This window comes from Halichoerus grypus, chromosome 1, assembly GCF_964656455.1.
Source record: "Halichoerus grypus chromosome 1, mHalGry1.hap1.1, whole genome shotgun sequence".
Taxonomy (NCBI): Eukaryota; Metazoa; Chordata; class Mammalia; order Carnivora; family Phocidae; genus Halichoerus; species Halichoerus grypus.
In genome coordinates this window covers 101808010-102096367 of record NC_135712.1, presented here as the reverse complement: position 1 = coordinate 102096367, position 288358 = coordinate 101808010, and the positions used below count along the sequence as shown (strand labels likewise).

General features: G+C 38.8%; 4 protein-coding genes, 1 long non-coding RNA gene, 1 other non-coding gene and 1 pseudogene across 14 annotated transcripts in view; 2 read left to right on the top strand and 5 right to left on the bottom strand.

Annotated features, from left to right (window-relative positions):
- The first annotated feature begins 74863 nt into the window (after positions 1–74863).
- Positions 74864–153162, top strand: C1H3orf80 (chromosome 1 C3orf80 homolog). 4 transcript variants are annotated; one of them, XM_078069944.1, is made up of 3 exons: positions 74864–76132; positions 76262–76355; positions 127530–127593. In XM_078069944.1, exon 1 carries the CDS (start codon positions 75062–75064, stop codon positions 75809–75811), a length of 750 nt encoding a protein of 249 aa, XP_077926070.1. In that variant the 5' UTR covers positions 74864–75061; the 3' UTR covers positions 75812–76132; positions 76262–76355; positions 127530–127593. The 4 variants fall into 4 exon arrangements, with proteins under 4 accessions (XP_077926070.1, XP_035973132.1, XP_077926068.1 ...); XM_036117239.2 differs by lacking the exon at positions 127530–127593 and adding an exon at positions 76698–78311; XM_078069942.1 differs by lacking the exon at positions 127530–127593 and adding an exon at positions 153033–153162 and having other exon boundaries at positions 74864–76355.
- On the bottom strand, positions 97464–217728 carry IFT80 (intraflagellar transport 80). Of its 3 annotated transcripts, XM_078069937.1 has the most exons (21): positions 217604–217728; positions 204822–204879; positions 203427–203507; positions 200756–200979; positions 191645–191755; positions 190079–190147; positions 182714–182823; positions 176985–177074; positions 175887–176024; positions 150306–150485; positions 135228–135346; positions 131023–131097; positions 127443–127606; positions 117710–117774; positions 115201–115336; positions 114638–114785; positions 113370–113541; positions 112166–112255; positions 111893–112065; positions 107199–107322; positions 97464–99031 (listed from the first exon to the last, which is right to left on the bottom strand). In XM_078069937.1, the coding sequence occupies exons 3-21, from the start codon at positions 203459–203461 to the stop codon at positions 98921–98923; spliced, it is 2334 nt and encodes a 777-aa protein (XP_077926063.1). In that variant the 5' UTR covers positions 203462–203507; positions 204822–204879; positions 217604–217728; the 3' UTR covers positions 97464–98920. The 3 variants fall into 3 exon arrangements, with proteins under 3 accessions (XP_077926063.1, XP_077926064.1, XP_077926065.1); XM_078069938.1 differs by lacking the exon at positions 204822–204879 and having other exon boundaries at positions 217604–217722; XM_078069939.1 differs by lacking the exons at positions 200756–200979; positions 203427–203507; positions 204822–204879 and having other exon boundaries at positions 217604–217721.
- LOC144379914 (alpha-ketoglutarate dehydrogenase component 4-like) lies at positions 137156–137736 on the bottom strand (annotated as a pseudogene).
- On the bottom strand, positions 140911–141020 carry LOC118551469 (small nucleolar RNA SNORD22). Its single transcript, XR_004925070.1, has one exon. It is a non-coding gene; the product is annotated as a small nucleolar RNA SNORD22 (small nucleolar RNA).
- A 315-nt stretch (positions 217729–218043) lies between the features above and the next one.
- On the top strand, positions 218044–257377 carry SMC4 (structural maintenance of chromosomes 4). The gene is made up of 24 exons (XM_036117227.2): positions 218044–218188; positions 219342–219485; positions 220381–220559; positions 221022–221213; positions 222808–222984; positions 229941–230105; positions 230354–230481; positions 233702–233842; positions 234597–234747; positions 235978–236142; positions 238126–238359; positions 240374–240559; positions 241800–241961; positions 244371–244596; positions 244675–244751; positions 245598–245750; positions 246949–247075; positions 251855–252044; positions 253081–253225; positions 253532–253705; positions 254171–254353; positions 254502–254734; positions 255459–255642; positions 256093–257377. Exons 2-24 carry the CDS (start codon positions 219347–219349, stop codon positions 256243–256245), a joined length of 3864 nt encoding a protein of 1287 aa, XP_035973120.2. The 5' UTR covers positions 218044–218188; positions 219342–219346; the 3' UTR covers positions 256246–257377.
- Positions 257378–257621: 244 nt separating this feature from the next.
- Positions 257622–270445, bottom strand: TRIM59 (tripartite motif containing 59). 4 transcript variants are annotated; one of them, XM_036117230.2, is made up of 3 exons: positions 270315–270445; positions 269271–269344; positions 257622–260733 (listed from the first exon to the last, which is right to left on the bottom strand). In XM_036117230.2, the coding sequence occupies exon 3, from the start codon at positions 260728–260730 to the stop codon at positions 259519–259521; it is 1212 nt and encodes a 403-aa protein (XP_035973123.2). In that variant the 5' UTR covers positions 260731–260733; positions 269271–269344; positions 270315–270445; the 3' UTR covers positions 257622–259518. The 4 variants fall into 4 exon arrangements, with proteins under 4 accessions (XP_035973123.2, XP_035973121.2, XP_035973122.2 ...); XM_036117228.2 differs by having other exon boundaries at positions 257623–260733; positions 269267–269344; XM_036117229.2 differs by having other exon boundaries at positions 257623–260733; positions 269267–269344; positions 270230–270441.
- Positions 270446–272067: 1622 nt separating this feature from the next.
- LOC118551466 (uncharacterized) overlaps positions 272068–288358 on the bottom strand; it is an 18870-nt gene continuing 2579 nt past the window's right edge. Inside the window, exons 1-2 of the long non-coding RNA XR_004925069.2 lie at positions 288354–288358; positions 272068–272649 (exon numbers count right to left, since the gene is read on the bottom strand). The exon at positions 288354–288358 is cut by the window's right edge and continues 2579 nt beyond it. This is a non-coding gene — a long non-coding RNA (uncharacterized LOC118551466). The remainder of the gene's footprint in view (positions 272650–288353) is intronic.

Below are 288358 nucleotides of genomic sequence, written 5' to 3'. Positions count from 1 at the left end.
GTCTTCTTGCACCCATCGCTCCCTTTTGCCGTGTCTACCTGCTCTTAGGTCTTGGGTGCAGTATGCCCTTAAACTCCCCGAGGACACAAATTAGAGATGCTTTAAGGTTCCCTACTCCTGGGCTTGACATAATACTTTCGGAAGGGAACATTTTTGCTTTGATTTCTCAGGTTGGACCTCTTGTCATAAAAAAAAATTAAAAAAAAGCTTTGAATATGTCTGGTGGTTTTTCTCCATAGAGAGGGGCTGTCTCTTTGTGTCCAGTATTGGGAGAGGAGATAGATTCTAGCAGCAACCATGTGGGTCCCTTGTGAAAATCCCACAGACCGAGTAAGGAAACCAATGCGGTAGTTCTGCTTTTTCAGATTAGAGGTCTGCTTGCAAGTGGGAAGTAGGTGGGGCCTGACCGCCGCGGCCAGATTTGCAGCAACGCTGCCCTGGTGAGCGCAGAAGTTCCTTCTCTGGGTTTGCTGTGCGGTCAAAGGTTCCTGGGGGGCATCTCGCCCTTCCTCAGCCCCCACCGCCTTCAGCAGGACCCGCTTCATATTTGGAGACACCATCTGCTCCCGAGCTAGGCGTGAGGGTCAGGGACAGCCTCTCGCTGGTGCAGGGCTCTGGCCCTGGTGGGGTTGAGATTTCACTCTTTACCCAGGTCCCCTTGTCCCGCCTCCGACTTCCTCATGGATGGGGCATCCCCCCAGCTCCTCCTCTTCCACGAGAAGGGCTTTTAGGGGGGACCTGCTCCGGCTTCCTCTCCACTCCCTGTGGCAGATAGGACATCGCTAGTTTCCTGCCCAGTGTCTGTCCCCCTGGCCCTTTGCCTACAGAGCCCTGATTTCGTTCACCCAGACATTGTGTCCAACCCAATGTGGGCCACGAGTGATTCACCTGAGCCAGTAGTTCTCCAGGAAGGTGGTTAACCACACCAGAGGGTGCTTTGGAAATGTGGGACTGGGGGGGAAGGGTGGAAGGGGCTGTAAATGTCAGTGATTGAGGGGCACCAGACAGTGGGGACAGGGGTGCTGAAGGAGGCCCTGCAACACGTGGCAGAGGTGTGTGGCGTGAAGACTGGCCCTGCACATCCTTCTCATGCCCCCTGGAAATTCGGGTAGGTGAGAAAACTATCGTTTGCGTCTCCTGATCGAACTCCATTTTACAAGGAAACACAAATACATGTTTCATAGCTTTAACCAATGCTGAAATTTTCCAGAAGTACAGCGATTGCATAAATCGAAGAAAGATTGTGCTAGGCTGTGTTATGTTCGTGCTGTTTTGAAATTTACCAGGAGCTATTCCCTATTACAGACAATGACATCACCGCTGGGCCTCACTGCTTGTGTGGGAGTTGACAGGGCCACACCCCAACGTTGTAGCTGTCACATGGCCTTATGTGTGAGGGGGTTTGAGTCCCTGCTAACAGAATCGAATATGATTAAATAAGGGGAGGTGCACGAAACACAGAAATCCGAGTTAAATGCATTCTTACAAGTTTTCAAAATAATTTCATGTTTGTCATCCCATATTACAATTTTTTTTTTTTGGTTTAGCATAATGATAAGAAATCTATGGTGTGAGAATAATAACATTTATTCATTTGGGGGTTGCCTATTGTTTTTCAGCTTTATTTTGATCTTCTTGCGAGAAGAGTACCAAAAACCTTCTCCAGAGCCTCCTTGATTATGATTTTTTTTCTAGAACATCTTCTGTTTTTCTATTTTTTTTTTTTAAAGATTTTATTTATTTATTTGAGAGAGAGAATGAGAGACAGAGAGCATGAGAGGGAGGAGGGTCAGAGGGAGAAGCAGACTCCCTGCCGAGCAGGGAGCCCGATGCGGGACTCGATCCCGGGACTCCAGGATCATGACCTGAGCCGAAGGCAGTCGCTTAACCAACTGAGCCACCCAGGCGCCCACATCTTCTGTTTTTCTAGAACATCTGGTTTGTTTTGGTTTGTTTTGTGTTGTTTTTAGGTCCTCAAGGCTAAGTGTTTATTGTGACATGCATTAAGTCTTCAAGACAGGAGATGGGTTTCCTGTGGTCTTTCCCCAGTTCCCTGTCCCATGTCATAACAATTATTTTTGACACTGCACTTAGCCATAAGGCTCAGCTCACTTGAGAGTATATCATAGTCTTCATTGTCTCCATTTCCACAGCCTGTAATTTGCCTGGACAATTAAGGGTTTTTTTCTTCTTACTTTTATCCTATGCAAACAAGTCTGGTTTGTTCCTACTTATACTTACATTGGTTTTTATTCTAGCGCACATTTGAACCTCTGCTCTTTCATCTTCCTGTACTTCTTGTATGGAATATCTTCTGATCTTTTTTCTTTTTTCTTCTCAACTATTCCTTAAAAAATAGGGGCAAACGTCTGACTGTGACATTATGTCTTCTAATGGAGTCCTACAGAGGGAATTATACACTGAAATGCATACATTTTCTTATAAATTACTTTCCTCTTATTTCTTATTTTTATGTCACATTTAGGGCATTTTTCTAAAATTATGGATCTAGACCGGTTATGTGATCTATTCATTGCCTCTCTGGAAAAAGGAGTATTACAAAATATTTGTGTACTAAAAGGAGGGAGTAAAAGGGGAAATTTTTTTCTGATAGGGTTGAGTTTAGGGCAAGTGCAAAAGTCCTCTTCCCCACTGTCGCAGCCTCCCTGGAGCCAGGGCGGGGGCTCATGTGACCCAGTTCCAGTCAATGAGATCCAAGCAGATGTCTGCTGCGTGGCCCGGTTGGAAAAGCCTTGTGTTCTCTTGACAAAGGGAGACATAGTGGCTTGCCTGCCTCCTCTCCCTTTTTTGTTACGTGGAATACTGATGTGTGTGGCCACGGAATGACTAGTCCGAGGAGAAAGCCAGCCTACTCAGGATGGCAGACTGGAAAGAGAAAGCATCCGAGTGCCCACATGCCATCTTTGACCCACTGAACACTCTGCTTCTGGAGATTTAGTTATGTGGGGGAAACTTTTGTTTAAGCCGTTATAAATTAGGTTTCCTGTGACCTGTTTCACTAATAACTGACTGTTTCTTTGCCTGCCCTGAACCCTAAGCTTGCTGCTCTCACATGTAGCTGCCACCCCAATGACTCCGCAGCATCCTAAATCCGTAGTGACTTGGGAATCACTATTTAGAAAATTCTGTGAATGACTGTTCCAGTGGGCACCACTATGTTTAGGGAAACTGCCCGTATTCTCTCCAGGATGCTCCTCCATTTTGATTATTCAATCTTTTGAACAAACCATAGGGGAAAACTTGATCCAGTGATGACGGCTCTTTGATGCCTTTTTAGGGAGGTAGCTGGGCGGTACTAGCATGGCCTGGAACTCTAGATTGCTGCAGCCGAATGTTCTGTGGAACAGCATGTTGCCGGAGTTCTGTTGTTAGCTAATGCCAGTGGCATCGATGAAATAAAAGTAAATCTGTTAACTCTGCTACTGTAACCACTTCAGGCTAATTACTTAAGTGAAGTGGTTTTGCCTTAATATGGAACATTAGTCAATTAAATTACATTTGACTACCCATAACTTTTGTTCAAGGAGCACTTCATATACAGACACCTCTAATCAGAGCACAAAGCACTTAAATACTTAATCTGGTTAAATGGAAGTGAAAACCGTAATGCATGACATTCTCCCTACTAAGGGAAATCTTCAGCCATTATGTCTGTGCAAGACCAGGCTTTAGAAACAATGAGAAAACTACCAGCAATCACTTAGAGTATTTTGAGGAGTATAGGAAAGGCACCCAAACTGTATTTATTCTCCAAAAAAAAAAAAAAGTCCTTGAAATTATTCCTGTACCAAAATATAAAATGTTGGGGACGTTGGCTTGGGTCGTGATCCCAGGGTCCTGGGATCGAGTCCTGCATCGGGCTCCTTGCTGAGCGGGAGCCTGCTTCTCCCTCTGCCTGCTTCGCCCCCGCTTGTGCGCTCGCTCTCTCTCTTTCTCTCAGAAATAAATAAATAAAATCTTAAAAAAAAAAAGAAAAAAATATAAAATGTTGGAAATTATAGTACACTTGATTTATTCTCTAACCAACCAGCAGACAATACAACAGGGACTTTAAGAGACCATTTGCCAGAGGACGTGGAAGATATTTTGTCCAGAAAATAGGTCACTTGCCATAATTTTATGGAAAAGTTTTAGTTGGCGCTCATCAACTGCTCTTGCATTCTGTGCCTAGTTTGTACCAGGCCATGTGCTGGGCATCAGCCAACATCGATAGCAGGAGAGACACTGTCCCAGAATTGGTGATCCAGAGGCTGGGGCAGGTGAGCAAAAGAGAAGATGCAAAGGTTGACCAGGTCAAGATGAGCCTTGGGAACAGACATGTCAGGAGTTTGGACTTTGTTCCAAAAGCATAGAGAAATCAGTGGATGTTTTGCACTGCATTCACTGCATCACTTTTGCATTGTAAAACCATCTCTCTGGCTGCAGAGTAGAGACCAGATGGAGCAAGCAAGACTGGAAGCCAGGAATCCAGTTGACATGTGCACAGGTGGGGCAGCAAGAGGAAACAATGAGATGGCCCAGGGAGATATTTAAGAAGCGGATTTGAAAGGACTTGGTGAATTACTAGACACTGGGTTGGGATGATTATGATTCAGTGGGTCTGAGTTGGTGCCCAGGAAACTAAATATCTTTAAGAAACACAAGCCAAGAGTTTTAGAAGAATATAGCATTTCCCTGAAGAACTGGAGACCTAAAAGCTAGTGAATGATGGTGCCTAGGTCACTCAGCCTGGCTTCTCTCTTGGCTAGCTGGCACTTCATACCAGTTTCTACATGAGTGTTCTGTCTTTCTTTCCCCTCCAGCAAACCTCTGGGCAAAGCAGAGGTGACAGATCCATCACACAGGGCACAAGATTGAGCAGTCTTCAAAGGAAACTTTCCACGGCCCCTGTGCTAGTAGAAGAGGTTAACCACATTTGTTGAAGGTCTGCCCTCATCTCTGACTCTGGTTAGATGCTCCATTTTATCTCATTTAATACAATAGTATTATTATCCCCATCCTGATGAGAAAAAAGCTGAGATTCAGAGAGGGTGAGTGTGCTGTCTAAAGTCACGTGATTAGGAGTTGATGGGGTCTCAGTCCAGGTCCGGCTGGGTCCACAGGACGTGTCTGGCTCATGCCATCGCCTCGTGCTTCTGCTGGGCAACAGTCATGGTGGAGTGTGAATAATGGGGCTACTCCCATTTTTACCACCCTAAAACTACAAGGTGGCATCTGGCTGAGCCCAGTTCAACCAAAGTCCCATCATAAGCCTACGACTTATTCCCTGTTGATGGGCCCATCAATTAACACATCTCCTGAAATTTAATACTTCAATCAATCCTTGGCTAGCATTGTAGACCTGACCTTCCACCCACTTAAAGAAAGTGTGGAGATCTTTTCCACTGTCAGATACAGATGAGATCCAGCTGCCTGTGACTTCAACCCCAGGCCAGATGTTTTAAATGTTAAGTTCCCTGCCCAATGTATCTTTTCATTAACCAAAAATTTTTTAACTGCAGGCTGCAACCCGTTAGTGATCCTGAAATCAGTTTAGTGGATCACAACAGCCTTTTAAAATATTGGAACAGAGTAGACTAGAATAGAACAGAACAGAAAATATCAGAATGTACCCCACAGAGTAGAGGGTGTTATCTTGTGAAACTTACATGTCAGTTGTGTTTGTATGTGATGATAAAAAGTGTATTTCTTACTCTGAGTTGTGGTTGAAAAAAAAAAAATGAAAAACCGCTGCTTTGGAGGGCTCTGTCATCCTTTCTTTACAGTTCTTGAAAGAGCAGCTCTCTCTGCCCATGGGAGAAAGTTAACTCACAAACAAAGGAATGGGAAGGAAAAGACAAGCGGAAGGCAGAGTCTTACTGAAGGCAGGAAAATAACAGCTCGCAATAAATGGACATGTTCTTGTCAACAAGTCATCCGAGGCCAGTGTCCTCAGAGAGACTTGACAGTAAATTATTTTGTTGTACCAACTGCACTGTTTTCCCACGTCTCAGGATCGCTTTGGGATACTGCTTTGTGGATACTCAACAGTTTGGCTTTCTGGATGCTGCAGCACGAAACCAAGAAGTATGTGTGCTTCCTTTTCTTAACTTTTCATTAATGGAAACATTTTAAAGATTTACAGAGGTAGCCAGGATGGTTTAATGAAACCTCACATACCATCCCCCAGCTTCAATAATGATCAGGTTCTGGCCAATCTGGTTTCATCTATACCTTACCCACTTTCCAGATGTGCTATCATTTTATCCACAAATATTTCAGTGTGTATTCCAAGAGGTGATTTGTGAACACTGGGTCTACTAGGGTCCTCACACACTGCAATTGAAGAGGACTGCATTCTTTGAGACATGAGGCTTTGGCGAAAACACAAGAACAGGCAGTCAGGTCCCATAAAAAGTAGGTCAGATGGCTTATGTTCCCTCTGACCAAAGACCCCAGAAAGGAAAACTGCTCACATATCCCAAGAAAATCTCCAAGAAACAAAGGAGGGGTGGGGGACAGAATGGCTTTATGAAAAGTAGGATATAAATTAAGAGATCATGGTCACCACAGATGACTACCAGAGACTGGTCCAACTTTGTCATTTTGCAGATGAAATAACTGAGGCCAGAGAAAGTGACTTGGACCTAAGGGCCAGAGGACAGTCCTCTTGATCTTCAGTCCACAGAATCGACACAGTACGTGAATACGGTTCTCATTCAAAGTTAGAGACGGAAAGTTATTATAGGGCCTGCTAGTCAAGAAGGTGGACCAACTGCAACATGGGATATCTACTAAATTGACATTCTAGATCTTCGTCTTTCTTGAGTCAAATTCCTGGACCATTAACTGCCTGAGACCAATTCCATCTTTAAAAAAACTCAACATTCCAAAACCTTCCTCCAATGACCTGCTTCTTCAAACAACTGATTCCTTCCTTTTCCATGGCTCTGCCCTGCCTCAAGGTCTAGTCCAAACTCCTCAGCCAGGCCTTTCATGGCCTCCTGTCCCATAACCTCCACCCCATTCATCTCCACAGAGCCTCGTTGTTTCCCCTGTGACCCCTGAATGCCCCAGGCTGGTTCCCCTTTCAAGCCCTGCAAATGTGTTCTCTCTTGTGTAGAACTTTCCTTGCTCCTCTTGCTCCACAATTTATCCATCCTTCTTGGCCTCCTTCAACTCTCTAAGCTTTGGGAAGCCTGGTATTCCCAGACATGCATGCCTCTATCTCTCCCTTTGTCCGAATGCCTGCAGTATTTCAAATCTGTTTCATTCACAGGGGTGCTTTTTAATACTGCCTTTTAATTATCTTACCTTGGTTCACCTAGTGATCTCATCTAGTCTCTACTCCTTGAGGTTAATAACCGAGTGTTCTGGGGCCCCTGGGTAGCTCAGTCAGTTAAGCATCTGCCTTCCCCTCAGGTCATGATCCCAGGGTTATGGATTCAAGCCCCGCATCGCATTGGGCTCCCTGCTCAGCAGGGTGTCTGCTTCTCCTTCTCCCTCTGCCCCTCCCCCTGCTTGTGCTCTCTAACTCTCTAAAAAATGAAAAATAAAATAAAAAAATAACCGAGTATTCTCCTTTTATGGACTATCTCCCGTAGTAAATTAAATAGGGGCAACTTGGGGCACCTGGGTGGGTTAGTCAGTTAGGAGGCTGACTCTTGATTTTGGCTCAGGTCATTATGATCTCAGGGTCCTGGGATCCAGCCCTACATGGGGCTCTGCACTCAGTGGGGAGTTGGCTTGGGGTTTTTCTCTCTCCCTCTGCCCCTCCCCCAGGTCATGCTTTCCCTCTCTCTCTCTCAAGTAATCTTTTCAAAAATGCTTAACTATTAAACAATATATAAAAATAAATAAATAGGGGCAACTTGTCAGTCAGGGCAGCAGGGCACTGTGGAATGAGCTTTGGAATCAGAATTCCCTGGGTTAGAACCCCAGTCCCGCCGCTCGGTAGCCATGTGACCATGGCCCAGTTCACTGACTGTCCTGAATCTCATTCTTTTCTTGTAACATTCTCCTCTTTGTAGCATATACAGAAGATACGAAATTGACTACCTACTTACCCAGATGGTATTTAGAATTTCCAGGCCTGTGTTAACTAGAAGCTACTGAGTAGTTTTGTGCCACATCACTGAGGGGACAGAAGCAAGGTTTAATCCTATCATTACTTTCTCAAAAGCAACTCCAGGATAAAACTGTGCCATAAGCCAAGCCCATGGAAGCTGAAGTCGAACGCTGCTAATACTGGAAGGGTTTGACAGCTATGATTCGCAGGGATTGTTAGAGACGTGCCCAGAAGTGCGGGAGTGCCTTGGGAGGACTTTTAGCATAGTAATTAACAGCAGATGCCACCACAACACCAACCTGAACCCTCAGGGGTTTGGCGCCTTGGAAGTTCATTGCTGTCCCTGCTGCCCCTACGGCTCCAGTAAAGTTGGATACGAGTCAGGAGGCCATCCTCCATCCTGCAACTAGGAACTTGCAAATGTGACGCCAGACCACTGCAACGTTATTTAATACCTCTGGGTTCTAGTTCATGGTACTTACATGGGTCCATGTCTCACAATACCTGTTGTTAAATATTAACAACAGTCAGCCAGCTGCTCAGGTCCCAGTTTGCCCTGGAGTGTGGTGGTACTGTTTGTATCAGCCATCATCTGAGATGAAATTCAGATTTTGCTGCTGGGCCTGAGAAAGCACCTTCAGGGAGAATTCTGCCCGCTGCCACCCCAGGCCGGGCAACTTCAGGGCGGAGGTCACCTGCAAAGGTGAGCAGGGAGGTGGCCGTATGGAACACAGCAGCTGTCCAAGGACCCAGCCTCTCTCTGCTTGTTCTCTGGGCTTCTGTAAACATCCTCGGAGCTGCCTGTTTGCCCAGCACTCCCCCGCCCCCTCTGCCCTTCTCCCCTCTTTCTGTTTGTTCAGACTTTGCCCCTACCACCTGCTAGAGGCAAATTGGTGGAGGGAGAAGAGACTGGCTGGCCACGCCAGGGGCTATGTGGACCCAAAGTCCTCAACTTTCCCATGAGACCCATAACTCTCTGATGGTGGAGATCATTTTGTTTTTTTGTGCACACAGTAGGTGCCCAATACATATTTACAAGTAGGACAATAGGAACCCCTATGGTGGGATTAGGAGAATGTGCACTGAAGTCAGCCACACCTTCATTCAGATTCTGGCTCTGCCATTTCCTGGGTCTCAGACCTTTGCAACGTTATTTAATACCCCTGAGTTCTAGTTCATGGTACTTACATAGGTCCATGTCTACAATACCTGTTGTTAAATATGTTTACATTAAATATCACCCCTAGTTATCAAAGATAAAATAACACTGTATGTATAAGGCGCCTAGCATGGATGAAGTCCTCTAGAACTGATAGTGATTATTATTAGTTTCTCAAAGGCAAAACTCATATCTGACTCATCTTTGATCCCTAGTATTGTCTTGCACATATTAGGGGCTTCATAAACTTTAACTAGTTGAATTCATTCTCCCAAAATTTATTTATTGGGTGCCTCCTCCATGCCAGGAGAACTGGGGATACAAAGTGACAGGCACAGTCCCTGCATTCATGGAGTTACTATCTAACAGGGAGAGAATGACAGTAAATAAATGACCCAGTAACATTCCATGTGGTGGTCAGTGTGTCGAAGAAAAACCCAGTGGATCAGAGCTAGCGAGACAGGAGCGTACTGTTTGAGACCCTGCAAGCCCCGGAGCCTGGCTAAGGAGGTACCAGAGAGCAGATACCTGGGAGGACACAGGAGCCATGGAGAAACACTGTGTCACTGACAAAAATGCTACAATCACATTCGCTTCAAGACCAACACGGTGGTAGATTTTGATGCTTTGATTAGAGTGACATTAACATTTCTCATTTTTAAGCAGCCCTTAACTGAAAGGTCTCCATCCCTGTTCTTGTCCTGTCTCCCCTCTTAGCTCTAAATACCGAACAAAGCCTTCTCCCTTCTCCTGCTTCTTTTCTCCAAGCACTTCATTCAAATTTTATAGTCCCTCTTTCCCTCTTCTGTTCCAAAACCACTTTGATCTTTTTGTCCTTTTCCTCTCTAAGTGTTCCCCAGCCCTTTTCTGCAGAAGATGCACATTTTCAGCAAAGCTCTCATCTCCATGCCCTTTGAGACTATCACAGAACAGCGAAAAGTGCTGAGCGCATTAGGGAGGCGAGAGCTGCAGACGGGGAAGGTCAGAGCGAGCTGAGCCGACAGAACCACCTGGGCGGGAGTCCCGGGGCAGCCGCAGTGGCTCATGGGCCAGCATGGCTCTCAGCAGGGCTCAGAAACCAAGAGGCCGTCGCCTGCACACCAGGAACTGCGAAGCCGGCATTCCCCTCCTGCCATCCCAGGCTGAGTCCTCTGGGTTCAGCGGGGCTGTGCTGAGCACGGGCCTCAGGGGGCTCGGAGGGGGAGAGCACGCCCACGTGATGGGCTTGTCAGCTTTTCTTGACGGTGACAACCCAAAGTAGGGCCCACGGAGTGTGGGGACGTTCGCTGCGGTGGCCTTTGTGTCAGCTGTCTGTGACCTTCATGCCACATCTTGCACCATTTCTTATCTCACTCTGTTTTATTTATTTATTTTTTTTTTTTTTAAAGATTTTATTTATTTTATTTGAGAGAGAGAATGAGAGAGAGAGAGAGAGAGCACATGAGAGGGAGGAGGGTCAGAGGGAGAAGCAGACTCCCTGCCGAGCAGGGAGCCCGATGCAGGACTCGATCCCGGGACTCCAGGATCATGACCTGAGCCGAAGGCAGTCGCTTAACCAACTGAGCCACCCAGGCGCCCCTTCTCACTCTGTTTTAAACGAATTTATTCTTTCTCCTTATCTCCAAGGAAATCTTTATGTCAAGGTGTGTGTGGGGGTGGGGAGGAAGTTAGTAATGGGCCCAAAGCTAAGTACAATGAAAACTAAACAATGATCTCAAACAATGTTATCTTCGATACTGCAGCCCGCCAAATACTCTGAACCGAAGGTTAGATGTTTCATGAAGCTCTCTGCTAAAATGAAAGCAAAGAGGCAGGAAGGTAGGTTAGCAAGTGTTAGATGTTAAAGCCATAGTAGCAATTATGCTTTGACTTTATCAGAAGGATCAAAGGAGAACTGAAAAGGAAAAAGCGTCCTCAGTACCAATTCAGTGTTGAAATTCTGTGTCCACATAACGCCTTAACATATAAGGGAGTCCGCCGGTGAGTTTGGGATACCCCGCCGGCTTCTGCGGCCATGTACACTGTGAGTTCTCGTGGACTCTGGCTGGGACAGGGCATTGGCCACACCGAGTAGGCTTCCCAAGCCAGCAGCCTGTTATAACCCCCATTGGAAGGGCCCCAATGACCACACAATAGTTACAATTTTTGAGCTCTTATTATGTGCCAAGCTCTTAACACAGAGATTTTAAGTCTCCGAGACATGTATTGTTATTTGCATTTTAGAAATGAAGAAGCAGGGGCCGGGTGCCCAGGTGGCACAGCTGGTTAAGTGTCCGACTGGGTTTCAGCTCCGGTTGTGATCTCAGGATCTTGAGATCAAGCCCCATGAGTTGGGCTCCACGCTCAGTGTGGAGTCTCTCCTCCTCTCCCCGCTGCTCACTCCCTCTCTCTAAAATAAATAAATCTTTGTTAAAAAAGGAATGAAAAAGCAAAGAAGTTAAGTCACGATCCAATCCCAAGACCATCTTCCTCCAAAGTTCTTGTCCCGTCCACTATACTCCACTGCCTCCCTAGCTGTGAGATGTAAGCTCTCTGAGGTCCCTGTAAGACCATTGATTTTGCTTGGTGGAGTGGTTTTCAAACTCTTTAAACCTTTGCTTCAATTTTCTATTGCTGTGTAACAAACCACCAGGAAATGTAGAAGAAAAGAGTGTTTTATTTTTTTATTTTTTTTTTTTAAAGATTTTATTTATTTATTTGAGAGAGAGTGAGAGACAGAGAGCATGAGAGGGAGGAGGGTCAGAGGGAGAAGCAGACTCCCTGCCGAGCAGGGAGCCCGATGCGGGACTCGATCCCGGGACTCCAGGATCATGACCTGAGCCGAAGGCAGTCGCTTAACCAACTGAGCCACCCAGGCGCCCCAAGAGTGTTTTATTTTGAACACAGCTCTGAGGTCCACAACAAGACAAACGGGATTGACTGGTCTCTGCTCCACATGATGTCTGCTGGAGACAGAATGTCTGAGACAGTGTCTTCACGTCCCCTAGGATGGCTCACCAGGCTGGGGGCTGGCTGGAGCAGCTCACCTGGATGCTTATGTCCGTGCCTCCAGCCTACTCTTTGGCTGGTCCCTTGGCTCACTGCCACATGGTCTCTTCAGCGGGGTAGGGCTTCTTCGACGGCAGCTGAGGCCCCAAGAGCCCACTTGTCAAAGGAGAAGTGGAAGCTGCCAGTCATCTTAAAGGCTCTTCACTTCTGCCACATTCTTGGGACAAAGCAGTCACGAGAGTAGCCTCGATTAAGTGCAGGGTAAATAAAGTCCACCTCTTGATGGGGACGTGAAAGAACTTCTGGCCATCTTTCATATGCCACAACTTTGAAATCTTTGAGAGGCTAAATCATACACAGAATTTGAATGTGCAAATCTGATAAAGGGAGGGAGACATATTGGTTTGAAGTGGGGACATAAGGGGAGGGTGCAGAGCTTGTCCACCCTGCTGCTCTCTTGGACTTTAGATGAAACCAAGGTCCCTAGGGAAGAGAACTTGTATAGACTGACCTGGATGACATCAGAAGAACAAGACCCTCCATGACCCTGCCTCTGCCTGCCTCTCTGACTTTACCTAGATTCATCATCTCAGCCCACTCCACTTTTACTCTCTGAGCTCTGTCCTTCTTCCTGTTTGTCAAACACAGGCCTACCACTGCGGTTTTGCATGAGACTGTCCCATTCCCTGCAATTCTCATCCCTCAGGCTTTCACACCGTGAGCTCCAGCCTGCCATTCCGATCAGGGAGACCTTCCCTAGTGAAGGTGGCCCTCCCCAAACTCCAAGCACTTTCTATTGCATTAACCTTTCTTATTTCCTTTGTAACACTTAATATCTAGAATGTATCTCATTGAAACGTTCCCCAAGGCCAGAGGCCTCGTCTGTCTTGTTCACTGCTGTCATTCTTGGCACCCAGCGCAGAGCTTGCCACTTAACTAGGCACTCGATGAATACTCATTGAAAAACAGCATGAATAGTTGAATGGATGAATGTGTAACAGTGAAAGGCTATTTAGCCCTATCTTCTCCTCCTGATGTGTTCCCAGGGCATTCCAGAAGAGGATGGATCCTTTGGGATTGTGTAACTAATGGTTCCTACACAGGAAACAATAATATTAATACAACTAAGAAAAATGGCCTCGACAGGGGCTCAGTCACTACCCCTTCCTACAGCCCAGGTCTCTGAGTCCTCTTCAAGCGCCTTTCCAAATCAAGCAGTCCCAAGGCCTGCCCAGGGCTATAGACAGATCTGACTGATAAAATTCACACAGGTCCTGAGCAAAATGTTTCCCTGCAGCCCTGTGAGAATCCCTACCAATCAATTCTCTGGGATATGGCCTTTGTGTAGAACCGTGCCCCCGGGTGTAAAGTGCTCAGTGATGGATGAGGATCGGACTTCTTCATCCTCCTCCCCGACTACAAGTGCCCAGCCAAGTATCCCACCTGCGCCCTGCTTATTTCAAGTTCACTGTACCCAGCAGTAATATGTATGTCCAAGCATCCCCTGTGGCTACTCTCAGAGAACCCAGCTGGGTGAAGCCAAGCCTTAAAGGGATCTTGTCAGCTTGCAGCTCAGAGCTATGACATAAGACATTTGTCCCAGAGACCAAATAAGAAACAAGAGAAAGGTGGCTTCATTCCTACACAGAGCCATCCCTTTGGACAGAACTGTTTTCAGAAAGGGTATCTTCAACTCCTAACCATAGGGATGTATGAGTTACCAAACACTAAACTCAGTCCTATGGCTCCAAAGAAGGCCTCTGTTTAGAATATGATTCTCATGACAAACAGCTTTTGTGCTATGGCAGAGTGTTTCAGCAGTTCATTCTTAAAGGGTTCTGAACAAGTCACTCGGGACTGCCACTTGAACATAAAGCTTTTCCTGTTCCCACCCTAGGGAAGATTATTATTTCTTACAGATTTCAAAAGATACTATGGTCGGTATTAAGGAATTCCAAAAAAGAAGAAATAGCTCTTGCTTTTAATTTATTCATGAATGTAACCTTTGTTTCCCTGGGCTATACCAGCTGTGGGGGAAAATCACAGACATGGGTTCTAATCACAGCAGGAATTAATTTCCAGTCCCTACCCCATTTGTTACTGGAATCTAACTCTTCCTGATTCTATAAATATCACCCTGGGGCGGCCGACAGCCCCTGCCACGTCGCCCGTGGGTTCCAGATGACACACACCATCCTTAGCTGCTGCCAACAGCGCTCCCACACAGGAGAAAGCCAGGGGGGTAACTGGTCCCCCAAGTGTCATGTGTCTCCCAGGCAAACTCTGGTCTTTTGGTCTTGTTTATTCCCCTTTGCAATTCCTTGGTATGGGGGGAGGAGGGATGTTAATTAAGAGACTCCTTTGCTGTCCCTGAAACTACATCTAGAAATTGGGCCCTATCTTTGATTGTCTCTAACTTCAGTGGCCTTTTCCACTCTCTTCAGTGGCCTAAGGACCTTTAGGTCCTGAGACAGCCATTATCTTTGTCTTCATTTCGATCCTGTCTGTAAACCCCAGTGACCACTTACTTGTTTACCCCAAGGAGTCCTCATGAAACCAAGAATATTTGGTGGTCTGCTTTGTAGTCCCGTAAAAGCCTGCAGATTTGCACCACCTTGGCCTCTTTTTTTTTTTTTAATTTTATTATGTTATGTTAGTCACCATACAATACATCATTAGTTTTTGATGTGGTGATCCACGATCCACTGTTTTCGTATAACACCCAGTGCTCCATGCATTACATGCCCTCCTTAATACGTATCACCAGCCTAACCCATCCCCCCTCACCCCTCCCCTCTAAAACCCTGTTTGTTTCTCAGAGTCCATAGACCACCTTGGCCTCTTTAACCAGAGAATTAGTAACCTAAGTTTGGTCCCACTGAAAACTAACTCTTTTTTTTTTATTAACATATAATGTATTATTTGTTTCAGGGGTACAGGTCTGTGATTCATCCGCCTTACACAATTCACAGCGCTCACCGTAGCACATACCCTCCCCAATGTCCATCACCCAGCCACCCCATCCCTCCCACCCCCCTCCCCTCCAGCAACCCTCAGTTTGTTTCCTGAGATGAAGAGTCTCTTATGGTTTGTCTCCCTCTCTGGTTTCGTCTTGTTTCATAAACATGGCAAAAGAAAAATTTTCTCTCTTCAGACACACTGTCTATGGATCTGAAAATTTTTCTAGATAATAAACATGCTATACTGAAGGGACTAATGGAACCCAACAGGCACACTGTGAAGGCCCCACAGTGTTAGTGTTCCTTAATTTCATACAACCTCCAGCTCCTCCCCCAAACTCAGTAACTCTACCTGAGTGCTCTAAAAAAATATCCCCAAGGTCATCAATTTCATGACACAGCTCCAGATGGATTGGGAAGCCTTTCTCTCAAAGACGGTAGGTCTTGGTTTATTGTATGCTACCTTGATATCAGTCTATGCAGCTCTCCTTTAAGACAGTGGTTCTAAAAATGAGCCAAGGATCTTTTGGCTTAGAGCATTAATCTGCACAGTATGTACTTTAGGGGCATGAATTAATAATTAAGTTGTGATCAATTTACTTGTGATAGCCCTTCTTGGTGTTTCATCAGGAACACCACCACCCAGAGGCTATTTGTATCTACAAATAAGAGATTTGGGGGTGTGTGGAGGGGGAGAAAAGGGAAAGAACAGTCCATAGACTAAAGCTATGTAGAGAGATCTGTGGCCCCAAGTGCTCCGTCAAATGCTCGGGCTCACTTGGAGAATGCTTTAGAGTCATTTCTGTGGTTGGGTCCTGGATGATTCACCATGAGCAAGACATTTTACCTGGCCCTATTTAAAACTTTGGACATAGAAACCACCATTTGGAAAATACCATAATAATAATCATAGCAGTCCAGAATCATCAAAGGATCCTAAAATCAGTGGACAGTTTAATGAAAACCAGCATTATCTACTTATTCCTACATGATACTAATTAATTACAAAGGAAAAACAATAACCTCAGAGTGGAGAAACCCACCAGACCCACCCGAGCCAAGTGATTAAGTTTACCTGGCCAGCAGTGGCACGTATGCATCACATACCCCAGAGATGATACGCTGAGAAGGCTATGTTTGGCAAAAACGTAAAACCCAAAGATGAGCAACAAGAAACACCACACAAACCCAGTTTGGAGATCACTGTAACAAAAAACTGGCCAGTGCCCTTCAAACATTTTAAGGTCATGAGAGGCAAAGAAAGACTGAGGAATTGTCCCAGATTGAAGGAGATTAAGGAGATATGGCAACCTAATGTCATGTGTGATCCTGGATTTGGACCCTGGTTCAGAAAAAAAGCATTAATGGGACAACTGACAAAATTTGAATAAGGTCTGTGGATTAGTTGTATTCTATCGATGTTTATTTCCTGGTGTTGAACATCCTACTGTGGTTATGCGAGAAGTACTGGGGTTGTGTAATGTTTGGGGAACATAATTGAAGGGTGTATGGGAATATTTTGTTACTGGTTTCACAACTTTTTTGAAAGTCTGAAAGTACTTTGAAATGAAAACATTAAAAGAGTCTTGAGACACGGATGAAATCAGAGGAAAATAAACATCAGAGCAAACTTGTGCAACAAGTAAGATTTGAAATAACAGAACTACTCATTCGTTCAGCAAACTGAGCACCTACTTTGTGCTGGGGGCTGTGCTGGGAGCTGGGGATGCAATCCTTACTAGTTAGGACACGTCAGTCTGGACTAGAAGGATCCAGACACATAAATGATGGGATGCTGTGGTGGGGGCTATGTTAGAAACTCGAACAAAATATTACAGTATCACAGGGGGAAAAGAAGTCATAAAAAATTAGAATGTATCATTAATGGGCAAAGAGCAGCTTGAAGACGTTACAAAAGCATGGGAAAGAGACCCCGAGGAGGGAAAGAAGGAGTGAACGGGGAACCATCAATCACAGAGGAGCAGAGGGCAGGCTAGAGCAGAAAGAGACGCAGGGGGAACGGGGAGGAATTTGGGAGAAGTTGCAGAAGAGATGATGAGAAGTTTGGTAGGCGGCAGGAGAAGCCTGTGATTAGGGTAAGAGTGACGAGGACAGGAGAGGGCTCCTCAGAGAGGAGTCCCTTGGGAGTAGGCATGCAGTGAGGCCACAGTGAATGTGAGCATGGGAAATGGGAAATGGATTTACCTGGATGGCCGAGGAAGCTCATGCCCTCCCAGCCTGCTCAGATTGAGTCCCACGTTGTTTTGGTAGCAAGAAGGCAGAAGAGGGCAGACCAGCTGACACGGATTACCTAGAAACCCCAAAGGCAGGATGGAGGGTCTTCTCAGAATCGGCTGCTCGTGCTGCTCTTTGCTCCCCCTCCTGCCATCCTGACCTGAGTCACTGCACTAAGCCAGCCCCCTGTGACCCACAACAGTGGGACCCCCCCAAGAGAGCAGACTCTGAATAGCCACTTTCCTGTACCTCAAGGAAAGCTCTCGTGGAATGTACTGATCTCAGAAGTTTCCAGACTCAAAGGCCAATTCCTAGCATGGCCTTCGTGATTCAGTCTGAAATGGTTTTGTTCCAAGCAGAACTTAACTAGAACTCTCTCCAGCAGCTCACTTATTAGCTCTTCTTATAATACCTTTAACCAATTAAAAAATAGAATGGCCAATTAAGAGATATTTTCTTTCCTGTTTCCCATTGATGGTAGTTAGTAATATAATGTGCGTTAGTTATATGGCATGCCTATTGGTTCTGAGGGTGACTTCAGCGAGTTTTAAGAAGGAAGAAAGAAAAACATTAGGTGCAGTCCCCTTCTTGGGATAAAGATTCAAGACTTGGAAGGACAAGTCTATGAAATAACCAAGCCAGCAAGAAGGAAAACATGTCCAGTCTGCATCTAAGACAAATCTAAATTCCAAACTGAAAAGAAATGTTTGCCTTGACTAAATAAATGTGTCAACAATTTTGACCAGCACTGTGTGATGAGATGCTAGTTTGTTTGAGAGCGTGTGGGGGCGTGTAAGGGAAAAGTGGGGTGCTCCCTGCTGCAAAGATTGCTACAAGTCACAGGAACTGCAAGATGAAAGATTTCCTCAACAACCGCGTTTGGACAGATCTTTATTTTTCATTTGTGAGTATGGCCAGCAGGTGGGGATAGTTCTTTATTGGTAGGTAACTATCGTAAATCACCTGTTTTGTAACTTTCTAGGATGCGTCAAAAAGAGAAATCAATTTAGAATTGTTAGGTTTGTATATTCCTCAGATAACATCAAAAGGATGAAGATATGTATCATCATTCCCCTACTGAAGTAGTAGCCAGAATGATCTTTCTCAAATATTTACTGGGTGCTATGTGAATAGGTAATATACCTATTGAAGTGGTCCTAGGCCATAGAGCTGGTGTGTGCCGGACCTGAGATCTCATCTCAGCCTCTGTGGCTCCAGCCTTCTCTCACCCATTCCATGAGATCCTGCTTCAGAGTAAACTCTAGAAAGGCCATGCAAAGTTAAGGCTATCTAGTGTAATCTCTACAGCAATCACAGAAGGAAAAAAAAAAAAAAGGAATGCAAAGAGCTAGAGCTACAAAGCTCAACAAAGGTTTTTCGCAGAACTTGGCAAATTAATCCCACCTCCTTTGGGAAGAGCAGATGACCAAGCAGAATCAAGACAAATCTGAGGGGCAGATTATTCATAACGAAGGAAACCCAAATGGCCAAGAAACATTAGAAGGTTTTGAAACTCAGGAAAATGAAAATAAAGCAACACAATACCATTTCCTACCCAGCAGACTGGCAAGACAAAAGTCTGAAAAATACATGTGTTGTTAAAGATGTGGGGAAATGGGAATGCTTATAATTGCTGGTGAGAGTGTAAATTAGCACAGCTTCTTTGAAGAGCAAGGTGGGGGTACCTAGTAAAGTTGATTTAAAGCAATTATGGTAGAACACTAACATGTATTTAATCCCACTAGTGTGCACATAGTTGGGTATTATAGCTGTTCTGTACTTTCAAGTAAAACTGGAAGTAAAACAAAGATTTATGTTCAATGATGGTCATAGAAGCAATTGCTTATAAGGCAAAAAACAAAAACACCAGAAATTGGAAAAAACAAACAAACAACCAGAAACATGTCCAGCAATAGGGGGCTGGTTACACAGGTCGTGTATAATAAAATAGCATGCAGCTGGATAATATAATTTACATATGTATGAAAAATGTTATCTTAGTGTATTGCTAAGGGGTGAAACGAAGCTATGAAGCAGTAATTCTCCCATCTATTTGCTTAAAAGCTACATGCTGCTGATGCTTTCATGTGCGTGGAAAATGCCCGAAAGGAGGTCCAGGAAACTGTTAATAGTAGTTACCACCGAGAGTAGAACTGGGAGGGGGAGGGGGAATTCTTATTTTTTGATTTATGTTCTTCTAAATTATTTGAATTATTTTTTTAGCATGAGCATGTATTACTTTTATATTTTTTAAAAAACAAACCTTTAAAAAGTTACTTTTGTTCATAATAGCAGTCTACTAGTTGATTTGCTGAGTCATTCCAGCTGCAAAATTTAAAAAATATTTTTTCTCAAGTTTCAGCTAGTGGAAGGAACTTAGGTTTTACCACCATTACTCATCTCATTATGTCCTTTATCCCTGTTTATGTGGCCTCTACGAGAACCCAGGACTCCAGGTCACCTCCCTTTCCTGCCCTGACCCACTATTCCCAAACTCCTGAAGCCTTCCCTTGGGTCTTTAGGAAACTCAGTCACTAGAAAAATCTCCCACTATCCCAGCCTTCTCTCTAGAGGCAGCCTTCCCCTTGCTCTCAGGGAACCCTGCTGTTCCCTGAGGACGCTGCTCCCCAGCCACCCTCTCTCCAGGCAGCTACTCCCCTTCTCACAGGCCTCATGCCCCTGGACCTGGGCAGGTGGGGCCCTCGCCTCCCTCCCTCCTCACTATCTACACCCTCTGGTATCTTTGAACCTCAGGTCACCAGGTGGGAACACCCATATGTCTTCTTGTCATCTACCAGCTCTGGGACTCACCCCTGAGACCTTGAAGATGATAGTTCCTGACTCAACGTTGCTTTCTCCAACTCTGCTGCTGCCTTAATTCTTGATGATTTCAACATCCACTCAGATGATCCTCCCAAAGCTGGCCTCTCAGTTTCTTTCTTCTCATCCAGTGCTCCCTCCCTCCCCGCCTCCACCTTGGCTACTCACATCCAGAGACATATTCCAGTCACATTGGCAACAGCCACAACCTCCCTAGTCTACTCTCTGATACATCCCCCTTGTCTTTCCATTTCACTCTTTCTGGTACCTCAGCTGGACTGAAAAATCCATCTGCCCTATTACTTCTTACTTGTCCCATAGCCCCCTGTTCCCCTCACTTGTTTCTTTACCCAGTTTAAATTCCATGGTCAATCTCAACTCAACTCTGTCTACTCTGCCTATGCCTGCACAGCTGGATGAGTCTGGAGAAAAAACATAAGGCATCAAGGGGCTGAGTGGGTGAGCCATATGATATCTGGGAGAAGAATAACCCAAAAGTTAGGAACAGCATGTGCAAGGGCCCTGAGGCATAAAAGTACATGAAGACCTGAGGAATAAAAGAAGGCCAGGCAGCTCTGAGCAGAGTGAATGAGGGAGAACATGAACAAAGATATGCACGTGAACACAACCAAGTCATTTAGGGTTTTGTAGGCCACGGTGGTAAAGATTGCCCTTTCTCTGAGTGGTAGGGCACCATCAGAAGGGTTTGAGAAAGGAGTGACATCAACTGACTTCTAAGGGCAGATGTTACTCTGGTTGTGGTGTTGAGAATAGACTACAGGGAACAAGGGCAGGAGCAGGGAGAGCATCTAGGAGGCTATTATAATAATATAGGCAAGAGATGGTGGTGGCTTGGGCCAGTCTGGTAGCTGTGCAGGTGCTAAAGAATGGTCTGATTCTGGATATATTTCAGAGGTAAACAGGATATGGTAACTGATTAGATGTGGGACATGAGCAAATGAGAGGGATTATTCCAAGCTGTTGTTCATTTTTATTTGTTTGTTTGCTTTTTGCCTGCACAACTGAAAGAATGGAGATGCCATCAACTGAGATGGGAAAGACTGGGTGGGTGGAACAGGGTTTATTTTGGGAGAGAGCATCAGACAAATCTTAAATCTCAGGGAGGCCATTCTTGACCACCCTCTTTAGGTTGTACTCCCACTGTAACACTGTCCATCCTCCGCCCTGCTGCATTTTTTCACAGCATGGATAGAGGAGAGTCTGCCTGACTGACAGTCCCCCACCCCCATCCTTGGCCGGGGAGGGGGGGGAACAGGGGACCTCATTAACTGTCTCTCTGAGGACGCATTCAATGGAAACTCCAAGAAGAAATGAAGGTGAATGGGAGGGAATGGAACCTGAGTGAGTAAATAAAAACAGATGTTCCCATTACACAAACTATAAACAGAAAATAAATCATTCCCTTTCCACTTATTTCTTTTGAAAATCAGGGACAGCTGTAGGAACAATACATATTTTTCCTTCCCCATCAGGGATTTAAAGCTGAACCTCATAAGTTAAGGTTCTTATATGCTGCTACCACATCCTTTTCCTGCTTTCTATTGAAACAGGTGACCTTAGCAAATTGGCATCTTCTGGAAAACCAGGATCCCCGCCTAAGGTGTGATTTGGCAAGAGGCCAATCGATGTGGTCTGGCCATAATTTTATTTGACTTTGAGCACTCCAGTTGAACCAAATAAATACCTTGCTCCATTAAGAACAGTCTCAGGTAATGTATCTGTTCATTCTTTTAGACATTTATCTCTCCAGAGACTTCAGACAATGCTTTTTCACAGGTAATATCCATGTAAGTACCTGCCTTTTGCAAACTGAAGCAACAAGTCATTTAGAACACCAGCTTACCCTTTTGACTGTGCATGCCTACCCTTCAACATACCCTCAGCTGAAGGAGGCAAATAATATTCTGGGATATTAAGCCAATACATTCTCACTCTTGCTTATATCTACATAGTACATCTGATGGACTCAGAGCACAGAGATTTTCCACAATCCCTGGCAGAAGCTGGGTTTGGGACAAAAGCCACAGTGTTTTGGGACTGCAGAACCAGAGGCAAATGGCTGAGCCAGAGGCTTCAAGCATGTGCCAGCATGATGCCCAGAAGACTCAATGGGGTCAGTTGCTCCCCCGCATGCATCAGCTTAGGGCTTGTCCCACGCAGACAACCAGCAACAGAGACCACCAAGGATGCAGAGGAAAGACATTTCTTTCTTTCTAAAGAATTGGGTCGCATGATGATGGAAGCTGACAAGTTCCAAGATCTGCAGTCTGTAAGGTGGAGACACTGAAGACCTGATGGTTTAGTTCCAGTCCAAAAGCCAGCAGGCTCGACACCCAGGGAGAGCTGATGTTTCGGTTTGAGTCTGAAGGCAGGAAAAAAGCAATATCCCAGCTCAAAGGCAGTCACACAGGAGAAATTCCCTCTTACTTGCAGGAGAGTCAACCTTTTTGTTCTTGTTAGGCATTCAACTGATTGAACGAGGCCCACACATGTTAGAAAGGGCAATCTGCTCCACTCAACCTACCTAGTCAAATGTTCATCTCATCTGGAAACACCCCCACAGACATACCCAAATAATGTTTGGCCAAATATCTGGGCATCCTATGGCCCAATCAAGTTGACACATAAAACGAACCATTACATTTATGTTTAGTCACCCTAACTCATCTGCATAACCCAGAGCCTGCCTCATAGCGTGGCTGCACGAGGAGAATTCATCCTTTGGGATCAGAAATTCTTAACTGAGATTATTTGGCTGATTCAACAGGGACTTCATGGAAAAGTATAAATTTGGATTTCTCCAAATTTCCTCACCCATATTTTTATATTCCTGAGGTTTCTATGCAAAAAAAAAACAAAAACAAAACAAAAACAAAAAACCACCTGCTTATTAGTTAACAAGAGTAGGCTTTTTCAGGGCAGCTGGGTTTTAAGATATTCCCATATTTATAAATGAGAGCCAAGATTTATCAAACCTTGCCTCTCTTTCAATGCCAGCTCAAATTCAATTTCTTCTCTTAAACTTTTCTTGACTGTCCTACCCAGAACTGGCCTCACCCATCTCCAAGTTTCTGAAGCAGTTACAGTGTGAACCCTGGAATTTAATACATAACCACATAATACACGGCATTGGGACTGCCCTCACTTGCTGGTAACTCCCACTCACTCTCCTTTGGCCAGTCCTATCTCCATGGGATCACAAGCAGGTCAAGAACTATGTGATCTCATGGTTCAAGATGTCAGCCTCCTGCTTTGCCACCTATTTCCTGTTTCAAGTGAGGTGATTTCCTAGCTGTCCCCTGCACAAGAATTTAGTAATTCTTGCTCCTGTCACTCAAGGTTCTTAGTTGCAAGCAGCAGAAACCAACTCTGGTTGACTTAAATTGAAAAGTAATTCATTAAAAGGAGAACTTCAAGAATTTTGTGAGCTAGTTATTAAACACAGCCACTATTTAAAAGGTAGATTATAGAAACTTCTAATTAAATAAATTGTATCAAGAACAAAGGTCAAAACTCAACTCAAAACACAACACTTCCTAATTATTTTACATTTTATTAACATCTATACTATTGAAGTCATTACATGAATTGTATCTGTATAACAGAAATACTATACAGCAGTGCTTTTATATATCTCTTCCCAACTCCATGTTCAGGGATATTGTGTTGGTAGCGTGAACTCAGCAATGGTGAGTACATTTATACCATGGGAATTGGCAAACACTACAAGGCAGGTGGTTTGTCTGTTTGTTTGTTTTTACTCAAAGAGCTGGTTGTTAAATATTTACTAGCACACCATTAGTATTAAGCAATTCACCAAACTTCCAGATTTGGCTAAAAGAATAGGTTTAGATTACTCAGTCAGGATCAATAGTCAAATCTTCAGTGAGATCAATGCTGCAGGACCAGTTACATAATTTGCAGGTCCCCTGTTCAAAATTAAGAATTTTAAGACAGCAATGGCCAAGCATGCATCAGACCAAGTGTGGGGTCCTTTTAAGGGCAGGGCACTTATGGACTATATAGCCCACATGCCCGTGAAGCCAGCCCTGCAACACCCAGAGCCATGCTAAGTCCAAAGACCCCACCGCCTTAGGTGCTAAGAACAACTCTTCAGACTCTTCCACTGACCCCATGTACGTTCTTCATGGACACTGTATTAGAACCACTGCTCCGGCTGCTAATGGCACCTCAAAGAATCTCATCAACCACAATCATGAAGGGAAAGGATAGAGATCTGTTTCCCTCCAAGGGAAAGAAACAGAGACAGAACCCATGTAGGTTCAAGTCCAGGCTCAGGACACCACTCCTGAACAGCACTGCCAGCCCTGACCAGTCACAGGGACTTAGAAAATTTTGAGTAAGGCACTCCAAAACATGGGTGCTCTGAGGCACAAGCCTGGGGGAGGGAGAGGGCCTGGGTCCAAGGGAAGTGACAAGAGGTGTGTCCAATGGGCAGCACCCACTACATCCCCCGATATCCTCGCTGCAAGGGAGGCTAGGAAATAGGCATCTGGCATTTTCTGCTTCTAACATTTCTCATGAAGTGGAAACCACCCCTTGGGAATGACCTTCTGCTTTCATCCTCTACATCTCCAAACATATCTTTAATCATCCTTTCTGCTTCTGCTTTCTGCCTCAGAAGAAGACATTTTTCAATTCCTTTGTCAGATAAATAACTCCCCTAGCTTTCTTGATCTCATCCCTCCTGCCTCTTTCAGGACTTCAAGGCATCGATATATTCCCTCTCGTATCTTTAGTCCTTTTCTTCTCCACTCTGTGGTCTGCAGACTTGCCTAAAGCTTCCTCACCCTAAGAAGGAAAGAAGGGAGGGAGGGAGAGAAAGGAGTCTCCCCCCTCCTGTGTTGTGCTCTCCACTCAGGCTTCCTCCATTTCGTTGTCACCCTCTTAAACAGCAATTTACCCACTTATTAACGCCTTTACCCTTCAACCCATTGCAAATTTGCTTCTGTTTCCATCAACCCTTTGAAACTACCAGAAGATATTAGAACAAAAATTATAATTTATTATAACAAGAGACAGAACATACACAGATCTAACCTTAAGTAAATTATTGCCCCACTGGGCTAATGCTCTTTATTCTCTGTTTTCCTAAAGTCAGTGGAATACAAAGTGTTCCTCAACCCAGGCCAGACCCTAGCAATTGTGGAGCATGGATCAATATTACAAATAGTGGCTCATATATCACTGTCTAAATAATTAGAATTTATAATTCAAGATGACAAACTATAAAATAAAATATATCCTGTCTACTGACCTTGACAAATAAAATGCTATAATGACAGAATAAAAAATTACATATGTAAAGCTATGTTTTTAATATGACTGAAAATTGGTAAAGTATCAAAGATAACTGAATTTACTTATTATTGCATAAGTCTGGATGTTCTGTGGATATGCCAGAAATATTTAGATGAATAATAAAGAGCTAAAAATTCATAAGGTATTATGTGTTTATTCCATAAAGTTTATTTGTGCCTTTATTTTAGCAAAATCACTAATTATGTTTAATACTTAAGAGTTCTCATAATTCATATTCCATCAATAGTAAAGATTTAATGGATTAAAAAATAAAATATAAGCATATTCAAAGTAGTCAAAATTTAAATATATTTTCATCAAAATATAAAGTAAATATAAAATGCAAAAAATCAAAATTATTTTTCATATCACTGCAAATAAGTTATTCTCATTAATTACCTATTAAATTAGAAGACTACAGGCAAATTACAGTTAACAAGTATCAATTTTTAAATAATCAGATTTAAATGAAACTAAATTTTATTTAATTTCTTGAAGAACCAATTAAATATTATTTAATATTTTTTAAATCATAATTTGCAATGCTAGCATTCAGATACGTCTAGCTGCCAATGTAGGGAATCTATATCATGTTTCGTGTATTTTAAATCTAAAGTTTTATATACATGCATACAAATACACATATACACACACAAATATGCATACATGTATATAAATTTAAGAGTAATATGGATTATATTAAATTGAAAAATATTCTTCAGCTACTATGAGCAACTGCTGCAACTCACACTAATTCATAAGTACTTTTGTGACTAAAAATTAGAACTTGAAGAGAAGCAAGACTATACATGTTCTGTCTATTAGAAAATACTTTGTCACACAAGCATCTATTGTATCCATGCTCTCTGTAAGGAAGTTTGTTTTTTCTGACCAAAATGTTTCCACCACTCTAATCTTACTACACTCCAAAAGCAGCAGCCATCTCCAAGATTGGCCCTGGTACAATTCCCAAAACTTTCCACCATATGTCCTATGTTTCAAGGACATAGCAGGCTGGGACTTCAAAAGCCCACTGATGCCAAACTCAAATTTTTACACATCCAGCTCTTTTCAACATAGCCCCAAATAAGCAGGGTTTTAGCTATTTAGATTGCCTACTCTGCATACTCCGGGATATTACACCCAATATCTGCCAGCCATAAATAATATAAACTCTGTAGATATAAAAGACCCCAGGCCACTGCTGTTCCAGAGACACCCAATCATGCAACGTCACCTAGACACTAAGCCCCCCTCCAATGCCCCTCTTCCTGGGGGTTCCCTTGTCCTCCTCCCCTTCTAGATAGGGGCCCCCACAGCGTAGCCTGTGGACAGCATCATTCTGTGAGGGACTTCCCCCACATGAGAATCTGTCGAAGTGCTATCCAATAAAGCTTGTGAGCTACACCACCCTGTGAGCATATCTTTTTCCTTGATCAACCCCCAAATCACTCAAACTCACTCTTAGGGCCTTTCTCTTAGGTTTGTCTAATGTTTCCTCATGTTTAGACCCAAATTATAAATCTTTGGCAGGAATATCACAGGAGTGATGCTATGTTTTCCTCAGTGCATCCTGTGAGCTGGCAAATGATGTCCATGTGTCCCGTTACTTGTCTGCAGATTTCTCACTGTAAAGATACTCCCCCCACCTCTGTAATTAATTTTATACGGAGCTACTTTGCAACTATATAAATAATCTATTCCTTATCTTTCAGGCACTATCTTTAGCATCTATTGATGTTTCTTGCCTGAATTAATAATTACTGTGATGGTTGCCACATTGAGATTTTTAACTCCATTATTCCTTCTGTGTTTATTAGTTGACATTCTCTTGTGATGAAGAGATTTCTCTTCTCTCTGTTTATTTATTCATTTGTTTATTTAGATGCAGAGGTACATAAACTGTGACCCATGGGCCATAACCAGCCTGCTGTCTTTTTTTGTAAATAAAGTTTTATTGGAACACAGCCATTCATTTCTCTGTTGTCTATGGCCCCTTTTGTGCTACAGTGGCAGAACTGAACAGTTGTGTTGGAGACTGCATGACTCATCAGACCTACAATAGTTACTATCAGGCCCTTTATAGGAAAAGCCAATTTCTGATTTATATCATGTAGACTCATGTATTCTTATTTTATTCCATTACTATCATTGTTTATTTGATGTTCAAATTGTCCCAGCATCGGCCATTGGAAGCACCTTCAAACTGGCTCCTGTGTCCTTTTGACCAGTTTCCATTGTTCTTTGAACCCTTCCTTACTTTCTGATACAAGATTTTCTAGGTTTTCCCTACGTTTTCCACAGAATCAGCCATTTCTCCAAGGAAACTTGGTTTCTTTTAGTTGGAAGTGGTATTTAGAAGCCAATGTCTGGTATTGTCCCTGGGGTGTTGCTGGAAAACACCAGAGAGGTCATGGTTATAGATCTAAAATTAGACATTGTTAGCCAATAGATGAGCTATATAGCTATGGGACTAAGTAAGATTACTCAAGGAAAAGTGCAAAGAGGATGCAGACTAGACCCAGGATCTCCAACATTAAAGGAAAATAGTCTGAGAAAAAGATATTTGTAGTAATATAGCTCAGGGTTTTAATGCCTATATCCACAAAGTGCTTATGTAAGTAAGTAAGAAATAATTAAGACCTCACTGAAGAATAAAGGGTCATATCAGACCTGTCACATAATTAAAATGAGAATTAGTAAATCAACAAGAGGAAATATATTCAACCTGACTTATGAAAGCAGTGAAAATTAAAACAGGATACAGTTTTGAGTAATTGCCTTATTTTTTTCAAATATTTAGTTGGACAGTTTTCAAATTTATAGAGAAGTGGACAGAGGAGAATAATAAACATCTGTACAGGCATCATCTAGATTCAACATTTGTTAACATTTTGCTGCTTACTCATCTTTCTTTCAACACACATACCCACAGCACACACATTTTTTTTTCCCACCGGACCACTTGAAAGGAAGTTGCATATAGCTTGACATTTGATCCCTAAATATTTCAACATGTATTTCCTTATATATGTCCTTATATAGGCCATTTAAGGATTTAATATTTTTTTAAATTGTAATTAAAAAAACATAACATGAAATTTAACGTCTTAGGGAGGCCTGGGTGGCTCAGTCGGTTAAGCGTCTGCCTTCGGCTCAGGTCATGATCTCAGGATCCTGGGATTGAGCCCCGCATCGGGCTCCCTGCTCAGCGGGGAGCCTGCTCCTCACTCTCCCTCTGCTTGCCACTCTGCCTACTTGTGCTCGTTCTCTCTCTGTCAAATAAATAAATAAAAATTTTTAAAAATAATAATAGAATAAAATTTACCATCTTAATCATTTCAGTAATGTTAACTATATGAACATTGTTGTACAACAGATTTCCAAAACTTTTTCATTTTGCAAAATGAAACAATTTCCTATTTCCCCTTCCTCACAGAAAATTAATTTTAATTCAATAAAATATCTAATATATAGTCCATATTCAAATTTCCCCAAATGTCTTTGAAAAAAATTTTTACAGCAGTCTTTTTAACTGCCATGTCTCTTTAGACTCCTTTATTTTAGAATAGTCTCCCTGCCTTATTTTTGCTGTTTAAGATACTGATTTTTTTTAAGAGTCCAGTTTTCTTGTGGAAGGTCTCATGTTCTGGATTAGCCTGATTGTTTCCTTATGATTACATCCAGATTAAACATTTTTGGCAAGAACACTCTGTAGGTAATATCATGCACTTCTTGCATCATATCAGGAAGAACACAATGCTGGGTTTATGCTGGGTTCTTCACTATTCACAGTACTAAGTTTGATCATTGGTTAAGGTTGTCAGCCAGATCTCTCATAAAGATACTTTTCCCCTTTGGAATTAATAAGTAGTCTGTGGTGATACTGTGAAACCATGTGAATATTGTTTCCCAACACCCTTTCACACAATTATTAAATAAGAGGTTGCAAAATGATTTTATAATTGGTTTTTAATTTATTTTCTGGCATTCTACTGTAAAGAAAAGCTTTCTCTTCTTTTTCCCCTTTCTCTTTCTTATTTATTTATTATCATAATGGCCTCATAAATTTCTGTATTCAGTAATTACCATCCACTACTGCCATTATTCTTTTTTTTTAAAGATTTTATTTATTTATTTGATACACACAGAGAGAGAGCACAAGCAGGGGGAGCTGCAGACAGAAGGAGAGGGAGAAGCAGGCTCCCCACTGAGCAAGGAGCCCGATGTGGGGCTCGATCCCAGGACCCTGAGATCATGACCTGAGCCATAGGCAGATGCTTAACCAACTGAGCCACCCAGGCGTCCCTACTGCCATTATTCTTTCTGATGTCGGACCCCCCCCCTTCAAGGTATGCTTTTTTGACATGACCCCATTAGCCTCTGAGCATTTTCTTCTGACACAACAGAATTTTCCAGGCTGATGTTGTATTTTCTCTGTCCTTGACATGGAATCACTCATTTCCCCAAGGTACCCCGTTTCTTTTTAGGGAGGAATGGTATTCAGAAATCAGGATCTGAGCTCTAGGTGTGCTCATTTCTACAAGGGTGTGTCCTTGTTTCTAGGTCTTTTCAGTGTACATACTAGAGCGCGCACACACACACACACATTTACTCATTATCTTCCATTCAAATCCAGTAGCACAGGGTTTTCCTATAGCCTTCCCTCATTCCATGTTTGTATCTCTCTCTTTACCCATGGTGAAAACTCTGGCTCATAAAAATGTTAATATATTCATTCATTATTTTTTTAAGTAAGCTTTTATGCCCAACATGGGGCTTAAACTCACTACACTGAGATAAAGAGCTGCATGCTCTACTGAGTGAACCAGCCAGGCACTCTTATTCATTAATTTGAATCTAACCCATAATATACACAAAATTATTTCAAAATTGCATCACCAATACCACTACTTATCACAAACCTACTGTAAATCCAAAATTTCTTTGCCATTCTTTTTGTTCTCAGAATATACTCCACTAAAAATATGAAGTGTGCTGTGTTCAAAAGTTAATTGAATTTATTTTTTCTTTCCCAAGTTATTGATTTGTTATACACTTATATTCATTTGTTTCTGTTTTTATCTAATCTTAGGGTTTATTATACACTTAAGTTTATTTTTTGAATATGTAAAACATTTAAGAAGTTCAAAAGTTAAAACTATATAAAAGGTATACTTAGAGAAATCTCTCCTCATCCCTTTTCCCTCTATTTGCTCCTACACCTTAGATGGAACAATTCTAAATAATTTCTGGCCAATTCATCTATTTTTTAAAATACATCTGTATTTTTTATGTATATATGAAGTAACTCCATATAAATTCATAAGATCTTCCTCATACTAGACATTGTGCTCTAGGATCAAAGAGAATGTAAAGATGAATGAGATATGAACTGTGGGAGAGCAGGGAACTATGGTGAAAAGATGTGACATGTATAATTTTTATAAAAATTAAAACTTTCTTTTTCTTTTTTTTTAAGATTTATTTATTTATTTTAGAGAGAGAGTACACAGGTGGGGAGAGGATCAGAGGAAAAGGGAGAGAGAAAAATCTCAAGCAGACTCCCTGCTGAGCTTGGGGCCCAATGTGGGGCTCAGTCTCACAACTCTGAGATCATGACCTCAGCCAAAATCAAGCATCAGACGTTGAACTGAGCCACCAGGCACCCTCCAAATAAAAACTTTCTGATAAGAAAGCAGATGAGCTTGTAAAACTTCAGAGAAGACTTTCATGAAGGAAGAAGTGGTAAGCCATGTCCAATGAGGCTGAGAGGTCACAGAAGAGGAGGGCCAAGAATTGACCAAGAGGCAGCCATTGGTGATTTCATCAGAGTGGTTGCAGGGAATGATGACGATGAAGGAGTAATTGAACTGGAGTGGATTAAAGAGGGACTGGGAGGTGAGGAAGTAAGATATCAGCACAGGCATGTCTTCTAAGGGACACTTCAACAAAGCAGAAGAAAGAAATGGGGCTACAGCTAGAGGCAGACTTGATGCAAGCCTTTTTTTTTTTTAACATGAGAGATATTATCTACTACATGCTTGGGTGCTGATGGGAGTGCTCTAGCACAGAGGGGAGATCGAGGTGGGAGATCGAGGTGTGAGGGAGAAAAAAGAGGATTGCAAGAGCAAAGCCTTGAATGTACAGGAGGTGGATAGGATCCAGTGTACAAATGAACTAGCATTTAGTAGAAGCTTAATAAAAATGTATTGGATGAAAAAGAAATGGTAAGCTTGATCCCTCAAGCTGATCAAGTCAAAAGATGGAAGACAGATGAATGAAGCACATACCAGAGCACAAACAGCACCATATGAACTGTGGCTTCATGAGAATGCAAGAACTTTGAGGAAGAAGCAGCACCTTGTCAATGATGAGGCTTCTCAGAGCAGGTGGCGTCACTGACCCTCAAAGACAAGAAAATGAAGCAAAGGATTCTGGGAGAGAGAAAGGATATCCATTCAGCCTGAAGAAACAACACGAACAAGAACAGGGAGAGATAAAGTATATAGCTGTGCTTTCGCTTCATAAAACTTGTTTTTACTACAGCCAACATCAGACACAAATGGGATTTTCTTATAAATACTTGTGGCTAAAGTTTATTGATGGCACTCTTAATCCACAGCTACGGCAGGCGGACCACGGTTTCTGATCCTATCTGTGAATGTCACTGGTCAGCCCTGAAGAATTTAGTGTGGAATCCTTTCTTGCTGCTCTCATACATAAGCCCTGGATTTCTTGAGCACACTGCATGCGGGGAGTGTTCTCATCTACCAGAGAGGCAACTCCTTCGTTGATGAGTGGACAGAAACTAGCAGATTCTTTAAAAATTTCAGTCTCAGTTTCCTCATCTGCAAAGTAGGGATGGTAATACCTCGCTTGTAGAGTTTTGTGAGGATTAAAGTAGACAGTCTATGTGAAGTGTCTACTCCCTGTGTAGAACAGAATATGTGCTCAATAAATATTTAGCTATTTTTGGTATTAAACATAGAGATAGTGACCACGTACTAAGCACTTATGATATATCCAGTACAGCTCTAGGTGCTCAGTAGGTATTAATTCACTGAACCCCCCCTGCGTCTTATGAGACAGACATTATCATTGCCTCTAGTTCCACAAATGAGAACAGCAAGGTAAGCAAGCAGTAGGGCGGGGATGTGAGATGAGGCAGGCTGGCCTCAGAGCCCTGTCTCTCCTCTTCTGGGCCACACTGACTCTCTAATAATTAATGGAATCACATCAGTTCCAGAACCAGATAAGTCTGTTATCCCAGATCCATTTCCCTTTTTAACAAGGAATCCATGAAGTAAAGCCAGTTCTTCACAACCATGAGAGCTGGCAAGAAGCATAGAAAATGATCCACAGATTTTATTCACATGCTTTAGTTTGACCAACTGTCTTCACTCACCGGTTATTACTCCAGTAATAAAATGCAACATACTTTGATTTATTTTGCAGTTAAAAATTTAACATTATTCAAGAATAGGCTGAAATGTCTAGGGACTTATCCAGCTAAAACACACAAGCCAGTAAAAAAATATAAACAAAAATATTCATTGCAGTACATTTTATAATACTGAAATATTAGAAGCCACCCAAATATCTTTCATAGGGGTCTAATTAAAGTGTGGTACATCCACAACTGTTTTTTTTTTTAAAGATTTTATTTATTTATTTGAGAGAGAGATAAAGCAAGAGACAGAGCACGGGGTTGGGGGGGTGGGGAGGGAGAAGCAGACTCCCCGCCGAGCAGGGAGCCCGACGCAGGGCTCCATCCCAGGACCCGGAGATCATGACCTGAGCCGAAGGCAGATGCTTAACCCACTGAGCCCCACATACACAGCTTTTAACAAGACTGAAATAAATTTAAAGATAAAACATTCTCCTCTGTGATGTGAAGTGAAAAAGCAAGGTACAGAACTGTGTGTCTAGTTTGATCCTACTTTTGGAAACTAATGCATATGGTATGTGCCATTTTACAAATCTAGAGAAATAAGTCACAAACCCTTAACCGTAGTCATGAGGAAGGGATAACAGATGACTTTTGACTTCCTATGTTATACACTTATGGATCGTTTGAATTGTTTACAAGCAGAAGAAAACAATATATGTTTAAGTAGGCAGAAGAGGCAAAGCCTGCCAGGAACGGAGCAGGGAAGAATAGAGCCTGAAGCGGGGCTGGAATCTTTCAGTCCGTTAACTGCTGCCTCACTTCCTAGCAGCAGAATTTTATGACTGGCTGGCTCTCCACACATCCTTCAGCCAACAGGACACTGGTGAGCAGCGTCGTTAGAAATCTTCCTTGAGAGAACTCTAACACAAGCGTAAGAAGCATTACGACTTGGAAATATGGCCAAAGGGAAAAATCCATAAAAACCATCCATCGCCCCGAGTCTCTCTCCATGGTAGGAAATGTGGCCATTAAGCCAATGAAAGGAATTAGGACCAGGATGAAATCACACCGGGCTGGCTGTGGAGAAAACAAGAGACGTTAAGTGCAATTCATCTTTAGAGAACTCCATCCTGCCCATCCGGCCTTGGGACCTACATAGCCATAAAAGCAACAGAGATAAGACAAATAATCACTAAAATATCTGGCATTTTTACAGTGAGCCACAAATTTCAGAGTCTTTCACATCCATTTTATGCCACATTGTGTGTCTGCCCCATCCAGAAACTCTGGGAAGCAGGTTCTTCGGAAGAGGAAGCGTTTTGTAAGAGACACAGCAGGACCAGACCCCAGACTGTCTCATGCCCACTAGCAAAAAGCGTCATCCTAGAATGAACTGGCATAATAATGAGTACAATTCATTTTTAGGCAAATATGTCCTTTCCAAACAGCCAGATAAACAATGTATCCATCAAAGAAGAAAGATTAACAGCAGGTGAAAAATGCAGAAAATGTAAGGGAAACTGAACCTCTGAATGAAGCCATAGATAAAGGGAATCATTGGTCAGCCTGGCTTTTCCCAGATCTTAGAGAGGGGTGTGGAGTACATTTGGATGCAGTGACAATGCTCCAGAGGGTCTTGGGCCTGTGGGCACATGGTATGGTCCCCTCGCCATTCCATCACCACCAGAGTGGTCTGATATGCAGTAAGGAGAATGGGGATATGGGGACGCTCCTGCCAGTCTCATCTGAGGGCTGCGCCCTCCTCCACTGGGGCCTCTGGGATGGCCAGTGCTTATTTCACAAAGGCAAAAATTGAGATGCAAAATCATTATGGAAATTCCTCAAGGTGACTGAACGACAAAAACAAGAATAAAATTGACCTTTTCTCAACTCCAACTTCAGTGCCAGACCTCAAAATGGAGAGACATGAAGACTTGAGTTCAAGCCACACCTCATTTTAATTCTCATTGTATATATAAGCACAAACCTTACCATTGTTCTTTTTCTTATTGGCCACTTTGCTTCCTTCCTGCTCTCACACTGAGCTGAATTCATTACTCTATTAAGCCAAAGAAGGGAGAGGGAATAGATTGATAAAGTAAGGTAAATAAAGAGATGATTTAAATAGTTTTTAGGGGCACCTGGGTGGCTAAGTCAGTTAAGCATCCAACTCTTGGTTTCAGCTCGGGTTGTGATCTCAGGATTGTGAGATCAAGCCCTGCGTTGGACTCATGCTCATCGAGAAGTCTGCTTGGGTCTCTCTCTCCCTCTTCCTCTGCCCCTCCCCACTGTGTGCACACGCTCTCTCTCAAATAAATAGTTTCTAAAATGGCTAGGTATCATATTTTAAGACAGCTTGTTCTAATAGCTTTGATGTCACATTATAGATACAAAACTAGTCTTTAAAAATTAAAAGAATGAAAGAAAACCTAGAAGAATATTTTTTCTTCTCAGTCTTCAGCAGGCCTTTATAAAGGAAAGCCTCTCCCTTGTCCACATTCCCAAGTAAGACTTGGGAATGCAGGCAGTTTGGAAACTATAATAAAAAATATCCTGAGTCTACTTCTCCAAAGTGAACCCAGGTTTTCTTAGCACTTTCTTTCCACTAGCAAATGACACAGCCTAAAAACAGACATGCAGAGAATGCTGTCTTTACAAATGAGGACCAGATTCTACAATAGGCAAAATCCATTATTCTTCCCTTAACCATGCTAGAAACATGGATCAACAAAATGTGTATGTACATCTATACAATGGAATACTATTCAGCAGTGAAAAAGAACCAAAGTACTAATAATGCTACAACTCGAATGAAACTCAAAAGCATTATGTTAGGTGAAAGAAGACAATCACAAAAGACCACACCACGTTATGATTCCATTTATATTAAATGTCTAAAATGAACAGACCTCTAGAGATAGGAGGCAGATTAATGGCTGCCTGGGGCTGGGATAGGATGGAAGTGAATGGTAAGCAAGTATAAGAGATCTTGCTGAGGTGATGAAAATGGTCTAAAACTGGATTATGGTGATGGCCACACACTCGCTAAATTTACTAGAAGTCATGAAAATGCACACTTTAAATGGGTGAATTTTACAGCATGTAAATCACATCTCAATAAAGTTGCTTTAAGCGATGCGGGAGTCCCCTGCAAGTCTCAGGTTGCCAGATTTAACTTCACATTCCTGCTAGTGTTCGAACCACAAAATGACACACATATCATTTTTGTAAAATTATACTATGTCCTGAGACTTGCCGCAGAAGAGACCCAGAAGCGAGTCCAGATGACAAAATCCCAAAGTTTTTTTCATTTAGCAAAGGTGACGATAATCTTCTTCATGCTTCCCCTCTGCCTGCTGGAGATGACTTTGGTTTGCTTACTTTTTATGAGAAGTTTGCTATTGTCTAAACACTAGTTTCACTTGAACTTGGCTGCAGAATAATTGACTTTTGGGTGGTCAGATGTGACGTCCAAATGTTCGTCAGCATGGGGTAAAATTTATTTAAACTATGGCATTCAATCCTATTTTTCTCATTTGGCTAAAAAGCAACTCAGAGGTTTTTCCAGTCTTAAAAAATTTATGGATAATTCTTTATTTTTATTTTACTTATATTTGTATTTCATGAAATCTGAGAATATCGATTCATTCTTTCCTTTTAAAATATTATGCAGGGCGCCTGGGTGGCTCAGTCGTTAAGCATCTGCCTTCTGCTCAGGTCATGATCCCAGAGTCCTGGGATCGAGCCCCACATCGGGCTCCCTCCTCTGCGGGGAGCCTGCTTCTCCCTCACCCTCTGCTTGCCTCTCTGCCTACTTGTGCTCTCCCTCTCTCTCTCTTTGTCAAATAAATAAAGAAAATCTTTAAAAAAAATAAAAATAAAAATAAAAAATAAAAAATAAAATATTATACAAATGCATGTATGTACAGGATTTCAGCCTTATTGGGAGCAGCAAAATATTGTTCATAAATAGGGAACTAGGTAAAACACTATACATCCAAACATGTAACAAATTACTACGTAGCTATTAAAAACATGGAGCAAAATCTATAGGAATTGGTGTGGAACTACCTCCAAGATATATTGTTAAGTAAAAAAAGATGTGGAATAGCATGCTTATTATGGTACCCTTTGAATGTTTTTTTTAACTCATATACCTAAGCATAGATACAGCAGATTGGTAAGAGTATGTTCTTGTAAGAAAGGGAATTGAATATTTGGGGGTTTGCCCTGATAGGGCCACTAACTTTTCAGTACCTATTCTTTAATATTGTTGGAATATTTACCATGTATATTATCATTCACTGAAAATTTTTTTCATTTGATAAACCATACATTTGATAAACCATAACAAGAGGCAATTCAAATACTCTAACAACTTCTGTTCAAATGCAATAATAAAGACATGTAATAAGAACTCTGCCCAAATTTTAATACATAGTTTAATAAGAAAATTATTTGAAGACTTCAATTCCTCCATCTCTAAAACAGAGACGTTATTATGAAGTTGACAGAATTACACTTGTAAGATTTTATAAGATGCAGAATCATTGAGATGGAGTTTTGCAGGGGCAGCTCATGCTTGGATGTAAGTAAATTGAGTTCATCTGTAGAAGCAATAGATCTCTCTGTACTGGACATTTGTTTCTTATTCATCATTGGATCATTCAGGTTGAATTGGACTTGACTTATGGTGATCAATTATGGCTTTTTGTATTACAGGACCAAATTCATTATCAGATCCTTGGGGACTAAGTTTAGCATTAAATATGTTTGCAGTAGCAGACAAATTCATAATCTGCCTGTCAATTCACTCCACTGCCTAGTCATTCTTCTGCCTATACAATTAATTTCGCTGAAGGACAGTAATAAACAGATCTTAAAACTATGATGGCACATTATAGTTTGCAAAACACTTTTACATATTTTATTGCATTCGACCGTCTTAACAACCCTATGGGGGAGGCAAGACAGACGTTATTATGTCTGTTTCACAGATGGTCATAGATTACCTAATCAATCAGGAAGCAGAGAGCTAATATTAGAAGCTGGGCTCCCACTATCCCATTCCATCTAGCTAGATGCATTTTACAGTACGTGTGTGAGAGTTCAGAAATGGGTGTCTCTGTGTATAAAATCTGCTCTTTGTATCAGAACATATAGACCATCTTCCAACTTCATAGTTCCTGGGTTTTGTGAATGGAATTCACATAGACATTGTTTCGCTTGCAGTTTGAACTTACCCTGACAATTATATCATCTAAATTCACCTGGGTAGCCAAAGAGTGCTCTTGTGCGACAGGGACCATTCATTTTCATAGTCTCATTTATGACTCATGGATTTGTGTGGGTGTTGAAAAGACAAAGCCAAAGAAAGAGGAATGGGAAAATATTTCTTTCTATATCTAGATATAAATAATAGAAAGAGGCTGAGCTAGGTTATAAATAACGATGAAGTGAAATGTTCTCCAGAAAATCCATGGCAATAGCATTACTGCTGCCTGAGAAATGTGACTGCTTAAAACTCTGGTTTGTAAAACCTATTCATTGTAAAATAAAGGCTTTTTTTATCGCTATTATTATATCAGGTCGTTGTCCTGAATTTTTCCCAAGCTTACAAATGTATTAATTGGTTTTATACATTTCAGTGATTCAAGATGTTATGGTTCTTAGTATGTATCATGTATTAGGAAAAGCAACTTGGGCTATCATTGGGTTATTGCTCTGGCTTGAGGTGGATTTTCACGATTTTTTGCAGCAAGGTGTGAAGACATGTTTATTATTTTAAACATTAGCCAGTAATTGTATGACAAAGAAAATATTATTAGGTTCAAATAATCATTATTATTCTTACACGCACATTAACAAAGACATTGAATAGTATACCCAAGGCCAGAATCTGGAAACTGATAATATCCATGGCATTGATGTGACTTTTTTGCAGTATTTTTCAAGATTTAATGAAGTTAAGTAATTTAGCTTGCTTTTGGACATTATCTAACTTGTTGGAAGAAATCACCTAATCTGAGAAGGAAAGTATCACAATCTTGTGGAAGTGCTGAATCTGCCTTTCTTCGGAGCTTAAAAGGAAATAGTTGGCTGCAGCAGAATGTTTCACATCCCTTTTGTTTGGTTCCAACTTGCAGAGTCATCTTGCTTCCAAAATGGTTTCAGAGCCAGAGATGGGAGGTTTTCAAGCCAGAAAGAAACTCCCCTCATCTTTGAATATGTGCCTTTATAGAATGTGAATCTCAAGGGCCAACTGTAACTGAGATCTGAATTTTTTTAAGTTTCCATCAGATATATTTAGCAAGACTTAAGCATCCATTTGAAGACTTGACAGGAGTTTATTCCAATAATCAGGCTCAGTATAAATAAATAACTTCTACTTCTTCCATACAGATGTTCTGAGAAGGTGGCAGGGGAGGGCCAGCTGAGGTGGACCCTTTAAAGTGCGAATGGACTTCTGATTCTGGTTTTTATTCTTCAAGACTGATTTTAGCTAAGCTAAAGGAAAGCTGATTACGTCGTGTTAGAGTTAATGTGAGAGTTTACACTGTATTCTGAAACAGTAACCAGTCTCTGAGATAACCATTCATTAGCCCTTTATTAAACATTTACAGTGATGTAGATGTACAGATACATATCATTGTATATGGCTTTTATCCTGAGTAAGGGTTATAGGGAGCAGGACTACTCCAGAGAAATGCTAGTAATGAGAAAAAATAGGCAATAGTATAAAAATATAAATTATCAGAGCCGCAACATGCAAGAGATCAGAGATAAAAGTACACAAGCTTAAAAGAGCATGCTGTTATTAAAGGCCAGGTAACAGAAGAGATCAGAAATCCAGGCAGTTAATTCATAGCTTTAAGGGAAGTCAGGCACTGAAGGTCTGAGAACCAGGGCAGGTAAGGATGAGCCATGCCCCACGAGAATGCCACGAGAACTACAGATCTGATTCTGAGGCAAGGTCTCCTTCACACTCCCCAGGAAGATGGAAAATCTCCCACTCAAAGTCTGTGATCCTTTTACTGCCAAGTAGACTTAGGATCACCTAAATGAATTTTGTTAACAAGACGGACTTGATTTATGCATTATGGCTGTTCTATGGCTTCCTCAGCTCAGTTCTCCTCCTTGGCTAGTAACAGGTGAGAAAATTGAAACGGGGTGGGGACAGCTGACAGTTGTTTAAAAGTCAGGAGATAAGCACTCCACCCCACACCTCAGAGGCGGAACCAAGGTGCCTGCGTGCTTGACTCACATGAATGCTGAAGAGGTTGCTATAGAAATGTTATCAAATTGCTGGGATCAGCTGTGTACCTAACAGAACTTGAATTTCAAAGTCCACAGGAAGCATAGTTAGAAAGGACTTTCCTTGGCTGCTGTGTGTTTACAAGGCAGTTAGTAGATCAGATTGCATGTGGCTAGCCATCTCTGAGAACCTGGGTAGGGAGGGTAACATTGCCAGCACCCCCCATGCTTGCTCATTAACAAGGAGGGGACTGGAGCTCCTAGTAGTGAAGATAAGGGGAGTCTGAGGGAGCACTTGCAGACACAGATCTCAGCCTCTATATATGGGCAATAGCACTGTTTCCATCTGTCACCAGGGACTGTAATTAGAACAGGGCTCACCCTGCAGATTTCAGGCTGAGAAATGTTGAGCACTAAGGAAAGGGGAGGGGTTATCAGAGGTGGAAAAATAATGGAGAGGGAGTGGGGGCGGGGGGGCAGAGCAGGACAAATCCAGGGTGCAGAAATCCAAAACATGGGGAAGTTCCCAAACCCAGGTTGTAGGATAGCTTAAATATCAAGTATCAGGTAGGCAAAGGGCAGAACAGAACAAACAGATATGTCAGGATAGCAGTTCTGAAATGGAGCCCTGTGTCTGATCCAAGGATTGTCTCATCCCAAGACTCCTTGGTTATTCCTTGCCAAAAAACTATTGCCCCAGCATGAAGAGAGAGCTAGACTTCACAACAAGAGTGGATTCTGACAATGTGTATTTATTGGAGTTTCCTGATGTCAAAATATGCCAGATACCCAGGGATCAGCTTGAAACAAAAGGAAAAGCAAACATGTTTGTGTCCATTTCCATCAGCATCCATAGCAGTTAGAGCTAAAAGAGGCCTTGGAGATGTCCTAATCCAGCCCTTCATTCTGCAGATGTGCAACTGAGGTCCAGTGTGGCCAAGTGACTTGCCTGAGCACACACAGTGAGCGGCAGTGCAAGGACTGAAACTCGCCGCTCCTGACGTTCTGGCCAGTGTTCTTTCCACAGCCAGGTTTTTAATGTTCACAGAATATTGTGGATGAAGGGCTAAGTCTCCGGAACATTAGCAACCATTTGCATCATAAATTCAAACTCCCACAGAAAGGAGGACGTGCGGTACCTCCCCACCCCGCAACAGTAGGAAGTTAAGTGAGAAAGAAGAGTCCTGAAAAGTTTAGCAAAGACAATTTATATTTGCCCTGGAAAAGCAGATGTAGGATCTGGGATGTATTAGGAAAGCATTCATTCAGCTGGCAGTAATAGAAATCCCAAGCTTTGGGCTGAAATGAAGGGGGGGTGGTGTTTTTCTCACCTTGCTGGCAGTGGTTTAGCAGCTCTGCAAAGTCCGAGGCAGCACCTCTGTGACTCTCTGTCACAAAATAGCTGCCAACACATGTCCAGATAGGAACTCAATTCCAGGCCACCCCTTGCTGCGAGGAAACCTAGGAAAGCAAATGTTCAGGTTTTTCCAGTACTTACGGGAGATATAAGAAGGGAGAGAGTGTTTAGAATGGGGGTTGGGCCAGGCAGTTCATAAACGTGGGATGGCAGGGTTGGCATGCGCTCCATCACTCCATCCTTGCGCCAGACATTGCTAATCATGCAAACTTGGAGTGGGCCTTGACGCTCGTCCCTACAGAGAGTTCCAAGCAAGTTCTCCCAATTAATCAAACCTGGCTCATGAGATGAAGCCCATTTGCTCTCCCTGATTATTTTCTGCTTTCATGGCAACTCCAAGGTATGATAGGAAAGCTCTTTTAATAAAGATAATGACAGAGCTTAAACATCCAAATTGTAGACCCGAAGAAAGAGCTGAGATGGTCTTTTGTCCTGATTCTATTTTACAGCTAAAGAAACCGAAGCCCAGAGTGGCTAGGAGTCTTAATCCTTGTTACACAACAAGCCATTTGAAGGTGGTTCCTTTCTAATCAGTTACTTTGACAGGCTTTATACTCATCCTAACGCTGCTGACGCTACTCAAAACATCTCTGAAACTCCTCAGAATTTCTTTTATTTTAGTAAATGGGCTGCTAACACAAGAAAATTCAGCTCCTCTATTTTATAGATGCCTTCTGTCTCCCTCCCTATACTCCGCCCCTACCAAACAGCACTGCCCAGCTCACTCACTCATTAATTCAGCAAAAATTCGTTGAGCACGAGTACCCCAGATCTAGTGTATGACTTGGCTCCAATGACTCTGCATTATGTTGGAAAATCCAATCCACTCTTGGGCCCTTAACATTCAGCTGACCATCCCCCACCTCCTACCCCGCCCCCCCAATCGTGTTAAGGTTGCTTTATGAAACAAGTTGCCTATTACAGGTAGTTGTTCTGGAGTCAACACAGTCCAATAGAACTTTTTGTAGTACTGTAAATATTCTATAATCTGTGCCACCCAAAACAGGAGTCACTAGCCACTTGTGGCTATTTAGCACTTACAATGTGACCAGAGTGACTGAGAAACTGAATTTTTTAAAAATTTATTTTAACTAATTTAAATTTAAGTAGCTGCATATGAGCCTGGGTGGCTTATTTGGTTAAGCATCTGCCTTCGGCTCAGGTCATGATCTCAGGGTCCTGGGATGGAGTCCCACATCAGGCTCCGTGCTCAGTCTGCTTCTCCCTCTCCCTCTGCCCCTACCCCCTGCTCATGCCCTCTCTCTCAAATAAATAAATAAATAAATAAAAATCTTTAAAAAAAATAAATAGCCACATGTGGCTAACAGCTACCATATTGGACAGCACAGGTCTAGACCCTTCCTCCATTTCCTCCCCAACTCATTCCTCAGATACCAGGCTCAATCAAAACTTCCATGCATAGTTCTTCCCTCTTCTCTGGAACCCCATGTGGTTGCCTGGACCTCATCTCTTCTCTGACTCCACATCGCTTTCTGGGTTTGGCAACTCCATGATTCAGAGGGTTCAGAGGGATAAGCTCTGCTCTAGCCCTAGCTCCATAGACCTTCATGGATGCCCCCTTCCCGATCACCACATGCAAGAGGGCCAGGAGAGTCAGGCATTTGCGGTCCCACTGGAGACATTCAAAATAATGTTCTGAGGGCCCTTTGCCCTTTTGGCAAAGGAGAGTCACAAAATTAGAAATTTGCCCTCGGGTGTCTTTATCCTTTGTCCTTACCTTAAGGTAAGACTTAGAGGCACTGCAACAAGTAGTCTGTGGGAAGTCTTCCCTTCTGTGAGGGGGGAACACTTGGGAAACAAGACTGGACAATAATTCTTATTCTTGACACTCAGCACCTCAATAATCAGTCATTCACTAGAATGCAGTATTTCCATGGTATAGTGATCCCATCCTTGGTGCTTTTAGTGGATATGCATTTGTCTGGAGATGAAGTTCTTTCACCTGCCACTGTTGGAATGTGAAATGACAAAGGCTGGAGACATGGGGCGCCTGGGTGGCACAGTCCATTAAGTGTCCAACTCTTGGTTTCGGCTCAGGTCATGATCCCAGGCTCATGGGATCAAGCCCCGCATCGGGCTCTGTGCTCAGCGCAGAGTCTGCTTGGGACTCTCTCTCCCTCTGCCCCTCCCCCAAACTCGCTCACGTTCAATCTCTCTCTCAAAATAAATAAATAAACCTTTAAAAAGAAAAAAAGGCTGGAGACAGCATGTGGGCTCATAAGACAAGTTGTGCTTTCCAAAGATGACCACAATAGCTCCCTTCTCATATTCATCTCCCCTTGAATCTGGGAAGGCTTGTGACTTAGGAAGGCAAGTGACTTGCACTTGGAGCTCTAATCTACCATGTAAGAATTCCAGCTTTTGTGAGGCTGCCATGCCAGGAAGATGCACAAGCCAATGGAGAAGAGGCATGTAGATGCCCCATTGGCAGTTAGTCTTCAAGTCCTCCCATCCAGGCATCACACATGTGAGTGGGAGCTCCAGATAGCTTTCCAATCTTCCCAGCTGAGGCCCCAGATATGTGGAGCAGGAAAAAAATCCATCTGCGTTGTGCCCGTTTCACATTCTTGGCCCACAGAATCTGTGAGCATAACAAAATGGTTGTTGTTTTATGCCACTAAATCTGGGGCAATAATACCCACAAGTGTTCCATAAGTCCCAAGAAATTAATAACAAACCACCAATCCCCACCTCCCCACCAGCAGCTCCCGAACAGAAAGCACTCATCACCCCTATCATGACTAACTCTGTCAGCCACGGCCCTGGGCAACGTAGAGTGGGTCTGGAAGGACTTTTCTGACAGGACAAATCTCCTGGAGGGTTGACCTTCCAGCATGATGGGCAGTGAATAAAAGGAAGAAAACCACTTTACAACCTCAGGAACATAGGCTCCCACAGAGAGGGCTTTCAGTGGCAAACTTGTGACTACGAGCTAGTGAGAATTTAGACTGAAATGTTTTCCTGCCCCTGGAACTTACCCAGTACTTCAGAGATGACCCCTCAGGTAGAGGTCTCATTGATAAAACTACCAAATTCTCCAGGACTTAGCTCAAAGAAGGCTCCCTTCTAGGCAAGAGACACCCCCATAGCTGAACTGGCTTGGGCTTTCATCATGGAGAGGAGGATTGGGAGTAAGAAGGAGGAGGAGGCCTTTGGAGGGAGAACTGTATTCATGAGGATAAGTCACTTTCCTCCCCACCCCACAGGGGAGAGGGAGTGGGTGCTGTTTTGTTCCTTAGAGATTCCTGATTAAAAACTGAAGTTTAGAAAGGAGGTCCCCAAAAGACTTGCTCATAAAGTTTGGGTTTTATTCCAGAAAGGAAGACTGATGTCTTGTCCTTTGTTTGGCTATTTGCTTGGCCACTACCCAAGTGCTTGCAAATTGGGCAAGGTGCCCTGAGGGGAGCTTGCACGGGAGACGGGCTGGTGGGAGGGGTGCAAGGGTACCTCTCACATTCCCAGGGCTCAGAGAGATAAAAGAGGGCTCTGATCAGCTCTCTGGTGCCAGTTTTGGAGTTTAAGCAAGGAAGAGGAGATTGGGGCTACGGGGTTACCAGATTGCTGAGTTTGGAATAAAGAGACCTGCAGAGCTGAGGAGCTTGGGGAAAGGCACGTCTTGGAGGGGCCACCAAAGCCATGGATCGAGTGCCATGGGGGTGAGAGGCTGCCGGCAGTGGATCTGGATCCGTGTGACAACAATCAGGAAGGGGACCAAACTTCAAGGCAGGCTCTTGCTTAAGGAGATGGCCTTCCTTCTGTGCGGAAGCATGGCAAGAGGAGGTGGGCGGCCAAGGGAGCAGACCACTCCCCCTCTCACACTCCAGGCCCCTGGAGCCACAAGCTTAGCCTGAACTTAGGAAAGGAGGAAAGATTTGAATCAAATATGAGGTTGAAGTTCTAAGACAAAACTGAATTTTAACAACTGGGTCTCACTATTTTAATAACTGAAATAATGCAGAGTTACAGAAGTGGACTGAAATGACATTAAAAAGAGCCCTCCGCCCGGCTGCAGAGCAAAGTTGGGGACAGATTTTGGAAAAATAAAGCTCTTTTATATATGCACCCTCATGGGTTGAATAACCAGCAATCAAACTGGTTACACGCTTCATTGACTCCCGGGCAGAGACTGCGGGTAGGGTGCAAGTCCAGGGTCTCACAGCCTGGGGTGAAAGCTGCACTTCCCAGCTGGGTGCCCTTCCGCACATCAAGAGAAGTCCCTGAGCTCTCAGTTTCCTGTTTGTGAAGGGCTAACCAATCCTATGTCCCAGAGTTAGGAGATTTAAGTGCAAAAATGTCTGTACACATCCAAAAAAAAGGAGTTGCTTTTTGCTCTGTTTGCTCCTCCCCATGTCATCTTCCTGGTAAGGTGACCTCCTTCCTCTCAGCCCTGGGGGTCACTGCTCCTTGCATGTCTGTGGATGAGCAGCTTTTCCTGCTCCCATATCACTGACCACTGGTGAAGTAAGGTTCTTTCCTGCCCAGAGGTCCTCTCAGATCCCTCCTCCATTCCATGCCAGAGAGGTTTCCCTTGAAGGCCCTCAGCAGTGACCACCAGATGCATCTTCTTTCTGCCCCAACAACTATCCTCTGTCCCTTTGAGAACCCGGGACCCCAGAGCTAGCACTGCCCCCCCGGACTGCCTGCTCCAGACCCCCTTCCGAGCCACTGACTCTCCTCAGCAATGTTAGCTCAGAAGAGCTGGGCCCAGTTCACAGCACAGCGCCTTGCTAGTGGACATTTTTTAAAAATCAAGGCATAATTTATCTATGGTAAAGTGTACAGCTTGATGAATTCTTACATACGGATACGCCCATGGAAACACTCCTCCGGGTCAAGGTTTTTAAAAAGTAGATCACCCCACAAGACTTCCCATGCTCCTTCCCAGTGAATCACCCCCTCTGCCAGAGGCAACCAGCATTCTGACATTTAAGCCACCAATTTGTTCCACCTGGGGTTGAACTTCTACACAGAAGCATACCGTGTGTAATCTCTACTCTCTGACTTACTTTGCTCTGTGTGTCTTTGAGATTCAGCCACGCTGTTGCATGTAGCCATAGTTTGTTCCTTTTCATTGCCGAGTGATAGTCCATCGTCTGAAGATACTACAATTTGTGTATCTGTTCAGCTCGATGGTCATTTGCGTTTGTTTTCAGTCTGGGGCAATTATGAATAAAGCTGCCGTAAACATGCACCTAACATGCTTTCAGAAACATACGCACTCCCTTCTCTGGAGTAGACACCTAGGAGTGAAATGATGAGTAATGGGGTAGGTGTATGTTTAGCTTAAACAGACCGGGTGGGCATTTGATGAATGCTACCTGTTAGAAGAAGTGAGTGAGTGAATGGATGACACTTCAGGGCCACTGCTCTAGGTACTAACGTAGGAATGTATGAATTTGGGGGTAAAGAGGGGTTTCTTGTAAATGAAGTCCTTTGAGCTGACAATGGTTTCAGGAAGGAGCATGAGGCTTCAAAGCGCAGGAAGGGAGAGGGACTGCATGAAAGACCCCTTGGAAGAGGCAGGTCAGAGCTGGGGTGGGATGCGGGCTGGCCAGGGCTTTCCTCGGTGCTGAGAGCTCGGGCCCAGGACGGACACAGGGTCGACACACGGCCGGGCCCACACGGAGAGCCGTGGAGTACGCCTCCACCGATTCTCCGTCGTGGTCCCTAATTGGTTGCCGTCGCCGTGGGAGTCTTTAGTCGTAAAACATTTAGCTGTCAAATATATGTTAAGAAAGAAAAAAAGAAGAAGAAGAATGTAGCAGGAGGGGAAGAATGAAGGGGGGGAAATCGGAGGGGGAGAAGAACCATGAGAGACGATGGACTCTGAAAAACAAACTGAGGGTTCTAGAGGGGAGGGGGTTGGGAGGATGGGTTAGCCTGGTGATGGGTATTGAGGAGGGCACGTACTGCATGGAGCACTGGGTGTTATGCACAAACAATGAATCATGGAACACTATATCTAAAACTAATGATGTAATGTATGGGGATTAACATAACAATAAAAAAATTTAAAAAAAAAACAAAAACAAAAACAAAAACATTTAGCTGTCAGAGCGTTCTCAATCCAGCCATACGGATAATGTATCAGCAGTGGAATCCGCAATTAGAGCAGCTGTATGTCAAGGCCACTCCGGGCAAACCAGTAGGCCCAGAGCCCTGCCCCTCCCTTGCTGTTCCAGCTTCCCTCCATGCTGAGATCCCCAGTGCCACCCTGCTTTCTCCAAGCACCGTGGAGCCTGCTCTTAAAGCTTCACTCAGCCTTAGCTACGACCACTTCAGAACTGGCAGCCCTCCCCTACCCCCAGGAGTACTGGAGGGTTTCCTGCACCTCAACAGGAATTATGGGAGAGCATAATGACTGCAATTAATGGTGAAATTTCAGACACTAGGAGGAAGGGGAGTTGAGGAAAGAGCAATGGAGACATCCCAATTTCCCAAAATCTCACCTGGTTTGCCTTTGCATGTGATTGGTCCAGCTGATAATACTTCTCTGATCTTCTGGCTTTACTATGAGGCTCAAATTAAAGATCCTTAACCTGCCTTAGGGGGCCCTTACTTATCTCCAGGCCTTTGCCCCCCTGCTTCTTTCATTCTGGCCACCCCCGCCTTCTCTCTGCCCTCTACACTCCAAGTTCTTGTCTCAGAGCCTCTACAAACATGGCCTCAGCCTACTTGCACCCGCTTCCTACCTCCCACTTCTTGCCAATTCCCTTTATTCCTTCATCTCAACAGACTGTCATTCCTGGTCCTCCATTCTACGGAAGGTCCCCCTCGGAGACTCAAGGACCCCTCAGAGACACAGGTTTCCTGCCTACCTCTTATGACTCTTGAAATTATGAAAGATACTTGTGTGGTACATGGTTGACATCTACCCCTCCCCCCCCCCCAGGAACATAAACCACATTCGGACATGGGTTTTTACTGCCTAACTCAAGGGTTGACACATCATACACGCTTAATCTAAACTTATGGCATTAAGGAAGGAAACAAATGGTCTTTATTCACCCCTAGGCCTTCCATTATAACTATCACCTTAAGGTAAAGTGGAACATCATTATCATTACTACCATTAATGGACCAAAATCTTCAGTTATGTGATCTCAATTGTACAAATTTGCTGGGGAACAAAAATGTTAGGTTTGTCTCCTCCCATTGGAAAACAAAAATTCTTAAAGATGGTTTTGCCCAAGCACTGGAATCCAGTTAAAATTAGCCATTTAACCTTCAAGTTCAGCTATCAGCTCTGATACTGGAATCAGCAAGAGGTTCTTGCCGGGTAGTTCTCAAGTAGTGACCATTCTGAATTAATCTAATTATCCAGTTTGCTGATCACTCAGCTCCTGGGCTTTCCTTTCTTCGCTCATCCTCTATCTCTAGGGGTTACTTGGGTGGCCTCGGTGATGACCATGGAAGCTTCAGTTGCCCAAGTGCTCAAGCCACACACAGCACATCCAGGCAAGAAGGAGCCCCATAAAAATGACTCTGGCACCCCTAACCAGGTTTTCCCGCTCTGGGCACTGGAATATGGACTGGAGGTTCTTCGTCGAGGAGGCTCAAGTCTAGAGACAGATAAACCTCAGGTTTAGTCCCTGCTTTGCCACTGACTGGTCATGTGCCCTTCATAAGATGCTTCATCTCACTCAGCCTTAGCTGACTCCTCTGGGTGATAGATGTTTATTTGAAAAGCTATCTATCTCTAAGCAGTGAGACTTAATTTATTTAAAATTTCTGTATCTTAGATTTCTTTATCTGCAAAATGGGGAAAACAATAATATCTATTCCTTGGCGTTGTTATAAAGACTAAATACGTTAATATGCTAAACTCTGCTAAAAAGCTGCAGTTGATGCTGGTGATGATGCTGTTACTAATGATGGTGGTGGTGGTGGTTTTGTAGCACTGTGATCAGGTGTTACTTTGGAGTCAAACTTAAGTTCAAATCCCAGGTGTGTGACCTTGAGGAAGTTGCTCAATCTCTTTAAGTTTCCATTTCCTCTGTAAAATGGGATAATAAATCTGTGAAGTGGGATAATAATGAGTGCCTCCCTGGTAGAGTGGTTGTGAGATTCGGGTTCAGCACGGGTCCTGGCATGTAGTAAGTGGTCAGCAAATGGTAGCTATGGTCATCGTTGAAATCATTCCTATTACACAACACCTCAAGGGAGTCTTTAACTTGAGACCTTGTAGAGATGGCAAAAGGATCTTTTGGAAATGTCTGAGCTCACAGTCTATACTGATAATAGATAACTCGTAAGGCGAAGTATAGACTGATGACCTATAAAAGAAACACAAGGATCTAATGTCGATCTCTGGTTCCTCTTATTAAGCAACATCCTTAGCCAGGAGCGGCTGGGCTAACAGGCTCAGGGCTGATCCTGGCCAGTCAGCGATTGGTGGGCCCACACCGCCCTTGTGCCAAGCCAACTGCTGACGTCTGGAGCTGAGTCTTCGTCATTGCTTAAGCTCCGGGCTGGCGAATGTTCTGACGGAGGTTGGGTTTTACTCGTTGACAGGAGAGGAAGGAAAGAGCTACTTTGTCCAGACGGTGTCATCTCCAGGCCTGCAGGGCATCCTCTGCTCTCTGCCAGGATACACAGCACATGAGGTGGGCTTCAAAGCCCATCCGAGAGTAGAGGTTGGGGGGGTGGCCTTGAGTTTGCCTGAAAAACAATCCCCCATTGAAGCCACAGCAAGATACTCCCTGTGACTATCAAACCTTTCCCAGCAACAGCCCCTGAAACAGCTCAGGTGAGCTTATCCCTCTCCTCACTGCTTAGTTACTGAATGTCTCATATCTGGAGCAGCAGATCCCATCTGGGCCTCCTGCAACACTCTGAGGGAGACAGGATAGTTATAAGGCATCTTGAGTTTACAGGTAAGGTGATAGAGGCCAGAGGACAGGCTTTGCTCAGGGACAGCCAATGATTAAGCAGAGAACCCAAGCCTCCAGCTGTTTTTCTAAGTCTTAGCCCATGTTTCTCTCTTCTTAGGCATGGCACAGCCCCTGCTGACCTTGACAGACACAGCTTACCTCCCACTGCCCCCAGCCCTGGCCACCTCCCTGTGCTTCAGACAAACTAGCCCTTTCCTGCCTCAGGGCCTTTGCACTCCCTGTGCTCCCTTGGCTGAGAAAGATGTTACTTCCGTGTACATGCCACTGCCTCTAAGAAGCCGTCCCTGTTACTCTAAAGAAGCATCCACAGTCACTCTCTCTCTCAACACCCAGCTCAATGCCTTCACATTCCTTACCTCAGTCATTTTGTTTATTTTTGTTTCCCTCATTTAGGCAAGAGCCTAGGAATTGTGTTTGCTACTGGCTCCCAGCACTTGGCACACAGCACCATCCTCAGACTCCGCAGCTAAGACCCTTGCACTGGACCCCAGAGGACCTGCATCGAGCTCTTGAAGCTGTGCCTGCCCTGTGGGGTAAGGAGTCCACAGAGCCCAGACCACCCAGAGTTACTGCCTCCCCTTCTAGACGACACTGGGGGACTCCAGAGCTGGGAGTTCCCTGGCCACATGGCCCTAAACCACGTCTAGGGCTTGTGTGAGCCTCATCTTCCTGAGGGCAGATCGCACCACTGGTATGAGACCTTGGAGCCTGAGGAGTGGCCAAGGGGAAGACCGTACAGCTGAGGCTCCTCAGACCCCTAGGCAAAGGGGGGCAGGGGGGCAGGAAAAAAGGAGAGATTTCCAGCCGAGGGCTAGAGGTCTGGAGATGCTGAGGAAGCTCTCTGTGCCACAGAGTTTTAATGCAGAACTCCAAGTAGCCCTAGAACTATACGTTTGAACCTGGTCTTCCTGGTCACTACAAAGGTATGTTATACAACAGTGTATTATTTTGATTTATAACTTAAAATTTAGGCCTGTGGTGTGGGGACCTCCAAGTATTCTGTCCCCCCGAGCCTGACAGATGTTCGGGGCAGGCCTGCTAACATAGCAGACGACCGTGGAACGTCAGCTAACTGCCATGTAAAAAGGAATGACCTCGTGAACGAATCAAGTGTAGGCCCCTACACCAGAGCTTCTAGAGTGGCAGCTGGGAGAGGTGTCCACAAAGAATAAAGCCGAGCCTCTCAGTCATCCTGGATATGCACAATCCAAGCGAGGCTCTTGTGCTGTGGTGGGTCAAATCAGTGTGCCTTGGGGATTGCTGTAGGACAGAGTCAGCCTCACTGATATCAAATTAGAACCATGGCCAAAATAACCAACCAATTTCTAAGGCAGTCTAGAAGGCAGCTTTGAGTTTTTCTGTGGATTTAATTCCCCCCACTATGCCTTCCTTCAACTACTGACATGGCATATAGCCAGCTCCATCCTATTCTTCTAGAAACTCTGAAGCTCACAGATAACCCCCACTAAGATAATACATTAACAAAAGAAGAAAAAAGAGTTAATTCCATAAAATGCAGTAACTGCTAAGTCAACTCCTTTTAAAACATTTTAGAGATTTTAAGGTCAAGAATTAATGGTCTGCTTACTTCAAAGGAATCAATTTATTTCTTCAGTGTTCATTTTCAGAATCAATCATTTTGCGTCACCTAGAGAACTTAAGAAATTGAACTCGAGAGCACATTACCGTAAAAACACTCATCAGTCTATGTATGACTTCCAGCTACTACAAGTCTTTTTCACATAAATCTGAAAGATAGTTGATTTCTTGTTGCTTTGCTCTAAATGTAATAGCTAGTAATAATGTAGTTCTGCAGAAGAGTTCTAGATAATGGGTAGCAAAGCAAAGGGCTTGCCGGGATCAATGCAAACCAACAAACATGTAGAGCAAACCCACACAGGCCAGGCATGTGCTAGGTTCCGGCAGGGGCTTCCCGTGTCATTGAGCAGTACCAGCAACCAACCCGGGAAATGCATACAGAAATATGTGTTTGCTTTTCCCTCCACTAGCTGAGTTATTCCCCCAAGATGGGCTTGTTTGGAGTCCTGAATTCTTTAAAGGTTTATGCTGAAAAGTTGGAGGGCCATAATTAGACGTCAGTGTATCTTTGGTCACATTTGTTCGGTTTCTGCTGCATAAAAACATCCATTCGATTTAACCTGAAGGCTGATGCTATTGTCCCAATGCTGCAACTAATAGGTGGGTGACCTTGGGCGAGTCACTCCACCTCCCCAAGCTTCAGCATGGACGGATGATCTGTAAGGCTGTCTCCAATGCTCACAGTCTAGAAAACCTTGTGTTAATCAACATCACCAGAGGCTGGGACAGACCAGCTGTTGGGCTTTGGAAGATGGAACCTCCAGATGAATGAGGGATGTTTACTTCAGGCTTTTTGGCAGTTGCACACCCAGAGAACAGTGCTGAGAGCAGATTAGTAGGGGAGGCTTGCATAGAGAAAACCTTAGCAATTCAAGCCCCTAAGCATCCTCTTTACTGAGAAGTGGCTCTGGATTAAACACACATGGAAATTACACACTCATCCCAAATTAGATTTCAGGTGGAGTGTCATTACTGAAGTGGAGAAGAGACAGCTGCAGCCCAAAGTCACCTGTTCTCCTCAACCTTCAGTGCTAATTGGATCAAGGTTAAATTTTCCCAAACTGCCACATAGTTCACACTGCATTTGTTTGGATGTAATGAGAAACTTGGGGTGGTGAGGCTGGCTTACCCTTTGGCATCTTGCCCATTGTTTTCTTGTTTTCTTCCTTCCTATAATATGGATGTCATGCCTGGACATGCAGCAGAAATATTGTAACCAAGTAGTCAAGAGCCAGACGCTAATGTAAAGATGGCAAAGTAGGAAAAGAAAAGGGGCCTGGATCCTTGGGGTCTTCATGACCTGTGGTATCTATCTGTCCTACTCCCCCAGAACTGTTTGATGCATGCAATAAATTAGTCCCCTGACTTCTTTCAGCCACTGCGAGTCATGTCTCCTCTTGCATGCAGCCCAACACCATCCTTAAATGATACAGAACATGAAAGGTCTTAACAAAAAGTGCTCCACCTTCTCAAGGTCTCAATCTTATAGCATGGACACAGAGCTAGAGACAATTTGCTTTGTTTAAAAATAGCCATTATACGTAAACCACTTTTACTCTTAAGCAAGAAGTCATGTTTTTGTTTGCTGTAGAAGGCTCCCCATAGGGCTTACACTTTGACAGAATCATCTGGAGCCTAGCTACTTGCTTCAGGTAATGCATCTTGGAAAACTGTGCTAATATTTAACTACCAATGAGATCCCAACCTGCCTCACCAAAGCTGGCTAGGTACAAGGCCTATTGTGCTCTAGGGTACCAGGGTAGAAAGCTGAGAGCAGAGTTGAACAGAACAAAGGTTCAATAAACCTCAGGAGCTTTCTTAAAATATATGATCTCAGAGGCCATAATTCTAGCAATCATTAATAACTAGCCCAGACTCTCTGTTGCTCGGTGGGGGTGGGGCAATTACTTCTCTTGCAGCCTTGACTTCCTCCCTTGTCCTCTAAGCCTCCTTTCTACACCTACACTGCCGCCTCTTACAGGGAAGAGACTAAATGTCAGCCATCCTATGTCCCCTGCACCTAGCAGAGAATCTGGCAGATAGTAGGTGCTCACTAAATGTTCATTAAATGAATGAACACACACTTATCCTCACCCTTGGCTCACACTCACCTACATGTACCCACCACTACTCCCCCTTCCTGGGCAGTGAGAAATCTAATTTGTTGTAGTTACTAAATTGTTTTTTTCTCTTCCTACCTTGTCCAGGTGACCCTACTGCCATTCCTACCTTCAATTCTGGTATTAAGAAAGAGAAATGGGAAAGCAATGGGAGAGACTTACAGGCTGAAGGAGGTGATCTTTTGTTTTTAAGGACATGCGTGTCTGCTGATGGTAGTAATCTAGTAGAGCAGGACTGGTTGAAGATTCAGGGGACAGAAAGGAGAAACAAAGGGCCACGGTCCTTGAGAAGGTGAAAGGCACAAGTGGGGGTTGACCTTTGAGATGAGGAGGGGCACTTCCTCTACTGAAACAGGACAGAAGGCCGGCTTATGTCAGTAGACTTGTAAGTTTGGCTTCTATTTTTCTAACAAAATAGAAAATTTTATGATTGAGCATCCGACTCAGGTCATGATCTCAGGGTCATGGGATGGAGCCCTGCATTGGGCTCCATGCGGGCGTGGGGCCTGCTTGGGATTCTCCTCCTCTCCCTCTGCCCCTCCTCCTTCCCTGCTCATGCTCTCTCTCTCTAAAAAAAAAAAAAAGAGAGAGAGAGAGAGAGATCCTCAGCTGAGAATACCAGTAACAGTAAGGGTATAGAAGGTTGAGAAAAAAGAGCTAGTTTCTGAGATCCAATCAACCCAATCAGCCCATCAAACTGTCTTAATTGTCTAATACCAACTCATGCAGAGAATAGGCATGGAGTTATTTTCTCACACTAGATCAGAATAAGTTTCTGCAGTCTCTCCCCTATACTTCAGCATTGCCCATTCCTACCCTTTTCCTGGTGATGGCAAGTGAAGGAGAGGCAGAGAGTCTAATCTGGGCTACAGCAGGTAAAATTTGGAAAATTCAATGAAGTAAAAATGAGGCCACCTAGAATCTAAAACATGATGACTGAGAGAAGCAAAGATTTAATAAGTAGTTCTGAGGACTCTGGACATCTTTTGGTAAAGCTTCCAATGCTTATAGAAATAAGACTTATAGTAGAAACAATAATCTTAACATCCCAAGATTATAGTAAATTTACCTTCATCAACCTCAAGCCATTCTACACAATGACATTAATAGAGATGTCCTAAAACATGGGGGTAGGAGTATAGGAGGTAGGGAAGAAACTATGGGGTAGTTTTCCCTTGTTTAGGCCCCACAACATTCTCTAGGAATACCTCCCGGCACACTGCTAGGAATCCCTCACCAGACAGGGAAGAAGAGCCATCTCCTAAAAGGGGATAGGTAGGAATTGGTTCTGGCCCAGGACCAAGAATGGGGAGGGACCTGAACTCCCATCTGGTCCTGGGGAAACATGATTCTTAGCCTCACTTGTACACAGAGAGAAGGGTATGAGGCTCACGTCTTGTGTGCAGAACTGAGGAAAAATACTGACCAATATTATTCAAGAGAGTCCCATGCCTATTCTCTGCTAATTCAGCAGCCACTGTAATTCCCATCTTCCTTCTCCTTTGTCTGCGCTTCTCCCATTCAGAACTTCTACATCTTCTTCCCTTTTCTCAAAGTGATCTAAGGGGGAAAAAACCTAGAAAACTCCTAATCTCAACACAAGTTTCAAATATTTTTTAAAAGATTTTATTTAAATTCAAGTTAGTTAACATATAGTGTATTATTAGTTTCAGGGGTAGAATTTAGTGATTCATCAGTTGCATATAACATCCAGGACTCATTACATCAAGTGCCCTCCTTAATACCCATCACCCAATTACCCCAGCCCCCACCCAGCTCCCCTCCAGCAACCCTCAGTTTGTTCCCTATAGCTAAGAGTCTCTTACGGTTTGCCTCCCTCTCTGTTTTTATCTTATTTTATTTTCCCTTCCCTTCCCCTATGTTCATCTGTTTTGTTTCTTAAATTCCACATATGAGTGAAATAATTTGGTACTTGTCTTTCTCTGACTGACTTATTTCACTTAGCATAATGCCCTCTAGTTCCATCCGTGTCTTTGCAAATGCCAAGACTTCATTCTTTTTGATGGTTGGTCCATTGTGTATATATACTACATCTTCTTTATCCATTCATCTGTTGATGGACATCTGGGCTCTTTTCATATTTTGGTTATTGTAGACATGCTGCTATAAACATTGGGGTGCATGTGCCCCTTCAAATCACTAGGTTTGCATCCTTTGGATAAATACCTAGCAGTGCAATTGCTGGATCAAGGGGTCGTTCTATTTTTAACTTTTTGAGGAAACTCCATCCTGTTTTCCAGAGTGGCTGCACCAGTTTGCATTCCCACCAAGAGTGTAAGAGGGTTCCCCTTCCTCTGCATCCTCACCAATATCTGTTGTTTCCTCAGTTGCTCATTTTAGCCATTCTGACTGGTGTGAAGTGGTATCTCATTGTGGTTTTGATTTGGATTTCCCTGATAAGTTTCAAATGTTTGACCATGCCTCTTCTCCTGTCAAAGTGACCAACACTCATAACACTAGAAATTTGGAGTTTCCGTGGAAGTAGAGTCTTGTGGTGAGTGCCTTTGTAAAGCACTGACTTTAACATTGTGGAATTTTATCCACTTGAAAAGACTGCTATTAGAGGAATTAAGATTAATGAGTTGACATGCTTTTATGATGGGAAAGGAGTTAGATAATTTTGAAATCCATATTCAGCCTTCTTCTATTAAAATATAAAATCACATGGCAGAGCATCTGGATGGTTTCAAAGCAGTGGTTGGCCAGAGTATGGGACCCAGTGGCTTTTGGGAGTGCACATTTATTTTTAAAGGAAAAATAAAAAAGAAGAATGTTGGAGTGTAGGGGTGGTTACACTGAGAAAATCTGCCTAGAATCACTTGACACCATGGGAAATATCCCAGTTCATTTGGCAGAGGAAATTCAATGCTTCCACCCAGAGTGGTAGGAGATAATTCTGAGGAATTTAATGTATAAAAAGAAAAAAGTAAGAGAAGGCAAAAGTAGAGAGAAAACAACAAAGGATGTTGAGACCCCAAATATACATGCCCTTGGATCACAATTTTCTCTGCCACTGGGTATCTAACCACCCCTCTCTCATATATATTCATCCTCATTCGCCCTTGACTCTCCAGTGATTTCCAATGGATTGTGGTTAGAATCCTAACAGACCTGTCCAATGGTCTTCAATCAGGATCACAATGAAAGACAAGCCAAGAACCCCATTTGCTCCATTTGGAATATCTCTACATTAGCTCAACTTTCCATTAATGCCACTGACTTTGGACTTCTGGATAACGAATATAAGAAAGTGGTTCTGTTATCAAGCATCCTGAATAGCTCCTTGTTATGATCACCAAGATCTAAAATTACGTGTTGTCCCACTCGTGAGCTGACTAATCTCCGTTTTCCGGAAGGAGCTATACAATCACAGAGAACTGCTCAGTGGAGGTCTGTAACAGCTGTCCAATTGCAGCACCACCAGGCCACAGGTGCACTTGCCTGGGTGGACCAGGAATGCATATCAGGGGCAGGCAGGGCAGGCAACAGGGGCTTTGAGCTAATCAAAGTACGAGGCTTGCTTAGAATTTATTGACGTGCTGTTAAATGGTATTGCAGCTTTTCCTAGTTATGATGGCTGTTTGTTTATTGATTTTTCAAAAGAGCTTTCAATATTGTGGTTTGTTTCTCATGGAGATTTGAGCTGTTGAAAGTTGACCTCAAAATTGATGTAATTAACTGGTTTTCATTTGCTGTTTAATTGATGTTGAATTGCAGACAAAAAAGTTTGTTGGGGGGGTGTCATTTTTAGCTAGTTGGATGTTGTTTTTGGCTTTTAGAGCCTTCTGGTTACTCAACAATAACTTTCCAAATGTTAGCTCCTCTCTGATTATTAGCTTTATGATGATTACTTTGCCATTATGCCTAATCAACAGCTGTGTGGAAACTCATTTTAATCATATTTTTCCCGCTTAGAAATTAGCAGATGAAGGATAATTACTACCAAAGAGCTCCACAGTTCTGATTGGCTGCCTCCGGTCTAACATTGTTGAAAATAAAAAATGAAAACGAACTAAAAGAAAATATAAAACTTTTATTTTTACTTCATAAATAAAGTATGAACTCTTGGCCTTTTTTTCCCATCTAGAGGCTGGTAATGAGCTTCTCATTTCTCTATCCTGAGACTAACCACTTTTACCAGACTATGGTTATTTCATTAACTAGATTAATTAAACCAGATTAAAGGTGATCTTTACAGCATATGCCTTATAAGCAGCCACAGAGTTGTGAGAGATGGCAACATTCCTTAATTCCTTCTCCAGAGGTTAAGAAAGGAGCTTTTCCTTTCTGCCCGTTTCACAGAAGCATCAGAACTTTGAACAAGACCAGGGCTGGAATGGCTCAGAGAGACCATCTCATCCACAGCCTGCTCGTGGACCTGGGAGTGGATGTACCCCAGGGGGCTTCCAGAGATTCCCAAGGAGACCACGGCTCCCAAGAAGTTAAGACTTGCAGAACAAACCCAGCTCTTTCATTTTACAAAACTAGAAACCAAGAGGGTCTCAGAGTCAGTGGTGGCAAAGGTGAATGGAGAAGCAAGGTTCTCAGGCGTCCTAAACCTCCTGTATCTCAAAAAAGCCACCACATTCTCTAACCTGGCGTCACTGTTAGCACCTCCTCCTGAAGACTCAACACCCCCTCATGGCACTGCCCTCTGACCTCTGCTCCGACAAGAAATTTGGATGAGGGTGTGATGTGCCGTGAGATCCACTGGACAAATGAATCTTTCTGACCTCAAACAGTGACTAACGATGGTTGGTTGTTTCCCTGGTACCACTGATTTTAAGTATAGTAAGGAACCTATGAACCATGGCTTAGAAAAATTCCAGTTTCACAATGAAATAGCAAGTTTACGATACCATCAAGGACCAACCCTGCAATGAAGTACTGGTCTTTAGATTTAAATGCTTTCGTGATCCCAAAGAATAGCAGACTATTAACAAATAATAGTTTGGAAACTTTGAAAATACAATCCATATAACTTCAGATAATTTCATTAGGTTTCAGATGTTATTGATATTTGATTATGAAATAATCTTACAACATTGAAACAAACATGACAAGAACAGGTGAAACCTTCATGGTCTAGAGTATCTTTTTTTAAAAAGATTTTAAGTAATCTCTACACCCAATGTAGGGCTCAAATTTACAACCCCGAGATCAAGAGTTACATGCTCTACCAACTGAAACAGCCAGGTGCCCCCATGATCTAGGATATCTTACAGTCTGAACATCCAAACAAACAAAGAAAAAACCTGAAGAACTGATACACTTGAAAACAATGGTTCTCAAACTTTATATATTAGAATCACCTGGAGGGTTCGATAAAATACAGATTGCTGAGCCCTACCCTGGAGGTTCTCATTCAGTAGATCTGATATAGGGCCTGAGAATTTGTAGCTCTAACATGTTTCCAAATGAGCCTGCTGCTGCCGATCCAGGGACCACACTTTAAGAACCATGTGTCTAAAAGCTAATGATTATCAACTGCTACTGGCTTTCCAGTACCATCTTCACACTTACATATACCACTAACATTTGAATTAAATGCCTCTGAAATGCCCATTGCTTAGCAATCATCTGTCTGTCCGCCTTACCTTCCATTATACATACATCTGCCCCTTCTTGCTCCCTCCCCGCCCCCCTCCTGCACACATTGTGCATTCCTTCAGGGCAGGGGCAAGGACAAGGGCAAAGTAGATTTGCGTTCTTTTTTGGGTCTCCCACAAAGTCTAGCACAGTGTCTATAAAGTGTGTTGCCTTGATTTGCAATGGAACTGAAATTCAAGATAAGGGAGATGGACTAAATCACTTTAAAAATCCATTCTAGCTCTAAGGTTTTATTATTCAGAGGTTACCTCTTCAACCTGGTATCTGTTCTCATTTCCATGGCAGGCACCAGCTAGCTGTTCACAAACTCCATTTCCCCCTGTCAATCCTGTGCACACAGCTGGATTGCACTTCCCAGACTCTCCGGGAGTAAGACACAGCATGTGACTGATTTCCAGTCAATGGAATGTGCATCACTTCCAGGATTGACCCACAAGAACCACCTACACAAGATCCTCCATGCTCTTCCCCCTCCACTAGCTCTAGGCAGCTTAGCAGATAAACTGATGATGAAGGACCCTAAGATGAATGCAGCCTGGGTTCCCAAATCACTGCTTGAAGGAGAATTGCTCCAATCAGGACCTGTTTGGAACTTTCTAAGGGCTAAAGGTAAACTTCTATTGTACAAGTCCAGCGAGATTTCGGAGTGTCTGTCCACCTTAACCTTAAATCATTTCACAGCTACGGCTCTTATTTCGCAGGTGCCTAGACTGTGGAAATGGCATCTGTGGGGTCTTCTTGTTTCTGACTCTCTTCCTCCATAAGCATCCATCTCATTGTGTCTTAACGTAAATGGTTTCCATTGTCATAATAAGAAACTCATCAAAGCCTTTAAGCCTGCCACCAGCTGACAACTCTTACCTTGTATTCTATGCAGTTCACATCCTATGGCTAAGGAGAGATACTAACCATCTAAGATAAGCACCTCTTTGAACATAGAACTGTTCATTAGGCATCCCCAGTCTACCTACACAGGCCTGGACTTCTTCGGGAGAGGAGACACAGAGTGGTCAGTGCCCTGAGATCTGCAATCCTGCTGCATGAGTTTTATTTGTCTTCCCTGGCATTCAGGGGTTCAGATCCCTTAGGACCCTCCTTCCGGCTGAGAACATGGTTGGGAGGTTTACTCCCTGCTTGTGCAAAAGAGCCCAGGAACTTGGCAGAGACTAATTGGTCCGGACTCTGAAGGTCCTAGCTAAGATCCCTTGGAGACCCTTGTAAGGAAGAGGAACTAATTTTTTTGCAAGTGTCCCATGTCCAGGTGTTGTACTGGACATTTTATGTGTATTTTTTAAATTAACATAATATAACTCTTATAGTTGGGGATAATGAGGCACAGAAAAAGGGAGTCTTTTACCCACATCACACAACAGTGCCACGCCTGAGTCCTTCTGACTCCAAAGCTAGTGTTTTTTCTAGCATAGCATATAGCCCCTCTAAAATCTGCCTGGGAATATGCCACACTGGGGAGACTCCACACCCCTTGTGATAGACACTACGTTTTTACCAGCAGATCCCCAATGTGATTTAGTTAGGTTTAGAATGTGCCCAACTACTAAACTACATATCCCAGATGCCTTGCAACTAGGGGGTGGGTACACAACTCGTTCTAGCCAATATGGTGTCAATAGAATTGTTTAGGTAGAGCTTCTAGGAAAGCTCCTTAAGGCAATAGCAGAAAGCTAGAATATAATTTTTTTCTTTATTTACATATTTTTTTTTTTTTTATATTTTGTCCTTCTTCCTTTTTTCTGCCTGAAACTCAGATGTCATCACATCTGGAAGTGGAAGTGATGTATTGTAACCATAGGGCAACAAAACGACTTCACAGAATGGCATACCAGCCCTGTGCTGCTTCCCTCTGGATTTCTTTTACATGAGAAAAAAAATAAAAACACATATTTGTTTAAGCCACCATTTCTTCAGGTTTTCTGTTACCAGCAGTCACACAAGATTCTAAGAGCTTCCCCTTTGAACAAATCTACTACGGAAGTGGTAGTAGATCTCCTGGCTCTTCTTGCTAAAATACATACCAGCTCTTCTGGCTGCTCTTATTTCCCAAACCACATCCCCTAGAGTTTCTCTGGAGGGCCCCTAGAGATAGGAGTATGGCGGCTGACATCCCAGCACCGAAGAGGCACCAGCCGGAAGGGCAATGTTGCCTGTGGTTTGTACTCTGCGTGGAACTTCACCTACCCACTGCAGCTGAATCCCCCTGCCCCACCTTGAGCATGCCGAGCATGCTGCCAATGATGTATTCAAAAGTACACAGAACAGCACTTATGTGCCCATTCCTAAACCGCTAAATCATGGCACAGGTAATGGTCTTCCAGCTTCTCTCCAGCTTATTTCAAACAACAGTCAAGATTCCCCAGTGACATAGGAAGGGTCCCAAATGAGCCTAACCTGGTTCTAATCACACCAGCCCCCCGCCCGGCCCCCGCAATGGCGGCAGTACTGAGCCACTGTGCTTTGTATGGCTTCTTCAGCAGGAGCCCTTGCATAGGAAACCAAGATGAACAGCATGAGGAGACTGTTCATGAGACACATTTGAAACGCCCCCGGGGATTCACAGAAATAACTAGGGAGGGACATTTGTTCTGATTACTATGGCTGTGTAGAAAATCACCCAAAAACTTAGAGATTTAGGACAACAATAAGAATTCAGATCTAGGAATTCAAATGGGGGCACGGAAGGCTGGCTTGGCTCTGTTCCTCAGTGTCCATGGCCTTGGCTGCAGACTCAAAGTAGGAAGCTGGAGTCATCAGAAGACTCATTCATTCACATGTCTGGTGGTTGATGCTGGCTGTTGGCTGGGGGCCTAGGCTGGGCTGTGAGCTGGAGCATTCACATGAGGCCTCTCCATGTGGCCTGAGTTTCCTCACGACACAGTTCTAAGGGCAAGTGCCCCGAGAGAGCACCATGGTACCTTTCAGGACCTAGACGTGGAAGTCATCCTGAGTCACCTCTGCTGCATTCTATTGGTTCAAAGGAAGGGACCATAAACTCCAGCTCTTGAGGGAGGCATGTTAATGTCACATTGTAAGAGCACATGAGATAGAATACACACACACACACACACACACACACACACACACACACACACACACACCCCAGTACAGTTATCTTTGGAAAATACAATCTGCCACAGTGTTGAAGGAATTCAGATGCCCTACTTTTACACTGCGGGCTGGGGGTTGGAGAGGAGAGGCAAGAGGCAGGGATATATGGTTATTGCCATAGACCAGGGAAGAACTGAATTACCGATTCAATTTTACAGTTACATGTATTCTCAGGCCCTTGCTATCTTAGTCAGCTCAGGCTGTTATACCATAGACTGAGTGGCCTATAAACAACAGAAGTTTATTTCTCATAGTTCTAGAAGCTGGAAAATCCAAGATCAGGGCGCCAACAGAGTCAGGTTTTGATGAGGACCCTCTGTGGGGTTGCAGACTGCCAACTTCTCATTTTATCCTCACGTGATGGAAGGAATAAGAGAGCTCTCTGGGGTCTCTTTTATGAAAGCAGTTATCCCACTTATGAGAGCTCCACCCAAAGGCCTCATCTCCTAATATTTTCACATTTGGGGCTAGGATTTCAAAATATTAATTTTGGGGTGACACATTTAATCTATTTCATGTGCATTTGCTTCATTCTTTAGACTGTAAGATCTGTTGTACACACTTTACATTATTATGACCCACAGTTCTCAGTGTCTTTTCCTGTCGCAACTCCTCTTTCAAGCTCCAGCTCACATTTCCCTTCTATGGTAGAGCTGTCCCCCACTTCCCAGGGGAGTACCTCCTGCTTCTGCTCCTCATCTTCCTCGCCAGGCTCCCAGAATTCAAGATATAATTTTTGTAACACCTAAATGCTTATATGACTCCCAATCAACAGTAGTTAACATCAAACATTGGTGGGGCATTATCTGACTATTCCATTCTCTGGTGTTCTTTAAAGCATCTAATAAGTGTAAATTTCCAATTATATCTAGAAATATATATTGACTTACTGTAACTACAAACCCAAGATACAGTAAACATGCTCGGAAGAGCTTGCCAAAATGTTACTTTTAAGAGCCTATTAAGGAGCTTTAATATTTTATTTTGGATTATGCAGATAAAGTTTATAAACAAGGTTGTTAAAAAATAATGGAGATGAGAAAGCCTTTCTATCTCATTCTTTATATATGGGTAAAGGGAATAAAATACAAGTATAACTCTCCACCCCACTGGGCAAGAACTAGGGCAATTCCTGTTCTCTCCAGATTGAGACAGAGGTCCCTAGCCCCATGTCACTTCTCAACAATGACCAGGATCTATCGAGAGCTTATCATGTACCAGCCACTTTAAGTATATCATCTCACTGAATTCTCACAATGATCCTGAAAATGTACCCCTTATCCCAATTTCACAGAGCTAATAAATGGCACCACTTGGATATGAACTCAAGTCTGCCCTATTCTAAAGCTCTGTACTCGAGACCACTCCACATACCCTCTCCACTGATGCTGTGGTAGATTACATGGTAGGTTACATGCTCGAGCCTTGTTAGGTGGGCTCAGCAGGGAGTTTACACAAGCAGGGATCCCCAAGCCCAAAGTTCAAATCTTAGCTCTTGTTTTTTTTCTGCAACCTTGAACAAATCACTCTTGAATCTCATTTTCTTCTACATCCTTTAAAATAACTTATTTTGGGGGCATTTACGATGCATCAAGCACTTTGAAGTATCTCATTTAATGCTCACACAAGCTTAAAAATTAGATTCCATTATTACTCCCATTTAAAGAGGAGGAAACCAGGGTTTGCGGTGGTTAGGTAACCTCCCCAAGACTGTGGAACTAATGGTAGAGCCAGGTAAATCCGGGTCCATCTGACTCCATGGCTTTAACTCCCAACCACCCAGGATAATTGCCCCTACTAACACTTTCCTCATCCATCTTGTTGTAACAAACATGATGATACATGTACAAGCATTTTGTAAGCGTTAGGTATGAAGCAAGTGTTAGCTGTTCCAATTCCGGTTACAAGGAAAACTGTGCTGAAAGAGGGAATAAAAGTCCACATAAACAGAGAAATCTGGAATTCTGGAGCCAATGCTCTCTGGAACCAAACACAGACCAGCAGCCGGAAGGCTGTATTATTAGACAGTCCCACTTAGCAGGATCCATTTTGTGCAGCTTTGAGAAAAAGTAAATCACTGTAAATGTCTTTCCAAACTGCTTTAATTACAGATTAGCCTTGTCAATCTTAATAAAATTGTGCCTCATGTTAAAGGTTTATATACAGAAAAGTGCTCAAAAGCAATTACTTTTATTTCCCAAGTATGTCATTTAAAAAATTCTCATATTCACAGTTTGATCCCCTTAACTCTATTCTTAGACTCATTTTTAATCTGACTCTGTCGAAAACTAAATCATGGCCCCGTGATATTGAACAACTTAAATGTCACATTAGTGACATAGTCATTGATTTTATATTTCTGTCCAGACTAGTAGACTTGAAGCAGAAAACAGTGAGGACCGAACACTAAAAATGTGCATTTCCTTCCAAATAATCTGATTTTATGATTAAAATAAAATGAACTCTTTAAAATGAAGAAATCTTCAAGATTAAGGATTCTAAGGAATGCTCTTAATTGATGGTGGACAGCCCTTTCAGATTTTCTTGTGGACTTAATGAAAAAATGGTGATTGCTTTGTTGGCCTGGCAAAACCCAGTCTATGGGACGTTAGCCTATAGTAAAGAGCCCTCATTTCTTTTTAAGATTTTATTTATTTATTTGACAGAGAGAGAGAAAGCGCACACAAGCACAAGCAGGGGAAGCAGGAGAGGGAGAAGCAGGCTTCCCGTCAAGCAGGGAGCCCGACGCGGGGCTCGATCTCAGGACCCTGGGATCATGACCCGAGCTGAAGGCAGCCATTTAATGGACTGAGCACCCGGGCACCCCCAAAGAGCCATCATTTCTTAAAATATTAACTGGAGTTTCAGTTAAGAAAAAAAGTGGCAGCAGAGTGTGGAGGGAGTTCCTTGGTCACATACATGAGAAAAATGCTACCTTATATTGTTCCCCCTTAGAGAATCACCGTGTACCTTAACAAACTAAAGGCTCTGAAAAATCCTGAAGTAGTTAAGCTCACATAATTTTCTGTAACTGGACATTTCCCAAACTTACTCGGTCATCAAACTATTTTTCCAAGTAACAATAGCATCACAAAGAACTCCTCCTCTGTGAGACTTTGGTAAAGGCTGTTATAATTGGTTTTGAGATAAAAATGTCTGAGGCATGTGACCAAGCCACTTGAACTTCCCAAGACATATTGTAGTTGAGAGTATAATTTTTTACACTGAGATTATATTCTAAAGGAATTCAGTGATGCAGAGTAACATTAGAAAGCTCACAACGTGCTGTAAAAACCCTACAAATTTAGCATTACTTATTTACATTGTAAACTTATTCCAGAAAGATTTGCTATATTACATAAATAGAAATGGCAAAATATGAATAAGACTCAAACAAAAAATAAATTGAATTAGAAAATCAAGGCTATATTAAAGAAGAAACATAAATATGGAGGGAGAAAAGGAGGGGCCAGCACACATGTCGCTAAACTTTAAATTTAGTTCTGAGCTCCCCAGCAACCACAGCAAAAAGGAATTCATGGCCATTTACATAATTACCATGGTGAAAAAGATTAACAAGTCCAGTCCATAAGGAAAACAAGGCTTTTTTGGACTAAATTCTAAAAGTAATCATTCAAAGGGAGAATTTCATAGGAGACATAATGCCTCCAGCCATTTTCCAAATGCAGTAACAAATTTATGTGGCTAATTCTTATAACAATGCCAATGATAAAGCTCAGGGCCAAATATTAAATTCTACAAAGTTAATGGGTTCCATTTGTCTTTGGCTGATTCAGGAAGACAAGTTACAAATCTAATAAAACCATGATAGCCCTAAGACAAATTAGCTTTGTACTTCACCATTTTCAGAATCAAAATAACAGGCAAGAAAAGATAATGCACTCTTTTTGGTTAAATAATAATAGCTGACACTTATATAGACCTTGCTATGTGCCAAGCAGCGGTAAGCACTTTATATGTATCCATTCATTTAATTTTCATAACCACTCCATAAGGCAGGTATTATATCCTTTACTGATGAGGAAATACAGACTCAGAGATTCAGTGCTCAAGGTCACAGAGCTATACTAACACTGTCTAGCAATTGAGGCCAACTTTTCCATGCAGCTGGGTGGGAAAATGGGACTAGTCTTAAGCAACAGAGGAGAAAATACCATTCCCTTCAGTCTATAGAATCAGAGGAATTATGTCGTCATGTGTTATGGCTGTATCCCTAGAGCTGTATCCCTAGAGGGGGTTTGGGTGTCGTGTGTTATGGCTGTATCCCTAGAGGGGGTTTGGGGCCACTGTACCAGTCAAGGTCCAACCAGAAAAAGAAATCATTCTGAGTATTTAAAACAGAGAGAATTAGATTAAATACAAGAAACTGGTTACACAGAAAGAGCTAAGAAACCCCCAGGAGAGAGCTTGAAGCAGCCCAGAGATTAGCAAGAATGGGAGGGAAGAAGTGGTTTTACAAGAGCCTGGGGGCTGGGGTTACTCACAGCAAACCTGTCCATGGGAGCCGCGGAAGAGTTCCAGGGCTCCCACCCCAGCTTCTCCCTCTGCGCCCCTCTAATCTCCCCCTGGCTGAGCCCTGCCAGAATCCTGATACCCTCAAGGGATCAGACCTTCTATGATACAGGACAGAGCTGTGAAGGTTGAGAAGTGGATCTAAAGGCAAAATTGTCCCAGAGGGGCCCAGGTACTAACACTAGGCAAATTGCCAGAAAATAATGGTTTATTTTGTAAGGTAAAATATTTTATTCTGCAGGCAGCAAAACCATGGAATAGTTGAGAGTGGTACATATTGAAAACGTAAGTAGATTCATAAATTTAGGTAAATTAATTCCATAAAAATGCATTCAGCATCTACTGTGTACAAGTTGCCAAGCAGAGTTTCCTGCATGGTGCGGCCATGGCCTTCTGGAGTTCTGGAAGCTCTTCATGGATGTGCTCCCAATACTAATCAGTTTGTGCTGTCCCATGTGAGCCCAGCACATATGGGGATGCCTGTCCCATGGAATGGCGAACAGAGTGGGTCCTGTGACTTGTGTGCGGCAGGATAAACCTTGCTGAGTGACCTAACAGCGAATCAGGACCATAGAAAGATGGCGCGTTGCGAGAACATTTGAGAACTTTGCCTCATGAATTTCTAATAGAGTACAGGCAGGCAGGGAGGAGTTGCATTCAAATAGCATAGCAATGGGTGAGGAGGTAATGTGGGTGCAGGGGAACCCTTCAGGTGAGCCTCCCAAAGTTGTCAAAAGGGGGTCAGTACACAAAACAATGGAAAACCACTGTTCTACAGAGGCACAGATACAAAGCCTACTGCTGTGAACTGATTTCTGGAAGCCTGAAGGTTAAGATAGGTACACAACCTCCTAAAGCAGAGGTAGAAAATGAGAATTGCCACAAATGGGAGATGGTGTTTAGGGAGTTCCTAGAAGAAAGAGATAAGTTCTAAATGAGGAAAGTGGCTTTGGGGGTGAGTAGTATAAATTATGGAGGGTAGGTGACATTGGAGCTACATCTAATATGGTTTTGACCTGCGGAGATGGGAAAAGAGAATTGTGCCCTGGCACAGGGCACAGCCAAAGGGAAGGGAAAACATCTCTAAAGCAGGGAGTTGAAGAGCTATGTCAGGTAGTCATTTATTGAAACAAAGGGTGCAGGAAGGGAAGGAGTGGAAAATAAAAATGAAAAGGAAGATTAAGGGCGCCTGGGTGGTTCAGTCAGTTAAGCATCTGCCTTCGGCTCATGTCATGATTCCAGGGTTCAGGGATCAAGTCCCGCATCCGGTTTCTTGCTCAGCGGGGAGTCTGCTTCTCCCTCTGCCCCTCTCCCCATTTGTGCTCACGTGCATTCATGAGCGCGCTTGCTCTCTGTCTCTCTCAAAAATAAGTACATAAAAAATCTTAAAAAAAAAAAAGAAAAGGAAAATTAAGATTATACTGAAAAGGCCCTTTTAAAATTCATAGTTGGATAAATCTGCAGTGGAAATTGTTAACCCAAAATTTGGATATTTGGTCTATTTTCACAATCTTTTAAGGCAAGTGTCTTGGAAGACGGTTATCCATGTCAATTAACGTTAGAAGCGGGAAGCCGGGTCCTGGGACTAATGGCCGGCTCAGATTCAGTGCTACTCATCCAGATGCCCAGTAACTCTAAAGTCCATGGGCAGGGTGCCCAGCAAGAGAAGCACTTCACACTCTATCCAGGTGTACAGAGAATATTCAGAAGAAAGTATTAACAACTAATTTTTCCTTGTAACGAAAGGGAGGCAAAGTGTATATTACTAGTTTCAAGTTAAAATAATGGAGCGTAAAAATGTTTCACCTTATTCATTTCATGCTATATGATTTTTCTGCCTATGTGAGCATTTGACTGGTGCATCAGCCTACTGACAAATATATTCTACTTCAACAATCTGACCATTTAAAAAAAGAATGAGTGAGAATGAATTCATTCAGCTGATATAACTGGAATTCTAATTTCAGATCTTCCTGGCTTCACTAAATATATCTCATAATATTTATGGTTTAGTTTTTATATCTCCAGCAAAAAAGAGAAAGTTTACCATGAGGAATTAACTGATAAATTGTTATAAAGCAAAATTTAAATATGGACGGTTAAGTCACTCATAAATACTGTTTCAGAGCCCAATATATCCTTGTTTCCCCCAGCATATAACTTAGCATACTGATGAGCACTGGATGGCTTAGTTCATGTATAAAGAATGGAACATAATGAAGGAGGGGAATTTATTTTTTGTTTACAGAAATGCATACAAAAATAGCTGGCCTATCATATTATTATCTAAACCATTATTAATGTGTTACTGAAAATGGCCACAAAAGTAACAGAAATTATTTCCTCAGAAGAACCTCGTATTCCTGGTCTAGAACACAGTCCAGCTTGACTCTCATTTTTCTTATAAATTGCCTGGTCTCTCAATGCATCGGAAATTGTCAGAAGACAAGTGCCTCCCCCACAGGAGCCCCTTGAGCCATGCCCAAGCCAGTGAGAGAGTAAGATGCTTACTCACACTTTTGAAGTAGCCTTGGATTCCAGTTTACTGGAATCCAGTTACTGCTCCCCCCATTTGCTCTGGGATTCAGGTGCTTTTAAACTCTCTTCACCTGGAAAACTTCAGCCCGTCTCACAGGAATGTAGTGAGGAGAAAACCAAACAATGCATGCAGAAGTGCTCTGAAAAGCTAAAAGATCAAATATAAATGTAGATATTATTATTTTCATAAGGTCCTGAATGTACTCACCCTTTTGTTTCTGATTTCAAGTGGGGGAGAAAGACTTCTATTTCCTTTTGCACCTAATTTGAACAAAAGATACAAACATCTCACTTTGACTTTTCTCCTACTTCAAGCATTTGGCTTGAAGAAGCCTTTTGTCAGCAAGCTGCCAACTAATAGAGGTGAAAGGAAATCCAAACTCCACTCCAAGTCAGGGGTGTGGAGGTGGAGAGAACAGGAAACATTGCTGGAACTTTCCTGGTCTCCAAAAAGAAATTGAACAGGACTGCAGAGGTAACTATAATCACACAACCTGTTATAGACCCTGCAGAGAACCAGATTTGTTTAAAAATTGAATAATAGGGGGAGATGGCTTGACCCTACTTAAAGCTTATCTAGGACAGAATCTCAACTGTTGAGGTAGAAATGACATAGGCTTTGCCCCAAGCATAAGAGATGACGAGTGAAGGGTCATCCCGTCTTGGGAACTTGTTCCTATGCAGTTTCCTCTGCCTGGAACACACCTTTCCTCTTCTCCTTGTCTTTTCTTAACGAACTATTTCTTAGGGAAGACTCTCTGGCTGACACCCCCACCACACCCCATTCCAGATCATATCTAGTGTAAAAAAATGTGAGTAAGCTAAACTTCTCCTTTATAATCGCTGATCATTGTTGGAATTAGTAATTCATTAATTTAACTGATTAGTGTCTGTTGTTCTCTCTCCCCTCCTCAGTAAGCTCCCTGAGTTCAGGGAAGAGGTTGATTTTTATAGAAACCCCAGAACAGAATATAGTATCCCCTAGCTCAAAGTGAGTCCTCATTAAGTATTTATTAAATAAGTGATGAAAGAAATACGATCTGAAAAGAACTTCAAAGCAGATTATTTCAGATCGCAAATTATTTCTATATAGGCACATTTATGCAAATATATGCTATTTACAATAAAACCCTTAATTTACTATTGCTCAGGGAGAACATACTGCAAATGGAGGGAAACCATAAAATGAAAAGGTTAATAAATCAATTTTAATAACAAGTTAGTAGTAAGGAAATATGCTACACACCCTGAATAAAGAGTTCTTACAGACTGGATGGTTTACAAGGTCCCAACTGCCCACGTTTACACATTTTGAAGAAGGGATGTGAAAAGGGCAGAACTATTGCTTCGCAGGCTGGAAGGCACAGCTCACAGTCACATTCTGTTTCCTTTCTTCTGCTCCGAAAAGTTGCAAAGTATGGCTAATTTGGCATTTATTCATATGAGCATAAATAAATGAGGAAGGTAAATTTTTCAAAAAATATTATTCAAGCACTATGGCAAGATAAAGCAACTAATATATATATTTTAAAGATCTTTTATTTATTTGAGAGAGAGCATAGGGAGGGGGCGGGGAGAGGCAGAGAGGGAGGGAGAAACAGAAGCAAGCTCCCCGCTGAGCAGGAAGCCCCACGAGGGGCTCAATCCCAGGGTCCTGGGATCATGACCTGAGCGGAAGGCAGATGCTTGACCAACTGAGCCACCCAGGCGCCCTGCAATTAATATTCTTAATTTCTATCAAGCTATACTCCAAGACACCATGCTTTTTGGATAAAAGTCAGTCCCCATCCCCCTTCCATCTGATTTTTTTTCTCTTGCACACACTTATTTACATACAATTTAGTGCCAATTTTCAACAAAATAAGGTTTCTTTTTAATTTTTACATTGCGATCTTCCTTTACCTTTCAATTATTCTATGGAACATATAATTATATTCTATCTTCCTCACTAAGTTGAATTTCTGAACTTCTGTGAGCTAAGTCTACCCCATTCATTTGTGTGTTAAACAAATATAAAGAATACGGATGCTGAGTAATAAAGATCAGGTCTTTTCTGGAGCTTTTAAAGCTATAGTGTTTCTTTTCTTTCCTTCGAAAGGTTGTACACTATAAATTACATTACAAATAAAAATGAATTAAGTGAGACTGAGGTCAGAGAAGAAAAACAGAGGCGCCAGTTTCTGTAGAGGGTCTTTAATGGATGATACTTTGAGGCTATCAATTTGGAAAGAAAAAAATCAAATAAAAATCCATTTCATACTCATTTTGCAGACCTCATCCTTTTCTTTGTCTTCATATAAGTAACTCTGCCAATGTCTTATTTTATATAGGATCTATGTTGTTCTTCTACTCTGTTCTAACGTTATACAAATTCTAACTCCTTAAAGGCAGACAGAAATTAAACCATTCAAATGCTGTTTGTTTAGTAATTTCAAAATAACAATAAGTAAGGCAGCTTTCACCTATGTGGTTTTTTTTTTTTTAAAGATTTTATTTATTTGACAGAGAAAGAAAGAGAGCACAAGCAGTGAGAGCGGCAGGCAGAGGGAGAGGGAGAAGCAGGCTCCCCGCTGAGCAGGGAGCCCGATGCGGGGGCTGGATCCCGGGACCCTGGGATCATGACCTGAGCTGAAGGCAGACGCTTAACCCACCGAGCCACCCAGCGCCCCGCACTTTCACCTGTGTATCACCAAACCTGCCACTCTTCCTTTATTTTGCCATTGCTCCTACCACTACTAGCAGAAATCCTAAAAGATCAGATAATAAAAACCCAAAGAGATCTTCATATTTTCTTCAACTTCACAGTCAAAGCCCATCTCAAGTTATGAATTGTCTTTATCCTCGAGATTGTTTGAAACTTGTTAATTTATTTTTTTCTTTGGGAAAGTAAGAATAAATCATGATCAAAGAGAAAACTGCCACTTGTTGCCCTTTGTGGAGTCTCTTCTTTACTCCATTTAGTGGCAGCTGGGAGTGCAGAACTAGGTTTATTCCATGCTAGGGGAAGAATCCCTCCCCCCAATAATGGTGAACATCTAACAGAGTTCCTTGAATATAGAAAATGTTCAATGTAAATTTGGCAAAAGAATGGGTGAATAAAAGAATAATGCAGTGTTCATTGTTTAAAAATGAATCATTTCCACTCCTTTATCTGACTACAATTTGAAACGCCTTGATAATCAAGCTTTACAAAATTGGTTTAAGGTCTCCCTACAGAGAAATAGACAATGGCACAGAGAAATGTTGTGGCTTCAGGAGAGCTTCGAAAGAAGGACCTGTGCTCAAACAAGTTTCACATGAAGTAACTTGTCTGAGGGACACTTCCAAGCTTCTCCAGAAGAAAAAGGATTGTTTTGGAGTATGAGGCAAAGTAAGGTGTTCCCAGGAGCAGAAATATTTTAAATGTTTTCATTTAGGAAGGGCAATGGCCTGTTTAAATCAAACCACCACCCTTAGCCTTGGTCCATCAGGCTATTAGGGAGATACAGTGTGACTTACTCTTCGAGAAGTCTGCTTTTATCTGGCCTACATTTGTATCCTGCTTGTCTCTATACTTTTCCTTTGCTTTTACTTTTTTCTCTCAATGACTATGGAGTTTCCTGTTTGATTCTTTATAGGGGTCTTAATGTTTAAGGGGTGAAGGAATGAATAAATCCTAATCCTAAAACGATAACTGTCTGTTTCAGTCTTCTTTAATAAAAGCGCCAGCTCCTGGCTTCTCCACGGTGTCGCTCTTTTTTTAAGAGGACGCGGAAGGCCACCACCCAGCAGACGTGCCTGCGGGTCAGGAACCGCGGCAACTGCCTTTCCTCCCAAGTGCGCTAAGGGCCACCCCCAAGGAGCAGTGACTTCAAGGGCCGGTACTCCGTCCCCTGTGCTAAGTGAGAGAGAGAGCACAGACTCCCTTTAAAGGCAAACTTTGCAAACAAGAATAACCTTGAGAAAGACCCTTTATATGCAGATCAATGCTCAGGAACGTTGCCAACCACTTACAACTCCCCTTTGACATTTCACAGATGCGTTTTCATGCTGGAGAAGGGGCCTCTTTCTACCCCGGAACCCAAATCCCCGCTTTGTGCCTCGGGTGCAGTTGGGTCTTATCGGATGAGCCGCTGGGGAAATGTGGGCCCCCTGTCCTCTCCTTAGTCAACTAGAGTCACCCTGGCAGAGGACTCCCCTGCCTCCCCGGGGCTACTTCTGTGGTGCCTTGACCTGAGGCTCTCCGGGGAATTCTCTCTCTGTTCTGGAGGTCTCGTGGAATTCCAACTTCTCAGTCCCAAGGATCTGCCCAGAACCATCCGGCGGTCCCCAACCCCCAAGCTCTGGGACGGCTGCGGGGCTGCGCTAGCCATTAATGGCCATCATCCATTTTTAATCAGAAAGATCACAAGAAAGATGGTAAGCGAATCCCAGTCGCAAGTCAATTTAAATAACATTCCTGGGGAAATCCAATCACTTAAAACTGAGACACCTACGCGAGCAAGAGCCCCCGCCCGACTGGCGGGGAAGAGCGCGACGGCTGAATTAATCGAGATCAGGGGGCTCCCGGGCTCAGCGCGCAGCGTTAACCCTTCCAGCCCCGGAGGGTGACAAGGGGTGCTTGGAAGAGAGCCGCCGGCGGGGCGAAAATGCCCACGGCGGCCACGCACAGGCTGTCTCTGTCATCTTGGGCAGCTCCGAGCGCCCTGAGCCCGGCCCCGGCGGCTGGGCGCGCGGGGTTAAGGTCAGAAGCTCAGGAGGCCGCTCCGGCTGCGAGGAGCTGCCGCCTCCCGCAGCCTCGGCGCGCCTCGGGCTCCTCCTTCCGCCCAAGCGTGGCCAAGTGAGCACTGCTCCGGCCGCAGGTAGCGGAGGCGCGGAAGGCGGCGCGCGGGACCCAGCGGAGCGCCCGGGGAGGGGCCGACGGACACGCGGACAGACGGATCCCCCAACCCCCTCCCTGGACAGTAGCGACCGTCCGCGCCGGCCATGTGGGGACCCGGAGTCACAGCGGAGGGCCTGTCGGTGGCGCCGGCACCGCCGCCGCTGCTGCCGCTGCTGCTACTGCTGGCGCTGGCGCTGGTGGCGCCCTCGCGGGGCGGCGGGGGCTGCGCGGAGCTGGCGTGTGGCGAGCGGGAGCGCTGCTGCGACGCGGCCAACGCCACAGCGGTGCGCTGCTGCAAGCTGCCGCTGCACGCCTTCCTCGACAACGTGGGCTGGTTCGTCCGCAAGCTCTCCGGGCTGCTTATCCTGCTAGTGCTCTTCGCCATCGGCTACTTCCTGCAGCGCATCATCTGCCCCAGCCCACGCAGGTACCCGCACGGTCAGGCGCGGCCCGGGCAGCCACGGCCCGGGCCGCCGGGGGGCGCAGGGCCGCCGGGGGCCGCGGGGCCGCCCGACGACGACGACGACGACTCGCCCGCGCTAATGCGCGACGAGGCGGCCGCCGGCTCTCAGGACTCGCTGCTGGACAGTGGCGGCGGGGGCCGAGGCCGGGGAGGCGGCGGGCGCTCGGCCTCCTCCTGCGCCTCGGAGCACGAGCTTCGCGTGGTCTCGCCGGTCTTCCTGCAGCTGCCCAGCTACGAGGAGGTCAAGTACCTGCCCACTTACGAGGAGTCCATGCGGCTGCAGCAGCTCAGCCCCGGGGAAGTCGTGCTGCCCGTGTCGGTGCTCGGCCGCCCGCGAGGCGGCGGCGCCGGGCAGTCCGACGGCGGCGAGGGCCGCTTCCCGCTCATCTGAGCGTCTGCGGCGGCTCGAGGACCGCGCGGACCGAACGCGGCTAGGGGGGCTGCGGGTGGGACGCAACGACAGAAGTGGCCGCTGCCACCGCCGACTGCCTCAGACCCCGCCTGGCACCCGGGCCGAATCGCCTGTCGCCCGGCGCCTGGGTTGGAGTCACCCACACTCCCGCTTTCCCCCGGGATCCTAAGTTTCCCTACGTTTCATTCGGTTCAAGGAAACGTTAGGGCGCGCGGCGGGGGTGACGGCAGCGGACGAGGCTGGAGTGCAACTTCGAAGGACGTCCCCGCCCTCAGCCTCTCCTCAGTCCTGTGTTCACTCGTAAGTGCCTGCCTGCTTTCCGAATCAAAGAGAACACGTGAGCCCTTTAGTGCGTCGAGCGAAAGGCAGTAACCTTTAGGGATGAGGGGAAAGGACGCAGTTCCATCCCTCTGCCTCTCGCCTCGACAGGTCACGGTCTCCCAAGATGGGCGGAGGGCGAGGAGCCGTAGGGGCGAGCGGCGACTGGAGACTGCTGCGCGCGGTCGGGGAGAGCGGCACCTAGGTATGATTGAATCCCTCCCTCCCTTGCGGAGAACCGAAATAAACCCCCTTGGTATATTCCTGGCCAAGCATAGTCCCAGCTGATGGCTCACAATATGGCGGGGGGGGGAGGGGGGATACCCGTAATGTCCAGTTAGGTGCTGTACCTATTGAAGACACAGCAGTTAGGTATATAGAAGACCTTATTCTTAATAAGGTACAGTTGGACTTTGGATTTCCCAATAACTGAGAAGATATTTATATTTATTTGTCTTTTATTTTTATATTTTTACCATGTATTGAACGTATCAGGAGTGTATTTGTGCAATTAATGACAAGATAATCGTCTTTTCCTCTTTTTTAGGCCTTAATGGCCCGGGAATTGTCTGTCATTATTGTTTAATAAAATATTGGACATGATTTCATTTACAATGGGGAAGAAAAAGAGGCATGGGCAAAGGAGAAAACGTATGTGACATAAAACACATGAAGGATATCTTATTTTCGCTATTTGAGAGGAATATATTTTATTTTTAGTACTGTGGCATAATATATAACTTTTGTAATAACTGTACATTGTGTAGTCTAGGTCTTAATTGTATCATTCACCACATAGTTATATGTAGATATGATTGATACATATATGCCATACCATGAAGCATGATGTCATGTGCTTTGCCCTTTGTTTTGAAGTACATTCCACAACATGATGCAAAACATAAGAACTTGTGACTTCTCTTCAAAGCCATAATTGTGCAAGGAATGTACTGCAGAAGGATTTAGTCAGCATATCCTAAGAAAAACATAAATGTCGTTGTATCAGTTCTACCATTCTATGAAATGTTCTTTAAGCAAATGGTAATATAAAATAATATATTAAAACGCATTGTGTATAATGTACATATGCACATAGTCTATGTACAATATACATATTGTATACCATATAATTACTACAGTTTATGACTGCCATGAAAGGAAAAGAAGGAAAACAAAGGTTTCTCTTCTTGGGGAAGGATGAGTGTTACATTAAGAAAGATTTTACATGTGAACTTCACATATATACCTAGAAACATTGTTCTTAATGATTAAAAAAGTTTGACAATCCTGAGATTGTATTAGAAGAAACTGATCTGATTAATTTGAGAAGTGATTTAATTGTGAAATTAATTTGAGAAAATGATTAAACTTTTAAAAGCTAATAGAAAAAGTCTGACAGTTCTAAGGAAGTCTGAATTGTAATAGAATGGTTTACTCTAAACTCCTAAAAGCTAATGACCCTGTCATTAAAATCATTTGGAGTGTTATTAAAACACAGAAAAACATTAAAATCTTTCTCTGTGCAAATTGTATCAGATGTGTGACTATATGGCAATGCATTAAAATATGAAATGTGTATCTTTGTTATTTAAAAGCAATTTTAAGCTGTGTTTGGCAAAACAATAAGGAGTTGAGACTATTTAAATTGAGACTGGTACAAGATTTAATGAAATCACATCGTATTGAGTAATTGCATATGTTAATATTATTCAAACACTATAAATTTTAGTTACATGTGGCTATCAATACCACCCACCATTCAAACAAACAGGAAAGTTGCCATAATCTTTTAAATTATTTATCCTTTGGGGGTATTCTGTTTTAGACACATCTTAAAATTCACCCATATCTGAAACATCAACGTGAATATCCAGTACCAGTATATGAAGTATATCCTATATGTTGCTATTACTAGCATCTTGAGCTTTGCAACAAAATCTTGTAAAAATACACTTATAATATGAATCAAGTGTATTTCCCTTGTATCAACTATGGAACATTTCTCTCCCTAAAATTCAGAATGTCTACAATGTAATACTAGTCATGCAGTGAGGTTCCACTGAATTTTAAAGTTACAACAAATTTTACACTTCTTTTTTTCCTACACAGCACACAAGCTTTTATGCACATCTCTCGGTTAATAAAAATGAGTTTGACTCTGGTTTTTTTCTTGCACTTCATTGATTTACCAAGCACGATTTTGGGGGGGGGGAGGAATTCTTAAAAACTATTTTTATTAGTGGTAAATGAACATGTTTCATGGTAACACACATATATAACATACCCTGTTAATACACACACAACCTATGTGTTCACAATGCTAGAAGGCCTGGATAGAAACATTTTTAAAGCACTAAGCGTGGTATCTAGGTGTATCAATTTTATAGATTTCACCTGGAAGTTATTTATTATATAGAACTAGTAGAAAATAGAAATGTAGAAAACATTAATGTAGAAAAGTTATTCTCTCACCTGAAAATAATTTGTGATGAGATGCTGATTTTACTTATTTTCAATATTTTTTTATATAGGTGAGGGCACAGATATGTATATATATGCACATATTTACATATATATATATAATCATCAGTTGCTTAAAAGCATGACTGTTTTCTACTCATATTTTTCAATTATGGGTATTATATAATTATGTATATATACACACACACATATATATGAAATCAGTTGCTTAAAAGCAATTTGTTGTTGGTGTTCAATATCATAAACAAGGGAGAAATGTCTTCTTGAGATAGAATGATAGTTTCAAGAGGCCATTAATTCAACCATGGAAAATGGCTTTGGCAATTATGCCAAAGGGCATGAGGTGTACTATATAAGGAAAACAAGATTCAATTGTAAAGGCTAAAGGGAATATTAAGTAAATAACCTCAACAGTTTAAAAAGCAATAGGCCAAGTACCTCAATGTCGTACTTTATGTATACAGTTTCTCTCAAGTGTAATTAATAAAGGAAACAGTTCACAGCTGGAACTTATGAATATGGTGTTCAGATTTAAACAATGTTCTGCATTGATTTCTGTAAAAATTTCATGAACATAATTTGGATTTCCAGTTTGAAAGAAACAATGATGAGTTGTTTTATTTTGAGTAGCCCAGCATTAATCATCTCTCCAAAACTGTACATTACAGACAACCATTCAGTAATAGAATATTTGGCAAGTTTGTATCTGACCTTACTAGTTTACAATTTACTTTTTCACTCACCTTTCACCCATTGGGAAAAGATAGGAGGCTAAGGGACAGTATTTTATCAACAAAGAATGAATCAACAACCAGCTAATTGTAAAGAATTAAGATGTCCTTTCTTCCATAGAGATGGAAAGGATGTCTTTTTTTTTTTAATTTTGCCTATAAAATAATCAAATGTCAAATAAAACCAATACTTTGATTATATTTAAATACATATAGAACCTAATTTTATTTATTTTCTTTTACTTACAGAATTCACTTTTAATTTTACAGCAAAAATTTTACAATGGAGGACATTTATGCTTGCCATTGATCATCACTTTTTTTTCCTCTTCAACTTCTTAGCTAAGCACCTTCATTGTCTTGATCTGTCCTAGTTCTTATTTTCTTTCTTTGTATGTTGTTATCTTGCTTTGAATTTTCAGTATTTGTTTTCACTAAAACACATCTCATAGGACTCCAAGTTGCTCTTTTCTGTGATTTAATATTGCTCTGGCTATGGCTTGGTCTTTTGCACAAAGTTTCTTCTTTTGGTAAACATTATTTTCCAAAGTGTTCTTTTTTTTTTTTTAAGATTTTATTTATTTATTTGTCAGAGAAAGAGAGCACAAGCAGGGGGAGCTGCAGGTAGAGGCAGAGGGAGAAGCAGACTCCCCGCAGAGCAGGGAGCCCAATGTGGGCCTTGAGCCCAGGACCCTGGGATCATGACCTGAGCCGAAGGCAGACGCTTAACCGACTGAGCCACCCAGGTTTCCCCCAAAGTGTTCTTTGTTTTCTATTTGCATCTGCTTCTATTGGTTTCCAGTTTTGAGCCAGGTGGTTTTTCCTTTTTATCCACTAAAGGACTGTAAACATATTTCTTGTTACTCTTATCCATAGAGATTTTCTCTGTCACTGAGCAAATGATCGTATCTTTGCAGCTCTCTAGCAAGAATTTTCATTTTTCTAGATCTCAAACAATAAATCTTGATTTGCCTTTTAACTTTTTGCTTCCTCAGCTGAAATTTTCTGGAGGGATTGTCAGCACTTTTCTCCCTACTTATCCCTAAAAATGTGCTCTCTGCTATATTTATAAGAGCAAAGAATTAGACCCTTGCGTCTTAGTAGTGACAGGGACCTTATTTTGGCTTCCAAACCTCAAGTATATTATATGTCCGTTGACTGCTATATCTTTATGCTTCTAGATTTTTCTCACAGGCATCTTTGTGGTTTCCTCTGTGTCATTTTATCTGAGGAATGGTTAACTATTCTTATTCTTGCTCACAGACATTCTATTTGTTATACTAGATAAATGATCATATTCTATCTTTATAGGGAAGACCTTATTTGAGCCTCTAGACTTCAAATATAGCTTGATTTTCTATTGCTTGCTATCTTTGACATTCTTATGGATTTCTGCGTGGGTTCCTCTTCAACTTCTGTATATGGTACCACTGTTTTACTGGGTAGACTAGACGGTACCTCTAACTTTATATTTCTTTTATTCCTGCTTCTAGATGATCTCGAAGAATCCCTATTGTATTGTTTAAGATTTTATCTGAGGAACTGTCAATAGTTTTATCTTCTGTCTCTCATTGGCTACATTTGTTTCATCATAGAAAGGATTAGAATCCTCCAGATTTATTCCTGTCTTATTTCAGTTTGTGGGAATTTTATGTATTGACCAAAGATTTTACCAGACCAAAATTACTTTTGATTATTTTCCTGGGTCTTAAAAGTATCTTCTCTTTGTTTTTAGGTTCAACTTTTTCTTGCAAGGTGTTCATTGGTTTGTCACATTTCTCCATGTGCATAACCCCTGTTGAACTAGCCAAGTGATCAGATTCCTAAAGATTTATACCAGTTTACTTCTTCCTCTTATGTTACAGTCTCTTTTTTCCATAGCTTCATCTTCTGAGTTTTTCTCTTGGAAGCTCTTCACAGTATTCTTTTCATTTTCCTTTATTTGAAATTTTTCTGCTGCTAGAAGCAATGAGACTCCCGAGTTCTATATTAGTTCCGTATCTGTGTCTGTGATGTAGGGACAATGCTGACTCAGTTCTGCTCTAAAATTAAGTTCCTATTTCTTCCATTCATCTCTGCACATTATCTGTTGGGCTAGGCAAACATTTAGATTCTTGAAACTTTTTTGTTTTTTAAGGTAGATCTTGTTCTTTGACTAACTCTGTTTTGCAGATTCTTGGTCAAGTCTTCTACTTGGTTCTTTCCTTTAGGAGTTTTGACTGTTGGTGCCTGTTGGGTCTTCTCTGGGTTCAGTCTTTCCCACAGAAGTTTTCAGAAGTTTCCTGATTGTTGTAAGTTCAGTGGATTCACATTTCTCCCTGGGAGCTGTCCCGAGCTTCTTGATTGTCTTATATTCTGGGGTCCACCATTTGCTGTGTGGTTTTCCTAAGGCCCTTGGTTCCTGTTGAGTCTTCCACTGGGTCTCTTGACACCTGTGGGTGAGGTTTTCACCTTTTCCACATTTCCACTTGGGAGATGAGGAGTTCTTGCTGCTTTCGCTCTCTGGTTGTATTGCTTGCTTTGGTGTTTTTAAAAGCTTTTTGATGCCTTCAGATTTTCCACGGAGTCTGCATTTTCCTCATTCGTCCCCAGCCCTCTTCTGAGCATTCTTAGATTTTCTCATCATTCTGGTTTGTGTTTGGACTGTTCTAAGCTTTTTGTGGGCATCACAACCATTTATTTATTTCTCTGGTTCTGTTGGTGTTTGCAGGAATTCTTTGATACCTGCCAGGTCTTCCAAGGGCTCCCAAGGGCTCTGGTTTTACCTTAGGTGTTTTCAGCCGCCTCCTGATGATTCCTGTTAGATTTTCTACTGGTTCTGGATTCTGCTTTCAAGTGTCCTAAGCTTTCTGTGAAAGTTATCATCATTTGTTTGTTCCTCTGGGTTTATAGGAGCTCTCTGATGGCTGCCGGGTCTTCCATGGGTTCTGGTTTTATTTTAGGTGCCCTCGGCATTCCTGCGAGAATTCTTAGTTTTTACTGAGGCTGGCTTGTGCTTTGGCACACTCCTAAGCTTTCTGTGAAACTTAATACCATTTATTTGTTCCTGTTTCTTTTGGTGTTTGTTTGCGGGAGCTCTCTGATACCTGTCAAGTCTTCCACAAGTTCTGCCTTTTCCTCAGGTATTTTCAGCAGTCTCTTGAGTAGCCTGAGAGTTTCTACAGGTCCCGGATTCTGTTTTGGGGTGTTCCAAAGCTTTTTGTGGACATCTAATTTTATTTTAATCTGTTTAAAATTAATAATTTCATAAGTTAAAAACTGAAACTCATAGTACTGTGTGAGAGTTCTGGCAATTCATTTTGATAACTTCAATAACATTTCTAGCATTTCTAGCTCTGATTTAAAATTTGGTAGCAATTACATTGTAGCCGTTTTTCTAATGAGTAAAATATAAATGTGCACATTTTTAGACATAAGCTTGGCAGTTGCTGTGGGAGGTGGCACGCTTCACTTGCTACCATGATAATTATAACAATGATAACTATAATTCATTGAATGCTTACATATGCCAGGCACTGAGCTAAGCATCTTGCATATATTATCTCATTTAAAATTCATAACAGGAGGAGCTAAGGATTTTTTTTTTTTTTAAGATTTTCTTTATTGAGTGTGAGCACAAGTGGGGGGGAGGGGCAGAGGGAGAGAGAGAATCCTAAGCAGGTTCCGCTAGTGCGGAGCACGACCTGGAGCTCGATAAAATGACCCTGAGATCATGACCTGAGCCAAAATCAAGAGTCAGATGCTCAACTGACTGAGCCACCCAGGTGCCCCCAAAGGTTAGTAATAACGATCATTAACCCCATTTTACAGATGAGAAAAGTGTAGACAGAGAGGTGGAGTAGCGTGCCCAAAGTCACACGGGCGATAAGTAGAAGATCCAGGAAGCAGATCCAGCCTGTGTGCCTTCAGAGCTGGTACTCTGAACCACTGAACTTTCACCATGCAATTAACCGAGCCTCGCAGTGTATCTTAGCATTGTTGCTGCGGCTGTGGCCGCATAGCCTCACATCAGAATCACTCTTTATTTTCCACAAGTGAAAGAAGGTAGCTATTACTTGTCACTTGCTGTTTAAAAGAACTATTATTAAAAAACTAATAGAATCTAGGCCAGAAATCTTTAATGACCCAAAAACTGTGGAAATGCAGAAATGTTTTATGGGTAAAACCTGAAATGATCAACAAAAACAACACAGTTACTGTTTTTTTGCATTTCATTCAGCCAAGTCCTTCAACACCAAGTATGCCTCCTTCCTGGTCTGACTTTGTTAACTTTAAAATAGCTGGTAAATCTTGTCCAACATCTTAAAAAAAAAAAAAAGCCAGAAAGCTTTTTGTATGCCCAGAATAAAAAACAAGAACTGTAGAGTCTAACATTATCACTAAATCCTCGATGCCAGCTAATATGGAAACAGGAACAAAATAGCTTCCTAAATTAAGATTCTATTTATATTCTTGTGGTAGAATATGAGTGTTTGTTCAGACTTTATATTGAATAACATAATGATTTAGACTGCCCAGATGAATCTCTAGATGCTACATTTACTAGTTATGTGACCGTAAGCAAGTTGCTTAACTTCTCTAAGGCTATTTTCTCTTCTGCAAAGTGGGGAGAGTACCTACCTCAGCTGGGTGTCATATTAAGGTATGTACAGGTGTCATATTAACTTTACTTAAAAAATTGTCAGCTGGTTTTGGTTGAGGTGATACACTGTGGGTGAAAGCCTGGGTAGGAAAAGAGAAATGGGGTTTGGACAGGACAGAAATGGACCAGGAGTGGCAGACTAAATTATATGGGAAGGGTTGAGTGGGTGGATAGCTTGATGTCAAGGAGCAAGTGGAGTGGGAGACAGGTAAGAAGTGCTAGAAAGCTATGCCAGTAGAGTAGGAGATTGGGATACTGGATCTTGAGACTTCCCCTATAGAGAAGCTGTGGGTGAGGACAAAGTGGAAACAGTGGTCTTGGAAGTGGGTCCTGGAGAGTGGACATGAGGGCTTTCGGAGTAGAGGAGGGTACAGGTTTCTAGGGGGATAAAAGGACGGGTAGAGGAGAGCAAGTCAACGAGAGCAAATGCATGGCCTGATGGACATTGAAACCCACCTCAGGTTTGACAGAACCGAGTTTGATAGAAAAGTGTTTATATAGACATTTCAAATTTTTAACCTGAAGAAGAGAAAGCCAAGGGAATATAACTGTCATGAAATATTTAAAAGGCAAACTTATAGAAGTGGAATTTTTTTACAGGGCTCTAGAAGGTAGAACTTAAAGGTAAAAAAAAAAAAAACTACAAATACATCAATTTTTTCCATCTGTCCATCCACTCATCCATGCACTATTCATTCAGCTACCCACCAAAAAACAGATTTGAGGTCGTCTACAAAAAGGACACACAAAATAAGATCCTCCAAAAGTAAATGAAGGAACCAAGGCAAAGGGGAAAGGCAAAGCTGCAAAAAATAAGGTCATACCTTGGTTCTGAGCTTTTTGGCAGGAAATACAAAGAAAATGTTCAATTAAAGGATTCGGTGTTTGTAAGTAAAAACCAGACCAGGTGCTTGAGAGAAGCACGTATCTTCCTGGTACTGACAGTTGGAAGAAGTTTCTCCTCTGAGTTCTCATAAAGAAAACACTGTAGTGGCGCTTGGCTGCTCAGTCAGAATATGTGACTCTTGATCTTGGGGGTTGTGAGTTCACATTGTGCATAGAGCTCACTAAAAAAAAAGACACTGTAATGTTAAGAATAACATATTCTAACATATTCAACCATTTTTACACTAAATATGTTCCATAAGGCTTATGAACATTAGATCCTCACTATAGGCATAATATTGTAGCTCAGTACAATTTTTCAAGGAGTCTAAATGATGTAGTACAGTAACTCTTAACTCCTAATGCTTTGGTCCAATCCCAAAATAGGTTATATTCTAGAGGAATGGGTGACTATATAACTTTCAAATATTTCACCATAAATGTTATTTCCCTCAAGTGTTTTTTTTTTTTAAAGATTTTATTTATTTGTTTGACAGAGAGAGACACAGCTAGAGAGGGAACACAAGCAGGGGGAGTGGGAGAAGGAAAAGCAGGCTTCCCGCCGAGCAGGGAGCCCGATGCTGGGCTCAATCCCAGGACCCTGGGATCATGACCTGAGCCGAAGGCAGACGCTGAACAACTGAGCCACCCAGGCGCCCCATCCCCCAAGTGTTTTAAAAGCCATTTTGTTGCTTTTTTAAATTACAAAAATTATATTTAAACACAAACAGCGACCCTAAAGACTCTACCAAAAAAACCCCACAAAACTGTTAGATCTAATAAACAGTAAAGTTGAAGGAAACAAAATCAATATACAAAAATTATATATACTAATAATGAACTATCAGAGAGATTAAGAAAATCTCATAATTGTATCAAAAAGAATAAAATATCTAGGAATAAATTTAATGAAAGAAGTGAAAGATCTATACACTGAAAACTAAGACTTGGATGAAAGAAATTGAAAAGACACAAATAAATGAAATGATATTCTGTGCTCACAGATTGGAAAAACCGATATTGTTAAAATGTTAATTTTATCCAAAACAATGATTCAATGCAACCCCTATAAAATTCCAATGTCATTTTCCATAGAAATAAAACAAAAAAATCCTAAAATGTGTATGGAATCATAAAAGACCTAAATAGCAAAAGCAATCTTGAGAAAGAAGAACAAAGCTGGAGGTATCACACTTTCTAATTTCAAACTATATTATAAAGCTATAATAATCAAAACAGCATGGTATTGACATAAAAACAGACATGTAGGTCAATGCAACAGAATAGAGAGCCCAGAAATAAAGCCACATATATATGGGCAATTAATTTATGACAAAGGAGCCCAAAATATGCAATGGAGAAAGGGCAGTCTCTTCAGTAAAGGGTGTTGGGAAAACTGGAAACATGCTACATGCAAAAGAATGAAACTGGACCACTATCTTAGACCATACATAAATATAACTCAAATGGTTTAAAGACTTGAACATAAGACCTGAAACTATAAAACTCTTGGAAGAAAACATAGGGGTTATGCACCTAGACATAGGTTTAGGCAATGATTTTTTGGATTTGACACCAAAAGCAAAGTCAACAAAAGCAAAAATCCATAAGTGGGACTATATCAAACTAAAAAGCTTCTTTTTGGGCGCCTGGGTGGCTCAGATGGTTAAGCCTCTGCCTTCGGCTCAGGTCATGATCCCAGGGTCCTGGGATCGAGTCCCATATCCGGCTCCCTGCTCAGCGGAGAGCCTGCTTCTCCCTCTCCCTCTGCTACTCCCCCTGCTCATGCTCTCTCTCTCTCTGTATCTCTCTGTCTCAAATGAATTTAAAAAAAAAATCTTGAAAAAAAAATAAAATAAAAAGCTTCTTTCTGTACAGCAAAGAAAATAATCAACAAAATGAAAAGGCAGCCTACAGAATGGGGAAAATATTGGTAAATAATATATCTGCTAAGCAGTTAATATCCAAAGCATAAAAAGAACTCCTACTAGTCAATAGAAAAAAAAAATCCTATTTTAAGAATGGGCAGAGGACCTGAACAGACATTTTTCCAAAGAAGGCTTACAAATAGCCAACAGGTACATGAAAAGGTGCTCAAGACCACTAATCATCAGGGGAATGCAAATCAAAACCACAATGAGATCTCACCTCACACCTGTTAGAATAGCTATTATCAGAATGACAAGAAATAACAAGAGTTGGTTATGGAGGATATGGAGAAAAGGGAACCCTTGTGCACTGATGGGAATGTAAATTTGTACAGCCACTGTGGAAAACAGTATGGAGTCTCCTCAAAAAATTAAAAATAGAACTACCATATGATCAAGCAATTCCACTTGAGCGTATTTATCCAAAAGAAATGAAATCACTATCTTGAAAAAATATCTGCCCTTCCATGTTCATTGCAGCATTATTTACAATAGCCAAGACATAGAAATAACAGATGAATGGATAAGGAAATTGGGGTGTATATATATATATATATATATATATATGATGGAATATTATTCAGCCATAAAGAAGGAAATCCTGCCATTTGTGATAATATGGATGGAACTTTAGGGCATTATGCTAAATGAAATAGATGAGACAAAGATGAATACTGTATGACCTCACTTACATGCAAACCTAAAAAAGACAAACTCATAAATATGGAGAAAAATTAGTGGTGGCCAGAGTCGGGGAGGGGGGGATGAAATGGGTGAAGGTGGTCAAAGGATACAAACTTCCAGTTGTAAGATAAATAAGCATGGTGACTATAGTTCATAATAGTGCTTTGTATATTTGAAAGTTGCTAAGAGAGCAGATCTTAAAAATTCTCATTGCAAGAAAAAAATTTTTATAACTATATATGGTGATGGATGTTAACTAGACCTATTGTGGTGATCATTTCACAATATATACAAATAACAAATCATTATGTTGTACACCTAAACCTAATACAACATTATATGTCAATTATATCTCAATTTAAAAAAAAGAAACCACTTCCAAAGAAGCAGTGGACCAGGTCGTTGAGGCTCATGACCCCAGATCCATTGCTTATTAGGGCTGTAATTTCAGTTGAATTGTTTAACTTCTTCGTGCCTCAATTTCTTCTTCTGAAAAGGAAGCTAGACGTAGTACATCAAAGGGTAAAACTCATAGAGCCTCGCACCGAGTACAATCTATATATGAGGTGGTTGGCATTATCACTGCAAATGGATTTGAAAAAGAAGGGTCAAGGCTAACTTTGAGGCCATGAAGGGGTTTTCTGCATTGAGCTTTGGAGGAGTCTCTGAATTCCAGAATCTGTCAGAAGCAGAACTTTAGTACTTACCAAAAGCCTTAAAATATGCATAGCTTTGATTCAGCAATTCTCCCACTGAGAATCTATCCCATGGAAATAATCAAGGTCCTGTGAAAAGATCTGATTGCAAGAGATACCCTTTGAAGCACTGCTCTAACAGTGAAGTATTGAAAACTCCCTAATTCTCCAATAGTAGGACACTGGTTAAGTAAATTCTGCTCCATCATACAAAGAGACTTTCTGCAGCTTTTTAAAAAACATTTCCTTCTTTATCTCAGTGAGAGAGAGAGAGAGAGACCACAGGGGCGAGGGGCAGAGGAAGAGGGAGAGAGAAACTCAAGTAGACTCCACAATGAGTTCGGAGCCCGATGTGGAGCTCCATCTCATGACCCTGAGATCAGACCTGAGCTGAAACCAAGAGTTTTACACTTAACTGACTGCACTACCCAGGCGCCCCCATTCTGCAGCTTTTAAAATGATGTGCTAAGACATCTATTAATTTGGGAAAACATCCATGATATAATGTCATTAAATAAAAAAAAAAGAATAAAAGCATATTACGAATAAACGCGCACAGACACATAGGAGAAAATTCTGTTTTAAAACCCATATTTTATGCCACTATACTGAGATATTCCAACAAATGTATAGATCTTCCAGTCCTTTTTTGTTTAAATTTTTAATTACTCAGGTAATAACAAATACATCTTCCTTTTAAAAAGAAAACATTACAACAAAATCCCCCCCAACACACCCACCCTCAATCCCTGCCCACTCCTTCAACTTGAGATTTAACCACTATGTGGTGAGTATCCTTTCAGAATATTCTCTGCATATCTTTACTACATAGAGATGTATTCATAGTAAATATATATAATACTATTTTGCACCAAAGGTTTTTGTTTCTGTGCAATCTTATCACATGTGTAGGTTCGTGTAACCACCACCACAATCAAGGTACAGGATGGTTCCATTTTTACAGAGATCCTCATGCCACCCTTTATAGCTTTATAGCCACATGCACCCCCTCCAGGTAATCCTTAACTCCTAGCATCCACTAATCTGTTTTCCATCTCTATATTTTGTTATTTTAAGAACATTATATAAATGGAATCATACAGTAAATAACCTTTTGAGATCGATCAGCATAATTCCGTACAGATTTACCCAAGTTGTTGTGTGTAGCAATAGTTTTAACTATTGAATAGTATTTCATGATATGGACGTATCACAGTTTGTTAAACCATCCACCCACCGAAACATCTCTGCATTGTTTTCAGTTCTCGGCTATTATGAGTTGAGCTACTATGAACATTTGTGTACAGCCGTTTGCATGAACATAAGTTTTCATTTCTCTGGGATAAATGCCCAAGACTGTAATTGCTAGGTTATGTGGTATGTGCATGTTTAGTCTGCAAGAAACTGCCATACTCCTTCTGTTAGTGGCTGTAACATTTTATGTTCCTACCAGCAGTATATGAGTGATCCAGTTTCTCTGCATCCTTGCCAGCATTTGGTGTTTATCACCAGTTTTTATTTTAGCCATTCTCATTGTTGAAGTTTCAATTTGCATTTCCCTCATGACTAAGATGTTGAACACTTTTCATATGCATTATTTGCCGTCTGTATATCCTCTTTGGTAAAATGTCTGTTCATATCTTTTGCCCATTTTCTAATTGAATCGTTTGTTTTTTACATTCAGATTTGATAGTTCTTTAGATATTCTGGTGCAAGTCTTTTGTCAGATACAGGGTTTGCCTACTTTCTCTTAGTCACTATTTAAGAGTCCATTTCTGTTTTTGTCAAAGTTATACATGCACAGATTTAAGTAGACAAATAGTTCCATGAGAACTGCTGTGAAAAACAGCAGGACTAAGCTCCTTCTTCTCAATGTCCCTCTCTCTTCCTAGAAGCAGCCACTTCCAGCTCTTTTAGCTGGCTCTCTTTCTATTTATTGCCACATCACTAAATAGCATGTTTATTATTTCCTGATTTTTTTGTTTTTGTTTTTTGGCATTATTGCCTTTCCACTATGAAAAAAATGAAGATTTTTCTTCTTTTTTTACCTTCCATTTATTCCCCTCCAACATATGTACCCAATTCCTCCAAAATAAACCCACAATCCCATATCCCCAATTCTAGATCCAAAACATTGTTTCATAATTCACACAGCCTGAACTCATTTGGCAGTAAAACGGATGAGAAACTACTTCTAATTTTTATTGCTTAATGTAAATATTCATATTGAGCTGCAGAACTATTGATATGTTTGATTAGGGAGTGATAGCTAAGACCCTTCTAGGGATGTTCTGTAATAAACTATCTATTTTCAGTATTACAAAAATTTTTGAATATCCATTGTGTTTCTTAAACAAATTTGAATTTTTTTAAAGATTTTATTTATTTATTCGTCAGAGAGAGAGAGAATAAGCAGGGGGAGCGGCAGGCAGAGGGAGAAGCAGGCTCCCTGCTGAGCAAGGAACCTGGTGCGGGACTCAGTCCCAGGACCCTGAGATCATGACCTGAGCTGAAGGCAGATGCTTAACTGACTGAGCCACCCAGGCATCCCACAAATTTGAATTCTGAAACATATTTGGCCCAAGGTTTTCAGATATGGGATTATGGGCCTGAATAATTATAATATGGTTAGATAAATATTCAGTGTTTACATTATTATGACTATGTAAATAAATTCTATTCATGGGTAAGCCATGTTATATATGATTTGATACTATTAATGTCAAAACCATGCAGAATTACTTTTATAGACTAGCACATTTTTAAATTATGTTAAAGAAGAATAACATAAGCTCATAGAATAGGAATTTTATTTGATGGTTTTCCTATATGTTATTTGGCAGAAATTTAAACTGAACATTACTTCCTTGAAGTGTTTGCTCAAATTGCACCTTCTCAGTGACAGCTCCCTTTACACCCTATTTTATTAAATTATTTTTTATTTTATTTTATTTTCAGAATTCAAAATCCTTTTAATAACAAGGCAGGATCTGGGGTTAGGTTTTGTAGCTGTGACTGGTCCTGCGGCCTCTGGCTAGCTCAAAAATGGGAGATAAGCTTACAGCCACTTTATACTTGCCTTATTTCCAAAGAATTATAAAGTGTTTCTCCAATTAAATATTTTAATATGAATGTTACTTTACAGTAGAAGTTATTAGACTAGAAGAGCATTTTCAATCATCTAGAACATCCAGAAACCTCTGAAAAGTTGAATTGCTCTAAATTGTTTTGCAATCATGTGTGTTAGAAATGACTACATTTTAGGGGAAGAATGAAGGGGGGGAAATCGGAGGGGGAGAAGAACCATGAGAGACAATGGACTCTGAAAAACAAACTGAGGGTTCTAGAGGGGAGGGGGTTGGGAGGATGGGTTAGCCTGGTGATGGGTATTGAGGAGGGCACGTTCTGCATGGAGCACTGGGTGTTATGCACAAACAATGAATCATGGAACACTATATCTAAAACTAATGATGTAATGTATGGGGATTAACATAACAATAAAAAAATTTAAAAAATTAAAAAAAAAAAAAAAAAAGAAATCACTACATTTTAAAAATTACACACAGTGCATGGTGAGCATATGATGGCCAGAGAGAGATGTCCTCCAGCAGCTCAGGCCAAGTTGTGGGGACAGAGTAGCTTTAGAGGGAAGCAGACAGAATGAGAAAATGACTTTGTTACAGGCAATATAAGGCTGTGAAAATCATAAATTTTTTGGCCCAAAAGTCATTGACCACTGAGCAGGAGATACTGATAATATATAGGCTGTGGGCAAGGGGAAGGTAAAGATGGGTCTCTTTAAAAAAAAGAATTGCTTCATCACCTTCTCTTTGGCTTCTGCAGATGGTGTTCAAAGAAATCTGACAAGTGATTTTGCTACAATTCTATCTGCAGATCAAGAAATCTGCAAAACAAATAAAAAATCCATATATTTTTATTATGGATATTACCTTTTTATATAGTAGACCTTGTAAATTCTGATCTTTTTCAGTATAAGAATTGACAAGAAAAATATGTTTGAGGTATTTAAACAGGATTTATGTAGCATACGTTTTCAGAAATGAATGTATTTTCTCTAAGTACAAAATGACAGATATTTGAAGATATTCTTCCACTGATACTCCTGGTAACTGTTTGCTATAGTAAACCATTTTCTAAAATATGTTTGCTTTAAGACTTGCTTATTTTTTATTGTAACTTATGTTCCATATTTCATTTATTATAACTTATGTTCCATGTACCGTAGTCTCTGTGCCAAAGCATTTTTGGAGGGATCATCATGCCCCCAAAATATCACTCATCTGTAAAGGGGCCAGACCCCACGCATTCTGTATAAACAATCTTCTTCATTTGATGGTTATGAAATACACAAAATATTTATATATACATAAAAAAAAGCGCTAAATTAGATCAAATCCCCTAAAATGTATTAAATTATTAGTTTAAACTAACCAAGAAGCTTCTATAATAGATATTTTTTTAAAGTGTAAGACAAAAGAACATAAATACACATTCAGTATGACTGTGAAAGTGATGTTGTGATATAATAAAGAATATCTCTGGTCTTTGTCCCTGGTTTTTGGCCCAGAGCTTCCAAAGCCCTTGGAATTTCTTGAGAGATGGGAGTGTGTTATGCTAATAAAGTGACTCTAGGAGCCTTTAGTAGCTCCAGGGTGGGTGCTAGTTACTAGAAAAAGCAGCCAGGTGATTAGAGGGCTAGACCCTTCAGCCACCTTGCCTCCAGGGAGAAGACAAAGGCTAGAGATGAATCACAGGACCAGTGATTTTTTTTTTTTTTAAGATTTTATTTGACAGAGAGAGACACAGCGAGAGAGGGAGCACAAGCAGGGGGAATGGGAGAGGGAGAAGCAGGCTTCCCATGGAGCAGGGAGCCCGATACGGGGCTCGATCCCAGGACCCTGGGATCATGACCTGAGCCGAAGGCAGACGCTTAATGACTGAGCCACCCAGGCGCCCCAAGGCCAGTGATTTTATCAAGAGTGCCTGTGTAATAAAACTCTGATTTAAGATAATAACAACCACAACAAAACCTGGGACATTGAGACTGGGAGAACCTTCCTGGCTGGTAAACACATTGATGTGCTGGGAGAATGATGGAGAGGAGAGGGCAGAGGAATCCAAGAGTTGGTGGGATTAAGGTGACAGGCTGGACCAAAACTGATATATTTGAACAAGCTTTATGTGAAGTGGCTATGACTCTTACCTGAATGAATTATGGGAATGGATATTGTGTCTGACTGGGGAAAATAACCTAGCACTGTAAAATAGAAGGCATGTAAATCCTTCCTTCAAGCCATAGTCATTAGACATGCTAAATGGGAATGAATAAGATTGCTCAGGCCCATGCAATATAGAACAGAGGCTAGAGTGCTGGTATGGACAAAACCTCTGCACAATAGCCACATATGGAGTGTAGACTGGGGCTTATGACAAAAGTCTGTGAGCACCTCCCAGCGACAGCTACTAGAACTCTGGACAAAACAATTTCCATTTGGAGAAGCAATTACTAGCTTGCTATCAGACATTAATTGAAACTGCCTCTGACTGAAAAACATGAAGTAAGGATATCTTGGGTGATGTCAGAGAAATGCTCTAACGAGGAGGGCAGTGCCCAGAAGAGTTCTGTAATAGAACAGAAATGGTGTGTGCAGGAACACACCACCAGGACAACGCACGGAGTTACACAGCATGTTCATGAGCAGGTAGACTCGCTTCCCCAGGAATGACTCTGGAACCATGTGAGGAGCTGCAGGATTCTAGCATCGTTTGGACAGTGCCTGTAAACAGCTCCCAACAGACCAACAAACAGCTGCTTGGCTTATGGATGGCAGTTTCAACATGAACACGCGACATTGGGTTTGGAAGGCCACCACTCTGATTGAAAAAGGTAAAAACAAATTGGCTCGGTGAGCTGCACTGCATGCTGTTTACCCTTCTGTCTGGATCCTGACCTACTCATAGGCAGTGGCCAGTGGCCCGGCCATATGGTCAGGCAGAAGGGCAGTGGAAGATTGGCCTATTAAAAGGGTGCCCTTCCGGGGCACGGCCCTATGGAAATCACTATGGGAATCTGAAGGGTGCATTCAAGTAGGCCATGTCAATGCCCATCAGAACCCCCTTCCAGCATCAGAAGATGATTGGAATTGACAAGCAGATACCCAGGTGTGCTCACCTGAGGTAGCCACTGGGTTAATGAAGCGAGTGGACTGAAACAATGCAGAGGGGTTGAATCTAGACATATTCTTTTTGCACCTGCAGAGGCACAAAATGTCAACAGGAACTGTTCTGTCTGCCAGCAAGAGAGATTTAGAGACTGCAGATGGGTATGGGGAAGATGCTCTGGGGGGAGTCCTTGTACATAGCTGGCAAGTCCGACTGACGCCTGTAGGCCTGGGGGCTACAAGTAGGTCCTGACAGAAATAGACACTGACTCCGGGTTGAGCTTTTCTTACCCGGTGGTAGATGCAAAGGCTCAGAGTACTACCAAGGAAGCTGAGCAGAAGGTATTACACTGATTTGGACCACTGAATCACATTTCTTCAGACCAAGGAACACACTCCACAGCCCATCATGTCCAACAATGGGCAGAGAAATACAGTAGTCCTCTTTGTCCACAGGAGGATATGTTCTGAGACCCCCAGTGCATACCCGAACCTGCAGGTAGTACCAAACCCTAAATATACTACATTCTTTCCTATATACATACATACCTATACATACATACCTATACATACATACATAATAAAATTTAATTTATAAATTAAGCACAGTAAGAGATTAATAATAACTACTAATAAAACAGAACAATTATAACAATATACTACAATAAAAGTTATGTAAATGTCGTCTCTCTCCCTCTCTCTCTCAAAATATCTTATTGTGCTGTACTCACCCTTCTTGTGATGATAGGATAAAAGCCTACGTGATGAGATAAAGTGAGGTGAATGATGTAGGCATTGTGACACGGTGTTAGGCTACTATTGACCTTCTGACAATAGATCAGAAGGAGGAACACCTGTTACTGGACCATGGTTGACTACGAGTATGGGCTATTTCCACCCATAGGCAATATAGTTTATCCATTGTTAGTCCCAAAAATTGCCAGATAGAGTGAAAGCACAGCCCACCCTTTAGGCCCTTAGGAATTCTGACAAATATTTTAAAACAGTTTGTTGGTTAGGAATCATTCCTTCTTCAAGCATTATAGTTGCAGCCGTGGCCCACAATTTCCAATTGTGGAAATGAACACCGCAGATAAAGGGGGACTACTGTATCTTCCTCAGGGCAGTACTTTGGTAAAGAATTAGAACAGGCAATCAAACATTGGTTGTCTAAATGGTGGGGGGGGGATAGAGACAAGAAGGGCTGGCTTACATGCCTTCATGAGTGTGTGCTCACACTCAACATGAGGGGCTAGGAGAGTGTTCCCACTGTTCTGGATCTGGGGTCAAGGGGTGGGGGAGGATGCTGGTACAACAACTATACTTTTTTTTCCTTTCCCACATCACCTTAACTTTCTTTTTCCTGCCTGGTGCCGTGGTTCGTGGGCCACGGCTGCAACTACAGTGCTTGAAGAAGGAATGATTCCTAAGCAACAAACTGTTTTAAAATATTTGTCAGAATTCCTAAGGGCCTAATGGATGGGCTGTGCTTTCACTCTATCTGGCAATTTTGGGGGCTAACAATGCATAAACTATATTGCCTGTGGGTGGAAATAGCCCACTAGGTCTGTGCGTGTATAACCCTACCCTATACATGAATGGGAGTAGACTAAGGGGGAGGCACTTGCTAGACTTGTATTGTTGCTTGCAACCTAGACCAGCACAGTGGCTGAATCTAAGGTACCTTCCAAAGGTGAAAAGGTTTGGATATAAATGGAGAGGAGGAATAGTGGCTAAAAATAAAGGAATGAATAAATTTGTTATGCAATGAGAAAATTCCAATATTAACGCTTGGCAAGAAGCTCAGAGCAAGAGATGAGATTGTCCTTTAGCTCAATTATACCAGATGCCTGAAAGTGTGAAGCTGAGACCACTCCTGCTTTTGGAACTTGACAAGATTAAGGGAAGGAAGTCTGCAACCCTAAGTGCCCTCACTCTGAGAGACATTCTGGTCCTAGGATATGATGATGATTGGACTAATTATTAGAGACTGAATGGGATTCTAGTAATGTGCAATACCTTTTGACTCTTATTTTTCAGGTTATGTCTATGATAATGTGATATGCTATTACACACTGGCATTGTTGAAAAGATAATACTGATATTGATAATCAAATGTATTGGGAAATTGATTAATAGCTTCCTATCCTTACCCACATTGACTCTTCTAAATGTTGCTGTATCTTTTATGCTCAGTCAGGTATGTACCTTGCCATAAAAGATCCCATGGTCAAAGACCAGGGGATAACCTGTGACATAATGAATATATCTGGTTTGAGATGAGGTGTATAGGGGGTGTCTGGTACAGAGCTTCCAAAACCCTTTGAATTTCCTTAATGATAGGATCTTTGTTGTGCTAATGAGGTGACTCTGTGTGTGTGTGTGTGTGTGTGTGTGTGTGTGTGTGTGTGATGGCAGTTAGATAGCTTCAGCATGAGGACTGGTCAGCAGAATAACCACATGGTTGGAGGGCTCAGCCAACCTGACCTCCAGGGAGAGGAAGAGTTCAACCACGTGGCCAGTGATTTAATCAATTATACACATGTAATAAAACCCTGATAAAAAAAAATTCAGGACAGCAAGGCCTATGAGAGCTTCCTGGTTGGTGAGCACATCAATGTGTGGGGAGAATGATGGTCCTGGATTCCATGAAGAGAGCGCATGGAAGCTCTGTGCCACCCCACTTGCCCCCCAGACCTCTCCTTTCTCCTGGACCTTGCTCTATGCTCTACTTGGCTGCTCCTGAGTTGTATCGTTTATAATGAAATTGTAGTTGTAGTTGTAGTAAAGCATTTCAGTGAGTTCAGTGAGTCATTCTAGTGAACTATCAAACCTAAAGGGGGCATGGTAGGAATCCCCAAATCTGCAGCCAAGTCACAAGTGTGGCTATCCTGGGGTCCCCGCATGTGGCTAGCAACTAGTTAGGGATTCTGTCCTCTAGTTCGTGGGACCTGACACTAACTCTGGGTAGTATCAGAACTGAATTGTAGAACACCTCGTTGGTATCAGAATTGTTAGAATGCAGACATATTTCGTTATATTAACTTTTTAAATTGTAGTAAAATATAAAATTTACCCTTTTAACCATTTTTCTTTTTAAACTTTTTATTGGAATATAACATAATGTAAAACATATAAATAAGTACAACTTATAAGTAAACTGCTCAATCACATTTCACAAACTGAACTCACTCTTACACCCAGCATCTGGATGAAGAACAGAATATTTCAACATTCCAAAAAAGAAAAGAAATACATTAAAAAGACAGAAACATTTTCATAAAAGAAATCTAGATATATTCATTAAAATGGGAGTGAGAGAGGTAATCACTTTCCAATACATACGCATACACCCAGTCCATAATCTACCTTTCCAAAATTTACTTCATGGAGGATTTTCTAAGGAGTATTTGTGTTAATGTTCAAAAGCTTTTGTGGCAATAATTTTAGGACATACTGAATTAAGGTAGTCAAAAAGGTTTATCATTTAAGATTTTCACAAATTCAGACTCCAGGACCTAACGCCTGAACATTCTCAAGTCAAGAGAGGAATGAGGAAAATATTTCTTGTCCATCCTAGATATATTTCTAAAAAATTGTAAGATATATATATATAACAAAATTTACCACTTTAACCATTTTTAAGTATACGATTCAGTGGCATTAAGTATATTCACAATGCTGTGCAACCATCACCACTGTCCATTTCCAGAACTCATTCATCCCAAACAGGAATTCTGTACTCATTAAACAATAATGCCCCATTTCCACCTCCCCTCCAGTGCCTGGCAACCACTATTTCTTCTGTCTCAGTGAACTTCCCTATTGTAGGCACCTCATATAAGTGGGGTCATACAATAGTCTGGCTTATTTCACTTAGCACAATATTTTCAAGGTTCATCCATGTTGTAGCATGTGTCAGAATTTCCTTCTTTTAAAGGCTGGATAATATTCCACTGTATGTCTATACCACATTTTGTTTATCCATTCATCTGTTGAGAGACATCTTTTTTGTCCATGTTTTTGCTACTGTGAATAATCCTGCTATGAACATTGATGTATAAATATATATATATATATACACACACATATATATATATACACACATTTTCATAAATCCACCCTCATGTATTTTTCTTATATAAATAAACTTTTGGAACATCTTACAATTTAGAGGTTGAATAAAAATTAATGATAACATACATTTTAAAGAGTCCAATGTTTTATTATCAGAATTAATATTTGTTCATGCTGAAGATTCAGGGATAAAATAATGGACAAAAAACTGGAATGTTAGCAATACTACATAGGTGTATCATAAACATATAGGAATATTTTGTAATTATTGGACTAAAATATATAAAAGATGAAATTACATCAATTATTTTGTGATTAGTCTTTCTGAATGTACTTTTAGTTTTAAATACACAGCAAGTGCTTATACTTAAAGAGTCTGCCTTTTTTTAGCATTGAAATATGATCATCCTTGATTAATCAGAATTAGTTTCAAAAGATAAAAATTCTTTGAGGTAAGCAAGAAATTTAGTGCCTCAGACCTATATTCTTGCTGGACTGGCTGGTTGATGATCGCTCTCGTTCTTTAGTAATTTCCATCTCAATTTTGGCTCTGATTTTCTCCCAATCTATTTGGAGCTGCAAAAGAAGAAAAGAAGAAACATACTTATATTTTATACCATATTTTGCTTAATTCAAGGTAACCAAGAGCAAAGAAAAATAGAATGATGGCTTCTAAATCACTAGCGAAAAAGAGAGCATGAAAGACAGGTTATGAAATAATGCTAAAAAAATACCTTTAAGAATAAGACCAAACGGAACAATTACCACAATAAAAAGCAAAGACTCTCATTATGATTCAAAAGACCAAAATCTAGTTGTAGCTATTTATAAAAGGTACATCTAAAGAGTCCCATGGAGTCTTAGGATTCTGCACAGGTGCCTCAGGGCCACGAAGGAGAAGGTGAAACAAGGGGGAAAATGGACAGGGTCCTCACCATGAGGCCATGTTTCAAATGGGTTAGCACTTTACCTCTTATATACTGAGGTTTCCAGTAGAGGCCTAGCTCTGAGTAAGGATATAGGAGCATTCGCTTCTCCTGAGCATACTCTGAAAAACTGGCTGCTTTGCAACAACTTTTAAAGTAATATAGACATTGGGATGGTTTAGACAATGACAAAAAGATATTAAAGGAAGCGCAGTGGGTAAGCAAGGCTGGGGGACACACAAAAATAATCACAAAAACTGGTACCATTCTCGTTTCCTTTCCTTTTTTTTTAGATCTCTATGCCCAACATGGGGCTCAAGCTCACAACTGGGAGATCAAGAGTCAGCCAGGCACCCCTGTTCCTTCCCTTTGATCCATGATGCAGTGCCCCCTGCCCTGCCTTTCCCCTAAGCTCATTACACTAGGTGTTAGCAATGGCCTCTGCTCTGAGTTCTATGAACAATTTCTTTAGGAAAAAGCATTCTATTGTTTAAAAAAGTTTGGAGATCACTAATTTAGGAATGTGTGTTCTCTCAGGAAAGACACAGAAAAATTGGGGCCTAGATTAAACTAACTCTGATTTACAATGAAATAAACCCAAACTCCTGAGACTGAGCAAAAAGTGAAGTGGTTTCCACCTCCATATAGGGGAACTGAGTGAAGTCAGTATTAATCCAGACTGAGGTACTACATGCTGCCTTGAGCAGATTTCTTTCAAGTAACTGGGAGATTAATTTAACCTTATCAGGACTTCATGCCCCCCTTTTTTTTTTTTTTTTTAAGATTTATTTGAGAGAGAGAGCACATGGGGGGCGGGGCAAAGGCAGAGGGAGAGAGAGAATCTCAGACTCCCCGCTGAGCGTGGAGCTAGAAGCAGGCCCATCCCACACCTTGAGATCATGACCTGAGCCGAAATCAAGAGTCAGAGCTTAACTGAGCCACCCAGGCGCCCCCATGCCTCTTTTATTTTGTGCTGAAAGTTGACGGAATTAAGTATGTGGTTCTTTTTTATTCCAATATCCTTCAACTAAATTTCTGTACAGTAATTTGTGGATATTTTGGTCACTTTTTTAAAAAGATAATTCTATATACTTGCCTATAATGTGTAAAATAGATGAATTAAAAGAATCCCTCTTACTCATAGAAGATGAATGTGTGGTAAGATGCAAGTGACAGCTCACTGAAAGGCAGAACAAATGTTAGATAATTTGAAAGACTCATTTTTCAATCAGGCCAGAACTTGATATTTTTAAATGGCAAAACACTCATTTCTAAGTCTAACAAAACATTTGCAAAAAGAAAGACAAAACGTGATTAATGCCTTGGCCTTCTTGCAGCCTTAGACTGACCTAATCCATCACAATAAAACCATACATTGACCGTGCCCTACACAACACTTGCTCTGTTGCACCAGAAGTCCATCAAGCAAATTGATGGCATCTATATTAGTCACTTGTTACAGTACAGATGAGGGTGTCAGTTGATAGCTATCCTATTGAAAATAAATGTTTCACTTTCACTCTGGCATTAATCCAGTTTTAGAATAGTGTTCTACTGATAATTTAGTTCTTAGAGTATTTTTACTAGTGGGTTTTAGATAAGGATGTACTCATGACAGCTTTCAAGTGACTGACTTCTACACGAAGACACATCTTTTTCTATTATAGGGAGCGTCAGTACTATTTGGCACTTCTTATTCTAGTCCCTGGTAAATTCTTCTTATTCACATAGAAGTAATTTCAAAATCATACCAAATGGCTTTCCATCCTCTATCTCTCTTACTCTTGGCTGAAAATCAGCTTCCTCTTTACAGAGACTACAGTGGCCATCAGACATGAATTCACTTAGTTTCCTTCTTCACACAAACTTACCTACATCTGTATCCATCTCTGGCTCTTTCCCTTCTGTCTCAGGCCAACCTCTTCACATATGTCCCCAATCCCATCTTCTTCCACTCCACTGGGACATCTGCCTTCAGTTATCACTTACACATTCAATTTCCTCCTCTTCACTGGCTGTTCCTTATCATCCTTCCCCCTCAATTCTGTCTCCCTGCAAACTACCACCCTCACTCTTCTTCTCATTCCTGATTCTCATTTTCTCCCCAGAGCACTGTAATGTGACTGTGTTCCTACTACACTGCATAAACTTTTCACTAATGCCACCATCAAGTATTTTTATTCTTCATCCTATATATGATTCAATGACTCCTTCAACAAATATTTAGTGCTTACTATATGCCAAGGATTGTTCTAGGTGCAAGGATTCAGCAGTGAACAAAAAGATAAAAATCACAGGCTTCATAGAAAGATAAGCAAAGATAACAGTGGAAGATATAAAAATATATAAAATGTGAGAAGTGGTAAGAGTTCTGAAAACAGGGAAGGGAAACAGTGAATGCCAGGGGTGGAGTTGGGGGGGAATGGGTATTGTGTTTCAAATAGAGTGGTAAGAAAAGGCCTCCCTGAGAAGCTGACGTGAAGACCTACAAGAGACAAGTGAGTCCATGGGTATATCTGGGGAAGAGCATGATGACAAAAGGAAGAAAAAGGTCCTGATGTAGAAGCATTCCCTGGACCTTGTTGACCACAGCTCTTTGAAAAATCTCTCAGACCGTATACCATTCTCTTCTGATTTGCTCTCCTTTCTAAATGTTCTTCCCAGTCTTTTTTTCTCCTGTATCTTTTCCCTAGACAACCTCTTAACTGTTAATATTCACCAGCATTCCAACCACAACTTTTTTATACTTTCCCTAGGAGATCATACCAACTCACATAGCTTCAACTATGCCTACATGGGTCATGACCATAAATTTATTTATCGTGTCCTGATTACTCCTTCAATGTTCACAATTATATTTCCAATTGCCCATTAGGTATCTCCATCTGGATACCCCACAGGGACTTCAAACAAAAAAATGTATATTTTCATGTATTCAAACTCAAAAGGTCTAAAACTTGTATATTCTCATGTTCCTTATCTAGATTAATGGTATCCCTCCCCATCTACTGTCACCCACACTAGAAATGTTGAAGTTGTTCTCAAATGTCTTGCCTAGTCAACTTAACCACCTCTCCTCCCACCCCCAAGCACAATGTTCTCTTGATTTTACAACTGATTTTTTTTCTTACATTAATCTTACCCTTTCCATCTCCTGGTGGAACTATTATAGTAATCTCCTACCTGGTCAGTGTCTGCCATGTTTACTTTTATATTCAAAGCAGCGAGGGGAGTACATTGTCTGCCAAAAGTGCTCAATAAATATTGAATGAATAAAAGGTAACTACCTAGCAGATGAGCTATCACCTAACAATTTCTCTTAGGTTTTGTGTCTCAGGACCTCATAAGATTATAAGGCCTTAAAACCTGCAAAAGAGCTTAAGTAGTAGCTATGCCTAAAGTGGTTTGTCTGAACTACAGTATTGGCTCTTCTTCAAAATTCTATACTTTCTGAAATTCCGCTCCCAAGTTGTTGGTTTGTTTGTATTTCCACTGTTTTCTCTCTCCTGGAACAATGTTTTAAACATTTCCTGGTTTTTCTACTTTTCTTCTTGTACAGAATATATTCGGTAGAGTGAATTTTATTTGCCAGAATTGCAAATTATTTTACAAATATTTACTGAACACTATTGCAGACCAGGTATAATGACTCTAGTTGGGGTCTTAGAAGACAGTCCATCTTGTATAAATCCCAGGTTTCCATATTTTAAACTAGAAATGCCCAAATAACATTTCAGGGCTCATAAAAACAAATGTATATGAAACTTTTCACTTATAAGGTTTCACATTATGCATTGTGAGCCCACCAGAATTCACCACATATCCAGAACAAATTTCTCAGTTTTTTAAAAAAGATTTATTTATTGTGTGTGTGTGTGAGAGAGAGAGAGAAAGTGAGAGTGGGGAGGGGGAGAGGGAGAGAAAGAATCTCAAGCAGGCTCCATGTTCAGTGAGGAGCCTGTTGTGGGGCTCGATCTTATGACCCTGAGATCAGGACCTGAGCTGAAAACAAGAGTCAGGTGTTCAACTGATTGAGCCACCCAGGCACCCCTAATTTCTCAGTTTTTAAAAATGATCTCTATTTAACTCTTAATTCTCAACTAAAAAGTTTATATAATCAAAATTTTGGCTTAGATAAATAGTGGGAAATTTTTAAAAATAATTTTCATCTTAAAATACTACTTTGTAATTTCTAGTTAGCTTCCAAATTACATTAATGAGGAAAAAAGGAGGATACTAGAACATAGGACCATGGGGAGTCAAGGTAACCTATATAGTTTCAGGGTTAAAAAAAAAAAAACCCTCAAAATAACAAAAAGTCATGTTGTTCTAGTTATCTCATTTGGAAGATTTCTGCCACTCTTGTGATTGATGTATTACATTTTGGTAACAGTTGAATACATAGATAATAAGAAAGAAGATAAAAATGTTAAGTTTTTGCTCTCTAAAATATAATTTTAATTATAATGCAATCTTTATAATATAAATTATAATAATTATAAATTTGAAGGTAAGAATTATATTTTCTATGTCCTCCAAAGCACCTAATGTGAAAATACTGAAAATAATATTGATGGCAAGGATAATGAAGAAGAAACAGAGTAGGATGAATCTGCTTAAAAATTATGCAATAAAGTAAATTTAACGTGGGTGCTCAGTTTTAACATATCATCATATTTTCAAAACTATGATAAAAAGATCAAGCGATCGGTGATTCTCTGGGCTGATTAGCACTGTAGTGGTGGTGGCTACTGTCATATTCTGTGAATTAGAGTGTAGTCCTCAGAGGTCCCAGGGACCCTGAGTTTGTCCCAATAGTAGAGTAAGCTCTCACAGCCCAAACTCTCAGAGGATTCATTTTCAGTACTGAAGTTCCAAATGAAACAAAAAGTCTGTGGAGCATCTATAAAATACACCCCTTTCTAGGCACCTGGGTGGCTCAGTTAGTTAAGCGTCTGCCTTCGGCTCAGGTCAGGATCTGGGAGTCCTGGGATTGAGCCTCATGTCGTTGGGCTCCCTGCTCAGCGGGAAGTCTGCTTCTCCCTCTCCCATTGCCCCTCCCCCCCCGCTCATGCTCTCTCTCTCTCTCTCTCTTTCTCTCAAATAAATGAAATCTTTAAAAAAAAATACACTGCTTCCTACCAAGAAATAGACAACTCATGTCTATCCCAGATCCAGATGTTGAAATTGCATTGCAGAAACTCTAAGAATGGCCCCAAAGGCTTTACTACCTTGCAAACTGTTCTGAAGTGCAAAAATGGAGATCACGACACTCAGTATTTTAAATATGGTGTGAGATAATAGAAAATATATATATTGGTTTCTGCTCCCAGTTCCTGGCAGAGAACTCCTGAAATTCTTGTAATTTCCTAAGTGATAAGAGCACTAGGAGCATCTTTTGTTCTGATATGTAGTCTTTGACCTCGCTTCCTGACACAGGGTTCCTGAAACCTTTGTAATTTCCTGAGTGAAAGGAACACCTTTTCTTTTAAAGAGACAACTCCAGGGCGCCTGGGTGGCTCAGTCGGTTAAGCGCCTGCCTTCAGCTCGGGTCATTATCCTGGGGTTCTGGGATCAAGGACCGCTTCGGGCTCCCTGCTCCTTGGGAGTCTACTTCTCCCTCTGCCCCTCCCCCCACTGCTTGCACTCTCTCTCTTTCTCTCACTCTCTCTCTTTCTCTTAAATAAATGAATAAAATCTTTAAAAAAAAAAAAAAGAGAGAGAGAGAGACAACTCCAGATAAGTCCTTGAATGGCTCCTGCATGAGGGCTGGTCACCAGAAAGACCAAGCCATGATTAGAAGCTAGGAATTTTCAGTCCTGCCCCTCAACCTCTTGAGAAAGGAGAAGTGCTGAAAATGGAGTTAATGATCTATCACATCTATGTGATGAAGCCTCCATAAAATTCCAAAATACAGGTTTCAAAGGGCTTCCGGGTTAGTGAACACATCCACACTGGGAGGGTGACACATCCCAACTCCAAAGAGACAGGAGCTCCTGAGGTTAGGGCCTTCCCAAACCTTGCCCTAAGTATCTTTTCATCTGGTTGTTCATCTGTGTCCTTTAATAAATTCCTGTTTTAAATAAACATAAGTAAATGTTTCCCTTAGTTCTGTGAGCTACTCTAGCAAATTAATCAAACAAAGGGGACATGGGACCTCTGATTTATAGCCAGTCAGTAAGAAGTACAGCTAACAACCTGGACTTGTGACTGGCATCTGAAACCTAAGGCAGGGGTTACTGGGATCTCTGATCTATAACTGGTCAGTCAGAAGCACAGGTGATAACCTGGGCTTGCAACCGGCATCTGATGGCGGTGGGGTGCAATCTTGTGGGACTGAGCCCTTTACCTGTGGAATCTGATGCTATCTCCAGGTAGATAGTGTCAGAGTTGAGTTAAATTGTAGGACACCCAGCTGGTGTTGGAGAATTGCTTGTCAGCATGGGAAAAAACCTCCACACATTAGGTGATCAGAAGTGAAGTGTTCTGTGTGAACAGTAAAGGAGACTCACAGGTGAATGACTCATAGTAGGGAAGAACTGTGTTTTAACCTATATAAGAGGGAAAAGACTCAGTTTCTCAAGTCATATGGCAAATGGATGATGTTGGCTTTAGTAGAAATTGTAGGTACCTTCTCCCTACCTTTGTTCTTCTTCCCAGGACTCATCTAATTTACCCTGCTCTTTAGGACAGGTCAGAACATTCCATTTTATTCTGTCTCCAAGAAGCAGCACTCCCACATCATGTACAAGCTCCACAAAAACAGAAGTCATATCTGACTCAGCATCCAGCATAGTACCTGGCCCAGAGTGAGCACTCATGAACATTTTTTTTGAATAAATGAATGAATAAAAGGCTAAGCAAATCAGCTGGTTCAAAGAATTTGGAGCAAGGCTGCCCCTGTCTTGGGATTACAAGGCTCTTGAGTCTGCATGGCTAGAGATGAACTATTTATTTCTGTAGTCTGAGCCTAGGTGGATCTAAGCAGGTGGCTAACAACAGTCCTGCTCTAGGCACTTGGGCAAACTGCTCCACCTCTCCTTGTGGGCTGCTATATACTGGAATGACTTTCTTCTAATTACAGTGGTGAAACCTGAGATTCGGGTAGGGATTTGAAAGGCAAAGGTTTAGCCTTCTTTGGTTCTAGGCAGTGAAGTCTCCCTGGGCGAGGCCCTTCTCCAGGTGCAAACTAGCTCCCTAGAATTTTGCAAAGTGACAAAGTATCCATTTTCTGGCCAATGCCCTAGGTGTTTATGTATTTCCCCTGGAGCAGAATGGGCAGCTGGTGGAAGACAAAATTCAGGAGTTAGAAACCTTTATCCCAGCCATTTATATTGTTTATATAAAAATATCAATTAGCACCCAACTTTAACACAAATTAAATATAATGAAAACAGACTTGAGTTAATCAAAACATGGCTTTAAGGGGCCTGGGTGGCTCAGTTGGTTAAGCGTCTGCCCGCAGCTCAGGTCGTGATCCTGGAGTCCTGGGATCAAGCCCTGCGGCTGGCTCCCTGCTCAGCGGGGGGAGTCTGCTTCTCCCTCTGCCCCTCCCCCTGCTTGTGCTCTGTCTCTCTCACTCCCTCTCAAATAAATAAATAAAATCTTAAAAAAAAACACAAAAAAACACATGGCTTTAAGATTCCAGAAAAAAATCAGTAATATAATTATATAGTCAAAATAAGACTATAATATCATAAGGCAAAAAGTTATTTTTTGGAGATTATGGTATGAATTATTCCAATTTTGTCTTATTAAGATAAATATGTATACTTATAAAGCATATACATTATCATAAAATACTGTATAATACTTACACCTTCTGCATACTGCAAGTATCGTTTATTAGTTTCCTGTTTACCAAATGTCTCCAAAAACTTTTGACGGTAAGCAAGAACTGTATCAACATGTGTTTTGTATTTTACAGCCAATTCAAGTGCCCTATAATGAGAAACAAAACAGATTATCAGCACTGCTTGTATTAGCCTCGTAGAATTTTGGGATAAGAGAGTGGAACAAATGGTCTGTGTTGGTCCCTCCCCACTCATCCCTCAATATGGAACACCATTCCCTACCTCACCCATCTTGCAAATTCCTACTTACACTTCAAGGTTCAGATCAAACATGATCTCTTCTCCCTGACCAACTTCCTTTGTAGAAATAAATGACCATTTTCTTATCTGTGTTCCCTAACATTTTACGCATACTATTATTCCTACAGCACTGCTTACAGTATATTATAATTATTATTTATGAGTCTGTCTCTTCCATAACCTACACATTTGCTGAAGGGAAATCTGGGTTTCATTTCTCTTTGGTGAGTACTCCAGAGTATATGTATGGTCAATGTTCACTGAAAAATTCATTGAAATCATAATAAAATTCAAATGAATGAACTTACCCCCTATGTAAGTGGCTTAACTATCTTGACCATTTTTTTAAGTCTATAATTTATTCTGTTCTAGAATTTATTTATCTAAAGTCTAAGTTTATTCTGCTCAATATTCAATTAAATACTGATATCCTTTATGTTATAATACAGCAAATTTAAAATATTATAAAACTAAAATTTGTAGATAATAAAAATCTGACAAAATGCCTTTTGCCATTTGATTCTTAGAAAAAGTTAAAAGTCATTTAAATTTTATAATCCAATTAATATATATCAATATAACTAAGTTATTTTTAAGGTAATATTTTATTTAAATAGCAGGCAAGAACTAAATGAATTACTGAAATCAGTGGTATAATAGCAAAGACATAAAATCTATATATTGATAATCTGGAGGGAAACGAAAAGATTAATCCACGGTTCTTAGCCTATTTGTGTATGTAGGTTTTGGACAGCATCTCAGCCCATGATCCTGTGCATAACTCATATTAGTTGAATCAGAAAAATCCAGTACAGTATAGCTCTCCTACACTGTTCACGGTAATCTTGTTTTTTAAAAATATTTTATTTATTAGAGAGAGACAGAGCGAGTAAGAGAGAGCACGAAAGGGAGGAGGGTCAGAGGGAGAAGCAGACTCCCACTGAGCGGGGAGCCCAATGTGGGCCTCGAACCGGAACTCCAGGATCATGACCTGAGCCGAAGGCAAAGGCTCAACCGACTGAGCCACCCAGGTGCCCTGTAATCCTGTTTTTAAGTATGATGTTAAAGCACATTCTTTTTCAAGTTCCCTTGCTTTCTAATATGACATATGACTTCTGAATAGGCCAGTCATGATTTATTTATCAGAGCCAACTATTGTAAATCAATTCTTTTAGACAATACTGACTAGATTTTTTGCAACATGTGACCCTTCAGTAGGAAAATCTGTTTCATTCTTAGTATGCTTTGGTTTGACCTAAATAGTCACTCTAAAAAGTATTTTAGATATGCCCTGTGCATTAATTGACAATTGGTAGACAACTGAGAAAAATATTAAAGACTTAATATAAAAATTACGAATATAAGTCACGTGTAATACAAACGATAATGCCGAAATTCAGCACAATGATTTCTTATAAAAATATATTTACATAAACCATATGGCTAACTCCAAGGATCAGTATTTACTACCCATGGCAAACTCCTCACAAAGTTCCCTCATTCCTCTATGACTTTAAGTCTTTCAGAGAAAAAGAGGATACATAGAAAAGAATGCAGAAGTACTGCAACATAGAGGAACAAAAGTGAAATGCAAGAAGGCAAAAACCAATTCACAGAGGCTCAAAAAATGAGAAAAAGAAGTAAAGATGCTTTAATCCTTCTAATCCTGTCCCATATCACCCTTTATATATCCTTAAGGCTCTGACTCCAGTGTGGTTGTGTGAGTGGAGACTCTGGTGAACCAGCCCTTTGGCACCTGAAATATGCCATTTCCTGTTCCTTTTTTATGCCTGAACACAATTGGGGAAGGAATTTTTGTTGTGCAAAACCAGAAGTATTCCAAGTGGGGAATACGTAAGCATCTATTCTGGGTTGGGACTTTTCAGAAAGAAAATTATCTCCAAAGAGATAATTTGTTATGGAACATCAGTACATTTAATTATGTAGAAAGAATAGAATATGATGTCTAATACTGCATTTAGATACGAGATGCTAAGTATTATCTATATAATAGTCATTATTATTATAAAGTATGTATTATCTGATTGAAGAGCAATAGCTAAAGGTAAACATTCAAATTATATGTGCTATTTTAAATGTTCTCTAAAAGCATACACTGGGTAAAAAATGTTTCTTTATCACACAGAGAAGGGAATTCATTCCAATTATATAAGGGTTATGGGAACAGCATGTCTCTAGCTTTAAAATGGTTATTTGGCAACCAAACAAATGTGACATTAGATTATGGGGCTGGAATAAATCCATGTATCCTCTCTGATTTAAAATAGAAGGAAGTTACATAAAAAGATTTTATAACTTCAAAATATGATCTTTTACATAACTTGAATGAAGCAAAATCACTTTATATAACTGGTAGAAGTAGAGAAATTATTTTTTATTAATACTTACATAAAGTTTCTACTTCTCTTAACTTCAATTTTTGAGAACAGACTACCACCAAATGTCCAAAGTGAACATCACATAGAGGACTTGCTTACCTACAACTCTTCAAGGGCTGTAACCTATTAGTTTGCAGGTAATTTTCCTTTTTCTTTTTTCTTTTTTTAAAGATTTTATTTATTCGTTTGAGACAGAGAGATACAGAGAGAGAGAGCATGAGCTGGGGGGAGAGGCAGAGGGAGAAGGAGAAGCAGACTCCCTGCTGAGCCGGGAGCCTGATGTGGGTCTCGATCCCAGGACCCCAGGATCATGACCTGAGCCCAAGGCACTTAACCATCTAAGCCACCCAGGTGCCCAGTTGCAGGTAATTTTCAAATTCAAATATGAATGACAGAAGCACAAACCAGCAGAACTGTGCTTCTCAAATGGAATAACACATATTAACAATATGAAATCTGTTCCCTTCTAAAGGACTTAAACAAATATAGAAATTCAGGGATCTTAAAAGCAACGTAATATATTTTTTATCCAATACTTAAATTCTATCTTTCTAGAATTCTAATTAATTAATGGATCTGGGCAATGATCATCAGTGGCTGCTAATAACAGAAAAAGATAGGCAACCAGTCACTGTGAAAATATATTGAACACCACCTCTGATTGAGCCTTACCAAAAGGAAAAAAAAAGTTTAAACCTGAATCTAATCAAGTTTCTAGATTCAACAACAATTTATGGCTAATCCAAGGGGCAAAGGAACATGTCAAATGACACCACAAAGATGCAATCAACAAAATCCAGACTATGGGAAACTCTACTGACCCAGTTTCTGCAGTGGGAAAATTACAAGAAAACACAAGAAAGAGGAAAACCTATAGATTAAAAGAAGCTTGAGAACATATCAATCAATCATAATGTATGGACCTTCTTTGGATCCTGAACCAAACAAACAAACAACAAAACAAAACATTTATGAGACAATCAGAGAAATAAGAACACTGAATAGAATTATTGTTAACTCTTTAAAGTGTGACCATGGTACTGTGGCTAGATCTTTAAAAACCTTGAGATACATACTGAAATATTTACAGATAAAGTGATTTGATGACTGGGATCTGCTTTTTAAAAAAATGGCAGGGTAGGAGTCGAGAGAGACAAAGATGATGAAAGACATTTCAAACCTGGAAAAATCAGCATGCCAATTTTATAACATAGTAATTTCAGGTGTGTATAAGTCCTACAGGCTTTTTCACCGAGGGACACATAACTGAGAGAATGAGGGGAGAAACCTCCTATGTCATAGAGAAGAGCAGCACGCCACTCTGTTTCAGAAAGCAATCTGTGTCGAAGCCTAATGCGAGGAGAAGGCTACTACTGAGCACTCCTCATTTCAAATCCTACAGCCTTTCTTCCTTAGCATCACAAATCTCTCATGGCTCTTCTTCTCTCTGCCAGTCTGACTGCTTCATCCCAATCTTTCAGCAGATTTTTCTTCTTTCACCCACCCCATAAATGTAGTTGATGTCTTCTCACTCCACACATTTCCCAAGCAATTGCGTCCATTCTTCTGGCTTTACTTGCCATCCATTTGCTGATGACTCCTAAATCTACATCCCCAGTTCAAATCTTTCTCATGAGCTCCGGGTTCATTAATCAACTAATATCACATATCTATCTCTTCACAAATATTTTAAATCCAACATGCCTAACACTGAATTCACTATATTCCCTTCCAGATCTGCTAATAGTACCATCATCTACCCAGTTATTGAAATCAGAAATTCGGGAGACATCCTAGGCTCTTTTTTCTTCTTCACACTTCAACTTCTAATCAATCACAAGTTTAGAGAAGGCATAAATCTTCAATGGCAAACTCCTCACAAATAGAAATGTGAATAAATTCTTCTGTGATGTTAGAAAACTATTAAGTACAGCAGAAAATGTAATTTACCAAGTGGTAGATAGAAGAATACATTAAGATCAGTTGGGTTTTAGAATTGATGAAAAACATTTTTATTACCTTTCCCAGTTATAGAGATTAATATTGATCTGGATTGCTTGATAAACAAGGCCAGCCTGAAGAAGTACCATTTCAGCTTCCTGTATGTTCCCACTAAACATTAATATGTGAGCCATTTTTGATTCTGTAGATGGAAGCTCTTTTATAGAATTAATGTACTGAACCTTATCAATCTAAAAAAAGAAAAAATACATATGAAGTGGATAGTGACAGCAATATAACAAATTATGGTAAGAAAACCCACAAACATACAGATAAGTAAACATTATTTACTTCACCAATTGCTGCGTAGGCTATTTCTGCAGTGGTCATATCTCTGTTAGCAACTGCCATAGCAGCTAGGCAAGCCCACATGGTTTGCTCCTAAAGTGAAATAGGACAACAATTATTTCAAATAAGCAGTGATTTAAAATACATTAAAACTGGAGTGCCTGGGTGGCTCACTCGTTAAGCATCTGCCTTCGGCTCAGGTCATGATCCCAGGGTCCTGGGATCGAGCCCCGCATCGGGCTCCCTGCTCAGCAGGAAGCCTGCTTCTCCCTCTCCCACTCCCCCTGCTTGTGTTCCTGCTCTTGCTATCTCTCTCCCTGTCAAATAAATAAATAAATAAAATCTTTAAAAAAAAAATACATTAAAGTTACATTTTAATGAAAAAATTAAACATTGCTGAGCATGGCACTGAAAAAACTACTAATTTAATTAATTAATAATGTGGAAATTTCATGTGACTACTTTGTTGAAATATATTAATAACAAATACTTTTTTTGAATAAAATTTCTTCCAATTTTCATTTCTAATTATCAAAGATTTATTTTTGAACTTCTGACATACTTTTAAGATAATTAAAGGTTATAAACCCTCCAGGCTTTTTGATGCGGTCAAAGAATGTAACTTACAAGGAACCAGAGAAATAGTGAGGTTCTCAGACAATGCTATTATCGTAGAGTGCCATCAACAACTCATTGTAAGGGAAAGCATTTAAAAGTCATTTTAAAAGTGTATTCTAAGGACTGCTAAGCCATGTAAAATTAAAAAGTTCTGTGGTCAAATATGCCTGGAAAAAACTGGATTCAACCAAGCTGGGAAATGCTGATCTAAAGTAGAGGTTCTTAACCTTAGGTGTACAAACCATCTGAGGAATTTAAAAAATATGCCTTGGATTCATCCCAGATTGAATAAATTAGAATCTCTGTGGGGGTAAAACTTGGGAATCTGACTTTTTAGAAAAAGTTCCAGAGAAGATTTTATATGTGCCAGTATAGGTAAACTACTCATTTAAATTATAGCTTCTTCAAAAATAAATCACACAGCGATATCTATCCCCTTGTATTGCTTATGTCTTCACTTACTAAAAAGAGACATGATCTCATTTGCAATTTTTCCAGCCCTTAGCTGTTACCATTTCTCATCTTGCACAAAGATACGTGTAAACTAATACACAATATATACACAATTAGCGATCTAAATGTATAGTACCTTAACAAAGCGACAAAGTCTTACAGCATCTTCCCATTTTGAACTGCTTACATATTCATGGAGAATAGCAGGATATGGTGATATGCTGATGTGAACCAGTGAGCCATCAGCTCTTCTTATAGTTACTTGATTTCCAACAAAACTCACAATATGGGGATTTTTACTAAATTCACTGTTGGAAAAAAGCAAAGTATAATTTACGTTCTCAGCAAAATCTTTCGTATATACTAAATTTGGGGAGTTGACCCTTGACATAGATATAAAGTCTCCAAATCTCCAAAATTCACCCCCAAAAAAGTTAACTCCAGGGAGAATGTATATATTTAAATAAACATCCGAATCCAACTTGCCATACACTTGGAGCAAAATAAAAAAGTTTACTGTGGCAAAAATTATTACATATTTGAGAGCTATGCCTAAAAGCATTTGAAATAACCTTTTTTCCCCTAAGTCTTAGGTCAATTACACAAATGATTTAAAAACTCAGCGCTCACATTTGAAAGTTTAAACCAATAAAAAATTAAGATGATTCCAAGATTATTTTCTCATAATAAAAAGAGGTGAACTTTAAGAGATTAACTTCTCTTCATTAATTTAAATACTTTTAAAATGATGCCTCTCTGGTTTTGCTAAAGTTATGAACTGAATATTAAAATGATCTCAAAATAGATTTGAAAGTTAAGTTAAGGTTTGGAGCTAAGAAGCTTTGTATTCTTATTTTGTCAAGAGTGAGAGATCTTGTTATTTCTTAGAGAATTTAGAAATATATATGTTTTTTCTGAAGCCTGTAAAATTTTCAAAAACTCTTCAGTAACCTTATATATTTTTTCTATCTTTAATATTAATTTAAAAATTCAATTCTAGAGACACATACAGTCCTGTATGATAATAATTAATAAGTTATAATAATCTGAGAAAGAATAAGGTTGACACATGTTGCATATCACTGAAAAATCTTAAAAATGTCCATATTAAAATCACTAAACCACACTGAAAAAAACTACCTGAGTTACACTAAAAAACATTAGGCTTGAAAATTATATTTATATAAGGAAAATTATATCCATAGAAGGAATAAATAAATATAATAGTATTATACAACACTTTCAACTTGACCCCAAAACTTAAATCTCATTAAGCTAGCTTTAGCTGAGCAATTTCGTTGACTGGGTAGAGTGAAAGTTACCTTGCAGGATTGAAATTAGAAGCAAAAACATGACACTTTAGAGTTATTTATCACAATAAACAATTCCAGCAGTAAATGTTACCTTGCATCCCTTTCATATAATGTTTTAGGCAAAATGTCTCTGTCCACATAAACCGTATTGGGGTAATACCACACTGTAAATCGAGTATCTTGAAGTCCACAAAGGATATTACATGTATCACTCCATGCCAAAGTATGCACCATTGTTCCTTATTTTAAAAAGAATGTTAATGTACTATTAGTTCCACTATAATAAGTATTAAAAATACTTTAAAAATCAACTGACATACAAGACCCCTTCTAATTTCTGGTAGGTATGACTATTTTCCGATTGTATAATGGTGAAAATGTGCAAAAACTCATTTAAAAAATGTATGGAAATATTTGAGTATTTTACCTAGAACCATTATGTTTTAATTTGTAAGTCTTTCTTTCAATGCTAATGTAGCTGTAGCAGCTAAAGACTCGCTATTTAAGTGGTGTTAAGTAGTTAAGAAAGGTTATAAGACCAAAGCATTATTCACAGATTAATTCAAGTAAATATGCTATTTAGTATAAATATGAAAGAGTAGATCTAAGAAAATTCAAACTAATCAAATTTTAAATGTATTCTAATTATTTTACCAAGTTTGATAATTTGTTCTTCCTTCCCAAATCGTTTCACTGAAGTGATACAGAGATCTCTATTTTTATCAATGAAGGCAATTTTTCTATCATTGGTAAGTCCCTTTTGATCCAGAGCAATTTCCAAAATTTCATTCTAAAATTTAGAAAAAGGAAAATACTCGATTAGTTTTAGTGCTTGACATCAGATCACTTAAATCATTTAATTACAAGAACATTTGTTTATTTAAAGATCAATTAAATATCACTCCCTACTTGGAATGATAAAACGTCCCTGTTAAGTAATTTTAAACTACTGATATAATTCAAAAGCTAAAGCAGTTACTTTTTTTTTTAAATTTACAAGGGAAAGATGCCCCTTAAAACACTATAAATAATGTGTATTTTTTTGAAACTCTGTAAGCTGGGAAACATTTCTTTTTCTTCTAAGATTTATTTATTTATTTATTTGAAAGAGAGAGTGTGCACCAGTGGGGGAAGAGGGAAGGGGAGAGAATCATCAGACAGACTCCCTGTTGAGCTTGGAGCTCAACTTGGTTCAATGCGGGGGCGGGGGGGGGGGCGAGGGACTCGATCCCATGACCATGAGATCATGACTTGACCCAAAACCGAGTCAGATGCTCAGCTCAACCAACTGAGCTACCCAGGTGCCCCAAGCTGAGAAACATTTCTATCTGTCCTCCTGTTCTACCTTTAGTAGACAGAGTGAAAGGGTGAGGCAGGTCTGAATATCACAAGAGAGGTCTACTTTAATTAATATGTTCCATAACAAAATTTACTCTAAGTAGAAAGTCTATGTTTATAGATTTGTAAGAGTAGATTTATGAAAATATCTTATGTTTTCAGGGTTTTAAATTTTATACGTTCTTTCACATTCATTTACTGTGAAACAGGAAACTACCTTGTATTGTAGATACAAGGTACTACACTATACAAGGTACAAGATACTTTACCTCGTAAAGTAAGTATTCCTATACTTACTTGATAGATGAGAAGACTGAGATGCATATCCACTAAGTGATTTTGCTCAGAAAAACTGGTAACGAGTATATCTAGAATTTAAAATCCAGATTTCTGACTTTAAGATTAGTGTTCTGTCCATATAACAAAGTATTTCTGGCATACTGCATTAATCTTACACTACTATACTAGCTAGTGAAATGAGTTTCCTTATAACTTCGAAATGGTTCAGTGTGGATTCATTTCAACTCAATCCAAGAGGGATTTATTTACTGCTTACTGTCTTAAGACTTGCTAGGACTTTTTTCTTTCTTTTTAGATTTGCTAGGGTTTGTTTTGTTTTTTGAAGATGTTACAATAGTACCTTAAATGTCCATCATTTGGGCACAGGTTAAATAAATTCTGATACACACATAAAATGTTATACTGTATGGTGGGGGGAAAAGGATTGGGAAAGCACTTTATGTACTGATATAGAAAGATCTCCAGGAATAGTTTATGTGAGAAAAGCTACGTACAGAGTTGTATGTTACATTTTTGTAAAAGAAGGGGAAAAGAACATATATCAGTTTTGCTTATATATAGGCACTAAAAAATCTCTGGAAGGAAAAAGGAGTTTAATAATGGTTGTTACTTATTTGGTAGAACAGAATTATACTGATAAGAAACAGGTGTAGTAGGGAGACTTTTTCCCTGTACATCCTTTTTTATGTTTTTTCATTTCTGAACCTTATGAATGTATTGTTATTCAAATTCAAACTAATAATTACAAAAAGAAGAAAATACAGAGTAACGCTTTACTAGTGGCATTGAACAACAGAGTTAAAAATATATCTAGACCTGAATATATCTCTCATTAGAATAAATAAAATGTGCTCCTTTGTTATTGCAATGCTAAAAATCAGAAACCAATAAGCATCTTCAAGATCTTTTTGTACTTCTATAGAATTTTTTTTTTCAGTTTAACTACAGTGTTAAAACCTAAAGAAAATGCTGGCTAAGGACAGGTCAATGGGAAAACTGCAAGATGTTTAGAAATACAAAACATTTTTATCTACTGATAGGTGCTAAAAGTTTAATCAAGATAGAACATTTTATTGAAAAGCAGTAAACAGCCTGGATAAAGACATATAAGTCAGATTATTTTATCCAATTAATTTGTATATATAGCTTTCCATTACAGAGTTTACTAGTGCTTAGTCTTTCTGACATTTTTAGGCAAAATATGTAGACTGCACACTGGGTTTAAATATAAAACTAATTTCTAGGGGTGCCTTACTGGCTCATTCGGAAGAGCATGCAATTCTTGATCTTGGGGTCATGAGTTCAAGCCTCATGCTGGGTTATAGAGATTACTTAAAATGAATTAAATAAATTAAAACTTAAAAAAATAAAATAAAAATAAAGTGGAGGATTGAGGCAATTATTGCTGATAACCCTTAAAAAAACTAAACTAATTTCTATGTTTTTTGCCTTAAAATGAAAATATTAATTTTAAAAAGGGAGTAAGTAGTGGCTATTTACATTAAAAGTAGCGAATGTCCATTACCTTATGAGAAAGAAGCTTCCCATCGCCTAATGGTTTTCCAGTTGATGCCTCAAAAAGGAAGATTACTTGAAAAAAAGCAAAGCATTGTTAATTTATTATATTAGAATTTTTATTGGTAAACTTCAATGGATTATCTTATCCTGATGAGAATTTATTTAACCCTTTGGCCCACAGAGTATCTACCAGCATAGAAGAGCAACAGCATCAAATTCCTACTTATTAATGGGGTCATTTTCTTAGAAAACAGTGGAAATGAATACTTCTTCCTAAAACATATTCCCTAATTAGAATAGTTATTAGATATTAGATATTATGTTGATCCATAAGATCTACAATGGCAAGTCCAAATCTAGATGTAATTTGTAATTTTCAGAACTCTGATTTGGACGAATATAACATCAGACAATCATATTTCACAAAAGAAAAATGTGTCAAGTGTCTACTACTATAATACCAGGCGATGTGTTATGTACTGTTTAGTTCCCTGGGGTCAGTACACAGTTCCCTGTGGTATAATTAGTAATTAGTCTGGTTTTTGTCCTGAGTTCCTGGCAGGGACCTTCAACAACCCTTGGAATTTCCTGAGTGATTAGGAGTGCCTTAGTTATACTAGAGGGGAGACTCTTGGTGGGCCCCTAGATAGCTTCAGAATCGGGGATGGTCATCAGAAAGCCCAAGCATATTCAGTGTCCTGACCTCTGGGGATACAGAGGTTGGGGGGTTGGAAATTGAGTTCAATCATGTGGCCAATAATTTAATTAATCATGCCCATGTAATAAAACTCCTATAAAAACTCAGTGTTGCTTCCTCATTGGTGAACCTACTGATATAATGGGAGGGTGAAGTGCCCTGATTTCATGAGAGGGTGCAGAAGTTCTGTGCTCCTTCCCAGGCCTCACCCTATGTGTATCCTTTATAATAAAACTGTAATTCTAAGTATAGCCCCTTCCTGAGATCTGTGAGTCATTCTAGCAAATTATCCAACCTGAGGGGGCCACAGGAGTCCCTGTATTTGTAGCCAGGCAGCCAGCAAAATGGGTTGGCCTGGGGGCTCCCTGAGACCTGTGGCTAGTGTCTGAAGTGAGGGCGGCCTTGAGGAGAACTTTGCCTTTAAGCCCCGGGGTCTGTGCTAACTACAGGTTGTTAGTATTATAAACTGATTGCAATACACCAGTTAAGGTAAAAATGGAATAGTTGGTGTCAGGAAGGGTGAGATTCACTGGACCAACCCTAACTCACTGAAACATGTGGTTTGGGAAGAGAAAGGATGAAAGAACAGGGGATGAGGAACCTCTGACTCTTAGAGGCAACAGGATCACCCACGATATGAAACAGCTAAGCTGCAATCAGCTGTGAGAGGTAAAAGCTACCTATGGAATTTTGAGATGATGGATCCATCTCCTGGGAAGCTGGCTCACTAGATGCATAAGAAAATGCAAAATAATAAGAAAAATGGAAAATATACAATCCCATGGTTATTATAATCTGTAATAGGTAAAATGAAAGCAAGAGATGGGCCAAATACAGATTCTGGACAGTCTCAATTACAGCCTCTAGTCCCAAGGCTCTCACTGAAAGAATACGTTGGAGAAGATCCTGATTCTGGTTAGCCTGAGGTATAGGGACTACCCTCAGAGCCATTGCCCAAGGAAAAAGTTAGGCTAAAACAAATCATGAAAAAGGCAAAAATAATTAGAGATAGACAGAGAGGAGCATCGAGGTCCTCATCCCAGCAAGGTGAAAATCTAAGAAATGGGATGAATAAAGCAAATGTTGATGGGGTAAAAAAAAAATAGAGGTTGGATGAACCAATGGGAATTCCTGCTGGTCCCCCAACATTGAAGGCCTTTAAACAAATCTGCTTTAATCATCCTAGTGTGGAGGAATTTGGAAAGCCAAATGGCAAAATAACAAAAAGAAACCCCACCTCTAATTGCCTGGGGCTATGGTCCCCCAATTTATCAAGATATGGATTGATGAAAGGGCCAGAGTTTCTTGCCTCAACACTCTGCTGGGGACTTGAAGAAGCTTCATATGAAGCAGTTGTGACTCTTTTACCTGAATGTATTATAGGGATGGATATTGTGCCTAGCTGGGAATGTTTCCCCTATCAAGTATTGTAAAACAAAAGGCATGAAAAATCCACCCCTCCAATAATATTAACTGGACATACAAAATGGAAACTAATGAGACTGCCTGAACATGTAGGCCTTATATCAAACGGTACAGAACAGAAGCTGGAGTGCTAATAAAGATACACTCTCTATAAAGCAGTCTTGTGTGGCGTGTAGACTGGGGCTTATGACAAAAGTCTGTGAGCACCTCCCAGTGACAGCTACTAGAACTCTGGACAAAACAATTTCCATTTGGAGAAGCAATTACTAGCTTGCTATCAGACATTAATTGAAACTGCCTCTGACTGAAAAACATGAAGTAAGGATATCTTGGGTGATGTCAGAGAAATGCTCTAACGAGGAGGGCAGTGCCCAGAAGAGTTCTGTAATAGAACAGAAATGGTGTGTGCAGGAACACACCACCAGGACAACGCACGGAGTTACACAGCATGTTCATGAGCAGGTAGACTCGCTTCCCCAGGAATGACTCTGGAACCATGTGAGGAGCTGCAGGATTCTAGCATCGTTTGGACAGTGCCTGTAAACAGCTCCCAACAGACCAACAAACAGCTGCTTGGCTTATGGATGGCAGTTTCAACATGAACACGCGACATTGGGTTTGGAAGGCCACCACTCTGATTGAAAAAGGTAAAAACAAATTGGCTCGGTGAGCTGCACTGCATGCTGTTTACCCTTCTGTCTGGATCCTGACCTACTCATAGGCAGTGGCCAGTGGCCCGGCCATATGGTCAGGCAGAAGGGCAGTGGAAGATTGGCCTATTAAAAGGGTGCCCTTCCGGGGCACGGCCCTATGGAAATCACTATGGGAATCTGAAGGGTGCATTCAAGTAGGCCATGTCAATGCCCATCAGAACCCCCTTCCAGCATCAGAAGATGATTGGAATTGACAAGCAGATACCCAGGTGTGCTCACCTGAGGTAGCCACTGGGTTAATGAAGCGAGTGGACTGAAACAATGCAGAGGGGTTGAATCTAGACATATTCTTTTTGCACCTGCAGAGGCACAAAATGCCAACAGGAACTGTTCTGTCTGCCAGCAAGAGAGATTTAGAGACTGCAGATGGGTATGGGGAAGATGCTCTGGGGTTGCGGGGATTTTCAGCTCTCCCCGCAACCCTGACCTCTGGGGATGGAGATTAAGTTCAATCGCATGGTCATTGATTTTGGTAATCGTGCCTAATTAGTCATGTAATAAAACAAAAAAGCCTCTGGAGCTCCCTGGCTGGGGAGCACATGGATGTGCTGGGAGCATGACCACTTCAATCTCATGAGAAGAGAGCACAGAAGCTCCCAGGCATCACACTATGTGGATCCTTTATAATACAACTGTAATCCCATATATAGAACTTTCCTGAGCTGAGGTCATTCTAATAAATTATTGAACCTGAGAGGGTCATGGGAACCCCTGTATATGTAGCCAGTGGGTCAGAAGTACAGGTAGTCTGGGGATCCACCAAGACTTGCAGCTGACATCTGAAGTCAAGGCAGTCTTTTGAAGGACTCTCACCTTAACATCAGAGTTGAACTGACACCTCACAGGGGGTAGAAATAGATTATCTACCAACAACTGAGAATTTCTATAAGTAATCAATATTATTTTACAAATTCAAATTCATGGCCTTACTATAGAATATTCAACTCAAAGTTCTACAGTACCAAAATGTTTGGTTTCCCTCAGAATTTTGGGGTTTTTTTGGTTTTATTTATTTATCTTTAAGATTTTATTTATTTATTTTACAGAGGGAGAGAGAGAGAGAGAGAGAACAAGCAGGAGGAGCAGCAGAGGGAGAGGGAGAAGCAGGCTCCCCCTGAGCAGGGAGCCCGATGTGGGGCCCTACCCCGTGACCTGAGCCGAAGGCAGATGCTTAACCGACTGAGCCACCCAGGTGCCCCTGTTTTGTTTGTTTGTTTGTTTTTAAAGTAGACTCTACACCCAACATGAACTCATGACCCTGAGGTAAGAGTCGAATGCTCTACCGACTGAACCAGCCAGGTGCCCCTCCCTCAGAACTTTGTATCCAGGGTTGGAGAGGTCTCTTAAAAAAACCGGTATTTGTCAGAAACACTTGATTTGAGAGCTTACCTAGCTTCCAGTCTGAGAATTTCCCTGAACTCCTGAGGGAAGGTTCCAGAACTATTCTCTCCATATCCCCAATAAGCCCCTTAATTTTTAGAGTTATGTAAGGAAAAGAATACATGCAAATAATATGCAGTCTGTAAAATAATTACTTTTTACCATTATTTTAGCATTAATTCTAAATTATTTCTCTTTTTGAGAGCTGTTAACAATGACTTCTCTTGCTAACGGATAGCTGGGGGAAATAACTCCCTTATTGAAATGGAGCAGATATTTTGAAATTAAATGTTTTCCATAGATTATCAAGAGTTGATTTTAAGACAGACAAAACATTTGTTTGGAAACCATGAAATACATACGAAATATTCAATGAGATAATATAAATTCAAAATTTTTGCTATATAAAAATGAAACCTTTGGTAACCTATAACAGCTCAATTTCCCTCCAATTTATCTTCTAAGTTACTTAGCCCTGGTCCTTACCTCACATGCTCTGATTTCAGGTGAATGGGTATCTAGTACTCCTACTACTCCACCTCTACACATTCTTTACCTGTACACTGTCATTCTACCTGCCCAGGTTTCTCCAAGATATGACCCTCTCAACCATCCCCACTTTCTCCTGGACCTTTACCGCACCTTTTTTGTCCAGTTCATTCTTAGTACTACAAACATTTTGAAGTTGCCTTCATTAAAAAAAAAAAAAAATTCTTCCCCACTGCATTAATCTCTATTAATTCCTTGCCTCTCTTAATGCTAGACTTCCTGAAGCAATAGGCTTTCAACTTTTACAGCTCCTCTCCACCTATTACAATTTGCTGTTCAACCTCACTACATGAGGCAAAGGGTCCTGCATGGATCACCAGTGACCCCCATGTTGCCCATTAAATGAGTCTATTTTCAGTCTTCAGGCGTCTACTTTTAGTCTTGACCTCCCAGCAGCATTGAGTGCTTCCGACCATCCTCTTTCTTGAAACTCTTATGCAGGCTCCATATAACAGTTTTCTCCTGATTCTCTCCTATTTTGGACCATCTCTCATTCTCTTTTGCTAAGTCCTTCTTATTTGTTTTAGGTTAACTTTTCACAGTACCTACTTTCCCTGATTTCATCTACTTTCATGACATCAAGCATTATCTAAATAATGATAATAATGATAATTCAAAGTTCTCTATCTCCGACCCCAGCTTTTTGTGATGTTCTGAGTAGGCCAAGTTGTAAAAATTACAGATTTGTATTGAGGCAGCCAAACCAAATGCTGCCTCTGCCCCCTTCTCTGTTTCACCGAAGGCTTCTTCTAGTCTCAAACATGGCAGTGGTATACAGAAAAGTGTTCTTTCTCTTTTAAAAAGATTGTTAAGGGGGCGCCTGGGCAGCTCAGTCAGTTAAGCATCTGCCTTCGGTTTGAGTCATGATCTCAGTGTTCTGGGATCAAGCCCGGAGTCATCGGCTCCCTGCTCAGGCAGGAGTCTGCTTCTCCCTCTCCCTCTACACCCGCCCCCCACACCGCTCGTGCTCTCTGTCTCTCTGAAACAAAATCTTTTTTAAAAAATTAAAAATAAATAAATAAATAAAAAGATTGTTAGAGGATGAGGGGAAGATTGTTGGAGTGTTAGTTTTGGTGATTCTCTTTAAATAATTCCCAAATAACTCCAATCCAAGATTCATCCCAAATGGAGTAATTTTATATGACCAAACATGCACAAGGTTTACCCAAACGAAAAGACAGAAATGGCACGAAAAGACAGTAGTGCCACAAGTAGCCAAAAAAATGAACAATTTATACAGATCCTAAGAATGCTGAAATGTGTAGAACATGATATTTAAATCCCGGAGGATCACATTTCTAGTATATTGATTATTAGCTGTTAGTAAATCTTAGGAATGTTAAGTTTAAGATCACTGGCTATATTCACAGAAGAAATAATGTTGTAACAATAAGTTATGCTTTAAAATTGCTCAGAAAAATGAAAAAGAAAAATACTGTAACAAAAGTTTTAATTAAGCAGGGCATATTTAAAAATTTTGGCTTCCATTAAAAAATGTTTTCGGCTTGGCTAAACCCAGTTTTCTTCATAGCTATACAAACTAATAACTTTTTAAAAAGATTTTATTTATTGGGGTGCCTGGGTGGCTCAGTCGTTAAGCGTCTGCCTTTGGCTCGGGTCATGGTCCCAGGGTCTTGGGATCGAGCCCCGCCATCGGGCTCCCTGCTCAGCGGGAAGCCTGCTTCTCCCTCTCCCACTCCCCCTGCTTGTGTTCCCTCTCTCACTGTGTCTCTCTCTGTCAAATAAATAAATAAAATCTTAAAAAAAAAAAAAGATTTTATTTATTTACTTATTTTGAGAGAGAGAGTATGTGAGAGTGGGGGGTGGGGCCTGGGAAGAAAGGCAGAGGGAGAGAGAGACTCTCAAGCAGACTTCGAGCTGAGCACGGAGCCTGAGGCAGGGCTTAATCTCACGACCCTGAGATCATGACCTGAGGCGAAATCAGGAGTCGGACACTTAAGCAACTGAGCCACAGGCGCCCCCAAACTGATAACTTTTTTATAAATAAAAGTGTACCATCCTTTTGCTGATTGTACATATTATAAAGAGATGGAGGTATATGGATAGATTCGTCTACTTCTTTCTATAACTGCAAGTGGCCCTGAACTACGGGAGGCTGGATCTGTATTTTAGTGTTAGTATGTAGCAAAAACTGGAGCTGCAGGCCTGAAAGAGTTGCTTCTAAACATAAGTAACTGCTCTCTAACTTCTACTCTCCATATACCCAGACATTTGTTTCAAATAGTCACCCACACTAATATCATGGCTTATCTGTGCAAGTGTTTGAGGAAAGGAAGTCAAAAGCACTAGTACCTCTACTATTTAATCTGTCACCTAAAGTGGTAGAATACTGTACTTGGTGCAAGAATCCTGCTTATAAAGGAGCTCCCAAATTAGGAAGGAACCACTGGTTTCATATGTGAATGGTCCCCCTTAAAGGAAAATTTCATAGGTTAATGATTCTAACTAAGTACTTCAATTGTTTTCTACTGTTAGCATATACCTCTATTTAACCATCAGTGAATACTAGTTTCTTTTAAAAGGAACATAAGGTGGGGCGCCTGGGTGGCTCAGTCGTTAAGCGTCTGCCTTCGGCTCAGGTCATGATCCCAGGGTCCTGGGATCGAGCCCCGCATCGAGCCCCGCATCGAGCCCCGCATCGAGCCCCGCATCGAGCCCCGCATCGGGCTCCCTGCTCCCTGCTCCGCGGGAAGCCTGCTTCTCCCTCTCCCACTCCCCCTGCTTGTGTTCCCTGTCTCACTATATCTCTCTCTGTCAAATAAATAAATAAAATCTTTAAAAAAAATAAATAAATAAAAGGAACATAAGGAAAATATTTTCCTGCTCATTTTATATCAGTTTACAATAATAATTTTATTTTAGTCTTTTTGATTTTCTGTTTAGAGCAAAACAGAATTGCATGATTATCTTGTCCAATAATCAAAATTTACGTAAGTAAAACAGGTAATTTACTGGCAGATAAACCTATATTTCTGAAAATGTTGATAATTCTTCCTAGCTCTAAAATTCTATGAATTATCAAAGAATTAAAAAATAATGAAATGTTTCAGATGTGAATTAAATATAGAAAAATTCAGAATAAGGTATATTCAGTGGGAAACATATACTTTATCACAGCTTCTATCTGAAAATGTGGTGTTGAACAAGAAAAGGACAGACAACTCATAATGATCACCGGGATTTTTAAATTTAAGTTTACTGAAGACAAAAATCTGACTTCCAAATTATTATTATCAACAATTACTCAGCCATCTTAACTGTGTCTGCTAACTACATACTATCTTATTTGTCTTTTTTAGCCAGAAAGGAAGTCCTTCAAAAAACAAAACAATCACCAAATGTCCTCTGTCAGAGAAAGTCTAAGGCATGAAGAGACAGAAGCTTTACTTAGGAGGATTATATTTCTACCAGTATGGGACATGATGTTATCTGAAAGTACTGAAAATTAAAAAGCGGGACAGTTTTCTAGCTCCTGAATTAGGTCTTTCACAGCGTGAACTAACAAAATTAACCATCAGGTCAGTTTTTTTTTTTAGTAACATGTCACAGTGACAAACGTTTAGCCATATGTATCAATGGAGAAAAGCAATTATTTAATATTTTCCCACTAGGCTTTAGGGATAACTCACTCTCTCTCTTATCTCATTGGTTCTACTTCCTCTCACCCATCTCTAAATATTGATGTGCTCAGTCTTTGCTTCTCTTCTCTGCCTGTATTCACTTCCTAGGCGATTTCATTCAGCGCCATGGCAGCATCTGTACACCAGTGACTCCCAAATTTGTATCTAGTCCCCAACTCTCTCCTGAGCCCTGGACTTGTCTATGCTATTGTTTACTCTCCATTCCTGCTTGAATGTGCAAGAGGCATTTAAATTTACTGTGACCAAAATAGAACCCCATATGTGGACTTCTTCTAATCTTCCTCCTTCTCCATCTTCCATCTTATTCATCCAGGATAAAAATGTAGGATACCATGCTTGCCTCCTCTCTCTCATGCCAACATCCTTACCATGGCCAAGTCTTTACATGATCTGGTTCCTGCTTATCTCTCTCTGTCCTCTCCTCCCACACTCTGCCTAGCTCATGTTGACCTAGTCCCATGGACTTCTGGCAGTTCCTTTTACAAGCCAGTCATTCCCACCTCAGAACCCTTGCACGTGCTTGTCCTATAGTCATTCCCCTGTTGCACCTCCAGTGTGCTCTATTCTCTCACCCTGCATTTTCTCCACAACACATATCATGAGCTGACTACCTATTATATATTTGTATGTTTATTTGTGTGTCTTATTCATTGTTGTATCCTCAACTTCTAGAAAAATACTTGGTACATGGCAAGCACTCAGTAGTGGATAAATGTCACTGTGATATAGCAATGCCCTAATAAAATGGTGATCTGTACGATGGAATTCCAAAACATCTGACATACTTATATCAATTTATAAATATAATGTGGTCTTTATTTTTATACAAAAATTTTGCATTATTCATAACTTTCTAATTCATTAATTTAAAAAATATATAAATATAAAAATATTTATAAAAATATAAGTATATATAAGCAAAATAAATAGTACAATGAAGCACAGTATTTACTGTTACCAGATGAAGAAAAAGGGAACAGTTTAAAAAACCACTAAATTTAAGAATTAACAAACATTTTTAGGACTCACAAATTTAAACTCAAACTCCCTACCAACAGCTACTAAATATATAAAGATTTATTACTTACCAATAAGCTTTGATGTTGTGATAATCTCTATCTATTATTTGGGTATAATATGACAACTTTAGTATTTTAATTAATTCACACTTAGGACAAATTAGGAAGCTCATAATTCTTTCATATAAAATTAACATATTAATAGATGAGAAAATGAAAGTTAATTTAAGGAAATTTTACACTGTTAACAAATTTCATGGAAATGTGACATGGAAAATTATAAAAATGCACTTACTTTTTTCATCAGCTTTGTCTTTTATTGCTATGGTATCATTACTCAGAGACACAGTCTGTGCATTCAGAATATCTGTTCTCATTCCAGGAAATTTTGGAGAAGAAATGAAGCGGCCTTCATAAGAATATAAATAGATACCCCCACCATCTACAAGAAGAAAATGTCTAAAAAAAAAAAAAAAAAAGAATAAAATACATTCTCAAATAGAAGCTTACTATATTTTCATTTTTATATTAGAGAATAGTTTATTCTTTGGAAAAATCTAAATCTAATTTTTTTTCCTTAAAATTTATGATATTGCAGGGCGCCTGAGTGGCTCAGTCGTTAAGCGTCTGCCTTCGGCTCAGGTCATGATCCCGGGGTCCTGGGATCGAGCCCCACATCGGGCTCCCTGCTCGGCGGGAAGCCTGCTTCTCCCTCTCCCACTCCCCCTGCTTGTGTTCCCTCTCTCGCTGTCTCTCTGTCAAATAAATAAATAAAATCTTTAAAAAAAAAAAAAATTTATGATATTGCAAAAAACAATTCAAACAATAAAGGGAAAGCAAAAGATCTCTTGCAATCCTATCTCTATAGAGATAATTTAGGGCAAAGTATAGATATATTATAATTTCATTTTATTAAGTCATTCCTGATAGACATTTATTTCAAATTATTCATTGCTTTAAAGAATGTCTAGTATATACACATTTCTATATGTCTACCTTACTTATTTTCTTAGTATAACTTCTAGAAATGCAATAATTGGATCAGAGGGCATATACTTACAAAATTTTAATATAGGTTTTTAAACTGCCCTTTGAAAGGTTGTAATAGTTTACACTCATACTACTGCCATATTGGAGTGCCTGATTCCTCGATGCTGAACACAGTATTACTTTTTAAAATCTTATGTTCAAAACTGTAATATCCTTGATTCAGAACTATTTCTTGATTCAGGAATTGCTAAGTGTTCTTTCTTGGCATGGAAACAAATATATACTAAAATTTTAATTAAATTAATACTTGAGTATTGGTGTGTAGTTCAATAATTGAAGGGTTTGGCCCTTACACATCAGTGTATGAAAACAATATTTGCTAATGTTGACAAAGTGACACATCATATTAGTATACATTTTTTCTTTGTTTCAATACTAAAAACTTTTTTTCTCCTGAACAAGACACTATAAGCTTTTAACCTCCTTGTGAGTAAACCTGTGTTTCGAAGGGCAAACATTTCTAAATGTAGAAATAGGACAAACATTAGGCAGTAAGTAAATTACTCTTTACCTAATCAGTTATGCCATTAACATATGCCTTTACTAAGAGCATATTCAATACACTTATAAGTAATGTATAAATAAATTTATTTGGCACTGTTTGAGTAAAAAGAATTTCAGAAATATGGTTTTTTAGATAGGTGACATCTTACTTTTTAAGTGGAAAAGATGTCTTTTTGTATTAAAAATGTATGATGTTACAAAATAATATTATTTCAATATCACCAAACAGATGATACAAAATTTGACACAAAATTTTCTCAATCACTCAAGGTCATCAATATGATGATCATCTTCTTCAGTAACTGTTTAAGTGACAGCTTTGGTACTCATGAGAATCTGTTGGTGAACCAGAGTAATTAAGCTATTCAGCTATACAGTTCTGTGCTTTTCATTTTCTCTATGCTGCCTTGCCAGGCAGTCACTTTTCTTCTTGTCCTTGTGCCAGCCTCTCACAGCCCACCAGCATTCCTCCTCTGGTTTGCTATTTATAAAAGGCTGTGGGTTAGAAAACCTGATAACAACACTATTAAGAGATTGCCTAGGTGGCGAGTAAAGGAATGAGGAATAAAATACATGGTTTTAGTGCAAAGATTTCATGGGTAGCTATTTTAGGCAATTGTTGATTTCTATTTTCAAACTTTATTCCTGGTTTTGTTGGGTTGTAGCTTTCTAAGACTGACCTCTGATTCAGTAGGATATCACTGTACTTGATAGACTGACTGATGATAGTTTTTATGGAAAAGTGTGGGTTCTTGAGGAATAGCTATTCCCACTTTACTCCAGTTTGTTGGCCTGGAGTTTCATCGTCCTGTATACACCGAAGGCGTGGGTAAAGAATATTATTTTTCAAACTTCAGGTCACAGCCACGTAGTGGCTCATAAAATCAATGTGTTTCAAATATTTAAAACCAAAGACAAGAACAGAACAGAATAAAAAATAAGGGCCCTGAGGTCACAAAGATCTCATAGTAACTCCCCCGTTTCTTTCTTTTTTTTTTTTTTTAAAGATTTTATTTATTGGAGAGAGAGAGAGAAGGGGACATGAGATGGGGGAGGGATAGAAGGAGAGGGAGAAGCAGACTCCCCACTGAGTGCAGGGCCCAACCTGGGGCTTGATCCCAGAGCCCTGAGATCATGACCTGAGCTGAAGTCAGAAGCTTAACTGACTGAGCCACCCAGGTGCCCCAATCCCTCTCATTCTCTCAGATCATTACTTTGATATTTACTTATAATAAATTTATTTTATTTATTTTTTTTTTTTAAAGATTTTATTTATTTATTTGAGAGAGAGAGTGAGCACGAGAGGGGGGAGCGGGAGAGGGAGAAGCAGACTCCCCACTGAGCAGGGAGCCCGATGCGGGACTCGATCCCGGGACTCCAGGATCATGACCTGAGCTGAAGGCAGTCGCCCAACCAACTGAGCCACCCAGGCGCCCTACTTATAATAAATTTAGTCTCATCATTCTTAATAAATTAATACCTTTTATATTTCTCGATTTAAATTTTTAGTATAGTAAATGCTGAGACATATAATCTATATATAACCCTCAAGAACTTTTTAAGAGTGTAGAGAGGGGTGCCTTGGTGGCTCAGTCAGTTAAGCATCCGACCCTGGATCTCAGCTCAGGTCTTGATCTCAGGGTCATGAGTTCAAGCTCTGCATTGGGCTCCACACTGGACATGTAGCTACTAAAAAAAAAAAAAAAGAAGGTAGAGAAATTCTGAGACCAACAAGCTTCAGAACCATTGACCTAATAGCTTATTCTTACTTTTTTCCTTTAAAATAAATAGAAACAGGGGCGCCTGGGTGGCTCAGTTGGTTAAGCAACTGCCTTCGGCTCAGGTCATGATCCCAGGGTCCTGGAATCAAGCCCCACATCGGGCTCCCTGCTCAGTGGGGAGCCTGCTTCTCCCTCTCCCACACCCTGCTTGTGCTCTCTCTCTGTCAAAGGAATAAATAAAACCTTAAAAAAAAAAAAAAAGAAACAGATTGATTCCAAATGACTAATGTACCATTCTGTAAGTGGCATGCTTTAGAGTGCTTTACTGCAGGGCGCCTGGGTGGCTCAGTTAGTTAAGCAACTGCCTTCGGCTCAGGTCATGATCCTGGAGTCCCTGGATCGAGTTCTGCATCGGGCTCCTTGCTTGGCAGGGAGTCTGCTTCTCCCTCTGACCCCCTCCCCCCTCTCATGTGCTCTCTCTCTCATCCTCTCTCTCTCAAATAAATAAATAAAATCTTTAAAAAAAAAAAAAAGAGTGCTTTACTGCAATCTGAAATATTTTAACCCCCTATTCAATAGTCAAACATGATAAACACATACCTTTCTGCCTGCAGAATTAAACTAACAGTTCCTTCTTTAAGATCAAATATAAGTGGTGTATTCCAGTTCTTCGTACTAAAAGATCAATAAAATGGATATTTATTAACATTTAAAATACCAAATACTTTTTAATAAATAGATAAGTATTCATTATAAATACTGTCATCAGTTTCATCATAACTGTATATATTTCTATTATAGCACTAGGCACATTGTTCTGAAATCATTCACTTAAATGTCTGTATCCCTGAGCAGAAATCAAACTCTGTATAAGTAATAAGTATTTAATAGTAAACGTTCAACAAATGTTTATTCTAGGTATCACAATATGTGAATTGAGGAATCCTAAGTGCAAGTTCTGTCATTTATTAGCTCTGTGATTTGGGCAAGTCATCTTATGTTTCTCATCTAATAAATAGTAGCAGTATGGCTTGGTAAAGAAAGGACACATTTTTGGCTAGCCAAGGATTAGCGATCTGGTTTCACCACCTGTCGGCCATATGATCTTAATAAGCTTAACCTCCTAAGCATCAGTTTCTTTACTTGTAAAATGGAGATAATGGCGACTCACCTAAAGTGTCTAGCTAACTGCCTCTTATATATGAGATACTGAACAAACAGAAACTATAATAACAATAATGTTATGAACATGAGCATTTTTCCTACAGGTCTCCCAATGTTACTGTTAGTCCAAATGAAGATTTCTGTGAAGCATTCTGTAAACTGTAAAATACTATGTAAATGTAAGCTATGACCATGCTTATTGAATAAATGGATAAATAAATGAACAAATAACTCTTTTGGTTTCTATAGTGTAATATGATTCAAAGACAGGAAAGAGGGAGAGAACATTTACAAACTGAAAACCCACCCCAAATCATCAAAGTTTCAGTTTAAAATGTTTTATTACTCTTAAATATTCTGAATTCCTCTCAATTATTTTCATGAAACCAATTCTTTAAATCAGATTAAATCTCATATTCAGATCCAGAAAGTGCAGGAAGGGGAAGGATGCAGTAAGTGGGCATACTGGTGGGAAATTAATACTGGCTAATGCAAAGAGTCTGGCACCCGCTTCAATAAGTAAATGCACGCACAAAGCGAAACAATGAATAAAATACTAATAATTAGTAAGCCTGGTGTTCACAGGTATGATAAAGATATGTGCTTTATACTTTAGAAAAGATATCATAGCATGCTTCATTTATGTAGTCATTAGAATTAACCTTCATTCTTTAATAAGAATAGTGATTGTGAGGTTTTTTAAATGTCCCCTTGCAAAACATCTGATATTTATGACTACTGGGATATATATACCTGCCATGTAAATATAAACTCCCTAAACCACATTGGTGAATAGAGCAAGGGTATTTTTCTATACAATTATTTGAAAAATCAAATGAAAATTTAACATAGAATACTTATGTATTATTTACTTTTTCTGGAACTTTTCATATAAACCACTATATTGCTTACATGCTTGTTTTAAAAATTATATTTTTATTACTAAAAAAGGGGTAACAGCTATTAAGAACTAAGAGTCAAACCCCAGCTCTTCCTTTAGTAAGGCAGTTTAGTAATTTGACCTAGGGTGAGTTACTTAAATACTCTGTGTGTCCTTTAGTTTCTTCATCTTGTAAAATGGGAATAATAATACTCAACACACAGGGTAAATTAGACCAGGACCATAACAGACAGTATAATAGTGCTCGATAAACGATAGTTGTTGTTATCTAAAATACTAGTAGGTTTTCTGGGGCCTCTGGCTGGCTCAGTCGGTAGAGGATGCGACTTGATCTCGGAGCTGTGAGTTTGAGCCCCACGTTGGGTGTAGAGATTACTTAAAAATAAAATCTTTAATACATAAATAAAGAAAATAAAAACACTAGTAGGTTTTTTAATTTAATGAAATATATTTTGGTGAAAATAGGTCTCAGCACTACCTCATTCCCACTACTGCTCCCTGGTATTTCACTTTAATAAATATTTTGTACCTTAATAAATGTCTTGACAAGAGAGGGGAGGCAAGACTAAACCAGAAAAGAAGAAAAGCAATCTTATATTTTGCCACATATTAACTAGTATGTGAAAAGTAGAGTGACAAAATTAAATCACAGCTGCTAAACTTTTGAATATTTTAAAAAGCAACCTCTCTAATACAAGTAACACATGATACTAATCCTATGGATTCAAGTATGTCATTGCCACTAAAACTAGCAGAACAAACCCATCACTTGGGGTGGTTAAGAGCCCTACCTTTCTTCAAACAAACCCGAAATTGAAGAGATCTTCTCTATTTTTTCTCAAGTCCATGAAAATTAATTATTCAAATGACTATGTGCACTAAGTGATTGTGAAATTTCTTCACATTCTATAATCCCTCCCCTATATAGCAACTGTGTAACTGGGTATCTTTCTTGACTTTTCCCAGAGTCTTACCGTTGCTCCTTCTCCTTCATGTAAGAAAAAAATTTCACTTAAATTGAGCCACCTGTTTCTTTGTCCCCTCTCTTCTCTGCTTCTCCCATTTAATTCTTGGTTGCTGTCCTAAGTTGCAGATTCTGATTAGTAGCAGATTTATACATAGTGAGTGAGAATTTTTAATATATAGTTGTAATAAATGTTACTGTTAATCAAATTGGATATCTTTGTGCTGTGCATTACTGGGCTTAGGAATCCAAGATACCACTATACTTTGTTTTTTGATTCATTTATTCATCCAAGAATTTTTTTTTATTAAGTACCTACTACATGTTGAACACGGTGCTGGGTACTGGGTGTACAATTGTGAATAAGACACATATAGTGCTTATCTTCAATTTTATATTCAATGATTAAACTATAACCACATGATGTTATAAAGATAAGCACAGAATATAAAAAACAATCGTTAACTGTTCACAACTCTTGAAAGTAACATCGTGGTTACTTGAGTTTCCTGGATAGTTGAGAAGTCAACTGGTGGCATGCTTAGAGCCAGCTTGTACCAAGTGGTATATTTTCAGGAATTTTGCAAGCCAACCGTCAAATAGAGCTATTTTTTAAAATTATTCTTTTTTTTTTTTTTTTTTTTTAAGATTTTATTTATTTGCGAGAGAGACAATGAGAGACAGACAGCATGAGAGGGAGGAGGGTCAGAGGGAGAAGCAGACTCCCTGCTGAGCAGGGAGCCTGATGTGGGACTCGATCCCGGGACTCCAGGATCATGTCCTGAGCCGAAGGCAGTTGCTTAACCAACTGAGCCACCCAGGCGCCCCTATTTTTTAAAATTAAATTATATAAACTTATAATTAAGCAAATTATATTCAAAACAAAGACAGTAAGTACTCCAAACCTATTACTTCCAGATGATTTTACTACCTTTTACTATTATCTATGCACTTGAGATTATTTACATCTGTTATATCTATATGATGGCAATTCTATATAATGGCTTGCTACTGTGCATCTCTTTTCAATTCTGCCTTCAGTGACATCATATTGGTATCTTGAAATCAGCCTTGGTAGAAGTATTTACATTATAGAAATAGGCAAACACTGCAAATCAGGTTGGTTTGTTTGTTTCCAAAAAGCCAGTTCAACATTTATCAGCACATATTGAGTTACACTTTGAAAAATACCAAGTATATTTGTTTTAGGCACAAGTTTCTTGGATGTACTGAATTATTCCCTGCTTTCTAACACAAAGTAGATTGAACATATTTTCTTTCATTATTTCTGGGCAACTCTGGATTTTCAATATGAACAGCCATGATTACCCTAAGCTATAACACTAAGCCTGAATACCTCCTTGTGTCCTTACTGAACATCTTTCAGCCTGTTGTCAGGCTGCTAGCTGTCCTCTCTCTTCCAGTGGTGAGGTGGGTCCTTTTCCCATCATTTATCAGCTGCTCCTCTGGGCTTTGAAATCAAGTTACACTAAATTCCTTAGGACTGTGAGGAAAGTAAGAGGAAACACTATCTCAGAGAAAGTATTTTCTATTATAAAAATGATTATTAACCTCTGATGTACAAACTTTATTAGATTTATTTTCACTGCTTATACCTCATTTTTAAATCACTTTTTGGTTGGGAGTAAGTTCAGGATAAGTGAGGTTTTAAGAAAATTAAATTTAAAACCAAACCATGTTGATAGGAAAGCTTGAAAATAAATTTCCTCATCGTAGACAAAACTCTGAATTTTTAAGAAATGCCAAGATGCTTACGAGAACACATAACATTGAAGAGACGTTGAAACAACTAAGTGTGCATAGTTCAAAGATGCTTTAATGACTCTATCACGGAATTCCAGTAAATCCACTGCATCATTAAGAACATTACGAACCTAAACAAGGAAAAAGGAAACACCAAAAAACAACATTAAAATACATCAGAATTTTAATTAGGTAAGTTAGCAAGATTTTGAAGCATAAAATTCAAATGCACTCTGGATTACCTAATCATATAAAAAAAATTCAGTAGGAACTAGGCATAAGATGACATATTTGGGTATAAAAATCAACCAACAAAAGAAAGACACAAAAAAACTTAGAAATGTAGATTTCTAACCTGAAAGCCAATCTCAATCTCAATGATGTAACAATGGAGAAATAGGTGAAAAACGCTATAACATTGAGATATAGTAAAAATATATATATGGCATACTGGGGTTGGAAAGAGACTATATGATTTCTGCCCAGACAGTAAGAATATCTCTTTTTAGGGCTAGGTTTTACTTTAAAATTTAAGTTCTAAAAAAAAGAGATGTAACAATTTAAAAAATCAAAATGGAGTGGGAGGTATTAGTAAAGACACCAACTGTGAAGAAGTCAAGCTGCACAGAGGGGCACAAATATTACCATTACATAGAGATAATATATAAGGAAGCTAAGTACTAACTAACAAATAAAAATTTTACTTATGATAGTCAAACTATTACAAAAGTAACAGAATAAAGCTAGCAAGGATTTTAACACTTGGCAGTATCTGCTAACAACCTTAAGTTGACGGACAATCTGCAACAAATTAAGAAAAATGTTGAGCAAGTTAAATTTATCTAATCTCTTGTCAATACCAGAATGGGTAGGACATTGTAGTAAGAGGTGAAAGTAGAGAAAAAGAGATTAATTGTATCTAGAACTTAGCATTTCTTTAAATTCCCCTCAAAATGTTAGCATCTTTCTAAATATAATGTGACAATTGTAGAAAGGGTATGGAGATAAAAAGAGAAAGTCAAACTTCTTTAAGGTACTTCTTCAAACACTTATACCTATAAGGCATATTACATTTTTATTATCTGCTCCTCAACTCCCATCTCCACGAAACTACCACCATGATGGAGATAGCAAAATTACATATACATATATTCCTTGACCCAGCAATCTTACTTGTAGAATTCTATCACAAAGATAAATAAGCAAAATCATGAAATAACACACACATGAAAGGTTGTTACTATATACAGCTCTATTGGTAATAGCAAAAGACTGGAAACAGTCCAAATGTCTATCAATAAGTGATAGACTGAATAAACTACAGTATATTCACAAAGTGGAATACTATACAGCTCTAAAAAGAAATAAGAAGATCTATAGAGTGATCTCCAGGATATAGTGTAAGGTGAAAAATGCAAGATGTAAAACAATGTGTCTAGTCTAATACCTTTTATCTAATAAAAGGAAGGACATGAAGATATATGGATTTGTTTGTTTGTTTTTTTAAAGATTTTATTTATTTGACAGAAAGAGACACAGCAAGAGAGGGAACACAAGCAGGAGGAGTGGGAGAGGGAGAAGCAGGCTTCCCACGGAGCAGGGAGCCCGATGTGGGGCTCGATCCCAGGACCCCAGGATCATGACCTGAGATGAAGGCAGACGCTTAATGACTAAGCCACCCAGGCGCCCCTGGATTTTTTTTTTTTAAGTGTATACTTTAATCAGTATATAAACAATTAGGTAAGCTTATGGAGAAGCTGACCAAGATACATATATTGGGAGATAACAGGTATCCATCTAAATTTTCTATATTTCATTTTTTTTACAGAATATTTATTCATGTTGTTTACTGTATAATTTCTCATGTGCCACTTTATAAGTCCTTCATTGTAAAGACCATTCTTTTCTCTGATGACAAACAGCAGCCATACTGTCAGTGATTATTTCGGACCTCCACATTGGATAAATTCAATTTCTTCTTGAGATACAAGTTTCGAGATACAAGTTTCCTTCTGTATTTCTGAGGTAATATTTTTATTATTTCTGCAGTGTCCGGTGGACCCCGATGCATCAGCAAATCTGCTGATTTACTTCCCTTAGAATGCTGTGAAACTGGGGCGCCTGGGGGGCTCAGTCATTAAGCGTCTGCCTTTGGCTCAGGTCATGATCCCAGGGTCCTGGGATTGAGCCTCGCATCGGGCTCCCTGCTCGGTGAGCCTGCTTCTCCCTCTGCCTTCCACTCCCCCTGCTTGTGCTCTCTCTCTCTCTTTCAAATAAATAAATAAAATCTTAAAAAAAAAAAAAAGAATGCTATGAAATTGAAGAAGAGTGAGAGGGTAGTCCTGCTGATCTGAAAACTTCTGATACACTGGGTTTAGGAATTGTCTCTTCTGTCAGAGTCCCACACTAATAGAATATGTGGCTTGACTACCTGAATGACCATGCCGGCAGACGCCATCTTGCTGTCCCTCATGACCTTGAGATGGGGCAGCTTCTGGGGCGCTTGCTAGGCACAGAAATAACAGGAGTCCTGAGGAGTTGGGGGTGGGCCCTGCCTGTGATATATGGATTTGTTTATGTTAAAGAAACAAAACAAGAAATCTAAAACAGTATTCATAACATATTATCAGAATAATATTGATGTTGTTATTTTATTTTATTTTTTTAAGGTTTTTTTTTTATTTATTCATTCGAGACACAGAGATACAGAGAGAGAAAGAGAGAATATGAGCAGGGGGAGAAGCAGAGGGAGGGGGAGAAGCAGGCCCCCAGCTGAGCAGGGAGTCCGACGCGGGACTCGATCCCAGGACCCTGGGATCATGACCTGAGCCGAAGGCAGACGCTTAACCATCTGAGCCACCCAGGCACCCTGATGTTGTTATTTTAAACTATATTGTGGGTTATAGTTTAATATATATGTTTGTATGTATATATATATGTAAGATAGATAGATAGACAAATAGACAGATAAATAGGCCAAAGATGGGACCATTTGAGCATTGAAGAGAATAATAACTGCAATGGATTGAAACACATCAAAAATTTTAAAATCTGCAAGTTTATAATGATTACATCATCATCAACGACAACAACACTCATGGGGAAATCAACTCATTATTTGAAAATTGGTAAATATAGAAAATACTTCAGAACTGTTTCACCTCAGAGTAACCAAATGGTTGAAAAGGCAGTGTCTTATGGAAGAACTTTAGCTAATAAATGCAGAAGGAATGGTAGAATTACAAGATTACCATTTTGCAAATCCCAATGAAACATGGTTCTAGACAAGTATTATCAATGGCTGCTAAAAATATTAAAGTAAAAGCCTAATGAGCTCTTCAGACTTTTTTTTTTATGATTGATGAATCAAGACTTACAATACCTAAGCATATTGATTAACCATAACATCACTAAAAGAGAGATAAGCAGACATATGTTGTCTCTTGATGTGATGCAATAGGAAGTCCACAGCATTACTTACAAAGTGTTCTTTATACTTATCAAGGCTCTAAATCTAATAACCAGTCTACAGGAAATACAGGGGCTAGACGAACACGTTAAATGGAATCTTATCCCATAAGGATGCAAACGGGAAAATGTGAAAAATTCAGCAGAACAAACCACCTGGTTTCTTAAGCAAATAAGGAGAGGAAATTATTTCAGATTTAAAAAGACTGAAGAGAATGGTAGAAACATTAGATTGGCAGCAGACCTATCCACAGAGATCTGGCAGGCCAGAAAGGACTGGCATGATATATTCAGAGCACTAAACAAGAAAAATATGCAGCCAAGAATACTATATCCAGCTAGGCTGTCATTGAAAATATAAGGAGAGATAAAAAGCTTCCAGGACAAACAAAAACTAAAAGAATTTGCAGGGGTGCCTGGGTGGCTCAGTTGTTAATCGTCTGCCTTCGGCTCAGGTCATGATCCCAGGGTTCTGGGATCGAGCCCTGCATTGGGCTCCCTGCTCAGCAGGAAGCCTGCTTCTCCCTCTGCCCACTCCCCCTGCTTGTGTTCCCTCTCTGGCTGTCTAATATTTCTCTCTGTCAAATAAATAAATAAAAAAAATCTTTAAAAATCTTTAAAAAAAATCTAAAACAAAAAAAACGTTAAAAGAATTTGCAAACACCAAGCCAGCCCTACAAGAAATATTGAAAAGGGTCCTCTAAGCAAAGAGAGAGCCTAAAAGTAACATAGACCAGAAAGGACTAGAGACAATATACGGTAACAGTCACCTTACAATACTATGTAAGGTGTACTGTAGGCAATACTATGGCAATACTATGGCACTAAATTCATATCTTTCAATAGTTACCCTGAATGTAAATGGGCTAAATGCCCCAATCAAAAGACACAGGGTATCAGATCGGATGAAAAAACAAGACCCAACAATATGCTGCCTGCAAGAGACTCATTTTAGAACTAAAGACACCTCCAGTTGAAAGTGACAGGGTGGAAAACAATTTAACATGCTAATGGACATCAAAGGAAAGCTGGTGTGGCAATCCTTATATCAGAGAAATTAGATTTTAAACCAAAGACTATAATAAGAGATGAGGAAGGACACTATATCCTACTTAAAGGGTCTATCCAACAAGAAGATGTAACAATTGTAAATATCTATGCCCCTAACATGGGAGCAGCCAATTAATAACAAAATCAAAGAAACACATCGACAACAGTACAATAATAGTAGGGGACTTTAACACCCCCCTCACTGAAATGGACAGATCATCTAAGCAAAAGATCAACAAGGAAATAAAGACTTTGAATGACACACTGGACCAAATGGACTTCAGAGATAATATTCAGAACATTCCATCCCAAAGCAACAGAATACACATTCTTCTCTAGTGCCCATGGAACATTCGCCAGAATAGATCACATCCTAGGTCACAAATCAGGTCTCAACTAGTACCAAAAGATTGGGATCATTCCCTGCATATTTTTGGACCACAATGCTTTGAAACTAGAACTCAATCACAAAAGGAAAGTTGGAAAGAACTCAAATACATGGAGGTTAAAGAGCATCCTACTAAAGAATGAATGGGTCAACAAGGAAATTAAAGAAGAATTTTAAAACTTCATGGAAACCAATGAAAATGAAAACACAACTGTTCAAAATCTTTGGGATGCAGCAAAGGCGGTCCTAAGAGGAAAGTATATAGCAATACAAGCCTTTCTCAAGAAACAAGAAAGGTCCGAAATACACAACCTAACCCTACACCTAAAGGAGCTGGAGAAAGAACAGCAAATAAAGCCTAAACCCAGCAGGAGAGGAGAAATAATAAAGATCAGAGGAGAAATCAATGAAATAGAAACCAAAAGAACAGTAGAACAGATCAATGAAACTAGGAGCTGGCTCTTTGAAAGAATTAGTAAGATTGATAAACCCTTGGCCAGACTTACCAAAAGAAAAGAGAAACGACCCAAATAAAGAAAATCATGAATGAAAGAAGAGAGATCACAACCAACACCAAAGGAATACAAACAATTATAAGAACATATTATGAGCAACTATATGCCAGCAAATTAGACAATCTGGAAGAAACGGATGCATTCCTAGAGACATATAAACTACCAAAACTGAACCAGGAAGAAATAGAAAACCTGAACAGACCCACAACCAGTAAGGAAATTGAAGCAGTAATCAAAAATCTCCTAACAAACAAGAGCCCAGGGGCCAAATGGCTTCCCAGGAGAATTCTACCAAACATTTAAAGAAGAATTAATACCTATTCTTCTTTACAGGCTCTGGGACTAGGTCAGGAGGTAAGACATGTGACTGTTTCTTCACTGGGATAATACCTATTCTTCTGAAACTGTTCCAAAAAATAGATATGGAAGGAAAACTTCCAAACTCATTTTATGAGGCCAGCATTACCTTGATCCCAAAACCAGACAAAGACCCCATCACAAAGGAGAATTACAGACCAATATCCCTGATGAACATGGATGTAAAAATTCTCACCAAAATACTAGTCAATAGGATCCAACATCACATTAAAAGTATTATTCACCACAACCAACTGGGATTTATTCCTGGGCTGCAAGGTTGGTTCAACATCTGCACATCAGTCAATGTGATACAATACATTAATAAAAGAAAGAACAAGAACCATATGATCTTCTCAACAGATGCAGAAAAAGCATTTGACAAAGTATAGCATCCTTTCTTGATTAAAACTCTTCAGAGTGTAGGGATAGGGAGGGTACATACCTCAATATCATAAAAGCCATCTATGAAAAACCCACAGCGAATATCATTCTCAATGGGGAAAAACTAAGACCTTTTCCCCTAAGGTCAGGAACACAGCAGGGATGTCCACTATCACCACTGCTATTCAACAAAGTACTAGAAGTCCTAGCCTCAGCAATCAGACAACAAAAAGAAATAAAAGGCATCTGAATTGGCAAAGAAGAAGTCAAACTCTCACTCTTTGCAGATGATATGATACTTTATGGGGAAAACCCAAAAGACTCCATCCCAAAACTGCTAGAACTCATACAGGAATTCAGTAAAGTGGCAGGATATAAAATCAACCCACAGAAATCAGTTGCATTTCTATACACCACCACCAAGACAGAAGAAAGAGAAATTAAGTAATCCATCCCATTTACAATTGCACCCAAAACCATAAGATACCTAGGAATAAATCTAACCAAAGAGGCAAAGAATCTGTACTCAGAAAACTATAGAATACTCATGAAAGAAATTGAGGAAGACACAAAGAAATGGAAAAATGTTCCATGCTCATGGATTGGAAGAACAAATATTGTGAAAATGTCTATGCTACCTAGAGCAATCTACACATTTAATGCAATCCCTATCAAAATACCATCAACTTTTTTCAAAGAAATAGAACAGATAATCCTAAAATTTGTATGGAACCAGAAAAGACCCCGAATAGCCAGAGGAATGTTGAAAAAGAAAAGTAAAGCTGGTGACATCACAATTCCAGACTTCAAGCTCTATTACAAAGCAGTAATCATCAAGACAGTATGGTACTGGCACAAAAACAGACCCATAGATCAATGGAACAGAAGAGAGAGCCCAGAAATGGACCCTCAACTCTATGGTCAACTAATCTTTGACAAAGCAGGAAAGAATGTCCAATGGAAAAAAGACAGTCTCTTCAACAAATGGTGTTGGGAAAATTGGACAGCCACATGCAGAAGAATGAAACTGGACCATTTCCTTACACCACACACAAAAATAGACTCAAAATGGATGAAAGACCTCAATGTGAGACAGGAATCCATCAAAATCCTAGAGGAGAACACAGGCAGCAACCTCTTCAACCTCAGCGCAGCAACTTCTTCCTAGACACATCGCCAAAGGCAAGGGAAGCAAGGGCAAAAATGAACTATTGGGACTTCATCAAGATAAAAAGCTTCTGCACAGCAAAGGAAACAGTCAACAAAACCAAAAGACAACCGACAGAATGGGAGAAGATATTTGCAAATGACATATCAGATAAAGGGCTAGTATCCAAAATCTATAAAGAACTTATCAAACTCAACACTCAAAGAACAAATAATCCAATCAAGAAATGGGCAGAAGACATGAACAGACATTTCTGCAAAAAAGACATCCAAATGGCCAACAGACACATGAAAAAGTGCCCAACATTGCTCGGCATGAGGGAAATCCAAATCAAAACCTCAATGAGATACCACCTCACACCAGTCAAAATGGCTAAAATTAACAAGTCAGGAAATGACAGATGTTGGTGGGGAACTAGAGGGTATTATGCTAAGTGAAATAAGTCAATCAGAGAAAGACAAGTATCATATGATCTCACTCATATGAGGAATTTGAGAAACATAGGGGAAGGGAGGAGAATAGGGGAAGAGAGGAAAAAATGAAACAAGATGAAACCAGAGAGGGAGACAAACCATAAGAGACTCTTAATCTCAGGAAACAAACTGAGGGTTGCTGGAGTGGTGGGGGGTGGGAGGGATGGGGTGGCTGGGTGATGGACACTGGGGAGGGTATGTGCTATGGTGAGCGCTGTGAATTGTGTAAGACTGATGAATCACAGACCTGTACCTCCGAAATAAATAATACATTATATGTTAAAAAAAGAAGATAGTAGGAAGGGAAAAATGAAGGGGGGGAATAGGAGGGGGAGATGAACTATGAGAGACTATGGACTCTGAGAAACAAACTGAGGGTTTTATGGGGGGGGATGGGTTAGCCTGGTGATGGGTATTAAAGAGGGCACGTACTGCATGGAGCACTGGGTGTTATATGCAAACAATGAATCATGGAACACTACATCAAAAACTAATGACTGGGCGCCTGGGTGGCTCAGTTGGTTAAGCGACTGCCTTCGGCTCAGGTCATGATCCTGGAGTCCCGGGATCGAGTGCCGCATCGGGCTCCCTGCTCGGCAGGGAGTCTGCTTCTCCCTCTGACCCTCCTCCCTCTCATGCTCTCTGTCTCTCATTCTCTCTCTCTCAAATAAATAAATAAAATCTTTAAAAAAAAAAAAAAAACTAATGACTAACATAACATAATATGGTAACTAACATAACATAATAAAATAAAATAAAAAAAAACACCGAGGAGACAAATTAACTAAATGCAATGTGAAACTTTGTTTCCTGACATAAACAAACCAACTATACAAATATGTATTTAGAAAATAACTGGAGAAGTGGGATGTGTTATCATAGAAAGATATAATTTAGGAAACAACTAGAGAAATGTGAAATGCTACTATGGTTATGTTAAAATAAACAGTTTCATCTTTTAGGGGCGCCTGGGCGGCTCAGTCATTAAGCGTCTGCCTTCGGCTCAGGTCATGGTCCCGGGGTCCTGGGATCGAGCCCCGCATCGGGCTCCCTGCTCCACGGGAAGTCTGCTTCTCCCCCTTCCACTCCCCCTGCTTGTGTTCCCTCTCTTGCTGTGTCTCTCTTGTCTTCTTGACAAGACTTGACTTGAGAAGTCTGTAGAAGCAACACTGCTCTCAGGAATCAGCCAATTTTTACTTGAAACAAAAATGCGAAGAGTGCTTTCAGTGAGAAGGCTGAGTTGTGTCCGCAAAGCCACGGAAGGATGCTGCACGTTGTATGCTACACAACTCCAGGGCTAAGTGAATGGGTCCCCTAGAACCGAGCAGCAGGTGGCAACTCCGCGAGTCTCTCTTTAAATCTTTGTGAGGTCTTTCATGAAGGGGAGAAGACAACGACCTTACAGATGCCCATGCTCTGATTTTAAAGAGACCTAGATCAGGCCACTCGTCTCACTTCAAGTACTTTTAGTTCCATTAGCCAGCAGAGCCACTCTCCGCACTGCCTTTGCCTCCCGGCTTCTCAACCAGGAGTCCAGCAGGTCAGGGACTTCACTCCACACTCTCCATTTTTGTTCCGTTTCTGCTCCACAGAGATGTTTACCTTGTTTTTGAGTCCAGATAAGTCTTCTTATTTTTATTTTATTTTTATTTTTTAAAATTTTATTTATTTGCAGGGGGTGGCACAAGCAGGGGGAGCGGCAGGCAGAGGGAGAGGGAGAAGCAGGCTCCCTGCTGAGCAAGGAGCCTGATGTGGGCCTCGATCCCAGGATCCTGGGATCATGACCTCAGCCAAAGGCAGACGCCTAACCGACTGAGCCACCCAGGAGTCCTGAGCTAAGACTTTTAAAAAATACATATATTTCGTATGTTATTGATCTCTTTGGAGCCATAGATACATCTCTTTCTTCCAAGTGTGAACTTAATGATACCACCTTCACCAGAAATCTAGGCTCCCAGAGACTTTTTTAAAGGTCCAAAATACCATCCTCTCTTAAAAACATTTTAAAGCTAATGGAATGGAATGAAAGTTTTTAAAGGAACTTACATGGTAGTTTCTTTATAGCAACATGATACACAGTGAAACAAACTGGCTGCTAATACAAGTTGGGGAAATTCAATATTTAACAGTATGATTGTATAAGTCTCTGCCATTATTCAATTATAGACAGATTTCTTAAAATTCATATTTGCCTAAAGCTTCCCATGAGGGAACTCCCTTTTTTGTGAATATGGAACACTAGAACTAAAAAGGAATAAAACATCTCAGCCATAATAACAAAACTAAACACACTCTGACAATTGTGGTTATAATTTCAAAACTATGGTGAATCCCACATCAGAAATGTCCTGTGGTGAATTTTATTTTTTTAAAGATTTATTTACTCATTTGAGAGAGAAGGGAGGGGCAGAGGGAGAGGGAGAGAATCCTCAAGCAGAGCCTCCCTCACCCCGAGCGCAGAGTCTGAGGCGGGGCTCAATCCCACAACCCTGAGATCATAACCTGAGGCAAAATCAAGAGTTGGACGCCCAACCGACTGAGCCACCCAGGTGCCCCATTGTGTCCAATTTTAAAATGCACCCATTTACTCTGTTCAATTTAGAGTGCTTCCAAGATTAACCTCTTGATATTTGTATCACCTAATACTTCTACCTGACCACAATATTTAGACTCCTCAGATTGACATAAGTCCAAAAATTCTGTTTCCACATTTCCAGAATACTCATTTAATCCTATCATAGATATAATCATAGCAATACTTATCATTTATTTTTGTTTTACATATATCATCTCATTTAATCCTTAAAATCACGCTATTATTAATTCTTATCTTTACAAAAGATAGAGTGACTAAAACTCAATCTTGAATTATGGCAACTATTAAAAGCCAAAGCTGTGACCCTTGCTAAACTGAGAGTAGCAGGAGAGACAAAAAAGGTAAAGAGACCTGAGAAATCTTCATCTCCTTCACCAATACTCTCTCCCTTCTAGGCATTTCTTCCTAACAAAACATCAACTATTTCTTTCAGAAAGAATCATTCACTCCAGGTTACTGTACACAGAAAAGCTGAGGTCCAGGGAGACAGGTAAAAATAAAGCCTATTGCCAGGTAGCAACTTCCAGGTCCAGCTCCATATTTAACAATTCGGACTCAACATGATCTCTGGTTTCTGAATTAATAAAACACAAACCAACCAACAGTCTACTAAGTTTCTAAGGAAACTGTGAAACTCTAAACCAGGCAAACAAAAAAATGTGATTGTTCAGTCCCTATGACAATCCGTGGCCCCACTTTACAACAAAACTAAGTGCTGCTTAATGTACAGTCCCCAGAAAGGGAATTCTCCCAAGTAGGAGACCTTCCCAGAAAAACACACCAGAGTTGCCAAATTAACCAAGCAACTAACTCTACTGCAAAGAAAAAGAGTTCTCAGTATATTCCTGGCCAGCTGGCTTTTAGCTATGGACCTGGTAATCAGTGTGTTGTTTTCCCTCTCCTCTTTTCCAAATTGTTTTCATCACAGCCATCCTGTTTTCCCTTCATCACTGTAGGTTAGCAATATGTGGGGAGGGAGAAGAATAAGTAAAAATCACATTTATTTATAGTTTTCCAAATCAGAGATCTAGAACTGGATGGAATATGTAGATGAGTCTAAGTTATCTTCTTTTAGGGAGGGATGGGCTTGTTTTCAGTTCCATACAGAATAGCTGCATTAGTTATGTAAAGTGGTTGGTAAAGTGGCTCTCAGTGATCTCCACCTCCTATTATTCACATCCATGTATTATGTCTTTCCACTTCTGTGTGCATCGGATCTAGCAGCTTGCTTTTAGTGAACAGAATATGGTAAAAATGATGAGATTTCACTTCCGAGTTCAGATTATAAAAAACTGTTACTTATGGCTTGCTCACACTCACTCTGGCCCTTCTCACTTGCTTGCTCTGATAAAACAAGCTGCCAAGTTGTGAGCTACCCTTTGGAAAGGCTACATATAAGGAACTGAAGTTGGTCTCCAGTCAACAGTCAACAAGAAACTGAGTCCCTCAGTTCAGCAGATCATCATAAACAGAATCCTGTCCACAACTATGTCAGCGAGCTTAGAAGCAAATCCTCCCCTAGTTGAGCCTTCAGGTGTGACTAAAGCCCTGGCCAACACCTTGATTGTAGCCTTGTGAGAGACTCCAAGCCAGAAAACCTATCTAAACCATGCCTGGATTCCTGACCCACAGAAACTGAGAAATAACAAATGTTAAAACATTAAGCCACTAAATTTTAGGGTGATTTACTAAGCAACAATAGATAACTAGTATAGTATGGTCGCTAAACAGCCAAAGGATAAACCATAGTGGATATATGCTGGTTTTTGTCTTCCTAGAATCAAATGCTTTTTTCTGGTAAGCATGCCTTCGTTTTCCTTTGGGGAACCATTCTCTCCATTATTCTCAGTAACCAAGAGGTTTAGATGGGGTTGACTCATCCTCCCCCACAAACTAAATACACTCAACCTAAACTTGACACATGAGACCTGATGCTGAGACTTCTTTTGAAATCATTGTGGGGAGTAAAGCACTCTTCTTATTGGACTTTAAGTTGATAGATGTAAGCCTGGAACTATCAAGGCCATAAATGAGGGAGAGGTTTTGTAAAAATAAAGCCAATACAGAGAAAAGGAAAATCAAAGAAGAGAAAACGATGAAATCCTGTTAACAATAAGCCTCTGAATCTAACAATGCCTCAAGTCTATTTCTTGACTTCACACACAGAAATAAGTTTCTTTCTTCATGTTTACCTTAAATCAATTAGAGATGAATTTATGAAAAAAAAAAAAGAGAAAGAGAGAGATTTTCAACATACTAATCTAGGAGGTTCCGTGAGAACAGGGACCAAATTTGTTTTCATCACAACTACATTTCCCATTGCCTAGCCCAATGCCTGGCAAGTAGGGATCACTCAATAAATATCTGTTGAACGTGTGAACGAAAGTATTCTAAGAAAAAACACTGAATAGGCCCAACTTAGCAAAAATGCAATGCAAATGTTTTATAATCACTGAGAGAATAAAACAAAACACCTTTAAAAAAATTAAAATTGTGTTCTAGTTCTAAAACTTTGAAGATTATTTACAAACATTATTTTAACTATAAAGACAATTTGGATTAGATAAGTCATTTAAGCACCTCCACTGTTCATTTTAGCGCATGTAAAAATCCTCTAATCTCTAGGATGACTCCTTTTTATTATGAAAGAAAAACTCCTCTTTCTAGATATAGTCTCATCTTGGGGCATTTTTGAAATTAAGGTTAGAATTTATTTTAGCAATACTATATTAGCTAGTTCCCCATATACTATCTGAATAAAATAATCATGTCCCCAAATCAATTGATTAGAACTCACAATGCAGGGTGCCTGGGTGGCTCAGTTGGTTAAGTGTCTGCCTTCAGCTCAGGTCATGATCTTGGGGTCCTGGGATCGAGCCCTGCGTCAGGCTCCCTGTTCAGCAGAGAGTTTGCTTTTCCCTCTCCCTTTGCCCCTCCCCCTGGCTTGTGCTCTCTTGCTTTCTCTCTCTCTCTCAAATGAATAAATAAAATCTTTAAAAAAAAAAAAGAACTCACAATGCATTCTTTGTCATAGATACAATACTATGAATAATGTTTTCGTTGCCAGGTTTATTAACGAAATATCTATTTATACATAACATCTAGATCCAAAAACTAATTTACAGTAAATACGGAAGACAGAGGAGTATGTCAAACCACACCAAAGGGATACAGTCAGTAAAGTCCATACTATGGGAAACTCTGCTGGACAAACAATTTGGTTTCTTCAACAAATAAACTGCAGGGGGTTAAAATAGAGATTGAAGGGAAACCTATAGATTAAGAGAGTTAAAAGACATGTCAACCAATTGCAACATGTAAACCATTTTGGATCCTGATTCAAACAAACTTTAAAAAATGTGACATGTAGGAAACAACTGAAAATTTTAATACTTCCTGGATACTTGATAATATTAAGGAATTATTATTTTTAAGGTACAGTAACGGTATTGTGGTTATGTTAAAAGAGTCCTTGTCTTTTAGCTGTATATTGAACATTTTACAGATAAAATGTGGTATCTGAATTGGCTTCAAAATAATTGGGGAAGGAGGAAGATATGGACATGGATGGGGCCAGCTTGATCACGGGTTGATGGTTGTTAGGGCTGCGTGATGAGTACCTAGAGATTCATTATACTATTCTGTCTACTTCTGTGTAGGTATTAAATTCTCCATAGTAAAAAGTTTAAAAATTTAAAAATAAGTAAACATAGCAAAGAAAAACTAAAATGTACCTAATTATTATGAATCTAGTGATCATATTATCCAAATTTAAAAATCTGGATACTTAGGCTAAAGAATATTTGAATAACCCTAGAAATTACAAGATATATGCTTCCAAATAATTACGATACTCTGAATTCTGAATATGAAGACAGAGGCAGCTCATACAGACAAGAGGAAGAAGAGTTAGAAGGTACAGTTCCCCTTTCTCTGGCAGAGGGTTTGCCACTGGTACACGGTCTTCGGCCTCTTCCTCCTACCTTTTGTCAACTAACTTTTAAAATATTTGTTGAACATTTATCATATGTAAGACACTGGGCTTGAGTGAAACATAGTACTGTGCCCTTAAGAAGCTTACAATTGCATAGATAACCCCTCCCACTGGAGTTCTCAGACCTGAACATTTCCACCCACTTCCCATTGCCACATTCCAACCTTCCTGTCTTATTTTACTCCAAAAGTACCTGTTTTTCTCTCCCTAAGTCCCAATAAGAACTTCCTAGCATTTTCCCACTTCGCCTTGCCTTGGGTAATTCTTAAAAAGAAAAAAAAAATTTTTAATCAGGTTAAATAAGCTTCTACAATTATAAATAAATAAAATAATGTAACCCTGACAGTGACTAGCAAGCTAGGCCTGCCGTGGGGTCAGCAGGAGTTAGATCTAACTTGTCACAGCTTCTTCCCTCCTTCCCCAACTGAATCCACATATTCCCTAACTGCTTCGAGTTTTACCATCCCTGCCTCAACCCCACAACCACAGTAGCTGTGGGCACTCGGGTTCTATATCAGTGACAGGTTCTTACCTTAGGTCATGAAAAAGTCACTAATGGCATAGTTAAAATATTTCTGATGTGCCTGAATTTTTATAAACTTGATTTATGTATAATTAGTGAAGATAATTCCATATTCTGTATCGTGAGCTAATGTGAAAAGCAGCAGGGTTAATCATCCATGGAACATAATCATACCTGCATGGTTCTTCGTTTAGTTAAGGTTACTTGAAAATTTTTCCACTCCCAACGTTGCTCCACCACGTGTGCAAAAACAACATGCCCATTTCCACAGGCTCCGGCGATCTGAGTGCCATCAATTGACCATGCAATGTTAAATATGCTGCCAGTGTTGGGCTTTTCTAAAGCATATGACCACTGGAGAAGAAAGAATGACAGAAAAATTGATATACTGAAAAAAAATTTTAAAGAAATTTTAAATTGAGCATACATTAACATTTTAAGATGATTTTTTAAAAGAACGTGTCTTTATCCTAGAATTAATATTTTTCATAATAAAATGATTGTGTACTGAACAGAAGATACAGATGTAATTTTTAAAGTACACAGTAGAATATGATAGAAGTGTATAAAATCTCTCAAGCACTGCAAAACACCCACATCATTTCCATTCACATCATTATATTTAAGTAATAATACTGAATGGGTAAATACAAAGATTCTATAGAAGAAGGAAAAAAAAAGACACCTTACTATTAATTCTTAAGGATCTCTATAGTCCCTACATCTAAAAGGATGGAATTTTGGTTATAATATTTGGAATATTGGTTATAATATTCCAATAATGTCACTAAAAATTGAAACTAAACACACAATATAACTAAGACATATCTGATAGACATTTTAAATCATGAAAGCATAGGTTAATGGATATTTTCTTCTTGTTTCTTTCTCATAATGTAGTAAATGTAACTTCTAGAGTTTACCTTTTTGAAAAAGTTATCTAATCAATAAGCATCAACTGGGACAAAAGAGACTATGTGTGTGTGTGTGTGTGTGTGTGTGTGCATGTGTGTGTGTGTGTGTGTGAATAAGACAGTAAGAAAAAGCCTTTTAAAAGATGCTATTACATGCATTTTCTTTCATTTTTCAGATGCAACATACATATTTGCTAAAAGGATGACTTATTTATTTGACTAAATTGATATACATTCTCTTTCCATTCTTCCAACCTTAAAAAGCCTAAAGTCAAATTAAGTCTTGATTTTTTTGTTGTTGATTTTTTGGTTGCTCTTGGGTGGGTATTTATTTTGTTGCACATTATTGTTGTTTCAAATGTGTTCATTGTTAGCCATGGGCTCACTGACAAAAAAAGTGGAGAAAATGGAAAAAATACAGAAAAAGATTCATTAATTCACCCTACTATCAAAAAGACTTTAAATTCTCAATAAAGTTCATATATACAATAAAAATGCTGAATGACTCTTACCACTCACTGACACTTTTTTTCAACTCCCTTCCACCATCCTTTAAACCTCTACCTGTTGCTCAAGTAAATGGCCTATAGGATGCCTGGGTGGCTCAGTTGGTTAAGCATCTGCCTTCAGCTAGGTCATGATCCTGGGGTCCCAGAACTGAGTCCCATGTCGGGCTCCCTGTTCAGCAGGGAGTCTGCTTCTCCCTCAGACCCTCACCCCCTCATGCTCTCTCTCTCTCAAATAAATAAATAAAATCTTAAAAAAAAAAAAAGGCCTATAAAAAAAGTTATCGAGAGGGAGGTAATGAACAAACTTCCGCTTCATCAGCAGCATGAAAATGTTAGAAACTTTCTTTTCTGAAATTAAGAAAAGCAAGTTCAAAAAAAGAATATATATGAGTTGAAGTCATCTTTTTAAAAATAAGTGAAGACAACATCAAGGATATAAACAATGTGCTTCTGGCAATAAAATGAAATTAACTCATTTGTGTTTGACAGAATTATGAAATACTGCATGACTACTATTTTACATAAAAATTAAGTGGTTGGTATAGGCAAATGAGACTTGATTGTTAATATACAATACTTAACAGATTGTACTAGGCTTACGGCACATCTGTCATTCTAAATCTAGTCTATTCTCATGGTGTAGATCCAACAGAGATCTTATTTTAAAACCAGAGATTCACATTTTAAAACTATTTACTTTTTTTTTTGAGAGAGAGAGTGTGTGTGAGAGCAGGGAGTGGGGGTGGCAGAGAGGGGCAGAGAGAGGAAAGAATCTTAAGCAGGCTCTATGTGTGGAGCTTGACACAGGAGTTGATCTCACGATCCTGAGATCATGACCTGAGCCAAAATCAAGAGTTGGATGCTTAACTGACTGAGCCACCCAGGTGCCCCTTAAATCTAGTTGCTTTAAAGTATGATCTTAAAATACCCAAAGAACCAAATCAGCGAGAAAGACACATCTTACTAAAATTAAACATAGAAAAATGTATCTAAGAACTCTTGGATGCCTAACCCTAGCTAAGAGGAGAAACTGGAAAGAAATGTTTAGATAATACTATGATCACCCTATATTTCTCTGATTTCTTTCAGAGTCTGTAAGATTCATCAAAAATGAAGTCTGCAACATGCAACTTATCCCTAAAAACAAACTTCAAAGAATATAACAGTACCATGATATTAAAGTTATATTAAATTTGTATATTTTTATTTAAAATTAAGAAGTGATTTCTTTTAGATGACTCTAGTTTCAAAAAAAAAAAATACAAGCACAAGCAAATCATCAGAGAATGAGTCTTTAATAGTTATGAAATTTGGGGGGTGGGGTTGGGAGATAAGGTTATTTTGTCCAGTCAGTAAATTTATTAATTATTGGTAAGTCAAAAAGATCTATTTATCATCTGTGCTTTAAACAGACTTTTAGGGGCACCTGGGTGGCTCAGTTAGTTAAGCATCATTAAGTGTCCTACTCTTGATTTCAGCTCAGGTCATGGTCTCAGGATCATCGGATTGAGCCCCCCATCAGGCTCCACGCTCAGCAGGGAGTCTGCTTGAGACTCTCTCTCTCTCCTTCTCCCTCTGACCCACCCCCACTGCTGTGCTCTCTCAAACAAATAAATAAATCTTTAAAAGTAAATAAAGAGATTTTTAACACTCTAAGTCTCTTCTCTTCCTCTAATATGCCATGGAATATTCACGTTTGTGTTTCAAACTCTAGAAAGAAATGAGGCAGCCTCCCAAGATGTAATTTAGTGATACTAGTAGTAAGATGAAGATGAATTTTTAAATATCCCTCTCATTTAACACTTACTCTTGCTTTAACCCAACTATCCCTTACTTTAGGATATGCCCAGGCCAGCAGCATCTATACTGCCTGTGATCTTGTTAGAAATGCAAATTAATGGGCCCAACTCCACCTTATAGAACCTGACCCTCTGGGGGTACAAGGCCCAGGAAACTTTTAATGAGCTCTTCCGGGGATTCTTATGCATGGAAAAGTTAGGACACTGGTTCTTAATTCTGATTGTACATTAGAATCACCTGGGATGCTTTTATAAAAGATACCAAAACCCAGGAATCCAATCAATTAAATCCAGAAATTCTTGGGATGGTATCTGGGTATATTTTTTAAAGTTCTCTATGTGATTTTAACATACAGCCACTGTTCTACAAGAAAAGCAGAATCTGTAATTTGGTTTAAGACTATCATTAACAACTGGCTCACTGTTAATATCCTGCCAATTCATCTGCCAACTCTTGAGAAAATTACATGACCTGTGTCTTAGCCTCTAATCCAGCTTCTCATGGTTATGTGTAAACTTGGTTTCTTACATTTGTTACCAAGTCCAAGCTTGTTCTGCTCACCCACATGACAGGCCAATTAAGTTGAGAGGCTTTATGTTGGGGCAAGGAGAGTGACTTTGTTTGGAAAGTCAACAAATCAAGGAGATGGGAGGGCTATTGTCCCAAAGAACCATCTCCCCAAGGCATGAGATTTGAGCTTCTGTTATGTTAGGAAGAGGGGGAGGTGGGAAGGGAGTGGAGTCAAAAGATGACTGACATCTGTAGACATCTGAGAAAGACAGTGTAACCTCTTTGTCCTTGATCCATTGATCTTTGCATACAGGAATCTGGTCACGTAGTTTCTGCAAATCTTAAACATGCGTAGTCATTTCTGTATCTCCTGTATTTCCTCATCTCCTCGGGTGAGGTAGATTTTGGGTAAAAAGCAGTTTTTGCAAACCTTATCTGTAACATGTCTGAGTGCAGGGCTAAGCAGAACTTTCTGCAAGGGAAATCTAAGCAATATGGAGTCAGACATGCTAAGTTTCTCCTTGTTACACATTCATCAACCTAATTTTTCCTCTTTCACTTTTTATTATCAGACTTTCAAACAAACTAAAGTAGGAAGAGTAACATAAAGCACTGGTTTTCAAACTGTAGAGTGCTTTAGAATTACCTAGAGGGATTGTTAAAACAGATTACTGGGCCCAACTTTGGAAAACAGTGTGGAGGCTCCTCAAAAATCTAAAAATAGAGCTACCCTAGGACCCAGCAATTGCACTACTGGGTATTTACCCCAAAGACACAGATGTAGTGAAAAGAAGGGCCATATGCACCCCAATGTTCATAGCAGCAATGTCCGCAATAGCCAAACCGTGGAAAGAGCCGAGATGCCCTTCAACAGATGAATGGATAAAGAAGATGTGGTCCATATATACAATGGAATATTACTCAGCCATCAGAAAAGATGAATACCCAACTTTTGCATCAACATGGATGGGACTGGAGGAGATTATGCTAAGTGAAATAAGTCAAGCAGAGAAAGTCAATTATCATATGGTTTCACTTATTTGTGGAACATAAGGAATAACATGGAGGACATTAGGAGAAGGAAGGGAAAAATGGGGGGGGGGGAATTGGAGGGAGAGATGAACCATGAGAGACTATGGACCTGAGAAACAAACAGGGTTTTAGAGGGGAGAGGGGAGGGGGGATTGGTTAGCCCAATGATGGGTATTAAGGAGGGCGCATACTGCATGGAGCACTGGGTGCTATATGAAAACAATGGATCGTGGATCACCACATCAAAAACTAATGATGTATGGTGACTAACATAACATAATAAAATTAAAAAAAAAAAAAAGATTACTGGGCCCACTCCAGTTTCTCTGATACAGTAGATGTAGGGTGGGTACTGCCAAGACATGTTAGATGACACCATGAGACTGCAGATGGCAAAATCCAGGCTATGGGAAACTACAGGACATGACCCAGTTTCTTTAACTACAGAAAATTACGAAGGGTAAAAAATTTGGAAGGGGAACTTACAGATCAGCCAATCACCATGACTGTATCTTATTTGCATCTTAATTTCAACAAACTAAAAAAGAAAAGAGTTGGAAAAATTTCAACAGTGCCTGGATATTTGCTAATATTAAGGAATTATTGTTAAGTGTTTTCGGTTTATTGTTATTGAGATTAGGTTAAAAAGTCTTTGTGTTTTTAGTGATATATACTAAAATATTTAGTGATGAAATGATATGTTGTCAAGGGTTTGCTGAAAGTAATCTAGGCCATGGAGAAGTAGGTGGTGGTATAGATGAACTAAGAATTAGCCATTAGTTGGTAACTGCTGGAAGTGGGTAATGGGTAAATGGGGATTCATTACACCAAATGCAACCAATAAATGTTATTGTTAAGCATCATAAACTCATTAATTTTAACATATTTGATGTGTTCCAATAAATATAATGTTCAAATTAATCCAATTTTAGCCAGCTTTTTTGACAGAATCTTGTAGTCTTTGATCACTTCCCTTGTTTTTTAGTATGACAAAATGTTCCAGATTCACATTTTATATTTTCTGACCCACACCTCACATCAGCCTTTTCTTCAGTGAACCCGGGTTTATTTTATGGAAATGTGGGAAATGGTATTGAGAGAAAACCCTCAAGTGTTAGAGGTGCTCACTGTTACAAAGTTGATCATTGCTTTTCTAGGCCCTTTTAGTGGACAGAGCTAGGAAATTTTTTTTCATGAACTTAAACTGATACTTCCAATTCAAATCCAGGAACCATAGGATTTTACTTTGATATCTTTCACCTAGCCCAAAATCCCAGTTCTTAGGAGCACCAATAAAAATACTCAGAATAAACATATCGACACCATAGTTACAGAGTTTTAAAATTGTTTTCAATTCTTTTGCTCATAAGCCTTTTCTTTTTTTCTTTTTAAATGATGATTTTATTGAGATATATTTCACATATTATAAAATTCACCCTTTTAATATATAGAATTCAGTGGTTTTTAGTACAGAGTTGTGCAACTCATCTAATTTCTGAATTTCAGAACATTTTCATCACCACAAAAAGAAACTCACACCCATTAGCAGTCACTCCCATTCCCCCTCCCCATGTCTCATGGCAACCACTAATCTGCTTTTATTTTCTATACGGACCATTTCATCTAAATGGAATATATTATGTGGCCTTTTGTGACTGGCTTCTTTCACTTAGCATAATGTTTTCAAGGTTCATCCATATTGTAGCATGTTTCATTGCTTCATTTCTTTTTCTTTTCTTTTTTTTTTTTTAAGTAAGCTCTATGCCCAACGTGGGGCTTGAACTCACAACACCAAGATCAAGAGTCGCATCCTCTACCGACTACCAGCAAGGTGCCCCACTTCATTCCTTGATGTTGCCAAATATTGCATGGATATAACATATTTTGTTTCTCCATCATTTGATGGGCATTTGGGTTTTTCAGGTTATTGGCTATCATAAATAATGTGGCTATGAACATTTGCACATAGGTTTTTGTGTGGACGTGTTTTCATTTCTCCTGTGTATATACCTAGGAGTGGAATTGCTGAATCTACGGTAACTCTCTCTTTGACCTTTTGAGGAACTGCCAAACTGTCTTCCAAAGTGGCAGAGCAATCGTCTGAGTCTACAGTGAGCACAAAGAGCCAACGCTCAAATCATTTTGGAATCAAATCAAAGTCATTTGGAATAGTTCCTCTCTAGATAGATATACAAACAACTGAATACATAATTAGGGTTTAATTGCCTTTTGAGTTTTTTGTTTGTTTGTTTGTTTTTGTTTTTTAAAGATTTTATTTATTTATTTGAGAGAGAGAATGAGAGACAGAGAGCATGAGAGGGAGGAGGGTCAGAGGGAGAAGCAGACTCCCTGCCGAGCAGGGAGCCCGATGCAGGACTCGATCCCGGGACTCCAGGATCATGACCTGAGCCGAAGGCAGTCGCTTAACCAACTGAGCCACCCAGGTGCCCTCCTTTTGAGTTTTACATTTGAGGAAAACTTTCTTGAGTGGTAGCTTTTAGTATTTGTTCTGTTCATTACTTCAAGCTTCTCCTCTGAAGACTCCTATTATATATACTTTGCATCTTTACCTTCTGTATCTATCACTTTCTATCAAAACTTTGTATCTCTTTTGCCATTTCCTTGCTTCCATTTCACTTTCTATTTATCCCTTAAGGCAATATCCATTGTGTTTATTTGCCCTTATATTCCTTCTAGTTTCATCTTCACTTCTGTAATAACTTTTCCCTTTTTTATAATTCCCTTCTGAGTTCTGCCATCTCTCCTTAAAAATTTCCCTTTCTCTAGTCACCTCATTTCTTAATTCTCCTAGTTTTGATTTATATAGTTATTTCATAGCTTTTGTCATGTTTTCAATATCCTTCAACTTGTTTTGAATTATTTGGCAGGGCTTGTCTATTTATGGCATGCCTTCATTGTCTTTGGCAACATTATGTAATTTGACTATGATCCTGTTCTAGGACTATGATCCTACAGACTTCTGTCCAGTTTTAACTGCTATTTGAACTGACTGGCCTGTCTCAGTTTCAGGCATTTATTGGCAATTTGGGAGTTCTTTTCTCATGGTCTTAAAAGCCTAGCTGTCTTTCCTCTGCTTCCTCACACATAGATGCTGAGACCATGTATACCTGTCAATGGTATTTTGGAAAACCACTTGCATTTGGGAGTTTGTAGGAATATGAGATATCAAGTTTTGTTGTAGTGGCTGTCTGTGGATTGTTGGTTATACTCTCTTACTTTCTGTTTTATGGGGAGATTTGAGAAGATTCAAAAATTATGACACTATACCCAACAACATAGATAAATCTCACAGACATAATGGCTGAATGAAAAAAGTCAGACAAAAGTAAAAATACTGTACGATTCCACTTATATAAAGGTCACAAGCAGGCAAAACTAACCCATGGTGACACAGTCAGAATAGCAGTTATAATGGAGGAGTAACTAACTGGGAGACGGCCCAACAGAAGTTTCAATCAATGTTATTTTGAGCTGCCTATAAAGAAGCACTATGTCACTGAGCAAGAACACAACAATTGATTGCTGGTTTGCTTTTGAGAGGTTTAGCAATATATTTTTTTCTAAAGGCAATCTTGAAAAATTGTAAGGCTGGCCAGTTTGGTTTTGGCTCTGGGTAAATATTACTGGCACCTCCCCAAATACCCAGAATGTTGATGGTGTTCTATGGCCAACCCAAATTCTCCCCATAAAGGGCCATCTCCCCGTGTAATGGTATTTTATACCTCTCTCCTCACTCTCATCTGAAATCTGCTCTCAACTAGCCAAATACTTCGAAAAGGACCTGAAAATAACAATTTCTTAAGTCAAAGCAATAAAGCTAATGGAAATTTTGTTATCAATAAGAAGGGGGTGAAAGCCTTCCCCAGGATATTTCCACCTACATACTCATTGCTAAGATTGGCCCTGAACTGCAGTTACAAAGATGCAGTTTTCTATTACTGCTGTAACAAATTACCACAAACTTAGAATCTTTCATAGATCATAAATCCACATGGTTTTCACTGAGCTAAAATCAAGGTGTTGTTGGCAAGTCTACATTTCTTCTTGGAGGCTCGCGGGGAGGATCCATTTCCTTGCTTACTCAGGGTCTTAGCAGAATTCAGTTTCTTATAGCTGTAGGACAGAAGTCCTCATTTCTGTGCTGGCCACTGGTAACTTCTAGAGGCCACTTGCATTCATTGGCTGTGGTGCCCTTCCTCCATCTTGAAAGCAAGCAACAGCAGAATGAGTTGCTCTTACTTAGAATCTTCTCCTCCTTCATCCTTTATCCCAGCTGGGAAAGATTCTCTGCTTTTAAGGATTTATGATTAGACTGGGCCAATCTGAATAATCCAGGATAGTCTTACCATCTAAAGGTCCACACCTTTAATCACTTCTACAAAGTTCCTTCTGCCTTTTAAGGTGACATATTCACAGGTTCTGGGGATTAGGGCATGGACATCTTTGGGGGCCCATTATTTGACCTACTGTGAAATTATAGCAGTCAATTTAGGGATTTTATTATTTATTATCTTTTCAAGATTTTATTTATTTGAAAGAGTGCACGTGAGAGAGCACAAAAGGGAGGGGGAAGGGCAGAGGGAGAGGGAAAAGCAGACTCCCCACTGAGCAGGGAGCCCAACTTGGGGCTTGATCCCACGGTCCTGGGAACAGAAGGCAGACACTTAACAGACTGAGCCACCCAGGTGCCCCAATTTGGAGATTTTAAAATTTTTTTCCTACTGATTCAGATTCAGATATAAGCATAAACACATGAACCAGTACTTTTACCACTTTTTAAAGTAGTTTGGGGTTTATGGGTTTGGCTTTCAAAAGGTTTATGCACAGTTAAAGAGAAACTAAACAATAATTTGATCATGTTGTCGCCAAGTGGTAGTAGGAACTTGGTATTGTTCACATGGTATTGAATTATCAAGGATATCCAAAAGAAAAGATTTAAAAATTATTGAACAAGTTGCTTTTAGAAAGAAAAAAGAACCAAAATGGGTTTATGACATCAAGCAAAATATGCATTTAATAGTCTATCATGTAAATTATACAAAAGCATTGAAATTATATAGGCACACCTTATTTTATTGCACTTCACTTTACTGCACTTTGTAGATACTGCGTTTTTTACACATTGAAGGTTTGTGGCCACCTGCATCAAGCCTGTCTATTGACGCCATTTTCCCAACAGTATCTGCTCATTTCATGTCTCTGTGTAACAATATGGCAATTCTTACAATATTTCAAACTTTCTCATTATTATTATATGTGTTACGGTGATCTGTGATCAGTGATGTTATTATTGTAATTGTTGTGGGACACCATGAACCAAGTCCATATAAGACAGCAACCACAACCCTAATCAGTCAGCAGCCACCCACATTAAGGCAAGACCCTCCACCAGCAAAGATTGTGACTCACTGAAAGCTCAGATGATGGTTAGCATTTTTAGCAATAAAGTATTTTTTAATTAAGGCATATACATTGCTTATTTAGGCATAATGCTATTGCACACTTAATAGACTATAATATAGTGCAAACATAACTTTTATATGCACTAGGAAATAAAAAAATTTCATTTTGCTTGCTTTATTTGTGATATTCGCTTTATTGCAATGGTCTGGAACCAAGCCCACAAAATCCCTATGGCATGTCTTTATTAAGAAAAAGGAAGCTATTTTTTTCATGAATATTTCCTGATAGTATGAAAAAATTAGATTCTGAGACAGAACCTTCCTCAGGGAAAATATGAACATCTTAGAATCCTGAGAGGAAAATCCTTAAGGATCAATTTTAAATTATTAAATCTACAGCCCCTAAACAGATGATACTGCAAATAATCAGATAAGGCCTAATGGTCTGGGGAAAAAAATCTATAGAATTTCTTTAAAAGGGAAAGATGTTCAGAAGGGAAAGGTAATTTAACTAAAAACAATGAAATAAAAGAAAATAACATTTTTCCTTAAATCAAAATAAAGGATTTAAAATTTTTTACATGACTGGTATCTCCAGCATTGACTAATCAGAATGTGTGAATATTGGAGTTTAGTTTATGAGGTATTTATTTATGCAGAAGATACTGTGAGAGAGATTGTAGAAGAGGAAATTATACCACTTCTCCCCCAAATGCAGGGTGGAGGAACAATAACCTACTGTGGAGGAGGAGTTAGTGGATTGGTCCATGTGTAATGGGAGCTTTTGCATGATTTTAACATATAGTACACCTAAAGAACATTTGTCAACAGAACTGAAGTTCTGTGCTTCTAGACATAGATAATTAAATTTAGATTTTTAGGTACCAAATCAGAAAAAAGCAAAACCAAATTTGTGCTTCTTGGTTAAAAAAAATCTCTATTTAAAAAAAAGACTTTTTAATGTTTTTAAGTTATTCGACCAGAGAGAAAGCTTACCTTAACCAAGTTTAGTCTCATCCTATATAAGTACAGACATATCTAAAAATTTACCATTACTCTATTCCTTCTCTCTTCTCCCACAACAATTATAACCTTTGCCATTAAATAACCATGTTATTTAATTATCTGTTTACATATCAGTACTCTCAACAGAGGGTGAATTACTCCTAGAGGACACATATGAATATTATTCTTTGACTAGCTAGAGTATCACACATCAATATTTGTTAAATGAATGAATGAATGAGTATGCCTGTGTCCTTAGGAAAGAATTCCTTCCCAGAGCTCAACCATGACTTCAAACTTTTTAAAATAAAAAAAAATCCCAGGAGCAAATTAAAAGTCAAAGATTTAGAAATCTTAAAGTAGCCTTCTCAAAAACATCAACCAAACTGATTAAATGGATCAATTCTAGTAATGACCTAGTCAAAATGCTGCAATGTAAGTCATTGAGTTACATTAATTCTGATAAGTAAATGTAAGTCATTAAAAACCAAAACAATATCTTTGTCTGTACAGTGATCCATTAAAATGCAACATTTATGCAACACCTGCTATGTGTTAGGTATTGATTTTAAGAAGATTAAAAGTTAATTCTGTAATAGAATTCTGATTTTGTTATGCTTGGTGAATTTCCCAATTCCGGAGGGCAGGGTCTTATACTGTAAAGGATGCACAGTTCCTTGACCTGGCCTCTGGAAGATATCCCTGTAACCTTGTAGCCAATTCTTCTTTTTGCTTAATGGTTTCTGCTACTTGTATCCAACTATAATAAAATGTAGAATAAGTTTAAAGTTATAGGATCAGCCACACTTCTCCAGCACTGCTTGAGTTTTCCCCACTTCTAGTATACCATGTGCAGTGCTGCCTCTTTCTTATAACAATCTTCCTATAAAACAAAGAAAGAAACAACACCCTACTACTACTTATGAGAGGAAGCAAGCAGGATGTCCAATGGCCACGGAAGAGATATCACAGAATGGTGGAGTTGAAAGGAAAGAGGTAATCACTTAGCTTAGTCCATTTAACTTTGTAATATCACCACTGGAGTCTTGACTCCAGGGCTCTACAACCATGTCAATACTACTACATTAAAATACACTACAATACAGGGCACTTGGGTGGCTCAGCAGGTTAAGCGTCTGACTCTTGATTTCAGCTCAGGTCATGATCTCTGGGTTGTGGGATCGAGCCCCATGGTCCGGCTCCGCACTCAGTGCAGAGTCTCCTTGAGATTCTCTCTTTCCCTCTGCCCCTCCCCCTGCTCATGTGCTTTCTGTCTCTCTAATAAATAAATAAAATCTTTTAAAAAAATAAATACAATACGCCATCATACTGGACAGCACAATATGGAGAACAACTGAGAATGCATTTATAAAGTGTTGACCTACTCATTAAAGGATGTTACATCCCTGTAAGAGAAGAGACCATTTTTCCCCTGTATTCTGTCAAACTGCTTAGGCATACAGTTCCCCACCAAGGAATTAAGAAATATTTATACTAAAAAACATGACTTGACTATAATAACTTACAAAAGCACCTTCCAAATGCCAACCTCACCTTTCTCTTTACTACTGCTATATAAATATACTAGATTAAAAGAATTCTCAAAAGCATATATCTTTAGCCAGGTTGGATGAATTCAATTTATAAAAGTGTGTGTTCACAAATTAAGTTTAGGGGGAAGAGATGATAGATGCAAAGTTTCTTACATTTCTTTGTTACACTAAAGATTTTTAAAATCAATATTCTCTCTCACATACCAGGAATTAGGAAATTGCAGGCTATCTTAAATTATATGTGTTGACATCCATTACTGACAATGAAAAGTTACATATAGCAGTAAGACCAGTTACTACAGATGATGAATCGTTGCAATTATTTTAATTGAATGGAAGAATGAATGAACAGAGGGAAGTCTTTTCATTATAATGACTAACTGAATATTCAAGAACAGAGTGAAAAAAAAAAAAAAAAAAAAAAGGCAAAAGTTCTCTTAACCAAGCAATAGCACCACCTGCTGATTAATAAAAGCAACAACGTCGGTTAATTTAAAAATCTGGCCAAAGGTATCTTACATATTCAGATCTTTTCCCTTGAATTGTTCCATTTAATGTAGCATAATGCAATTCATTAATATATTCTGTATATTTATTTATAATAATTAATTTAATTTGAAAGTTTCTATTTTACGTATTTGAATCATGCATTTCTTAAAAATCAAAGGTAAAAATAAAATTTTATTATCAAATCAAGGAAAAAATTATGGTACTATGGCTTTTTTTTTTTTTTTAAGATTTTATTTATTTATTTGACAGAGAGAGACACACAGATAGGGAACACAAGCAGGGGAAGTGGGAGAGGGAGAAGCAGGCTTCCGGCTGAGCAGAGAGCCCAATGTGGGGCTCGATCCCAGGACCCCAGGATCATGACCTGAGCCGAAGGCAGACGCTTAACACCTAAGCCACCCAGATGCCCCATGGCTTTTAATTTTTATTCCGTAAGTAATTTACTTATACCATAATTTATTTTACTAACCACTCAATAATGTATATTGTGTCTGATATTCCCTGACTACCTCACCTAAAATAATGCCATCTTCCTCACCCAGCCTTATTTTTTATGTCATTTATTACCACTTAACATATTATAAATTCATTTTGTTTGTTTGTTTGTGTATAGCTTTTCACATGTGCTATAATGAAAACTCAAGAGCAGGGAATTTATTTTGTTTATTGCGGTTTCTTTAACACCTAGGGCAAGTGCCTGGCATATAATAGACTCTCAATAAATATTCATGAAGTAATTAATGAATATGAAAATAAATGAACGAATGAATATGCAATGAATCTTTAAACTTCCTTGAAAGGATAATAGCTGTGTCAAAGTTTCAAGGATCTTGATAGATCTTGATAGAAAAGTTGTACCAATTAATACTCCCTTCACAGCTTTTTGAGGAGGCCCATTTTCCCATTTTCTGATGAGTGAAAGTGGCATTACACTGTGATTTTTATTTATATGCTGAAGAGACTGATCACATTTTTGGGTTCTGCGAGCATTTACAATATACTTCTTTTATTCTTTGCTCATTCTTTTTTCAGTTCAAGATTTTCTATTTGATTCCTTTTTGTAATTTCTCTTTTGATATTTTCTATTTGTTCAGACTTTGTTCTTCTGTTTTTTTTTTCTTTTTTTAAGATTTATTTCTTCTATTTTAAAGAAAGAGAGCGGGGGGGGGTGGTTAGGAGGGGCAAAGGGAGAGGGAGAGAGAGAATCCCAGGCAGACTCCCCACTAAGCGTGGAGCAGGATGTGGGGCTTGATCTCACAACCCTGAGATCATGACCTAAACTGAAACCAAGAGTCAGATGTTCAATTGACTGAGCTACCCAGAGCCCCTGGTTTCTTTTAGTTCTTTATCTATGGTTTTCTTTAGCACTTTAAGCATATTTAAAGTCTTTGTCTAATAAATCCAATGCTGGGCTTCCTCAGGGATGGTTTCTATTTTTTTTTCTTGTGAATGGGCCATACTTTGCTGCTTCTTTTGTATGCCTGTAATTTTTTTGTTGAAAATGGATGTTTTGAATATTATAATGTGGTAATTCTGGAAATTAGATTCTCCTCCCTCCCCAGGGTTTGCTGTTGTTGCTTTTTTGGGGCTACAGTCATTTGTTGTTGTTGTTTTTTAAAGATTTTATTTATTTGAGAGAGAGCATGCAAGCACATGAGCAAGAGGTAGGGGCAGAGGGAGAGGGAGAAGCAGACTCCCTGCTGAGCAGGGAGCCCAACATGGGTTCAGTCCCAGGACCCTGAGATCATGACCTGAGCTGAAGGCAGAGGCTTAACAGACTGAGTCACAGAGGTGCTCCAGTCATTTATTTAGTGACCTCTCCAAACTATTTTTGCAAAGACTATATTCCTTTCATGTATGGTCACCTAAGTCTCCATTCTATTATGTAAGTAGTCAGTTAGTGACCTGACAGAGCCAAAAAGAAAAAAAAAAATCCTCTCCTACTCTGTCAATTGGCTCTGAGCTGGGGCACTCTTTCAACATTTAGCCAGGCCACCCATAATTTTGCCTTAGCCTTCACCACCTGCTTGTGCAGAGCCCAAAGATCTGCCAGTGATGCAAGCCTAGCATCCTCTCAGGTCTTTTCTGAGCGTACATCTGGCCCTGGGCATGTGTTTTGTACTACAGAATCCCCAGTATTTGTAAGAGCCCTACAAAACCCTTATTTTTCCAGTTATCTTCCTCCTCAGCCTCCTCCTTCCCAGGCTTTTCGGTCTATCTGCTGCTTGCCCCATTCACCATCCCTTGCCCCCAGCAGCCGTGAGTAGTATGCTTTCAACAGATGCTACCTGGGAAGCCACTACAGCTCTGACAGATTTCAAGGGAGGCAAAACAAAGACACACCTCTGTGCTGGTCCCTCAGGGGGGACCAAATAAGTCAAAAAGTACAACCACAATTTTTTTTTGAAAACATGGTCCATATTGTTCCCTCTGGGACCAGCAAGCCACACCAGAATGCAGGTTGTCATCCCCATAGTCACTGCCATGCTGGGAACAGGGGATGGCAGGCAGGTAAGGAAAAAACACTGCAATGGTTTCTTACCAAATTTAGCAGTCTCTTTCTTCATTAAGCATTCTCCTTGGGTGTGGCAAGTTCTGAATTAGATTCCAGAGCTCTGAAAAAGTTGATTCTGACATTTATTGCCAGTTAATTATTGCTTGAGTGGAGGGAACAATTCTTGGAATTCCCTAGTCCACCATTTTCTGCAACATCACTTCTCTTTTGCTCAGTTTTATTGAAGAACTTATTTATTTTTATTTTTTTAAGATTTTATTTATTTATTTGGGGGGGCACGAGCAGGGAGGAGGGGCACAGGAACAAAAGGAGAGGGAGAAGCAGACTCCACGCTGAGCAGGGGGCCCGATGCGGGGCTCCATCCCAGGACCCTGGAATCATGACCTGAGCTGAAAGCAGACACTTCACTGACTGAACCACCCAGGCGCCCCTGAAGAACTTTTTAAAAAGCTTTACTGCATCTGTACAATTGATACATAGTCATTAAGTAAGGTTCACACTAAACAAAATCATATGAAGAAGGAAAAGATGACCCAAATATACTTCTGGGTACAACTTAGTTAAAGATATGGGTATACAATTTTACACAAGTAGAATCACAGAATAACATGTTCTCCTATAACCTGGTCTTTTCACTAAATAACTTAACCATGGATATCTTTCAGGTTATTAAACATAATCTCTCTTCCCCATTTTTAATATGTTAAGGGTATTCCATTTTAGGTATAATCAAATAATAACCTAATCAGTCTTCTTGTGGACATTTATTTCTAATTTTTACTATTATAAAAATTCTGCGATGAAACTGTTATGCATACAGCTTTATGTACTTGTCCAATGATCTCTTTAGAGTAAATTCCTAGAAGTGAGATTACTGGTCAAGGGATATGTACATCTGATATTGGATATGTATTATCAAACTACCCTTTAAAAAGGTTGAATCAGCCCACATTCCCACCAACAGTGAGAAATGAGAGACCTCATTTCCTCCTACTTGAGTGAATCTGAGGTTTTTAAGTCATTATTAATCTTTTTAATCTATTAGGTAAAACACATCATTACTTCTTTATTTTATATTTATCTATGAGTTAAATTGAACATCCTTTCATGTTTTTATTGGCCACTTGCATTTGTTTTGTGAACTATTCATGTCATTTTGCTATTTTCCTGGATAATTTCTTGAACAGAGAATCTTAAGCAGGTAGCTCCTCTACTCTCCTCCACTTTGAGAATCACTGCAGTAGTCAGCATAACCCTCAAATATGCAGACCTAATGTTTTGAAACTCGTGATCAATTATTTGAAATAAACTTGATATGTAAGGAATGATAGTGGTAGAACAGCTGCTATCAGATCAGCCTTCTCACAAATAACACCTAGTCACTCTAGACAAGAAATAAAACAACTACTTGAACACTGGAGAGCAATCAAAAGCAGGCAGACAGCTACTCTGGAAAACAGTTTGGCAGTTCCTCAAAAAGTTATAAAGATAGAGTTACTATTTAACCCAGTAATTTCATTCCTAAGTATACCCAAAGAAATGAAAACATATGTCTGTACAGACTTATATACATTCTTAGCAGCATTATTCATAATAACCAAAATTTGATACAACCCAAATGTCCACCAACTGAGGAACGGATAAACAAAATGTGTTATATTCATATAATGGAATATTATTTGTTCATAAAAAAGGAATGAAGGACTGATGTATGAAACAATGTGGATGAACCTTGAAAACATTATACTAAGTGAAAGAATGTAGTCACAGGAGACCACATACTGTATTATTCCGTTTATATGAAATGACCTGAATAGGGAAATCCATAGAAAAAGAAAGGTGATTAGTAGTTGCCAGAGGCTGGGAGTTGGGTAGGGAGAAATAGGGATTGATAGTAAATGAGTATGAGACTCCTTTTAGAGGAGAGGAACATGTTCTAAAATTAGAATGTGGTGGTTGCCCAACCCTATGAATACATTTAAAAACACTGAATTGTATACTTTAAATGGGTAAAATATATAGTATATAAATTATGTCTCAAAAATGCTGCTTTAAAAAAAGCAGGGAGAAACTTGAGTCAATCGTTGAAAAAAGGAAACAGTATTGAGTAAATTTCCATTTTTTACAAACTTTTACCTAAGAACATACCCTAGTTGGTGCCAAGAATGGTGGCTAAACCTCAGATAGAAACTGGCTGTCATTGGCAGAGAAATGAGAGGATAAAGTTCAGTGACCACACAGATGGAAGTTGAGGGGAAAACTCCAGAAAGAAAAAGGTCACAGAGAATTCATCTTTCCACCAGAAGGAAGACAGAGACTGAAGTCTGAGTTCAGTCAAGTTAACTCCCTGTTAACACACACAGAAAAGTCAGTGCTCTTTAGAGAAACATAACAGAATCCAGAGTCTTTACTATGTATTGTTCACAATGTTCAGAATACAATTCAAAATTACTAATTATGCAAACATACAAGAAAAATGGCACAAGAGAAAAGGCAATTGATGACAAAATGCTAGAATTAGCAGATAATGATTTTAAAGAAGCTATTATAACCAAGGCCTTAATGGAAAATATTATTTTGAACATATATAACAACAGAGAAAATCTCAGCAGAGAAATAAGAACTATGAAAAAACAACCGAATGGAAGTTCTAGAAGTGAAAACTACAATATCTGAAATTAAAATTCACTGGACAGGCTTATGAAAGGATTGGAGATAACCAATAAAAGGATTAGTAAACTTGAAGATAGATCAACAAAAATTATCCAATTAGAAATCTGAAGGGAGGGCGCCTGGGTGGCTCAGTCATTAAGCATCTGCCTTCAGCTCAGGTCATGATCCCAGGGTCCTGGGATCGAGTCCCACATCGGGCTCCCTGCTCGGCGGGAAGCCTGCTTCTCCCTCTCCCACTCTCCCTGCTTGTGTTCCCTCTCTCGCTGTCTCTCTCTCTGTTAAAAAATAAACAAAAAATCTTTAAAAAAAAAAAAAGAAATCTGAAGGGAAAAAAGATTGGAAAAACATGAATAGAGCCTTGTTGACCTGTGGGATAATATCAAAGCTCTAAAAAATTCCTAACGTATATTCCAGCAGGGGAGGGAAGAGAGAATGGGACAGAAAAAAAAAAGTCTGAAAAAATGGCCAAAATTTGTCCAACTTAGGTGAAATCATAAATTTATATATTCAAAAAGTTTACAGAATCCCAAACAAGACAAATACAAAGGAAAGCATACACTATCAAACTGCTGGAAACCAAAGACAAAGAGAAAATCTGCAAAGCAGCCAGAGGTAGATACCACTTTACATTCAGGAGAACAATGATACAAATAGTCACTTATTTTTCATCAAAAACAATAAAGACCAAAGGAAAGTGGGACAATATTTTTAAAGTGCTCAAAGGAAAAAAACAAAACTCTGTCAACTCAGAATTCTAAATTGAGTGAAGACGTCCTAAAAGAATGAAGTGAACAGACATTTTCAGATAAACGAAAAGTAAGAAAATTCTTAGCCAACACATGTATACTGAGATATGCCTAAAGGAAGATTTTTAGGCTGAAGGAAAACTTCAGGCTGAAGGAAACTAGGATCTTCAGGAAGAAATGAAGAGCACTAGAAATGTTGAACATGTAAGTAAATATAAAAGACTACCTTTATTCTCTTAATTTCTTTAAAATGAATATGACTTCTAAAGCAAAAATTATAATATGCTGTGTGATGTAATACTTATGACAACTATAGCATAAACAAGAGGTAGATAAATGGAGTTATATGGACACAAGGTTCTTATATTTTACACAAAATGGTATAATATTAACTCCAAGTAGTATATGAGACAAAATAAGCACCAAGTAATGCCCATTCTCTCTGGGCAACAGACCAGGTAGAAGGGGCCCTGCAGGACAGAACCCTTTTGACATAACTACCCTAACTCCAGGAACACACCATGAAGAAGCCATGGCACCCTCCCCACTAGGCACTGTGTGCTGTGGAGACAGTGGGATAGAATGCTATGGAACATTCCCACCCTGCACTCAAAGAGCAGAGGGGGCACCCCTCCTCTTCCCCACTTGGTGCTGCCAAGACTATGAGGTAGATCTCAGTCAGACCATTCCAGCCCTACACTAGTGAAGCAGGGGCCCTCCCTGATGCGCACTGCAAAGACTGACAAGTAGGGCTCTGTCTGCCATCCCCAGTTTGCACCAATGACAGCAAAGAGGCAGCACCAACTCCTCTCAAAAAGAGTTGGGGTAGGATTATGGAGAGAAGGGAGCTACAGAAAGATATTCTTTAAGTCTGTGTATGAAGTCTCTGGAACACCATCAAGCAGCCCATACATGCAACCCAGTAACACTATGACAACTATACTGCAGTGTGGAAGAAATACCACCTAGGTTTCAAATTTGCCTCTGGGTTAAAAACAGGGCAGATCAGAATAGCGCTGCAATGGCTTTAAAAATGAAACTGATATTTGAGCCACAGTCCACAAAAATGAACCAGGACATGGGTTCTGAATCAATACAGGTAACTGTCTGATTAAAAAGAAGATATAAATAGAAACTAGAGTTTCATATCAGCTCAGTGAGGGTCTTTTAAAAATAAAATAATTTTTAGATGAAAGTTAATGGCAATATTAAGTTTACTGTATAACAACTGAGTTAGAGTAATATACCTATTCACAAAAATATAAAAATTTCCGCTTTTTCAGCATAGGGAATACAGTCGATGGTACTGTAATAGCATTGTATGACAACAGATGGTAACTACACTTGTGGTGAGCACAGCGATACATATGGACTTGTCAAATCACTATGTTGTGCACTTGAAACTAACATAATATTGTGTGTCAACTATATTTCAATTAAAAAATCTGCTTTTTCAATATTCCTGTCATCAATCTAGTTACACACTTTTACAGTATGAAATGTATTCAAACCAAAACCTAATCTATCATTAGCAGCCTCCAAGTGTTTGAGATTTTTCCTCTCCACTAGAAATATTTCTTGAAAAACATTAAAATAAAATGTTTATAAAAATCACATTTTTCTAGGCTTAATATTTCACAGATAACCTGAAAGTTTACATCACCATCATTCTTTGAAGCTTATTTTATAAAATTACTATCTAATTTTTGTCAAGGAAGCCTAGATAAGAATTTTTAATAAAATGTTAAGAAACACTGCACTCAACTAAAAATTTGTGAAGAGCTCTCAAAATAGAAATCTGATAAATCTGTAGCAAAACCTGGGGCACAGATCATTCTTGAGGACCAGATTCTTATATTTAATATTGAAATTCTTCCACAAAGTCTGGCTCTGGATAAATGATTACTACTATTTAAACTTTCAGTTGCAAATTAGGAGAGAAAAAATAAATGAGCTACATTGAAGAGTGACACTTCCAGGTTGAAGAGAACATGTAGTTACTTCTTAAAAGAGGCCTTAGCAGGTTTTTTCAAGAGATAAACAAATGTGTGAGAAAAACATCCAACACCAACAGACTTATATTTTTGGTTTTAAGTTGACACCACTTACTTGCTAAGTAGAAAAGATGAAGAATCTCAATAAGTATTGCCCTGCTTACCTTTCATCACATTAACTTGCCTTGACCCTCCAAACAGATTAGTTCCCATTTCTAGGAGCAGCCTGTACCTCCCTGTAAAATTTATTGCAACTGTAATTAAATAACTGAGTGTGTAATCAATCATTTAATATCTGTCTTAGCAACAAGAAAGTAAACTCCACAGGGGCAATGGCCACTTGGCATTTTTTTAAAGATATGCAAAAAGTACTTACAGGTAATTTGGTTTTGACTCAAAATGCTTACAGCATTTATATCTTAGGAAAGAGAATTATTCCTCAAGAAACATGTAATGTTCTATATCACCTTAAAAGTAATTTCCATGTTTTAACATTTGTATGTATGTATATAAATATATATATCCATATGTGTGTGTGTATACATCTATTTAAATAGCTTCAGAAAACAATACTTTTTTCCAAAAAGCAAGAAGGCCAAATTAGATGATTAGAGAATTGAATGGATTTTGCAAACAAAAGGATAAATCTAGTTTTTTCTCCTCTTCAAAAATTAAATGAAGCATTGTTCCTATTTGAAAATTTTAGAAAATGCAGATATGCAAAAAAAATTTTTAAATCACCTATCATTTCAAACTCCAGAAATAACCTTTGTTATGTATTACATTCTGTCAGACTATTTTCCACTCATATATAGAGAGATATATACATTTTTATATAAATTGGACCATCCTAAGCACAAAATTTGTAACTATTTTTTTCTTTTGATTATGTATCTTAAAAATCTTTTCATGGCATTATGAAAGTAGATTATCATTTCTAATAATAATTATATTCCATAAGTTAAATAACAGCCTAATGTTGGAGATTTAGATTGCTTTTCATTTGTTAAATTATAAATAACATTTCATTGAGCATTCTTTATCCTATGATTTCTATAGATTTTTGGAACTGGAGTAGTGAAAGTATATGTATATCTCTTGGCTAATTTTGATACATAGTGTCAAACTGTTTTCCAAAAATGTTTGAAGAAATCAATATACATATATATATTCCTAGGAACTACTTTAGGAATAGTCCTTGTCTAATCAAATAATTCATAAAATCTAAAAAATAATTGTATGAAGGGAGATATAATATGGTTAATAAAAATCATGCAAAAAGAAAAAATGATCAGATAAAAGAGTTCCAAATAATTTTTGTGAAAATATGCAAGGCAAAAATGAAACAAAAAAAATCCATTGAATTTCCATTGGTAATTCAATGAATATAAATGCTCCAATAGTATTTACAACCAGTTATTCTGAGTCAGTTTAGAAAATTAGGAGACAATATCATCACATACATTATTCATATACTATAAACATTTTCCCCGTAGCAAAATGATAGAGTATAGATCATTCCTGAAGACTAGATTCTTACAATATCTAATACTGAAATTCGGCCACAGAATATGCCCCTGGGGAAATGATGACTACTGTTAATTACACAACTTTAAGTTACAGATTATGAGAGAGACAAAATATTATATCCCCAAAGAAATTTTAAATGAGACAGATGCTAAGGAAGAATCAGAAGAATAAATTACATGAGTTTTTTTATACTTAATCTTTTCAATTAGACTACTCTTTTGGTATCACCTTCATTATCATTTACTCTTTCGTCTCTAAAATTAAAGCATTTTTTCTGTAATAGGGCAAGCTTTAATACTTTCAGAACTCAGAAGGAATAATCAAACATCTCACACATTTTACTTAAGTGTTCCTTCAAGTGTGGTCTGAGGACTACCTAATAAAGGTAACCAGGAAACTTCTTAAAAAGGCAACTCCCTGGACCCCATTCTACTGAGATTTTGATTCATCACATTGCAAATGGGGGCCCAAGAATATGTATTTTAGCAATATCCAGGTGATACTTCTGAACACTGAAATTTAGGTAACTTGATTTATCATTGTAATGACTGCACAGGGATCTAATAAAATTATATCACACAAAGCCAGTACCAATTATACCACACCACAAGAAGGCACTATCCTCAGTCCAGCACCCAGACAGTAAGGCATTCAAATTGAAATCTGGGTAATTATTCTTGATTCTTCCCACTTTTTATAGCAAGAGTTTATCTCTTGAACCTGTCCACTTCTTCCCATCCCAACTGCTATTCCCTATTACAACATCACTTACTTGTACTGCAAGTACTACTGCAAAAGCCTCTAATTAGCCATCCTGCCTACAGTCTACTGTCCCTCTAATCCATCCTCCCTGGTGACCTCAGAGTACGCTTCCCCAAAAATGCCAAATCTAATAAGGTCACTACTTAAAATGGATCAGTGGCTCACTACTGCCCGAGGATAAAATCCAAACTATTTTTAATTTTTCTAACAGACTGTAATTCCTTGCCTTTGTAAGCTCTTTTCCCTCTCCTGTACCACTATTCCTTTGATACCAAAGCAATATTTCCAACATTTGAATATTATCATGTCACTAGCCACCATCCATGGCTCTCTACTGACTAACATACCAGTTTTCCAACTTCATTGTTTTAACTGTTCAAAGGAAATCTTATACTGGATGCTCAAATAGTAAAACTGATTAATGTAGAGCTTTTCTGGTTGCAGCTCGAGAGAATATGACCAGGCGCTCAACCCCCTCACCTCCTTTCTACCCTACCGTAACTCCTAAGAGTGCTTCACAGAAAATACCTTCATTTTAAAAAGCTAGACTCTTTTACATGGCAAACATAGATCTGGTCCAAGAATAACTTTTCTGTATTATCTCCTGGTACTATCCCATGCAAAATCTTATTGACATTGCATAAAAGGCACCATACTTGGATACCCAGAGGTTCCTTTTGACTGCAACTCTCATCCCCAACTTGTCTCCTTGAAGAACTACTAATTCTTCAAGCCTCAGCTCTCCAATCAATATTCACAGGCAGAATTAAGCTTTTCCATACCTTCACAGTGCTTACACAAAATAAACCTCCTGTATAGCATTTATCACATTGTACTATGAGTCTTATAGCCTGATTCTCTACTAGATTGTCAACAACTTGAGTGAAAATCTTTACATCTCTCTATCCCCAGTTTCTAAAATACTCTGATAAGCAGTATACATGTGATGTCTATTGAATAAAAGAAAATATATATAAATGTTAATCTCAAGTCCTTAAAAAATTATTACAGTGTCTTCAGTCTATTCAGTCAAATAAGGTAAAAGAAAAATCCTTTTAGAAAGTTTACTTTTCCAGAATAGTTAACATTCTGATAATAGGTTTGGTGTTTAATAAAGTAAATCTTTAATTCAGTTATTCAGATCAATTCAATACCCCACATTTTTAAATTTTAAATATTTTCATCAAAATGGCAATTTAAAGATTTATCTATTTTATTTTTTTTCAAAGATTTTATTTATTTATTTGAGAACAGAGAGCTAGAGAGAGAGAGAGCATGAGCGGGGGTGGGTGGTTAGACAGAGAGGGAGACGCAGACTCCCTACTGAGCAGGGAGCCCGATGTGGGATTCAATCCCAGGACCCTGGGATCATGACCTGAGCCAAAGGCAGCTGTTTAACTGACTGAGCCACCCAGGCACCCTTATCTATTTATTTTAAAGAGAGAGAGAGAGCACACGCAAGTGGGGAGAGAGGGAGAGAGAATCCTCTCAAATAACCAGAAAACTTATAAACCAGATCATTTATGAAGCTTTAATAATTCTAAATTTCTTTGCATTCAAGGAAAAAAAGCCACAGAACAATTATGTGATTTCCTCTTAGTTAGGAATAGTACAGAATAACCCCACTCATCACTCAGCTGCTTCTGGAACACTCTGATGAAGTAACTCATTATTCAAGTACAACGGATGAATGCTGCTGAGCTTGGCTGTTTGTCTAGGTTCTAAACAGAATTTGTACAAAGAAGGGTATACTCTCTTGTGAGGAAAAAGTCCCCCATGTATTCAAACATGAATTCTTGAAAAAAACCCAACTCCTTTGGTTTTAAAATGATCATTTTTTAAATTTACTATTAATTCCATGCCAAAAACATGCAACTAAAATTTCTATATGAAACATATTGACAGTTAAAAAAAAGTTTAAAAACTGAACTCTCCGTATTGGCTGGGTATAAATTTTAATACTTTAACTACTTGACCATCTTCTACAATCATGCTTAAAATCAGTATTTCCATAAAGACAAATAATAGAGAATGTACCCATTCTTCAGATTCAACTTAAAGAGTTTATATGGTCCCATAAATCTGGAATTGATTGAACCAATATATTCAGAAGACAAATCAGAAAGATGCAGTCAAATGCATTCATTGAAAATATTTTTTCAAGATTGAGAACCAGCGCTCACTTCGGCAGCACATACACTACAGATTGAGAACCAGGTGTGTTGTGCATAACCACATTTATGACAGCACATCTGTGATTGTTCACCATTATAACTTACCCCAGTTTTATCACACAAGCGTAAAGTATGAAATGATCCAACAGCAAATAACTCTCCATCTGGAGCCCAGGCAACTGAGGTAATAGGATGCTCATGAGGTTGTGAGTTGTACAAAAGGCGGCCATAACTATCCCATACCTAAAAAAGCAAATTTTAAAAAATCTTTTATAACAGTCACCACATTATTACAAAGAAGTTTGTCCTAATGGTAAGATATCGATTAAAGATTTAGAAATCATCACTTTATTACAGTAGTAATTAAATGTCTTTACTATCACACAAGGGGGGAAAAGCTATATTCTTTAAATCCTAAATATCTCAAAAAATTTTATAACATGTGATAATTTTCCAATTTCACTAAATCTTTGGTTAATCATATAGCCTACACATTTTGAATCCTTTTAAATTTAACAGTAAATTTTGAAATGTTCAGTTTTTTGCTTAAATTTTTTTGCTCAGTAAGTGCTCTATCAACTTTCCCTAAAAGTATTTATTTCAGCTAAATTTCCTCTAACTCCAGTTACATTGAATCTTATTTTCAGTATAAATTATTTTGGTCTGAAGCTGAACAACGTTTAATAAACCAGTAAGATTGATTTTTAAAACTTCACTTGAGTTGATTTAAATAACCAGTAAAACTAGGAGTTTTATTTATGTTGCTACTCATTAAATCAAATTCTATACGTCAGTGAGGTAGGTCAGTGAGAAAGTCAACACTTTAAAATACCACTTAAGGGGCGCCTGGGTGGCTCAGTCGTTAAGCGTCTGCCTTTGGCTCAGGTCATGATCCCAGGGTCCTGGGATCAAGCCCCGCATCGGGCTCCCTGCTTGGCAGGAGGCCTGCTTCTCCCTCTCCCACTCGCCCTGCTTGTGTTCCCTCTCTCACTGTCTCTCTCTCTGTCAAATAAATAAATAAAATCTTTAAAAAAATAAAATAAAATAAAATACCACTTAAAATTATAAAATAACAATTTGCTAAATTATTAGAGCTAAAAGACATAGCTAAAGTAAAGGACTAAAAGAATATTCTTATTTGCTAAACACTTTTCACCTAAATTTAATTCTTTCAACCAGGTGATAAATTCAAAAATCACATACCTTATATTTACAGTCCTCACCAGCAGACAAAATCAGATCATTGACAGAGTTCCAATCTACTTTTAGAATAATGCCATCATGAGCTTTCCACTATGAGAAAAAGTAAGATATTAATTATAATTTCAAGAGCACTAAAAAGTTTTTATTTTTTTAAGAAAAGACATTTTGCCTCTCTAATGATTCTCTTGTTCTGTCTTTGGAGATTCCTATCTTCCTTTGATAGTTGTTATGCATAACCTCATTTGCTTGTTTCATTTCTGATTTAAAGTAATGAAAACACTTAGCATTATGACATCCGCTATATAGCTTACCTCCTTATAAATCTCCTCAATTGCCTGGATTCCAGATGGAAAATCTCTTGCTATTGAACTATTCCAAGCTTGACGTGTGTGTGATAACACTGGACTGAATCCAAATCTTGCTCTCTTTTATACAGTTGATTCAATTAAAGATAATGCCTTCATTCTTATTTACTAATTCTTTTCTTTTTTTAAAACTTTGATTATATGACCATCTTCTTTAGTACTCTATTCATTCTCTTCTGCATATTTTCCTAAGCCTCATTCTCTTTACCTTCATGTCTCTAGTCACTGAACTATATAAGAAACCTCTGCATATAACCTCTGTTACCATATAACAGAAGGATGTTTTCCACAGATATGTACATATTCTATACATATATATAGAATGCATACATATATGTCACCCAGAAATTGATAATCTAGAAAGTAAGCATGGATCCCTTCTTGCTCTTAAATACAATCAATTCACGTGCCCATTTATCACATGAGTTTTACCATGTTTAGGCAGAATAATATAACTAAAAAAGAATTAATTTTCCTTGAAGACCATAGGTACATTTTAATGTCTGAGCCAATTAACTTCAGATCAAAGAGTAACTGATGTTAAGGGCTCTCTCTCTATAGACCATCCCCAACTATTGTTCCTTCTTTTTTTTCTTTCGAGATTTTATTTAAATTCAATTTAGTTAACAGATAGTGTAGTATTAGTTTCAGGGGCAGAATTTAGTGATTCATCAGTTGCATATAACACCCAGCACTCATTACATCAAGCGCCCTCCTTAATAACCATCACCCAATTACCCATCTTCCCACCCACCTCCCCTCCAGCAACCCTCAATTTGTTCCCTATAGTTAAGAGTCTCTTATGGTTTACCTCCTTCTCTGTTTTTATCTTATTTTTCCTTCCCTTTTCCTATGTTCATCTATTTTGTTTCTTAAATTCCACATATGAATGAAATCATATGGTATTTGTCTTTCTCTGACTGACTTATTTCACTTAGCATAATACCCTCTAGTTCCATCCATGTCATTGCAAATGGCAAGATTTCACTCTTTTCAATGGTAATATTCCATTGTGTATATACATACATCTTCTTTACCCATTCATCAGTCGGCGGACATTTGGGGTCTTCCCATATTTTGGCTATTGTGGACATTGTTGCTATAAACATTGGGGTGCATGTGCCCCTTTCAATCACTATGTTTGTATCCTTTGGATAAATACCCAGTAGTGCAATTGCTGGGACATAGGGTGGTTGTATTTTTAACTTTTTTAGGAACCTCCATACTGTTTTCCAGAGTGGCTGCATCAGCTTGCATTCCCACCAAGTGTAAGAGGGTTCCCCTTTCTCCACATCCTCACCAACATCTGTTGTTTACTGAGTTGTTCATTTTAGCCATTCTGACCAGTGTGAGGTGGTATCTCATTGTGGTTTTGAACTGTATTTCCCTGATGCCGAGTGATGTTGAGCATCTTTTCATGTGTCTGTTGGCCATTTGGATGTCTTTTTTGCAGAAATGTCTGTTCATGTCTTCTGCCCATTTCTTGATTGGATTATTTGTTCTTTGGGTGTTGAGTTTGATAAGTTCTTTATAGATTTTGGATACTAGCCCTTTATCTGATATGTCATTTGCAAATATCTTCTCCCATTCTGTCCAATTGTCTTTTGGTTTTGTTGACTATTTCCTTTGCTATGCAAAAGCTTTTTAACTTTTTTTTTTTCAAGATTTTATTTATTTATTTGACAGAGAGAGACACAGAGAGAGAGGGAACACAAGCAGGGGGAGTGGGAGAGGGAGAAGCAGGCTTCTGGCAGAGCAGGGAGCCGGATGCGGGGCTCAATCCCAGGGCCCCGGGACCATGACCTGAGCCGAAGGCAGACGCCTAATGACTGAGCCACCCAGGCACCCCAAAAGCTTTTTATCTTGACGAAGTCCCAATAGTTCATTTTGCTTTTGTTTCCCTTGCCTTCAGGAACATGTCTAGTAAGAAGTTGCTGTGGCCAAAGTCAAAGAGGTTGCTGCCCATGTTCTCCTCTAGGATTTTGATGGATTCCTGTCTCACATTTAGGTCTCTCATCCATTTTTAATTTATCTTTGTGTATGGTGTAAGAAAGTGGTCCAGTTTCATTCTTTTGCATGTTGTTGTCCAATTTTCCCAACACCATTTGTTGAAGAGACTGTCTTTTTTCCATTGGATATTCTTTCCTGCTTTGTTGAAGATTAATTGACTATAGAGTTGAGGGTCCATTTCTGGGTTCTCTATTCTGTCCATTGATCTTTGTGTCTGTTTTTGTGCTAGTACCATACTGTCTTGATGATGACAGCTTTGTAATAGAGCTTGAAGTCTGGGATTGTGATGCCTCCAGCTTTGGTTTTCTTTTTCAACATTTTGGCTTTTCAAGGTCTTTTGTGGTTCCCTACAAATTTTAGAATTGTTTGTTCTAGCTCTGTGAAAAATGCTGGTGTTATTCTGACAGAGATTGCAATGAATGTGTAGATTACTTCGGGTAGTATAGACATTTTAACAATATTTGTTTTTCCAATCCATGAGCATGGAATGTTTTTCTATTTCTTATGTCTTCCTCAATTTCTTTCATAAGTGTTCTATAGTTTTCAGAGTACAGATCTTTTATCTCTTTGGTTAGGTTTATTCCTAGGTATTTTATGGTTTTTGGTGCAATTGTAAATGGGATTGACTCCTTGATTTCTCTTTCTGCTGCTTCATTATTGGTGTATAGAAATGCAACAAACTTCTGTGCATTGATTTTATATCCTGTGACTTTGCTGAATTCTTGTATCAGTTCTAGCAATTTTTTGGTGGAGTCTTTCAGGTTTTCTACATAGAGTATCATGTCATCTAAAGAGAGTGAAAGTTTGACTTCTTCCTTGCTGATTTGGATGCCTTTTATTTCTTTTTATTGTCTGTTTGCTGAGGCAAGGACTTCCAGTACTATGTTGAACAACAGTCCATCCTATTGTTCTTAATGTACACGGTAAAATATTAAATTAGGGTCAAATAAGCTCTAAGAATAAGCAGTAATTCATAGCTTGTTTTATTCAAGATATATAAAAATATGTACTCTCAGAAACAAATGTTTTGATAATGTCCTTTAAAAGCATTAATTCACACAATTTACTGCCAAATTAATACAAATGTCCTGAAATAAACTGCAAGGATAAAAATAATAATTCATAGACACAGATATGGGTATATATAGGTACACATACACAGAGATTCTCAAGAGTCTCATTTCAAAGCTACAAAAATAAATTTTTGCATATTCAAAAGTTAAGAACAAAATATGATTTAAACTTTCTGTATACTATGATTTAGGATTATCAGTTTATATATTACACATATTTGTATACTACACATAAGGCATAGATAGTTTTCAATTATTTCTCAATTAACTGGGCATTTTGTGAAATTCCTTTGACAACAAGCTCCTTGAGGGCAGGAACTATGTTCTGTTTCACTCTGAGTTACCTCACACATGGCGTAGTATCTGGTATATAGTATGTATGCACTACATTTTCACTGAATGAATAAATAAACAGAAGTCTCCTCACTATAAAACCAAGTTCTGGGTCTCTAGAAGAGTCCCTAGAGCTTTTAAGGGAAATCAGGTGTATACTTTTAAACTGTATTCTACAAGCAAGAATTAAGTGTTTCTTTTTGTGGACAATCTAAATTTGAATATATGTTTATGCCCAAGGAAAACTGCTGCAGCTTTAGTTTACGAAGAAAAAAAAAAAAAGAAAATTTGCATTAAGTTACTAATTATACTTTAACTCCTCTTCCACTCTAGCTGAATTTTGGCAATGGATACTTTTCTTTCCCTCCACTATGTGCTGGCCCAAAGATTCTACTAAACCACTAAACTATAATTTACCAATGGTAATATATAGTATCTTTCTGACTTTCATTTATATAAGCCTAATTACAGGTATCTCAATAAATCATGTAACTATAAACCAAAAGATTCATCTTGCCTGTTTTTGCTGTATAATTTTAAAGCAGATTTTTGGAGTTTAAGTAGTATGGAAGGACTTTGACTAAAGGCAGGCAGAACTAGTTCTCTTTTGCAGCTTCTTCCATTTGCCCAAATTCTTTACCTTAGCTGCCTAAGAGCAAGCAAGGACTTGTATCTTCATTTCTTTTTTGTACCATGGTCCTTAGCAGAGTGTTCTGCATGCAGTAAAAATGTAAATGCATGTTGACTTTATGAAATATATATAGCATAATCTACATAGAAGTTAAAATTATGGAAACTCAATGTCATTTCTATTTCCTTACTCCCCAAAATTTATACGTACTTAACTGTTAAATCTGATGCTCTTAAAACACTTTTATACCCATTGTAGCTGCTCAATCTCCAACACCAAATCCCTTACTTAGGACCCAGTCATTCTACATCTTTTTTCCAGCCTCCTTGGCTCTAATTTAATAAGGGCTGACTAAAAGGTAGAGATGACATAATAACTCACACAGTAACATCTATACTAACAACTACTCTATATTGAGTGCTTACAGTATGCATTCAATATGCTTATTGTATAGTCTGTCTTATGCACTTTGCAATTTAACTCATTTAATCCTCACAACAATCCTATAAGTAGGTATTAGCATCACAACTAAGATGAGAAAGCTGAGAATCAGATATTTTTTAACTTGCCTACAGTTACATTTAGGTAAATAAGTGAACATCTGAAACCAGGTGACTAAGTATGAAGCCTGTACTTTTATTAACCACACTATACTGTGTCATTATCAAAATATGAAGAAAATGACTCTGCCTTTTAACACTGAAATCAAACATCAAAATCCTGAATATAGGCTTAAAGGTTTTCCATTAATTTGTCCTACTCTGACCTGTCTTAACTGTCACCCTTGTTTTGCTTCTATATATTTGGTAAAATTATATACACCTAACTTGTTCTAAACATTACACTGACGAACCCTCCACTCTAAAAATACTAAAAGAATGCTAAGGTTTTAGAGAAAGCTTAAGTGTATTGAATAAATGATGTTGAAGAGGAGGATGCTAGTTATAATGATAAGAAACACAGTCTAAACAAGCTTTTAAAGTTTTATGATTTTGTCCTGTTTTGTCTCAAATCTATACATCTGAGGCTGACTCTGCTAAATTTAAAGATGCCTATCACGCCAAATCATGTGACAATTTAGTAACTCAAAACACATTTATGATTTACTGGTATAATGTAAGTTGGAATAAGGAGGAAGTGAACCTTGTTAGAAATATAACCAGATATCCCCTATTCTGTAATACAGGTTAATAAAAACACACACTTAAAAGCCTCAGACAAAAAGACCACCCAGAAGAAAGAGACTCCTAAGAAAGTGACCTCTCACTTAGCAGTCCAACAGATCCTGATAACAATTTGCAAATGCCTGAGAAGTACCTGTAAAACTTTAGCATTTGGTTGAAGAGGTTTAATGATCAGCTGCTTGCCTGCTGTGTAAAGAACCTTTTCTGAATCAGGGCCCCACGCTACTGAATATACTGGTGTTCCTGTAAAAAGGAAAAGAAAAAAAAAAAAAAACCCAAGAGATTTTCATTATTATGCCTTATAATAAGAGAGATAGTTAAGAGGATCAAAAAAGCAATGTGGGGTGTCATTTCATTTCCTTCTTATTCAATGGCCCTTTCAAATTGGAGCATAGCCTGATACTGAAACACAGACTGAATTAATACTGACCATTGAAAGTCTACTAAAGCAACAGAAACACTGTTTTTAACTAATTTTGATCTTGCTTAGAAAATATGATGGGAACTTTTAGGAATTCAATATAGTACGCTATTGAAATATAGCATACATATAAATATATATATAATATACATATAGCATATATAAAATAAGTACACCTCATTATTTTAAGATATAAAGTATCAGAAAAGTCATGATTTATCATTTCCCACCAACAGCAATCAGTGCTTAAACTGACTCAATACATAAGTTGACTTAAATTTTCCATACAAAAATATACATGGTATATTTACCTTATTGATTAATTCCCATTCCTGAGGCTACTACAGGAAATACACCTACCACTCATCTGCTGCTTAAGCAGTTCTCTAATGGACAGAAATCACCCTACCCCAAAATGATCTATCCCTCCTATCTATGAATTTATAAATGACAAATTAAATATCAGATTAGGGGAAGTTCTGCTATCTATCAAGTGTGGCTTTGGCCTGAAAGCTAGGCTACGAAGGGTTCAGATATCCCATAACCAGGATGAAGTTGACTTAACACTTTCAGGGGAAAAGTACGTTTGACTTATGTACCATTCTATAAACTACTTTAAATTTCACACTGTTTTCAATTTCTTAGGATAGGAATGTATTTTTTAACTCAATGACTTTCTACATTATTTAATATCTTCTGGAAGGCTGTACTTTATTTGAACCTAGTTTTTAAAAAAATGAATATTATACCTATTGAAAGCATTAAATAATCTGTATTCCACTGTCTGACCCAGTTACCATCCATTAGGAAAGTGAATCAAGGTTATACAATTAATCTATGAAATATCAACCCATTTATATTTTCTAAAACCGCTTTCAAAAATTGTCTAGAACTCCTAAGTCAGACTACTGTAGCAGTTGACTTTCTGTGAATGAATAAGACATTCTTAGTAAAATGAAATCTGAATCTGAGGATTTATGGGTAATCAATAAGATTTCATTGTTCATCTAAATGGGAAACCCAACTGGTGCTAATCAACAGGGAGTAATCAGTAATCAACAGGGAGTAAATTTCAGGAAGATAAAGGCTTGTGTTCGAGTGGCACCCTACTTCTTTCATGCCATTTTCTTCCCAATCAGAATATAATTCAGTTGTGAGCAAGTCTCAGCGGTTTAAGGGATTTAAAATTCTAGCTTACAACAGACCTAGTACAAAAAACCCCTGAAGCATGCCTTTCATGATTTAGGTTAGATATTATATTGGGTCTAAAAATGCTATTCAATGACATCTAGGATTGTTCTGTATCAGAGGAACTCACAAATGGCCAACCTCATTCAGAAGGCACTTCTTCTGTTCTTGGTAAGTACATTATCTTGGAATATTCTCTGGAAGTAGCCAGGAGCTGACCTGGATTTCACAAGTAAATTGCCAAACAGGATACAACTCTAATAAACTCCCCAGAAAATGTAAATCAAAATTTCAGATATTTCAAATGTGGTTCTTGATGAGTACAGGAAGGGAATAGAGGCTGAATGCTTTTTGATAGGGTGGTGGAGTTATAGGTATCTTCTTTATTTCCATTATTATAAGTTGTAATTATTGTGAAAAAAAGTAAATTAATATATTTTAATTAAAGACTATCAAATCATCATGAATACAATGAGTAAAATTACACTTTCCTGGGGTGTACATTAAAGGATGACAAACATCTACCCCCAAGGAAATAATTCAGTAAATACAACTCCCATTGAGTTATACAGGATGTGACTCTAGCCCTTTAGTTGTGGTAAAAGGCAGAGTTGGGGTATAGGATGAGGAGTTAGGGACGCTTTTGTCCTCTTTAACATTGAATTTGTGGCCTCATTAAGTCAGCTGTGCACCATTTCCTTGCTTATAAACCTTATAAATCTTCAGAATATTTATCTTCCCTGTTGGGACTTGGGAGTTTATTCATTTCTTGATTATAAAATATTTTTAAACCATAATAATGTTAAAAAAACAGATATAAGAACTTATAGTATAAAACAAAATAGGATTATAGAGGAAAAGTTAAGTAATTCCTTTGCTATAACATGTGGCTTTTAACTATGGGGTTATGAGAGATAAGATAAATAGCTAAGTCTCATTAGTTCAATCTTCCTAACCACTAATATTTAAAATGGATATAACATCAAGAACTAAGAGAAGTTTTCATTATATTCATCTCTTATATTTATAATAAAATGTTAAGTGTAAAACTACTGTGTATATGAATGTTTTCTTTTCCAAAAGGAGATATACTACACAACTTCCAATTTGGGTAGTTCTGATGAACATCATTACTGAATTGGAAAAATTAGCTTCATAAAGAAAATAATGATTTTTATTATGATGAAATCCATCCCACTTGCATTTCAAACAAACCTGTAATATTTAAAATATTTTTTTTAAAACATGCTTATTAAGCATTGAATTACTCTCAGTGCTACACTTCACTTTGCAAACTCAGTATGAAAATAACAACTATAGCCTGCAGGTTAAACAAGTTTTCAACAAAAAGTTTAGCAAATTATGTGATGTTATTAATTCTAACACTAACCCAAAAAAATGGACAAAAAATAAAAGTAGTTTCATAATAATTAAATAATTTCTTGCCTTTTATATTGGGAATTTTTATTTATGTTCCATTTCAGTTAAGACATTCAAAAATATCTTGTTTTTCTGACTTTGTACACTAAGATCATGTGACCTTTTTGACATTTTTTAAGAAACCACATGCACCTGGGGTTGTGTTAAATGTCAGACCCTTATCTCTCTGTAAAACAAATTATCTAAATTCTTTCAACCTGTTGAAGGCATTTTAAACCACAGAAGAGGAGACAAAAATGTATTTCGATTGTTTTAAGGAAGTACATGGTCAAATATACCATGTTTTTCACACTCATACTAAAAAGTAGCCCCTAAAAATGTTTTTGCATGTTTTAAGAATGCTTTTGAAACAAACTCTTCACTATTACAATGAAGTATTAGCTATCTTTGCCTTGAATGCAATATAAGTCTACATTGGGTGAATATAAGTAAAGTACTTAGAGCAGAGTCTGATACTATACAATCACTATCTATTACCTACTACTACTAGAAATTACTTTGTAATGCAATAAGCAACCAGTTGTTTATTATGTTGTTCATGATAGTAGGAACTCAATTTTTTTTGGTTGACAAATCATAAAGAATTAAAAAACCAAGAATTATTTCCCTTTCATTCTATTTGTAGGGACATATATTAACAGTAAGCAATCAAGTGGGATTTATTCCACAAAAAAGCAACTCTGATTATATCTGTCACTCGGTTAGTAAAGAGAAAAAGCTTAAATGAATGCATTTGTATCGTTAGTTTCTATTCTCAGATACTTTTCCCTTGGGGATCACAACTTACCCTATAGCTTCACCTTTCACCTTTCTATAACTGACTCTCACATTAATATTTCAGCCTTTACCTCTGAACCCTAACACAATATTTCCACTTGCACCAAAGACTTCAGACTGTACACATTCAAAACTATCATCCCTCTACACATATCCCCTCATTTATTCTTCTCTCTGAATTCTTTACCTCTTACAGGATATTCATTCCTGTCAGTCACTAAAAACTATTCACTTTTTTTCAACTATCATCACTGTCTCTGTCCAAATCTCAATACACACTAGCATAGAACATTCCAATAACCTCCTTACTGGTCACTCCCATTTTTTTTCATTTTATTTTTTTGTTACTATTTTTAATTTTTTTGAGTGTATCTGACACTCAATATTACATTAGTTTCAGGTGTACAACACAGTAATTCCATTTCTCTATACACTATGCTATGTTCACCACAAGTGTAGCTGCCATCTGTCATTGTACAGCACTATTAAAATATCATTACCTATATTCCCTGTGCTGTGCCTTGTATTCCTGTGACTCATTCATTCCGTAACTGGAAGCCTATATTTCCCACTCCCCTTCAACCATTTTGCCCATCCCCGTATCCCCTTTCCTCTAGCAACCATCAGTTTATTCTGTATATTTATAGGTCAGATTCTGCTTTTTGCTTATTCTTTTGTTTTGTTTTTAGATTCCACATATGAGTGAAATCATATGGTATTTGTCCTTCTCTGACTTACCTCACTTAACATAATACCCTCTGGGTCCATCCATGTTGTCTCACGTGAAGTGACCTCATCCATTTTTTATGGCTGCCTAATATTCCATTGTACATTTTTACCACATTTTCTTTACCCATTCATCTACTGACGGATACTTAGGTTCCTTCTGTATCTTGACTATTGTAAACAATGCTGCAGTAAACAGGGATGCATATACCTTTCTGAATTAGTGTTTTCATTTTCTTTGGGTAAATACCCAGTAGTAGAATTACTGGATCATATGGTATTTCTGTTTTTAAGAGGAACCTCCATACTATTTTCCACAGTGGCTGTACTAACTTACATTCCACCATCAGTGCATGAGGATTCCTTGTTCTCCACATCTTCACACCACAACTTGTTGTTTTTTTCTTTTTTCTTTTAGCCATTCTGACAGGCAGTTTTGAATTGCATTTCCCTGATGGTCAGTGATGTTGAGATCTTTTCATGTGTCTATTGCTGGCCACCCCATTTAATCTATTTCTTTTAATTTATCCTACATATTACTGCTAAGTTTATGTTCCTAAGAAATAGTCTTTATCTCTTATTCTTCTGCTTATTTTTTTAAGGTTTGGTATGCTCATAGAATAAAATCAAAACCTCTTCATTTAGCATCCAACACTATCAATGTCTTGGTCCCTCTGGATATACAGCCTCATACAGCCTACCCTCTGGCCCAAGGGGTCTGCTCCCATTCACCTGATTTCCATGCCTTACGCTGTTTGCCCCTATGCCTTTGATCACCTAACTTCCTTCACAGCTCCACTCCATTGCCAACAAGCCCATTTCTTTCCCTAATTTCTTTATCCTTCAAAGCTCAATCTAAAGATATTCCAAGGGCATCTGGGTGGCTCAGTCAGTTGAGCATCCAACCCCTGGTTTCGGCTCAGGTCATGATCTCAGGGTTGTGAGATCAAGCCCCACATCAGGCTCTGTGCTGGGCGTGAAGTTTGCTTAAGATTCATTCTCTCCTTCTCCCTCTGCCCTTCCCTGAAACCCCCCCTAAAAGAAAAAAAAAAATTCCGGTATTTGCCAGGAAGCCTTTCTGATACTTTCTTTCCCCCCAAAGTGATAATCTCTGCTTTCCTGTCCTCTCACAGCACCTTATAATAACAAAAACATCCTGCCTATGCTACAGTTATTTACATTTCCAGTTCACCTCCTTTACTAAATTCATTATAGACAGGTTCCGTTTTTGTCATTCCATTCTTCCATTTGAATATAATGTGGGGGAAATGTCCTCAAAGGTTTGCAGTATTACTCTATTCCAATTTTAGCGTATAATTAAAATATACAACATAACACAATTTAGCCTATAATTAAAATACACAATGCTTAATTATAATTATCCCTGGTCCATATATTATGTTTCTCTAATAAGGATAAAGAACTCCTCAAAGGTCCCAGTAAGAATTGTTTTTAAACTAAATCAAATTTTTCAAAATAAAACCAACTGGGATTAATGCTTCTTCTGTATTAGAGGAGGTGATGACCATGACTTTTTCTATCTATATATCCATCTCCAATCATTAAGAAATGAATTAAGGGAGTGCTTCAAATATTAACCTCAGGAGATAACCACTACCAGGTATTTATGGTTACCTAGATAACCACTACCTAGTATTTATGGTTACCCTTTGTTAAAATTTGGTTAATGGGTAGCTAAAGAAATGTAACTATTTTAACACTATCCTAAGAGTAAACGTGACTTAAAAATGAAATCTGGGGGCTCCTGGGTGGCTCAGTTGTTAAGCATCTGCCTTCGGCTCAGGTCATGATCCCAGGGTTCTGGGATCGAGCCCCACATCAGGCTCCTCGCTCTGCGGGGAGTCTGCTTCTCCCTCTCCCTCTGCCTGCTGTTTCCCCTACTTGTGTGCTCTCTCTCTCTCTCTGTCAAATAAATAAATAAAATATTTTAAAAAAAATTTTTTTAATGAAATCTGGACATTTGGAAGTCAGTTACCAGAGATGCTTCACAATATAACTTTATTATATATTTCTCAAGAATAGTCTGCTACCTGTCTTTGAAGATCAGCTGATACATGTTCAGTTCAACATGAAAACTGCTTTACTATTTCTAGGTAAAATCTAATTAGGAAAATAAATCTGCTGTACACACACAGAAGAAAAAATCATATGTAATCTAAATCCCGACAGGAATGACCACTGAACTGACTTTATGGGCACTTCTTTCCAATTAACATGGAAAACTGAGATGCTACTCTAAGCAGCTGCAGCTTACCAAGTTTTGGACCATCAGGGTATCTGTTCCCCTACATTAGTATGGATATCAAATGTAAAATACAATTTAGAAAGGATGATAATATTATGAGGTTATTAGGACTTTTAAAGTAAGGAGTTACTCCTAATGTTTCCATTACTATTATTTACTTAACTAGACACCCAATCCTATTCCAGATAGTATATGCTCGTAAGGATTCAGAATTATTTTAAAAAGAATCATCAGCCTTTAACTGCATTTATATAGACTCACTAAAAAAGAAAAAGCCCTTGAGTGTTTCTTATATTTCTTGGCTCAAATAATACAGTTACCATGGCCTATCAGGCAACATGGAAAGTAAGAGTATAAATAGAAATAAGAGATTTCTGCCTCAGTTGGTTAAGCATCCAACTCTTGATTTCAGCTCAGGTCATGATCTCCAGGACGTCAGATCAAGTCCTGCACTGGGCTCCCCACTCAGTGGAGTCTGCTTGGGATTCTCTCCTTCGCCCTCTCCCCTCCCCCGACAACTCATGTGCGTTCTCTCTCTCTCTCTCTCAAATAAATAAATAAATAAAATCTTTAAAAAAATAAGAGATTTCAGACTTTGAACCTTACCTAAATCAGTCTTAGGAACTATAATAGTTTTTAAAGGGAACTATTAAGGTATCTTAATTGACTAATAAACGTACCTTGCTGAGCTAAAGTTGATCTCAGCATCCCAGTCTTTGACCAGATTTTTATTTGTCCATCTTCTCCAACTATAAAGAGAAAACATAATTGATATTTTTATCTATAGGAAATAAATTTAAACATTAAATTTGCATATAAAATCAGTATATCTATATTAACACATATTTAAAATTCAGACACAATTTACTCATTAAATGACAGTGCTTCATAACTGTAAAATTTAATTGCAATTACTTTGAAAAAATTCTATCAGAGTAGCCTAACTTCCATGCCAAAAATTTTTCTTTTTTCCTTTAATCTTAGAAGACTTATGAGTATATTATTCAAATAATGCTTTCATTTTCACTGAAATCTCCATCCTAGAATTCTAAGACAAGTGCTTTCAGTGCAATAAGAAGAGTTGCAGGCAAACTCCAGTGAGTTGGGGACTGAATGGAGTGAAGTAGTAGACTTTTCTTTGAACAGCTTGCCTAAAAGAAGAAAGAAAGAATTCTCTAGAGAGAATCATTTGTTAAAGGCAGGATTTTTATTTCATTCTTCTCAATTTTCAAGATGGATGACATGTGAACACATTTATATGCTGAAAAAGAAACCAATGGAAAAGGACAAATTGAAAAATAGGCAGGAGAGGAAACAACTCACTGAAAAAAGTCCTAAAGAAAGCCCAGGGGATAGGTAGGTAGTTTGATTACATATCCATAAACTTGTTGTTACTCTTCCTTTTGATAGGTGGAGCATAATTTCTCTCTTCTTTGGGCTATCCTTAGTGACTTGCTTCTAATAGAATATGGTAGAAATGATGGAGTATGACTTCCAAGGGTGGGTCATAAAATATATTGTAGCTACCATCTTTCTCTGTCTTGGATCACTCCCTTATGAGGCCTGCTGTTATGTTGTTAGAACATTTAAGCAGCCCTATGAAGAAACCCGTGTGGTGGGGAACTAAGGCCTCCTGCCAATAGTCAGAGAGGAACTAAGACCTCTTGCCAAGAGCATATGAGTGAGCCATCTTGGAAGCAGAACCTCTAGCCCCAATCAAACCTTCACATGACTGCAGCCCTATCCAACATCTTGAGTCTGAGACAGAACCACCCAGCTAAATTAAATTATTCCCTGTCCCACAGAAACTATGAGATAATACATGTTTATTATCTTAAGCCATTACCTTTTGGGGTAATTTGTTAGACAACATTAGATAACTAATACCATAGATGAAGATGAAAATGCTTATGAGAATAGGGCAGGAGATGGGAGAGTGATGGAATGGGGGTAAAGGTCAGTTAAATATTTTGAATTTTAAAATTTTAAAGAATTACAACTTTTATTTACCCCATAATTGACCATTTCAAAAGCCTTGACAGAACATTCTCTGTAAGTCATATATGAAAACTAATAATTAATATGACATTCTGAATTATAACATTATCTAGCAGCCTAGTTCAATGCTGTGCCAATTATTTGCTCTTGGACAATGAAAGACACTATTACTAAAGAAAATATTCTGATTCCGTGAAAATCTTTCTTTAAAAAATTCATTTAAAATGTCATTTTTGCAGACAACTTACCTGTAACTAATGCTGTTCCTTCATAATTCCATCTTCCTGCAAGAACTGCTCCACAGTGAGCTTCTACACTTTTTTCCACTCTTCCTAACTTAGAAATCAGATGAAATTTACCTAAAAGAAATTATACTTGAGAAATCTATTTGAATTTAATCAATAAACATCTTTTGAACAGGTACCTACTACTAGACTAGTTAGCATAGTGGTAGGTACCGGAGACGTAAGGACAAGTAATATTCCTATTCAAATCATTGTTCCTACTCTCAAGGAAAAAACAAATCTATTGGAAAATAGGCACAAAAACAAAATTATAAAACCTTGAAACAAGTGGTGTAATAGAAGTATGTATATGATGCTATGATAGATCAGAGGGACAATAAAACTCCACTGGGATATGGTCAAAGGGGGCCAAGAGAAATGTCAAGAAAGCCTTCTAATTAAGCAGAGTTTTGTGGTCTTGCTTTATTTTTTTCTTTTTGCAGGCTATAGAAAAGCTGGAAAAGGTATAGAGGACAGGAACCAGGACAGTTAAATGGTGTTAAAACATAAACTGAGGCAGGGGCACCAGTGTGGTTCAGTCTGTTAAGTATCCAACTCTTGATTTCAGCTCAGGTCATGATCTCAGGATTGTAAGATCTGGCTACATGCTGGGCATGGAGCCTGTTAAGATTCTCCCTCTCTGCCCCTCCTCCCCACCTCTCTCATTAAAAAATAATAATAATAATAGATTCTCTCCTTCCCTCTGTCCCTCCCCTCTTCTCTCCCTCTCTAAAAATAAAAAATAAAAAAATAAACTGAGGCCTAACAAAAATTTTTAAGAGTTTATTTGAGCAAAAATCTTCCAAATGGGGAGCACTAAACCAAAAGTGGTAAAGAGTGTTTCACCAATAGTTGCTGAGGAAGAGACTTTTATAGAGAAAAGGTGGACGCAAAGGAAGGAAATTATTGATTGGCTATAGCCTAAGGCCTAGTTAGCTGTTTGTGATTTGTTATCCTTAGGTTTCAGTTTCAAAGACTTGAGGTGTTTACAGACTTAGATTTTGGTTTGCTCACGCTGGCTGAAGGCATTAGGGCCACTTCTGTTGAATGGCCTTGTTGTTTAATTAATTTAACAATTGATAATTCCAAATTTTAAAATACTTGCCTTATACGATTTTACCCTGTGCCAGGCACTAGGTAGACAAAAAGGAGCAGGCTACTTGATTGCTGTTCTCAAAAAGCTCACACATACATAGGTAAAAAGTACAACTTTTTAAAATTACAACTTTAAAGGACCTAAGCAAACTAAGAGATGTCAAGGGGACAAATCAACTGTGCAAAGAATAAGTGCTACAGAAAGCTGAGAAAAAGGGGCACCCAGGTGGCTCAGTCAGTGCCTTCAACTCAGGTCATGATCTCAGGGTCCTGGGATTGAGCCGCGCATTGGGCTCCCTGCTCAGCGGGGAGCCTGCTTCTCCCTCTGCCTGCCGCTCCCCCTGCTTGTGCTCTCTCTCCCTCTCTGACAAATAAATAAATAAATAAATAAATAAATAAATAAATAAATAAAATCTTTTAAAAAAAGAAAGCTGAGAAAAGATCATGAAATAATGTGGGTTTGAATAATCATGAAATCTAGTAATACATAGCTCATAATAATTATTTTAATTAAGTACAGTGACATTAGAAACTTCCCCCAAATCTATCTATATCTATCTATCTTGCAGTAAAAAAAATCACGTGCCTAATCAAATTTTAACTCAGAGAAGTTACTTTGTTTGAATTCACTTTTAACTTAAGGCTTTTCAAGACCGTCTTAATATTAACAATTCATTAAAAATATATCTAAATCAGGGGCACCTGGGTGGCTCAGTTGGTTAAGTGTCTGCGTCCGGCTCAGGTCATGATCCCGGCATCCCGGGATCACGCCCCGTGACGGGCTCCCTGCTCAGTGTGGGGAGTATGCTTCTCCCGCTGCCTCCCCCTGCTCATGCTCTCGCTCTCTCTCAAATAAATGAATAAAATATTAAAAAACATACATGCTTGAGATGGTTTAAAACATTTCTCTGGAAAACTCTAATACAGATGGCTTTGAGACATTTAACACCTAGCACCTGTGGTTATTTCACTAACCATGTACCCATTCTTACCAACAAAGTCATTCCCTCTTTTTTACACAGTGAGCATTATTTGCAGCTCTGTTACAGCATTTTTTTATTGGGCTGTGATCTGTGTCAGGGCAGGGGGCCACGTCTTAGTCATATTTTTATTTGCAATAGTGCTTTTACATAATCACATTTGTTAAACTTGACCAACTCAGTAACCATCTCCTAACTTAAAAAAAAAAAAGACTATGCTGACATTCTTTTTTTCTCATTCCATCTAATAGCTTTCTTTTCTCATCGTTCATTTTCTAGGCCCTCTACAATAGGCTACGCTTTTCCTTCATCTAACTACCCACTAGCAGCAATTACTTTTCTCCATACCTTCCTTTTAACTTTATATTTATCGCTGGGTCATTTTTGAATGTAATAAGATTACTTTTAACTCAACTGTTATTCTCTTCATGAAACTAATTTGAAATTAATTGGGATATACTTTTTATGCATTGCTTTACAGAGAAAATGCAAGGGGGGACAAATCTCAAAAGAGGAAATTGTAAAGATGACATACAGTAAGTGGAAAGCTAATCCTGTGGCCATTGTTTACTTTATTGAGGTCTGTTCTCACTAAATGTTAGCATATTGCCTATCACAGAATACCCACATAATAAACAACTGTTGCATATAATGGATGAATCCATCACCAAAGAGATTAACCAAATAACTCTTAAACCAGAAATGAAGGATCCAGAAATTTCCTTTCAATCTATGCCATATTTGAGAAATTTTATATATTTAGTTCATTGATATTTCTTACCCTAAAATACCTAATACTGATTTTCTGACAAGTGCTAAAATTATTCTTGCTTCCTATGACCTCACACAAGACATATACTGAGACAACTAGGGTCAGCTCTTTGCATAGATTTGGCACTCAGTAAATCTTTGGACTTTGTATTTTGTCTGATTACAGATTACATGAATAGCACACCCAGAATAAACCATAAATATAAAATACTATATATCAAATATTTTTATTTTTTTATTAAAAACATTTTTTTTAAGTAGGCTCCACACCCAATATGGGGCTTGAACTCAGGACCCTGAGATCAAGAGTTGCAAGCTCAACCACCTGAGCCAGCCAGGTGCCCCCATATATCAAATATTTTTAAGCCCATAATTATCCATTTAACTACTTTGTTTCTTCTCTCCAAATTTTCTATAATCTTTTAAAAATGTAAGACCCAAACTAGAGATGAATTTATTTCTAATTATTTGCCAGGGGTGGGGTATAGAAGAGAATATAATCAATATGGTTATATTAATATATTGATTTATTGAACAAAAAAGTGGATTTGGATAACAAACATGGATATTTAAATCCTAAGGTAGAAAATTAACCTTTTGTTCATTAAAGAAAAAAAATAAACTTTTTAAAAAGAGGGAAATGTTATAAAAGAGAAGAAGAATAGAGGAAACATGAAAATTATATAAAACACATTTCTTAAAGTTAGAAATGCCTTAGGAAATGTCCATGGAAACATGAAAGGGTTTGGAATAGGGTGTTAAGAAAAAGGACACATGAGCGCTTTTGCATACTGCTGAATAGCAGAAATGATTTGGCAGATGGTTGCAAAAAGCCAGAGATCTATAACCAACCACCAACTTATGATAAAAGAAATGAACACACAAAATCTTTTTTTTTTTTAAGATTTTATTTATTTATTTGACAGAGAGAGACATAGCGAGAGAGGGAACACAAGCAGGGGGAGTGGGAGAGGGAGAAGCAGGCTTTCCTAGGAGCAGGGAGCCCGATGCAGGGCTCTATCCCAGGACCCTGGGATCATGACCTGAGCCAAAGGCAGACGCTAAACGACTGAGCCACCCAGGCGCCCCCACACAAAATCTTTTTAAAGTGTAATTTTTAAATAGACATATTAAGAAAATAAGGGAATTATGTTAAGATATCTAATACAATGTATTAAAAAAAATTATCTTTCAGTAAATGTAATTTAAAGAGTATTTAACAGCTTTACAAAAGATTTTACACCAGAATTCCCCTAATGCATTTTATATAATTCAATTATTTTTTAAATGTAAATCTTAATACATTGTCAAATATCTCTTCTAAAAAGTAGCATACAGCTGCATGAAATATTCAAAAAGAAGTAGTAATGTTGGAGAGAATTATTGGTAAGACAAAACACTTGGCAAAAGTCTGCCTTATGTATTTAAGGACCTGCCACCAAATCTCAGGGATCTCTTTTGGAATGTTACCACTACACAGAAGAGGGAGGGGGTATGATGAAGGAACACTGGAAGAGTAATAAGAACAAACTCAAAAACTGTAACCCTTCCCTGCCAACATTGGGGAAGAAAAATCAAGAAAAGAAAGTTGGTGGCAACTAGAAAAGAGAAACTCCTGAGCAGTAAATTAAATTTTTAAGAAAAATTTTTTAAGAATTGGGTTAACATCATACAAAATGAAAAAGTCCTAGAGATCTGGTGTACAATATTTTGCTCATAGTTAACAATACTGCACTGTATATTTAAAAACTTGTTAACAGGGAAGATCTCATGTTATGTATTTTTTTAACCAGAATAGTATATATTTTAAGTATTGGGTTAACAAATAATATAATTCTAATATATAAAATAACCTCAAGTGTTTATCTGACAGAAAACCCCTTGACCACCTCCCATTGACAACTACTTTCTTTTTTCTTGAACATTTCTTTTTCATTTCTGGATGCTCTTTTCTATCTTATCCTTCCATTTCTTTTCTTTGATCTATCATGCTTTTCCCTCTCTTTCACAAGTTCCCAGATATTCCTCATCCTAGCTTAGATGAAAATACTAAACTACTCTGCTTTGGTTCTCACTTCTTTCCACATCTAGCTGTGGCATATAATGTTTTTGTTTTATTATACAGTAAACCTAAAAATAAAATTAAACGTTATAGTTTCTCAAGAGTCATAATATATTTATACTTATATATTTAAATAAATCTCACAAATTTATCTCTTAAATTACATTTTTACATTAAAATTTTTTCCCTCGCAGAAAGTGTTTTCTCTAAAACCAATTTGAAATAGAGACCCAAGCAATTATTCTTTAGTTGGGTGTAATTAAGTGATCTTAATTCAGAGAAACACTCAGACAACAGAAATTATCAAGACTAATTATATTTATTGTCCATATTCACCAGACACAACTCAATTCTTATATACTATTGCATTTAAAAAGGAAAAGGCAAGGGAAATATACAGTATGTCACCTTCTGTGTAATACAAAAAGTGAAATGAGAAAATATGCATGTATCATGTTTACTTTTGCCAAAAGAAACACAAGAAGGATAAACCAGAACCAAAGAGATTGTTTACCTACAGGGAGGAAACAGAAACAAGGCGTATGGGATCGGGTGGTAGGAGTAGTGACATTGCTCTGAGTATGCTTTTTTTAATATAGTTTTGTCTTTGTGGAAGCACCCATGTTAATGTTTTACATATTCAAAAAAATAATCAAATCAACAAGGATGGGGGAGAATGGAAACCTTAGTAGAAAACAAACACAAATAATACATTTAACTGTATTTTAAGTGACTAACATAACAGTTAAGGAAGGGGGAAATGCAAGTAACTTTTGAACACAGGACTTTGACTCTATATATTCAGTATAAAGATAAAAACAAAAGTAAACAAATATTAAACTCTAGTTTTTTGCAGTAGTGTAGATTAGCCATTCTGAAACAACCTATGTGTACTGTAGAATTGAACAAGTGAGTAAACATATTGAAAATAATAATGGGAGCCAGGCTCCCTCACTATTTCCAAGTATGAAAAAAAGAAAGACTGGAATTAACCCTATAATGTTGAATTGGTGGCATCGAATGAACTCATGATTTTTAGTATGGAAAGAAAGGAAGGAGAAGAGGAAGAAGGAAAGAGCAGGAAAGAAAATGGAGGGAAGAAGGGCAGGAGAAAGAGAAAAAGAAATAGCTGTAGATACGTATGTTTTTAAATATACATTTATGGGGCGCCTGGGTGGCTCAGTTGTTAAGCGTCTGCTTTTGGCTCAGGTCGTGCTCCTGGGGTCCTGGGATCTGGATCCTGGGGTCGAGCCCCGCATCGGGCTCCCTGCTCGGCGGGAAGCCTGCTTCTCCCTCTCCCACTCCCCCTGCTTGTGTTCCTGCTCTTGCTATCTCTCTCTCTGTCAAATAAATAAATAAAATATTTAAATAAATAAATATACATTTATATTCCTATTTCTTAGCTCTCTGAAAGGATCTTGAAGCAAACACACCTCATTGAAATGAGCTTTGCTAGCACTCTCATCTTGTTTTTAAAATACCAGAAAGCACCAAGAAAAGAACAGGTCTCCTTGGAGAAATGGATGATTTGGGGGGCTGGGATTGGGAAAGTACAAGATAAGCCTCAAAGAGCTTGTGCCAGCAAAGAAGTACTCAAAAAATGATGAGAAAATACTACCCCACCCCCCAAAAAAATTCATTGGAGCTGGCTTGATGGGGCTCCACTGGCCAAATCTGGGACAATTTTCACAACAAAATCAAAAAATTACAGAAATAAAATAAAGAATCTATGAGTCTAATCTGACATAAGTAAACAAATAAATGGGTAGGAGCGGGGAGGCTCTTCTTTGCAGCAGAATACCAACTAATCAATATGGAAGGAATTATGGAATTAAAAAAAAAAATCACCATTCAGCAACCATCTGAGTAATAAATGATTCAGCCAAATATCAACAATAGATGCTAAAATAGTGGGTAGAAGTTTAAGGAGGAAAATAATATTTTTACAGAGTCTGAAAGTATCCATTCACAAATTATTTATTAAAAGGTAAAAACAAGGGCACCTGGGTGGCTCAGTCGTTAAGCATCTGCCTTTGGCTCAAGTCATGACCCCGGGGTCCTGGGATCAAGCCCGCATCAGGCTTCCTGCTCAGCAAGAAGCCTGCTTCTCCCTCTCCCACTCCCCCTGCTTGTGTTCCCTCTCTCGCTGTGTCTCTCTCTGTCAATATATAAATAAATAAAATCTTTAAAAATAAATAAATAATAAAAATAAATAAAAGGTAAAAATAGTAACTTCACAGATTACTTTAGTGAATACAACCTTTCAAAGTAATCAAAGTTAACATCACCAATAATGGGTCAAACCAGCATCATGAATCTCTCAATGTGATGCCCTAATTATTGTACACTGAAAAATGTGTACACTGAATCTAATTATGAGGAAGTATCAGACAAACACAAATTGAGGGACATTCTATAAAGGAAAAACAGATCTGTATTCTTCAAAACTGTTAAGATCATAAAAGAAAGGGCACCTGGGTGGCTCAGTTGGTTAAGATCATAAAAGAAAGACAGGAGACTCTAGATTAAAGGAGGTTAGAGAGATATGACAAAAGCAATATGTTATTCTGTACCAGAAAAAAACAAATTTCTATAAAAGATGTTATTAGGACAATTGTTAAAATTTGAGTATGAACTGTATATTCAACTTAACATCAATGTTAAATTTCCTGATTTTGATCAATGTATCATGGTTATGTAACAGAAAATCCTCATTCTTGGGAAATGCACTGAAGTATTTATGGTAAAAGGGGCATGTCGCACGTCTATAAATTACCCTTAAATACTTAGGGGAAAAAAAGCGTGTGTGTGTGTGTGCGTGTGTGTGTGTGTGTGTAGTGAAGTGGGGGAGAGAGGGATACAGCCAATGATAAAGTATATGGGACAAAATGTTAACAGGAAATGAATTTGGATAAAGGATATGCAGGAGTTATTTCTACAATTTTTACAACCTTTCTGCAAATGTGAAATTATATCAAAATTAAAAGTTGTTTTTTAAAAAGTCAACCCTTTGTTTTATCATCTGAGGTAAGGAAATTCTAGCTGTGGTTCACAGTCAATCTTCTAAGTCCAGCTACTTTCACACAATATCTCATTTAATCAAGATTCAGAAAAATAAGGTTAAAAAAAAACTATCGTAAGTTCTGTCTGTAAAAGAAGTAAAATCTGATTCAATACTTTGCCGTAACATCCCTTCCCTGTTTTGGTTACAAAAGCCCTCTTCTCTTTCTCTTTCCTTTTCCATGGTGGCCTGAGGCCTACTGTGTTCAGTCAGTGTCCCATTCCCTTGACTAAAGTGATTCTTTCATTGGCACATGACCCAAGCTCGCCCAGGACTCTCTCTGCAACTTGTCTTTAAAAGATACTGAGGAAGAAGCACTCTCTCTGCTGACATTTCTTTTCTAGGATGAGCCTTGGGTTACTGGCTGCCATCATGCTCACCTTGTGGGGACACCCCATCTAACAGATGGTGAGAACAGGGGCCTAATGCAGCTGTGGTTGAAGATCTACCCCTGGAGTTAGGTGAACCAAAAAACTCCAGCTGTGCATAAGTTAGTCAAGTAAGTTTCCATCACTTTTGATGAATGTATTTTTAATTGACATAGTAGGTAAAGTGTAATACAGACAAAAAAAGTTCAAGTTATTTCAATGAAAATAAAAACATTCCCACAAAAAGAAAAATTACACTTTTTACTCACCAGTAATAAAGCTACAGTCAAATTAAATAAGTCACCAACTCTACTGAGTGGAAATTAACATGTACTAGAAAATAAAGACAATATTCAATAGCTTACTAAATGTTGCATTGTGCCCATATTTTTTGTGTGTGTCCATATCTTTTTTAGTGTGGTTCTGTTATAAAGTTAAATTTGAAGAAATTAGAAACCAAAACTGATAACAGCTTAACAACTATTTTCTGTGAGGTCACAGAAAAAGTAAAGCTGAAAGCTCAGATCAAATCCTAAAATATGCCAGCTTCACTTTCTCCCATGACAATAGTTTTATAGCCTATACACAAACCAAATGACTACAAAGATTTTGGATTAAATGTGTAGATAGAGGTATGCAGATCTACAAACATCAGCTTTGTAAAACAACTAAAAGCATGTCACACTAATATGTCTTTTAAATACAAAGATGAGCATATAACATTTATTAAAAACTTACCATCAGAACTTGTGAGGACAAAGCTTTCTGCTTGAGTTTGTTTCTTTATGCCTAAACTTTTTGGAAACCAGTGAAGATCTATGGGGTAAATATCATCAGGAAGCTTTACTATTTGACTTGTTTCACTGGTTAACAAGTTCCACTTCACTATCTGGTGATCATCACTACATGAATACAGTTCTTCAGCAGTAGTCCAGCCCACACAGCTTACTAATTCTTGATGTGCCACCATGTTAAGGAGATATTAAACACACAAAAACCTTAAATCTTAATAAATAAAATAATTTGCAGATGCAGATTATAAGAAAAAGGTAAAATAGGGTCAAATGTTTCAAGCTTCTAAATATACTTTCCACTTCATGACTTTCATATTTTTTCCATATAAAGGAAAATAAGCATCTATCAAGACAGTTGTAAGAAGAATGGAAAGCAAGAAATCCACATGCCAAAAAAGGACAGAAAGATCTGACAACGTGAAAATTTTTAAATTGTGTTACAAAAGATTCCATAAATAAGGCCAAAAGATACACAAAGACATCTAACAGATCAAAAGGTATGAAAGGATATACACTAAACTGTTGGGGGATAGGTGAGAAGAAAAGTGAACTATAATTTTTAAATCTACATAGATCTATATCATATTAGAAGAAATATGTATTATTTTGATAAGTTAAAAAAATCAAGTGTTAAAAGAAGACTGAAATCTAATAGTAAAATACCTGCTTAAATTACACATTATAATAACAATTTACCTAGAAAAAAACCTACAGCTTAACTGCCAAAACTAAAATCTTACCAAACTTTTTGACATTAAATTCAGGAAACAATTCAATTATAATTTACTGCACCTACACGATGCATAGCACTGGATAAGATATGAATCCTAAAATTCCTACTTTATTTAACCCATTTTTTTCAGTCTCTGATTTATCAGGAGGATTTCTATAAATTGAGGTGCTCAAGTAGCCCTCTGTTCCTCCATCAGAACAGGCTGCTTACCCTAGCAGAACTGTGTATATAGAGAAGGCATTTCAGTTTGTCATTTACGAGGAACCTTTCTCTTACATATATCTGGGTATCTGTATTACCAGATCATTCCTGGTTGGGTTGTTTGTTCTCTTGCTATTATTATATAATCCTTTTACTTCCTCCACTTCTGACTAGTGCTTTTTATTGGCTTATCTAAGCAATCAATAAACTCCAAGGAAAAAGAAACAATGTGCTATAATTATTCTGGAATGTTCTAAGATTTAATACTTCAAAATGATAGATTAAGCAATAACCAAAAAGGTAAAAGAAATTATAGGAAGATCTTAAGAATCTGCAAAAATAGATAACAAAGTAGCATTGGAATATTCAACATATAATCTAAACAAAAGGACCTGGTTATCATGAGACCATTACTGAAAAAATTGTTCCAATATAATTGCTATGGTCTAAACAATGTTAGGTAAAACTTAACATTAGAAAGGGAGAATGTTAGATAAAACCAAGAAAGGAAGAAAATACACACACACACACACACACACACAACACACCCATTTCAAAACAAAAAACATTAAGTTTATCCTTATATAAATTGCTCTAAGTGCACATCGGCTGTGTGTGATATATCTTCAACCTATTAGGTCAACTAAGAGTATGGGAGAAATGAGAGGACTGACAGACTAAGAAAGTTTAAAAAAACTGTTATTCTTCAACTTGAAAAGGTAAAAGCAGACAACAGACACAGTCAAAATCTGTAAGATTATATATGGCGTGAACTCTTGAGGGCATACTTTGAAAAGACAGTAAAAAGGATTTAAGGAGAAATCAAAGGAATTATATCTTCACTCAAGAGGTAAAATAAGTAAGATAGTATAAATTTTAAAAATTTGATCAAATGTCTAAACAGTGCTTTGGTATCTCTGATGAAGGACCACATTTTTCTCTATTTCAAAGCTACATTTTGTAAGATAAAATAAAAATGAATTATTAGAAAAATTATCTTATATTTGGGTGTTGTGACAATGTCAAATTGCCAAAAAAATGTCTTACCTCTTACTTTCTAATTTCTGTACTTATCCCTTCACAGACCTGCAATAGTCTACAGTTGATTCTTTATAGAAGCACTAATCTAAATAACTAAGAATGAAGGTAGAGAGACCTGTCATATCTTCCTGACACGAAATTGGGTATTCTTGCTAACAAAATATAGGGTCATGCATTTGAGAAAATATTTATAATCGCTACCTTCCCACTTGAAATAATAAAGGTCTGACTGCTTCGATTTCCCCAGCTTATCCTCCACTTTATCATGAGTATGAAGAAATAGAGCAGAACTCAGTGAAAACATACTAAATCACACTAGCAAAGAAATTATTTGGTTTTAAAAAAGAGCCGCTCTTTAAGATCCTACTAGACTAAACAAAAACTGTGTTTTATGTACTTAAGCACAGTACTTAAACAGAGTAAGAAAAATGTCAATAAGGATTTGAAAGTAAGATTTAGAGCAAATAGTTTGCTTTGGAAAATTACCTGCAACACATGATCTCAAATATTTCAAAAACAATTTAGCTAAATTACCATTAAAAGAATGAAAAAAAAATCCACTCTTTAACTAGAATACAATATAGAAAACTTTTAACAATAGATGATCACAATAAGGTTTATAAGTATCAAAAGGATATGTTTTGGTTCTTTTAAAAGAGAGATCTTCAGTCTCATGTCTCCACTTTCAGCAAAATTATAAAATGCAACTTGATTGTATTCACTGTAAAAATAAAAGTTAGGGGGAAAATATAAAATTTACATTAAGAACAAACACATGTACACAAAAAAATAAAAGCAAACAAAACATCTTAGCACTCCAAGGACACTAAAACACCTCAACACTGTTGGCATCATATACATGGAAAGAAGAAGAAAACTAGTCAGTGTGCTAACCCTGCCGAGGAGTGACTGGAAGCCTTGGGTTGGTTGTAGAGGTCCTCTACAACCTGCCTGAAACAGTTCTACAAGTGCAGACCACCATTAAATCTGAGCGGGTAAATAATTTCCAAAGGCTGTCCTAGGGCCAAATCAAAAGACTCTGTAAACTGGGAACCCCTTAATGGCAGATCATTATTGGTCCTATTGAATGGTACATTAGAATAAATTCCCAAGGTCTAATCAAGGGATCAAGGCCTTAATTTTAATGGCCTCAATTCTGGAGCCCACATGTGAATATTATGACATCATCAATCTGAGGTAGATAGAGGTTGGAGGTAGATATACTGCCCAACAGTTATGGTTGCCATGGTGGCAATGTGAAAAATAAGTGTGTTATTTAAGGAAAAGGTAATAAATCTATTATAAAAGTTATATAAAAATCACAATGTAATTGCCAAATAAAAATATGGAAAAAGAAGAGTAATACTCCCCCAAATAACCTTGTCACCAGAAGATATAAATCAAATGGAGTTTCCTCAAAAAATTAAAAATAGAACTACCCTATAATCCAGTAATCACCCTACCAGGTATTTACCCAAAGAATACAAAAACACTAATTCAAAAGGAAATATGTACCCCTATGTTCACTGTACCATTATTTACAATATCCAAATTATGGAAGCAGCCCAAGTGTAAATTGATAGATGGATAAAGAAGAGGTGGTGCGTAATCATCCATAAAAAAGAATGAATTCTCGCCATTTGCAACAACGTGCATGGAATATATATATATATTATATATATATTATATATATATTATATATATATTAGATAAAACCAAGAAAGGAAGAAAATACACACACACACACACACAAGACCCATTTCAAAACAAAAAACATTAAGTTTATCCTTATATAAATTGCTGTAAGTGCACATCGGCCGTGTGTGACGTGCTAAGCAAAGTAAGTCAGAAAAAGACAAATACCATATGATCTCACTCATATGTGGAACTTAAGAAACAAAGCAAACAAAGGAAAACAAAGAGAAAGAGAGAGACAAACCAAGAAACAGCCTCTTAACTATAAAGAACAAACTGATGATTATGGGGGGGGGGGGGGAGTATGAAATAGGTGATGAGGATTAAAGAGTACACTTACCGTGATGAACACTGAGTACTGTATAGAATTGTTGAATCACTGTATTGTACACCTGAAACTAATATAACCCTGTATGTTAACATACTGGAATGAAAATAAAAAATCAAAAATATATATATAAATTGGGACGCCTTGGGTGGCTTAGTCAGTTAAGCATCTGACTCTTGATTTCAGCTCCAGTAATGATCTCAGGGTCCTGAGATCCAGCCCCAGGTAGAGCTCCGAGCTCAGCAAGGAATCTGCTTGAGATTCTTTCTCTCCTTCTCCCTCTGATTCTCCCCGCCCCCCCACCGGTTCATGCTTGCACACATGCACCCTCTCTCTCTCTCTCTCTAAAATAAATCATAAATCTTTAAAAAAAATTACTCTCAGGGCGCCAGGGGGCTCAGTTGGTTAAATAACCAATTTTTGATTTTGGCTCAGATCATGATCTCAGGGTCCTGGGATTGAGCCCAGGGTCAGGCTCCCCGCTCAGTGGGGAGTCTGCTTGTCTCCCTCTCCCTCTGCCCCTCCCCCCTGCTCACTCTCTCTCAAGTAAATAAATAAATCCTTTTTAAAAATTAAAAAAAATAAATTATTCATATATTTATAACTCATATATTTATATAAACCAAGAAAATTGCTAAATTGTCTGAACCTAATTTATAGTTACAGAATTCTGAGTAATATCACTAACCTAAAAAGAAAAAAACAAATCAAAGTGTAATTGAAGGAAAAAATACCTCTTCGCCCAGTAGAAAATTACTGCTAACTACATCAAAGGAGGTGCTGAGTATAGATAAGTATTCAGTGGGTCTCCCTTAGATAATTTCTCCTTCTCCCAAATCCAAGAAGACTTTTAGATCAGCAAAGTGCTAAATACAGCTGTATTTCAAAACACCTTTTTCACTTATTCTGCTCATATATTTATTAGACTGGGTGGGGGTGGGGACTGTTAAAACCACAGAAAAAAATCTGAAGTTTTATGGTCAGCCAATATGCAACTAGGGTCAGAAACACTTCTCTTCCAGTTAGTTCACTAAGGGAGATTTCTGTTCTTCAAAAGTATGAATCTATGTATAGTAGCCAGAGCAAGAATACTGCTCTCTCCTAGGCACACCTTCCAGGGCTTACTTTTTGGTCCTTAGAAGTACCTTTAGCACCTTTCTCAAAACTCCTTCCTCCCTTCCATTAGACCTTCTCTAATTACAGGAAAAAGAGCAAAAGTATTTACAAAATGCTGCTTTTTCTTTTTTTTTTTTAAAGAATTTATTTATTTATTTGACAGGGAGAGACACAGCGAGAGAAGGAACACAAGCAGGGGGAGTGGGAGAGGGAGAAGCAGGCCTTCCGCTGAGCAGACAGCCCGACACGGGGCTCGATCCCAGGACTCTGGGATCATGACCTGAGCCAAAGGCAGACGCCCAACGACTGAGCCACCCAGGCGCCCCAAAATGCTGCTTTTTCATAATGATTTAAATTCACCAAGCTTAAAAGGATTTTTTTTTTAAGGATTTTATTTATTTATTTGACAGAGAGAGAGAGACAGCGAGAGAGGGAACACAAGCAGGGGGAGTGGCAGAGGGAGAAACAGGGTCCCTGATGAGCAGGGAGCCTGATGCGGGACTCCCTGGATCAGGACCTGAGCCGAAGGCAGATGATTAACGACTGAGCCACCCAGGTGCCCCGCTTAAAAGGATTTTAAAACAATAAAGGCAGACAAATTGGTGCTTCTGGAAATGACAACACAATAGATAAGAAAATATACGTAAAATCTGAATATACAACTGTAATCAGAAACCTAAAAGATCTTTGGCAAAAGTATGATGTATCCTACATCAAAATACCTCAAATTGCTGAAATCCGTGACAATTAGGAATAATTCCTCACCAAAGAAATTACAATTCCATGTAAATAGTAAAGGCAGTATGGTTTTATAAGAAAGGTATCTGCAACCATTTAGAAACCTGGTGCGAAGGAATCAGAGCATGGCATTCCAACACTGGGAAGATTCTCCCTTGCTCAGAAGATTTTCCCCCATACATCCTATTTAGCTGAGATCATCTGCATGAAGGAAATGTGCATTCTGATGTGAGACTGGATAGTGGTATAAGGGAAAGGAAGTATTAGAGCATAGCCAATTTGGGGAAGTGCAGAGCTGCCTGAGGACTACATTGAGGCTTTTTTTTCTGCCCAAAGCCACAGTCCCCAAGGATCTGACCAGTCAATAGTATTTGGGGAGAGGGAGTGGCTAAGGTGGGGGAGATAATTGTAAGAAAATCTCTACAGTATAGCTAAATTGATCTATTTTGCAATTTTATATGTGAAATAGATGGCTTTACCACTAAAAATCATTAATAAATTGGTTTTGGTCCAGTATAAGTCAACATCTGTGGAGCTTAAGAGGAAAAAATGTAAGGGACACCTGGGTGGCTCAGTCGGTTAAGCATCTGCCTTTACCTAAGGTCATGATCCCAGGGTCCTGGGATCCAGTCTGCATCCTGCATCGGGCTCCTTGCTCAGCGGGGAGCCTGCTTCTCCCTCTCCCTCTGCCTGCCACTCTCCCTGCTTGTGCTCTCTCTCTCTCTCTGTCAAATAAATAAATAAAATCTTAAAAAAAATTCAGATTTGAGTTTTTAATATTCATTTTATTATGTGTCAATTATACCAGATTTTGAGAGAGAATATAGACATTGGTAATGATAAGGTAGGTTAAGACTGTGAAAGTTGGTATATGAGGTCAGGGAACTAAGAGGCCAGGGAATGGAATGGAATGATTTGTGGATATTAAATCACTGAGAATAATGACAATAATCATGGTAGAGGATAAAGACAGCTAGCCAGGTGCTAAAATATTCATTGAATGAGGAAAATCGCAAAGAGATCTGCAGCTGACTGCAAAACGGATAGAGAATGGTTTAATCTAGTAGGACTTGTTTAAAGGGACTAGGAAATTATAAAGAGGAAGAGAAAGAATCAATTGTCCAGATACATCAGTGAGAACCAAGGCCTTTTGACACACGGGATCCTGGGAGGCAAAATAGCCTCCACTTGAAGGGGCCATGGGGAAAGCAATTTCCTCAGGAAACAACCAGATTTAAGTTAGACTACCAAGGTAAAGGGATCATTCAGAGTAAAGGTTGAGAATGCAGATTTGGCATCCTATGAGTTCCAAAAGGTAGAGTGGTAGGATTTGGATGGGGAGGAGCTAAGAGTTTGGGACAGATGGTAGGAAATGGTAGAAATGGCTAGCTGTCCTCCAATATTCATCCCTGCTTCTATGGTAGAAAAATCTGAACTTTTGCTGTACACCTGGCCACCTAGAATAAAACTGTTTCCCAACTGCCCTCGAAACTAGGTGTGGTCACATAGTGCATTAACAATTGTGAAACCCATGTGGAAATATTACAACATCATCAACCTAGTGGCCCAATCTGGGATTTACATTCTGTGGTTAACCAAAGCAGCAATATGAAAAGTAAATGAGTTACCTAAGGAAGCCATTTTATTAACTCTTATAAAAGTTTTATAAATCACAACATAATTCACAAATAAAAACTTGAAAAATAAGAGTAATGCTCTCCATGCTATGTCATCAAGGCCATGTATAAAATAGCAACAAGATAGAAGGAACCAAGATTCTTGACCTTGTGGAGAGTCATATCAGTCTTGTACCACCTTTCAGTGATAGAGAAAAAGTTTTATCATGTTTACATTACCATCATCAACAGCTAAACCCAATAACGAACTAACACGGGGAATTAAGAGTCTTGAATGTGGAGATTGAGGTAAATGTGGATATAAGCATGCTGGAATAGTCCCAATGGTCTCTCAAGGGAGGGTGGATAATCAATTTAAATTGTAGCCTTCTTCCTGGAACTGGTCTCTTAGGTAGTTATGCAGTGTTGATGCAGTTTTGTAAGGGAGGAAGAGGCAATCTTCCTAAGAGCACATGGAACTCTGTGGGATTCCTTTTCAATCTGCTAGGAGTGTTAGGCTTTACTTCAAGGGGCAGTTTAGGAAGGGAAAGGAATTGCAGAGTTATAGAGGGAATAAATTTCACCAACCTTTTGTCCTAATTTTCCCAACCTTAAACTGTGGGCTCAATTCTTGTACTTCCTCTATATCTACACTACTGCCATGGTGGTATCACCCAGTTTCATGGCTTAATATAAATTCAAACATATTGACTACAATCTGACAACTCCCAATTTCATATCTCCAGTTCAGACTTCTGCACTGAACCTGACTTTTATATCTAACTGATTTGACAACTCATCTGAATGTCTAATAGACATCTCAAACTTGAGATCCAAATCACACCTCTGATCTTTCCTCTAACTTCGCTCCTCTCATAGCCTTACCCATCTCAGTAAATGGTAATTCCTTTCTTCTGGTTGCATGGGCCAAAAACCTTAGAATTAACACTGACTCTTCTCTCACATCCCAAATCCAACTTTTAAAAATCAAAACTTTTACGCTCTGTCTTCAGAACATCTGATTTTTGCCACCCCCACGTTATGACCCCAGTTCCAGGTGCTATCATTTGTTAACTTGAATATAATAGCCTCCTAATTGGCCTCTAACCCCTCACGATCTATACTCACCACAGCAGCCAGAGTGACTGCTTTAAAATAGATCATGGCACTTCTCTGCTCAAAACACTACAATGGTTTTCTATCTCACTCAGAGTTAAAACAAAGTTCTTGCAACAGTGTTCAAAGCTTTTATTAATCTGGACTCTTCTACTGTAATGGTTAATTTTATATGTCAACCTGGCTACACAACGGTGCCCAGTTATTTGGGCTAGTCTAAATGTTGCTGTAAATGTATTTTTTACAAGTGATTAACATTTATAATCAGTTGACTTACAGTAAAGCAGATTTCCCTACATAATGTGAGTGGGCTCCATCTAATCAGTTGAAGCCTTTATGAGCAAAGACCACAGTTTATCCTAAAGAAGAAATTCTGCCTCCAGACTGCAACACAGAAATTTTGCCTGAGTTTCCATTTTTTGGACTCAGGACTACAACATCAACTCCTCTTTCTCTAGAGAGCCCTAATATACCCTAATATTCTCTGATCCTACCTGATTCCTTTCTCTCTTCACTCAAACTTCTCCAAACACACAAACCTCTTCTTCTAACATACTGAGAATGCTCGTATTCTTTGCCTGAAATCCCTGCCCCCAGATAGCTGCATGGCTTACTCTTCTTCCCTCCTTTATATCTTTCCCCCAAAGTCACGTTCTCAGTAAAGCCTTCCCTATATACCCTATTTAAGGCCATCTGCCATACTATGCATTTTATTTACCATTCCCCTTTCTAAAATGTAAGCTTCCTAAGTGCAAGAATTTTTGTCTGTTTTGTTCATTCCTATATTCTCTGCAACTAGAACCATCCTTGTATACTCTAAAATGGAATCAGCAGTCATAGGTCATAAGTGTAGAAGTTAGAGGTATATAAGCGTACATATATAAAGATATTTAAGTGTAGAGGTTAAAGGAAGAAATAGAATAGTAGCTATCAAGGCCTTTTAAACTAGGGTAGACCTCAGTATGTTTGGGGACAAAAGAGAAGGAATCAGTGGAGAGGGATAGATTGGCAATACTATAGAAGCAGAGGATAACTAAGACAACATGGTTACCACAAAGTCATTTGATCAAGGGCACTGATAAACATATAAATTAACAGTTCACAGAAACATAAATACAGATGGTCAGTGGGCATTCAAAAACATGAAACAATGCTTAGCCTCAATTATAATTAAAGAAATGAAAACTAAAACAACTAGATACCATTTTTCTGTTATCAGAGTGGTTAAATGCAAAATACCCAGAACCCAGTGCTGGCGTATGGAGAAACAGATACTCGCATACATTACTGAAGTGCAGGTAAATTACTGCTAATGGTCATTTATTCTTTTGTTCTCCACCCCAAACCTTTGACTGCCTTTCCTATACTTGGGGAATCCCCTATCTTATGAGTCCTTTTCCCGTTACAAAAAACATTATTTCCTCTCTGGCCTTCCTTATAGCTAGACAGAGGCAAGTAGCCTAGGCTCTGCCAATCTGACACATCTGTGCTACACTTTGAGTTAGAAGCTATTGATTCAATGGAAGTATTATACAAGGAATCGACCCTGGGAAGAATTTCTAGTCATAGGAATTTATCATATACATATAAATGTACATCAAGATATATATGCAACTACATAAGCCTGTTTATTACAGAACTCTGTATAGTTCTATCAAAAACTAAATTTAAATGTTCATCATAGGGGCGCCTGGATGGCTCAGTCGTTGGGCGTCTGCCTTCAGCTTGGGTCATGATCCCAGGACCAACGACCCCGCGTCGGGCTCCCTGCTCAGCGGGAAACCTCCCTCTCCCACTCCCCCTGCTTGTGTTCCCTCTCTCACTGTGTCTCTCAGTCAAATAAATAAATAAAATCTTAAAAATAAAATAAAATAAAATAAATAAATGTTCATCATAGATTACACATTCAGGTTGTGGATATATGTGTTTATAATGTGGAACCAAAAAGCTAGAATTAGGAACTAATTTTAAGAATTAGACTTAGCATTATGGTAATTGAAATAATCCAGTCACAAAAGGACAAATACTGTATATTCCACTTATATGAAGTACTAGAGTAGTCAAATTCATAGAGACAGAAAGTAGAGTGGTGGTTGCCAGGGGCTGGGGGCAGGGATGAGGAAGAATGGGGAGTTATTCTTTAATGGGTATGGAGTTTCAGTTCTGCAAGATGAAAAGAGTTCTGTGGATAGATGGAGGTGATAGTAGTATAACAATATAAATGTATTTAATGCCACTGAACTGTACACTTTAAAATGGTTAAATGTTTTACAAAAAAAGAAAAAAAGAATTAGATTTAAAAATTAAAACTAAGAGGGGCGCCTGGGTGGCTCAGTCAGTTGAGCATCTGACTCTTGATTTCAGCTCAAGTCATTATCTCAGGGTTGTGAGATCAGCCCAAGTTTGGGTTCCTGGCTTACTGCCCCGTCTGCTTGAGATTCTCTCCCTCTCCCTCTGCTCCTCCCCCTGCTTGCACTCTCTCTTTCTCTCTCTCAAATAAATAAATAATAAAATCTTTAAAAAAAAAAGAATTAAAAGTAAGAGGCAGAAGCACTAACAAGATGAGAAAAATTTTAGGCAGGAAAGAGGGAAGGCATAACTTATCAACTTACAGATAAGAAATAGCAGACATGCCTCAGGAGTGAACAAGAATGTGAAGAATAGATAAATCAAAAGAGCTAGATCATAAGTACATTTATACCAAGTTCTGTTTGGGTCATTTGTATATTGGCTAGCCCTTGGGTATTGATATTAAAATTAACGGTTTGCTTATGACTACCCAAGGCCCTATTTTTAAAAGTGCAATTTTTATGTACAGTTTTCTAAATTGATAGTTCTGATTGGACTCCTGTGACTCTTTCCCAGGAGAGCGAGGAGGGAGAGGGAGGCAGGCAGATCTTTTCCTCAGGTTGTCCTGTCATAAAATCACTTGCAGACTAGAGCTAGGATCTCTTGCATGTCAGAGAAAAGAGAGGCAAGCTCACCATTTCCAGAGACAGATTCAAAGACATAATAAGCAAAGGAAACAGGCTTGCAAATGGCCATATTACAATTCAATTCAATTACTAAAGACCTCCAACCCCCATCCCACTCCAATGCCTCTATGCATTTGCTAAGGTATATGTATATGCTGTGGTATTTACATTTCTCTGCAGTTCTAGCCATGATTATATCTAGATCTTGCCAACCAGACTTTTAATATTATTGTTTGCTGTATTTATAATTATTTTGCAGTATGGCCTAATAAATTCTAGCCAGTAAACCATGAGATTCTCAAATCTCAAGTAAGTAGTCATTTTTAATTCATCCTTTTAATTTATCAACTAGCATAAAAGAATCACATTCAACAATATGCTAGAGTGCCGTGCAGCTATTTAAAAAATGAGATGGGAGCGCCTGGGTGGCTTAGTCCATTAAGCGGCTGCCTTCGCCTCAGGTCATGATTCCAGGGTCCTGGGATCAAATCCCGCATCAGGCTCTCTGCTCAGAGGGGAGCCTGCTTCTCCTTCTCCCTCTGCCTGCCATTCCCCCTGCTTGTGCTCTCTCTCTCTTTCTGTCAAATAAATAAATAAAATCTTTTTAAAAACATAAATAAAACAAAAATTAAAAATGAGATGAATTTGTGTGTGTTGAATCTATATGTACTGATATAGAAAGATGTCTGTAATGTCAAATGACAAAAGCAAAGTTTATGGCAGTATAATATAACACAATCCTTTTTGTGTAAATAAAAAGGAATATATATTTAAGCTAGAAGATTCTAAAACATTTTTCTGGGAAGATATGCAAGACAACAGAGACCTTTGTGAGGCTAGGTGCAGGGGGATGAGAAGGGAAGGTTTTCATTATCATTTTATGTTTCTGTACCGTTGGAAGTTTTTACCATGATTACAGTATTTTATTTATCTATACACTTATATATTTAGTACAGGATTATTTGAGTGATAGGATTATGGCCCAATTTTGTTTTCTTCTTTATGCATTTCTGTACTTGAAAAAAACTAATAAATGTTATTTTTCTCATAGGATCACCATCTCATTCTCTTCAGTCTCTACTGACTTCACCACCTTCTTACTGAAACTTTTACCTACTGATCTTCCAGATATTGTATTGTTTTCTTCCTTATATAAAATGGGTCTAATAATACCTACTTCACAGGTTGGTTATGATAATTAAATGTATGTAAAATGTCCAGTAAAGTGCCTGAAACATAGTAAGAATTAAATAATTGTCAGCTATTCATAGTGAAAATTTGTGTTTTTGTCACTCTACATATATTCAGTCTTCTTAGCTACAAAGAATTTTTCTCTTTGGAACACCCACTTCCCCACTTTTAGCCCATATGGCTTCAATGAAGCCAGCATGAGAGAGACTTAAGCCAATTAGAACATTCTATTCCCTGTGCACAGAGACTGTTTCACAGGTGGCCCAGGACTTTTATTCAAATAAATGATGGGGAAGAAAAACCTCCCTTTTTCTCAAGACAATTTAAATTAGGTTTTCTATTATCCATAATCTAGAATCCTACCTGAGATATTACTATAATTATTTCTTCTTCCTAGAGTCTAAGAATGGACATTTTCTGGTGCTATCCTCACTTTACAAACTTAAAAAACTAATCTATTTTTAGGTTTCAACCATTCATATAGCACCGTCTCTCCTATTTTCTTTCCTAAGCTATATTCTTTGCCTCTGCTGCCCACTGGATATATCTTTCCTAATCCCGACCTACATGAATAAAAGCAAACTCATTTTTCAAAACAGTCTTTCCCCAAAAAACTATTCTATTTCCTCACTTCCTATTTTTTCTGTGTTAACACAGGTGAGAATTTCAGGGCACCTGGTGGCTCAGTGGATTAAGCATCTGCCTTCAGCTCAGGTCAGATGCCAGGGTCCTGGGATTGAGCCCTGCATCGGACTCCCTGCCCAGCAGGGAGCCTGTTTCTCTCTCTCCCTCTGCTGCTCCCCCTGCTTGTACTCTCTCTCTCTGTCAAATAAATAAAATCTTAAAAAAAAAAAAGGTGAGAATTTCAATAACATTCATGTACTAATATATAATATAATGTATTTATGTACATATATGGATGCATATATGTGTAATATGTGCCTGTGTAACATGTAAAATGTATAATATGTAAGTGTATAATAACATATTATCAAGAGGAATATTCATTACTATCTGTCCTGTTCTATAGCCAATTTATTAATCTATTTTTTTTAAGATTTTATTTTTAAGTAATCTCTACACCCAATGTGGGGCTCGAACCCACAACCCTGAGATAAAGAGTTGCATGTTCCACCAACTGAGCTAGCCAGGTGCCCCAACCAATTCATTAATCTTGCACAATATTCTCTAAGTATTTATTCATTACTTATATAAATTCATGTTTATTTATTCATTTTTATTTATTAATTAATATCTAATTAATCCAAATACTTACAATTAACTAAAAACTTGATTAATATTTTTAAAGATTTACCCACAAATCTAATATCAGACTTTATGAAATGTTGAAACCACATTAGCAGACAAAAAAAATATCATGATGATGACAAAACTTAAGTATGCACTTAAAGAATTGCAAATGTGGATTTGAATTCTAATTCCAATTATTCTCTTTAAATTTATTTTTATTTCTTCTTACGTGGTACAATTTCACTTTTAAAATGTAAAAAGTGAGGGTTCTCTTCTCAGACTGCCTGAAATTACAAATAATGGTTGTTTGTAGATGATTTTGGATCAGAAAGATGAGACCTGATTATACTTTCCCAAATGACTGTAAGTTAGTCCATCCCAATCTGACCAGCTTCTTTTTATAATTAAACTCTGTTATTTTCATGAGAAGTATCCAAAATATTGGAAGGGATCAATGAAGTTTCTTTTCTTGTGATCCTAATCTCTTCTCAAATCACTTCACTTATTCTAAGCGTCCTACTTTCACTTTAGATTTAAGTCTACTCTGTAGCTGTTATAAATGTCTTTTCTACATTATACAACCTGGTTTAAGCATGTTTTGAAAATATTTGTTCCGAGTGGAGCATGGTTACGTTCAACTAAATCTAAATCCATAGGTCACTTAATTGATTTATTGAAATGACATTTCTTTCTCATCTGTCGTTAAGACCTACTGCTATTTATAGCAATCATCAAAGACAGTAAAACTAGGAATTATCTGTAACTTGTTTTTCTTTCTATCCCCTCATCACTAGTTCAGGATTCACCAACAAAGAATAGTATCTGACTGACTTTAGGTGTTTAGACTCTTAACCATTAAAATCTCCAAAAGCTATAGATTTTTTCCCCCCATGTGCCTAGATTTTTTCCATTCTACTGTGTAGGCACTTCTCCTTCCACATGGAGGACTATACACTAATAATCCAATACAGCCATGCCTGATCTAAGTCTTTTTCCTCTTTAACAAATCCCAATTAACTACCGTTATTTATTTTTTTAACCAAGTCATTCCTTAGCTCAAAATTTTTCTAATAAGTGTTTCCTCCATATCATATCTAACATCCTCAATCTGGCTTTCAAGACCCTTCATAAGCTGACTTTCTAACTTGACATCCCATTATTCATCCTTAGCACATGCCCTAGTAAGGTCAATGTTATAAACACAGTAATATCAAATGCTTAGCGTGTGTGCTAGACAATTATAAACAATCCTATGAGGCAGACACTATATACTGATTTCATAATAAATATTCTCAGATTGATAAATTGAGTAAACTGTCCAAGCATGTAGCTAAAAAAATGATGGGATTTGGGATTTTGTTATGTTACATCTTTCTACTACATTGTCTCCGTGACTCTTTTATACCACTCAATTTGGTCTAGTCTTTGCTTTTTTCATGGTTGATAATCTCTCCGACTCAGGTTTTGTAGTGTTTTACAAACTTTGAAAATTCAAGATTCCAGAAGCTTTCAAAGAGAATCACTACATTTTCTTGATATGCCTACCAGCCAAAAAATTTTTTTCATTGAGTTTTACTGTCTGTAGTTTGTCTTATGAAAACAATAATTTTTTTTCAACTTTAAAAATAAAGGTTATTATTGGTTGATGTGCATTAAAGAGGGCACTTGATGTAATGAGCACTTGGTGTTATATGAAACTGATGAATCACTAGATTCTGCCCCTGAAACTAATAATACACTATATGTTAACTAACTTGAATTTAAATAAAAATAAATAAATGTGTATTATAGTACCGAGTCAATGTTCCTGCAAACCACACCAGTCTCTGAACCTCACCGAATTCTTACAGTTGGCAGGGAGTGTCCTCTACACCCCTCTCGAGAATCACTGAACCTGACTTTATGCTCCTGAGGCAAGACTCATACTACTTACTTAGAATGGCAATGTAAATTCATTTATAAAGCAGATTTATCGGTGCTTTACTATGACAGGCCCTAGGTATGCAAAGGTTAAAGGGGGAAAAAAGGCTCCCACTTCTCAATGTCAACTACGTAAGTGTCGCTGAATAAATACTTATTGGAGGTAGTCAAATCAACCAGTGGTTAACATAATAGCGGATGAGGACCACATTTGAGAATGTAATCAAAGTTCTGGGAAAATTAACTCCCCAGAAAAATGCACAAACACACAGAATTCCGTTTACAGTTTCAGCGGGGAATGGGAGGAGTATTAGGAACTCCACTGAATCTCAATCACCTTACCACCAGGATCACTCACTCCAGGGTAAAAATCGACTAACAAAACTAAGTTCTCTTGGAACAGAAATACTTGCTTAATAATCCTGACTATGCCTCGCACAGTGCAACGTATTCAAAAGTTACTTAAATATTTTCCGATCGATAATTTTCTCATGAAGATAACCAGATGACATCGACAAATCATTTCTTCCATTATGGAATCTTTCAAACAAATTATTTTGAAAGCTCAAAATCCCCTTCCACTAGTGACACTAACGACCTAACACCAATAAATTCGAAATTATTTTGCTATTCACATATAGACTATACAATCATTCACCAATCGAGGTTTTCTGTTCTTGTCTTTCTACTACTTCCAAACTCAGGGCTTCCTGCTTCGCATCCCAACAGCTACGTCCAGAGCCCCACTGCCTCCAAGGAGATGGAAAATAACTGATGCCGCATACACTATAAAAGCAGGTAAGGTGGGGTCCATTGATGGCCACAATTTCCAAACCCTTTCCTCACCACATCCAGAGGTGAAGAGTTTTACCTTAAATTCCAGGATAGCAGTGGCGATTGCTCCCACAGAGCTAGGACCAGTTACCAAGAAACCTCCCGACCTCCCTGTCACCATAGTGACTTCTACGAGCTACGCACCCTCCCTCTTCTCGCGATACTTCCCCGCCGCGGTCACCCGAGCCCGCCCTCTCTTTAAGGGACGTTAGTGGACGACTGAGCCCTCCTCCAGCTGTGGGTGGAGCCCTACTGGTTTTTTTCCTCTTGTTCAACACTCTCCAGATTGGGGTTTTTTAATATAAGAGTACTGTTGCCATAGGTCTCAGACAAAACAGTGCTTTGGTCTGCCTTTTCACTTAATATAAACCTGCCCGGCCGCCAGTGTCCCGCCAGGAGTTCGCGCATGCGTGTAAGCGGCCAGAAGATGGCGGTGGTAATCGCCGCATTTTTTTCAAATTAGTGGTTCCCAGAAAGCATTGCGCGCATTTGTAACGAATTTCCGTTCGAGTTTGTATTTTAGGCGCCATTTTCGAGTGAAGGACCCGGAGCCGAAACACCGGTAGGAGCGGGGGTGCTGTACAACGGTTTCCAGCTTTGGTGTGAGTGGACTGCCCCGCAGGTAAAGTACTTCTTTTCCTGATCAGGTTGTCACACTCTTACTTCCTGCTCCGTCTGCGGGCGCCTGGAAAGTAGAGGCCTTGAGCTGGAGCAGCCGAAGTCCGCTCTGGGCTGAGGCTGCCGCCGGGAGATTTGTTTCGCTGTCACCCCTCCCCCCTCGGCCGCCTCCCGGCAGTCGGGACTCCCGCGCGCTTCTCGCGGGCGCCACTTCTCTGAGCTACTTAAGCGTCTCTCGGCGGGGGTGCGGGGGACGCAGACTCTAAGCCTCACGGATCTCTTCTCAGAAATCCCGGTCTCTGTCGGGGAAAGGGCGTCTCCCTGCCCCGGCCCCCTGACCTTCTCTCTTCTCCCAAAGGACTAATCACCGGGTCTGAGCCCTTACTGGTGACCTTTTGTAGTTTATTGTCCCAACGAGATTCCGCAACGGGCCCCGGAGGGACAAACCCCGCCACCCCAAGATGATTGAACTGGAGCAGGCGCTGCCTATGTCTGATTTGGAAGTCGACCCCAGTCTCCGGCCGCCTTTCCGGGTCGGACGGTAGCGAGGAGACCTGGAAGCCTCGGGGCCGTCAACGGCGCCAAAGCTAAATGGCGGGGAAAGTGGGCGGCGAGTCGCCCGTTAGTCTTACTAGCTACTCTAGGAAGAGTTGATAGTCCCCCAAACCTAAAGCTAATAGAACTCTTCTCACAAAGTCTGTGCGCTTGCTTCCCTAACCCCAGCAGCGTGGGAATGTCAGTAAATGCCGGCGTATAGGAATTATTTCGTTAGGAAGTTAAAGGATAAGATTCTTAAACTCTTCTGTGGGAGGACGGGGGTGGGGGGTGGGCATTAAGAAAATAAAAAGAACTTAAGCCGTTCTGTCCTTGCTTGATAACCAGGCACGTCTAGGTTTTCCCACTTGCTTAGGACTTAAAACGAATCCCGCCTTTTTGGCACTTGGGTTTTTTGTGCCTTTTTTACTGAGACCCGCTGGCGTCGAGCGGCGTTTTGTAAACGGGGCTCTCGGAAACGGGCGGACAGTTTTTCCCCGAGTGGGATGGGATGGGGTAGGGGCCGAACCCCCCGTCCGACGCGGGCGCCGGCGGCGAATGTACGGGTGTACCGTCCTGCGGCCCGGCGGGCTGACTTGCTCCTGGCTCTCCCCCGGCCCCAGCGACCATGCCCCGTAAAGGCACCCAACCTTCCACCGCCCGGCGCAGAAGGGAAGAGCCGCCGCAGTCCCCGGACGGCACCAGCAGCGACGCGGAGCCGGAACCCCCGCCCGGCCGCGCGGGCAGCCCGGCCCCTGCTACCGCAGGTGAGTACCACGCTGCGACTCCGCAGGAAAACGCGCTGGGACACCAGGGTGGGTCCGCTCCCAACCCGGGACTGGCTGGTGTTTGGGGTCGCGGAGGTGAGGGGCTGCGGCGTTGACGTCTGTAGGTCGCGTGTCGGTCCCGTAGAGCAGCTCAAGAAAGCGATTTGGCAATTTTCAGAGATCGGAGTCTTCGTGCAATTTCGGTGTAACGGTGCTGGAGGGGATTGGGGCAAGTACGTGGCTACAGTTATGAATTTGTTTGTGGCCTTGTATTTCTGCGGAAGTCGGCATGGTCAGCCAATAGCTAGTGGACTGTTTTTTAGACAGAATTAACATGATTGTGTCTTAAAAGTTGCTTGGCCCTAATTTAACTTCCCTGGTCTTAAATTGCGTTTAAAGAGATGATGATAATTTACTCGAAACTACCGTAGCTTTTGTGAGTACAGGAATTGGGTGACATTAGGATGCCCCTGTGACAGGGTCGCTGGAGCTCTTGAGTGTCCAAAGTTAAGGTTCCAGGTGCTCAGAGATACGGAGAAAGTTAGATCTAGAGCCTTAGGATTTATCCACCTGTTTAGGCGAGGAGCAGAGAATCAGGTTGTTGTGGTTTTCCCAGACTTGCTTTATGTTGTAGTGTTTTGACTTCTAAGAGAGAAATTTTTGTAGGATTTTGTTACTGGTGGTCCTTTCTTTTAAGAATTTCTTTCTTTATAAAACGAAGCTGAAAGATTTTCATTTCTCCTGAGTTTGGGATAATACATTTAAGTGGAAAATAAGGATTCCTAGGTTTCGTAAATAACATTTCTCCAAAGATTAGCAGGCAGTAGTTCTACGAACTAATTGCACTAATGCAGGCTTTTCCCCCCTTGCTTTCCCTTTCCTTTGACTGACTTAGGGACACCAAGTGAGGAAATTGATAATAGAAGTTTAGAAGAGATTTTGAATAGCATCCCTCCTCCCCCGCCTCCAGCAATGGCCAATGAAGCTGGAGCTCCTCGGCTTATGATAACTCATATTGTAAACCAGAACTTCAAATCCTATGCTGGGGAAAAAATTCTGGGACCTTTTCATAAGGTATTTGACTATTTTAAATAACTATTATAGGGTAATGTGTTTTTATTACAAGATATTTCAATTTTATCATGTTTATCCTGATTGATAACACATGGTATGTTTCCTGTGTTTTAGACAACTGAAATTAGTTTTTGTTTATCCTGGTTATCTTTGGTACCTCTTTAGCTGTTAAGTTTTCCCTCACTGAGTAGAATTGGTGAGTCTTTTGTTTGAAGAAGTATTTTCTCTATTAGAATGAATTTTGTAAAGTGAGTTGGAATTAGAATATGGTCTTATTTAAAGTGTTGAAGCTTGTGATAAAGGAGAACATGATGTAAGAAAACAAGTTGAAATGAAACCTTTTAAATACTTAATAGTTTTGCTGCAAGTAAAAAAGGCAAGAGGTTTAAATTAAAATAAGTTGTATAGTATGACCTTTTTAAACTTTACTTTAAATTTTTTTTTTCTGTTCTTTTTATGCAGCGCTTTTCCTGTATTATTGGGCCAAATGGCAGTGGTAAATCCAATGTTATTGATTCTATGCTTTTTGTGTTTGGCTATCGAGCACAAAAAATAAGATCTAAAAAACTTTCGGTACTAATACACAATTCTGATGAACACAAGGACATTCAGAGTTGTACTGTAGAAGTTCATTTTCAGAAGATAATTGATAAGGTAAGGGACTTTGGAGTATTTAGTTATTTGCAACTTCAAGTACGGAACACAGGATTTCCATACATTGCGCATTTATTATTTTTGGCTTAAATTGCCTTTTAGAAATCAATGTATGTTTAAAGCAGAACAGATAACTGATTTTATTAGCTCCCAGATACTGATTTCATTACCTCCAAAACCGTATTTTCTTTTTGAGTAGTGGTGGTAGCAGCCGTTAAACTTAAAATATTAAAATTTTTAGCCAGGGGAATGAATTATAAGTAGCTCATAGTAGTATTTACTTTTCAGAATAAAACATTGAGCAATTTTAGTATCCTGAGTAGTAACTAGGCATTCTTTCACTATAAATTTTGGGTTCATTTTTAAAGTTCTGTTTTTATTGCTTTCAGATAAATTACTTAAATTTGAAAATGTAACAGATGACTAATTTTATCATCTCCATTATTTTAATTCACATTAATGTTATTAGTAATAACATACTAATGTAATATGTGTGTGTGTAATATAAAAGAGCTCTGCTTCAGTTTAAACTATCCTTTGTAAATAAAACTACCCTTTTAAAACAGAGAAAAGGTGAAGTTAATATGTTTGTTTTCTAGAAAAAGAAACAATTTTAGGTAAAATGTCTACTTAGATTATTTACATGGTTCTGTTGGTACTGGTTTTTTTCTTGTCTGTTGAATAGCTAACTTTGGAAATTCATGGCTTAAAAATGACCGGTTGGAACCTAAAAATATAGAAAACTCCATAATGAAGCAAGGATGTGACTTGGCTTGTTTTTTAGATTTTTTTTTTAATATGAAGGGCTTTAATTAAATTTACATGGTGGCATCTATTTTAATTTTGTTTCTTAGTGCTTTTCTATTGTACAGTTAAGGTTGGAAAATGATTGCCAGTAAATTAGGTTTGATTTCTTTGCTTATTATAATTATGTTTGATTCGTATAAATTTTAAAAGCCATAATTTTGAAATGGCAAAGCTTTTAAGGGAAAGCCAGTTTTAATATTAAAGTATTTTTATACTTCATTTTTTAAAATCCGTTTGATTTTTTAGAAATTGGGGGAATGTAGTTATCAGTTCTTTGCACTTCTTTATACTTTCCATTAATGGCATATTGTTTACCAAAAAAAAAAAGAGAGAAAGAAAGAAAAAAACTAAGCCATGTTACGCCATTACTACCTTCCTTTCCTTGGATCATCTCTTGCAGCTTTTTAAAATGGACTAGTAATTTAATCTGTCAACATGGTTTAATAATTTGGGTGAGTTTGTTTCAGATATGGTGAGATTCTTATCCCACTTCAAATGCTCTTTTCTCAGTCAAATATATTTTTAGACTTGTTTGGAGGTGGGTTTTTTGTTTTGTTTCTGTTTGTTTGGCTTTTTGGTTTTTGTGATCTACGAGGAAGGGATCAAAACTTGGAAAGTATTCTTTGCTAAAAGGGTTATTTCTGAGAACTATTGCCAGTTTATATGCATGTTCGATTGAAGTTTTTAATACATAGAATTTGTTGGAATATGAAGAGAGTGAAATCTGGTGCAGACCTGTGACTTAGTACCAACAATTGTTTTCTGGTTTTGTTTTTCCGCAAAACAGGAAGGGGATGATTATGAAGTCATTCCTAACAGTAACTTCTATGTATCCAGAACTGCCTACAGAGATAATACTTCTGTCTATCACATAAGTGGGAAAAAGACAACGTTTAAGGATGTTGGAAATCTTCTTCGAAGCCATGGAATTGACCTAGACCATAATAGGTTTTTAATCTTGCAAGTAAGTTTATTAGACTTCAGAGATTCTCTTATTTTTCTTACTTTTTTTTTTCCAATAAAGTTGAGGGGTTTCCCCCTGTTGGATGAATCCTGTATTATTGAGGCCTTAAAGTACTGTAGCAGCACATCATGGTTTACATACTACAGTCAAGATGCGAATCATTATTTGCTGCTCTAGAAATTTAAGGAAATTCATTCAAAACTATTTTCACCATAAGATGCTCGTTTATGTTTGGATGGACTGGCATACTTGTTCCGCTCTAGCAGCACGTAAATATTGGCGTAGTGAAATAAATATTAAACACCAATATTATTGTGCTGCTTTAGCGTGACAGGGATATAACAGCTATTTATTGTTACTGTTTGTGTTTTCCTTTAAGATAATATTTTAAATGAGATTCATTATTTTTTAATAGTCCTTTACTTTTGTTCTTACTCTCATCTGTATTAATATTAAATAGCATAAAAACGAAAGGAATTCTTAGTCCTTTACTTTTATTCTTATTCTCATCTGTATTAATATTAAATAGCACAAAAACGAAAAGAACTCTGTACACTTGGTGTTTGACAATTTTACTTGAGTGCCTTACTAATTTTTTTTTTTTTTTTAAACACTTAGTGTGGTTAACTAAAAGTTTACCAAGCTGGGTTTTGTTTTGGCTAGAATGGCCTACTTGAACCACTAAATATTGGAAGATCAGAAAGTAACTCATATGTCATTCTGAAGTATCACAGCTCTTGAAGTCTTTTTTAGAGGGGTATAAAACTAAGTACCTGGTGTTGAGTTGAATTAACCCTGTGTTCTTTGAGTAAAGATATGTTTTACCAGCCTTGCTTGGTAAGAAAAATACCTTTTCTTTTGTCTTACCTTTCAAAAAGTTATTAGTGTAAAACATGGCTTTGTCAGATACATTAAAATTCCTTTTTGATTTGAAGCTCCTTTCTTTTCCTATGTTCTATCCAGAATCTCCCAAGAGCATAATTAAAACAAAACTATATTGTGATGTAAAATAGCTGCTGATATTCTTTAATGTCTTATGCTACTGATTTTAAACTAAGTTGGGAATTTTGATTTCATACTGAAAGTTTTGTTAGGATGCCTGAGTGTTCTCAGTCAGTTCCCATTGTCCTGGAATGACTTATATTACTATCTTTTGTTACCAGGCATGGTGCATTTGTAATACTTCTGTAACCCAGACTTATTTAAAAAATGAATGTTGGGGAAAATCAGCTGCAGATATATTTCTAAACAGAATTTGAATTTACATAAATGTGAAAATAAAGCAGTGTGTATTTGTGTATGTATGTGTGTCTTTAATCAAATTTAACTGTTATATGGATTTTCATATTCTGGGATTTGGTTTGGTTAATTGTGGATTATAAGTTATTTCACTCTATAATACTGTATTTGATAATACCATTTTGCAGGAACCTATTCTCGTGTTTATTTTTTGTTTATTATTTGCTATTTACTATCATCCTGGGATAATTGGTCAAAATTTTACACCGGTGCCAAGATTCCTCAAAATAAAGTGGACTTCATCTTAACCCTTGTAAGGGTAATTTTTTTTCCTTTAGTGCAGCCTTTCTATATAATTCCATAATAAAGGAAGCTAAATAGTCATAACTTCCCAAAGAAGTAAATAACAGTAATTTTTTTTAACTGTCAACTTTGTTAAACATGTGCTTCTGAAGTACCTATGCTTAGCCATTTGTCCTCATATAATCACAACCTTTTTGTGTCCTTTTAAAAATTATTTAAAACATTTTTAATATCAAGGTAAACTTGCCAAGTAACAGATTTTCCATTTGATTAAGTTTACAGATAGGAACCTTAGGAATTCACTTGTTAGGAAGAAGAAACAGGGATTGGACTAGGTAGAACTAATGATACCCTATTTAAAAGCTTGAGGGAGAGTGACGGTGGTTTCTATGGTGTTTATTCAATTACTTTTCAAAAGCTAAGACTCCTGCACTAGCTTTAAAGCAGATGAAGGTAAGTAAAAATGTGATTTTTTTATTATCTTCTCTCCCATTTAACATATCTCTTAATGTGATTTGGGAGGCTGGGAACTTGGAGACAGCATAATACCAAAACATAAGTGCTTAGTTTGAATAAAACGTATAGACTGTTTGGCCAGTGGTAGTGCTAAACAGCCTTAGTAATCTAAATTAGGTAAAGTGAAAATTGATTTTAAGATTAAACAGCACTAAATTTTAGAAGTCTGTAACGGTAAAAACATTTTTACAGTGTTTATATTGGTTTAGTAGTTCTTTGAAGTAGGCATTTCTAGTATTTGAATCCATTTTAAATTTCATCAGTTGATTCAAATGAGTACCTAATGAGGCTATGTGCTAAGATGATATAAAAGATACAGAAATGGTTTAAGCCCTGTTTCTTATCCTTAGAGGCACTTACACATGCCTTCAAAAAGTGTTAGATTATAATTGGCCATTGTACTTCCCATGTTTGTACATGTCCCCATTTATATATACCTTAATTTCAAAGCCTTTGTCCCATTGTAATAACTGTAGGTGCAAATAAGTAGGGTTTTGTTAGGTCTTCATAGCATTTCATGGTAACTATGTATAAATGAGATTTAGTTGGTTTTGGTGCATCTGCTCTAAAGTTAGAAGAATGATAACCTTAATGCTTTTATGATAGTTCAGAATTACACTAACGATTGCGGTCTCAGGAATGGTTTTATAAACTCCTAAAAGCTACAACTATTAAGGCAATTTTAGCTTTGTCAAAGTTTTCAATTTCATATACTTTTTGTCTTATTATAAAACCTGAATTAGAACTTTAAATAGGAACCAAGATTTTTTTCTTATTGTTTAGTAATTTGGAAATAGATAACTCAGACCTAGGTTAATCCAATTTATCTCTTTTTCCTTTTTTTTTTTTGCCCAGTAATACTTCTCCCAAGTCTGGCATGTCCTACAAACTATGTGGGTTATAGTCTTAGCCTGTAGAAATAAGTCTATGCTATGTCAAAAGTTTTTTTAGCTTTACCAGTTACCCAAAAGTGTCTGATTTAACAGCCTTAGCTATAAAAGAAAACTACCCCTAAGCAACCAGAGTAGACATCAAGCAGTCCACCTACTAAAGCATTATCCTTTCTATTTATTTATTTTAGGCAATTACTAACCTTGGTGATTTGGTTTGTTGGCCTCTGACAGCTGACAAAGAGCAAATTAGAATAAAAATTTATTAGAACATAAAGGACAGTAATTTATGGTACAGTGGAAGATGGAGAAAATAAAAAGATTATCAAGACAATATAAAAATTCAAAGCCCAGGGGCACCTGGGTGGCTCAGTTGGTTGAGCGTTCCCTTGGTTTCTGCTCAGGTCATGATCTCTGGGTGGAGAGCTCCAGCCCTGCATCTGGCTCTGTGCTCAGCAGGGAATGTGCTTGTCCCTCTCCCTCCCCCTCTGCCCCTTCCCTGTGCTCCAGCATGTGGGCGCTTGTGCTCTCTCTCAAATAAATAAAAATTTTTTAAAAACTTCAGAGCCCAGTAAATTGGGGCCATTTAGTTTTGATGCAAACACCCATATTTATCATAAGACTCCTTCAGGCCTTATTAGGAAAAAAAAGTTTTAATATAGCTATGGACTTGAGTTTCTTGTGGTTCATGCTTGCTAAAATTTGGATTCCATGTGAATTAAGAATAAAGGGCATCATACCTATTTATTTCTTAGATTTTTAAACTCTATTTCTGTAAAATAGATTATCAAAGAATGGTGCAACTGAATCACAATATCCTGATTTGCCACCTACTTAGTAAGTTAAGGTTTAAGCCCTTGGTTATTACAAATATTTTCTTGAAATATGTTTGCAATTTGTATGTTACTGTTAAAAACCATAGTTGGTATTTTACACAGTTGCTAAATGACTCTGATACAATTTAAAGGAAGTTTGTAGTAAATAACAGCAAAAAAAATGCTTAAAATCTTATTCAGTCTACTGAAGGTATAGAAGCTAGAGATAACTGTGGAAGCCTATAGGACTTGTCTGGCTTCAGATGCTACTATTATAGCAACTTGAAATTTTTTTATGTTTTCATGGCTACCATTATTTGTGATTTAGAGCCTTGATATGGACGGGTAACTTTAAATTTAGGTTGATGCTTTAAAATCATTCTGAAATCTATGGAGCTTATTGCCCCAGGTTAAAACTATATTGTATAATTTCACATGGGATAGTTATGTTTTCGGGGGCGGGGGAGGGTCTTCCAGGCACAGATTGTGAACAGAGTATATATGAAATGGTGCAAAATGGAAAAAGAAGAAAGCAAATAGTAGCAGGTGGTAAGGCAGGCAAAGAACATCAAGGAACAGAGCCATAAGAAAGGTCCCAGGTTGTCATTGGAGTACCATAGTAGTCCTAATAAGTGACAGGTAGAGGCCTAAATGTTCTAATAGCTTGTTGAATCAGTAGTACTAATCTGATAACTGGTTGGAAAAAAAAAAAAAAATGAGTGCCATGTAACAATCGAAAACTGAATGTTATGTGGCACTTGTAATTGAACTATTTTGATTCATAAATGTCCTTGTCTTAACTTTAGCATTTTTATTTTCAACAGACTGCAACTTTATTAGAATGAAAAGAAATCCTAGCTGTATAGCCATCATTGTAACTGGGGAGAGAGGAACAAATAACCCAAAAGAAGCAACACCTATGTTTTACTCCAAGCTAGGCAGTCTCCTAATAGCATTATTCCATCTCTTCAGTAATTTGGCCAGGAAAAGTGTGATGCTTTTAGGAATATTTTTGTCAGTGTAAACTGCTACATTGAGTCCTAACTTCTGGCTATCTGAAAAATATCTACTCAGTAATACCTTGTGCCCATTTGACTAAGATGTAAGTTCTCTTGTCATAGTTTTTCAGTCATCTTAAAACAGGTGTTCAGATACTCAAATTGAATTAGGTAGTATATTAGAATAACAGATGTCAGACATTTGTTGTTGCTTGTGTTACAAACAACAAAAAGAGTTAAACTATTACCTCAACATCAGTGGTTCTCAGCTGTGTGTAGTTTTGCATCTGTATCCCTGGGACATTAAGCAATGTCTGAAGACACTGGGTTGTTACAGCTGAGGGTAGGAGGGTATGCTACTGGCATCTAGTTCATAGAGGTCAGAGATGCTATTAAACATCCTATCATGCCCAGCAAAGCTCCCCACAACAAAGAATATCCAGCCCAAAATGTCAGTAGTGTTGCTGTTGATAAACCCTGCCTAGTTAAAAACTTTGAATAAGACTCTTTGCTTCTTCAAGGGCTGGCGTTTGCCTGTTGTAATCCAAAACTTTGGACGTTATTCCATGGTTTAATCCTGTCTAAGACTTAAAGCTAGTACTGCAAACATTTGGAAGGACCTGATAATTGAAAGCAGAATAAAATGTTTTATGTAAATATCTACATATTTTAGTGTAAACACTAAGTTAAAACACTAATTTATACATACTGAAGGTTACAGAGAAATAAAAATAAGCTCTTTGGATAGCATTTTACTTTGATAATCATGTTCTGTTGTGTTAACTACAGAAGGGTGATAGCATATAAAAATATTAAAAGTTATGCTTTTCAATGATTAGATTTAAAATGAGCTGTTTTTAAGTCTGGGGGGGTTGATGTTTGTTGTTTGTGTTTGTTTTTTGCTTTTGGTTTTTTTGTTTTTAAGTAGGCTACATGCCCAATGTGGGGCTTGAACTCACAACCCTGAGATTGAGTGGCATGCTCTACCGACTGAGACAGCCAAGTGCCCCAAGTTTTTTGTTTGTTTGTTTGTTTTTTACTTATATTAATGTGGGAGCTCTTAGTAAATATGACTGTCATTACATTAGCAAGATTTAACCCAGATTTTTGAGGTTTATTCATAAATATTTAGAATATTTAAATTGAGGAAGTGATATGCTTTTTGTATGTATTTTTTCTTGATTTTTTTTTTCACCCTTGCTATTTTGCTGAAATAAAGGCATATTATGTATTTTTTCTACTTGCCTGTTCCTTTTCTTCTGTTGTAAGAGCACAAGCAGGCTACTTCTGTGAAAGAAAGCAGCAGCATTTTGCCTGAGCATGTTCAGACAAAATTTTCTCCACCATGAAACTAAATGGCTGCCTGGCAGTCAGCCTTGAAGGTTACTGATTGTGCATTTTTCTTCTTTTTTTTCTCTTTGTAATTAAATTACATAAATACAAATAATGTTAATCTAAGAATTTTAATTACACTTCAAAGCTGTTATATTAATGATTGCAAATAAAAGTTTTCCAAGTTCATATGTACCATGACCTTTAGTTTTCAGTCAGTTGGATATCTTGTAATAAGTAATTAGGTAATTTCCTTTTTTATTTAATGGTCCTGATTTTAAGAAAGTTAGGACATTGAGTTTTGAGTTGTCCTTATAAAGTGTAGCACTTGTTGAAGAGCTCAGAACACCAGGTTTATAGAGAAAGTTAAATAATACACCATCTTGGGACAAGATTCCTACTACAGTTGAGCCATGAAGGATCTTTTTGAAAATTCATTGTTTCAGAACAGGAACTCTAATTATGTTATTAACAATTGATAATATTGCCAAAGTAATTGTAGATTATGCCAATTCCTTGCTGAGTTTTGCTGCATAGAAAAGTTAATACTTTTATTTTTTTTATATTGAATGAACTTTTTAGATTGGGAATCTTTCTTTGGCTCTAATATGTGTATGTGACTATGTTGTAATTTTGTAAGAGTTTATGTAAGGGAGTATAAATATATATTTCTTACCACCTATGAAAATGAAAACTCAACACCAGTGGAGAAAACATTTTTATTTGTATCTTATTAAATCTCATTAAACTACCGATTGACTTCATTTAGTTGTTGGTTACTGTTGGGTTGTTTCTAATTCTTAATTAAGATCGATGTGGCTAAACATACACACTAAGTGTGTAATACAACTTTTTTTTTTAAGGGTGAAGTTGAACAAATCGCTATGATGAAACCAAAAGGCCAGACTGAACATGATGAGGGTATGCTTGAATATTTAGAAGATATCATTGGTTGCGGACGGCTAAATGAGCCTATTAAAATCTTGTGTCGGAGAGTTGAAATATTAAATGAACACAGAGGAGAGAAGGTGAATCTTCTATAGACTCTATTGCAAGTCAGACTTTTGTTTATTGAACAAATTCTGCTGAGTCAAATACTAAAGTTGGAATTATTAAAGAAATCTTTACTATTTTAGATTGAATTTTATATTTCTTATTGACATTTAAATGAACAGTGTTTTATTAATGATGTTTTTGTCTAATGTGGGTATATTTGAAATTGAAGCTATACATATAAAGTATATTTGAGTAATCTGTACACTTTAAATTTTTGTAGTTAAACAGAGTTAAGCTGGTGGAAAAGGAAAAGGACGCCTTAGAAGGAGAGAAAAACATAGCCATTGAATTTCTTACCTTGGAAAATGAAATATTTAGAAAAAAGAATCATGTCTGTCAATATTACATGTAAGTACATTAATGTATCAGTTTTTTTTTTTTTTTAAAGATTTTATTTATTTGGCGGACACAGCGAGAGAAGGAATACAAGCAGGGGGAGTGGAAGAGGGAGAAGCAGGCCTCCTGCTGAGCAGGGAGCCCAGTGTGGGGCTTGATCCCAGGACCCTAGGATCATGACCTGAGCCAAAGGCAGATGCTTAACAACGGAGCCACCCAGGCGCCCCTTTAGTTTTTATTCTGACATTAAGCCCTGTCTTTCCTGTATTAGAGAAAAATAAAGATTGAAGTAGAAAAAAAATCGAAAAACTATTTTATGTAATGAATTCATTAAATTAGGGTTTTTTACCATATTATTAAAGTTGATTATTTTTATTTCATTTTAATTCTAATACAATTAACTTATTATATATTAGTTTCAGGTATACACTGTAGTGATTCAGCAATTTTATATTCCGTACTCATAAGTATACTTCTAATCCCCTTCACCTCTTTGGCCCATCCCATCACCCATCTTCCCCCTGGGTAATCATCAGTTTGTTCTCTGTAGTTAAGAATCTCTTTTAAAAAAAAAAATCTTTAAAAAGGTGTGGGGGCACCTGGGTGGCTCAGTCGTTAAGCGTCTGCCTTCAGCTCAGGTCATGATCCCAGGGTCCTGGGATGGAGCCCCATATAGGACTCCCTGCTCTACGGGAAGCCTGCTTCTCCCTCTTCCACTCCCCTTACTTGTGTAAGCCTGCCTCTCCCTCTCCCACTTGCCCTACTTGTGTTCCCTCTCTCGCTGTGTCTCTGTCAAATAAAAAAAAATCTTAAAAAAAAGAATCTCGGTTTGTCTTTCTTTCTTTGTTCCTTTATTTCTTAAATTCCACATATTCGTGAAATCATGGTGTTTGTCTTTCTCTAACTTATTTCACTTAATATTGTATTCTCTGGATCCATCCGTGTTGTTACAAATGGCAAGATTTCATTCTTATGGCTGAGTAATATTCCATTGTGTGTGTATATACCAAATCTTTTTTTTTTTTTTTTTAAGAGTTTGGGAGAGAGCATGCAAGGGGAGAGGGAGAAGCAGACTCCTCCCCCCACCACCACCCCCCGGATCCCCAGCAGGGAGCGCAACGCCAGGCTCAATCCCAGGACCTTGGGATCATGACCTGAGCCCAAGGCATACGTTTAACCAACTGAGCCACTCAGGTGTCCCATACCACATCTTTATCCGTTCATCTTTTGATCGACACTTGGGCTATTTCCATAGTTTGGTTGTTGTACAGTAAACATAGGGGTGGATATATCTTTTCAAATTAGTGTTTTTATATACTTTGGATAAATTCTAGTAGTGGAATAACTGGATCATATGGTAATTCTCTTTTTCCGTTTCCTTCCCCAGATTTGGGAAGTTTTCAGCATTATTTCTTCAAATAAAATTTCTTGCCCCATTTCTCTTTCTTCTCCTGAGATCCCTGTAATGCTAATGTTATTACACTTGGTGTTGCTGAGTTCCCTCTCCATTTTTTATAATTTTTTTCTCCTTTTCAGCTTGATTGCTTTCTATTACTCTGTCCTCCAGGTCACTGATCCATTCTTCTGTTTCTTCTGTTCTATTTATTCCTTGTAGTATATTTTTAATTTGAGTTGTTGAGTTCTGCATCTCTGGTTGGTGTTTTTTGTTTCTTTGTTGAGTGTCTCAGTGAGATCCTCCGCTCTTTTTCTCAAGTCCAGTTAGGATCTTTATGACCATTACTTTATCTATCAGGCATATTGCTTATCTCTGTTTTGTTAGCTCTCTTGCAATTTTTGTCCTGTTCTTTAATTTGGGACATAATTCCTGTCTTTTCTTATTTTGTCCAACTCTGTTTTTCTATGTGTTAGGAAATTCAGCTATGTCTCCTGCTCTTGAAAGTAGTGACTTTATGAAGAAGAGGTCCTGTAGTGTCCTGCAATGCAATGTCCCCTGTTCACCAGAACTTGACACCGCAGGGATGTCTGTTATATGTGTTGCATGTGCCCCACTGATGTGGCTAAGCCGCATTTGCCTTCAGTCCAGTCGTCTGCAATGGTTCTCTCTGCCTTTTGGGCAAGGTTTGTTCCATGTGTTGTTAGTGCGTCAATCTGGGGCCACTTTGGGCTTGAGTTGAATTAGACCAGGAATTTGCCAGAGATGCAATAGCACTGAACTGCAGGACACTTTCCCTGTTACCCATTGAGCTTTCATTGGTAGGCAGGGCCTGCAGCCAGACCAGATGTCTGCTCCCAGCCCACTGCTGGGGTTTAGTCAGACTGGTATGTGTGGTTATCTTCCCCTCACACCAGGGCAGGTGTCACTTTGGAGGAGTGCTGGCTCCTGTCTGTGCTGCTTGCTGCTGGCTTGTGGCACCACTTTGGATGGGCTCTGGCCAAGGGCATATTGGAGGGGTCAGGACTGCAAGAGAATGGGGGTATGGGGCAAGCTCTTAGCAAGATAGGTGGAGAGTCTTGGTATTGCAGTGGTTCACACAGGTATCCCTGTATCTAGGCTGGGAGATAGAGGAGGGATGGCTCCTGCCAGCTCCTTTGTTCCTGGAAGAATCTCCTAAAGGTGTCTGCCCCTCCAGCACATACTCTGAGATTAGTAAATAAATTTCTTTCACATAAACCCCAGTTTTTCAAACTGCTGCTTCTATGCTCTATCTCCTTGTGACGTTTTGTTGTGCTGTCTCTTTAAGGGTCAGATCTCCGTGTCCTCTCACCCTCCCCTCTCTGCCTGCTGATTTTTTTAAAAAGTCCCAGGTGTGACACCCCACAGATCATCAGAACTCTCCAAATTAGGCCCCCCCCCCTACTTCTCAAAGCCAAATGTTATGGGGATTCCTCTTCCCCATGCCTGGGATTCTTGATGTGAGGGTCTGTTACTCTCCCTTTTTCATGCTTACGGCACCCCTCCGTCCCAAGGACAGTCCCGTGGGTCCCTTTAGTCCCAACCACGTCTCCGCCTTTCCTACTGCATCTTCAACGTGGCTGGCCTCTTCTTTACATGTAGCTCTGGAAAGTGTTCTGTTCTGCCAGTCTTCATCATTTTCTGGGTTTACACTGATGTGGGTGTTACCTAGTTGTAGCCTTAGGATGAGGTGAACTTAGGATCTTCCTACTCTTCTACCTTTCCCTGAAGTCCTCGAAGTTGACTTTTAAGTATCCTACTTTTAGTTGGGAGGTGGGTTATGTATAAAAAAATCTCTGATTTTTTTTTTTTTTCTAGTTATGATCTGCAGAAACGAATTGCTGAAATGGAAACTCAAAAGGAAAAAATTCATGAAGATACCAAAGAAATTAATGAGAAGAGCAGTATACTGTCAAATGAAATGAAAGCTAAGAATAAAGCTGTAAAGGATGTAGAGAAGTAATAATCTTTTGGAAAGTATTAGAAGTATTTGGGTTGAGTTCATGTTTTTGTGTGTGTGTGTGTGTTTATATATAAACTTACTGCCAGCACGTAAGTGTAATGCTTTTGCCAGCATATAAAATGGTTTCCCTTTCCAAACAGGAAATAAATTAATTGCCCTGTATCCAGTTGATTATTATAAATTGAATGTCCAACACTGGTCTTAAAATAGCAGAGGATGCTTCCCCCTAGCGGCAGAACTCAGTAACACAAAACATCACGGCAAAAATAAGCATTTAACCTGACAGGTTAGTTGTCTTAAAAATAAACAGTCCACAAATCTGATCGAGGTAGAAGTAGGTCATCATTTACTCTAGATAGGCTTTTTTTTTTTTTTAAGTTTTATCATGATCTTTCTCTGTCAGTATTCAGTGACACCAATATCTCTTACCTATGTGATTTTTTTTTTCTTTAAAATGAGTTTTACTTAAGTTTATGGTAAACTCTTGCTATACCCTGACATTATAGTCACTCAAAAATGTAGTATTTCCTATCTAGCTTAGAAGGGCAAAACAACTCTCATAATCACATCTTAATGGCTCCCTCAAATTTAGTGGGAGGTGCAGATCAGTTTGAAAATGGATAGCTGTAGGATCTTCCACCTCCTTGTAAGAGTTTGGTCACGTTTACAGCAGCAGTGTCCTAGGCAGAGCATAAAACACGGCTTTAAATGAATATCCAAAATAGTGACGTAATTCTCTTTCTTTGCTAGGAAACTGAATAAAATTACAAAATTTATTGAGGAAAATAAAGCAAAATTTACACAGCTAGATTTGGAAGATGTTCAAGTTCGGGAAAAATTAAAACATGCTTCAAGTAAAGCCAAAAAACTGGAGAAACAACTTCAAAAAGATAAAGAAAAGGTAGGTTTTAAAAGAATCTGAATATTAGATCTAATTTTCGTTATTTTTCGTGGATGTGCCAGTCCCTTATTTTTAAGAAAATGGGTTAGTATTTTGAATATTAAGTGTTTCAGCATTTATCTCTGAATGTGATTTTTTTTTTTCTCCGAAGGTAAATCTTGGCATTCATTGGCCTTGAGTTTTAGAGCTTATTTTTCTGTGGCGTACATTATTAGGGAAATATTTACCAAATTAGCAATTCTATTTGATCAACAAAATAGTTTTCTTTTTCTTAGGGTAATGGTTTAAAGAGATGTTTTTGGTTATGTATTTTGAACTTTTAAAAATATTACCTGCCTCCTACAAAAATCAAGTAAAGAGTATCAGAGTAGGAGTTCCCTCTTGGAAAGGAGGGAAGGGAACGCTCAAAATTCACAAGGAGTTGATTAGCTATTCTGAGACTTTAAAAACAAGTTCGGACCAGAATGCCTAATTTCCTAGGAGTCCCTGATAATGAATTGGGAGTCCTTCATTGTATTTTTCCAAATGCATTTGTTTACAAAATACTTTCTGCTCAGTATGGGAATAAATCTTGTGTGAATCAGTGTTTGAGGGTCATCGTTTTGGGAAATATTGAACTCTGCTACTAGGTAATCAGGATAAACAAAATAACATGGATATGAGAGTAACCCTTAAATTGGACAGACGAGGGCAATTATAACTTACAGAAGTATTAGCTTTTAGGCATCAAATGTCAATAAGTGCTTATTACCAAAAGGTATTAATGGAATAAGGTACTAGTCCTACATAGTGACTTTGGAAGGGTAACATGAAAGATTTTAGGATTTCAGGGAGGCCAGGGGTTATAAAAGTAATCTGCAGTAAGTTACAATATTCCGTGAAGGACAGTCTGGGAAATTCCATGTAGTCAGAGTGTATTAATTGGTGAAGAAGGGTAATTACAGCCTGAAAATGGAGCAGAAGGAAGAAAGAACTGATGGCCAGCTAGGGAAGATTTTCTTCCTTAACAAATGAGGAATTCATAGAATTAACTTTTCTACTAAACTGAAAGCACAGAAATGCAGTAAATGGTTAAAGTATTTGCTAAAGCCAGCTAATTCAAGTCTGATTTACAAAGGAAACCACAGATACTTAAGAGGATGCTGAGAAATGGTTTTAAATAAGTCAAATATTGATGATACTAGATAGCCTCAAGGCATATGCTCCTGTAAGTTTATTTTACAATCTTAGGTTGAAGAATTTAAAAGTATACCTGCCAAAAGTGAGAAGATCATAACTGAAACAGCAACTCGAAACAGTGCCCTTGAGAAGGAAAAAGAGAAAGAAGAAGAAAAATTAAAAGAAGTTATGGATAGCCTTAAACAGGAAACACAAGGTCTTCAGAAAGAAAAAGAAGTAAGATTCTTTATCAGTTGGTGTTTATTTTGGTGACTTTTTTTTTAACTTAATGTTTTTGCGTAATAGTAAAAACTGAACTGCTGGAAGAATTTTGGACTTCTAATATCTAATGTTCCTAAAAACAGCCTAGACTCTTTCCTCTTTTTGTTTTCTACTTTCCCATTTTAAAAAAGTTAACCAGATGAGAATTTATGGTGATGGCAAGAAATGTATCATGTCAAATACTTTGTTATATGTCATTCTTTAAGTCTGTTGATTTCATCAAATAGTCTTTTTCGTCTCCTTTTAAGTTACCAAGAAAATAATTTAATTGGTTGACACGTATGAAATCATGGAACCACACTAACCACAGGTTGATATCTACCTTTTTCTTTTCTCCTGTAGCACTTGTATAATAGTTTAAAACCATGGCTCTTGAGTCAGTTCTCAGTTGAAATCCTAGATCAATCATTTATTACCTCTGATCTTGCATGGGTTGTTATGTCTCCAAGTCCTCTTCTCAAAATGGAAGAAAATATTAACATCTTGTGAATCTTCGTGAAAATAAAATGTACATATTTTTACGTAAAGTGCCTAGAAATAATGAACTTTAGCATTTCACTAATAAGAGTGTGAGGTGGTCATAGCTGAATAGTCCTTATACCTTACCGTTCAGTCTTACCTGCCCAACAAGAGTATAAAGCACAAAGCTTACCTATCCTTGTTTATATTCACCACAGCCTTTGACAAAACTGAGGTTATTGAGTAGAAATTATAATAGTAATTGAGTTGAATTGATTTATGTTATATAAGTAAATTATGTAAGGCTTACATACATAAGTTACAAACTTCTGTATAAACTTTGTATACCTCAGTAAAGTTTTCTTGGGTTTTGTGTTTTTTTGTTTTAAGTTACAGATTTAGCAGATTCTCTTTTGGAACAGAGGCACGTTCTAATGCCGCACTACAAAACTTTACAAGTAGGATGCCCATGTGATAAAATGGCAGTAGATAATGCAATAGCTTTCATGATATAATACTTTATGGATACAGATTTTCACATTTGCTCATCTGATGCATACTGAGTATTTCTATGTGTCTTGGCACCCTGAGTTAATGACAAAGCCAGGACATACATCCAAGTGTCTTCATTCCTCAACATAATATAGTAGCTGAAAACAGAGGTTCTACCACTTAAGAGTGATTGCATGACTTGGAGCAGGTTATTTAAACTGACCTCGTTTTCCTCAAAATGAGCATGATGATGGTACTTACCTCATGAGATTGTTATGTTAAAGAATTCATACATTCAGAATAGGCCTAGAACATCAGGATCAGTGTGTGTGTATGTTAGTGTTCATGATTTTCACCATCAAACATTTAAACTGATGATCTGATGACTTTGCACATAACCCCTGGTCCTGGGCCTATTCCCTTATGTGTGAAAGGAAAGGATTGAGCTTTTGTAAGGGCCTTTCATATGCCATTATTCTAATATATAGATCCTTTCTACACAGTCAGTTACAGTAGCCCATATTTTTCTGCTCACTTGTCAAAAAATAACTAGTGTTGAGGATTACCTGGACTTACCTCTAAAATTTACAAAGATTCTCAACATAAATATACTTGAGGAAACTTTCTGCTGAATAGTCCTTATACCTTACCATCAGGTAAAGTAATGTAGAAAGACCAGGGATCTAGGGTTTAGACTCAAGTTTTTCTTCTTTGAACCACTCTTATTGTTGTTTTAATCTCCAAAATGAGCATATTTATATCTAGTTCATTAAGCTCTTGTGAAATTAGTTGGGAAGAGACTTTATGTGTAGTGAGTGAACATTGCCAACTAGGCAGAAACTACTAGTCCGGTTCAAATTGTAAGAATTATTTTTATGTATTATGTTTGTAGAATCTCTAAAGCTGAATTCAACATGTATGGTTTCCATTTCAGCTTAGGTTTGAAAATGTATTTCAGATTTAATGGAGTCCATTATATTTTAACAGAGTCGAGAGAAAGAACTTATGGGTTTCAGCAAATTGGTAAATGAAGCACGTTCAAAGATGGATGTAGCCCAATCAGAACTTGATATCTATCTCAGTCGTCATAATACTGCGGTGTCTCAATTAAGTAAGGCCAAGGAAGCTCTAATTGCAGCTTCTGAGACTCTCAAAGAGAGGAAAGCTGCAATCAGAGAAATAGAAGCAAAACTCCCTCAATCTGAACTGGAATTAAAGGAGGTAAATCTTTGCTTCTGTATTTCATCAACCCTTGTTATCAATTTATATATTTATATATATTTTTTCTAATTTAAACATCTGAAGTGACTGATATATTTAGATTTACCTTTTTCATTTAGTGTAATCTTCCCCAAAAGAATGGAGTTAGTATTTCAGTATTCAGTATGAATTGAGACTATCAAGGAACTATATTCTCCCCAGAAGTGTCAAACAGTAAATAACACTGCTACTGCCACCATTATTTCCCACAGAAATAATTTAAACAAAGAAAGTTTGTGTTTCCCTAAATCTAAATGTAGACAGTGTATGCAGGGGTAAATGAAAAGCCTAAATATATCTGTAAGAATGAATATACATACCATCTATCTTAGTATATTTTTTCTGGTTTTGAACTTAAGGATATAGTTTTTTTGTTGTTGGGACTGCATACTGTTTTAAACTAATCAAGATAGCTACCTTAGCTCATTAGGCGTTCCCTTCCTTATCCTTGAGTGAATTAGGTCTCTCAGGAATTTCACAACTTTAATCTCCAGAGCCTCATTGGGTAAGATGGCAATAGAAAATGCTGTTTGAAGAGAAAATGTACACTATTTGGTCATCAGGGAATTTCATGACCAATTAGAATTTATTTATTTTTAAGATTTTTTTTATTTATTTGACAGAATGCAAGAGAGGGAACACAAGCGGGGGGTGGGGGTGGGAGAGGGAAAAGCAGGCCTCCCGCTGAGCAGGGAGCCCAATGCGGGGCTCAGGCTCAATGCTAAAGGCAGACACTTAACGACTGAGCCACCCAGGCACCCCGGCCAGTTAGAATTTAAATGTAAACTTAAATTATATCTAGTGGCTACTTCTGTCTTGCTGGTGATTCAGTTTATTTGGGGATAAATTATATTTATAACTTGAGCTTTTACTTGATACTGTGACTGGTAATAGAGGTAATAATTTAAAGCCAGGAGATAGGGAGAATGTCAGAAAAAAAGTGGCTGCTGTAACTTAAGAGATTGAGAAACTGAGTTTGGGGTTTTGTGTACATGTGTATGGTTTCTCTTGTTGACAGCCTGACATTTTTGTACAGCAATAATACTGTTCACTTACCATGTTCTCTTTCATTTCAAAGCTGTGCATTTTGGGGGTGCATGGGTGGCTCAGTCGGTTGAGCATCCAACTCTTGGTTTCAGTTTGGTTGTGATCTCATGGATGACGGGATGGAGCCCCAAGTAGAAGGGGGAGATCCACACTCAGCAGGGAGTCTCCTTAAAGATTCTTTCCTTCTGTCCCGCCCCCTCCCCATGGGCACATGTTCTCCCTCTCTAAAATAATCTTTTTTTTTAAAAAGCTATGGTTTAAAAAAAAATACATATATAATAATAATAAATATAAGTATCTTTCATTATTTAGAATGCAAAGCACAGTATAACCATAGTCCTGCCCAGTAACCCATATTCTGGGTCCTGTACAAAGGTCCATTTTTGATTAATGTGGACATTAAGAATTAAGATACACTGGGGCACCTGGGTGGCTCAGTCAGTTAAGCGTCTGCCTTCAGCTCAGGTCATGATCCTGGAGTCCCAGGAATGAGTCCCACATCAGGCTCTCCGCTCAGCGGGGAGTCTGCTTCTCCCTCTGACCCTCCCCCCTCTCGTTCTCACTCTCAAATAAAATCTTTTTTTAAAAAATGTTAAAAAAAGAATTAAGACACACTTATGCGTAACTATGTGGTGCCAAACTGGAATTTCCACAGCCATAGCTCAACTTACTCTATGAAATCAGTATGCTACTAGAACCATATTGCACTTATGTTCCTTATTATTGACCCAAATAATTTATGTTCCTTTAAAATCAGAAAACTCATCCATATTTCAAACCCAGTCCCAACGGTTGCAAGATGGAAGTTTAGTTCTGGTTCAAGTGTTTATTATTGGTCTTTCCTTTTTTTATGAGGCATTGCAACTGATTCTATGCTATGGTTGGACATATGCTTCTGGGATTCATTTTCTTCACTTTACACTTCTAGAAAGAAAAAGAACTTCAAAAACTTACACAAGAAGAAATAAAATTAAAAAGTTTGGTTCGTGATCTTTTCCAAAAAGTTGAGGAAGCAAAGAGTTCCTTAGCAATGAATCGAAGTAGGGGGAAAGTCCTTGATGCAATAATTCAAGAAAAAAAATCTGGCAGGATTCCAGGAATATATGGAAGATTGGTAAAGTAGATTTATTTGGAAATGACTATCTATTTTTCTTAAGAAAGACATTGTAAATAATTTTCTTCCTTTGACTTAAAGAACTGTAATACTAAGTTATTGTACATGAAATAACATTTAGTTTTAAAAGACATTGATTTTTAAACACTTTGCTCTTCAAGCATGATAAAATTCTTTGTGGTATGGGTTATCTCATATTAAAAGGAAGTTTTTTCTTTTGTAGTTTCAGATAACTATCATTTTCGTACCAAGAAAAAAACTAACTAGTTGTGATAAGGAAAACTAACAAAACCACTTTATTCTTTTTTAAAAAAATAAGAATTTGATAAATTCTGTGTTTTATACCATTATATTGAAGGTTGTGGCTAGAATGTAGGGAAATCAACAAGGGATAATATAGAAACCCAAGACTAGCAGTACTGGAGACCATTAGTGCCCCTGAACTTGAAGAGGGAAGGGAACTGTAGCCATGGCTAGAAGCTGGCCAGAAGGAAATGGGGAAAATATTTCAGCCCCATTCATCTCTACCGTGCCATCCCTAGCTGATTGATATCTCACATTCTCTAAAGCTAAAGAACCAAGGGGGCCAGTTAGTGTAGTTCCTGAGTCAGCCTTCCAGAGAAGGAAGCAGAAAAAGAATGATTTGTAAAGGCAAATGAAAATTACCCAGCATAGTTTCTTCCATGTCTTCATGTCAGGTGACTTCCACCTTATTTTCTTGGGAGATAATGTGATTCTATTCTTTTGCTCTCATGGAAAAATAAAGTTAGTCTGTGGATGCTGCTTCATGGCTAATAGAGAAGTAGGCAAATGTGTTTCATCAGGACCTATATAATCCTAGCTGGCTTTCAATAATTAAAAATTTTGTTATTCTAGAATTTATTTTGCTTAAGCCATAGCATAGTACTTTTACGGTTGAAAGATTTTAAAATCACGTATTTTCATGCAACAAACAGTTCTTTCATTTTGTGCTCATTAATTCAAATTCTGCATATCCATAAATTTTTTTTAAAGGTATGTTTAAAAACTACTCGTGATTGCCTTTGCAGAAGGGGAAGGTTGAGTGAGAGGAACACATATTTTTCCTTGTGAACCCTTTTTGTATTTTTTTAAACCATGCATAAGTATAGTTTTTCAAGTAAAAGTAACAAATCTGTAGAAATTGTAATGAAATGATCCTGTGCCTAATTTCTTACTGATTATATGCATTGATTTTTTTTCCCTTCCTCTTAATTATTAGGGGGATTTAGGAGCAATTGATGAAAAATATGATGTTGCTATTTCATCCTGTTGTCATGCATTAGACTACATTGTTGTTGATTCTATTGATACAGCTCAAGATTGTGTGAACTTCCTTAAACGACAAAATATTGGAGTTGCAACCTTCATAGGTTTGGATAAGGTGGGTATTCATAATAAGCTACCTATAATTACCTGTAATTTAATTTTAAAGTGCAAATTGCTTTTTTATTTTGAACCCTAGTTTTTTTCTTTATAGTTATTTAGTGAACACCTGATACGTTTTGAGGATTATTTTTAGGTCCTGACGTCATATAGTTGTAGGAAAAAACCTTATAATACCTCCCCTAAAGGAATATACATTCCAATATTAGAGTGACTGGTAGTTATATTTTTCCCATCATCAGTAACTACTTTTAAAAAAACAAAACCAAAAACCTTTATGGAGATAGAAGTCACAAAAAATAAAATATGCCATTTTGAAGTATCGAGTTCAATGGGTTTTAGTATATTTATAAGGTTGTTAAACCATAACCACTAATTACAGAATATTTTCATCACCCCAAAAAGAAATCTACTCATTCACAGTTACTACCTATCTCCCACCCCCCACAACTTATAATCTACTTTTTTATTTACTTGTTCTGGACATTTTGTATAAATGGAATCATTCAATATATAGGTTTTTGTGTGTGGCTTAGTTAGATTTTCAAAATTTATCCATGTTGTAGCATATATCATCAGTTCATTCCTTTTTATTGCCAAGCTGTTCCATTGTGTGGATGTACCACATTTTGTTTATCCATTCATCAGTGATGAACATTTGTGGTGTTTCCATGTTTTGGCTATATGGGTAATGCTGCTTTGAACATTGACATGCAGATTTTTGTGCATACACATGTTTTCAGCTTTCTGGTTAATACCTAGGATTAGAATTACTGGGTCACCTGTTAACTCTTTGACTTTTTGAGGAACTGACAAACTTTCCCACTGTTGCTACACCATGTCCTACCCATAATTTATAAAGCTTTCAGTTTAATAGTCTCCACGCCCTGTGTGAAACCCAAACATGGGGCTTGAACTCTCAACCCTGAGATCAAAACCTGAGCTGAGATCAATAATTGAACGCTTAACTGACTGTGCCACCCAGGCGCCCCTTTCGTGGTTTTGATTTGCATCTCCTGATTACTAATGTTGAATATTTTTTCATGTGCTTATTGGCCATTTGTTTATCTTCTTTGGAGAACTATTCAAATCCCTTACCCATTCCTTCATTGGTTTATTTGTCTTAGTTGTAAGAGTTTTGTTTTATTTTGTTTTATGTATTTTGGGTGCAAATCTCTTGTCAGATATATAATTTACAGATGTTTTCTCCCATTCTGTGGGTTGTCTTCCCTTCCTTGATGGTTTCCTCTGAAGCACAATTTTTTAAATTTTGATAAAGCCTAATTTTTTTTTAATTTGGTTTGTTTTATCTGTCATATCTAAGAAACTACATAATCCAATGTAAAGTTTTTACATTTAGGTTTTTAATCCATGTTAATTTTATAATACAGTAAAGGGTCTAATTCTACTCTTGGATGTGGATGTCCAGTTGTTCCAGCACCATTTGTTGGAAAGACTATTCTTTCCCCATTGAATTTACTTGGCATCCTTGTCAGTCAATTGACCATAAATGTGTAAGGGTTTATTTCTGGACTCTTCATTTATCTGTAGGTCTATCCTTGCATTAGTACACACTGTCTTAATTACTGTAGTTTTGTAAAAAGGTTTGAAATCAGGAGTCCTCTAATTTTGTTCCTTTGTTTCTTTCTTAAGTAGGCTCCAACTCCAGCGTGGAGCCCAGTACAGGGCTAGAACGCACAACCCTGATATCCAGAGTCAGATGTTTAACTGAGCCTCCCAGGCACCCGAATTTTGTTCTTTGACATCAAGATTGTTTTGGCTATTCTGAGTCCCTGTAATTTCCATATGAATTTTAAGATCAGCTGGTCCGTTTCAGGGCGGGGGGTGGGTGGGCGCAGGTAACTGGGATTTTGAAGCAGGTTGCATTGAATCTGTAGATCAATTTGTGTGGTATTGCCATCTTAATAATTTTAAACCTTAACAGTCCACGAACTGAGAATGTCTTCCATTTATTTGGGTCTAAATCCATACCATAATGTTTTATAGCCTTTACTATACAGTTTTTGTGTTTCTTCTGTTAAATTCCTGTTTTGGAGGTTTTCTGTCCTAAATATGACATTATAAAGGGAATTTTTAAATCTCATTTTTAGCTTATTCATTACTAGTGTATAGAAATATAATTTTTGTATATTGATTCTGTATCTTACAGCTTTGCTGAAATATTAGGTTTAATAGTTTTGTGTGTGTGTATTCCCTAGGATTTTATATATCATCTGGGAATAGAATTTTACAGTAAGTCTTTTAAAATAATAGTAGAATAATACTCAATTATGCAGATATTCAGAACCTTATATATATGTTCTTACATGATACACATGTATGTATGTTACATAAATGATACCTGAAAGAAATGATTTTTTTTTTTTTTTTTTTTTTTTAACTTTAGATGACCGTATGGGCAAATAAAATGACCAAAATTCAAACTCCTGAAAATACTCCTCGGTTATTTGATTTAGTAAAAGTAAAAGATGAGAAAATTCGTCAAGCTTTTTACTTTGCTTTACGGGATACCTTAGTTGCTGACAACTTAGATCAAGCCACAAGAGTAGCATATCAAAAAGATAGAAGATGGAGAGTGGTGACATTACAGGGGCAAATCATAGAACAGTCAGGTAATCATTTTTTTTCCTGCCATTGAGTTTATTTAATCTTGTTAGGGGAGACAACTAAGTCTTACTTCTGTTCTGTAGGTACAATGACTGGTGGTGGAAGCAAAGTAATGAAAGGAAGGATGGGTTCATCAGTTGTTGAAATCTCAGAAGAAGAGGTCAGCATATATAAAATTATAGTCAGACCTTTTTCATTAAGCTTATTGATGTGTAACATGCATACTATAAAATTCAGCCTAAGTGAACTCAGATTTTAAGTTAACAAGATTGAATTTTGTATAAATGACATAAGATGTGGGAATTTTTTTAAATATAAAACCCTTTAAGGCTCTAAAAATAAAACATGTTAATTAGAAAGTATATGCTCAACATATGTATCTTTCTAGTATTACATTTGGATCATATGGATATTTCATAATTTAACACTCACTTATTATTTGACATTTAATGTTTTTTCACATACAGTTATTGCTGCAGTGCATAATTGTTTTTTCTGTTTCAAAATAAGTATAGCAAAGATTTCTAATGAAAATTTCTAAATTTTATTTCAAAATATTTGACATGACCCCAAGTATATGAGAATGTCAGAATGTCTAGAAAAAACTTCTGTGTTCTGTCATCCTCTTGGAACACTACACTTTTTTATTCCTTAAAAATATTATATACTTTGATGTCCTGGATACTGAACTTTTTCCAAAGAGGTGTACCTTGATTTTTTTTTTTTTCCCCTATTTTGAAATAGTTGCTATCCTTCCACTTAAAAATTTTCATGGTGTAAAAGGTAACACATACGGCACTTAAAATTATCTTCCCCCTCAGATTCTGTGATGCGGAAATTAGTTTGACCATCTCCTAAGCTTTAGGATTGGGAATTGTAACTGGGTTTTTGGTTTTATTCTAGTCTTTAAAATCAGAAATTTTGATTTTCTTCATTCATAGGTTGATTTGGCTGCTAATCTGAAATGACTCTTGGAGTAAACTTATTTCACTGGTATTCTTTGTAGGTAAATAGAATGGAATCGCAGTTGGAGAGAGACTCTCAAAAATCAGTGCAAATCCAGGAACAGAAAGTACAATTGGAAGAAGCAGTAGTTAAGTTAAGGCATAATGAACGAGAAATGAAGAATACACTAGAAAAATTTACTGCAAGCATCCAGGTACTCTTGTCAATATTAGCTAAAACTGTTGGAATTCAGTAGCATTTCGCAGAAGCATTTTGTTGTTTGCTTATAGTTCTAGAATATAAAGGAAGAGAGTGGGTCTCTAAATGGAAGTCCTGTGTCTTGATTTCATTTTCCTGAGTACTAATGGATAAATGCCCTGTTGCAATTTTGCTCTAACCATAGCTGTTCTTGGTTTCCATTTATACTCCATGGAGTCTTCCCCCTAACACCTACGTGAGCCTTTATTTTCATTCTCTTTTCAAAGTAGAATGCTTCTTAATTATGAAAAAGCATTGCATACTCACTACTTAAAAAAACAAAAAACAGTTTGCAGAAAATACCCACAAGATTATCACCCTTAATTTTTATGTATATGCTTCAACTTTTTAATAGAAATACTTAGTCTTTGTGTATGTGTTTATATTTATGGTAGATATGGATATATATGCATAGATTTTTAATGAGTCATACTAACTTTTCTAGTAAATCGTGGTTTTCTTTCCAAGCCAATGTAAATTTACTTTGTTTGCAACTGCATTTGAGCATTTTGTTTGTATCACAGTTTGATAAATGCTTTTCCATGTTATGAATATTCCTGTTTAAAATACCCTTGTCAGGGGCACCTGGCTGGCTCAGTCAGTGGAGCATGAGACTCTTTATCTCAGAGTTGTGAGTTCAAGCCCCAGGTTGGGTGCAGAGATTACTTAAAATCTTTTAAAATAAATAAATAAAATTAAAATATCTTTCTTAGATATATCTTTATACACTCATCCAATTATTAACTTAGGTTAGATTCGTAAAATTATTACCCACTATGTGTACAGTGTTTAAGGCATTATTGCATAATGTCAAATTGTTCTCAAAAGGATGGTTCTGATTCATTTACTTTTAGTAGCATATGCAAGTAATTGTTTTTCCAAGTCTGAACACTAGGTGGTAGTCTTCGGTATATTGTAAGTTTGCTAATCTGCACCAGAAAATGGCATTTTAACTTGTTTTTGTGATGAATTACAAATTTCATGTGTTTGTTGGCCTTTTTCATGTTTTAATATTATATTAATTGTTCATGTTTTCTGCCCTTTTCCTGTTAGTATATTCTTCTTAAAGATTTTAAGTGTCTTTATTTCATTCAGAGTGTTTAAGGCAAATGTTATTAGTAAAAATATTGACCTATGTTAAAATATTTCTGTAGCGTTTATCAGAGCAAGAAGAATATTTGAATGTCCAAGTTAAGGAACTTGAAGCTAATGTACTTGCTACAGCCCCTGACAAAAAAAAGCAGAAATTACTAGAAGAAAATGTTAGTGTTTTCAAAACAGGTATGTTTAAGGATACATGCTTTCTTTTTTTTTTTTTTTTTTTTTGAGATTGTCAGAAATAAGTTTTTAATGTTTGAAATGTTTAAACATAGCAGTTTATAGAATAAAAATAGCAGTCACATACTTCTGAGCAAGTCACTGCTCTGTTTCATGGTTTCTATTATTTTGTTCTTAAAAGGTTATAAAGTAAATACTATTAAGTACTTCATTTGACTGATAAGAAAACTTAAGCACAGAATGATTTATATAATTTGCCTAAGGTCATATAGCATGTGGTGATAGAGGAATTGAGGACCAAGGCTATCTATTTCCAGAACCCATGCTCTTAATTTTATACTTTATATATTTGGCGCAGTCCTTACCCTTCAAAATAGTAGTTATTTTATAGATTTAGGCAACAGTATCACTTAAATAAAAGCATACAGGAAATAAGTGGTATACACATGAAGAAAAATAGTCTTTGTTTGAGAACTTAGAAAACATGTTTTTCCTTCCAGAACTTCTTCTTCTTATATACATGTAAATATATAAGTGTTCCACCAATATCATAAAGCAAGAAAGGGAATTCATAGGCTTATAGCCAGAATTGGCTTTGAAATTGAAGTCCCCTGATTATGTACTTCAGCAGCCCTGCTTCTCTTTCCATGTTGGATTCAGTCAAACATAGATGTGCATCTTATTGCAGGAGGAAGGCATAATGGGTTATGATGACAGACCCCTTCCTGATTTAAAATATTTTAGCTAGTGACTCCAAACACTGTAAGCCTTTTGTCACATCCTCAAGAAAGACCCCTGTTATGGTTCAGTTTGTGAGCCCAGGAGGACAAATACTGATTGTCCAGATGCTCCAAAAATGACGGTTTTCTTCCAAAAGAAAAAGAGGTAAAAAGATGTTAAGTAGACACGTCCACTGTGCACATTGAATATTCATCAGCTACCCATATTAACTTTTTTACTTTTGTGGTCCTGCATTTTTGTCTGAATTTTTAATATTAAGATATTCACTCAAATAGCATCTGCTACTGGTTATGGCCAGGTTTGTTTTAGGTGCTGGTGATTGAGCAAAATGAACAAAATGAAGTCCCTCTGTTTAAGGACCTCACATTTCAGATGAGGAAGCTAAACATATTGCATTTTATACCGGTTGGTGCTAAGTGATAATAAAACAAGGATTAACAGCGCAGGGTATGGGAATCAGACACAGTGGTTAGATGGACCTCTACTAGAGGTACTTGAGCAGAGAGACCCAACAGAAGTGTGAGTGCTAACCATGTGATACTTGGAAAAAGCATTCTAAGATCATAGAGGGAGGAGTAAGTACAAAGGCCCTGAGGCAGGAGTATGCTGGGAGTCCCTAGGAACACGAAGCCAGAGTGGCTAAAGTAGTGGAAGAATCCAGATAATGTAGGGCCTTATAGGCCAGGTCTCCAAGAGAAATAGCCACTGGAGAGTGATGTACAGGGAAGTAGCATTATCTGACAGGATTTTTTTTTTTCCTTGCATTTATTTTGGATCTATATTTTGTTATTGCGGACACTTTGACTTAACCCATGCTCCTCTTTCCCCACACATACCCACAGTATTTTTTGTGACTGCTTTCATGGTACCTAGTTGTCAAAATTGAGAGGCCAAAAATGTATATCTGTGCCATTTCTAGCAGCACTTTCACAGAGACTGCAGGAATCTGTATTTCATTCTTGTTTGAAAAGGAAGCCTTGACTTTATTAAGAGCCATGTATATATATAAGCTCTTCTCCTGGAAATACTGGGTATTCATAGATTGTGTTAATGTTTACTCTAAAGGACCCATTTCTGCAAGCACATCTTTAAAATTAAATGTTTCATTTTACATTAATTTAAAATCTTAAAAATATTTCATGCCTAGAGAATAAAGGGAGCAAGGTGGTTATAGAATGACTTCAAAATTACAGATTAGGGGCGCGCCTGGGTGGCTCAGTCGTTAGGCGTCTGCCTTCGGCTCAGGTCACGGTCCCGGGGTCCTGGGATCAAGCCCTGCATCGGGCTCTTTGCTCGGCGGGAAGCCTGCTTCTCCCTCTCCTACTCCCCCTGCTTGTGTTCCCTCTCTCGCTATGTCTCTCCCTGTCAAATAAATAAAATCTTTAAAAAAAAAAAAAAAAAATTACAGATTATATACATCACAGTTTTTCCCTCCTACTTCTAATAGACATGCTACTATAGATATTTTTTTTTTAAAATGCACGGTAGGGGCGCCTGGGTGGCTCAGTCGTTAAGCGTCTGCCTTCGGCTCAGGTCATGATCCCAGCGTCCTGGGATCGAGCCCCACATCGGGCTCCCTGCTCAGCGGGAAGCCTGCTTCTCCCTCTCCCACTTCCCCTGCTTGTGTTCCCTTCTCTCTCTCGCTGTCTCTCTCTCTCTCTGTCAAATAAATAAATAAAATCTTAAAAAAAAAAAAATAAAAATAAAAATGCACGGTAGATTACTTGAAAACAGGGAAGAAAATGTTCTAAAAGTTGGAACCTTTCTAGGGATATTCTGGCCCATCCCCCAAGTGTAAGTTGTGGTTCCAGCCCCCGTAGTAGCTGGTGTTCTATCCCATGAGTGAGCAGAGCATGCAGGCAGCCTAATGGAATTTTGATTAAGAGAATATTGACACTGTAAGCAAAACAGTTCATTCAGTAGAGTACTGGGGGTGTGGGGATTACTAGTGTTGGCAATATAGAACTTTTAAATGTGTATGTTTAATATCCTTAGGATAAAAGGGGGATACAGAAGACCAAAAAAGGGAAGAAGTTGTTTTGTTTCAGGAACCAAGTGGTGATTTCAGAAATGTGAAAAAATGAGTTGTTGGAATTAAATTCAATAGATGGGCTGAGGGGCACCTGGATGGCTCATTCAGTTAAGCGTCCAACTCTTTATTTTGGCTCAGGTCATGATCTCTGGGTCATGAGATCAGGCTCCTTGCTGAGCATGGAGCCTGCTCAAGATTCTCTCTCTACCTCTCCCTCTGCTCCCCTGCTCCACTTGCTTGCTTGCTTTCTCTCTTAAAAAAAAAAAAAAATATATATATATATATATATAGAAAGGCTGAAAGAATTCTTTGGTCATGTAGGACAAAAACATAGGAGAAATGGTAAATTATAAGATTGGGAGATTTGTTACAATTCCAACCTACCTGACAGAGAAGAGACAATGGAGGGGAAATTAAGTCCTCATCCAATCCTGTTCTCAGTAAATCCTACCTCCTCCTCTGCCAAATGCCTATATACCTCCTATAGAAGCTTTGTGGGACTCTTTCCATAAGTTAGCTCAGTGTTTCTGTTTACCTTTCTAGATACAAGAATTCTTTTTTAAATTTTTTAAGATTTTATTTATTTGAGAGAGCACAAGCATAGGAAAGGGCAGAGGGAGTGGGAGAAGCAGGCTTCCCGCTGAGCAAGGAGCCTGACGCTGGGCTCTCTCCCAGGACCCTGGGATCATAACCTGAGCCAAAGGCAGAGGCTCAACCCACTGAGCCACCCAGGCGCCCCTATAAGTATTCTTAATAGCTTGAACTCTTCGCCTTTTTGTCAGCTTTCATTCTTCCTATATTGTATAGTGATTAGAATTTATACATGATGGGTGCCTGGGTGGCTCAGTTGGTTAAACATCCAACTCTTGATTTTGGCTCAGGTCATGGTCTCAGGGTTGTGAGATTGAGCCCTGCGTCAGGCTCTGTGCTGGGCGTGGAGCCTGCTTGAGATTCTCTCTCCCTCTCCCACTGCTCCACTGCTGCCCTGTGGCCTTCCCCCACCATGTACATGAACACACTCTCTTAGGGAAAAAAAAAAAGAGAAAAAAAGAGAATAGAATCCACTCTGGCTAGTGTAATTGGAATTTATATAGTGCATGCGTGTGTTTAAGAGAGCACTGGATTGTTGACAGAATCATCGGGATGACTAAAGGAAATTTTAGGTTGAACAATGAAGAATAATTTCTAGAGCTATTCTAAAGAACCATCAAAGGATCTATACTGCCTCTTACACAATTGGAAAGTCCTCTTTCAAATTGGGAAGGTGTCACTGCAACTACCAACAACAGGAGCACATTGCACCTACTGTAATTCACACTGTCCAGGTTAGTGCTGCTGCCTGACAATACTCAACAAAGCTCTTGACTGGATACCAGAACTTCTAATGCCACCAATAAAAGGCAAATTTCTCTGACTGCTTGCCAGTAGAAACATGTCCGATATATCATGTATGCCTTCCAAATTATGTGAATTCTTTCAATTGAATGGCCCCAAATTATGTCTGAGCCCTAGTATGAGGGAATCTGGGAAATGTAACTTTTAGTTTTCTGTGCCACAGAGAAAAGTGCCAGTTCATCCTGTGTCCCCGACTTTGTTACAACATGTGAGGGAGAACTTTCAGTTAGGTTAGCAGAATAAAATAACCAGTTTTTCTTTTTACCACAGGCAAGTTAATAGGCACATAGTCTGAGGGTAAAAATCATTGAGACCAATAGTCAAGGAAGTACCTAAGAAAAAGTTGCAAAGATTTTTGAGAAGAACCTGAGGGCATGAAGCCATTAAGAAATAAGTGGGTTATACTGTGGCTAAGCCAGAGAATTTAGCCATGTGTGGTTATAATACCATTTGTTTTGAGATAGGGTGTTCTGGTTTTTTTGAGATACACTTTTCCCCAAATGTCTAAAATTTCTTTTGCACACATCAGGTTAAGTCATATGACTGAAGAAATTTACTAGTAAGTGATTGTGTGTGAACCTAGAAACACAAATTGAGTTCTTTTTTTATTTCAGAATATGACAATGTGGCTGAGAGAGCTGGAAAAGTAGAAGCTGAGGTTAAAAGATTACACAATATCATCGTAGAAATCAATAACCATAAACTCAAGGCCCAACAAGACAAACTTGATAAAATAAATAAGCAATTAGATGAATGTGCTTCTGCTATTACTAAAGCCCAAGTAGCAATCAAGACTGCTGACAGGTAGAGTATGTATGCTACCCTAACCTGTCGTCCTCTTGCCTCCATGTTGGAAAAGGGGCTTATACTTAAATTTAATGTCCTTTAAACATTTCTGCTGTTACTTATTAAGCCTCTCTGGCATGTTTTTATCTAATAGGACTTTAGTAAAGGGAAACCTATGAACATTTATTTATGATGACCACTTTTGTGTGTGTGTGTTTTAAGTGGTAAACAGGTATGCCTTGGCAAAGTATAGTTCTGTAACTGCCCACTTGTGTGCACATAAAAATCTGTTTTATTTCTCTGGCTTAGAGTAGTTAGATGGTTATTAATTTAAGTAGATCTACCTCTAGGAGAATAAGAGGCAAAATTGTCTTGGTAAGTTAGTTTTTAGTTAATTGGATTATTCCATTGTCTTTATTAGGTCTTGTTTTTAAATTAATTTTTAGAGTATTGGTGTTTCTAGATAATTAAAGCTAAATGTGTATATAAAACGTTAAAATGTAAATAACTTTCTTTTATCTTAATAATTTGTTATAATTTTATCTACTTAAGTTACTCTAGGGTCTGGCTCAAAGGTAGATAAAGCACTAATAAGCCATTTGTTAGGAGCAGCAGATTGCCTAAATACACTGGTCAAAGTAGAAGTAAATTTTATTAAGGGAAAAAATGGTCATTGTTCCCCTCCTTGGGAAACACGTCTTGCCCTAACTGGGAGGTATTATTTATTTGAAGGTATAGTTTCATGGGTGTAGAGATTTAAGAATCTCCAATCAGCTAAGAAAATGACAAGACTATACTAATAAAATGGACAACTTTGCTTCATGGTCTAAGTTTCATTAATTTATACTCAGAGTTTAATAAAATATACAACATCCCAGAAGTGTATGTATAACATAAAAACCATTTCAAGGATGGTTTATTTAGTAAATCATAAATTTTAAATTATGATACTAAAATCTCTCATTAACATTATGAAGTTTTTTGGTAAACTTTCATAAGCAGGATAACAAATCCCATGTTAGCACATTTCTAATGTATCATTTTGCTTGTTTAGAAATCTTAAAAAAGCACAAGACTCAGTCTTTCGCACAGAGAAAGAAATAAAAGACACTGAGAAAGAAGTAGATGATTTAACAGCAGAACTAAAAAGTCTTGAGGACAAAGCAGCAGAGGTCGTAAAGAACACAAATGCTGCAGAGGTAAGACTTGGAGATGGGAGTGAATGGTATTTGAAGCAATTCAAGGATTTGGATATATGACATCAGTACTCAATAGCTTGAAACTCAATAGCTTAGTAAGTACCCAATAGCTTAAAACTTTTATAGCTATAATTAACATTTGTACAAAAAAAATATGAGTACTGTAACTTTTCCGTAAATAAACTTTTAAAATGGAAGGGGCATAGGGAACGATTGCTAATTTCTTCATCTCTGTAATGTAAAAATACCTGTTCTTTCTTTCCATTTGGGAAGGTCTTATCTATAGTAGTTCTTCTTGGTTTTTAGGAGTCCTTACCAGAGATCCAAAAAGAACATCGTAATCTACTTCAGGAACTAAAAACAATTCAAGAAAATGAACATGCTCTTCAAAAAGATGCACTTAGTATTAAGTTGAAACTTGAACAAATAGATGGTCACATGGCTGAACATAATTCTAAAATAAAATATTGGCAAAAAGAGGTAAGATGGTTACCATTTAGTTAAATGTCACTTTAAAATATCCTTTACGAAAGAGTTGTGTTTCTTGTTTCTATTTTGTATTTTTGAGATGTTGTGATTCTTAATTTCCAGAGATAATCATTTCTCAGGTTTATAGAATACATAATGAACAATATATAGTAATTTCTATATATAGAGAAATCTGGGTAATGGTTCATTTTCACCCCAGGGCTGATTCAGAGATTTAACAAAAGGCTACATGAACACTTTGGAACACTACAATTATTTTTCTTGATGTTCTTTTTTTTTTTTTTTTTTTTCTTGATGTTCTTTGAAAAATAATTGCTATAGAAATTAGCCACAATTCCTTAGTATATATTGTTTTAGTAGATAGGTAATTTGTCATATTGTGATTTGATTTTTTTTAATAAAAAATGAATTATAGTTCTGTGCCTTCCCTAACACTCATCTTAATTGAACTTTTAGATTTCAAAAATATCATTGCACCCCATAGAAGATAGTCCTCTTGAAGAGATTGCAGTTTTAAGCCCAGAGGATCTTGAAGCAATTAAGAACCCAGATTCTATAACAAATCAAATTGCACTTTTAGAAGCCCAGTGTCATGAAATGAAACCAAACCTTGGTGCCATTGCAGAGTATAAAAAGAAGGTATGAATAAACTGTGTAAATGACTTAGTCTGAAATTCTTTTTAGTCCTTAGCCTAAATTGTGAATTTTAATTTATATAATTAGCAGTTTTAACTCTCATCTCAAAAGAGTAACTGAATAGATGTTTTTCTCATTTTTTTTTCCATAGGAAGAATTATATTTACAGCGGGTAGCAGAATTGGATAAAATTACTTGTGAAAGAGATCAGTTTAGACAGGCATATGAAGATCTTCGGAAACAAAGGCTTAATGAATTCATGGCAGGTTTTTATATAATAACAAATAAATTAAAGGAAAATTACCAAATGCTAACTTTGGGAGGTGATGCTGAACTGGAGCTTGTAGACAGCTTGGACCCTTTCTCTGAAGGAATCATGTTCAGGTTTGTAATTATACTGAGTTTTGTTTTGTTTTTAGATTTTATTTATTTGACAGAGAGAGACACAGCGAGAGAGAGAACACAAGCACGGGGAGTGGGAGAGGGAGAAGCAGGCTTCCCGCAGAGCAGGAAGCCCGATGCGGGGCTCGATCCCAGGACCCTGGGATCATGACCCGAGCCGAAGGCCGACACTCAACGACTGAGCCACCCAGGTGTCCCTATACTGAGTTTTAGATCCTCTTGTTACATCTCTCTACATAATCTCCAAATTGCCAGTATTTTTAAAGGGTGGGATGTGAAGGTTAGCACTCCAGCTTGTTTTATTTGATGGTAAATAATAATTTGTTTACATATTGGCAGTTTACAGCATAAATTCTGGGCAAGCAGCAAATAATTTTACACAATATTTGTGTAGTTCATCTTTTGAAATTTTTGAGCCATTTCAGTTTAACATTAAGATTTTAAAATTGCAAAGCAAAAAAAATGCACTGGAAACAGAAGAATAGCAAGAAGTGTTCACTGGCTTACTGTTTAAATCTTAAAATTTTGGTAGGTGTTGTGTTCATTCTCCAATAACATTTTTATAAAATAACCCCAAAAAAGTTTAGATCTGTGAAAAGCAAATTAGAGGATCCCCAAGGAAGATGGTAGAAGCCAGTTGTGGAAAACAAATCATGAAGTCTTTAACTTTGCGAGTAATCTAAGAAGAGATTTTCTTTTAATTCAGTGTTCGACCACCTAAGAAAAGTTGGAAGAAGATCTTCAATCTTTCAGGAGGAGAGAAAACACTTAGTTCTTTGGCTTTAGTATTTGCTCTTCACCACTACAAACCTACTCCTCTGTACTTCATGGATGAGATTGATGCAGCCCTTGATTTTAAAAATGTGTCCATTGTTGCATTTTATATATATGTAAGTAATCATTTAGAGGTTTTCATTCTGAGAATTTTATAATGATACACATGGAATTCATTGACTTATTTCTTACTTTTGAGCTTTTCCCCTGTACTCTTAATATCATGTCCTATATGGTATCAGAGAGACCAAGTCCTTTATTTGAACTAAATATTTCCAATTTGGACAAGTTAAAATATAAATTAGTAGCAGAAACACAACTAGAATCTCTAGTCTCCTTAGATTTCTTTCCCACTAGAAGACTTCTAGGCAATCATGCTTCCAAAAATACCCAAATTCCTCTCAAACTCAAATCTGTGTCATGAATTACCCATGCTATCATTCCTGTTCATCTTAATTATCAAAGTAATGTTGAATTTATTGCCCAGAAAAAACATTTCAGGGAAGTTTAGATGTTTATTATGATTTGTTATTAATACTTCTAACCTATTTTTTCTTTCTCTTTAGGAACAAACAAAAAATGCCCAGTTCATAATAATTTCTCTTCGAAATAATATGTTTGAGATTTCAGACAGACTTATTGGAATATACAAGACATACAATATAACAAAAAGTGTTGCAGTAAACCCAAAACAAATCGCATCTAAAGGACTTTGTTGAATTTGTTTATACCCAGGATTCCTTAAATTGAATCAGCATATTGTATTATGATTTTCTATTTGTAAAGGATTATAAATTATGTAAAATACATATTCCTAAACTGAATCATATAACTAACTGGCTTCTATTTTATGCTATTAGGAGACATGTTATAAAGTCTAATAAAATATTCTAGGGGCGCCTGGGTGGCTTAGTTGGTTATAAGTATCTGCCTTTGGCTCAGGTCATGATGCCAGGGTGCTGGGATTGAGCCCTTTATCAGGCTCCCTCCCTCTGCCTCTTCCCTTGCTTGTTCGTGTACTCTGTCTCTCAAAATCTTTTAAAAAATACTCTATATACCTGCTTCTAGGAGACTGGGAATCTGACCGTTTTGTAAGCAGCAGGCTATGGAGAAAATAAGATGCCTGGGAGGGTCAGGTGATTTGCCCTTAGTCCCAAGCTGTTACCAACAGAGTTAAAAATGTGTTAGTTCATGAATAGTAAGTTCTAAACTATATCATGTTAATCAAGATGCAGCATACCATCATGGATCTCTAATCTACAATGGAAAAACCTGCCAACTATTATTGAATAAATTCTTAAGGTATTCTATTTACTATAATAGTTTAGTCACTATTTATTACCCAAACAATGGGAACGCTTTTTTAAACAGTTCTGAATTCTGCAAGATGAAAATTTAAATATTTTATATGCTTTTCTGTGTTTAAAACTTGCAAGAGGGCCAGCAAACAGACAATATCTGAACATGAATAAGATACTCATCAGGTAATTGCTTCATAAAAAATGAAGTGTGTAGGGGTTAACTTCCTTAGTATAAATGGAAATGAAGATGGAGTATTTGCCTATCCATTTGCCAGGACACTCTTTTCTGCACTGCATTAGCTCAGTGTTAACCGTGTAACTGAAGTTGGCAACCACTTGGGTTCAAGAGGAATTTTGGTATTGAATCAAGTCTTTGCCCTAGCTATTTGATTTCTAGATATTGATTCTAAGGAATTAAAGTTATTAGCTCAATATTCAGCAACCATTGTTTAGGTACTAAAAAGATCCAACAAAGATGGTTTATATCACAAGTCATTAAATATGTAAATACATTAGCATGGACTTAAATAAAGCAAGATCTGAAACTCAAGTATGGTCATTTGTTTTAAATCAAGATATAAGGGAAAGGTAAAACTATAATCAAGTGCTTTTTCATCGGTGAAAGCAGTGATTAATGGAGCTTAATACTCTAGTACTAAAGCTCTATGACATGTCTTAAAGATTTAAAATAGATAATTCCCATAACCCATATGAAAATTCCCCAAAGCTACCACTCGAGTTTGAGCACCTTATTAAGCCACTCAATGCAAATAGAATAGCAAAATAAGTTTATTAAAATATATATTTTGTTATACATAAAACTTAGAAATATTTCAAGATTACATACTTTAAATTTTACAATTTCATCCTCCAGGTAAGAATTAAAAAACAGCATGTATTAATCAGTTATTTGTATTCTTGACTATATTCATGCACATTACATAAAATTCAGTTTCGTCTAAGAACTGGCAACTTAAAAAATGGTAATGTCAAACCTAAAATGTGTGTATATGTTCCAATCTTATAGATGATTCTTAGACATAAATTAGTCCTAATTGAATAAAAATCCTGGCTTAAAGTTTTGGTAGCATGACCGCAGAAACTCTGGAAAGACACTGTCTCCCATATGCTGCCCATATGCGGGCAAATCACTTTTCGTTGTGTTTGCTTACCTACAGAAAGTAGAAGTTAATACCTACTTCAGACGTGACATTAAGTGCTTGACACAAATAGCTAACAAAATTTCAGTGCTTACTAATATACGTATTCAAAAGTATGTGGCATTTTTGTATTGTGACTAATCAACTTCAGTCTAAAGTTAATATGTTGTATTTATATTTCAATACCTTAATATTTAGCTCCCCCCACCACCTCTATTAATACCCTCCAAATGTTCTTTGCCCACACGATTAACTGTGCTAGATACATATTCTGATTCTGGTCATATATTTGACTTGATACAGCCAGGCATCTTTGTGGTAAGATATTCTCAGCAGATAAGACTTTAGGAGCATTTTAGAACTACAGCCATATTAATTCATTATAATTTATATGTAGTATAGAACCAGGAGCATTCCCTAAAATGACTGAAAAGTCTCTGAACTAGATAGCGTTCCTAGGGAATGGATCTAAGAGCAACAGCCAATTTGGAATTCTGGAAAACAAATGACCTTTTACTTACAGTTTCCATGGACAAAAGTCCTACCACAAGCACCACAATTCCAGTCCCTGTTAACAATAAGGAAACTAATCAAAGGGATTTGACTTAAGAGCTACACAGGCTCCCATTTAAGCAAAATTCAAGAAAGTTAAATTATTGGTACTTTGATAATAGCCTAAGCAAATGGCAGAAAAGCCCATTTTTAAGACAAATAAGAGTTAACATGATGCCACCTAAATCAAATGATGGAATATATCAACAATATACTATGCTGGTAACATGTTTTGAATTTTTAATCTAAGAACTGATTTGACTGGCAAGACTAAAGCACTAACCAAAAAGTCAAACTTACACAAACCACAGAATAAAATAAGACCATCATTTGAAAAGGTCACTGTTCCCAAAATATTTCCAAAAGCAGTAACTTTGTCAGGAATGAATGTTGATAAACATTGTAGGGCTCTTAAATCTATCTTAAAATATATAAATGCCTCAGGTATGTTTGATCAAAAATATCCTTAACGTAAGCAATCCCTTATCACTTTTAGACTTTGCTACTTGAATTTAAAACCTCTACTCACCATCCTTATTTGGCCAAAGGCTTTCAAGCCACATCAAAATAAAGGCCTATACACTCTAAGGATTTTGCCATCTTTTAATCTAAAAACTATACATAAAGAACTGCAACACTAACCACTGCAGTAATAGAATGCTAAAAGACAAAAAATGCTAAAAGATAGTATTGATACAGGAATGTTTCAATGCCACAGCAATAAAGTAAATGGGATAATGTATTAAAGCAAGTGAACTAGATACTACTCTGGTTTAGACACCTTATGTATGATTTCTAACTTTGACGTATTTCCATCATCTAAGAAACATGGATGGTTTAACATATTTCTATATATTTGTTGTAACTCTGATAGGTCAGTTGGCTATTTTGTTTATCCATCGTACCCTATTTCTCCCTTTAGCAATGGTTTAGTCTGCTGTACAGAATAAGCCTATTTAAACAATTCAGATTTGAATTTTCAACGATAAACTATTTTCCACATGAATTCCTTCAGTAAATATAAAGTGTGACATAGCATATTCTTTAAATCATGCAGATTGTTAGATAAACTTTGGTAAACAGATAGAGAGACTTCAGAAAAACATATTGAAGTGATTTCATTTAAAAAGGTTATTATGTGTTGGTTAAAAAAGAGGATCAACATCAGTATCACTGAAATTAAAGTAACTATAACAATGTTTAAAATCTTAAAAAATTCAACTTCTTTTTCATCTTTGTCAGGCCAGGAACATGGCATCCTCTTTGAAGAAATTTTCATTTCAGGAATAAGAAGTTTCTTAATTTGTCCAATTTCTGTTCTGCTCCAATCTTCTTTCAATATTTGGCTTACTCGAGGATAAATTTCAACAGGTTGAACCTCAGGAAGTGGTCTTTGTTTCAAAACCTGCACATGTTGGCGGATATCATCAACTTTTTCAAGAAATTTAAGTGGAGACTCTTCCTGTAAAGATGATGTCAATGTCATTAATTCAAGTTGCTGCTCTCTTATTTCTTTCATTCTTTCAATTTGTGGAGTATATTCTTGATTAATCAGATTGCTAACATCACAGAGAGCAGCTAGGAAAACTTTTTTTTTCTGTTCTAATGTATCACTAAGCTCCTTAAAATACTGTAGGACAACTTCCTTATCACTTTGGACCATTTTTTCTGAATGAGATTTCTGTTCTTCCAGCTTTTCAATAAGACGAGTAAGATCTGTCCAGTATGTGTCAGTTAACTGTTCAAGCAGTTTTTGAGGCGTGTCCTTTTCTTTCAGATAAGCACTTTGAAGATCATCTATGGGATGACCATGATGTTCACCTATGGTAAGGCAATGACCACAAACTAGTTTTTTATCTAGGAGACAGTAAACATTTAATGGTTGTCTGTAATGTTCAGGACAGGTGACAATATCTGGATGGTCTTCTTGCTGGTACTTTTCAATAATAGCCCTTAATGCAAAATTAACAGGTAAAGATTCAATACCAGTTGGAGCAATTTCAATAATACTTCTGCAGTTAGGGCATTTGAGTGGAATTCGTAAAGGTCTCCATATATAAAAGTTCCCAGATGCTTGAAGAACGTTTTCCAAACAATTTCTACAAAATGTATGAGAGCACGGTAGTACACGAGGATCTTCAAAAATACTGTAACAAATGGGACATGTTAACTCGTCCTCAAAATTGTGCATTTCCTGTCAAGAGAAGAAAATATTTTAAGTCTCCATGTAACAAAGACACTTGTACATACCATATAAAGTTTTAGGTGTTAACCTCAAAACTATTAATATACTGTGCTTGTCATTTAAAAGATAATTAAGATTTTTAAATGCTTTCTAAGTAATACAATTCCTAATAATGTAGACATCATTTTTAAGAGCTTACTTTGGGACAAAAATCATGCTAAACAATTCTAATTTGTAGTAAATACTTCAAATTAAAGTTATTTAAGTTTGCTTCTTTGCAAAAGTAAAATTCAGTGTTCTGTTGAAGTCTACTTAATGATAACCTGTGCAATTTTTACATTCTAAGTGCTAAAATCTAAACTATGCACAAGAACTCGAAGTCCTAGCCATAGCAGACAAGAAAAAAGAAAAGGCATCTACGTTGGTTAAAAAAAAAAAAGTAAAACTGTCATTATTTGCAAATGACAGGATACTTTATATAGAAAACCCTAAAGATCACCAAAAAACTTAGATAGAATAAATGAAGATTCAGTAAAGTTGCAGTATACAAAATTAATCTGTTGCATTTCTATACACTTAACAGTAGCAGGAAGAAATTAACCACATTTACCAGAATAAAATACCTAGGAATAAATCAAGAAGGTGAAAGACATGTACTCTGAAAACTATTCAACACTGATGGGAGAAACTGAAGACAACATAAACAGGTTGAAAAATATGCCACACTCTGGACTGGAAGAACATTGTCAAAATGTCTATACTACCTAAAGCAATCTACAGATTCAATGTAATCTCTATCAGAATACCAATAGTATTTTTCATAGAACTAGAATAGGCCTAAAATTTGTATGGAACCACAAAAGATCCTGAATAGCCAAAGCAATCTTGTTAAAGAACAACAAAGTGGGAGGTACCACAATCCCATATTTCAAACTATACTACAAAGCTGGAGTAGTCAAAACAGTATCGTACTGGTACAAAAACACAAAGATCAATGAACAGGATAGCCCAGAAATAAACTCACACTTACATGGGCAATCTCTGGCAATGGAGACAAGAATATACAATGAGGAAAAGATAATCACTTTAATGATGCTGGGAAAACTGAACAGCTCTATGCTAAAGACTGAAACTGGACCACTTTCTTTATACCATATAAAAAAATAAACTCAAAGTGGATTAAAATACCCAAATGTAAAACCTGAAAACTCCATAAAGAAAACATAGAAAATAATCTATGGGGACATTGGTCTTGGCAACATTTTTCTAGATATGTCTCCTTAAGCAAGGGAAACAAGCAAAAATAAATTGGAACTACACCAAAATTAAAAGTTTCTGCCCAGCAAATGAAAAGGCAATGGGAGGTTATTTGCAAATACCACCTATCTGATAAGGGGTTAATATCCAAAATATATGAGGAACTTGTACAACCCAACACCAAAAACAATCCAATTAAAAAATGGGCAGAGGGCCTGAATAAACAGTTTTCCAAAGACATACAGATGGCCAACAGACACGACACAATGCTCAACATCACTGATCATCAGGGAAACACACATCAAAACCACGAGACACCACCTTAGGTTTGTCAGAATGGCTAGTATCAGACAAGAAAAATAAGTGTTGGCAAGGATGTGGAAAAAACGGAATCCTGCACTGTTGATGGAGTGTAAATTGGTGCAATCACTGGAAGACAGTATGGAGGTTCCTCAAAAAACTAAAAATAGAAATACCATACAACCCAGTAATTCCACTACTAGATATTTATCCAACGAAAATAACACTAAATCCAAAAGACGTATGCACCCCATGTTCACTGCAGCATTATTTGCAATAGCCAAGATACGGAGGCAGTAGAAGTGTCCATCATAAATGAACAGATGAGATCTGGTGTGTATGTATGCATATATATGTATGTGTGTGTGTATGTATATATGTGTGTGTGTGTATGATAAATATATAGAAACAATGGAATAATAATCAGCCATAGAAAAATGAGATTTTATCATCTGCAATAACATGGATGGACCTAGAGGGTATTATGCTAAGCAAAATAATAGACTAATACCATGTGATTTCACTTATATGTGGAATCTAAACGAATGAGCAGAGGCACCTGGATGGCTCAGTTGGTTGAGTGTCCGACTCTTGGTTTCAACTCCAGGTCATGATCTCAGGGTCATGGGATCGAGTCCCGCATCAGGCTCCTTGCTTAGCACAGAGTCTGCTTAAGATTCTCTCTCTCCCTCTTCCTCTGCCCTCCCCCCTGCTAGTGCTCTCTCTCATTCTAAAATAAATTAACTTTTTAAAAAATAAATGAGCAAACAAAAACACCAAAACAGATCCATAAATACAGGAAAAAAAGTGGTTGTGGTCAGGGGGAGGGTGGGGATGGTGAAATGGGTGAAGGGGATAGGAAGGTTCGGGCTTCCAGTTATGGGATAAGTCATGAAGATGAAAGGTACAACACTGGGAATACAGTATTTTAATAGCTCTGTATAGTGACATGGTAGCTATAATTGTGTGAGCATACCATAATGAATATAGAGTTGCTGAAACTGTTGTACACATGAAACTAATGTAATGTGCATCATTTATACTCAAAAATAAGTTAGGATTCTTTTTTAAGATTTTATTTATTTGCCAGAGAGAGAGAGCATGAGCAAGCACAAGCAGGGGGAATGGCAGGCAGAGGGAGAAGCAGGCTCCCCGCTGAGCAAGGAGCCCGATATGGGACTCCATCCCAGGACCCCGGGATCATGACCTGACCCAAAGGCAGACGCTTAACCAACTGAGCTACCCAGGTGTCCCATGGATTTTTTTTTTAATTATGCAAAAATAGGCAAGATTAAACATTCCTACTAAATAACAAATTGGGATTAGCAAAACTATATTCTTTAATTCAAAAGAATTCATGTTCCCAGTTGGCTCAACCATAGTTCCTAAGGCAAGGTATTAAATTTCCCTAGTAACAGTTACTATAAATTTCTTAGCTTCTTCAATTGAAATACTAGTATGCTTAAAGTCCAGGATCAGCGTAGTTTAATATTCCAAAGTAATAATTCTAATTTGCAGATTTGGAAGGGAAAAACATTTTTTAATTAGTCCTTCCAATAAAAATCAGTTTTAAAGATGAAGTGTTGATTGGGATTAACTATGAATTACTGACCAGTAGAGCGTTAGTGGTAAAGAACATCATTATTCCTCTTTCCTTAATGAAAGAAACCCAGCAATAGTAACTTGACCTCTTGGCAAGATACTTTTGACATTTCCAACAACAAAAGCCTGACAGTTTTGTACCCTACCTCGTCTTACAGTCTTAGTTTGTACCTATCCTCAAATTCAAGCCACAATCTCCAGGAATTACTTAGCTCTGATAGAGAAAAAGCAAGTTACACCACCATTTAGAGAACCTTAAAGAGCAAAACAAAAACCCAAGTCCCATTCATGTAAAATATAAAGGTTACCAAATCATCCTCTATAAAACTAACTTTTAAGATGAGTAATTTGAGAAGACATTTACAAATAATTGTGTACTTTTATTAACTATTAAAAACCTCTCTAGACTTTTTGGCTCTATGCTCCTTCACATTTTTAAAATCAAACTCTTATTAAGTCTCAAATTGGGCCCTGCCTCCTCCCAAATTAGGTCTCTTATTAATCTCACTGAATGCTGTACTGCCAATTTATGGTATTTAACTGGAGTTATTAAGAGAATTTTGTAATATTTTCCTATATATTAGGATGTAAGCCTGCAATAAGGGCAGGAATTGTGTCTAAACACAGAACTTGTAGGTATTCACTACATGTATTCACTAAACACATAGTAAGGATTCACTCAACATTGGTTGAATAAACACTACCCCTTCAGAAACCAACGTTAATGTCAGATCTTACTTTTTTGTTTTTTTAAAAAACAGCAAAATCTCTACTTTGTTTAGGAAAAGCTATAACAGGAGAGTCTATCAAAAATTACTCCATTCAGATTGACAATATTCAGAACCCTATTGAGTCAAAATGTGTCACACAGATCCTAAGCTTCAACTGTGAAACATTCCAGGAAATTAAGTAATTGGGCAACAGTACAGAAGATGACATTCATTGCAGGTAAGTCCAAGAGAATGCATGCTGGGAAGATTTCATGACTTTACACCATATCTACAGAGAGCTCTATAATCACACAAAACCACCCATGAAAAACAAACATGTTTCTCAGAGGATTTTAGTGATGTCAGAATTCATAATGAAGGAATAAACAAAACAGCACTTTGCAGGGGAAAAATAACATTTGATCAGTGGACATATATTCAATTTAGATTTAATATTAGAGCTATTTAATGTTTAAGTGCCAAAATTAGGCCTAAAACAGAATCAAACCTTTCCCTCTAAAGTCATATTTGACAAAAGGCTAGAAAACATTTTTCCCTGAGACCCACTTAGGGACCCCAAAAGCTCAACTTTGTTTACAATGAAGATATTTATAACAATACTGAAAGAAAATGTCATCTCCTGAGCTCATATAAAATAGAAAGCAAATATGGTCTCAAAAGTTAACTTTCACAGTACATAAACATTTTTAATAAAATTTAATTAGAAGTTTGTAGTTAACTTGAAGACACAGAAATAAAATCCGACTCTTGGATGACCCTCTTCTTGCTCTTAAAAACTGATTTTAGGCAATAAATTTATGACAAGTCAGAACTGGTTAACAGAAGCAAGCCTGGTTGAAAACAACTCTGTAAGGCCAGCAACTTTCTGACTCTGGTTATTGCCCTAGAAACAGAAGATAAAGGTGGTTTTCATGCTTAGAAGCTAGTCCTTCCGGAAACTAGTATGAAATTTTATGCACCAGCAGTTTTCTATATCCAGCTCAGACTTTTGAGAGGGAAAAAAGGAGCAAAAACTTTACCTATGTATATCTTCTAGGATGAATGTCTTGGATTTATCTATGTTGTATGTATGTAACAACACTGGAAACTAGAAGGCAGTGAAGCAATGCCCTCAATGTTCTCAGGAAAAAATGGCTTCCAACCTAAAATTCTATACCCAGAAAAATAAATTTTGGAAAAGAAAAGTGGGGCGCCTGGGTGGCTCAGTTGGTTAAGCGACTGCCTTTGGCTCAGGTCATGATCCTGGAGTCCCTGGATCAAGTCCCACATCGGGCTCCCTGCTCGGCAGGGAGCCTGCTTCTCCCTCTGACCCTCCCCCCTCTCATGTGCTCTCTCTCTCTCTCATTCTCTCTGTCTCAAATAAATAAATAAAATCTTTAAAATAAAAAATAAAAAATAAAAAAAAAAAGAAAAGAAAAGCAAGAATTCTCACCAGATTAATAGTGAAATTAAATCCAGGACAACTGTGCAGCAAGCCTAAAGAACTAGTCTGGGAAAAGAAGACAGATCCAAAAGGAATCCAAAAGGTCTTTAAGAAATGGAACTGACAGTATTTCAAGTGTCTGAACATATTGAGAGGTGATGACAAAACTAAAGTTTGGGAAAAGTGACAGAATCATGAAATGAGAGGAAATATATGGCTCATTTATCATATTAGTCATAATATTAAATACTGATTTTACCAAAAAACATGACTTATGGACTGAATGCCTGTGTCCCCCCAAAATTCATGTTGAAATCCTAGCCGTTAATGTGATGGTATTAGGAAGTACAGCCTTTGGGAGGTGATTAGGCACCCCAGGAAGGGAGCTCTTACCAGAACCCAACTATGCTGGCATCCTGATCTTGGATTTCCCAGCCTCTAGAACTGTGAAAAATCTGTTGTTTAGGCCACTTAGTCCATGGTATTTTTGTTGTAACAGCCCAAACTAAGAAAATGACAATTATATTGGCTGGAGGGAATAAAGGAAGGAAACAGTGCTTAAGAACTAAATCTTAGGGGCACCTAGGTGGCCCAGTCAGTTAAGTGTCTGCCTTCGGCTCAGGTCATGATCCCAGGGTCCTGGGATCGAGCCCCGCATCGGGCTCCCTGCTCCGCGGGAAGCCTGCTTCTCCCTCTCCCACTCCCCCTGCTTGTGTTCCCTCTCTCGCTGTGTCTCTGTCAAATAAATAAAATCTTTAAAAAAAAAAAATCTATAAACAGATACCAAAATAAATCATTAAATGAAAGTGGTTGCTTCTGGAGAGCAGGAAGCAGGAGTGGGGAGAGTGAGGGCAGGGGACTACTATTCTTCATTATTAACCTAAATACTGCTATTTTATTTTCAACTATTAACATCTAATTAAAAACATAAAATTTTAGACAGAGACAATCCTACAAGCATCTAGGCAAAAAAGTAAGATATCTAAAAAAGGAAAAAACAATGGTCTCAGAATTCTCTTCTGGGAAATTTTAATTTCCAAAAATGGCCACAACAATTATCTCCCACATATGCTCCTCCACAGGGTGGCTTCAGAGGTACTCCTTCATCAAAAGATGAAATCTCTTCCCCACAAAAAACCCGGGCAGGCTATGTGACTACTTTGATCAACAGGATATAAAGTACAAGGGATGCTATGACCGTTCTGGGTATAGCCCTTAATTAGCCTGGCAGGTTATTGCCCCAGAGCCATGAATCACTATGTAAAACAAAGTTCAGACTACTCTGCTGGCAAGAGAGGAAAAGTAGAGAAGCAATGAAGTACCAGACATGTGAGCGAAAAAGTCATCATGAACATGCAGCCAGCCAAGCCTTCAGATATTTGTTACATGGTGGTACATAACCAGAACATCTCCAAAGCAACAAGGAATGCTGAAAGATCATATAGCAATGTCCACAGGGTCTAGAAGGAAAAGGATATGACCTAAGAATTCTGTACCCAGCCAAGATGTACTTTATTCATGTGAAACAAAAATACTCTTAGGAAAATCTATAGGGTTTAAAAAAAAAAATGTATAGGGCAGAGCTGAAGCTATATACTTCCATTACCAAACAAAAGGAATATAAAAAGGATTCATCTAAAGAAAAAGAGTTAGGGGCACCTGGGTGGCTCAGTCGTTAAGCGTCTGCCTTCGGCTCAGGTCATGGTCCCAGGGTCCTGGGATCGAACCCCACATCGGGCTCCCTGCTCTGCAGGAAGCCTGCTTCTCCCTCTCCCACTCCCCCTGCTTGTGTTCCCTCTCTTGCTGTCTCTCTGTCAAATAAATAAAATCTTCAAAAGAGAAAAAAAGGAAAACCAACCTAGGAAAGGCAGAAGAAAAATAATAAAAATAAATGAGGAAAACAATGAATTAACAAAATTGCTAGTATTGAAAGACCCAAGAGTTGTCAGCTCTTTAATAAGCCATTAGCTATCTGGGATAGGCAGCCTCCAAGATGGCCCCCAATGACCTCCACTTCTAGTACTCATGTCCTTTTGTAATCCCATTCCCTTGAGTGTAGACTGGACCTAGTGACTCCCTTCTTTTTAAGATTTTATTTATTTATTTGAGAGAGAGAGCACAGAGCCTCCATAATGTCTAACTAGCATATTACAGGTGCTCAGTACTGAGAATAGATTATGGAGAACTAAACAGTACAAAAAAAATATCATTATCCATTCTATTACACAGTAGTGTGTAAATGATTTTTTTAATTTTAATTCACTAATAATGCTCTCTAAACATAAATAGTAATAAAACATCCATTACATTTTACAACCTCTGAAGAAAATTATGTTTACATTATAGAGTTAAGTGAGTTGCTCTAGAACTTATAGTGTGAGTCAGCTATAAGGCTGGGAAAATTCTGATTGGGTCTCACATCTTTGTCGCCCTAACTGATACAAAGCACATTTTGTGCAATTCAAGATTACTTTAGAAATACTACAGTTGTGCCATCTATATACATAGGGCAAGATTTTAAAGATACTTTTGCACATATAAATATACAAAAATAATGAAGGGTCACCATAACTCTTTCAAATAAAAAAAAAAAAATCCTATGGTCAGATATGACTTTAACTCGGCCCATTTGCACTGTTCTTGCATTTTGACATCAACCTATTTCCCCAAACTAAAAAAGAAACTACTTATGTGATTTAATCAAGAACTGAAATGAGAAATTCAGATTTTCATTGCTTTTTCCTCAGTACTTTTCACAGTGAAAATATATTCAGCAATATGTTTGCTGAAAGGTAATGTTAAAACTAACATTACCTGAAATCAAAATTTCACCTTGCCAGACTAGATTATGATACCTTACTTCAAAGGATAGCTACATAGTCATCAAAAAAAATGCAAATCAGTATGTAAAGGCAGAGTAAAAAGGTATCCAGATAACTTAAGTAATAAATGCAACTTGCAGGTCTGTATGTATAAAATGATACCATTTGTGTGTTTAGATGTACACAAATCCTCATAAAATTTCTGAAAGGGTATACAAAAGTGACTAAGGTATAGGTCAGATGAGGGAGTTGTTTTCACTTTATGCTCCTCCTAGATGGCTTGAATTTTATACACCAACATGTCTTTTTTCACAAGATTTAAAAATCTCAACTTACACTTTAAATCACATACTTAAAAAAATTTACCGAGGATTTCTTTTGTATTCACTTAATCTTTCAGGGCTTACCTACTTTGCTGATCTTCTGGCTTAGTGACTGAATATACTTGATCTTCTCCAACTTTTTCAGTTTCTTTTATTCGTATTCTGAAATTAAAATAATTTTATCTTAGTATTTTAGATTTACATTCTCAAAGAATGTATTAAATATGACATCACAGGAATGGTTATTTCACTCTTTGACGTTTATCTCCCCTATGCCTCATTGTGTTTTATAAAAATAGTGACAAATATCAACAGTTGTTGGTGCAGGAGAGGTATCACTTGTACACTGAAAATCCCAACAATCCTGTGACCAAATATTGTCACAAAGGACCTCTTTTTGTAGCGTCAAGTATCTTACGAGTACTTGAAAATGTTAGCCAACAATGGTGATGACGGAGCGAACATTCGTGCGCATTTTAGACTTCTTAAAGCTAACCTGAAGACAAGAAACATCCATGGGAGTGAAAGATCTTGTCAGCCTAAAATTAAATACTGATTTAGATTATTCCCATCAATACGTCTCTACATCGCTCAGTTCTGCCATTTAAATGTTGTGGCGTCCTGGGTCAGTTTTTCCTATTGCCCCTCAGAACTGAGGTTTCACACCTGTAAAATGGGCATAATTACACCCACTGTTAAGTCTAATGAGAACCTCTCACAAAGAAGGGCCTCAACATAACCGCACCCTTCCCTTTCTCCAAGGGTTAGGACAAATCTTCCCGAGCCTCCCTCCTAATGCACTTCCACCGCCCCGGCACCCCCCGCCCGAAACCACGCGAGGCAGACCGGGTCTGTGGAGTGCCGCTCTTCTCATTCACCCTCCCCACCACACACGGCCTGCTCCCTCACGGAAACCTAGCTCCGTACATACGGGACGGAGGAAAACGAGGTTCCGCAACCTCCTCCTCTGGGACGAGAGAGAATAAATGCAGGACCCATGCCCATCCTCTCCATCATCAAGCCCCTGGAACTCTCCACCAAACATACCCAGTACACCTGCCTGCGCTTACAGGCAAAGAAGAGGGACCCAGAGATGCCTTCTCGAACCCGAAGAGACGCTCTTTAGACTCACCGCGGGAAGTTGGAGACCAACCTACTCCAACAGGCCAGAACAGCTCTACTGCCTCCACACTCCGCGTCCCCGAGATGCTTAGCGTCCCCGCCCTCCTCCGCCCTGAGGGATTTCAGGTGCCCAGACGGGGCGGGGCCTCGCGGAGCCTCACGACGCAGGCGCAGTCTCCCGGCAACATTCAACTGCGTAGCGTCCGCCAATGGGAAAGAGCGCGCGGCCGCCGTTCAAAAGTAAACGGCCGGTAGCGCCTGCGGAGGCGGGGGCGTAATTGCGAAAGCTTGGCTCGAAGCCCTGGGCCAGCTTCCCGCACCTGCGCACTAGGCGCCCGCCCGCCTCTCGGAAGCTGCGGAGGCACGCGGCAGGAGGCGCTTCAGTGCGTGTGGGTGCCTCTGGAAGCCGCAGACTTAGGCTGGGCTGCCGCCGCCTTGGGGAGGTGGGACGTCGTCCAAGGCCCCGGGAGAGGTGGAGCCTGGCGGCGGCTGACTACCCCCACAAGAAACATTCATAGGACTGTTTTTTACTCGGAACCAATCTGGCACGTCCTGATTCTAGGCTTTAAAGTGCAGCGTCTCCCATTGTTACCTCACAGGTTCCCTGCAGCGGGAAGCCTCCCACCGGCACACGCAACCCAGCCTGCAAGCTCCGTCCTCCCCTGACTCCGAGTTTCCCTACCTGGACCTACCAGAGTTCTTGGCTGAGTGTAGGGGAGGGGGCTTCTGATTAATTACAGTTCTCTTAAAGAGAACTTACTCTGTGACAGCTAGTGGGACCCTAGGACTTCTTTAGGACCATCTCCCTCATCTCCCTCCCTCCTTTTCCCAACCTCGTGAAATTATCGCCTACAGATGACCACTGTTGTTCACTATTCCTGATTTCTGATTCAATCTCTTCGCCCTATTTCACCTTAAGCCCCTAGAATCAGAAAACATGCAGTTCACTAGTCCTTTAACCTTTTTTTCTTGAGAAACTTTATCCAGCTCTATCTCAAGACTCTTACACACTTTCCATCTCTTAACTATACTGAAAAGTCATTTGACACTGTGCTAGATAAAACAGCCTTGGGGGCGCCTGGGTGGCTCAGTCGTTAAGCGTGGGCCTTCCGCTCAGGTCATGATCCCAGGGTCCTGGGATCGAGCCCGGCGTCGGGCTCCCTGCTCAGCAAGCCTGCTTTTCCCTCTCCCACTCCCCCTGCTAGTGTTCCCTCTCTCGCTGTGTCTCTGTCAAATAAATAAATAAAACCTTTAAAAAAAAAATGAGCCTTGGTATACTGTGTATTGCCAGTACTTTCAGGTATTAGGCTCTTATGCAGTAAATTATAGTAAAATATTAAACATGATTGAAAAAACAAGGTAGTATCAGTGAGTCCTCAGTCAGTTTCAGATATCTTCGCCAATTCAGTTACTGAAAAGTTTGCTTATGATGTATGGATTCTGGCAATATCCCAAGATTCCTACTGTTACATGATGGTATAGATCCATTTCAGCTTTATTATGCATATATATTTCCTATTTAAATATTGGATTCATCCTGATAGATTTTTCATTTCCTGTCATAATAATATGGATCTCTTTCCATAGTAATAAATACACTATATCTATATAAAAATTATTCTCTTTAAAAAAAAAAAGTGAACCAGTGATGTTAACTATGGATTTTGGGTGATTATGATGTGTCAGTGTAGATTCATCACTTGTAACAAATTTACTGTTGCAGGATCGTGGAACGCAAAGGCCAAGATAGCATTTTTGAGACATTGTATGGTACAACTTAGTAAGTTTATTTAAGTAGCGCAAGGACAGGACCTTGTATGAAGCTGGTTATATGCTTAGTGCTCAAGGCGGAGGGGACGTGCGGTAAGTATTAGATCATGAATGTTTTCTTCGAAATTCCACTCCTTAAACTACTTTCCCAAGATGTGCTGGTGCTTATCATTCAGCCCGATATATTAACTATTGGTGAGATGTACAGGCAGTCATGAGACCCTTTCAGAATGTAGCAACCAGCACACGTTTGATCTTTATCAAGACTGTGCAGGCTATAGATCAGCCTACTGGGCTAAAGGTGAACATTTTTCTCCTTCTATCCCTCATCATTTCCCCCCTTGACCAATTTTTGGTCTTTAAATCTCTAAAATTGTTGAAGGGTGAAGGGCTCATCTTCTGTAACTTCTCCAAGCTGACAGGGGTCATAGAGATGTCCCTATCTATGGACTGAAATTGGTCACTATCTGTCCCTATAAATAACTATTACAGAAGCCATTGCTACAGAGTTCAGTTTCTAGTAGTAAGACTCATCTGTCGGCTGGGCAAGGGAGTCAGGAACTGCTCGCATGTATCTGGACAATAGGAGGGAACAAAATGAAAGACAGTATATTAGTATTAATGTTTTAATGAAAATAAGAGCAATGAGAAGATCCTTTAGCATGGACCATGGTCCACTTCCTGACCAGGAATGTAACCAGTCATTAAGTGGCAATGTAGGGCCTTTAAGAGCACCAATTTAATTATTCATATCAGTAAGTAATCCTGTTATATTTTTCTTATAATCTGGAATATAGACACAACATTCCACTGTAATAATGGCACATGATCCTCCTTGTGCCTCTGCTAAGACATCTAATGCCATTCTATTTTATAACATTTGAGTTACCTTGGTGCTTAATAATGTAATGCTGTCTTGAGAGGCATTTAAGGCCTTAATTGTGTTTTTATCAAGGGCCTCCGTGTGTCTTATGACATCTTCTAAATCTACTGATGGAAGAAAAATAGACATCAGATGCTCATACCAATGGAACATGGCTCTTGTCCCTCATCGTTTTAGATATGGAAGATTAGCTGGACTGGGGGTAGTCCTAGTGCTATTGCCGTGCATCCAGGCATAACCTATGGTGCATCTTTCAGTCCAGCCTGGTGGAAGCCATGGCCACAAATCTGGCCCACATAACATTGTGTTCCGGTCGGTGCTAGCCATCTGATGCCTGGTCGCCTTGTCCAGTGGGGCAAACCAATCCTTTGCCTGTGAAATAACAGGATGGCCACAGGGCGCTTTGGAGGAGCCACTCCATTTGGCGAGTACTATTGGGCTATGAATCAAGAGTATGGTTTTTTGGGGCACCTGGGTGGCTCAGTCCGTGAAGTGTCTGCCTTCGGCTCAGGTCATGATCCCAGGGTCCTGGGATGGAGCCCCGCATCGGGCTCCCTGCTCTGCAGGAAGCCTGCTTCTCCCTCTGCCCCTCCCTCTGCTCCTGCTTTCTCTCTCTCTTTCTCAAATAAATAAAATCTTTTTTTTTTTAAGATTTTATTTATTTGACAGAGAGAGACACAGCGAGAGAGGGAACACAAGCAGGGGGAGTGGGAGAGGGAGAAGCAGGCTTCCTGTGGAGCAGGGAGCCCAATGCGGGGCTCGATCCCAGGACCCTGGGATCATGACCTGAGCCGAAGGCAGACGCTTAACGACTGAGCCACCCAGGCGCCCCAATAAATAAAATCTTTAAAAAAAAAAAAAAAGAGTATGGTTTTTCTGTTCCCAGCATACAAGGGCCTTTTGCCTTAGTTGTCCTATCATATGAGTAAACCATGTATATCCATCACATATTTGTGTAATCCTTCCTGGGTGTATCAATTGGAAGGACTTGGTAGTGGGGAAATTTGTTGTCATGAGCCTATCTGTGAGTTTGTATATTCTGTTAAAATGTTGATAATTTGAGGATAAGAGAGAGGTGCCTATAGACTAGAGAGTCCCATGTAACATTTATCATAGGCCAACAAGAAACATTCTTTTTAGTAATAGAAATATCCCTATATGTGTTGGTATGGGGGTAAGTTCGTGTTGGGTGTGGTTAAAGGCAGCCACTGATGCTTTGCCAAAGGCTCTACTTACAATTTTACATTAACAGAGGTGGCTCCCAGGACAAATATGGCTAAGGGATAAAACCATTAAGAAGCATTCTTTGCCTGACATCCAGCCTAACAAAATCCTAATTAGGAGGAATTGTTGGCAAGTGGGAGACGACTTGTCCTGAGAGGTAAGAGCATCCCCAAGTACATTCTCCAATCCAATTATAAGGACGGTGGGGGCCATCCATTATCTCCACAAGTTCATAGTTAACCCCATGGAGAGGGGTATGCTCTGACTTTTAAGGAACAATTTTGTTATCCCAGCCACATAGAATTGATCAAGGTGACAGCTGAGTTACATAATTGTTGGGGAGTCTATCCCAGTGTCCAACTGTTTAAATAATCATATGCCCATGGGGTCCTTTTTATTATCCCCGTAGAGTAATAAGCAGAAAGATTGTCTATATATGAGCTATTATGGCAATCTGTCTGAAGTTTACCTCAAGTTGTCTAGCTTAGGCAAACAACAAACATTTAAAGACAATTAAAACTAGAATCTAACAACCATAAGGATGCATTATTGAAGCATAATTTTTCTCTCTAAATTCACCCTTATTTCCAGAAACAGCCAAATCAAGACTAATTCATTTATAAAACAAGTCCAGTTTTAACAAACTTGGCCTAATTATTTATATAAGCTCAGTAAAAATAGCGATTGATCATATACATCCTTTAAAATCTGTTTTGCTAGGACTTTTTATAAGGAATTTTTAGATTGACCTTTTAATAGCCTCTTAAGGCCAGAGCAAAGCCAAATATTTGCCTGCAATACCTATAGGTTTGGGTGTATTCCTTGTCTTGAGGTCCCCAAAATATCCTGAGGGTTCTTGCACCTGCCAGGAAGTAACATTCTTTACTCGCCTGGTAAGGGTGCTGGGAACTCTGTAAGCAACGTATCAGGCTAACATTCTCAAGGAGTTTTAATGGCTCCATAAAGTCAATCTTAATTCCTTAGAGCTGTCTGTCATATCTCAGTCTATGTATGTCTCTCTCAAATATGACATTCCAGTCAAAGCTTTGGTATTATAGACAATGCTTCCAATAGTGTCCTATTACAAGAACAGATGCTCATTGAACTTATGCAAATAATTATAATTGCCATGGAAGAAAGAATATTCATTGAGAGTTTTTTTTTTTTTAAGATTTTATTTATTTATTTGATAGAGAGAGACACAGTAAAGGGAGGGAACACAAGCAGAGGGAGTGGGAGAGGAAGAAGCAGGCTTCCCGCCGAGCAGGGAGCCCGATGTAGGGCTCGATCCCAGGACCCTGGGACCATGACCTGAGTCGAAGGCAGACGCTTAATGACTGAGCCACCCAGGCACCCCTCATTGAGAGTTTCTGACTTCTAAAAGGCTCAGGTAGGAAGAAAAGTTAAATGCTTCAATTTGTTCACAACAGAATATGTTATCATCTTCCTCAATTCATTCAGTCCTATTTTATTAGTTTTTGCTCAGTTTGAATGCAGCTTTTCCATTAGTTCTGGAAATTCTTACCCAGCTCACTTTTATGATTTTAAAGATATCAAAAACCTGTATTTGTCAAAAGTCCTTTTTATGAGTCTCCTTGAAGATGAAACACATTGTGCAAGAGCATCAGAACAATAACTATAAATGACAAAAAAAACACAAGACTCAGAAAATGGACATGGTTAGGGGCACCTGGGTGGCTCAGGCGGTTAAGCGTCTGCCTTCAGCTCAGGTCATGATCCCAGGGTCCTGGGATCTAGTCCCGCATCGGGCTCCCTGCTCAGCGGGGAGCCTGCTTCTCCCTCTCCCTCTGCCTGCCTATCTGCCTACTTGTGATCTCTCTCTCTCTCTCTGTCAAATAAATAAAATCTTTAAAAAAAAAAAAGAAATGGACATGGTTAAAGATCTGATATGGGGTTCATTATTATGTAGCTGACAAGGAAGTCAGTTATTTCTGTGACACACAACATTTCAATCATTCAAGTAATGACCTTATATCAGCATGTATTAAAACTTCAGGAATTTCATGTATTGTCTAGAATAGTTATAGCATTTACCCATGCAAGACAACCTAAGGCTTATCATTATTGGTTTGACATTGTTTTCCAAGTAACTTAACATACCAAATAAACAAGCCTATTTAGTCAAAAAGACTTCATTTACAATTCTGATCTCAAGGAAGTTTGTTAAAAACCTCAGAAAGTGGGGCACCTGGGTAACTCAGTCGGTTAAGTGCCAACTCTTGATCTCAACTCAGGTCTTGATCTCAGGGTGGTGAGTTCAAGTCCCATGTTGGGCCTCATGCTGGGTGTGGAGCCTTCTTTAAAAAAAAAAAAAAAAAAGAAACAAAACAAAACCTCAGAAAAAAAAATTTTTTTTAATTTATTTAAGTAATCTCTACACCCATTACGGGGCTCGAACTCATGACCCTGAGATCCAGTCACACTCTTCTGACTGAGCCATCCCCAGGTGCCCCAAAAACCTCAGAAAGTTTTAAAGTACATGCCTAAATAGGATTACAGGTCATTGAGGTGCCTGGGTGGCTCTGTCATTAAGCGTCTGCCTTCGGCTCAGGTCATGATCCCAGGTGGGGAGCCTGCTTCTCCCTCTTCCTCTGCCCCTCCCACTGCCTACTTGTGCTCTCTCTCTCACTCTCTTTCGCTCTATCAAATAAATAAATAAAATATTTTTTAAAAATTTTTTTAAAAAGGGATTACAGGTCATTATAAATTTAATATTTATATTTAACTAAGGGATTCTACAGAAGATTAGATAATTGTTAGCAAAACTTAGCTCCTTTAACATTGAGAAGTTTTAACTTTCTTAAGTAATCAAAGACCTGATAAAGACAAAACATAGAAGCTTTGGTTTTCTGGGCAGATAAAGAAAACAGAGAGGAAAAAAACACTTTGTTTACATTTTCTTATCAAGAGCAGACCAACAATCTAAGAAAATTTTGTCATTTTAACAGAGAGAGAAAAGCAGACTTTCAATCTTATACCAGTGCCCTTTTATTTTTTTAAAAGATTTTATTTACTTATTTGACAGAGAGAAACAGTGAGAGAGGGAACACAAGCAGGGGGAGCAGGAGAGGGAGAAGCAGGCTCCCCACTGAGCAGGGAGCCTAATGTGGGGCTCAATGCAGGGCTCGATCCCAGGACTCCGGGATCAGGACCTGAGCTGAAGGCAGATGTTTAAGGACTGAGCCACCTGGGCGCCCCATACCAGTCCTTAGTCCTAACCACATATAAAATTCTATTCCAAAAATTTCCCCTCACAAGTCTTCTACAAATTTCTTTTTCATTCGGATTTTGTCCTAAGACTTTTCTCTCCAAATAACCAGTCTCATTTTAGGACCAAATTACTTTCTTTCTCTCTCAACGAAACGTATTCCCATTCCTTTTATCTTTCTTATTAAAAACATTTTTTCTCACATACAGAGTTGCTTCCCTAATTTCCATCAGTCTTCATTATATTTAGCAGAATTTTAACTCTTAGAAACCTTAGTCTCCAGTGAAAATTAAGTAGTAGCCAATTGTGAACTATTACACCAGAATTCTTTAGACCTGAAATTTATAAATATATTTCATAATTTCGAAAGACATATGTTTTTCCATACTATAATCTTTCAATAAAGCAGAAAGCATGATTACCAACAGACCCAAGTATCCTCAGTTTCTCTGCAATAAGAAGCCAAAAGCAGGCGAACCTATATTCAGTAACCAATGTTTAATATTCTATCTTATTTGGAAAAGACTTACTTATCCAATGAGTTTAACCCAGTTTGTCACCTAACTTAGCAGAACTTTAAAGGTTTAGGTTACCAAAGAGTTTGAAAGCTATTTTAACAGTTACCCATGAGAACTTTGAGACAGACAAAATTAACCATCATATTAAGCCATCTTTTGCTGACAAATTGCAACAGAGATTAACATGAGAAATTTGACCTTTAGTAAGCCTTGGTAGAATAAAAATTTTAATGCTCTAACGACATGTCTTTTTTTTTTAAGTAGGCTCCCTGCTCATCATGGAACCCAATTAGGGGGCCTGAACTCACGACCCTGAAATCAAGACGTGAACTGACACTAAAAGCCAGATGCTTAATCAACTGAGCCACCCAGGTGCCCCCAGACACGTCTATCTTAATTAAACTAAAAATTTTAAATTAGTTTAAATACCAAATATGTTGCACCCGGGTCCACTTAAAAGTTAATCAATTTGTTCCCCACTGTCAATTTTTAGCGGGGGCACCTGCGGGGAAATGAAGTGGGCAGTTGAAGTCCGGGGAGGGGTGCCCTTCACTCCCGGGGAGCGAGGGTATGAGGAACAGGAGCCCATGGCCCCGGGGCACTGAGGACGCACAGGGGCCGATGGCGCAGGCCACGCCCTACATGGTGCAGAAACTGGAGGAGATGAAGATGGAGGCAGAAAAGGCAAGGCCAGGAAGGCTGGAGGTCAGCCTACTGGGCTAAAGGTGAACATTTTTCTGCTTCTGTTCACCATCAATAACACTCTGGTGGAGGAGGTTGGTAATGGGGGAGGCTACGCATGGGGGGGTACAGCGCAGGAAATACAGGAGAAATCTCTGTACCTTCCCCTCAATGTTGCTGTGGACCTAAACTCTAAAAAAAAAAAGGCTTTATCAATTTTTTAAAATTTTTAGTGTCATTGCTTCTAGAATTAGTTAATATGAACTGAATAATGCTTTATTACGTTTTCCACCTCTGTCTTCCCCCCTACCTCCTTCCCTGAAAACAGTTCTGTCGCAAGACAGTAGAAGTAGCTCTCACGAGACTTAACTGGCTTCTGTTTTCCAAAAAGCCTCAGCCCACTGAGGAAAATAACATCTCAGGGAAGAGGCTGAATGTTTGGCAGAAGCAGAAAGAGAGACGTCTGGTGACCGCTTCAGACTGGAGGTGACTCAGCTCCGCGTGGAAGAAGCGATCACACCTCACAGGAAGGGCTGCATCTGTTTCTACAGGGAGACTGGCTTCGAGGCCCATGGGCTCCCAACTCTGCCATGGCTTTCTGTGACCCAGCATGACCAGGAAGTGGCAGAGAGCTTCCAGAGCCCACACAAAGAGCGGCAGCCTCAGCAGTGACCCTCAGCTTGCCCTACTTGGGTGTGTGGGCTGGGATTCAGGCCCTCTGCAGAAGATAATGTTGGCCTGGAAAGTTGGACAGAAGAAAACACTCGGATGTGGAAGTACATACTTATAATCCATAAGCTTAAAAATCGGAGGTGCTAAGGAGCTCAGCTACCCCCCCCCAAAAAAGGAAGGGGAAAGTTCAGCTGCCTTGGGGCTCCGCCTATATACTGGCACCAATCTCCTTTTGATAGAATCTAGGAAAAGGAAAAAAGATGATAAACTTTGTGGTTATCACCAGGTTATATGAAGAGGAGGTGATAAAACTTGAATTTTATGTCAATCTTTGGTGCTCAGGTCAGACTCTCTGCTTAGACATTCTCTGTCTCAAGCACCAGAACAAAGGGCTCAGTCACAGAGAATGCTCCGTAGGCAAGCTAAAACACTTTCTGATTTGGGGTTTTCGTAGCTACAGAATTCAACATCCCCTGTTGTCTTCCATTGCATCGGCCTCAGCGGAATTATAACACAGACAACCTGTGATTTTCCAAAGTTGGAAGGCACCTGTGGTTCGTTTCTAGGACTTCAAAGAAAACACAGCAACAACTGGTACGGTGATTACAGTGGCAGTTGCACGGGGGACAATGAGCTAGGGGGATTTCCTAACATTTCATGGAGGTTCATTTTAGCTGCAAAAAACTACTCTAATGCTGCAGTAGAGTTCACAGACTCAGAGGAAATCTAGAAAAGCCTCATTTTCAGGGGGATAAAAATCTACCTACCATGTTGGCATTGCCTTAATGATTGCCTTAAGGCCGAGTCTGAGCCCAAATTTGATACTACTACCTAAAAATATTTAAACTACACAATTTTATTTTTTTAGAGAGGGAGAGGGAAAGAGAATCTTAAGCAGGCTCCACACCTGACTCGGGGCTTAATCTCACGACCTTGAGATCATGACCTGAGCTGAAATCAAGAGTCAGACACTTAGCCAACTGAGCCACCGAGGCGCCCCTAAACTACTCAATTCTAAACACTGAGACATATATAGAATTTATTTTCACACAACCCTTTTCAGCTGTACCTCTGAATGCAATTTGGAAAATGAAAAGTCTGTCTTCTGTTCAATAGCAGTTTACCTCCTAACTAGTTTCCTTTTCATTTACTATCATTAAGAATCATTTTATTTTGGGGCATCTGGTTCGCTCAGTCAGTTAAGCAGCGCCTGGGTGGCTCAGTCGGTTAAGCGTCTGCCTTCAGCTCAGGTCATGATCTCAGGGTCCTGGGATCGAGTCCCACATCGGCTCCCTGCTCAGCGGGCAGTCTGCTTCTCCCTCTCCCTCTGCTCCTCCCCCCTGCTGGTACGTGCTCTCTCTCAAATAAATATTTTAAAAAACTATCTAAACGTTTTGAATTTCAAGAATTTTTTCCTATAAATCATTCATAGAATTTTGATGTTGATTCGGTCTTGTCTGATTCCCTAATCCATTTCATCAAACCGATTTGATTATTTGCCTGATAAATGCACGCCATGGAAGACACTAAGAACACAGGTCCTGTACCCCAGTTGCTTATCTAAGCGAGCTAATACACAGCTACAGTGGAGTAAATAATATCAGAGAAACTGTAGTCTAGGGTGAGCGTACAGCAAACTGGGACAAGTAGCCCAGGCCTGAAGCTGGGGAGTTCCCAGGATTGCTGGTGACTGGTGACCAGGTAGCTGGAGCTACAAGGAGGTGACCTTCACCTGTTCTGAAGTCCGCAGAGAGGTTTCTATAGTAGACACAAATCAGAGTGGCTGCCTGCCTCACAGTTAACTTCCCATGAGTCATGTCTGTACTATACCACCTTTTCAGTTTATGGCCTCTGTCACCTATACTCAGGTTGGATTTGAGGCAAGACAAGTCTGGGATTGGCTAATGCCTTCCCAACCGTGGCTGGCCTCACAGCCGAAAAATCAGGAAGCATTCATCTTTTAAGTTTTCGAGGCAGAGAATAAAACCTAAAACCCCTCTGTTGTTTAAATCCTCTGCTGAGACACTGCCCTGTTTTCTCTTAAAGGAGAAGAGCTAGGACTTTTCTAGTTACAAAGACGCACCTACTCGGCACAGGGCAGGATACACTTGTCATCCTACATCTTCAGGATGGCAAATACCAAGTACATGTTTGTTAAGGCCTTGAAATAGTTCATGTGGACGGTAACGTACAGTTCCTTTTTGTTCTCTTTCAGGATGCCCTTAGTGTTCATTATAACCAGAATTCACCTCTTCTTAAAGTTTAGGCAGATTTGAAGACAGAAGCAGATGGTGTGATTTGTCTTGTACCCCGCCTCATTGTTGAGATTATCTCGGCAATATATGAGAAAACACCAAACAAGTCTTAGAGATGGCGTTCAGAAAAGGAAGCGATTGCCATCTCACAGATGTCTTAACCTCAATACAATGGCTAACATTTATCGAGAACTTACTATGAACTGGGCACTGAACTATCCTTCATTCTCTCACTTAATCCTCACTACCACCCTATAAAATAGTTACTATTTTTTAAACTTTTAAATGGAGTATAACAAAACAATGTCTCTGTTTTTATCCTTATGTTACAAAGGAAGGAACTAGCAAGTTTAAATAACTCCCTCAAGCTACCCAATGGGGTTCTCTGATTCCCAAGCAGGTGTGTCCACTGCTGGGCCCTGTGCTTTCGTTTTCTTACTCACCTTCTGTATTAGCTTCCTCTGGTTGCCGAAATAAATTGCCATAAACTTGGAAATTTATTCTCTCACAGTTTGGGAAGACAAAGTCCAAAACCAGGGCGATGGCAGGGTTGCGCTCCCTGCGAAGGCTCTGGGAGAATCTGTTCTTGCCCCTCTCAGCTCCTGGTGGTTCCTGCGCTCTCTGGGCTTGTGGCCTTGTCACTCCCGCTCCAGCCTCTACCTTCACATGGCCTTGTCCTCTGTGTGTCTGTCTTCTCTTTTTCTGTCTCATATAGGGACACTTGTCATTAGATTTAGGGCCAACCTGAGTAATTCAGGATGATCTCATCTCAAGATTCTTAATTACATCTGCAAAGACCTTTTATCTGAATTAGGTCACATTTCACAGGTCCCGGGAGCTAAGATGTGCACACATCTTTTGGGTGAGCACCATTTAACCCACCATGCCTTCCTAATAAGATCCCTGAACATTGGGGTGCCTGGATGGCGCAGTCGGTTAAGCGTCCGACTCTTTCGGCTCAGGTAATGATCTTGGGGTCATGGGATTGAGCCCCGTATTGGGCTCCGTGCTGAGTGCAGAGTCTGCTTGGGATTCTCTCTCTCTCCTCCTTCTGCCTTCCCCCATTATCTAGAAAACTAGATAATGAATCCCAGAGATCATCTCTCATTTTCAGCAGAATAAACTGAGGCCCACAAGAGAGGTGTCTTGTTCAAGGGGACACAGCAAGTTCACGGCAGATTCAAGGCCACATTTTACCTTCCTGATGCTGTATCCAAAGACCATTTCACATCATGAGAGGATGATTAATATATATCATTGTATGATTAAAAATGTTTTCATCTGTCAAAGAATCATGATTAAAAACAATGATCAGTGTGTCTCTGTGGCAAATTTCTCTCAGATTTCAGGCCCAGGAAAAAGTTGGGGTTTTTTTTTGGTTTTGGTTTTGGTTTTCACAGCTAGACTAGGATACACATAGCTATGGAAGCTACATAATTATATCTCCTTCTGTCTGGCTGCTACGGTATTAGGTCCAAATCTTAGATTCTGACCGATTTCCTCCTCCCCAGGCCAAATAAATTACTTTTCCCCAGATGGCTTTTGTGTTGGAAATTTGAGTTACTGCTTCAAGATACAAGATACCGAAACCGAAGCGAAGCGGGAGGCAGACCACTCCGGGGGCCCTTAGGGAATACGGGGGCTTTGAGAACTGGTTGGGGGTGTTTCTCGCCTCCGGAGTGTGTGCAGGGCTGGGAGTGGATTTGTGACGGCTCCCTTGTAAAGGTTTGGTAGGGTGCCGCCCATCCTGCCTCTCTCGCCCAGCATCTGCCCCTCACCGCAAGGCTGGTGAGAAGAGCTCAGCTTTGCCTGCCCTGTCCCGGAGTGATGGAGCGGCCTGGCACTAACCACGTCCCTTGGAAATCTGAGGGCACTGGCAGCAGGAGGAGAACCGGCCCGCACTCTCAGGGTTCAGGGCTGCTGCAGAAGCACCAGCGTCCCCAAGGATCAGAGAAGCCCAAGGTCCTGGCCCCCATGCCAACCAGAGGTGCAGACGGGCCTCAGTGGGAGATGCTGGAAGTATCCTAGCCTCCTAGAAGCTGCAGGAAGAGTAAACCAGGAGCCCAAGGGGAGCACCTCCCCTGGCCCAAGCAAACCGCAGGTGAGAAGTCCCCAAGGACAGACGCCAAGGAACCCACGAAAGAACTCCAAAGTCTCCAAAGAGGTGCAGAAGAGCCTCCATGGGGAAAAAAAAAAAGTCAGCTTCAAACATCTCTCAGGCCCAGAGAATTCAAACTGGGCTTCCAGAACTTTCCCTCCCCTCCACCTTCTGCCCTAATGCAGGACAGATTAGAGACAGTAGGTAGCTGGGGTGGTGGTGGGGGGGGGGATGGAGAGGAGGTAATTTAGGAAGAAGCCAGCCCTGTGCTTGCCCCAGGAACCAGCAGCCCTCCTGGAGAAGGCCTTATCTGAGGGAGAGGGAGTAGCTTGGAGTTTCCAGGGAAGTTGAAGCTTAGACAATGGGACTAATTTCTGAAATGACACTGTGTTTTGTGATTTAAAGGGGCCTCAGGACTTTGTGTACCAAACCGCGTGTGTAGCCAACCAAAAAAGTCAGGCCTGTTGGCATTTTCATCCAGGATCATGGGAGGAACTTTCCCCACTGAGTATGTTTTAAAGGGACCTTCCTCAAAGCACAACATTTTAAAGTCACTATGTAGTTGATAGGTTCCTGTCCAAATTATCACTCACATTGCGTTGAAAACAAAAGTCACCCTCTCCACCTCCTGTCCATGAACAATTAGAGATCTATTACTCTTAAACAAAAAGATGTTTGTTACAGCAGGACAATGTTGGCAGAGACGGGTCCCAGCTCGCGATGGCTTCAGCAGATTGCCCTGCTCGCCACACACACGGCCTCGCCTCCGTGGTTTCCCTGGACCTCGCTTCCCACTGCCCTCTCTCAGGAGCAAAACACGGTCTACTCACTTTTGCACGGAGAGCAGCTTAGCCATTTCTTATTATACAAGCTTCTGACTGCCTCTCACAGGGTCCAGTTACTTTTCCTACCACGAGGGATAAAAAGTTCCTTCTCTAAAAGTAATTCTGGCATCAACTGGAGACACCGTGGTTTTCATTCTGTACCCATTGAGGGCCACCAAAGTGAGTCGTGCATTTATAAAAAATAACCCATTGTGTGCATTTATAAAGATAATTTTTCCTGAAAAATTTTCCTTTTCAGGAAAAATTACAGAGCTGGCGAAACCATGAAACTCACATATATGGTGAGGCCAGGCTTGACTACGGTTCAGGGCTTCTGGTTCCTAGCAGTTCTCAGTGAGTTATAAACTTCATATTCTCACACAACTTCTGAATTCCTGTTCATAGAGCTTACTCTATCCAGCTGCAGGATTGATCTGGCAGTTAGTACTGTCAGATTAATGATCAGGTTACCAACAACGATTAGCTAACATGTCCAACAGAACAAGGATCTGGATCTCATAAAACTGGGAAGCTTTCTGTCATTTAAAACTATTCACCTGAAGAATGTTCTGCTAAATAAGTCAGAGATGATTGACAGGATTATTTTTATAGCTCGAATGATCTTAGCTTATGGAGAATTAGGTATTATTTGCAGTTGACAAGGTAGTTACCACAGGGGGAAAAAAAATGCCTCCTGGAACTGCTCTTAGCTCTGGTTGTAATATCCCAGAATATTTCAAATGTCCTCAGTGATTATTAGAACACTTCAAAATATTTTCTCAGCAAAATCTTTTTTACTTCAGTTTTTTAAATATGCATGGAAAAGTTGTAACCATACGGCAAGTAGTCGGCTTTAACTTTTTAACAATCCATACTGGGTACACTCAGATCAGTGCCATGCCTCTAAGTGCCAGCCCCTCGGGAGACTGGAATGATTATACAAATGTTGCTCAAAGCATCGATGGAACTCTTCTTCAGAAATTGTCTTTCAAGCTAGTCTATGAACCAGACCAAAACCCAAAAGCAAACAAAATTAATATAGGCTCATTATTTCATTCATCAATCTTACATTTGTTTCTAAAAAGAATTGATCCGGGGGAAACTAGCCCTACCAGACATTACAGCATACTAAAAAGCCTCTATATGAGAAGAAGGAGTTACTGATGCAAAAATAGACAGATAGACCAGTGGGATAAACCAGAGCAGGGCTCAGCAAACTATGGCTGCTTTTGCATAGAAAATGCTATGGCATTGGGGCACCTGGGGGGCTCAGTCGTTAAGCGTCTGCCTTCTGCCTTCGGCTCGGGTCGTGATCCCGGCGTCCTGGGATCAAGCTCTGAGTCAGGCTCCCTCTGCCTCCCCCGACCCTGGGTGCTCTCTTTTTCTCTCTCTCAAATAAATAAAATCTTTAAAAAAGAAAAGAAAAGAAAAGAAACTGTTATGGCAAAGTCTGTGGTTATTTTTGCCCTAAAACAGCAGAGGCTTTAGGGCCTACAAGCCTAAATATTTACTATATGGCACTTTAAGAAAAAGTTTGCTGACTCCTGGACTAGAGGGTCCTGAAATAGATTCAAATGCATATAAAATTTAGTATATAATAAAGTTGGCGTCTCAAATTACAGAGGCAGAGATGGGTTTTTAATAAATGCTGCTGGGACAATTAGCCACTGGGAAAGAGATAAAACTAGATCCATACCTCTCATCATACATAAGAATAAATTCCAAATGGATTAAAATTCTAAAATAAAATAAAAATTAAACCATCCATATACTACACAAAACTGTGATTTTTTACATTTACATTGTAAATACTCCAGGTAGGGAAAACTTTCTAAGTATGATTCAAAATCTAGAGGCAATGAAAGAAAATACTGTAAATTTCACTACATAAAAATGAAAAAATTTGCATGGCAAAACCGCCATAAACAAAAACAAAAGACAACTGAAAAACTGGGAGAAATATTTGCAACATATGTCACAGACAAAGGGCCAATATATAATCCTAATATATAAATAACTCTTAAAATTTGACGGACAAGTTACCATAAATCTCATAGAAAATTGGGAAAAAGATACGAATAGATAATTCACAAAAAAATATAAAAATGGCACTCACACATATAATAAGATATTCAGAGTCAATTGTGTACTTAGAAAAATGCAAATTATATATGACACTTCTCACATATATATTGGTAAAATATCATTGAAAATTAGGAATTATCACAGCACATTCTGTGGTAAGGCTCTGGTGAGTCTCATACATTACTGATGAGAATGCAGATCCTTTTGGAGCAGAACATAGCAAAATCTAACAAAACTACATAAGCACGTATCTTTTGATCCCGTGATCCTAGGAATTTACTCCAAGACAGACCTCCAACAATATGAAATACATACGTACGAGGTTATATGTTGCCGCACATTTACAGTTGTTTATGTTTGCAAAATACTAGAAACAACCTAAACGCCTATTCCCAGGAGAGTGGTTGAATAAACTATGGAACATCCATCTAATGGAGTACTATTCGGCTGTAGAAAAGATGAGGAAGGTCTTTATGAACTGACACCCAGTGCTCCCCAGGATAGAACATCAGGTGAAAAACGTGACGTTCAGAAGAGTACAGCACACTTCTTTTCATGTAAGAAAGAAGAGGATCTAAGAATATACATGTATCTTCTCATTTGTGCAAAAAGGAACCCAGAAGTGTAATCCAGAAACTAATAATGGATGGGTTGTCTACAGGGCATGGGCGGGGAAGGGGTGCAGAGAATGGGGGAAGGGAAATGCAATTAGAGTGCCGTTTCTCTGAGTATGCCTTTTGTGAAGCTTTGACGTTTGGAGAAGCAGGTGCCTCTACCCTTCATCCTGCGGCCGACGCCCGGCTACCAAGCTTCCTGCACCAACTGCTTGCCTGCCTGGGCCCGCGGGGACTGCCCATTTCTAGCCTCGCTCTGCTTACCTGTCTGCCACAGCACCCGTATGCGACTCTAAATAAATTAGGGATTATTTTGGTTGCAAGTAACTGAAAAGCAGCTCCAAAGTAAGGAGTAACAAGAGTTAGACGAGTAAGGGTTTCCTTTTCCCACATCGCAAGAAACGCGGAGGTAAGCGGTCAGCTGCGCGGCTTCAGCAGCTCCGCGGCCTCGGGCCCAGCACCTCTGCAGTTCGCTCAGCCTCTCGGTCGTGGGGGCAGGAAGGTGGCTCAGCTTCAGACGCCGTGTCTGCCTGTTGTTTAGAAAAGGAGGAAGGGACGGTGCCAGCCATGGCTGCCTCTTTTACCAGGAAGGAAGAGCTTTTCCAGAAACTCCTCAGCATTCTTGTATACGGTCTTCTTAGCCAGAATTATGTCAAGGGAGCTGGGATGGGCCCTCATAGCCCTGCCAATGTCGATTTTTAAAAAATACACGTACAGGGGCTCCTGGGTGGCTTAGTCGGTTAAGCCACTGACTCTTGGTCTTGGCTCCAGTCATGATCTCAGGGTCCGGGGACGGAGCCCCGAGTTGCGCACCGCGCCCAGCAGGGGTCTCTGCTTAAGATTCTCCCTCTCCTTCCCCCACTGCCCTTCCCCACCCCCCGAAATAAATAAATCTTCAAAAAAAAAAAATACATGTACATAAAATATATCTTACAAGCGCAACGGAAATAACAGTGATTCTTGAAAGAAGGCCATTTATTCTATGAATGAGACAATACCTTACTTCTGATAAAGGAACTAAATAATGAAACCAATTTTGTTACTTACAAGAAAACTTTGAAAATTTCAGTTTGAAGGAGTTGGAAATACAAAGAGCAAATTCGACTCCAGGCCCTATTTGAACTGGATTTATATATGCTAACTGTCTCATGTTAGAACCATGGTAATAGTTTTGGATGTTACTGAAATTTTCTCACCTCTG

Excerpts from the sequence above, each read along its gene's own strand:
- C1H3orf80 (XM_078069942.1), top strand. The coding sequence starts at position 75,062 with ATGTGGGGACCCGGAGTCACAGCGGAGGGCCTGTCGGTGGCGCCGGCA.
- IFT80 (XM_078069937.1), bottom strand. The coding sequence starts at position 203,461 with ATGAGACTGAAGATCTCTCTTTTAAAAGAACCAAA. Across the intron at positions 177,075-182,713 it reads CAAATGCTAAAGTTTTACAG|TGGAAAGCTCATGATGGCAT; the intron begins GTACTTCTCAGG and ends TTTTTCTCATAG. Across the intron at positions 127,607-131,022 it reads TTAATTCTGCAGGCAGAAAG|ACATTTTCTTCTTGTAGATG; the intron begins GTATGTGTTTAT and ends TTTTTTTTTTAG.
- SMC4 (XM_036117227.2), top strand. The coding sequence starts at position 219,347 with ATGCCCCGTAAAGGCACCCAACCTTCCACCGCCCGGCGCAGAAGGGAA. Across the intron at positions 230,106-230,353 it reads ATGAACACAGAGGAGAGAAG|TTAAACAGAGTTAAGCTGGT; the intron begins GTGAATCTTCTA and ends AAATTTTTGTAG. Across the intron at positions 255,643-256,092 it reads TTGTTGCATTTTATATATAT|GAACAAACAAAAAATGCCCA; the intron begins GTAAGTAATCAT and ends CTTTCTCTTTAG.
- TRIM59 (XM_036117230.2), bottom strand. The coding sequence starts at position 260,730 with ATGCACAATTTTGAGGACGAGTTAACATGTCCCATTTGTTACAGTATT.